We start from the raw sequence: 257,072 nt of genomic DNA, 5'->3' as shown, positions 1-257,072 counted from the left end.
AGCTTGTGCTCCACAACAAGAGAGGCTGCGACGGTGAGAGGCCTGTGCACCGCGATGAAGAGGGGCCCCCGCTCGCTGCAACTAGAGAAAGCCTTCACACAGAAACGAAGACCCAACACAGCCAAAAATAAATTAATAAATTTAAAAAAGAAGAAAAGGTAACATTGCTGAAATCATTCCCTAGACCACTTAAATTGAAATCTTTAAGGGATAGGGTCTTATTCATTGTTAATTCTAAAGTTCTGCAAGGTGATTCTGACCCTCAGTGAGGGTTAGAACCCCTGCTTTAACTCAGTGTAACAGTCCTTTAAAAAGTATTTTTAATTTAAAACGGCACTGTGTTTAATAGAAGTTGGGAAGAGTATCCAAGAAATTGAGCTATAAAATTTCCTTGTTTTTCTGGATAAGTAGTTTGGAAAACCTTGTTATTGAAACACTGGTCTTTTCCCAGATTAGAGCTTTGCTGCTTATTGTGTTTTAAAATTGCTTTATTGAGGTAATTCATACCGTAATATTCACCCATCAGAATGGTGCAATTCACTGCTTTTTAGTTTATTCACAGAATTGTGCAACTATCTCTACAATCTAATTTTAGGACATTTCAGTTACCCCAAAAGTAACACTGTACCCATTAGCAGTCACTCTACATCTCCCTCTCCCCTTATCATTTCTCTGGCAACCACAAATCTATTTTGTGTCTCATACTATGGATTTGCCTATTCTGGACATTTCATATAAATGGAATCATACAGTATGGGACCTTTTGTGACTGACTTCCTTTATTTAGCATGTTTTCAAGGTTCATTTTTGTTGTAGCACATACCGGGACTTGATTTCTTTTTATTGCTGAATAATATCCCATTGTATGAATATACAGTTTGACCCTTGAACAACATGGGTTTGAACTGCTCAGGTCCACTTATACTTGGGTTTTTTTCAGTATAGCACCTGTATTGTCATTTTGCTGATCTTTAAGTATGAGGATAAAGATTGTGTTCATAATATGTGGAATCAAAAGATCTAGGGTTTGAGGCCTTATTGTATCCAAACTGTTTTAGCTTCCTGCCCTAGGGTGAGTTTGAGGGAGAGGTAACAGTACATGAATTTTCAACCCCAAAGGGGAGTCAGCACCCCTAACCTATATGTTGTTCAAGGGTCAACTGTATACCATGGTTTGTTTATCCATTCATTAGTTGGACATTTAGGTTGTTTCTACCTTTTGGCTCTTATAAATAACGCTGCTATTTATGAACAAGTTTTTGTGTGAATATGTTTTCATTTTTCTTGGGTATTTACCCTGGATTGAAATTGTTGGGTCATATGGTATGTTTAACATTTTGAGGAACTGCCAGACTTTTCCAAAGGCTGCACCATTTTACATTTCCACCAGTAATATATGAGGGTTACGATTTTTCCACATCCTCACCAACACTTATTTTTCTGTCTTTTTAGTATAGCCATTCTTCTGTGAAGTAGTACCTCATTGTGGTTTAAATTTGCATTTTCCTGATGACTAATGATGTTAAGCATCTTTTTATGTGCTTACTGGTCATTTATATATCTTCTTCGGTGAGATGTCTATTCATATCTTTTGCCCATATTTAAATTCTGTTACTCATGTTTTTATTATAGAATCATAATTTGCATTATTATAGAATACTAATAACAGAAGTTAGAGTTCTTTATGTATTCTGGATGCAAAAGACCTTGTCAGGTGTGTGACTTGTAAATACCCCAGCCCTTGGATTGTCTTTTTACTTTCTTATTGGTATCTTTTGAAGCATAACATTTAAAAGAAATAAGCTCGTTTGTCCAGATTTCCTCCTAAGGACACCAGTAAGATTGGATTAGGGCCCACTCTCTCCAGCCTTACTGTAACTTGATCACCTCTTTAAAAGGTCCTATCTCCAAAACAGTAGTGATATTTGGAGGTAGTGGCTTTGGGACTTAAACGTGCATTTGGAGGGGGGCTACAATTCAGCCCATAACAGTTACCGTGGTACTTTTTTCCCCCAATGTGGGTACATTTAGTTTTTCAACTAAACTTCAGATTTTGCCAGTATTTCCACTAATGCCTTTTTTTCTCAGATCCCATAGAGGATACTACGTTACTTTTACTTGTCATGTCTCCTCTGGTCTGTGACAGTTTCTTAGTCTGTTTTTCATCCTTGACAGTTTTGAGGACTGCTTTTCAGATGTTTTGTAGAATGTCCCTCAATTTGGGCTTGTCTGCTATTTTTCTCATGGTTAAACTGGAGTTAAATATATAATACCATAGACGTGAAATGTCCTCATTACATCACATCAGCAGTGCCTGTTATTAATATGCTTTATCACTGGTGATGTTTACCTCGATCACCTGCCCAAGGTTGTTTGTCAGGTTTCTTCACTATAGTTACTTTTTTCCCCCTTTGACACTCCTTGGGAAGCAAGTCACCAGTACAGCCTATACTGGGTTGAATACTCTTGTGTCCTTGGAAATCTCCCTTATTCTACTAGGTCTTTTTTGTAGATTCTTTGAGATTTTCTACATAATCATGTCATATGCAAATAGAGACAGTTTTATTTCTTCCTTTTTAATATATATACCATTTATTTCTTTTTCTTGCTGACTTTTTTTTTCCCTCAGAGTTTATAGTTGTTATCTACAAGAGGGTTCGTTTGTTAGGAGTCTCCGTTGGTGGGAGCCAGAAATCCCTAAAGAGGCACTTCTAAAATGAGGAAAAAGTATTGTGACTTTAAATTTAACATGTACGTTCACTTTGAGTTTTCATTTTGACCAGCTGAATCTCTGTAGAGTTTAAATGTTCAGTATATTGTTTATAGTTTTGCCATAATATAACTGATCTTCCCTAACAGAGAATTTGGTATAAGAAATATTCTAAGACCCCATTCAAAGGGTTATGTAAGCACAGTATCTTTCTGATATTCCTAAAATGTTTCTTAAGCATCTCCCCAAGAATATTCATTATGAGTCACTACCTGTGGAGACTGAAATGGTATATAGTTTATGATCTATAACTTTGCCCTGATATGACCCACCCTCTATAATAAAGAATTAGGCAAGGGATGTTACCTGCATGCCATCATTCTAGAACTTCCTAATAATCTTAAGCATCTCCCCAAGAATATCAGTATAAATGAGACTCCAGCTGATTTGTAACAATGAGCACCTAGATAATGAAACAGAATATAAATATAAAACCCATATTCCTTGTTATATCTCAGTCATAAATGTATTGTTTTATTTTTATTTTTGTGCCACACTGCACAGCTTGTAGAATCTTAGCTCCCCGACCAGGGATTGAACCTGGGCCCCTGGCAGTGGATGTTCAGAGTCCTAAGCACTGGACTGCCAGGAAATTCCCTATAAATTTTTAATTCTTAATGAAAATGAATAGAAAAATGTGACAATCCTGGACATACTTGGCTAACCCAGAAACTCAGAGGAAGGACAGAAATTCACCAGAGGAATTAGCCAGTGATTCATAAATCTAAAAAGTGCTTCTCTGTGGCTGGATGGTCCTGTCCAGATTTTTCCACTTTGAGATTTTGTTAATATTGTTACCAAGTATTAGTAGATTTGAAGTGTGTATATAATTTTATATCCTGAATTTTTCACTTAGTAATACAATATAAAATATTCCTCTGTTTAACCTCTTCAGAAACAAAATTTTAATAGCCACAAAATTCTGTCAAATAGAAGTAGCCTAATTTACTTAAAATACCTCCTCCTATTGGGTGCTTAGATTGTTTCCTTTTGGCTACAATGCCAAAAACAAACCCCCTTAAACTGAGCATTTTTACACACGAACTGTGGAAATTTAGGATTATTTTCCCAAGGTAGAAAGTTTGTATAATTTTTGCACCTTTTTAAAAAATGTAAAATATGGAATGGTTAGCTCTTTGTTCTCCCTGGTTAACTATGAAAGTAAGAGATATTTTGTACCATAATTGTACAGTGTTGACTGGCCCTCCACGTTACACCCAGTAACAGATTTTAAGGGTGAGTTACCACCATCTTTAGTTTTCTCTACCTTTTCCCTCCCCACCCTTCTCCCCTTTTCTTTCGCCCTCACCTATTTAGGTACACTCTGATCACTTGTGTCCCTGAATGTCCTAGGGGGATTGGGTTACTCCCGGTTGCCAGACTTCTGCATGAAAGATGTTAGTGTTGCTCCAATAAATCTGCCACCATGTGGCACCGAGTCTCCCCTTCCTAGAGACAGAGAGTCTCCTGGGTGTAAGAGCCCTTGTGGCAGCCAGTAACTGCACGGGGATATGAGGCAGTATAGAGATTAGGTTTTCAAGGAGAATGTGGATATATTTACTCTCTCAAGTCATCACATTGGTTGGTATAAGTCTATTGCAAAGAGGACATTAACATTTGAATGTCATCTTTTATGTATTCTGTGTGCTTCAGACCAGTGCATGGCATGTTGATTATATAATACACAAGCAGTCAAGTGTGCAGTGATACCAAGTCCTGCTTTAGCCTCATAAGTTAAGTCTGAAATTTTTCCTTCATTAAAGATGATAGTTATAAAGACTGATAACAGAAGTACGTACAGGTGAGAGAGAAAAACAAACAGTAGAAAGTTGAATTTGACGGACATGGATGTGAGACCAAATCATTTGGAACCAAAGTCACAGAGGCAGTTAATGTGTAACATAGTAAAAGGGTCATGCCACTTATAAGGCAGAAGCCTTTGCTAGGAGAGGTTTTTCAAACAGGAATCTATCATACGCCCTCAGAATTAGAAATGATGACTGCAAAGCTTTGCTTCAGCTTTATCTATGCAGCTATTTTTTTCTCCTGATATTCTAAACCTCAAGTTACTTTGTTTATTTCCAGAACCGCTAGAGGGGGCCCTTGACGCATGCCAACCCCTCCATTTTTCCAGTCTAGTTTTCAAGCTAGTTTCCTCTTTAGTTCCTCATTAGTAGAGTTCCAGGAGCAATGAGAAGGTCAAGGTGTGATATTCTTGAGATTGCCCTGTTGCTGGAGTTTATGAGCTAAGTGTTATAGCCGCTTGCAACTCAGTCATAAAGCGGATGCTTTCAGCCAAGGTACCTAGTGCTCGCAACAGGTTGTATTGCTATTTAGAAAGATATACAGCAGCTGTTTAATAGGATCTTGTTAACAAAATGGCAACACTTTCTCCAACAGCCCCACTTGTTTCTCCTCAGCAGCATTTTGTTCTGCCGGTGCCTTCTGAATCCTTCTGTAGACCCAGAAGAGATTGTCTTCGTTTTCCCTGTTTCTTACTTCTGACTCACACCTTGCATCCCTTAATGGAAACACCTTCACCTATTACGTTGCTTTTCAGTTTACCATTTCAGCATCATCTCCCCAACACTACTCTGAGTCAGAATTAGGATCTCTTACATTCTCTCACAGAGTGATGACAATACTTAATGATTTGTTTTCTTGTTAGAAACCTAGTTAGCACCCCTGTAGCCTTGGAGAAAGCACTATTATCCTCTTCAGGATTTTTCCAGAAGTCCAGTTTCTGTACTGCTGGAGAATAAAGTGTTCATCGTCTCGGTGAGCAGGTGTGAAGGAGCATGTGTGCCTGCCTGTGCACATGCACGGCCCTGCCTCTGTGCCTCAGCTGGCGTCACACAGCGGCCTGAATCTTGTCCTCCCTGACACTCCATCCATGCCCCTGAGGCTAATACTGGCACCAAGCATGGCCTTATGATGCACTGGAGTTTAAGGTACAAGTAGAGAAATAAGCAACATGGTGTTTCACTTCTGAGGTGAGAGTGTCTTTCATCTCAATTGTGAGATTAAAGCTCTGGAACCTTGAAGACAAATTACTGAAGCTGCATGCCAAAGAGGTCTTTCCAGTGACTCTTTGCTTTCTTTTCTTTTTCTTGTGGACATGCTCCTGGGGTGTCTGTCTGTCTAACCTCTGCCCTTGGCTGGGTATTAAAAAGAAACGTTTGGGGACTTCCCTGGCAGTCCAGTGGTTAGGACTCTGCTCTCCCAGTGCCCAGGCACTGGGTTCGATCTCTGGTCAGGGAACTAAGATCCTGCAAGACACGCAGTGTGGGGAAAAAAAAAAAGTTCAATTTCAGGTGGTCAACTTGTAGGTGGTCCCCGGGAAGGAACTGCAAATCCAAAACCAGGAGCCCCCTTTCCCCTCCGCTCTGTATCACACAAGCATCTTTGCAGAGGAGGAGCTGGCTGAGTGCTTTTGATTCTGGAATTCTCTAGCAGTTAACCATCAACTCCTCTTAAGTCCCCCAACCCTATTCTCTGCTCCCAATTTGAAAAAGGCAAAGGTTGCACACTGAGCACTGCCACCCCTGCCACTCCTCTTCCCTAGCCTCTTAGAGCTCAGTTTTCCCTGAGGAAAGGTTCAGTCCTCATTAATCTTATCCTCCAGTTCTGAAGAGCAGGACTGTGATTCTGTGCCCCTTCCCATACCATCCCTTTTCTCTTTTGGTTCTTAAATCCATTTAATTAGTCTTCACTTTGTAGTTTGCAGGTATAGGAAGGTTTTAAAGCAGTAACTTGAGACATTTGAGGTAGAGGCAGACTTGGAAGTTGATAGAACTAAGAATAGTTCCAGGTGACCAAGCTTTTGGACACACTAGTGCAAGGGCAGGGCATGGGGATAACATTTTATTTGTTCTTCAAGGCTGAAAAGGTTCTCCGGTCTCAGGAAGTCAGGCCCCCTTTCTGGGACCTCCACAATCTATTCTTGCTCCAACAGATTGAATATGAAAGCAGGAGCAAGGGCAGAACCCTCATCTGAATCAAACCTGTGCTTTTCCCCAAAGTTCTTTTCCTCTGCCACTTTAAAAACAAAAACCTTGTATTTGCCTTACTTTAGAGTAAAATCCCTTTAAAACCCTCTACCCTGTAAGCACTGTGAGGACTGGGGCCATGTCTAAGTTTTTGTTTTGCTGTTTGTTTTTGCCGTTTTTATGCAGAGTGTAGAGTGAATGATTGATGATAGCAGCTGGCACTTACTGAACGCTTACTATGTGCCAGGCTCTGTGCTCAGTGATTTATATTCTTTATAGCAGACAAACCTCACAACAACCCTGAGAGAGGAACTGCTGTCCTCGTTTTCCAAAGAAGGTGACCAAGCCTCAAAGAGGCTATTTCCCCACCCCGAACCCCAGTCACGCAGCTCTACATGGGGGCAGCCGGACCCCAGCCCAGGTCTGTCCTCCTCTGAGGTCCACAGGCACGTGGTGCCTCCCCGTCAGTGAGACTTCCTCCTGCCTGCGGGCCGTGTCCTGGGACACCCCAGGCTGCTTCTCCCCTCCGACTTCTCCCTCGGACTATTTCTATCATCGCCCTGGTTCCCTTTGACAGGGCTCTCCCCATGTGGAAAAGCTATGCTCTGTGGGGTCCACTCTGCCCCACCCTAGGGGTGAACCTGGTGGCTGGGGAAGAAGCTGGAATAATTTAGTAGAAGTTTGACGAGAAGTGTATGAATACCCCATATCCTGGCGGAGTTCTAACAGAAACCTATGTTACCCAGGCCTTGCCTCATCATCAAATTCACCTGGAGTGTTTTTTAATCCCGCCCCGCCTTTTTTCTTTTTCTTTTTTGGCCATGCCACACGGCTTGCAGGATCTCAGTTCCCCAAACCGAGGATTGAACCTGGGTCATGGCAGTGAAAGCCCCAAATCCTAATCCTAACCACTAGACCACCAGGGAACTCCCCACCTGGGGTGGTTTTGGAAGATGCAGTTTCTCCCGTCTTTCCCCCCGGAGATTCTAAATCAGCAGGTCTGGGGCAGGGCGCAGGAAGGCCTCAGGTCCTGCCTGTTAACTGGGGAAATCTACGGGCCTCAAAGAGTGGGCTCCAGCCTGTTGAAATCCTTGACCTCTGGAACAAAGAATGGCCAGTGACCTGGGAGAAATCCTTTTGAAGACGTCTATGCAAAGGAAAGCAGCAGACTTTTTTGGTTATGCTTCATCCAAAGAGGAAAATGAAACTTTCATCTGAACCAAGGTAAAGAGTGGGTGGCAGCTGGCTGCAGAGGGGCGGGTGGGAGGGAGGCCCCTGCAACTGGCAGACCAGAGCCGCCGCTGTCCTGACCCGCCTCAGGACCATTCCACCTCCCCCATTGGACTGGGCGCTTTAAACTAATTCCTGTCTTGAGGGGAGAGTAGTTTTAAACTTTCCAGCTTGACTCACGGGCTCCCTCAATAGAAGGAGCCTGGAGGCTCCCAGCTGAGGGTCCGTGCCTGCTGCCAGCAGTTCTAAGGGTGACACTCAGGGGATAATCACTGCCCTGGTGCTGCAGTGGACGCAGCTAGAGGGCCTGACAGCTGCTCCCTGCTGCCCTGATACCTTCCTTGCACACCTGAGGTTTCTGGGGAGCTTTTGTTGAAAGCCAAGAGCCAGGGTCCAAGATGAGTGTGACCAACTCAGGGTGTCCTCTCACCCAGCCAGGGAGGAAAACCCTCTTTTCTTTATCCCTTTTTTTCGGACACACCGCACGGCTTGCAGGATCTCAGTTCCCCGGCCAAGGACTGAACCCGGGTCACGGCAGTGAAAGCCCCAAATCCTAACCACTAGACCACCAGGAAAACCTCCAGTGCCTCTTGCCCAGAGTCCCCACTAGGAGCAGTTCTGACCTCTGATGTGCACCAGGCCCTGCTCTGGTAGAAGCCCCAGGCCTGCCCAGGCTGTCACCGGCCTCACTAGGACTCTGCTTCCTTCCAGACGGCTTCCCGCCCTCCTGCTGCCTTCACCCCTGGGCCTGAGGCAAGGTCCTTGCAGCCAGCCATCCTCCATACCTCCCCCACCTCCTCCGAAACCTCTTATATCTCGAAGGCTTCTGGAACCTTCAGCCTCAATCTGAACACCTGAAACCTTCCTTCTACCCTCTGATGGTTTCCTCTGAGGTCTCTCATTGTTGAAGCCCTTTTGATGGAGACCACATTTCCTCACCTGTCTCTTCTCTCAGGCTTAGGGAGAGGGACCCGTGAGCTCCGGGCTCTCTGTTGCCACTTTGCGTCGTCACTATGTTCAGCAGTCGCCCCTCTGTCGTTCCATGTACCCCCTCCCCTCCGCACTCCCCCACCACCCACATCACCACCAGCATCCTAAGCATCACCGCTCTCAGGACACAGGTGTACTTGGCCTTAAGCTTAGCCTTCCTCTCCATCCACAGCCCGTCATCCTCCACAGGGGCTGCATTCTTTCCAATTTCCACCCTCGGGGATCCTCCCACCCCAACCCTGGCCTCTTCCTAGAAATGTGAGATCCGTGTTGAAGCATCATTTTTGAAAAGTTGAAAATATGATTCTCTCATACACAATATAGGGAGCGTGTGTTAAGAGATTTATCTCATTAATGAGGGAACCAGCAGCATGACAGAAGCTCTATAGGTCAACAAAACTATAATCTTTGGGGTTATTTTTCTAGCCTACAAGGATCATTTCCAACTTCCCAATCCTCTATTTCTTTCTAAGTTAACATCTAACTTTGCAGAGTCTACACCCTAATCAGTGGAAGACAGTGTGTCAAACGAAATGGCCTTCCCTTAGAGAGTCAGAAGGCCCCTAGGGGGCCTGTTGGACACTGCTCTAGTGTGACCTTGAAAGAGCATTCAGTAGGCTTACGCTTATTTCCAAGAACTGGGTACATTTTCTAAACATCCGAAGCCTCTTGGACCCCCTGCTCTAGCCCTCAGAAGTGTGACCCTGAGGAAAGTAGCTCACGGACTTGCAGGGTGGGAAGGGGGAGGCCTAGAAAAGAGCACCTCGGGTCAAGCCCAGCTGAGTAGGTGTAGGGGTGCTAGGAAGGAAAGAAGTGGGGTCTGGGGCCTGTACCACAGAGAATGGATGGGTCGATGTGGCGGGGACTGGTTTTACTCAACAAGCATTTGGTGAGGACCTGGGATGTAAAAACCTACGAGTTAGGTGCTATGATGAACCCATTTTACACGTGAGGAAACTGAAGCTTAGATTAGGAGCAGGCCCACAGTCGCCAAATTCATAACTGGTGAAGCCCAGCATTAATCCCCGCCTGGGCCTCCTGTGCGAGGCCACTGGGTGGGAGGTGGAGGGGGGGCTTCCTCTGTGTGTGCGCACGTGTCTGCACTCTGGTGCAAGGGAGGAGGCGCCCCTACCAGCCGTCTAAACAAAGCCAACTGCAGGATTCCTCACATCCTCACCGCGGGGCCCTCGTTCCTGCCCCTCTTCAGCAGCCGCCGCCTAAGACCCCAGAGAATGAGCTCGGAGGGCGGGGCCCACAGCGATGACGGCAGCTGGCAGGGCCTCTGATAGCTTCGTCCTCCGGCTTCCGCGTTGTTCGCAGGCAGGATGGGCCTCTGCTTTCCTGTGCACTAGCAGCAGCAGCAGCAGGAAGAGACCAGCGGCTCTGGGGTCTGTAATCGGATCACAGGCTGGGATGGTGACAGCTGTGCCAGGGGCCTGAGGAAGGGGCTTGGGCAGGTGGAGGAAGGCTGGTCCTGGGCTTGTGCTCATTCTTATCCTAGAGGCAGCTCTCCTGGGGCCCTGGGACCCTCACTCCAGCGTCTGCCCGGAGCTCCTAGTGCCACCAACACAGCCTGTCCAGGTGTGTTTTCTCATACGTGGAAGCACCCACCATCGAGGGAGGTTCTGGAGAAAAGCCGGGGTTTGCCTCCCAGCCCTGGCATTTGCTGGTTGTGTGGTCTTAGGCCAGCTTGTTAACCTCTGTTTCCATTTCCTCTCTAGGAAAATGGAGATACCACATGAAACTATCTTAGAATTAAATAAGAACAGAGTGCTTTGCACGCCTTGGTTGCTCCATAAGAATTAGGTTTAATTTTTTTTTATGCCAGTTGGTATCTAAGTTACATTTGTAATATCTGGGGCCAAAATTAGCTTTAAGAAAGGCTCCAAAGAAATCCATGCTTACAACATGTATATAATTCAGGGGTGTGTGTACTCGCTTTTGAAAGTAGTCAACAGCCAGCTGCTCTCTGATATGTTCAAGATGGAAAGTTACCGTACGGTTATCTATTTTGCTGTGCAACAAATGAGACCAAACTCAGTAGATGAAAACAACCACCATTCTATTCTATGTCATGATTTTGTGGGTCAGGAACCTGGTCAGGGCTCAGCTAGGTGATTCTTTGCTCTGCGTGACGTCAATGGCAGTCCCCTGAGTGGGATTCAGCTGGAAGATGGGATCACCTGGGAGAGTCCAAGGCGGCTTCATTCCTGTATCTGGTATGAAGTTAAGGGAAACTAACCGTAGATGTCCCAGAGCAGCACTCTCACATAATTCATTTGTTAGGCGACTCACAAAGCCACAGAGCCCAGCCGAGTTTCAAGGTGAGGGAAATTGGGCCCCACCACTGCACGGGAGGAATAGCCAAGATTTTGCAGCCATCTCTAATCTACCGCACTTACCCTCAAGTAGGAGCTTATAAAATATTTATTTCCTCATGTAGAACTTTTGCAGTGGCATCTTGGGGGGGTAGGAAGAGTCCTGGGCTCACCACCAGGAAACCTGGGTTTGAGTTCAGCCCACTATCGCTTTGAGCCCCTGTTACTCTTGGGGCCTTATATCTGACGCTGGGAACACAGAGGTGGGCAGGAGAGTATTCCTGGGTTGTAGACCTCAGCCTGCACCTGCTTCTACTGTGGGTGACCTCAGGCAAGTCCTGTCCCTTCTTGGCACTCCACTTTCCTGTCTAGAGGAACGGAAGGAGGCTGGACTTGCTGCCCACTGAATCTTTCCCCAGGATCACCACCCCTGCCAACACTCCCAGGGCTCACTAGGACTACTGGGGAAACAGAGAGGCCTGCTGGCTTCCTGCTGACCTTCCAGAGCGGTCTGTGTGCCCCTCACCTTTAACAAAGTCACAGAAAAACAGCTTTACAGAGCTCAGCCGGGGAGGGAGCTGTCTGACTCCTGTCACAGCAGGAGTCCTTTAGATGGCCAGCTCTCCCAAAGCTCCAGAACAGGAAGGAGATCCCTGAGCCCTCCTCAGAAACGCTGAGGCTAAAGAGCTCCACCTGCTCTGCCAGCTCCTGTGTGGGAGGGACTAAGGATCCACACCCCTGGCTGAGCCACATGTAAGGCGAGAGGCCCAGGCTGTGCATCCCTCCACTCGCTGGTTCCAGATGGATCTCCTTAACCTGGAGAGGTCCCCGGAGCAGGAAAGCAGTGCAGAGTCTCCAAAAAGCCCTGCAGACAACCGTGGTCCCAGCCTCTGCCCCGGACCCCCTCCCTGGACCCTTCAGGATGACTCTGGAGCCCCTGGTGCTGTGTGGCTTCCTAGGGCCCTGGGTAGGCATGGACCAGGCCATCTGGGGACAGAGGAAGGCAGCAGGGCTCTGGCCACCAGCAGAGGGGGTGGGGTAGGGTTGGCACGTGTTCTGGCCTGGGCCCAGGGCTGTGGGATTTACAATCATCCTGGGGCCTATACATGCCTGGAGCAGCTTTTTATTTTGAGGCCATGAGTAATTGAGCCAACTGTGTGCTGTATCCCACAGCTGGCCCTGCCTTTTCTCACTCACGAACACACACATGTATTTACACCTTTACACACACACACACCGGCACACACATCATTTGGAGAGAGAGAAGTACCTTGTATGGAGGGTTTGTCCTCTGTGCTAGGCGGGTGCCAGGTGCTTTTCCTACGCTCTCTTACTTACCTCTGAAAACTTTAAGCCGGGCCTCATTTATCCCCATTTTGCAGAGAAGTGAACTGGCTGAGCCAAGGCGAGGTAAGGTAGCTTGCCCAAGAATCCACAGCTAAGTGGCAGAGAAAGGATTTGAGCCCCTGTCCTCTCCCCACCAGCTCAGGCCCTTCCCAGGCTCAGTCCAAGGCTGCTATGTCCATTCATCTATTGATAGGCACTTAGGTTGCTTCCATACCTTGGCCATTGTAAATAATGCTGCAATGAACACAAGGGTGTATATATCTTTTCTAATTAGTGTTTTTGTTTTCTTTGGAAAAATACTCAAGAGTGGAAGTGCTAGATCTTATGGTAGCTCTATTTTCAACTTTTTTGAGGAATCCTCGTATTGTCTTCTATAATGCCTGCACCAACTTACATTCCCACCAACCCTACACAAGAGTTCCCTTTTCTTCACATCCTCACCAACACTTGATATTTGTTTTGTTTGTTTGTTTGTTTGTTTGTTTGCGTTACGTGGGCCTCTCACTGCTGTGGCCTCTCACGTTGTGGAGCACAGGCTCCGGACACGTAGGCTCAACGGCCATGGCTCACGGGCATAGCTGCTCCGCGGCATGTGGGACCCTCCCGGACCGGGGCACAAACCCGTGTCCCCTGCATCGGCAGGCAGACTCTCAACCACTGCGCCACCAGGGAAGCTCAATATTTGTTCTTTTTGATAACAGCCATTCTGACACGTGTGAGATGATATCTCATTGTGATTTTGATTTGCATTTCCTTGATGATTAGTGATTTTTGAGCATCTTTTTTTTGTGCCTGTTGGTCATCTATAGGTCTTCTATAGAAAAATGTCTATTAAGGTCCCCTACCTATTTTTAATCGGGTTGTTTGTTTTTTTGATGTTGAGTTGTATGAGTTCTTTGTATATTTTGGATATTAACCCCTTATCAGATATATCATTAGCAAATATCTTCTCCCATTCAGTAGGTGGCCCTTTAGTTTTGTTGATAGTTTCCTTCGTTGTACAAAAAACTTTTTAGTTTGATAAGTCCCGTTTGTTTATTTTTCCTTTTTATTCTTTTTGATGTGATTGTAAATGGGATTGTTTTCTTATTTTCTCTTTCTGTTAGTTCATTGTTAGTGTATAGAAATGTAACAGATTTCTGTACACTAATTTTGTACCCTACTACTTTACCAAATTCATTGATGAGTTCTAGTAGTTTTTTTGGTGACATCTTTAGGATTTTCTTTGTATGGTATCATGTCATCTGCAAACAGTGATAGTTTTACTTCTTCCTTTCCAATTTGGATTCCTTTTATTTCTTTTTCTTGCCTGACTTCTGTGTCTAGGACTTCCAAAACTATGTTGAATAAAAGTGGCAAGACTGGGCATCCTTATTCCTGATATTGGAGGAAATGCTTTCAGGTTTTCACCATTGAGTATTATGTTAGCTGTAGGCTTCTCATATATGGCCTTTATTATGTTGAGGTATGTTCCCTCTATACCCACTTTGTGGTGAGTTTTTACCATAAATGGATGTTGAATTTAGTCAGAAGCTTTTTCTGTATCTATTGAGATGGCTATATAATTTTTATTCTTGTTAAAGATGGCTTATCACATTGTTTGATTTATGGATACTGAACCATCCTTGCATCCCTGGGATAAATTTTATTCTTTCAAAGTAGTAGCTTTTGATTTAATTGATTTTTATCCATTTGTCCATTTCTTATTTCTTTGGTTTCTGCCCTTGTCTTTATTATTTTCTTCCTTCTATTTATTTACCCTGAATTTAATTTGCTCTTCTTTTGGTAGGTTCTTAAGATGGAAGCTTAGATAATTTACTTTAGAGCTTTCCTTTTTTATTTTTCTAATATGAGCATTTAAAGCTATAAATATCCCTCTATGCACCACTTTAACTGCACCCCACAAAATTTGATATGTGGTACTTTTTTATCTTTTCTTTTTTTTTTAAATTAATTAATTTATTTATTTTTGGCTGCGTTGAGTCTTCATTGCTGCGCGCGGGCTTTCTCTAGTTGTGGCGAGCGGGGGCTACTCTTCGCTGAGGTGCGTGGGCTTCTCGTTGCAGTGCCTTCTCTTGTTGCGGAGCACGGCCTCTAGGCATGTGGGCTTCAGTAGCTGTGGCACGCGGGCTTCAGCAGTTGCGGCTCGCGGGCTTCAGCAGTTGCAGCTCGCAGGCTCTAGAGTGCAGGCTCAGTAGTGTGGCGCACAGGCTTAGTTGCTCCACGGCATGTGGGATCTTCCCTGACCAGGGCTCAAACTCATGTGCCTTGCATTGGCAGGCAGATTCTTAACCACTGTGCCAACAGGGAAGCCCTGATATGTGGTATTTTTATTTTCATTCATTTCCAAATATATTCTAATTTCCCTTTTGATTTCCACTTCGGCCCATGGATTATTCAGTAGTTTGCTGTTTAACTTCCAAATATTCTGTATTCTTTAATATTTTCATATGATATGAATATATTATTCAAAAATTAAATTTGAAATAATTTTAAAATAAGAGTAATGACTCACAAGTTATGAGTGAGAATCTACCCACACACTGAACTTTCCATCTTCCCCTGACTACTCTCTCTCTTGTGCGCCATAATTCATCTCCATCCACCCACCTGCCTAGGCCAGAATACTTTTACACTGTCCTTAGCTTCTCCCTCTCTCATTCCTCATATCCAAATAACTACCATGGTTTGTGGCTTTTATTTCCTGAGGTTTATGAAATATGCCCACCTCCTTTGCTGTTATCTCAGTAGAAGACATCATTGACTCTAGTTTGCACACATGCAGCAGCATCCTAATGGCTTCCCCACAAAATTCTTATTAGTTACAAAGGGGAAAAGAGTGACTGTACAGTATAGAAACCTGGAAGATGTCATCTTAATCAGGTGGTCAAAATGAACATCACTGGTAATGGGACAAATTGAAACCATGCACCTTGTTAAGATGCAATGCGAAAAATGCATCCTAAATATATCATTTGAAATGTTATGTCAGAAAATCCTATTATTTTAATTTAATCTGTATTAAAATTTTCCTTTCTATTACGTGATTTTATTAGCTTTCTTTCTTAGGGTTAGATTTCTTGATGTGCTCAAAATTTTTGGTTTTCAGGTTCATCTTCAGTAGTCCACAGAGGTGTTTATTGTGCTCTGGAGCAAGGATTAATTTTTTTTGATATTTTATCTATTATTCTTTTGTACTTGAAGCAGCAGTAGTGCCTTAAAATATGAACTTATAGAGCAAATCTTTAAAGTCCAACATTCTGTCTATACTCTGATGTAGTAGAAAGAGCCAGGCTCTCAGCAAGCCAGAGCCCTACTTTAGAATCCTAGCTCTGCTGTATGATCTTGTTTATGCTTCTGAATTTTGAGACCCAGTTCTCTCATCCAACAAATGGGCATAATAACACCTGCCTTGCAGAGTATTTTGTGAGGATTAAGTGAAAAGTGCCTGGCCCGGCTTCCCAAATGTTGACTTTGTAGTTGAAACTGTGATTGACTCTCCCATACAGCATGAATGAAACAGAGCAATCTGCTATTCTGCCAACAGGTGCAAAGGAGGCTGCTGGACTTTTAAAAACAAAAGGACTCCAGACACCTGTGACTGCTCACATTGACACTGAGTGGTCCCTTAATCCAATTTCTGTCTGTGTGTTCTCAGAGGGAGTAAGTGGAACACAACGAAGTCAGAATGTGTGTTATTTCTGGAGCCAGACAGTGAAAAATCCAGTAGCAGGAGTAACCTTTCTGGTGCTGATCAGTTGCTGGAGCTCTGGTAACTTGCAGAAATTAACTAGGCAGGACCTATGTCTTTCTTAGGGACAGAGTCAAAGGGTCCTGTCATCCAGATCCAAACAGCCAGTAGTAATAAGAAGCTGGAGGATATTGGATGTTTAAGTGTGGGAGGTGAGAAGCTAGAGCTACATTAAAAAAAATTTTTTTTATTGGAGTATAGTTGAGCTACAATGTTGTGTTAGTTTCAGGTGTACTGCAAAGTGATTCAGTTATACATATACATATATTAGAGCTAGTTTTGAATGAAAAAATGTCACAGATAAGCCCTGGTGAAGATCTGAGGCTGCCTTCCTTTGGCATTTTTAAAATTAAATTCTTGAGTATTGATAGCATTTTTCTGGAGCACTTCCAAACCCAGGACCCAGCATGGGGGATTTGTCTCCACTTCCCAGATATTCCAAGATTCTTTTTGTGGGTTCCCTCTCCCTTGGAGGTGCTCACCAGATCCCTTCCAGCCTGGCACCTGACTCCTAAAGTCATGGCCAGCCCTGCACGGATTTTCACTTGAATTACTGACTCTCCCTTCTTTTTCAGGGTCTGCCTCATGGCCAGTACATCCTTCACAAGGACACCAGAGGGGGAAATTAAGGCAAGAGAGAAAGAACTGAAAAAGGTATGTGACTACATTTAAGGCACTTTCACATTTGGAAATTCATTTAATTCACTGAAACCTTATAAGGCAAGGAGGACATAATACTTATTTTTACTTTATGAATGAGTTTCAGGGAGCTGGTAATAAACCCTGGTCACGTTTAATTTAATCACAAATTTTTGAAATTATAGAAAAATAACCTTATTTTGCTACATTAAAAGAAATGGTTAGGGCTTCCCTGGTGGCGCAGTGATTGAGAGTCCGCCTGCCGATGCAGGGGACGCGGGTTCATGCCCCGGTCCAGTAAGATCCCGCATGCCGCGGAGTGGCTGGGCCCGTGAGCCATGGTCGCTGAGCCTGCACGTCCAGAGCCTGTGCTCCGCAACAGGAGATGCCACAACAGTGAGAGGCCTGTGTACTGCAAAAAAAAAAAAAAAGAAAGAAAAAGAAAAGAAATGGTTAAAATTTGTTGTTTTATTAGTCAAAATCAGCCTAAAAGAATTATTTTTGTTCTGTTTTTTCTTTCACTTACTACTGAATATCACTGTAAATGATAATGACAACAACAAAATAAATATCATTTATCAAACATGTTCATAGTAAGTAGGCGCTATGATAAACCTTTTTTGTCTCATTTAATCATCACAACAAACCAGTACAGTAGATGTTAATAGCCCCATTTTCCAGGTGAGGCCAAAAGAAATGTAACTTGTGTATCGCTTAACATTCTCACGTAATTATTTTCCTAAGTTCCCATATAGTGTTCATGATTGGGGTTGTTAATTGCTACATGCTAGTAATGTTTCCTAACTCACCCAGTTCCTTTTCCCTTGTTAGGTATGATGATTAAAAGAGCTGGGGGGGAGCATTATTCATTTATTTGTTGCACAAATATTTAGTTAGCTCCTCCAATGCTGTCAGGTGCTGTGTTAGATCCAGGGGACACAATAGCAAGACAAAAACATTCACTTTCACAGAGCAGCCCACAGCTTCCAGGGGATGTAGCCTGCAAGAGGCAAATACAAGGCAGGGTGGGACAGGGGAAGCCCTGGATGCTGTGGGAGCACAGACCAGGGAGCCTAACCCATGCCAGCAAGGGCAGAAGAACAGCTGCCAATTAAGGTTAAGTCACTCCAGGAAGACTGGAATGGGTTGAATGGTCACAAGCTACCATATGCAAAACCATTATGGCCACCAGACATGGGCCATCCGTGACCCTTTGATAGAACTTGGAAATTTAGGGGTCTCAGGGGTTCAGGTACTTTAGGATTTGGAGCCCCAAACTATTTTCATTCCATGGTAATTTCATCAGAGTCTTGTTTGCCATTCCCTAGGCCAAAGGGACCTAAAACAGCAATGGTCAGGCCTCTATTGTCCTTGTGGTGATGACATTGGTGATGACAACGATGGTGGTGCTGGTGCTGGTTTTGACAGCTTTCAATAACTGAGCAGCTACATGCTCACTTTGTGAATGTTATTTCATTGATCTTCACAGCAGTCCTATAGATAGTATTGTTACCCTCATTTCTTTAGGTCAGAAACTAAACCAGAGAGGCTAGGTAACTTGCTCGAGCTCAACTTACTAATAAACAGAAGGAACCAATTCTCGAACCACAAGAGTTATACCATTCAGACGGTTAAGAGCAGTGAGAGTGTGCTGGTTTTCCCCTAAGGGTGCTAGTGGTGGGTTATCGTGTTTAAATTATATATACCCTGCTGCTCTTAATAAAGTGCTTGAGGTAGCTTACAATAAAAGCATTACAATATGGCTTAAAAATAGGTACTACTGAGTGGGACTTAAAGCCAATGTGCTAACTGTTGCTGTGATTGCTCAGATAGGCTCTGAGCTTCGTGGCAGCCATGGTAAAAAGGGAGGTATTGTAAGTTGCAAAGCTGTTATTATGGAGAATACAATGCATGTCTTTCCTGGCACTAACTTAGGAAAACAATTTTTTATGATGGCACTAAATTATGTAAAGCATAATATCCTCAACAATTTTTTTGGAAAAGCAGATGATTCCCCATGGCCATATTCTTCTATGTAGCATCTATAGAAACCAAAGGCAGATATTTTCAGTTGGGTTTCCCAAAAAGAAGACTCTAAGACTGATATTTGTGTACAAGAGAAGTGCCCTCAGTAACAAAATCTGTGAGGGATGTGAGAAGCAGGACTGTGCAGAGGGGAAGTTAAACTACTGTTCAATTGCCACAGAGGTGTCATCCTTCTGAGCCTATAGGAAGCAACCATTTCAGTCCACCCCTCGTATCTCTCAGTTGCACCTGCTTTGTATAACAAACTTATCGCAGCATGGAACAGCTCCTCCAAGACTCTAGTGGTTTCTCTGAGGGGAAAACTTACAAGAGAAATGTTAGTGAGACAAAGTACAGACCCCACTGCTAGAAATGGTCTTAAAGCTGCAACTGACACACTTCATCCATGGTATGCAGAATAATGACCCCACAAAAGATGACTTGCCTGCAAGTTTTTGTTCTCTTTTCAGGGATGGTGCTATATCAGGGACTCAGCTTTGGTCTCAGTATTGGGCAGGTTGGATATTCAGCAATGCATTAGCTAGATCATCCTTAATGATTGGGAGCCCGTGCTGTTGAGTTGATAAATGACCTCCATTCCCGGTACTCTAGATATTTCATTGATATACTCATTGTGACAGTACCAGGGTGGCTGATGACAGAGGCTGACTGATATTAACTGGCCAAGTCTCTCTGGATACTTGGATGTTCCCTGCCTTTTCTATGGTGAATGCTTTCTGGTGAGCACTTAACATGTGATACAATGATCTCCACACTTTATGCCCACTTCCATAGCTCCACCCATCTGCCTCTACCCGAAACTTGCATGTGCCTAATATTCCAGTCCTTCTCTTTCCAGGACCCTGTCAAATGAGCCAGGTCACTCACCAGTGCCCATGAGTCTATGCATATTCTTGTCTTGGGCTACTTCTGTGTCCACAGAAAGTGAATGACCAAGTGTACCATTTGAAGCACTTCCCCCTGGGAGGACTTCCTCTCAGTGCTCTTACAGTGCTACACCAGCGCGGAGCTACATAGGCAGCAGTTCATTTTTGGCTCCATGTACCAAACAACCCATTTATGAGGACTTTTCCTTCTCTGTCAGCTGGTCATAAAGGACTTTCCCTTGTGAACATAGATATGAGCTGAGGGAGAGGCACTGGTGCAACAGTGATGGATGACAAGGGGTCTCAGCCACCTGCTGGTGCAGCTTACATGTGTGCTCAGGTGTTGGTCATGCCCAGACCTGCCATACTACTTCCATCTTTCAATGGATTGCTGGTGGACCTACCTGAGCTTTTGACTTAGTGGGTTTAAGATAATCCAGTTCATGATAGGCAGCTGTGGTAAGGACCATTTTTAAAATGGCCCCCAAATGTCCTATCTTAATCCTCAGAATTTGTGAATATGATGAGCTATGCCTCCTGTAATTCTGTTATGCTATCTAGCACATTTAACCTTAAGATAAGAAGATTATCCAGGTGGGCCTGTTCTAATCACATGAGTCTTTCAAAGTGGAGAGCTTTCTTTGTCTGGTAGCAAAAGAGGAAGTCAGAGAGATTTGAAGTGGGAGGGGAATTAGATGTACTGTTGCTGGCTTGAGGATGATGGGGCCACATTAGAAGGAATGTAGGGGCCTTAAGGAGCTGAGAAAGGCCCTCAGTTGGCAGCCAACAAGAATAGTCCTACAACCACAAGGAACTGAATTTGGCCAACAACCTGGTTGGAAGCAGATTCTTACCTAGAGCCTCCAGATAAGTACTTAGCCTGGTCAACACCTTGATTTTGGCCTTGTGATATTCTAAGCAGAGAACCCATCTGAGCCATTCTGGACTTCTGACCTATACAACTGTAGGCAAATAAATGTGTGTTCCTTTAAGCCATTACATCTGTGGTGATTTGTCACACATCAATAAAAATAGATTACAGCATCTCTGGCCACATAGGCACTTGTTACTCCATGTCAGCAAGGTCAGAGATTCTGTCTCTACCAGGGCCCAGCTATTTTTCTTACATATATAATTCTCTGTCGAACATGTCATGGCTTATTCCAGAACTCAGGTGTATACATTATGATTCTCCTATTGGGGTTTGTAATGAATTCTACACAGCATCTCCTCCTTACAGAAACCCCTCCAGCACCATAGGGTCTTCTGTGTCATGTGACCCAAGCAGCAGCCTGGACATAACTGCAGAATCCATTCTTAGTCGGTGCCTTGGTCAAAGCTGGCAGCCCTCTGTATCACTTGACAGATGATGGGTCAGAGCAGTATCCCAAGTGTGAAATAAATATGCTGCCTCTAGAACAGAAAGAGGTCAAGCAAGTGTTGTGTTTCCTTTTTGGTGGTGGGTGATGCAAAATGCAGTCATTTGTCTGTTACTTTGGAGGGGATGTCTGGCAGGTCTCAGACCACTGGATCCTTAACAATACACTAATGTGGCAGGCCCCTGAATCTTTATAAGGTTCACTATCTCACCATTTGGACTCCAACATATTTCCTGCTCATCTGCTATTATTAATATGATATTATCAAAATAGAGGACTCTTGTGAAATCCTGCAGAATTTCCAGCTTGTCCAAGATCCTCTGGACTATTTTATGACAGATGACAGGAGAGTTAAAGTTCTGGAGCAAGACCATTGATGTATACTGCTGACTGCCCCATGTGAATGAAAACTACTTTTAATAGTCTACGTAGGCTACAGTGGGCTTAGCCCACCAGGCCAAAAGCGGAACTATTAAAGCAAAAATTAATGAGTTTAAAAAGTAGAAAGACTGCAGAAATAGTAAACATACCCAAATGCTTGTTCTTTGAAAAATCAACAAGATACTTAAACCTCTAGTTAACCTAATATGAAAAAGGAGCAAGGCAAAATACACAAAAGCAATGACAGGAACAAAAATCCCTGTTCCTGGAAACAGGGAACAGGCTATATTTTTCTATGTAGCATCTATAGAAACCAAAGGCAGATATTTTCCTTGTAGCCACCTATGTAAGTAAGTTTGAATCCCTCATTTATCACAAGCGCAGGTATCACGAGGGCGGTGTCTAGTCTCAGGAGAGGTGCTATAGCTGTACTTTCTGCCTTGGCTGGTTATCCATCTGGCTCCAGGTCTCCTGTGCCTCTGCGCTATGAGACTGGCAGCTGGTGTCAATGTGGTGATTTTCTTGCCTCTGTCCTCGCTTCTGGTATCACTTTTTCTGTAATAAAACTTTTGCTTTGATCTGCTGGAGTGTCAAGTGTTTTATTTGCTACCACTAAAATAATCAAAACCTCTCTGAGGAAAACTTTAAAATGCTCCCGAAAGGCATAAAAGGAGACTTGAACAAAGCAAGAGACATCCCTTGTTCTCTGACAGGACCATTCAGCATCATAAAGCTCCAATTCTCCTGAAGTTAATATATAATTTTAATATGACCCTAATAAAAATACCATATTCTTTTCTAGAGGAGTCAACTCCAGAAATCATGTAGAAAAATAAACATGCAAGAATAGCTATAAAACCCCTCAAAAGGGACTTCCCTGGTGGCGCAGTGGTTAAGAATCCGCCTGCCAATGCAGGGGACATGGGTTCGAGCCCTGGTCTGGGAAGATCCCACATTGCCGCGGAGCAACTAAGCCCATGCGCCACAGCTACTGAGCCCATGCGCCACAACTTCTGAAGCCCGTGCGCCCTAGAGCCCGTGCACCACAAGAAGAGAAGCCCCTGCTTGCTGCAACTAGAGAAAGCCCGCGTGCAGCAACAAAGACCCAATGCAGCCAAAAACAAAACAAAACAACAACAAAAAAACACCGTCAAAAGAAGAGCTGTGAGAAGAGACTAGGCTTCTCAAATAGTAAATGACATTATAAAAGATCTATGATTAAAACTGGTAAATAAATAGACTATTAGAATAAAATAGCAAGTCCAGGAATAGACCTTAGTGCACATGGGAATTTAGCATATGATAAAGATATTATCTCAAATCACTGAGGAAAAGCTGGTTCTTTTAATAAGTGGTGTTGGAGCAACTGGATGGCTATTTGGAGACAGATAAAGTTGGATCCACGTCCTACACTGTACACCAGAATAAACTCCAAATGGATCAGAGGTCTAAGCACAAAAAATAAAATCATACATGTATTAGAAGAAAACAGAATCAACTAACAAGCATAGAAGGATTGATTCAATTAGCAAAGCCTTCATTTATAACAGCTTCTGGCAAGGGTCATTAGTGGATGCTAAAACCATTGGGTGAATGACTATTGGTGACCAAGACACTTATACAGTCTCAAAGTGTCAGAGCACAGATGATATTTCTTTTTTTTTTTTTTTTTTTTTTGTGGTACACGGGCCTCTCACTGTTGTGGCCTCTCCCGTGGCGGAGCACAGGCTCCGGACGCGCAGGCTCAGCGGCCATGGCTCACGGGCCCAGCCGCTCCATGGCATGTGGGATCCTCCCGGACCAGGGCATGAACCCGTGTCCCCTGCATCGGCAGGCGGACTCTCAACCACTGCGCCACCAGGGAAGCCCAGATGATTTTTTTTTTTTTTTTTTTTTTTTTGCGGTACGCGGGCCTCTCACTGCTGTGGCCTCTCCCATTGCAGAGCACAGGCTCCGGACGCGCAGGCTCAGCGGCCATGGCTCACGGGCCCAGCTGCTCCGCAGCATGTGGGATCTTCCCAGACCGGGGCACGAACCCGTGTCCCCTGCATCGGCAGGCGGACTCTCAACCACTGTGCCACCAGGGAAGCCCACCCAGATGATTTTTAATTACAAAGGGAAAGAGATGAGACCTGCTTTAACCAAGCAAAACCACTTAGCATCACTAATAATGGTACAATCTGAAAAAAATGGGCCTCTCATGTGAGGAATGGAAAACATACAACATCACATATGTAATCTTGCTAAAAAATCTTAACCTGAATCTACTAATGAGAAAATGATAAGACAAATTCAGAATATAGAATATGAACTCTACAAATCAATTCACCTGGACTCTTTAAAAATGTCAATGTCGTGAATGATGGAAAAAAATGGTGTGGAAAATGTTCTAGGATAAAGCAGACTAAAGAGAATAACAAATACAATGCAAAAATTTGGTTGAATCTTAGACTGAAACAAAAAAGCAAATATAAAGCACATTATTTAGATGACTGGGAAAATTTGCATATGAAATGAAAATTATATATTATTGTATCAACGTTATATTTCTTGTGTGTCTTAATGATATTGTGGTTGTAGAGGAGAACATCCTTGTTCTTTGGGAATACTTGGTATTTAGGAATGAACTGTCATGGTGTCTACCACTTATTTTATTTATTTTTCTTTTTTGTGGTATGCAGGCCTCTCACTGTTGTGGCCTCTCCTGCTGCAGAGCACAGGCCCCGAACGCGCAGGCTCAGCGGCCATGGCTCACGGGCCCAGCCGCTCCACGGCATGTGGGATCTTCCCGGACCGGGGCACAAACCCGCGTCCCCTGCATTGGCAGGCGGACTCTCAACCACTGCGCCACCAGGGAAGCCCTACCACTTATTTTTAACTAGTTCAGGAACAACAAAAATATTAGATAATTATCTGAATCCTTGAAGCTTAATATGAGACACACATTTAAAAAACCATTGCTCGGTGTTCCCCGGTGGCCTAGGGGTTAGGATTCCGGGCTTTCCCTGCCATGGCCCAGGTTCAATGCCTGGTCAGGGAACTGAGATCCTGTAAGGCGTGCAGCGCAGCCAAGAAAAGAAAAAAACCCAAAAAACCTGTTGCTTTAGTAATGATCTTCATCTTTATGACACACCCTTAGAAATCTGAATTCTAATTGTTGGAGGTCTGGGGTGAAGGTTGTAGAGACACTCAATTATCATAAAAATCATCCTGGATAAAACAGTTCTTCAGGCAATGAACACCCAGGAATGGAGTGGTTGTAACTTGTCAAAGATTATGGACAGGAAGAGAAGACTAGAATATGAAGAAAGAACGCAGTCTTATTATCTAGCCTTAGACTATGTGAGATTTTTTTTTCTTTTACTTTTTAAGGAACATTTTCACTGAAGTATAACATATGTGTAGAAAGAGACACAAATCATAAATGTATAGCTTGTTGAATTTCTACAAAGTGAATACATCTATGAAACCATCCAGATCAAGACACAGAACATCCAACAGCTCAGAAGCCTCTCTAGGACTAAGATTTAAAACTCAGCTTGAGGATCACTCAGGGGATGCTTTTTTTCCCCATTTACTTGGAATATTTATTTAATTATTTTCAGCAAACATTTTTTAATACCTTCCTCTGAGTCAGACACCCTGCAATGCATGTTGCATCACACATCATCATGTCCTTCATTCTCAGTACACACCTGCCCTACCAGAGGCTGTTCCTATGCTAACATCCTTTTCAGTTAAAGAATAGACGTTTGGGCTTCCCTGGTGGCACAGTGGTTGAGAGTCCGCCTGCCGATGCAGGGGACACGGGTTCATGCCGTGGTCCGGGAAGATCCCACATGCCGCGGAGTGGCTAGGCCCGTGAGCCATGGCCACTGGGCCTGCGCGTCCGGAGCCTGTGCTCCGCAACGGGAGAGGCCACAACAGTGAGAGGCCCGCGTACCGCCAAAAAAAAAAAAAAAAAAAATAGACGTTTGTCAGGCTCTCACTGTCCAGCATCCACCTATTCCTGGCACCCTCAGATTTTCCACTAGGGGGATCACAGGCTCTCCAATATGCCTGCTTCAGGTGGAGTGGATGTGGCATGTGGCACCAGGGGTGAGCGTGAGTCTCTGGCTCAGCCAGTGAGATTATCACATTTTTTGGCTGTAGATTGGTTCACAAATAGGCACAGGACTCAATCAGAGCCAAAGAAGTTTAATAAGGATTTTCTTAGATGACAGGGAGAGGCACACTCACTTTTCTACTAGACTTGAACCAAGGGGGAGCGTAGATGTGGAAATGCTGAGAGCCATTTGCCACTTCTGATGGGTCACCCCAGCCTCAGAATTTCCATGGGGTTGGCTGAGGTCTCCATTGAGACTTTATTATAGCCTGACTTCTCTTTCTGCCCAATCCTGCTTCCTTCTCTTCTCTTCCACGTGTATTGATCCCATGAGCAGGCCCTAATAAACCTGCTGTAGCCCATTTCCGTCTCAGAGTCGGCTTCCCAGGGAATTTTGGCAGGCATGGTGCCAAACACTTACATATATTGTTCATCCGCAGATGAACTCTGAAGGCATACTATGTGCCAGACACACAGCGCTTTGACACTCACAACCTATGAAACTAATTTTAGAGGTGAGGAAACTGAAGCATGCAAAGTTCGGTAACTTACCGAAGGTCACACAGCTATAAAATAAAAGAATCAGGATTCAAGCCCAGGTCTGTCTGATTCTAAAGGCCGTGCCCCTAATGATACTGCTACAAACAAGCCAATGGCAGAACTAAAAACCACTCCAGATTTCCAAGTCTTCATAGCCAACATTCTTGTGCTGAATCAAAGAAACAAATATACATTCTATTGTGGGCAAATCTCCACGTTTGAGGATGAAAGGGCTACTAGGAGAGGCATGCCCAGTCCCTGCAGCCCAGGCATTCCTGATATAGTCAGGAGAACAAGGCATGACACATGAAAACTTAAACCACAAAACAGTAAAAAAGGATCACATTATCAAATAAAAAATATACACACTTACTGGGAGTACGTGATTAATTGCCAAGTGAGATGTGCAGACCAGCAGTGCGATATGCTCTCCAAGAAGGGAGACATTCCTGGGCTAGAAGGCACTCCTGGGATGGAAATGGGCTCAGTCAGGCAGGGCACAGAGGGAGAAGGGCACAGAAGAAGAGGTGCAGGGGGGCAAAACGCATAAGGTGTTTTCCAGGGAAAGGATTAGACCAGCCTGGCCAGACTCAAGTGTGAAAGGAGCTGAGCCTGGAGGCTGGACCGGGGGGAGGCTGTGAAGGTTTCTGGATGTCAGAGTCCTTCCTTCTTGGACCATGGATCCTTGTTTCCTGGCTCCTCCCCACTTCCTATTCTCACGGGGTGCAAACTTCTTGCCTTCCCTGGTGGCCCTGGGATTGGAGTTGAGCTCAAGCCCTCAGGGGCTGGGGGATATGGTGGGGAGCCCCCGAGTCCCCTCTGGTTGTGCATCCCTCCACCTGGCTTACTGGGCTGTCAGACCAAGGGAACAAAAATCCCTCAGCCCCTCCCTCTCCACCAGTCCCTTTCCTCCCTGTGTTACTTTCCTCAGGCTGTTGTAACAAAGCACCACAAACTAGGTGGTTTACCAGAACAGAAATGTATCCTCTCACAGTTCTGGAGGCCAGAAGTCAGAAATCCAGGTGTCAGCGGGGCCATCTGAGCCTCTGGGGGAATCCTTCCTTGCCTTTCCCTAGCTTCTGGTGATGGCTGCCAATCTTTGGTGTTCCCGGCCTTGCAGCTGTGTCATGCCAGTCTCTGCCTCTGTCATCAGACGGCATTCTCCCTGTGTAATCTATGTCTCAATTGCCTTCTTTTTGTAAGACACCAGTCATATTGGATCAGGGCCCACTTATGATGGGGGCACTATTATTCCCATTTTTCAGATGGGAACACTGAGGCTCAGAGGGGTAAGGTAGCCTAAAGTCATACAGCTAACAGGTCATGGGGCTGGGTTTCTAATCCAGCTATTCTGACTCCAGAGTCTATGCTGAGAGGTGGCTGGGCAGGGCGTCCTGCTTCGGGTGACCCTGGGATGACCATAGGTGCCACATCAGGGAGTAGCACCAGTCTCCCCACTCCAGGCCAGCTGCATGGGTGCCCACTCAGTGAGGTCAGCATATCACAGGTTCTCACTGTTCCTGGCATCACGCTGGCATGCAAAGGCCTCCGGTGTTGCCTTCCATAATGGTCACCTGATCCCCGAGCCAGTGGGCAATCAGCCTGAGATGTTTATTCCCTGCTGACCAACTGGCCTGACAGACAGACAGCCCTGGTGATAAGGGAAGACGGAGGAGGCACCTGGGGGGAGCGGCTGGATAAAGGAATCCCCTGCCTCTAAGAAGTGCTGTTTTGCTTGGCTGGGGCCCGAGTCACACTACCAGCCTCTGAATGACAGTGACATTCCCCAGGGATTAAGCTTGAAGTGTAGAAGCTGGGTCTCCACAGGGGGTGTGGGGCCCCATGGAAGTTAAATCATGCAACTAGCCACCAGCTAACATTTCTGCCACATTTATTTCATACCTCCATCACTTCCCATCCCCCCTCCAAGAAAATTCAGCTGCAACTTGCTTTATAACACCCCTTGTTGTACCCTGCTGCTTTGCTTTCTCTTGGTAATAGCAAAAGAGATAAAGCCATTCTCTGGATCCTTCAAAGCACAGCTCAAAATTCTTCTTTTCCTGGAAGCCAGATGCAGGTAACCCTGCCCTACCCGGCTCTGAGCGCCTAGGATTCTAACTCAATCCACTGTTGGTTCATGGCCAGGTACTGAGCAAGTTGTGGAAAGACAGAGGTCAAGCTACCTAGGCTTGGGGCAGTGATGCTTTTAGGGAAGGCAAAGATGTTGATGTCACTCCTGGTTTGGGATGACTGCTTTTCTGTTCAGGAACACTGGATACACATAGTGGTCCAGAACGCAGGTTTTCTGACTCCCAGTCAACTGTTACTTTGATTATAGTACAATACCTATGTGGCTCATCAGAGGGCAAGGGGCCTGGCTGATAAATCCACCACCAGAGAGATGGAGGCTAAGCCTGTCCCTACAGCCAATGAGGAATGCTCTCCATGAGTTGTTAGGCGGAAAAGAACCTCTTGGGTCATGTCCTCACTTTTCCTCAGCTAAAGTTCGCAGACTGTCTCCTTCAAATTCAAATGTGCATCCAGATCCATGAGTAACCACATTATTTTTAAACAGCATCCTTCAGCCACTGCCTCTCCTGCGTTTTCAGAGAGGCAATCCTTTGTGAAGCTAGCACAGGATTTTTTATTTTATGATTGTTTTGAGATATCTGCGGGGATTCCATGGAGTTTAAGTAAAAGATTAGGGTGTAGCTCTGAGAGAGAAGCCAGCAAACAGGTAAAGCTCACCTCAGGGGGATAGAAAAGAGAAGCCAGGTCTTGTGGAGAGATAGGAAAACAAAGGATGTGGTACTGGAGACAGCAGAGAGTGTCAAACCAGCCAGCATTTAGCAGAGGAATGTCTGGTCTCAGAAGCCCCATTATACCAAGAAACATCATGCCACTATTTGAAGCAGTTAAAAGCTCTATCCTAGGGGGAATAGAGACTGGGGTTAGATTTGCAGTTCCTCCACTTAGTAGCTGTTGAGTGGTTTAACTTCTTTGAGCCTTAGTTTTCCTATCCTTAAAATGGGCATAAACACAGCCACCTAATAAGGTAATTGTGAGGATTAAATGAGAAATATTATGTGCTCAAGACAGTCTGGCATAGAGTAATACTCAAGAAATGGTAACTGTTGTTATTAATACCCAGATAACAGTTAATATGTTATGGCTAATGTTGATAGGTGGCTTAATATTTATCCACAATTATCAAACTAGTAGATTGTAACTGTATCAACATGACTGATGGCAACTTAATGAGTTAATTATTCAATTGTCTCTACTGGGCTTGTTAGGATAACAAAAGGCTACTCTAGACAATACATTGTCCAGTGTGTTTCTCCTTCATTCTTCCAGACGACGTTTTACCTTAAAAATAAAATCCCATTCATGTGCTAAGTGTTATTAAGAATTACTAGTTGAAGAAAGAAAGAATTGTTTTGTTGTTAGTTAATTAAAAAACCACGTTTATAGTAAAAAAATTTCAAACAGTATATATATTGTACTTCGATAAAATTTTATTTCAAATAAAAACGATATAAAAGGTCATAAAAGAAACTGGTTCCTGCCCCATCCCAATTTCCAGAGGTAATTACTGTTAATAATTAATTACTTGTATAATTTTCCTGGAATGTTTTATACTCTTTGGTTTTATACAAATTTAATCATACTGCAGTACTGCTGAGGAACTTGTATTTTCTCCTTAGTAACAGGTCTTGGTAACTTCTTAGCAGTGCATACAGACCTGCCCCCTTCTTTTTGAGGGTTACATTGTAATCCCTTCCATGTAAGGACCATCCTTTATGTAACCAGTCCCTTTGCTTAGCATTCTGGTTGTTTCTGGTTTTTGCTATTATGAACAATGCCACAATAAACTTCCTTGAACATGGAACTTTGGTTGTTGCTACAAATAAACCTATAGGATAAATTCCTAGAAGGGTAACTACTGAGTCAGCTTCCTTTGTTGTAACTGTTAACAGACAGTGCCAACTCACTTCCAAAGAGGTTCCAGCAACTGATAATTTCACCCACAGTATATGAGAATGTTTGTGTCCTGCATTTTCACCAGTTCTGAGTATTATCAAACTTTATAATCTACTAAGTAAATTGTCATTAAAAAATAGTAGTAATATACATATGTGGAATAGCAGTACATATTAAATGATTCCACCTGCAGAGATGAATGCTCACAATCACCTTGAACAGAGGGCAGGGAGTTGCAGGGAGTTAGACCAGGGTCTGAACTTCAGCTCCACTATTTATTATCCCTGTGACCTCGGGCAGGTTCATTAAGCTTCTCTGTCTGCAAACTGGTGATATTAAATGAAATAAGGCATCAGAAAGCTCCCTAGAACCACTGTCTGGAACCCAGTAAACATTTATTAATATTACAAAACAAACCAGAGTGCCAGAATCCCTGGCAAGTTTGAGAGTGACAGAGACCTGGCTTCTAGTTCCTGCTCCTTTCTACTACCCACTGCTAGGCTGCTTAATTTCTTTAAATTTTCTTGTTTATAAGACGTCAATTTGGATCCTGCCTATTAATTGACTGATTCGGATACATATGAGTGGCAGAGTTGAATCACAAGGCAGGGGGCATTTTACATTCACTGGAAGATGCAGGCAGTATCACAGCAAAAGAAGACAGGTGGCATCTTAGGTCTAGGTGTGCCACTGAGGCAGTGGGAGAGGTTTGGGGTCAGACTGACCTAACCGCAGTCCTGCTTCTGCCTCTTAAAAGCCAGGTGACCTGGGGCAAGTTCTTATAGCCCTCTAGCCTCAGTTTCCTCAATTCTAAAACAAGGTAACAGTAGCTGCGTCATGGGATTATTGTGAGTATGAAGTAAGTAATAATCTGTGAAAGCATTTAGCAGCCGACTCCTGTGAAATGTTCAATATGTTCATAGACAGCAAAAGCCTCACTTCCTGATCACAGTTTACTGGTATGTCAGCAGGGACAGAATGCTTCTGTAGAGTGGAACAGAGATGTTACCAGCCCTCCCCTCCCCGTTTGTCAAGTCGGGTGACCGCCCCCCCCCACCCCCGCCTTTCCCTCACTTCAGTAACTGTAAAGCACATCCTAGTGTGATGGGGGTGGTGATGACACAGGGCAGACCCACAAAAGCAAGACTGCTAAAGATTCTTACATGGCTGCAACCCCAGCCAGGGGTCTGTCTCATTTTTCCTGGAAAGGAGTGAAACGACATGAAGTTAATAAATATTTTTCATTGGAATTGCTTAATACACTTAATGTTTGACTTGCAAAATGGAAAGTCTTGTTCATTATTATCCTGGACAACATTTTGAGGGGATCTGAGATAGGACAGGAACTAGCTTTAGGTTTTTGCTGCAGTGTTTCCCTCAACCTTCACATCTGCTTCGATTCAAATTTCAGTTCTTACATAATACATAAACTGCAAACATTAAGCTATACTCATGGAAATGGGGCTTCTTAAAAACACTTTGTGAATTATTATTTTTTTCCTTTTTTTTGAAAATTTCAACTTACAGAAAGGATGAAAGAAAGGTCTAATGAATACCCAAGATTTACCCACTGTTATTATTTTGTCACAAAACTAATACACCATTTTTGAGATGTAGAGAGGTGCATTTGTATAATACGAATTTCCTTTCCTCTCTCCCTCCCTTCCTTCATTTATTTTCCTCCCTCCCTCCCTTCTTTCCTTCCTTTCTTCCTTTGTTTTTTGTGCCAGTAAAAATGTTATGAGAATGGATTAAGTTATATTAATATTGTGACTTCCAGGCATTCAGCTTCCTGGAGTTTGAGTTCTGTTGTGCTATTTGGCTACAAGTTTGGAATATAAGGAATCATGTTTGTGACACCTGCCAGATTGAATATCTCTTGCACCAAATGTGCAAGTTACATTATCTCTAATCCTAACAGTGACTGTGCAAGTCCGGGTCTCATCCCTGCCAGTTTACATATTTGGTAACTGACACTCAGAGACTGAGTCACTCAACCTCTCTGGTAAAAACTGCTGATCTGTCTTTTTTTGACTACAAAGCTTTTTTTCACAAAGGTTTTGGGGGATTCTCAGAGTGATATTTTAATGCAAGCATATGGAAAGTTTTAGTTTCTGGGACAGTTGCAATGTTAATTTCAGATAATTTCCCTCAACCAAGGAGGTAGGGGAGCAGTGGAAGGTGGAGTTTTATGGAAACCATAGTCAGGACTTCAATGATAGAAACTAAAGATGATGAACTAACCACTCCCAGAGCCCGAGAAGACTCTTTTTGGGACGGCCTCTTACTAGCCATATATAGTTGGAAACATCACCCTGACTTACCTCATTTGTGAAATGAATAAACAATCAGTACCTCTTTACCTGGGTTTTCTGGTGAGATTCAATTTTGCAAATTGTGATTACTTTTATGAATACAAGGAACTGATGTACCATTTTATCTGTAGGTGAAGGAGGGAGAGAGAGAGAGAGAGAGAAGAAGGGTGAGAGTGGACAGGGCATTTTATGTATAGGAGGCGGGGGGGGAGAGGGAAAGATATAAGTAGGATGACAGCAATCAAGGGAGGCTTACCTTCCTGAAACTGGCAGGGAAGTTGACAGAAACTCACAGTCTAGGGAGAGAAGAAAGCATCTTTCAGGGAATTTAATTAGTTGCCGGTCCCGGAGAACCCATCTCCAGAATTTTCCTTCACGTGGCTGCGGGAGGAGGATGGGTTGGCTTGACACCTTCAGCAAACTTCTTCAAGGGCCGTGGGGCACACTGACGCGCGCTCTGGCTTCCAACGCACCCCCCAAGGGACGCTTTTCGGTGCTGCCCGTGTCAGGATTTAAAAAGCCATCCAATGGACGCTTTTCGGTGCTGCCTGTGTCAGGATTTAAAAAGCCGTGTGCCCGACGGAGGGTAAGGATCTCCAGAGTAACCACTCTCCGAGGTCTTTGCCCAGCTTCTGGATGTTTCTGTGGCACCAGGTGCCTCTCCAGACCTCTACCCTTGCTCCAGGACATCACACTACACTTTGCGGGGTGACTCTTCCGCGCAGGATTCCTGCGTCCACAACTGTGAACCGGTGTGTGCAGGTGAAGAGGCGCACACTGGCTCCCCAGCAACCAACAGAGCTTCAGAGGCAGTGATCTTGGGGGTGCGATGTCACCGAACTCCTTTTCATCCTTTACATTCCTACTGAGATCTGGGCAATAAATAACAAGAATAAAACGTATACGTGGTATTGTCTTTGCGCTCGCGGGATCGTGGCAGGTCTTTTAGAGAAGTGAGGAAATAAATGAAGAGAAATCACGGCGGCCTCGCCGGCTGCTTCTGGGGACCCCTGAAATCAGCAGCTGGAAGGGCCAGTTTGGAGAGCCCTCGGGCCCGGTCATCTAAGACCTGGGGTTACCAGTCCCACCGACCTGCGGGAATTCCGGGCTTTTCCCCCGCGGGGTCGGGCCCCTCAGCCACCAGTGGCGCTGGCCCAGCTCCAGTCGCGGGAAGGTGCCAAGCCCCGCGCACTTTGCGCTGGCGAAGAGCGCAGACGCCCGGGGCGCGCTTGGTCCGCCCCGCTTGGCAGGAGCGCGCGAAGCCGCGCGCGCGGTCCCGGGGGAGAGCCCGGAGGCCGCCCCGCTAGCGGGAGAGGCGAGAACTCGGCGTCCGGCGGCGGACTGGCGTGCGTCTCGCCGCCTCACGCGGTTGCACTGAGCTGCGGGGCGCCGGACCGGGGACCCAGAGGGCGCGCGGCGGCGGGCGGCGAACGGCGGGCAGAGCTTCCCCGACCACCCGGGCGCCCAGGGGCTCCTGCTGGCTGGGAGACGCCCCCTGGCCCCTACCTCTGTTTGGCCCGGCCGGGCGAGCGGGACCCGCGGGAGGAGGAGGGGGAGGAGGAGGAGGAGGTGGGGCCGCCGGGACTGCCTCCTCCCCGCCCCTCGCGTCTCCTCCCCGCGCAACCGGGAAGGACAAGGGGACTGGGCACGGGGACCCCGGCCAGTGAGCGCCCGCGCCCCGGGGCCGCCCCTCGCGCGCGCTCTCCCGCCGCGAGCCCGGGCCGGTCTCGTTTCGCAAGGTGCTGGCGGCAGCCATGAGCCAGGACGCCGAGCCCAGCGGCCCCGAGCAACCGGACAGAGATGCGCACAGCGTGCCTGGTGCCCCGGCGCCCCCAGCGCCCCCAGGCCCGAGAGGGATGCAGCCGCCGCCACCGCCTCCGCCCCAAGCCGGCCTACCCCAGATCATCCAAAAGTAAGAGGAGGAAAGGGGGAACGGGGACCCGGGTGCGCTTGGGGGACAAACCCCGGGCGCCCCCTTTTGTGGCTTCCTCTCTCCCGTTCCCGCTAAAGTTCTCTCGGCCGCCTTGCGTTTGAAGTCTTCTTGCCCGCCCTCTCGGCAGAGTCGGTGTCATTCTGGCTGTTTGTGAGTTTAGGGCGAGGGAAGCCAAGCTATTTGGGGAAAATAATTTTGTTCTACCTCATCCCCTGTCTCTTCTCTTCGGGGACGTTACCGGGTATTTTGAACTAAATTAACTCAAACTGGGGGGAAATGGCCCAGGGACTATATTTCATCTTTCTAGTCCCAAGAGGCCGCTGGAACATATGGAGAGCCGTGCGTGTGTGCGCGCGCGTGCTGGAGGGCGTGTAAGTAAAACGCCGCCCGAAGAAACCACCCTTAATGGTGCCCATGAAGTCAAACAGTGATGTTGGGTGAAAAGGGTGGTGAGGGTTTGTAGACAACGTATTTTTGCTTTGTCCTGCAAGAAGTGTTTACACTTTCCAAGAAGGCCCTTGCGAAGAGTTTCTAGCCGCGGAACCGTTTTCCATTAAAGTTACCATCTTGTGATTCGTAGGAAACTGTGCGACTTGGGTCGCGAGTTTTCCGGGCCGGCCGTCCCAATGCGTCGAGTAGATTGGGGGTGGTCAGTAGGCTCTGAGAAGCTCTTTCAGCCCATTTGGAAGACATAAAAGTAAAACGGTGAGGCTTCGTTCATTCTTTCGAGATTTTGTTGGACAGTTTAAGGCCTAGAATGTTGGTTTGTTTGAAGGATCTTTATTCTCCGAGAAGTTTCCCTCAGCTTGTAATGAAGTCCTCAAAACTAGTGTAGTTAGTGTTGGAAAGTCTGAATGATGAGTGTTTGGGCGAAACTGGAGAAAATTAAAGAAATACACCCAAGCACAGCAAAATCAATCCTATGGAACCGAGCAGGGGTTTTTCGGCACTGCTTTGAGTTACATAAACTTATTAAAATGTAGTAAGAGAAATAACCAGTGATGGGGCATAAATGGAAGTAAATATTGTTTTTAAGACTGACTTATGTAATAGAATAGTGAAAATTTAAGTTTGACATCAAAGAACGCTTGTATCGTATTTCAGGACAAAATGGTTCCCTTTTTTTTGACTGGTAGAATATTAAAAGCTCCCTTTATGGCAACTTTTTGCTTTAGTTTGATTTTATATAACTTTCAACTACCTATAAGTAGCTATTTGAAACTGTAAATATTTTATATTGTTATTCTGTTCCCTTTGTTTTGCAAATTTCAGCTAAGATTTACTAAATATAATGGAAGTTTAAGTACATCATTGCTTAAAATTTCTCTTTAGTCCTTAACATAAATATAAACTAACAGAGAAAAAAATGTTTAAAACCTGAGGTTTATTTAGTAAAAGAGGAAAAAAAACCCTAATTGACTGATTATTAACTGGGAAACATCTCATGTGCTTCTTACTGGCCAGTGTCTTGGGGCTTGAAGTTAGGGTGCACGTTGAGTTTGCTTTGGTATTGTAGTCACCCTGCATTTTCCTATCATTTACTTTTAATTAGGAAAAAAAAAGAATTTTATGTTCATAGAAAAATCTTTGTAGAGGGGTGACTGATTTTGAAATGTTGCCAGGTTGAAAATAAAGGCCGTTTTTGTGGGAGATGGATCATTTCAAGTGTATTTCAGTTACCTCATGTAATAAATAATTTACCCTGTAAATTCACCCCTATTTTGAAAATTCCACCCCTGGAATATTTTACTTTAGTAGATAAGCCTGAGCTCTTCAAAGATGGCCCCTTCGGCTAGCAGTCCAGGGTGGAGACCTCAAAGAGGTGCCTGATGGCTCTGCCTTGTTTTGCATTGGTGACAGATCAGTGTTCAGGCACCAGGTCCAAGGCTGGTGAATGTGCTCATGGGATTTGATGTTTGTGCACTTACGTTTCTTTCTTTAACATCTTTATTGGAGTATAATTGATTGCTTTACATTGTTGTGTTAGTTTCTGCTGTATAACAAAGTGAATCAGCTATACATATACTTGTATCCCCATATCCCCTCCCTCTTGTGTCTCCCTCCTGCCCTCCCTATCCCACCCTTTTAGGTGGTCACAAAGCACTGTGCTGATCTCTCTGTGCTATGCGGCTGTTTCTTACTAGCTATTTTACATTTGGTAGTGTATATATGTCAGTGCCACTCTCTCACTTTGTACCAGTTTACCCTTCCCCCTCCCCATGTCCTTGCGCTTATGTTTCAAAGTCTTTATTTATAAGGATGATTTGGGGTTTGCACTCCCCTCAGTACCCACTGAAATTCCATGGGAAGCAGACATAACATGGCAAACGCCTTGCAGGTCCATCTTTTATGGGCTGAAACTTGAGCAGGTTATTTTGAAACTGCGTTTGCATAATTTAATCTGAGCAGCCATTTTTATGTAGTTATGAGGTGCTGTTTGTATCAGCCATCTTTGAGAAAATGTAGCGGGGAGCTTGCCCTCAGCTGCAAAATGAGTTGTGCTCCTCTTGATTTGAGAATTGTGTGAGCTAGAGCTTTGGGTGAAATTCTCCTCTAATGGATGGCATGTTAGATACATTGTATTGGGGAACCTGCACTTTTTCTAGTTATTTGAGTAAGGTTATAATGCAATTCATAAGAGGAGAAGTTTTGTGTTTTTTAAATTAATTTATTTATTATTTTTGACTGCATTGGGTCTTTGTTGCTGCGCGTGGCTTTCTCTAGTTGTGGTGACTGGGGGCTACCCTTCGTTACTGGGGGCTTCTCTTGTTGTGGAGCACGGGCTCTAGGCCCATAGGCTTCAGTAGTTGTGGCACGTGGGCTCAGTAGTTGTGGCTCGTGGGCTCTAGAGAGCAGGCTCAGTAGCTGTGGTGCACAGGCTTAGTTGCTCTGTGTCATGTGGGAGCTTCCCGGACCAGTGCTCACACCTGTGTCCCCTGCATTGGCAGGCAATTCTTTTTTTTTTTTTTTAATTTATTTTTGGCTGCATTAGGTTTTCATTGCTGCAGGCGGGCTTTCTTTAGTTGCGTCGAGCGGGGGCTACTCTTTGTTGCGCCGCGCGGGCTTCTTATTGCGGTGGCTTCTCTTGTTGCGGAACAGGGCACTAGGCACGTGGGCTCAGTAGTTGTGGCCTGCAGGCTCTAGAGAACAGGCTCAGTAGTTGTGGCACACAAGCTTAGTTGCTCTGTGGCATGTGGGATCTTCCCGGACTAAGGCTAGAACCTGTGCCCCCTGCATTGGCAGGCGGATTCTTAAACCACTGCGCCACCAGGGAAGCCCTGGCAGGCAATTCTTAACCACTGTGCCACCAGGGAAGCCCAAGCTGAGAAGTTTTGATTGCTTTCAAAATGATGAAGATATCAATATTCTTCATGTTGCATAGCATTTAAGGATTACAAGAATTTTTTCACTTCTTTTTTTAAAATAAATTTAAAAATTTATTTATTTATTTATGGCTGCGTTGGGTCTTCATTGCTGCGCTTGGGCTTTCTCTAGTTGCGGTGAGCAGGGGCTACCCTTTCTTATGGTGCGTGGGCTTCTTATTGCGGTTGCTTCTCTTGTTGCAGAGCAGAGTCTCTAGGTGGGTGGGCTTCAGTAGTTGTGGCACATGGGCTTCAGTAGTTGTGGCTTGCGGGCTCTAGAGCGCAGGCTCAATAGTTGTGGTGCATGGGCTTAGTTGCTCTGCGGCATCTTCCCAGACCAGGGCTCGAACCCGTGTCCCCTCCATCGGCAGGCAGACTCTTAACCACTGCACCACCAGGGAAGCCCCTTTTTCACTTCTTAATGTCTCTATTTACTGATCTTCATTAATCACGGTTTTCATTTTGGGTAAAGTCATGATCATAATAAAAACAGAATCCTATTCACCTATGTTATATTTGGTCTTAGGAGAATGAGGCGTGACAGTGAATAATGTGACTGACTTTGCTGTTTGTCTTATGGAACCCAGTCTTGGTATTTACGAAGATCGTGCCAAAAGTTAACTACTGTGGAGTTCCTTTGGCCTGTTTAGGTATATTTAGTTTTCTCCCTGTTGCATTGTTAGCTTCAGTCAAGCATGGTCCATGACCCCTCTGCTCTTGTTAACCTCTGACTCCGGGCCAATATTCGCATTACTTATGAAGATTATCAGCCATGTTAGACACATATAACTAATATCTTGTAAGATCTTTGTTTTAAACGTGCATTCTCTAAGATGGCCAATGTGGAGACATCATTGGATAAAATGTGAAGCATTATGTAAGCCATTTGGGCAACAACTAATATAAATAACACCTTAAGAGATTTGGGATGAGTTTAGGAAATCAGAATAACTTGAAAGCTTAAAAAAAACTCCATATAAGCAGAAGTAAGACATTGATGTTGTTGGTGAACATTTTACAAGGATTTATCTCCTCAAATATTCACAATATTTTATTTCAAAAGTATTTTATATTTTAATTTTAATCAAACCTAATTCTTGATTTATAACAAGTTATTTATTAACCATAATGAACATCAGAAATTACAATTTTAGGTTGTAAGTTCTAAAACTCTCTTCAGAATGAAAACAGAGCCATTAGTTCTGTGTGCTGTGTTGAATTCATTTGTCAGATGCAGTTAGAAAGTGTGGTACTAATCATGGTGAAAATTAACCAAACAAGCACACACATCTATGAGGTGAGCACACAGGTGATTTTCCTAAATTATTTGATTTGCAGTGAAATACTCCTGGCTAATGCTTGATATCAGATTGCATATTTAATTTGCATATAGATGACTTATTTTTTCCTTTACAGATTATTTTGGCATGAAATGAATAAAAATCAATTATGAAAATAGAAAAAGTTTTGGTTTAGCATTTGATAGTTAGCGTCACCTGCATGTGTTTGTGACTTATGAAGATATAAATCCAGCTTTGATTGCTGAAGTTTATAGTCTTCTGCATCGCGTTAGGACACTGGCCAACTGTGTTTTCAGAGCAAAGTGCTCCTTAATTTAGTCCCGAAAATGTTACAAGTAGTCAGTCTGATCGCAGATAATTCTACAGACATTTTGCATTTGGAAGGATCTCCATGTAACTCTTAGAGAGTGATACACAGGCAAGTTGTGTGTGATGTCCACCCACTGTGATGGGCATGCTGACAGTTACATCCAGAATCAGAGAGGAAATAAGAATTTGCCAAAAAGGGACATTATCTCAACTCATAGTTGGTCCTTTTCTGGAAGAAGGATGGAATTTCTAACATCAGTGCCACTTTCTAACATTAGTTTGAGTCCGTTTTTAGGGGAAACAGGGATACACTTTTAGAAGGAATTTTGAAAATTTTAAACACCATCTTAAATTGCACGTAAGACAAGCATTCAGCAGGAGAAAACATCTGAGAAGATTAAGCGTTTACCCAAAACAGGGAAGGAGAGAGGGTGGGTTCTTTTCTTAGCATTCTGAAAAGTTTCTTTGCTTCATTAGAAAGCCTATTAAGGGTATTTTTTTTTAAAGAAATTTTGCTTGAGGGTTTGTTGTGATAAGTATTTTTAGATAGTAAGTGTAGCCATCCAGTTATGAGTTTTTCTCAAATTGCCGAAGGGATCAGTATTATGAAATGTAGTACATTATTCCCATTAGTCACAGTAAATGACTATACCTATGGTGTACAAAGAGCTGTTCTAATGCCAGTGCTGCAGGAGAAAAAAAAGAAGTCAAATTTTGTTACCCATTTTATTCTTCTATCCACTTATTCTTTTGTTACCAGTTTAACAGTTTATCAAATTAATAATTTAAAAAGCCCATATCTGTCAGTTGGAATGTGGACTTTGATCTGTTAAGATCTCTTTGCCTATGCATGTAAGTCACCAAGGGGGAACAATAACCCCACCAGGATTGACTCACAGTGAAATGATCCCCCATCATCCAGTTTCTCTCTCTCTCTCTCTCTGATTTATTTTTCTTGCAGCTGTAGTTTCTTTTTTTTTTAATTCTTTTAAATTTTTATTTATTTATTTTTGGCTGCGTTGGGTTTTCGTTGCTGCACACAGGCTTTCTCTAGTTGCGGCAAGCGGGAGCTACTCTTCGATGAGGTGCGCGGGCTTCTCATTGTGTTGGTTTCTCTTTGTTGCAGAGCACGGGCTCTAGGCACGCGGGCTTCAGTAGTTGTGGCATGCGGGCTCAGTAGTTGTAGCTCGCAGGCTCTAGAGCGCAAGCTCAGTAGTTGTGGCGCACGAGCTTAGTTGCTCCGTGGCATGTGGGATCTTCCCGGACCAGGGCTTGAACCCATGTCCCCTGCATTGGCAGGCGGATTCTTAACCACTGCGCCACCAGGAAAGTCCCTGCATGTAGGTTCTTGACTCCAACTAAACTAATATTTCCTCCCTGCCCACAACAGCCAGTCCTCAAGTAAACAAACCAATATAGCTCAATTCAAAGCTTTGATAAACAAGAGTCTACAAAATGTTAGGAACTGAGATCTAACCAAGGGATAGAATTAAAACGGACTGAACTAAACTTGGAAAGCAAGAATGGAAGAAGCTTGAGATAGTGGAGTTAAAACTCCAGCGGCAAATTCAGAGGTAGGGCTCCCCCTCCCTTCATCCTCCTTGGTCCCCCTGTTAGGCAAAATCTTGACGGGGTCTCCTGTGCCACAAAAATCCCACTTAATCTGATTTTTTATTTCCTGCCACAGTAATTATTTTGCTTGGGATGGTCTAGCTTATACAATTTCGTGTATTTTAACAGGGGAGGTTGCTGTGGATCCACAGCTGCTGTGTGTGACATGGTAGCTGTGTTTAGAATAGCGCGTTGCAAAGTTTTGCAGAAGGTAAAGTGGTCCTTATTCCAGAATCGGGGCAAAAGACCGTAATTAGTGGCTTGTAGAAAGGAGCACATGGCAATTCCCTTTCTGGTTAATAATGAACCTGGCTGGGTCTTGGTGACGTGTGTGTTGTTATGGAAGCCTCATATTTCTTGTTCCCACCAGTGAGAAGACTGGGAAATCCTGACTTTAATTGAGAAGGCACATTTTTCCATCAGGAATGTGAATCTGGTTTCCAGCCACTACCAAGGAGGTATTGGCAGTGGGCTGATATTTTGCCTGGCTCAACGGTGGCCACTGTTTAAATTCCACCCAACTAAGGTTTCCGTCTTCGACATTTACCAGACAGCAAGTTTGGGGTATTTTGGATTTAATGCGTATGTCCATCTAATAGGATAAAGTCTTTACAGTGGCAGAAGTTACAGCCGAGTTAAGTCATCCTCCCCTTTCCTACAATTCCTGCTGGATTTTATAAGATAAATAAGTCCCCTGATGGTTTACAAGGCAACTTTTCCAACTCGCTGACAGCGGCTCCGTCAGGGGGATGGTACATATTGATGTGTATGTACTTTAGGAGCAAAAAGGGAGCTGTTAAGCAAGTTGTATGAGGATGCGTTAATAACTTGTAGCTCAGTTTGCCAAATAAATCTTTCCGTGTGTTCAGAAACAAAAGGCCCGGGGTCATGCCTGTGTTTGGGGGTGGTTTTCACCCCATGAAGATAGTTCTCACGCCACTTTTCCCTTCTTTTATGTGGGTATTTGCTTCAGGGATGCACCAGGGCCATTTGCTACTGCCCTTTCTTTGCACCTGCTTTCTCTCCATCACAGTAATGACCCACCAGTTCTCAGTTGCCACATCCACTCTGGTCCGAACCTAGACACCTCCATTCACAGCTGTCTGAACATCTTAAATGCTTTTCAGTTGTGCAGCTTGTCTATAGACTGTCTTCCAGATATGTTTCTGGTTCTTATTGGACTCGCCCTTAAACCTGACCTCCAGTGTCATGATGCTGAAAGAGTAGACAAGGTAATATATATTTTAAAGATGGATTCGTTTCACGAAGTTACTTCTTTTGCTTTATTTTGAATTCATTGAATAGAATGATAGGTAGGATTTTCCCAGTGTTGTCAAGTGTAAAATGAGCATCTTTGTAAATTAATGATTGGGTTTCTGACAAAGAGGGTCAGAGAGGAAAAGGAAACCCTGGATTGGGAGTAGGTGATCTGGACAAGCCAATTAACCTTCCTAATCCTGCTTCTCCAGGGATTGGAAATGATCGGTGTCAGTTCCTTCCAAGAATAAAATTATGTGAATCCCTGGGAATATTGCTGAATGATTATCACTGTAGAATGCCTCCCCTCGCCTCCTAGACATCTGATGGAGAATGAGTTACATTTTAGTCAAGGGCATAGGTACATGTTTGTGACGTTGATCACTCACAGAAACAATAATAACCACAAAAAGAGAATTAAAAGCTTTCTCCAACACTTGCAAAGTATATTTGGATCAGTGACATAATTTTAAGACGGAAAAGTAGACACTAATGTAAGTGAAAAGGAGGGCGTTTCATACTGTTTTCTAATTATTAGAAACTTTAAAAAACAAAAACAATTATTTTGGAATGTTAATTATTCTGGAATCTTAAAGTGAAGAGTTGAGTTTGCAAAAAGAGTACTGTTCTCAATTCGGGAGACAGATCCAGTAATTTTCACGTGTCTAAATTTGATTGTATTAAACACAGGCAGGTAGGAGTGTGTTTGGTGACGTTATTATTATTATTATTATTATTATTATTATTTTTTTTTTTTTTGCGGTAGGCGGGCCTCTCACTGTTGTGGCCTCTCCCCTTGCAGAGCACAGGCTCCGGACGCGCAGGCTCAGCAGCCATGGCTCACGGGCCTAGCCGCTCTGCGGCATGTGGGATCTTCCCAGACCGGGGCACGAACCCGTGTCCCCTGCATCGGCAGGCGGACTCTCAACCACTGCGCCACCAGGGAAGCCCCGTTATTATTTTTACAGGCAGAAAACATAAGCATAGGCTGACAGATGTTTCTAAGAGCCTACCAGCTGCCCCAAGTAGGACTCGGTAAACGATGCTGTGTGTTCAGTTACCACAGCGTGGGCTGCACCCAGAGCTCACGGCCAAAAAACACTTTGCAAAGAGATCATGGTTATCCAAAAGCTGGGCCTCAGGTTTCCGTGTGGCCTCCTTGAATCGAAGAAACCAAATATTGTTTCCAGAGCCTTCTAAAGACCGGGTCTCCTCGGGCCCCTACGTCCTCCTGGGCTGGCAGGGTTGCTGATAGTCTGCAGTTATGGAGAACCTTTATTTGATACTTGAAAAGAGATTTTTTTACTTTCTGTATGAAAAGGGAGAGGGGTTGTGTGATTAAATCTTGATTTAGAGACTTTACATAATGAGGATGAACATAAGATATTTATTGCAGCATTGTCTAGAAGAGCAGAAAATTAGAAACCACCCAGATGTTTCTCACTGAGAAAATAAATCATGTGCATGTATAATATCATGTACCATTCAGCCATTAGAATGGTGCCATTATTCTATATTTATTAATATGGAATATAAACCATATAATATTGTTAACTAAAAAAAATTACAAGCAGCATGTATACAGGGATCTCATGTTTTTAAAAAAATGTGTATGAGCATGTTCCAGTGCCTGCAAGCCTGGAAAAGCATCTAAAGAACAAATATAAAGACAGTAACAGTGGTGCTAACTCTAGGTGGCGTAATTATAGTGGTTTGTCTTTTTTTCCGTTTTTTAAAAATTAATTAATTAATTAATTAAATATTTGGGCTGCGTTGGGTCTTCATTGCTGCACGTGGGCTATCTCTAGTTGGGGTGAGCGGGGGCTACTCTTCGTTGAGGTGTGCAGGCTTCTCATTGTGGTAGCTTCTCTTGTTGCAGAGCACGGGCTCTAGGCGCGCGGGCTTCAGTAGTTGTGGCTTGCGGGCTCAGTAGTTGTGGCTCGTGGGTTCTAGAGCGCAGGCTCAGTAGTCGTGACTCACAGGCCCAGTTGCTCTGCGGCATGTGGGATCTTCCCGGACCAGGGCTTGAACCTGTGTCCCCCTGCATTGGCAGGCAGATTCTTAACCACTGTGCCACCAGGGAATCCCTTCTTTTTGTACTTTTTTTTTTTCATTGAGCATGTATTAATTTTCTAATCAGAGGAAAAGAACTACTTGCATTTTTATTTATTTATTTATTAAAAAATTTTTTTAATGAACTCTCTAATTCTTCTTCTAAAACTTTCTTTTTTTAATATAAATGTATTTATTTTGTTTATTTATTTTTGGCTGCATTGGGTCTTCGTTGCTGCACGCGGGCTTTCTCTAGTTGCGGTGAGCGGGGCTACTGTTCGTTGTGGTGCGCGGGCTTCTCATTGCGGTGGCTTCTCTTGTTGCGGAGCACGGGCTTTAGGCGTGCAGGCTTCAATAGTCGTGGCTCGTGGGCTCTAGAGCGCAGGCTCAGTAGTTGTGGCGCATGGGCTTAGTTGCTCTGCGGCATGTGGGATCTTCCCAGACCAGGGAAGATCGAACCCGTGTCCCCTGCATTGGCAGGCGGATTCCTAACCACTGCATGACCAGGGAAGCCGACTACCTGCATTTTTAAAAACAAAAATAGGAATAGACTTTTCACGTTGGTATTGCACATTGTCTTTAAGACTGTCTTTAAGCCATTAGCATCTTAGATTTTAGACCTGGGGGGCATCTGAAAGCTGCTTTAGCCCAGCCCTCCTGTTTTTCTAGGTAAGGCAAGTGAGCATGGGAGAAGTCAAAAGAATTGTTTGAAGTCACACAGCAAGGTAATGGGCAGGCTGGGATAAGAATCCTCATATTTCCATCTATTGCGTTTTCTGCTATTTGCCCTTTTTTCTGCCTGGAAATGGGAGAGAGAGAAATGGAGAACATTCATAAACTGACCTTTTATCTGCCGGCTCTAGTCTGCTCAGCCCCAGAAAGAGAATTTTGAAAAGCATCTTTGCGTATGTTATCTCCTCCCATATCTCCCCGCAAAGGTCTTTCTGCACGTGGGGGTAGACTGGGTCTCTCTGGCGTGTCTCATGCTCTGTTCCATCCTTCCAAACAGTAGCAGAGCATCACATAGTTTTCTCCTGAGCATTTGAAAGTAAATTGCATCACCATAATTCTGTTATCATAGCTAAGAGAATTAGTCTTACTTAAATGAGTTTTCTAATAAACACTTGATTTTTAACTTTTTCCAGTTGTCAGAAAAATGTCTCATATAGCGAGTTTTAAACCCCCCTGGTTCAAGTTCACAGTGCATTTGTTTGTTTATGATGTCTCTCTTAATGTAGCAAGTGTACCTGCTCTTTTCTACTCCTCGTGACCAAAGGTTCCATGCTAGTTGCCTTGTAGAATGAACCATGATCTGGATGTGTCTGTTGTTTCCTCATGACCAGATTCAGGTTAAGCACTTTGGCAAGGATCCACATACAGCGGGTAATGTGTGTTCCGCTAAGTTTGATCCCTTGGTTAACATGGTTGCCGCCAGATCTCTCTGTCACTACGGGACATTTTTCTCTTTGTGATTAGTAAGTTGTCTTTGGGAGTGATACCGTGAGACCCTCTGAATATCCTGTTTCCCAACAAACTTTCAGCTAGTGGTGTTATCTTTTAATTTGACCATATTTAAAAAAAATCTCCTCAATGAAATATGTGGAACTGGAACAATAACTACATATCACTTTAGAATGGATTAGTTTGTATATGTAGGTTAAATCAGACAGCCTTGCAAATATGTTTGCATTGTACCAGCCTGTAGCTATGATTTGGATCCTTTGTTTTTTTCTCCTCTTGACTTGATAGGAGCTTAATCGATGGGCCTGCCACTTTCCATTTAACCCCTCCAGCAGACATTCTCTCCCGGGCTGCAGTACTTTTTAATGTCCATACAAAGTGAATATATAAATCTGTTTTAATGCTGAAGGCAGTGAATGGGCAGTATGTAATTTTTGCTAGCTCGCACAATTTTGGGGACATCCTCAAAGCTCTGTTGACTCTTTGCAGAAACCTTTTATCCCCCTTTTCAAAATCACTATGTGAAGGTGATTTTAAAAATGACTGATGACTTGCCCTGGAGCCTAAACTGGATGAGTCCTTGAACTGCTCTGTGACTACCAGTTAGTTTGTTCATGCTTTTCAGATTTAAATTACACAGCTATTTTTGCCTTTTCCAGATTGGTACTCTTATTTTCATGCACAAAATATGTATGGGTGGGGAAAGTGGTGTGGAGTAATGAAAAGAATCAGGAGCAGGCATGCTGTGTGTTCTACATTCAGCTTTGCCACCACTAACCCTGAGCCTCAGTGTTCTCATCTGTAAAAGGGAATAGTAATAATAACATGAATAACAACTAACATTCACTGAGTGATTCCTGTGTGTCAGCTACTAGTCTAAGCACTTTATATATGTATAATCCATTTAATCATTTAATCCAACAATAATCCTGTGAGGCTAGTGCTGTTATTCTCCCCATTTTACAGATGAAGAAATCAAGTCACAAGCTTAAAAGGACTCAGCAAAGCTAAGAAAAATAGTATTTATAAAAGAACTGGTGGGGTGGGGCTGGGATGGGAGGATGTTATATAATACAGGTGATCATGTCATCTCTATGTAAATATCTACATCCTCAAAATAATTTATAGAAAACCTATTATTTGCAAAGAAAATATTATGTAAAAAACTGCTGAAATAAATTTGAAACTAGGTCCAATTTAATTTGAGACAAACTAAGCAGTCCAATTAAAAAACCCCTTTTTCCATTTCTTGTAGCTTTAAGTATTCCTTTTTGGTTTTGAAATCCACATCCCAATTTAAATTCCATGAGCAAATCTGACTCTGGCATTTGATTCACTGTCTTATCCTGCTTGTTATACATGTTAGGCAAGATCTGAATTTGATGCTTACAGAGAGTATATAAACACTAATCACTCAGCATGTGCTAAAATAATAACATATGATCGTTTGATTTGCAAAGTGAGCCTCTGCCAGACCATTTTTTAACCAATTCAAAAAACCAGGATTCAACAGTGATTAAAGTGTCCTAGGCTCCTATTAATAGCAAAAAGAATTTCTGACTTGAAACATGACCACATCAAGCTCACTTAGTCTCCACCAGACATACTCTTGAATGGTTTTAGCAGACATTGTTTCAGGTGTTCTTTTGCTTTAAGAAACTGTTGAATGTAAAAAGCAGACTTAATAGAATCAATAAATCAGGGAAAGACTGTTTGCTTTTGACCTTCAAAAGGGGTTATAGCAAAGATCCTTTAAACAGTGAGTTCCTCAGTGTATTTAAAAATTTAATAAGTCTAAGAATTTAGACGTCCAGTGATAATTTTTAAAACATTTTTTGGTTGTTTTTTTTCAATTTTACAGAGGTATAATGGAAGTACACTAAGCTGTACATGTTTAAAGCATCAATCAAACAATAAAGATAGAAAGAGTTTCTTCATAACTTTTATAATTTATCCTTCTCTCTTTCCCTTAAGCCCCTTCCTCTCAAGCTCCTAGTGACCTGCTTTCTAGCACTACAGATGAGTTTGCATTTTCTAGAATTTCATACAAATGAAATCACAGTATGTACTCCTTTTGTTGCCTGGCTCTTTCACTCAGCGTAATGATTTCTGGGGAAATAATATTTTTTAAAACTGTGATAAAATACGTGTAACATTAACCATTTTAACTCTTTTAAAGTGTGATTTAGTGGTTTTAAGTACATTCACAGTGTTGTTTAACAGCTACTACTATCTAGTTCCAGAACATTTGCATCACCCTAAAGGGAAGCCCTGTCTCCATTAGGCAGTTATTCCCCATTCCCTCCTCTCCCAGGCCTTTGGAAACCACTAATCTGCTTTTTACTGTCTCTGTGGACTTGCCTATTCTAGACTTCATATAAATGGAATCATACAATATGTGGCCTTTTGTATCAGGCTTTCTTTCACTTAGCATAATGTTTTCAAGGTTCATCCATGTTGTAACATGTATCAGTACTTCATGCCTTTTTATTGCTGAGTAAAATTCCATTTTATGGATAGACAGTGTTTTGTTTTTCCATCCATCCGTTGATGGATTTGGGCTGTTTCCACCTTTTGACTATTGTGAGTAATGCTGCTGTGAATTTTGTGTGCAAGTGTTTGCTTGAACATCTGTTTCCAATTCTTTTGGGTATATATCTTGAAATGGAGTTGCTGAGTCATATGGTAATTCTGTGTTTAATTTATTGAGGAACTTTCAAACTGTTTTCCAAGTGGCTGCACCATTTTACATTCCCACCAGCAGTGAATGAGGGTTCCAGTTTCTCCACAACCTTGCCAACACTTGTTATTTTCCGTTTTTAAAAAAAATTATGGCCATCCTAGTGGGTATGAAGTGGTATCTCATGGTGGTTTTGATTTGCATTTCCCTAATGACTAATGACATTGAGCATCTGTTCATGTGCTTGTTGTATTTATATCTTCTTTAATGTCTATTCAAGCCCTTTGTCTCTTTTTAAATTGAGATGTTTATCTTTTTGATGTGAAATTGTGTGTCCTTTATAAATTCTGGATACGAGACCCTTATCAGATAGATGATTTGCAAGTAGTTTCTCCCATTCTATGGGTTTTCCTTCTGCATACGATTTTAAGGTTCATCTGTTCTTTTGCATATATCAAAAGTTTGGTCCTTTTTATTGCTGAGTGGTATTCTATTTTACGGATATGTCATAAATTATTTATCCACTCGCCTGCTGATGGACATTTAGGATGTTTCTAATTTTTTGGCTCTTACAAATAAAGCTATATGAATATTCCTTTGCAAGTTTTAAAGTGGACATGTCTTCGTTTTCTCGGGTAAACATCTGGGCCAATGATAATTTAACCTTTTGGGAGCACAGATGTTATCCATGAGAATCATTTTTTTTGGTTGAAAACACCTTTGAATTTTTATGACTGTGTCTTTGAATGGAACTTATTAATATGAGCCTTCAAGGCTTTTAAAGAACACACACTTTATCATCTAAGTTTTCAGTGTCAGTTACTCGTTAGCTTAGTTTATTTTCCTTCTATTGGTGACTCTTCCTTCAATAATTTTTCATTTGACAAATTATGACCCTGGAAATTGGGATACAAGATGAATAAGAAAACAAAACTTCAAGCTGAAAGGCACCCTAGAGATCCTCTAATTCAATGATCTTGTTTTGTAGAAAAGGAAGCCAGGTCCAAAAGGGAGACCAGATTTACCAAAGACCACTCAGCTGTCAGAGACGTTAAGTGAGCAGAGAAAACACATGTGCCTGTGAGGGTAACTGTAAGTCTCCTAGCGACGAGGGGTCTACAGATGCAACAGTGCAGGGGGTGAGCGGAGAGCACGGCTTTCCTGCCACGCTGTATGGCTCACAAGGCACTGTTAATCCTCCAACAACCCTGTGAAGTAGGTAGGGATTAAATAAGTACTAGTAGCTCAGGGTCCTCAAGCCAGCGAGTGGAGAGCCCAGGCTCAGAGCCAGGCCCTCTGACCCATTCCAATGTGCGCTGTCCCCTTCCTTCAGAGCTTCCTACCCACATTTCGTGCCCACTGCCGCGGCCTCAGGCCTCTCAGCTTCTCCCCTGCCTCCAGTGGAGCCTGTCCTCAGACTGTTCTTTTCTCCATACCAGCACAGCCTTCGCCTTGTCATCTGCTTACCTAAAGCCCTGCGGTACCTTCTCATTGCCTGTAGCTAGAGATTCAGATGCTGAGAAGCCCCTTCTGGCCCTGCCCCCACTAGCTCTCCAGTCTGGACGTGGCTGCCCTCCTGCTTCGTCCACCTGAACCACCTTCCCTGTCCTCCACTGGAACATGCCTTTTTTTTTTTTTTTTTTTTTTTTTTTTTTTTTTTTTGCGTTACATGGGCCTCTCACTGTTGTGGCCTCTCCCGTTGCGGAGCACAGGCTCCGGACGCACAGGCTCAACAGCCATGGCTCACGGGCCCAGCTGCTCCGCGGCATGTGGGATCTTCCCAGACCGGGGCACGAACCCGTGTCCCCTGCATCGGCAGGCGGACTCTCAACCACTGCGCCACCAGGGAAGCCCGGAACATGCCTTTTGTCTTCATGGATTCTGCTGACTCCCCTCTTCTAGGGAGATTTCCCTGGCCCCAGGCAGGAAGGGGGCGTTGGGTGCCTGTTTCCTATCATGCTCCATGGCCTCCACTGTAGCATTTACCCCGTGCTCACCTCTTGTGGATCTCCTGTAAAGGCCCTGCCACGTCCTTGCAGGCAGGGCCACTGTTGTTCATCTTGGTGTCCTCAGCATCTGGCAGGGTCTCTGGCTCATAGTTTGTTGAACACCTGAGAGAAGGAGCAAGTTACCTGCAACCTAACTTTTGATCTCAGTGACTTTGTGATGAGAAAATCCACTCATCACAGGAGGGTCTCGTGGCTGAGAATTGATGTGAGACCAAAGCTTGGTTTTCTCCAACTTACGCTTTGTTTGCGCTGCCAGTCTGAAAGGGCTAGAGAGGCACAACTAGTCTGCCCTTGTGTTTGGAGAGGTGGGATAAGTGGTGGGGTGTGTGGGGGCCACAAACTCAGGCAGCAAGAAGCCCAAGCTCTGGTCTGGGCTCCACCTTCAACGCACACGTGAGCCGAGGTGCGGGGCTTCTGAGAGAGTGTGGGCTTCTTACAGGACGCGGGGGTGAGTGTAACAGTCAGCGACATGACACAGGGACAGGAATATAGGAAGGACACGCTGAATACATGTTTGTCATAGCGTAACCTGGCTTTCTGTCTCACTCGGCCATCTCCAGCCAGGGGCGTAATTGTGCCTTTAAAGGAACAGGCAGTTTCCAGGCTGAATTTCTTCTGTGAGATTCAGTTAAAATAGGGGAGATGGTGGACGTGACCATCTGGAGCACCCCTTAAGCCCCATGGCGTCAAAGTTTTCAACAACAGAAATTCTTATGACGAAAAAGGTTTTTAAGCCCTAAGTGAACACTCTACTTATTTCAAGCAATTTCTAGAACAACACAACTCAAGACAACTGCAGCATTCGGATACTTTATTATTACCTTGACACTGTGATAACAACAGTTTAATTGTGGCAATGGTAATGACAGTTGACCTGTGGCAGCTGCAAAAAGGAGTTGCCCAGAAAATAAGTTATGTGCCATGATTTGCCACTGAGATCCACCCCGACCACCCTATTTAAATTGCATCCTGCATCTTCCAGTCCAAACTCCCTTACTTTGTTCTGTTTTTTTCCATAGCACTTGTTATCTTCAAACTATCATTTACTTATTTTACTTATTTATTATGTTTTTATTGTCTATTACATTTCCTCCCATCCTGCCTATGCTGGGGAGTTTTATCCAGTGATTTACACCCCCGGCCCCCAAGAACAACACCTGGTTCCTAGAAGCAGTTCACCAAATATTTGTTGAATGACTAGATGAAATGCCAAGCTTAGTCACTGACACATGGTGGCATCTGTTTCCTGTCTGAGCCCACCTAAGATGTGAACTCTGTGGGCTGCAGGATCTGAGGTTTGTGATTCAGGAAACTGAAATGAAGGTGCAAGAGGTTAGAGGATCATAACCTCTGCTCCTGTGTGGCTCTTGGAAGTAAAAGAAGGTGCAGAACCTGGGCTGCTCCCCCTGGACCTGGCATCATGACTTGGTGCTTTTATCATGGCTTGGCTCCAGCAGTGGCCAGTCCCATTGGACTCTCTTTGGCAGAGATCAGAGCTGTGCGCTTGGTGGAATCTTGATGTTGGATGAAGAGCAGCAGGACTAGGTCTCACTCAGTCCCTTGAAACAGGGGATGTACTCTATTCCATGTCCAGCAACAGGGGATTAATAAACAAATATGGCTGTATCCTCCCATACTAGGAGGATCATCTCTGTGTGCTGTAACAGAGAAATCCTGAAGATATATTGAGAGAAAAAAGCAGGGTGCAGAAAGTGTGCATAGTTGGCTAGCTTTTGTGTAAGAAAAGGGGAGAATAGGAACATATATAATATTATTATGTAAAATGTATGTATATATTATGTATAACATTTCTATATTCTTAAATATATAAATATATATTCACATCTTCCTTTGTTGCATAAAAATTACTGGGAGAATAAACAAAAAGAAGACCTGATAAAATGATTACCTCTGAGTGCACGTGGAGAAGAGGGTTGAGTGGGTGGAGGGTGTGAGAGTGAGACTCTGTTGTAGCAGGTACTGTAGGGGGGATGGAGGGTGGAGGAGGAGGGTCCAGGGAGGACCAGCCCAGATGTCTGAGGAGGTCATCCTGAGCTGATTCTGAGTCTGTGCCTAAGGGCTTGTCAAGTGGATGGGGGAGGGTGGGGTCTAGATGGAGGTGGGAGAAGAGATGCATTTTCAGAGATGAGAAAAAACGTGGTGAACTGGGAGCCACAGAGTAATTCCACTTGACTGGAGGTCAGAGTGGTGTGTTTTTAACTAATGGGCACGGATATGGGATGGAGTGGCTGGGAATGGCGAGAGCTGAGGATGTAAAAAAAAAGGCAGGATGTTGGTGATACAGAACTGTGTTTCTCAACGTAAGGAGTTTGGATGTTATCTTTTGAGTAGTCATTTGTAAGCAGGGGTCTGATGTAATGCGATTGGTGTTCTGGAAAGATTACATGGGTATTGGAGAAGGGAGGTTAATTGGCACAGTTGTGTGCATGTGTGCACGTGTGTGTGTGTGTGTGTGTGTGTGTGTGTAGCCGTGCCCCTAGGGATGGGGAATGTCAGTTGGGAGGCCCCTGCACTAGTTGGGCGACAGGTGATGAGAGTCTGAAACATAGAAGCACCGCAGCACAACCATTAAAGGTAGATATTGGAGTTGGAATGCCTGGTGTGCATCCTGGCTCCCTACTTGCTTGCTAGCTGTGTGACCTTGAACAAATTACTTAACCTCTCTGCTCTTTCATTTCTTCAGGTGTGAAATGGGGCTGATAGGGCATCCACTTCATAGTGTTATTGTGAGGAGTGAATGAGATAAGCACCTAATCTCAGACGCTGGGAGGGTACTGTAGGGAAAGGGGCGCTCAGGGGAGATGCTCTTCAGTGGTGTGGGTGCGGATAGGAGCCAGCACCTGCCTGTGGTACCATCGCAATCCTCATCAAATCTGTGATTTGTTAAAAGGAGGAAAGGGGACCAGGAAAGGAGAGAGCACTGAGAAGCCCCCTGCACCCCACCCATGAACTTTGAGTTTTCAGTTCAGGGAACTACTTGTAGTTCACAAAGACCTAAACTAACCTATGATATTTTCAACCCGAATATTTAATACTGTGCCTAACTTCTCTGACATAGAAAGAATTATGTGTAAACTGTGTATGTAAGTCAGAAAGGCAAAGGATGAAGGCAGTTCCTTGAGCATGTCATTGCCCTTTCTCAAAAGAAATTTCCTTTGTCCAGAATGTGGAGAATTGAATTAGATGGGCTTCATTAAAACCCCTTTCAGAGATTTTTAATTAAGGCCCCTGAGATTTCAGAGATTTTTTAATATTAAAGTCAGCATGTAAAAATTATCACCTCATGGTGGGTATATAAAAATGGTGCCACTTCTAAGGAGGGGAATTTGGCAATATTTAGCAAAATTACCTGTGCATTTTCTTTTGACCACACAATCCTATTTATAAGATCTATCCCCAGAATACACAGGCAAAAATAGGAAAAGACGTATGCAGAAGGCTTTCTGTGGTGGCATTATTTGTGATAGCAGAAGACTGGAAACAACCCAAATGTCCATCAATAGGGAATGAGTTAAGTCAGCTATGGGACATCCATACAGTGGGTTTCTATAGAGCTATAGAAAGGAAGGAGAATGATCTTTGTATCCAGCTACAGCTGTGGGATGATCTCCTGGGTATATTGTTAAGTGTAAAAAGCAGGGTGCAGAAATAATAGATAGCATGTTACCTTTTATCTGAGAAATACATATATATTTGCTTGTAATTAAAATAAATGAAAGAGTAAACCAATAAGAGAGAGGGAGGAAATGGATGGATGGATCAGGGGTAGAATCTAGACTTTTTAAAATGTATTTTGTTTTACAGATTTGACTTTGGAACCCTATAGATGTTTTCCTTAACTATAAACAAAATTTAATTAAAATAGAACCCCCCCGCCAAATCAAGATTAAAATGAAACAAATTTATGTGTCAAGTTGGTAGCTTAATCACACAAAGAATTAGTCCACACAACTTTAAAACACAGTTATTTGATTATACATCTCTAATGGAATATATCTTAAGGGCAAAACAAGTTCAAATAAATCTTAAGCTGTTTTCAGTAATACTGTTAGTAATAATATTGCTATTACTATTTGGAATCGATCACTTATATGTGTGTGTGTGTGTGTGTGTGTGTGTGTATTAATTATGTAAAAATCATCAGAAAGCAATATTTTTAGCATAATAGAAAAGAGACAGCAATTTTATAATCAAAGATGTTAAGTAAAAATCCTATAATCTTAAATTTGAATTGAAAATTTTGGTATGAACTCCTGATATATCTTTCTCTTTAACAAATGAAAAAGTATTTCCTAACTTTGTCCACTGAAAAGCTTAGAAAGAAGGACCAACTCAGTAGCAATGATCACCTGTAATATCCGGATTGTGGCCTCTAAATACAATTCCCCACTAAAAGGGACTAAGAATCCTGAGAAAAATGGCTGATTCCAGGTCTGGAACAGGAAATGTACAGAATGAGTTGGCATATCTTGCATCAGAAAGCAAAGAAGCTATCAAAGACCACTTGTGTCATGTCAAAAGGACTTTGGAGACACGTTGAAGGGCCTCCTGGTGCCCAAATACGGAATAATTTGAGCAAAAAGAATATAGTAGATTCACATATATCAAACATGTTCCAAAGTGTAATATTCATGAGTTAAAAATTCAATGATTTTTCACTGGAGAAGGTTGGGAAACCAACTCATTCTGAACACTGGCCAAGAAAGGGAAAGGATCAGACATTCCTTCCTTCTGTCCTTTCTTATTGGTTGCCTTAGGGTATCCAAACTGTAGAGGAGGAAAAGTTCTATTTTGTAGAAGAGTTCTATCTAATAAATGCAGAAGGACTTATAGAATTAGAACATCACTATTTTGTAACCCCTAGTGAAATAATGAATTTAGAGAACATGGTTATTAAATGGCTGCTAAAACATTAGGTGAAGCTTGTGGGAAACTTTATAATGGATGGATCAGGCTGATGACATTTAAGCCTACTGATCAATCTTAATGTCACAAAAAAGAAAGACTTCCAGGCATCATGTGCCTACTGATGCAGCAGGAAATACACAGCGCCATCAAAAATAGAACCTGAACCTATGCCAGGCTTGAGATCTAACTATCTGTTTATAGGAAATACGGGAGACAGAGGAACATGTTAAAACAACACCATGGAGGTAAACATCCACCAGTTGGAACGTGGACATTCTTTAGGCCAGGAGACCCGTTTTCTTCAACAAATAAATTACAAGAGTAAGAACTGCAGGTGGTTTTATCTATGGGGCCTATAATCTTTGGATCTTAGCTGTAACAAACCAACTATTAAAAAACAAACTATGCCCCAGGTCTAGAATACCTAACACATAGTAGGTGTTAAATAAATATTTTAAAAATCACTATACCAGAGAAACATAAGATCTAAAGGTAAAAATTCTATAGTATCGAAAGCTCCCATGAAAGCTACTGGTTAGGTTTGAATAAATAAAGGCCTTTATTTTTACAGGTTATAGAATTGACTTTGATTTCTACAGTTTTTCATTCTGGCTGCTGCTTGCTATGGGGTGGAAATTAAGTGTAGTATGCACATATGAATAAAGTAGTATCCAAAACAAAAATCACTGAGGACGTTTGAACAGACTGGATATTGATGCTAAAGAATTATTTATTTATTTATAGTTGTGATAAAGATACTGAAATTATGTTAAAATTGAAATGATATTATATTTTAGAGCTAGATACCAAAGTATTTATAGATGAAATGATGTATTTGGAATTGGCTTCAAAATAATAGTGTGGAGGGTGGGAATGGGTAGGGGTACAGAGTAATAAACAAGGCAGACCAAAAGTTAGGAATTGTTGAAGCTGGGTGATGGGTACATGGGACTTCATTATACTGTTTTCTCTACCTTTGTATAGTTAGAAAATTTCCATAATAAAAGTTAAAAAAAAAAAAAAAGCTACCCGCTCAGTCATTTGGCCAATTCTGCTTTCAGCTGCTCCTGAATTTAATTTGGGCCTGTGGAGTATACCCTTGTTGAAGTCACTTGGCTAGCAAGAAGAGGGGCTGGGATGCAAACTCACATCTGTCTGGCCACAAAGCTCAAATCAAGGTCTCTCCATTTTTCCCTGTATGTTATGACCTTCTATGGCTCAGGCTATCATGGCATTGTTTAGGTTGAGGGTTTATAGGATTTTACAAGTGGCCGAAATATAAACGTGGAAAAATGGGGGCGAAAGTAAAATAAGAACCAAAAATCAGAACCAAAACATTAGAGCTGTCTTCCTTTGAGGGAGGGAAATTTACCCAAGTGAAAGGCAAGAAGGTGGAAAAAGACTGCATACCTTCCACCTTGGCTTTGTTGGGCCTTTCCTGTTGCACTACCCTGGGTTTTGGATTGAGAGAGACCTGGTTAAAGCATGGCCCATCCCTTACTAACTGTGTGACCTTACTGTTCTGTGCCTCGGTTTCTTCAGCCAATCTCATCTGGTTGTTGGGAGGATTATGTGAGTTTGTAAGGCCTCAAATGTTTACTCAGACAAGAAAGCAGAAGAGCAATTCACTGAGATCCTAAGAATCCCTAAACTGGGCTGGGGATTGTGTGTTTGGAAGTGCCTTGTGACCTGGATGCACCGCCCCCCCCCACCCCCCCACCAGCCCTAGTACTTTCTCCAGGGCCTGGGGCAGCCTTGCCCAAGTTTGGAATTACCAGTTAGCCTGGGTGAGGAGGCTCAGTGCTCTAGGGGTGGTAATTTTCCCACCTGGCCACATTTCATTTTGTTATGCGGCTTGATAGCCAAGGGCAGCTGGAGAGGATCCTTCTTCCGTGGGTCCATCGAAAGGTCCAGCTGGATAGCCAGAGGCCAGTTTTAACTTCACCATCTTTGAGATTGGAAGGAAAAGGTGAAATTGCTTGTCCTTTCTGATTTTCTCTACCTGCTGCCCTGTGCACCTCCTACAATCACAACCTGTCCCCCTTGCCTCACTAAATCTCATAACACACCGGGCTCCATCCTGGCAATGAGGGAAGTGTCCAGGAGCCATCCCTTGTGGTCTTTGATCGAGTGTGGCCTCTGATCCCTGGGTGTCAGGCTCACTTTCCCCCCGCTGCATGTGACCGGCCCCCTTGCTGGGGGCTTGGGTGTGAGGGAGCTGCTGGCCTGGGGAAGCTCAGCCAGAGGGAGCCCTGATTTACGAACTGTCCAGATTTAACGGAGGCTACAGCACTTTTATTAATAGAACATGCTGCATTTCCTTTTTATAAAAACATGAAGATCACTGCCCTCAGGGAAGTGCCTGGTGACTTTCTGTCTTTAGGGCATGTTCATCACCAGGCTAAAATTAAAAGTGAAGTCAGGTCCTTCTTGAGCCTATTTTTAACCAAGTTTAGCATATGAATGTGAACGTGAAGTCTTTCTTTAGATCTCCCTTAACTCAATTACTTACTTATGCCAAGCATCCCGCCTGGAATTCCTGAGCTGTGGCTGGGTCTACCTACAGGGGGAGGCCCAAAGGGACATTAGGGGCACCTTGCTGATCCCCAGCTATCTGAGTTTGCCTGTCTTTGCCCATCCCAACTCCACAGAAAGTTATTAGGGAAGGTCAAGGTGGAGCTAGTCATTATACTGAAAAAAATAAAACAAAGGGAAAAACCCACCAGCCAACCTATGGCCGTTCTGTGATGCTTAGCTATCACGTAGCCCCTGACTGGTACATATTTTTCTAGGGGCCCCAATTTAGAAGCAGCCACTTGGGTGGAAGGGGAGACATGGGATTGCAGGGGAGACTTTGTCATTCAAGCAGAAAGTGTGATGGGCCCCAGCATACCAACAGAGACTTGGGACGACAGGTGGAGGGAGGGAGAGGGAAAAAAACTTAACAAGTGTCATTCCTGTCCAGAGAATTCATGATGAGTGACGAGAGTGCTAGGGAAAACTTTCAGAAACCCTCTTAACTTCTCTCTTTGAAATCTTTTTAATGTCTGCTCTTTGAGGACTGTGAGGGGACGGGAGGGCAGAGGGCAGAGTTGATCCTAACTCTTTTCTTTGGCCTAAAGTTTCACTGGAAGGCAGGGACTGACAAAGGCTCTTTTTTGAACTTCCTCCTAGGGCAGTTCTCTGTGGACATTTTTTGGAAGAGAAGCCTGTTTATCATGATAAATCCTGGCCCTTGTTTGTTTGTTTGTTTTGAAAAGTGATTTCTTCTTTTTTTTGGGCCGTGCCACGAGGTTTGCGGGATCTTAGATCCAGACCAGGGATTGAACCCGTGCCCTAGACAGTGAAAGCGCCGAGTCCTAACCACTGGACCGCCAGGGAATTCACAAAAAGCGATTTTTTTTTTTTTTTTTTTTTCGGTACGCGGGCCTTTCACTGCTGTGGCCTCTCCCGTTGTGGAGCACAGGCTCCAGACACGCAGGCTCAGCGGCCCTGGCTCACAGGCCCAGCCACTCCGCGGCATGTGGGATCTTCCCGGACCGGGGCACGAACCCGCGTCCCCTGCCTCGGGAGGCGGACTCTCAATCACTGCACCACCAGGGAAGCCCCCAAAGCGATTTTTTAAATGGTGATTTTATGTGAAAAAACATTGACAGTTTGTACAGGTTGTGTCATTTCTCTTTGCACTTTTACACGAATTCAACTCCTGTTGTCCTGAACCCCTTTTAAGGTGTTGTCATTTTTAAGCAGAGGGAAAACTTCCTTCTCTTTTTTTGGTATGACAGCAAAGCCATTGTTGAGGATAAGCAGAAGCTTAATTTAAAATACCAGTTACTTTTGCTAATCCACTGATGGTGAAGTTGTTTATGGCTAGAGAAGTTTGAAAATGTTTCCAGATAGAGTCTGAGAGGGGGGCATGGAGAAGAGGTGTGTGGGGTGTGTGTGTGTGTGTGTGTGTGTGTGTGTGTGTGGTCATTTTACTTCGGGGAATAGGAAAGATTTGACCAATGAGCTCCTTCCATATATTATTTGCATTTTCTGTTAAAAGCAATCAAAATGAAGTATGATGTGTTTATAGGCCACTACCATCTGCCAGAAAAAATCTCTTATGGGTTTTTGCCTGCAGTTCAACAAGCCATTTGCATGCTTTAATGATGTTTTCAATAAAATTTTGGATTAAATTACAACACTTTTAGGCTCAGAAGGTTGTTTTCAATTCTGAAAACTTTGTACCTTCACTTGGTTGCAGTACATTTTAAGGGACAGGCTCTCCCAGTCAGACTGGTATTTTTGGGTTTGTCCATTTAGTGAAAAAAGGTAGGGGCAGGGGTGGGAAGAGGTATACATTGCCTCAGTCTTTAAGTACAGTGGCTGAAAGATGCTCTTCTGGTCTGAATGAGGCAGTTGCTTGGGATTTGGTAAACGGACAAACCCCTCATAAACAGACTTCCTGAATTCAAAATAACATGCCATTTCTTTTCTTTCTTTCTTTCTTTCCTTTTTTTGGCCACACGGTGCAGCTCGTTGGATCTTAGTTCCCAGACCAGGGATTGAACCTGGGTCCTGGCAGAGAAAGCTTGGAGTCCTAACCACTGGACCTCCAGGGAAATTCCCTGCCATTTCTTTGAAACCATTCCATTTTACCCTATTCAATTGTTCCAGATATTTCTGTCTTACTTTTGCCCTTGACTCAACATTATTCTTTAGTGAATTTAATGATTCATCCTATGAAACCTTGCAGTGTCACTTTGGTTGTTCTTGTTAAGGAGAGCATTTTTGTCTTGTTTTTTCTTTGCCTCAACTTGACCCCTTAGAGAAGCTAAGGATTTCACATCTTGGAGTTTCAGGGTGGATCCGAGAAATGGTCAGGATCACTCTTATCTCTTTCCCAGGGACTGTTGGGTGTTGCCTGGCAGATAGATCACAGATAGATCAGGAAGTGAAGAATGTGGCACATTCTGAAATTGTCCGAAATTTCTCACTTCTTTAGATCGTGTGCTTGTATGTGAAAAGCCTCTGGCATTAGCCTTTGCTTCTTTCACTGTAATCATGATTTGTGGGATTGAGGCTAGGCCTGGAATCCCCGCAGTGTTGTCTCAGCTGGAGTTCCCTAGCACAGCTGCTGAGAGCGGTGCTAATTCCAGCTGCCAGCAGGATCCTCCTCCTTCCCTAGCTAGGGGGAGCCAGGCTCAGGGACCATTTAAATACAATAGAACCATCCCTTTGAAGCTTCTGAGGATTCAGAAGTTTCCTTCTGAATGCTCAAGGCTTGTGCAAATCTGGCTTATTCTCATAAATGCTTTAAGACATACTTCCCTTTCTCCAGATTTTATTTGTAACAGCTCTACTGTAACAATATAAAGGGGAATTTTTGAAAGAAAACAATTACCAGTGGATCTCTTTGTCAGTCTCATTTATTTGCCTGTTTTGTCTTCATTCCTTTAATGTTCGGTCATGTGCATATATTTTGAAATAGTACATGCAACTTAATTTTTTTCTACTTAACAACATATTGTAAAAGTATTTTTTTTGCAGCTGCATCATCTTCATAATTTAATTTTCCATGACTGCTTGATATCCCACTGAGCTGATCTACCAAAATTGTATCTAATTATTCACCAACTGATAGAAAATTATGGTTTCACTTTTTCACTCTTAATACTATAGTAATGGATATCTTCATACATGGAGCCTTGGAATATTTCCCAGGAATGGGATTACTAGGTCAGAGGGTATGAGTATTTTCCTTGCTCTTGATATGTTTGCCATGTTGCTTTACAATAAAGTTTTACCAGTTTACAAAGTCAGCATTAACTTATGAGGGTATGAATTGCATATGAAACTTATGATTTTCATGAGGGGGTAGGAGAACCACTTTGCCTGGGGTTGAATCCCAGCTTTTCCACTTGCCACTTACCAGCTGTGTGTCCTTGGGCAAGTTATTTAACCTCTCTGTGCCTCAGTTACATCTTCTGTATAACCATGTGTGGGGATAACCATAGTACCTACCTCATGGGGCTATTATTAGGAATGAGTTAATATTTGTATAGTGCCTAGAAGAGAGTATTCAAAGTATTATGCACTGCTTGTTTGTAAAACACATCTCTCTAGTTCAAGATTTTAAAAATTAATAGAAATAACGTTAACACTTTGTTTTTATATTTAAATGTGTTTATTGACAGTATTTCTAAGTAACACCCCCTTTAAAATCTCTTTTTTGGAAAAGGTAGATTTTATAATGTTAATTTACAGAACAGACCCATTCTGGTGGGATTATTCACATTATTTAGGAGTTCTTAAATTTTTTTAAAAAATTTATTTATTTATTTATTTATTTATGGCTGTGTTGGGTCTTCATTTCTGCTGGCAGGCTTTCTCTAGTTGTGGTGAGCGGGGCCTACCCTTTGTTGTGGTGTGCGGGCTTCTCATTGCGGTGGCTTCTCTTTGTTGCAGAGCAGGGGCTCTAAGCGCATGGGCCTCAGTAGTTTTGGCTCACGGGCTCTAGAGCACAGGCTCAGTAGTTGTTGTGCGTGGGCTCAGTAGTTGTAGCACTCGGGCTCTAGAGCTCAGGCTCAGTAGTTGCTGAGCATGGGCTTAGTTGCTCCAGGGCATGTGGGATCTTCCTGGACCAGAGCTCAAACCCATGTCTCCTGAATTGGCAGGCAGATTCTTAACCACTGCGTCACCGGGGGAGTCCCAGGAGTCCTTAAACTTTTAAAACAGAGATCCTGTATCTCTTTAGGTTCTGGTCTGAAGGTCAGATGTCAGCTGGGTAGGAAAGGTGCCGAGGCTGAAGGTTAGCCACCCATCTCTGAGGAATTGGAATGCTTAAATGAGAGTTCCCCCTCTCCTTCCATCACGCTGGGAGTGGAGTGGGCAAACACATGGGTATTTTAGAGCCTGTATTAGGGAATCTTCTTCCTCTCTTGTTGGATGGATGGCTGTTAATGTAGAATCCGGGTTTGCGTGTCCAAGATTGCTTTTACCTGGGAAAATGCAGGGGACCCTCCTGGCTGCTCCCGCGTTTCTTGACGCACGTGGAGCGGGTCCTTCCGCGCCAGGTGGCGATGCCCTGGACCCTGCGGGTGCCGGCGGTGGTGGGGTTTCAGCTTGAACTGGGCGGCCAGGGTTGGAGGGCGGGAGAAGCGGCAGCACTTGTCACTTTATGGCTCCATCAGCTTTCCTCTCCTTAATCCTGATCGTGTCTGCTGAGCTCTCCGAATAATTCAATCCGTATGTGTGTTTCAAAGCTCTAGAAGCCTGAGAAACCTCCGCGAGCCGGTCGAAGGCGAGACTTCCCATGCGCCGTGTGTCATTTGTGCCGGGACCCTGCGTCCTCGCTCCGCCGAGACTGCCTCTACCAGCCGGCGGACGCCCTCTCTCGGACCCGCGTAGCTTTCGGGGGTCGTCGGTCGAAAGCCCTGGATGGTGGTCTGGGCCCCTGACATCTTCCTGGGAGGGCGCCGGGAGGTGTGCGCACACGTCTGCACGGTTCGCCATCTCCCCGAAGCTGCTGCATCCGCAGCTTCTGCCCCCTGCTTGGAGACCTTTCCAGGCCTGGACGGGCATAGTGGCCCCAGAGAGATGGTCTTTCCTCCTGGATTGGGAAAGCAGCTTCTTGCTTTTGGGGCACCAATGCCCCCAGCATGCTGAGACATACCATGGACCTGTACCTTGCCAGTTTTTCAAATAGGGCTTAACAGGTGCTTAATATAGGACAGTAGAAAAGAAGGCAAAAAAACTCTTATCGGTCCACTCTCCAAAATCAGCTGCTGTTTGGGATTGTCCCTTTGCCTGCCTTATCCATCTGCAGATTAGTTTTTCCTTTTTTCCTGGTTTTAATTGTACTATAATGTCGAATTTTGAAATCTGCTTTTTTTCACTGAACATTCTCTTACAAAACATGCATATTGGCTGTGTAACTGCCATTCCTCTGTTGGATATTTAGATGGTTGGGGTTTTCTTGTTATTTAAAAAAAAATATTTCTGTGGTAAACATCTTTTTGCCTAAAGCTTTCTCTGTATTAGGTTGTAGTCTCATTACTGTAATTTTTTGGAGCAAAGTGTGGGGATATTTTTAAGCCTTTCTGTGTGTGTGTGTGTGTGTGTGTGTATTTCAAGTGGCTTTCCAAAGAGTTTGTACCAATTTTCACTCCTGCTAGCTATGCCTGAATGTATGTTCTGTGCCAGCCTCAGCAGCCCTGAGTATTATGAGAATCCTCGTCAGATACTGAGGCCAAGGCCACAGGCAAAGAGTATTAGGAAGTACTGACTGTGGAAGCCTGCCTTCTGTAACCCACTTATTTCCAACTCCCTGCCTTTTGAGGACGTCAGCCTATACTGATCAACCCGAGGAAATGAGGTTTAGTTGTGTGTCAGGGATTGAAGTGGTTCTAGAGGTTTTCTTGGACTGATGTGTTTAAAATAGGGCACCATCTGAAATTGTCATGGCTTGGTAAGGCAGGAGCTTGAGTCACATATAAAGGGAATACCATTTTCTGTGTGTGACACACCTCTGGGGGCTTGGCTTTCTCTCGGCGGTTTGAGGATGTGTCTTCTTGGGGCAGGGGCTGGGTCTGACATTGTTATGTGCGCTCTCCCAACCCTAACCAGCCCCAGAGGTTTATACTGCAGTTGCTTGTTAGGACTGTTGCCTGGAGAGAGAGGGTCTGTCTTCAAGGGTGCATGTCAGTCCTTTTGTGTGTCAGGTCGATGGGAAGAAATGCAGAAATCACTTATAGCCATCAGTCTGCAAATGTCTTGGAAGTGTTACCAACCAGGGTGCTTCGCCTTCCCTCACCAGTAGAAGTTGATAAGAGGCCAGATGAGAAATGCAGGCAAGGCTTTACTGGGGCTCCTGCTGCAGCAGTGCAGAGCGAAAACAAGTAACAGGTTCCCTTGCTTGTTCTCTGAGTGGGGGGCAAGTTGGTTCTTTATGTGGGGTAAGGGTAGGGGCGGGTCCAGGAGTCCTGCTGGAAAGGTGGCTTAGGTAGTTTGCCCACCCCTCTGGTGGTTGTGTGTGCAGGGGCCATGCGCAGTACCCTGCTTTTGCCCCTAGTACCTCAGAAGTGGCAGTTGGGTTTTGGGGTTTTTTTGTATCTTGTTCATAATTTTCCCCAACTGCCCATGCACGCAGTACTTTTTAGTCCCTTATAGTTTCTTTGTATTTTGTTGCTGGAGGAGATGTTTGTCCAGGTGCAAGCCCTGCAGCAAAGGGTCCCAGGTCCCAGGTCCCAGCCTGTCTAAGAAGGGCTGGGTTTAATAACAAGTGAACTGTGTAGGATGGTATTCTTGTTTGAATTGTTCATGGTCGATTCTTATTTTCTGTAAACTCCGCTAGAAAACCTGTAATTGTATCAGCAGTTCACATATTCTGTGCCTGGCTCTCATGTTCCTGGGGCTTTGCTTATTACAACTGTGAGCTCTTAAATCCAAGGCTGCTGTATTTGCCCTACTGCTTTTGAGTTAGAGCTGGGGTTCAATGTTCTGCATTTTAAACAAGTTGCGAGTATCTTCTTAGAGTTACTCTCAATTCCCAGCCCATGTCCAGATGATGGGCAGACTTGAATTATGTAACCTGTAGCTGGATGTTTGTGTCATGACTACACAAGCTCAACAGTGTCTCCCAAGTCTTTGTGGAACACTTAGAAACTCACTGGATTAATGAAGCCTTTTAATCCACATAATTTCAATTGCATAAAGGAAGCCAGCATGTTAACAAGATGATAGTAAGAGCAGGCATTAAGATTGATGCTGCTTAAGGCTTCGAGATCAAACATAGGGTCTGTTATTTTTTTATTTTTATTTTTTTATTTTTTATTTTGCTGTACGCGGGCCTCTCACTGTTGTGGCCTCTCCCGTTGCGGAGCACAGGCTCCGGACGCGCAGGCTCAGCGGCCATGACTCACGGGACCAGCCGCTCCGCGGCATGTGGGATCCTCCCGGACCGGGGCACAAACCCGTGTCCCCTGCATCAGCAGGTGGACTCTCAACCACTGCGCCACCAGGGAAGCCCGGGTCTGGTATTTTTGAGGCTGTCAATGAACAATATTCTTTAGACTCTTTCTTGAGTTCATTCTCCACTCTTGGAGATAATTTAATTATCTCAAATAAGTATGTTAAGTATCTTAAAATAATGTAAGCCAATAGTTTTAGGATTCCCCCACCAGGGGATATGCCCATTTTATATTGCTGTGGGTATGTGTGTGTGTGTGTGTGTACACTAGCTCTCTGTGTCATTGCTTGTAGAAGATACAGAAGTATCTCACGTACTGTCCTCAAGGAGCTTGCAACCAGGTTGTGGGAATAAGGCAAATAAAGCTGAAATATTAAATGAATGCTTCAAGACAGGATATAATTTTATATTCATGGGGCATTGCTGATTGATGATGATTTCTAAGTGCCAGTGTTAATGGGGTGCAGATGGTCTGGAAGGAGAAGACCAGTGGGGCCTCAGTGTTTGGAGAAGACTTCCTGGAGGGGGAGGAATTTTGAGGGGCCTTGAAGGAATGAACAGGTTTTGGATAGTGGAAGTGAAGTTACTGAAGTTATACACAGAGAAGACTGTTGTGGAATAAAGGAGATGAGAGCCTGGTTAGTAGAGTAAGATTTTTGTTAATTTTTGTGGGTGAAAGATTCGATAGGATGGTGGGTCTAGGTTTGGGAGGAGCCCAAGATCAGGAAGAGAGGCTGATCCTTGAAACTCCCGTCGCCATCATCATCAACAGCATAGTGTTAGCAGCTAGCCTTTATTGTGTGCTTACTACATAGTTCTAAGGACTTCACATATGTTATCTTATTTAACCCTCAGACAACCTTATGAAACAATTACTAATATGTCCACTTTACAGCAGAGGAACGGAGATGTAAAGAAGTTAAGTAACTTCCAGCTGGTATGTGATAGAGTTGGGATTCCAATGGACTGAATCAGGCAGCCTGATTTTAGAGTCTGTGTTTTCACCACAGTGTGTTACTACCTCTTAGTAATAGTTAAGAGCTCTTGATGAGATTAACATGGTCCCTGCTTCCCCTTGGATTCTGGAGGATCCCAACCTTTCAAGTCAGACAGACCTGGGCTCATCACATTCTAGCTCTACTATTTAGTAGCTATAACCTTGCAAGTCATTTCTCTGAACCTGGATTTCATCATTTATGAAGGAGGGATAATAATATTTACTTCAGGGTTGTTGGGAAGATTAAATGAGATAATAAATATATATATCACCTAGCAGAATACCCAGCAGGGAGTAAGCAGGTGGGAAATGATAGATACTGCGGGCATATATTTCTCAGATATACCTTGGGCTATAAAGAGGCCTCTGAGAAGGAGAAGGAATGAGGGTAAGACATGATTCAGGTAGAATTTATTTGGTGTCACTTACAATCATAATTAGCCAACACAGATACCAGATGCTGGATTCCTTCTGGAGCATTCCAGGAATGGACTATAAATTCCAAAGGTGGTTCTGCATTGATCCGTGAACAGACTGCATTTCTCTTTGTCCTCCAAAACTTGGAGGGTAAAACCAGGACATTGCCATTGTACTGAAATTTGGCACAGGGAAGGTGCCAGTTGTACATTCCAGGGACTCACATTGGGATCTGCTGAAATTATGGCAGTCCTTGCTCTGCTGCTTCCTGCTTCTTGATGGTGCTGACCGCGGATAATTGGGTTGCATCTTAGAAAGAACCATAAATATGTGAAAGTTGCATATTTAATTGTCTATAAAGTTAAATGATGCATGGAATAATTATAACTAAGACAGACACATTTGAACAAAATATTTAAAAGGAACAGTAGAAGAAAAACCAGGCACTAAGATGAAATGCTGTTTAGAAATATGACTCTCAGAACTGATGAAGAAACAGCACTTCGTGCTTCTCATGCTTGAATCCCTGCACATTTCAAACTGTTCACATGGTAGTTTTTCTCTGTGATATTCTGTGGCTGTAGTTTTTCTTAACATTACTTCTTCCAAGAATTGCAAAAGCCTCAATGCAAGGGGCTACAAAAAAAGAACAGTTTCTAGTTTTTTTCTGATTTTCAGTCTCCTTGGTTGTGATAAGTCTATTTGTTCTTGCCTGTATCCTTGGTATAATCCAATTTGGTTTCTTTGGAACTATCAAATGTTCTTCGTTGCTCTTAATCCACTATTGGTTTTGAAATTTGGGAATGCAAGAAGGTATAAAGGGAAATAAGTGTTAAAAAATATGTAGTGTTTCTGAAAATGTGAAAAGTTATTAAAATTCCAGAGTCACTGTAGAATTTTTAAGTTTTCGAATACAGCTAGAGTCAGATTGCTACTTGCTAGATCTATTTGGTGCTAAGGGGTGTTTGGGAAAAACCGGAGTGTTGCCCACTGTTTCATTTTCCAAATTTCCTGATAGGTACATTTTAAAACAGGGGGTCTTAAATAGTTGGTTATTTTGATGGGCATGTATCTCACATTGCTTGTCTTCATGTAATGGATGACTGTCCAAAGGTAATAATGTCAACCTGGTTGGTAAAATAGGGCTTTCTGAATTGTTTTGCTTGAAGAAAAGGGGTTCACATCCTCCAGAGCCTGCTGCTTCCCCATCTAACACATGGGACACTTCATTCAACGAAGAGAAATATTTATTGAACACTTACTAGTGCTAGGTGCTGAGTGATGAACAGAACAGGTGTGGTCTTTGTGGAAACTACAGTCTAATGGAGAAAACAAATATAAACCAAACAAAAAAAATACAGATAACTATAAAAGCATTAATTAAGGTAAGTAATAGGAAGGAAAAGAAAGGAATTCTTTCTACCCAATGTGGGAAAATAGAGCTATGGGAACTAAAACTAAAAAGTTTATTTGTATAAAAAAATTTCCTATAAAAGCCTAAACAAAGAACAAAGATTAAGAATGATTATGCAAAAAATGTGAGCGTCAAGGTGTTTAAATACATCAAGTTGCCATTAATTGGCCATGAAGGTGTCACTAAATGAATTCAAGACGCATTTGAGTCCATGGCCATGCTGAGACCGTTTAGCAGTGAATCTTCTCATAGTTTGGTTCATTTTAGTTAAAGCAGCATCGTACCTACTGCAGTGTCATTGGAGAATGTCCCGCACTGGAGTCAGGGCCATCATGGAAAACATCTGATTGGGTGACTCCCCCTCATTGTTTATTTCTGGTAAAGTGCAGTTTGGTTCTGGAAAGCACCCTTGAGCATGCAAGGACGGGGGTATGGGGGTCTCCTCTCCATTCTGCTGCATCTCCTTTATTCAAGGAGCTTGGCTTCCCTGAGACTAGGGGAGTTGGACTATGAAGGTGTTGAACTTGATGTCCTTAAAGGATCTTTCTAGGTGCAAATTTTATTTTAGAAGAAACGGGCAGTAGGAGAATGTTTGGGTAGGATCACTTCATACTTAAGAGGTTTTTTTTTTGTTTTTTTTTTTTTGTTTTTGCGGTATGCGGGCCTCTCACTGTTGTGGCCTCTCCCGTTGCGGAGCACAGGCTCCGGACGCGCAGGCTCAGCGGCCATGGCTCACGGGCCCAGCCGCTCCGCGGCATGTGGGATCTTCCCGGACCGGGGCACGAACCCATGTCCCCTGCATCGGCAGGCGGACTCTCAACCACTGCGCCACCAGGGAAGCCCAACTTAAGAGGTTTTCATGGTGCAATGCAGTAGAGGGAGCCCTGGACCAGAAGTGTGAGAGTTCCAGGCTCAACAATACCAGGGACTCCTGGAATGACTTCGTTTGTGCTCATTCAGGCGCAGAGCACAGATGAGCTTGTGGTCAGCTGCAGCCCACGTTCCGAGACAAGGGGGCTGCATAGTGGGTATGCTTGCAGGCTCTGGGTTCAAATCCAGAACACTGCACTAAGTAGCCGTGTGGACTTGGGTGGGAAACTTGGCCTTCTTGAGCCTTGGCTTTTTTTTTTTTTTTTGCGGTACGCAGGCCTCTCACTGTTGTGGCCTCTTCTGTTGCGGAGCACAGGCTCCGGACGCGCAGGCTCAGCGGCCATGGGTCACGGGACCCGCCGCTCCGCGGCATGTGGGATCTTCCCGGACCGGGGCACGAACCCGTGTCCCCTGCATCAGCAGGCGGACTCTCAACCACTGCGCCACCAGGGAAGCCCTTGAGCCTTGGCTTTTGCATCAATGAAATGGAGCCTCCATTTTTCATCTATAAATCCACTTCTCTTCCTCGTAACGTTCCTCCCGATAAATGTCCATTACTGCTGTCATTTTCCTTATTAATAATTATTATGGCTTCAGTTATTGTAGTTCTCCAGTTGGGCACGTCACATAACCCCCTTTGTCTTGGTGTCCTGCCTGTGGTGCCTATCTCTCGGGATTGTTTGGAAAGTCAAATGTGATTATGTGAACGTGCTTTGTGAACGCTGAGATCCTCTCCGAGGGCCCGTTGGTAGGACTGGGCAGGTAAAAGCAGAAGGCTGGCGGTCTGTCTATCTGCAGGGTGGCTGTTTTCTGAGGGAGGGCTTGGCTGAGACTGGAAAGCAGGTCTGTCTCCCCGCTGCCCTGATGGACTGGGGCACATGCAGACACACTTCCCATCCAGACAGACAGGCCCAGCCCACAGATGGCCACCGAGTCATTCACTTGGTGATTGTCATTCACAGCTCCTGCCGTCTCAGGCCAGAGGCAGTCGGAGGACACCTCCATCTCAATTTCATCTCCAGACTGACCCTGCCCCCTCTAGCCTCTTTGTCTGAAGCTTCCAGAGAAGGACATAGTAGGACAGTGCTGTTTTTAAATGACTTTCAAAACAATTATATAGGCTAGTTAACAACAATAAAATCCAGAAACTGTGAGTGGTGGCCCTGGAGCTGGGCACCTGTTATCACGCAGCCTGGCCCGGGGCAGACAGCAGTTAGTTTGTTTGGCAGAACCACTGGAATGTTCCTGGTGGGGGCGGAAGCTGGGTAGTGGGTGGTGGGTTTGTGCCCTGGGTGTGTTGCCTCCTTCGGAGCAGATGGGACTCAAAGAATTTCCAGAGGGAGGAGGGACGGCCCCACCCGGGGAGGGCCCGAAGGGCTGTTTTCCTGTCCAGATGGCCCATTCATAAAACGCCTCCTCTTCCTTTCCACATGGCCCTGGCCACGGCCCGGTTTTCCCCACCTCAAGGCTTCATTTCTCTCAAGGGGGGAGGAGGAACACTGTCAGCTGAAAAGGCGCTCAGAGCCTGGTTCTCCAGGCTCTTACCGGGTCGCTCGCAGCAGACTCGTGGTGATAGATGGATGGCCTGGCCTCGCGGGGCGCGGGGTCAGCTGGGAGCCAGCATCTGCCCAGGGTGCCTGGCCAGCTCCAGGATTGACACACACGGTGCCCCAGCCCGGGCTCCGGGACTCTGTCCCGTGGTGCTTGTCACAGAGGCAACTCACATGGGGGCCCGGGGCAGTGGGCCCCTGGGGGAGGCCAGACCCACCTGGCCCGGTTTGTCTGGACCTTCCCCTCCGCCCAGCTTAGTCCACTTGCTCAGGGGCTGATCCTAAGGCTGGGGGCAGACAGGTGGTCCTTGAGGGTCCGTTTGTCCGTCTGCTCCTTGCAGGGAAGAGCTGCACCCACCCTTCTCCTTCCTGCTCCCCACGTGTGCTCCCCCTGACCTCACACCTGCTCCCCTTTGCTTCTTTTTGCCTCCTCTTTCTTGTAATCTCTGTCTCTGATTCTCTCTCTCTGTCGTGGCATAATTTGAGGCAAATCATAAGATGTGATTTGTTAAAATTCATGGGAAATCCTGACTCTTTGGCTTGTTTCTGTCGGGGGGCAGTTGCTTGATGGGCGAGAAGCAGGGGTCCCCACCCTCACGCTCCTTGCCGACCCTGCAGGGATAAGCCCTTGAGTAAATGAAGAGGGACATCTCTGCTGGAGGCATTTCCCTCCCTCATCAGGGCTGCATGAGGAGCTGGTGACAGAACTGGCCCTGCATCCTTGGAACACACCATCTCCCCCTGCTGTCAGACCCGTGTCCTCTGCGGGGGTTCCGCTCCGAACCTTTCCCTGTGACTCTTCCAAGACGATCTTCCTGTCCACCTACCTCTTACAGTTGCTTTAGCCTTTGACAGACCTCATGGGAGAGATTTAGATGTCTAAGTTCATCCTTTTATTAAGTACTTTGTATTTAAGTACAGGAATCCCCAAGCTATAATATACTTTATTTATTTATTTATTATTATTATTTTTTTTTGCGGTACATGGGCCTCTCCCTGTTGTGACCTCTCCCGTTGCGGAGCACAGGCTCCGGACGCGCAGGCTCAGCGGCCATGGCTCGTGGGCCCAGCCGCTCCGCGGCACGTGGGATCTTCCCGGACCGGGGCACGAACCCGTGTCCCCTGCATCGGCAGGCAGACTCTCAACCACTGCGCCACCAGGGAAGCCCTATAATATACTTTTAAAGGCAGTATTGATAATACTCTGCTAATCCCGTCTGCCTTCAGGCCGCTGGCATGAAGTGTCAGTGACATTGGAATTATTTTCACAGTTGCCTTTAAGCCCCAAAAGGACAAACTTTGGAAGGTGATTGCTGGCCTCCAGACGGCTGCTGCTGTTCCCTCAGCCTCAGACCAAAGCTGAGGAGTTCATCACAATTCTTTCTTACCTTTTTATTTTGAAATGATTTTAGACTTACAGAAAATTTGCAAAAATAGCAAGTAGCTATACAGAGAATTCCTATATGCTTTTCACCCAGCTTCCCCTAGTGTTAATATCTTACATAAGCACAATCCATTTATTAAAACTGAGAAAGGAGTATGGGTACAATATTTGAAATCAAGTTGTAGAGTTTCTTTCAGATTTTAGCAGCTTTCCCACGAATGTTATTTCTATTCCAGGAGACCATGCAGGGTCTCCCATGGCATTTAGTTGTGATGTCTCTGTTGTCTACTGCAGTGTGTGACAGATCCTCACTCTTGCCTTGCCTTTCATGACCTCGACCCTTTTGAAGTGTCAGTTATTTTTTAAAAACAAGGATCAGCCAAGGTTTTCTGTCAAGGGTCAGATAGTAAATATTTTTGGCTTTGCAGGCTGTATGGTCTCTGTTGTAAATCTTCAGCTTTACGGTTGTAACCCCAAAGCATCTTTAGACACTATGCAAATGAATGAGCTCGGCTGTGGTCCAATATAACTTCATTTATGAAAATAGGCAGAGGCTTCCATTTGGCCCTCAGGTTGAAGTTTGCAACTGCTGTTGTAGAAGGACCCTCTGTTTGAGTTTGTTGGATGTGTTTTTATGATCAGATTGAGGCTACGCATTTTTAAATAGGAATCCCACAGAAGGGATGTGCCCATCTCAGTGACCTCTTAATCACTTGGTTAAGGTGGCATTAACTGTCAAGTTAAACGTGTTTTCCCCCCACTATGTAATTAAGACTGTCTCAAGCCAGATACTCTAAGATTATGCAGATGTCCTGTTTCTCCTCAAAGTTTCACCTGTTCATTTTAGCTTCCATTAGTGGATCTTGCCTGTAACAGTTATCACTGTGGTATTCTAATGATGAGTTTCTATTTCACTCATTTCTTCTACCTTTAGTAATTGGAATTCTTCTGTAAGGAAGAGCTGTTCCTTTATATCAGTATGGACTCATAGATATTTCTCTTATATTTTGGATTACGGTGATCATGATTTTTGAGGTGGCTGCAAAATCTCCTCTTTTGGACTTCTTTGGTCTCATCTAACTCTTGACCACCCTCTTGATTTCATAGCGGGCTTTATTCTATCTAATTTCCACTTTGTGGGAATCTGGTGTACTCAGACCTAATAGGTTTGCATTTCATTAACTTTTTTTTTTTTTTTTTTTTTTTTTGTTTGTGGTACGCGGGCCTCTCACTGTTGTGGCCTCTCCCGTTGCGGAGCACAGGCTCCGGATGCGCAGGCCCAGTGGCCATGGTTCACGGGCCTAGCCGCTCCGTGGCAAGTGGTATCTTCCCGGACCGGGGCACGAACCTGTGTCCCCTGCATTGGCAGGCGGACTCTCAACCACTGTGCCACCAGGAAAGCCCTCATTAACTTTTTAATGGCACAGGCTATTTTACTTTTCAGCCCAAAGCACTGGCCAAGTTTACACTCTGAGTCTACCACACAGCTGGTTGAGTTGCAGCCTTAGGAGTGGGAGTGTCAGCCTTAGGGCGATTGGAGCTGGTTGGGAGCTGGCAGTTGGTTTTCATTCATCTTGTTGGGTGGAGGAGGAGTTTGTAGTATTTTCTGGTACATATTCTAGATCAGGTTTGAATTGTGAGTGTGGTCCAAGTTACTAGCTCCTCCTCCCTTCTTGTGCGCTAAGAGCTTTCTTTTTATTCTACTTGTTGGGAAACTTTAAGGGTGAAAAAGCTGGCTTAGGAACAGAGTTTAAAGTAAACAGAGTTTCATTGCTTTTGCATGCACGTTACCAGATTAAAGTAAAATGGCATTTTAAATGATTTTGCCTCAGAAAGTTAAACAGGCTTCCAAAATGTAAGCAGTCTGATCTGCTTTTAAACGCAAAATGAGTATGTTGAGTCAGCTTTCTAAAATAGGAGAAACTTCTGTTTTTCCCTGTAAAACTTATTCCTTTAGCACCATACGAAAGATTAAGTGAACAGTGGTGAGTGTGACTCTTCCATTTTTGTTAGTCCTTTAGATGATTTCAGAAGATGTTCTTTACTTAGGGCTCTTCAGTCAATGATGATGGAAAGAAGAGAGGAAAATCAAGGTACGTCCTGTAACGAGGGACGGGGTTGTATTCCTCACTTTGAAAGGTTTTTTAACTAACTAATTTTGGGGGAAAGAGTTAAATTAACTCAGATTTTTTTTTTTTTTTTTTTGCGGTACGCGGGCCTCTCACTGTTGTGGCCTCTCCCGTTGCGGAGCACAGGCTCCGGACGTGCAGGCTCAGCGGCCATGGCTCACGGGCCCAGCCGCTCCGCGGCATGTGGGATCTTCCCGTACCGGGGCACGAACCCGTGTCCCCTGCATCAGCAGGCGGACTCTCAACCACTGCGCCACCAGGGAAGCCCCTAACTCAGATTTTAAAGAAATTCATAGAAAGAATTCTCCTACAGTATCACTTAGAAAAGAAAAAAAGAAACAGAAAAGAATTTTCATTTGCCCAAGACATTGTTAGAGTCAAGAAATATGGGAGCTTCTGATCTTGTCCTGGACAGAATTCACTAAGAGACAGAGCCTCAAAAACTGCAGCTTAATTCCTACCTTCTTTAGGGTAGAAACATGTGTGCTCCAAGTCTTGGGGAAGTTTAGGCAGGTTCCCACTAGTACTGAGAAAATGCCTCCAAAACGCTGCATGCCATTTCTCCATAAGTTGTTCATCTTGCCTGATTGTAGGATTGAATGAAAAGCCAAGATATTAATACTTTAAAAAATTTACAAAAGGGAATCATAGACTTTGTCACCAGGTATCCTCATCAATGTCTGTGAAGCAGCCTAATGAAGTCACCCACGTGAGTCAGATGTAGATCTCTTGAAACTTAGAGCCCCCCAAACAATTACTCCCAAAAAATACTGTGAAGGAGACAAGTAAAGAGAACTGCTGGTGACATCTGTGGATGATCGTGGTAGCTCCTAACATCTTAGGAAGTGAGTTGATTCACAAAAGCTCTAGCACGGGTTCCTGGATCTGCTTCTTTGTCTGAAATGAAGTGCAGACTGGGGATGTTGTTTGTAAAATGAGGTGATTGGACCAGCTGTGGATTTGGGAAAGACGTTGTGTGGGCCACTCCTGGCCTTTCTGGGCTTTGTGATCACAGTGGAAGCTCAGCGCTTTTACTTGTGACATTGTGGATTTATTGTCCTCTTGTCCTTGGCAGGCCTGTCAAAGAGAAGTTATTTTGAAAGCATATCGCTGATTGTACATCTCATTCCATCAAGCGCTCAGCGCATTTCACCTAACTGCTGGAGGCCACTGAGATAAGAGTGGAAAAGTGCCTTGTGCCCTTCTGAGCGGTGGGTGATCTATTTTCGACTTAGGACTGGTGACAAACCTGTCTTCTGTCAGGTCAAACTCACACGGACTTTCTTGTTTTCTGTTCTTCTGTTGACAGCTGTGTCCGTGTGCAGGATGGTCATAGGGTAGCTGGAAGATAGCTCTGGCATTTAAACACCTAGATAGGAAGGAGCAATGGAATGTATTTTTCTTTTCTATTTTGGTTAGCAAGTCCCTAGTCATCCATAATGAGAGGTAAAGAGGTGAGGGGGAGACCTCCAGGAGGGTGGGCAGGAAAAGACACCCCACTTCTGGTTTGGAAAGCACAGAGAGAGAGAGACATTTCTACCATTGGTGGATTTAGCGCCTGGAAAGGGGATGACTGGAAGGAAAATGGAAAATAAAGGTTGGATTTGAGGTAGCCTTGGGTAGTGGAAGGGGATGGAGAGGGGATAGAGGTGATGAGAAAGCGGGGCTTTTTTTTTTTTTTGCATGCTGTGTAAGACAAAATTAAAACTCATGCACTGAAAATTGCATTTCTATAATTCTTTTACATAATGTAAGATTTTGTTTCAAAAATGGTGGTGCGGGTTGATGTGATGGGAACACTTTTAACTCCTCAGCTGTACTTTAACTTAAATGTGCATATAGCTCTGATGGGGATCAGTTTAAATGCTCTATGAATTCCCATCATCATCTTGCATCCACAATTATTAGCCATGGAGCTAATCAAAGTTCTTTGCTTTCCTCATCTGTGAAACAGAGCCAGGTCTTCCTGCCTGCCTCACAGAGCTGCTAGAGGGTCCACAGTACAGTGCTACACTACGTTGTCAAGGCTCTTTAGATATTTCGTAAAACCTGCAATAGAACCTAGGGGTCTCATGCCCAGACCTCATTTTCTGCTATTTATAGTAGCTAGTGAGTCTTCCCTCACCCCTCCTTTATTTAAGGTCATGGCTCCCTTTGAGATTCTGACATATGGGCCTCTTTTCCAGAAACACACACACACACACACACACACACACACACACACACACACACACACACACACACACACACACACACACACACACACACACACACACACACACACACACACACACACACACACACACACACACACACACACACACACACACACACACACACACACACACACACACACACACACACACACACACACACACACACACACACAATTTAGCATTGATGTCAAGGGTTCATAGTTTGAAGCCCAGTTGAGAACCTCTGATGTGACTGTGCTTTTCCTTTATGGAAATTATAATTCCATCTGAGAGAACTAGGTTTTTACAGATGCCTGGCATTTGGAATTTTCTGCATCTTTCTAGATCATTTATTTCTCTCGGGGAAGAAATCATTAAATTGTGTCCTTACAAGCTCAGTGCTTTTTCCAGGATTGCCCCAGTTCAGCTGCATAGAGCAAGATTGTAAATGCCACGAAAGGAAAAGCTGAGTCATATGGTGCTGACCAGGAAAGTAGTATGATATTCAAAGTACATAAATCAAAGGCCCCCAAATCATGTTTCCCTCTCCATCCTTAAAATGTCATAGTTAACCAGAGGGTTTTTTTATTTTTGTTTTTTTTAATGACGAGCCCAATCAATGTGATTTAAGTCATCCATGATATATTTATAGCCGAATGATTAAGTTGGATGACGTGACAAAACACTTAAATTGTATTTATGGTCATTGATGGTTTTACACATTATTAGAGAGAAGCATAGTTACACCAAATTAGACGGGGGCATCTGATCCAGGCATCAGTTCAGTAATTCCAAGGGAAAAAATAAATCTAAATGAGCAAAAAATGTTTTGGTATTAACTCCAATGTGATATTACCAGTTTTCCCAGTTAATTAGTAACAAATATTGTAGAACAAATGTTTGACACAGAAATCTCATGTTTTTGCAAAATGGAAAGAGCCCTGCTCTAGGAGTCGAGCTGGGAGTCTTAGCTCTCTCACTGCATTGCTTTGTGACCTTGGGCAGCTCACTTCACCACTCCAGGGCTGTGGAATGCAGGAAATCGGACTACATATCTTAAATGAGAGAAGATTTCTTGCAGTGTTAACATTTTGTGACTTTGAATTTAATTCTGTGATTGCTGCTTTTGAAAAAAAAATATTGTCAACATTTAACGTACACACAGAAAAGTGGCCAAATCATACATGCATAGCCCGTTGAATTTTCACACTTCTAACCAGCCATGGATTATGAGATAAAATGTTGATGTTGTCAGCATTCTAGAAGCCACCCTGGGGCTTGAGTGCGACTCCTAAATGTAGGAAAAAAGAGAGAGAGAGAGAGGGAGAGAGAGGGAGAAAAACGAATTGAGGTGGTAATAATTTTTAGAAATTTGGAAGTCTAACATTAAAAGTCAAAACTTTTTTCATTTGGAATCCTATTGATGCAATCCATAATCCCTTTATCTGCTATTTTGAAATCCAAATAGCTCTGAAAACTGAAAGTTTTTAGCAAAACTTTTTGGCAACAAAATCTTACCTGAAGAATGGTGGCTGTTTGTGGTCTTCATTTACCCTGCATGGTGTGACTGTTCATGCATCTTGCTGAAGAACTCTTCATATGTTTGATAATAAACTGCTGCCTGGACTCTGCTGGGGGTTTCACATACAGCACATGTGTCATGTTCTTTGAAATCAGATAGATTCTAAATTCCGAAACAAATCTGGCCCCAAGGATTTGGGGTGAAGGATTGTGGATTCAAACCACAGCATAATTGTTTATAAGAGTGGACACCTCGACTTTTTTGTTGCTTAAATTTACATGATTTTATCTGAAAAGTAAGCAGGTGCATTTCTAGTTAACTACCTGGTGCATTATCAGATGTTTCTCCTCCAACACTACATTTTTTTTTAATCACACTACATTTTTTTAAAAATAAACTTTTCTTTTGGAATAGTTTTAGATTTAATAAAAAGTTGCAAAGGTACTACAGAGAGTTGTCATATGGCCTTCACCCAGCTTCCCCTAATGTTACCAGCTTACATTTGTCAAAACTAAGAAAATAATGTTGGGTACAATCCTATTGACTAGATTATAGATATTATTCAAATTTCCCCAGTTTTTGCACTAATGTCCTTTTTCTGTTCCAGGATCCAGTCCAGGATCCCACATGACATTTAGTCATCATGTCTCTGGTCTCCTCCAGTGACGGTTTCTCAGTCTTTCCTTATTTTTCATACCCTTGATATCTTTGAAGAATACTGTCCAGGTATTTCATAGGATGTCTTTTAGGCATTTGTGTTATTTGCTTAAATTTTGGTAAGCTGCTTAAAATTAAACTTTTTATTTTGAAATCATTGTAGATTCACATGCAGTTGTATGACACAATACAGAGACCCTTTACCCAGTTTTCCTCAATGGCAACACCTTGAAAACCACAGTCTGATATCACAACCAGGATGTGGATACAGTCAAGTTACAGAACATTCCCACCCGCACAAGTATCTGTCATCCAGCCCAACACTTGGACCCTCTTGGTTCAGTGCATGTTGACTGAGGTCTCCTGTGGCTCAGGACCTACTGGAGTCCTGGGGCGACAGGGCTGAAAAGAGAGACAAACCCACCCTCTTGGGGCTTAGCTTCCGGGACACAGACATGAACAAGGAAACACATGCAGAGATAATAGGATGGCAGCTAATCAGTGCCATGAAGAAAAATCAAGAGACTGTGGACTGAGAGAGAGGAGGAAATCCAGAATTCCAGCTTCCTGTGAGAATCCAGAGCCCTGGTCACATGGGGCGGGAGCCTCAGAGCAGCGTCTTGCTTTTGACAGGGTAACTGTTTAATCTGTGTTTCTCATTAAAATCATGTATAACTATTTTACGCCCCATCTGTTGGAAATCCTTGGTGTTCTGTGGGGGTAGTGGGTCTTTAAAAATCTTTAAGTGAAACTCCAGGGAGAGCCTTGCTTCCATTGCTTCTCGTCCCACAGTGTAGGGTCTGGCCTCACAGTGATGGCGTTTTGTGTATTTAGTGACAACAGACAAAGTGTAAAAAGCCTGTTACAGTGTTTTTACTTCTTAGTATTCTTGGTACCTAAGGAGGTTGTGGCACGATCAAAGGGAGGGGGAAGGGTTTGGATTGCAAATATTTAGAATGGGCTTTTCATCTGATTGTCAAATTGTGTCACTCTCTAAAAGTGATTTTGTCATTTTAAGCGCTTCCACATCATGGGTATTAAAAAATACTGAAAAAGCGTTTTCAGCTCAGTATACCGAATGATGTCAGTTATTTTACAGCCCTGGAAATGAGTGATTTCAAATGCACTCGGGCCATTTTTTTTATTGTGGGAAGATATACATAACATAAGCATTTTTTTACGTAACCATTTTTAAGCGTACAATTCAGTGGCATTATATACATTTGTAATGTTGTATAACTATCCACACTATTTCCTGGACTTTTTCATCATCCCTAATAGAAACTTTGAATCCATTAAACAATAATTCTCCATTCCTTCCTTTCCCCAACCCCTGGTAAGCTCTAGTCTACTTTCTGTCTCTATGAATTTGCCTATTTTAGGTATCTTGTATAAGTGGAATCATACAGTATTTGTCCTTTTGTGTCTGGCTTATTTTACCTAGCATAATGTTTTCAAGGTTCATCCATATTGTAGCATGTGTCAGAATTTCATTCCATTTTTCGGCTGGATAATATTCCACTGTACATGCATTGTATGTATTTTGTTTATCCAGTCATCTGTTGGTGGACACATGGGTTGTTTCCATCTTTTGGTTATTGTGAATAATGCTGCCATGACCATTGGTGTAGAAGCATCTGTTTGGGTTCCTGCTTTCAGTTCTTTTGGGTATATACCTAGGAATGGAATTGCTGGATCATATGTCAGTTCTATGGTAAGGTTTTTGAGGAATTGCTGAATTGTTTTCTGCAGTGGCTGTACCATTATTGTACATTCCCACTAGCAATAAACAAGGGTCTGACTTCTCCACATCCTCAAAAAATGCTTGCTGTTTTGCTTGTTTGTTTGTTTTTATTATGGCCATCCTAGTGGGTATGAAGTGATACCTCATTATGGTTTTGATGTGCGTTTCTGTAATGACTAATGATGTTGAGCATCTTTTCATATGCTTATTGGCCACACACATATCTTCTTTGGAGAAATGTCTATTCAAGTCCTTTGTCCTTTGCCCATTTTTGAATTGGGTTGTTTGTTTTTTGTTGTTGAATTGTAGGATTTCTTTATATATTCTGCATGTTAACCACTTATCAGATATATGATTTGCATATATTTTCTCCCATTCTGTGCATTTTCTCTTCACTCTCTTGATGATGTCCTTCAGTGCACAAAACAGTTAGATTTTGGAGCCCTGTCTATCCATTTTTTTTCTCTGTTGCTTGTGCCTTTGGTGTCATATCCACAAAATCATTGCCAAATCCAATGTCATGAAGCTTTCCCCTATGTTTTCTTCTAAGAGTTTTATAGTTTTAGCTCTTAAGTTTAGATCTTTGATCCATTTTGAGTTAATTTTTGTATGTTGTATAAGGTAAGGCTCCAACTTCATTCTTTTTCATGTGGATATCCAGTTTTCCCAGCACCATTTGTTAAAAAGATGGCCTTTCCCCCATAGATGTGAGAGTATTTCCCTGGACTCTCTGTTTTGTCCCTTTGGTATATACGTCTGTCCTTATGCCAGTATTATTTTGATTACTGTAGCTTTGTAGTAAGTTTTGCAATCCGGAAATGTTAGTCTGCCCTGTTTTTGCTATTCAAGGTCCCTTGAGGTTCCATATGAATTTTATGATGGATTTTTCTATTTCTACCAAAAATTTCATTAGGATTTTGATAGAAATTGCATTGAATCTGTAGATCACTTTGGGTAGTATTAACATCTTAACAATTTTATTAAGTTTTCCCAATCCATGAGCATGGAATGTTTTTCTATTTATTTCTGTCTTCTTTAATTTCTTTCAGCAATACTTTGTAGTTTTCAGTGTACCAATCTTTTACCTTCTTTGTTAAGTTTATTCCTAAGTATCTTATTCTTTTTGATGCTACTGTAAATTGAATTATTTTAATAATTTCCTTTATGGTTTGTTCATTGCTACTGCAAATGATTTTGTTGGTTTTGTATCATGCAACTTTGCAGACTTGTTGATTAGCATTAACAGTTTTATTCATGGACTATTTAGTATTTTCTACATATAAGATCATGCTATCTGCAAACAGAAATAATTTTACTTTTTCCTTTCCAATTAGAGTGCTTCTTATTTTTTTTTCTTGCCTAATTGCTCAGACTAGAACTTCCAGTACTGTGTTAAACAGAAATGGTGAAAGCAGGCATCTTTGTCTTGTTCCTGATCTTAGGGAAAAAGCTTTCAGCCTTTCACCATTGAGTATGGTGTTAGCTATGGGTTTTTTTGGTTTTTTAAAAAATAGATTTATTTATTTATTTATTTTTTGCTGCGTCGGGTCTTCGTTGCCACACGTGGGCTTTCTCTAGTTGTGCTGTGCAGGGGCTACTCTTCATTGTGGTGCGCGGGCTTCTCATTGCGGTGGTGCGGAGCATGGGCTCTAGGCCTGTGGGCTTTAGTAGCTGTGGCATGTGGGCTCAGTAGTTGTGGCTTGCAGGCTCTAGAGCGCAGGCTCAGTAGTTGTGGTGCATGGGCTTAGTTGCTCTCTGGCATGTGGGATCTTCCCGGACCAGGGCCTGAACCTGTGTCCCCTGCATTGGCAGGTGGATTCCCAACCACTGTGCCACCAGGGAAGTCCCATGCTATGGGTTTTTCATAAATGTCTTTATCATGCTGAGGAAATTTTCTTTTGTCAGTAGTTTACTGAACGTTTTTATCATTAAAGAGGGTTGAATTTTGTCAAATGCTTTTCTGCATCAATTGAGGTGATCATGTGTTTTTTTTCTTTCATATTTTTAATGCCTTGTATTACACTGATTGATATTTTATGGTGCACCATTCTTATATTCTGGGAATAAATCCCATTTGGTCATGGTGTAGAGTTTTTTTATTATGCCGCTGGATTTACTTTGCTAGTATTTTATTGAAGATTTTGCATCAATATTCATAAGGGATATTGGCCTGTAGTTTTCTTTTCTTGTAGTGTCTTTGTCTGGCTATGGTATCAGGGTTATGCTGACCTCATTGAATGAGTTAGGAAGTGTTCCCTCCTCATCATTTTCTGGGAAGAATTTGAGAAAGATTGGTGTTAATTCTTAAAATGTTTGATAGAATTCACCAATAAAGTTATTTTGTCCTGGGATTTTCTTTGTTGGGAGGTTTTAGATTAATGATTCAATCTCCTGCTTTTTATAGGTCTCCTCAGATTTTCTATTTCTTCATGGGTCAGTTTCGGCAAATTGTATGTTGCTAGGTATTTGTCCATCTCAGTTATGACCATTTAAAAATTGAACTTTTGGCAGATTATTTCTGTCTGTTTGATTTTATTACTTTCTTGCCTGAGTGAAACTCTCATTTTAAATGACATGTTGTTTCTTTACAAAGTAAAGTACCAAAGGAATATGAGAGTTTTGGTTGTATATATTATTGTTGATATGTATTCTATTTTTGTCAGATATTTAATAAAATATTTTACTCTGTGTTTTGTGACTCATTAAAGGTGAAAAAGTATACATAAGATTATCAGGGTATATAAAACTATTTCCAACATGCTAATTACTTATAGTTTAGATTACAGGGTTTCTGTGGAGTTTTTGGTACAATATCAGAATAGACTAAAAATTATTCTTACTCTTATAAACTGACTGTTTTCGTGTAGTTTTTTTTTTTTAGCCCATTTAATTGGTACAACAGAATGAACCAGTTATGTATTTGGCTCAAGTTTCAATTTCTTAAGTTTCTTTTCAGTAACTGGGTCCGACAGAGCCAAGAGAAGCAGCCCCCATCCGTGTGGCATGAGAGCTTGTGACTTTCCCCTGTGCTTCCATCTGGTCCTCAGGCTGGGTGTTTTCTAGTAGAAAGTCATTCATTCAGAGTTATTTACTGAGCACCTGCTGTGTGCCACACACTTTTGTAACCATAGTTCTCCTGATGATACAAAACACAGAAGCACACAAAAAGGGCAACTTCCTGTGTCTTGGGAGAACCAAGGGATAAAACCAAAACCAAAAGGCAGGGTTGGTCCTCAAAAAGAAGATGATTCTGCCATGCAAACAGTAAAGTCTAGCACCTTTTCGTCCTGTTCCTATTAATGACTGACTCCATCCCCAGGCGCTGTCATCTTGGTTGGTGCTGGGTTGGCCCTTGTGTTGGAAGCTTGAGTAGCCCCTTGAAGGGGAAGGAGACTGTGATGAAGTAGTAGGTAAATTCGTGCAGGGCCTTGGAAGCCTTCCAGAATTAGATGTGAAAAGTGACATTGTCGCCGCAGAGCGCAATATGGCAAAATGGGAATCTAACCATTTCACTGAAACAGAAGATTGGATTCAAGCTACAAATGCAGGGACAGACAGATGGAGAAGAGTTGAGGTTTGAATTCTGAGTTGCTCTGCTTGAAGTGAAGGGCTGGGGATGGTTTGGGTTAAAAAGTAATTTCCAAGCCATAGGCCTTTCAACAACGGCGAACTGGATCGTACCTTCAGAGAACTCGTTCTGTTAGAACAGACCTTCGTTTTGCATTTTAATCACAGTCCATGAGAAACTGACTGGCGTTTAATTTGAGAATTCCTACAATTTTGAAATACCTTCTACCCAAAGAATCAGAGTACGTCTGGCCAGTGGCCTCCTACCACGAGTCAGGAGGGTGTCAGGAAAGACATTTCAGCAAGAGCACCATGTCCGCGGTTCAAACGTTGTGCTTTACCTCCTGAGTTACATTGTCATTGGGAGAACAGAATTGAAGTTTTCAGGGTTGTCACTTCAAAGCACTCTTAAACCTCTTCTACACATGATCACATTTCGTGAGGACATCCTTAGAGAGTGAGATGATATCCCAGGGTGCTGAAATTGCTAAGTTTTCTGGCCCCTGCTGAGTGGTGACCCAGAGTCCCCCTGCAGTTTAACTGAGGTGCTTTATTCATCTGCAGACTGGAAGCCCAGGATTGGAAATCTAACACGAGATAAATAATTAAGTCTCGGCTTCCACAAGTGCAGAGGGCATAAATAATCCAACCACATGCTGCCCGGGCATTCCATACCGTGAGCCATTTCGATTTAATGCCCAGGCGCTCACTTGTCACTGAATATGTCAGAATGTGGCTCCTACCTGGGACAGGGAGAGGGTGCTGTTTCAGAGAAGTGTGCTTGCCTGTCTGCTGGAAGACTGCCTCTACCCTCTGACTCTTCCGGAGACCCTTTGCTGGCTTGGTCTCCAGGGAAATTCATCTTCCCTGCGTCTAGCCCTGAGTACAAAAAACTATAACCAACCCCTCTTCTGGTTAAATGAAGGAGGTGGTATATTGAAGGGAGACCCAGGAAAATCGCTCATTTAATTGGAGACATTTGGAGAAGCAGGTGAGTTCACTGATGGGAGTGGACCTTGAAAACTTTATTCTCAGAGTCAGGAGTTTGAACCTGAGACCATTTGAGCATTGAGGAGTGGCTGAAAAAAAAAAGTTGGTGTCATTTTCTGCTTCAACAGCAAATCTTGTGAAGGGCACAGAGGAGTAGCAATCCATTTTCTGGTGACCAAAGGTGAGAAGACAGCTACTCGTTCTAATTATGTCTCTATCTTTTATATGGCTTTGCTCCTGGTAGAGACTTAATGGAAGTTTGTTAAATGTGCAAAGGAAAGAGCACCGATGCATCGTGATATTTCACTCTTCCCAACTGTGGTCTTGCTGGTGCCACTCCCAGGGAGGTCCCTGGGCCACACTAGCATCACCTGGGAGCTAGTTAGGAATCAAAATTCTCAGACCCTGTTCCAGACCTACTGATCCGTATCTCTGGGGTGAGCCCAGTAATCTATTGTTAAGAAACCCTCCAGAGATTCTGTTGCCCGCCAAAGTTTGAGCACCCCTGGCCTAGAGGTGCTTCAACCAGAGAGGTGACTTAATAATCTTACACATACCCACTTCCTCTCTCAGTAGGAAGTCACCACAGCTGGCTGCAAGAGAATCACGTTTAAAATCCTTACATGCATGTGTTTCTTCACCCCAACAGCTTCCCACCCAGGATGCAGCTAGTCTCCTGGCTTTTTTCTGCAGATCTCACGTTTCCAGGTTCTATGTTCAGTCTCTTTAGGAAAATAGAGATGGGGTGAGCTGGGAGGCATCCTTCTCTTTGCTGATTGCCAGATGGAGGATGAGCTATAATGTCAGACACTTGCTGAACGCCCACTGTGTGCTAGGCCTGGACCCCAGTGAACAGTACACAGCTTCTGTCGCCACGACCTCGGGAGCTCCCAAGGAGGCAGACAAGGAGGTGACAGGTGCTGGGGGTGGGGTGTGAAGATGACAGTCACTGGGCTGTGTCTGGGAGTAGCCAGATGAGCCCAGCTCAGACCTGGGCTAGCCTGGGATAGGAGAGCCTTCCTGGAAGCAGTTCTGCCTGGCCCATCTCTTATTGGATAGGCAGGATGGCAGCAGGGTGCAAAGAGGGAGGGGCAGAAGGGGATTCTAGACGGAAGGAGCGGCACCGCCGAAATCACACTCTAGAGAGCGCTTCACGCAGATTCGGGGGCTCTATATTGTTAAAAAGTACACATAGTAAAGGGTACAGCTCTTTTTTTGTGTTTTTTTTTTTTTTTTTTTTTTTTTTCCGGTACGTGGACCTCTCACTGCTGTGGCCTCTCCCGTTGCGGAGCACAGGCTCCGGACGCGCAGGCTCAGTGGCCATGGCTCACGGGCCCAGGCGCTCTGCGGAATGTGGGATCTTCCCGGACCGGGGCGCGAACCCGTGTCCCCTGCATCGGCAGGCGGACTCTCAACCACTGCGCCACCAGGGAAGCCCTAAAGGGTACAGCTCTTTGATTTGCAGCTTGATGAATTTTTAAATGTGTCCTCACTCTTATAACCCACCACCCAGATCAAAATATGGGACATTTCTAGCCTCCCTGTACTCATTCTAGTGCACAGGCCGCTGCTCCCAAAGGAAACCCCATTCTCACCTCTGTCACCATAGATTAATTTCTCTTGGGGACTTTTTTAGATTATAAACTTCTTGAACAGAAAATTTATCCTGGATAGTCAGAGGTCACTAACAGGCTGGACATGGCTCCAAATTATGTTTTGTTTGGACTGCACAGTTTTTAAAAAAAACATTTACTGCCAAAAAATGGGGTATTTCTCATAACAATCAAAAGATCTGATAACATAGGGCTCACATACCTCGGCAGTGATGCTGGGCTGCAGTGGGGTGGGGACTGTCCCCCCAGAAGATGGGTGTCGCCTCTTTAGTAACTCCCACTGCCCCCGTTGCTCACTCCTAGCTGGCTACGCTTGTTGCCTGCCTGGTCCTGTGGGCACTTGACTTTGCAGTCCCTGCCATTAGGTATTGTTTGGTTTGGGGCCTCTAGCATGGCTGAGGGTACTTAATAATTTTTATTCGTTGATTCATCAGCATTTATTTTTTATTTATTTATTTATTTATTTTTGCGGTACGCGGGCCTCTCACTGTTGTGGCCTCTCCCGTTGCGGAGCACAGGCTCCGGATGCGCAGGCTCAGCGGCCATGGCTCACGGGCCCAGCCGCTCCGCGGCACGTGGGACCTTCCCAGACCGGGGCACGAACCCGTGTCCCCTGCATCGGTAGGTGGACTCTCAACCACTGCGCCACCAGGGAAGCCCTCATCAGCATTTATTGAGTACAGGCTGTGAGTCAGGCACATGCCAGGTGCTGGGAATACAGAGTGTTCATGGGCAGAAAGATTATGCGTTGTTTGTTAGCTTGGGGTGAAGCTCACCAGATGTGTGGCATGTCCCATCTTTGTGAGTTCACTTCTCATTACTCCCCTGGGTGCCACCCATGCTGGCTGTGTCCTGGTCCCTGAGCCCAGGGACTTATAACTGTCCCACTTCTGCCATCACCATCCCCCTCTCTCTTTCCTCCCTGTCTGGCCCTCACCCATCCTTCAAGCATTTGCTCAAGTCCTGTCTCTTCCGAGAAGTCCTCACTGACCATCCCTTTCTCCTGGGACATCTTCCTCCTCTGAATTCCTTATCAATGTATTTCTTATACCACCAAAGAATGGACTGTGTCATTGATTCTCTCACATTAAAAAAGAAAGGCCTGGGCTTCCCTGGTGGCGCAGCGGTTGAGAGTCCGCCTGCTGATGCAGGGGACACGGGTTCGTGCCCTGGTCCAGGAAGATCCCACATGCCGCGGAGCGGCTGGGCCCGTGAGCCGTGGCCGCTGAGCCTGCGCGTCTGGAGCCTGTGCTCCGCAACGGGAGAGGCCACAAGAGTGAGAGGCCCGCGTACTGCAAAAAAAAAAAAAAAAAAAAAAAGAAAGGCCTTTTTTCTTAAACTATAGGTGGCATGCCCTGTGGGCAAAGGCTTTGCCTCATAATTCCTGACATGGCTGCATAATGCCCTGCATGGTTCTGAGCATACAGAAGGTGCCCAGTAAATACAGGAGATGGTCTGGGAAAGTAAGTGGAGCCCCAAAAGAAGAGGCTGCGGATGGCAGCACCTGGGGCGAGGGGGCAGAGAGGAAAGCCCTAGGAGATGCCCTCACCGGCAGTCGCCTGGTAGGAAACCGGCCTGTGAGGACCGCTTGTCCTTGTGAGAGCGTTGACACACACATGGAGAGACACACACTCCAGCTGGCCATCAGGCTGCAGGCATTCCGAGCAGTGTCATGTGAGGTGGCCTTTGAGGTTCTCCCCTTACAGCCTGACAGAGTGTCCCTGGGGGTGGCAGGACAAGGTTCACTGAAGACGGCCAGTGGCTAGAAAGGGAAAGTAGCATTTTGATGGCTGTACCCCCAGCTGTGCTCCATCGAGAGCCTGGTTGCCTCACTCTATCCCACTTTTAGTTCCTAACTTGGTGATACTGATGGCCTACGGCAACCTAATGGCAAATAGCCCCACACCTTGTAACATTGCCTCCTTGAAAAGTACCTTGGATATTGGCAAAGGATGATGACCTTTCTTTAGTGGACTTCTGTGCCCAGCTCAGCCAGCCGGACCACTGCAGTGGAGGTGGGAGAGGTAAGAGGAGCCTTTAAGGACGCTTGGCAAATAGCCATCTCATTCGCTAGGGTTCTGTTATATGTCACTTGGTGTTCAGGGTTCCAAGAACTACTTGGCCCCTTGACAGGGAACATGATAGAATGTCAGGACCTAAGCTAATGTAAAATATGCTTTGCCCCGCCAAGTCATGCACAGGCAGTGCAAGAAGCCCATCGGTCATTCACATGTCTGCACCATGTGGCCAAGGGGCTCCGCTGATGGGATCTGGCCTTTCCAGAGCTCTGTGAGGATGGAGATCAGGCACACAGTGGTTTTTTACTTAGAGTGTGCTGATCTTGAAAGTGTGAGGGCATCCCTCAAAAGAAAATAATGCACATCCTTAAAGGGCACTTGTTTCTTGTCTCTCTTTCTTCCCTTATACTTGGGCCTTCCTGTTTTTCCCCACTCTCCACTCTCCTTTTCCCCCTCCTTTCCTTGTCTTTGCGTTTATTTGTTGTGCCTTTGGCACTAACCCCCAATGTCCAGGTGACAATGCTGATTAGGTTTATAGGTGCTACATTCTGTTACTTGGGAGCTTCAGATTTAGATACAAGGATCAAGAGATCTACAGGTTTCATCCAAGTTTCAGCCATGGGCCAGTTAGGGAATGTGACGTTAGAAGCTATAATACAGTTGTTGAGCAAAGTCATTATGGGAGGTTTATGCCAATTAACAAGTGTTTGACTGAGAACAGAAAACCCAACAAACGCTGGGTTAAACCAGAGGGACATTTATCATCTTCTTAACAAGAAGCCTGGAGGCAGGTGGTCCAGGGTTGCTTTAGTGGTTCAACAGGGTCTTCAGGGACCCCAGGGTCTCTCCATCCCTCCACCTCTCCGTGTGCAATGATGTTTTTGTTCTCATGTCTGTGGCCTCCTCTTCCCAGGGTGGCTGACACAGATTCCAAGTATCATGTACAGTACTTTTATGCCAGCAACCAAAGCAGGAAGTGGGGATGGAGGGTGGGCAACAGAATGATCTCTTTATTTACCTCTCTCTTAACTGAGAGCAGAAAATTTTGGATCCTTATTGCAAAGGAAATGCTGTTTAAATGTGAAAACTGACGTGGATCTGAGTCATTTGGGGCTATCTGTGACAGAGTGAGCTGAGACTCCGTTTTCCTGTGCCCCTTTCCAACTCCATTCCCAATTGTTCCTTCTCAAAATCACAGATTGAGAAGAACTTTATTTTCTCCTAGTTTCTTCCAGCCCAGAATTCATAGTTGGGCTTAACTTTCATCAACTGATGACCCAAGGCTCACCCGAGAATGTCTATGAGCCCTTGCCTTAGAAACCAATGAAGTCTGGCCCCTAAGGTCTGGTACCCATTCCCCCTTTTCTGAATGGTGCATCGTATCACCCTGTACCACGGGTAACATACTGTTCACATCATTTACCCAGTGGGAACTCTGAGCCGGAGCTCTCACGATTAGTGTTAATTTACAGTGTCCTCTGGTTGGGAGTCTGTCTTTTGAAAAGTTTGGGTCTAGCCCTCCCTTTGCTGTTTCTAGCACTGAATCTTGGGAAATGATTTCTCTGCTAAAATAACTTTGGTTTGTATGTATGCGTGCATGTCCACACCCACATGCACATTCACATACCCCAGCTCTGAGCCTCTCCAGTGGGAAAGGGAGACTGCGGTTTCATGGTAGCTGTCTTTTTGATGGATGTCCCCATGTCCACCCACAGAGGCCGTGACATTCCTGCTTTCCCCACTTGATAATCTGAAAATCTTCCAAGACAGATTGCCTTGCTATAGACCTGCAACTCTGGAATGCCACATAGGTTCTGGGTTTCAATCGCCAGGGTCCTCATTGGCTCGCATTTGTAAGAGCTGGTGGGCTTGAAGCTGATAAGGTGGGGAGCTCATGGAGGGCCATTCCCAGAGTGCCAGGAAAGACATGGTGCCAGAGATAGGACAGCAGGGCTGTGAGAGCTGGGGCCAGGGTGTGTGGAGCTTGACTCAATCCCATGGTCTTGTTTCAGCTTTCCCCTTTCATCTCCTCCCAGGTACATGTTGCTATTTATAGCTCCTCACTCTTTCCCTGAAATGTGCTCCCAAAGTGCCCAGCTCTTCTCTCCATTTTCCAACCTCTGCTGGCAAAAGTGACAAAGGGAGGAGTAGATTTTACTCTGCGGCAAGTTGTTCTTGTGTTAAAAGTTTTCATCCTCTCACCCGGTGGAAGATTTTGACACTATAATCTGATAACTCTGTTTACTGCCTTTAAAGTTGACAGCATGTGAAATTTATGATTGGCTTTATGGTCAGAAGGATTTGTCAAACTTTCAGCCTGGATTTGGGGAATCCTCCAGAAGAGCCCCTGTCAGCATTCAGGATCTAGTTTGCTTGGTGGTCCCCAGACTTCTAGGGTGAAATGCAAATATCTCTGAGGGGAGAGTTCTGGATCTGGATCTTTTTTTTTTTTTAAGCATTTTATTTTTTATTTATTTATTTTTGGCTGCGTTGGGTCTTTGTTGCTGCACGCAGGCTTTCTCTAGTTGCTGCGAGCAGGGGCTACTCTTTGTGCGGTGCGCGGGCTTCTCGTTGCAGTGTCTTCTCTTGTTGCGGAGCACGGGTCCTAGGCAGGCAGGCTTCAGTAGTTGTGTGCACGGGCTTAGTTGCTCTGCGGTATGTGAGATCTTCCCAGACCAGGGATCAAACCCGTGTCCCCTGCATTGGCAGGCGGATTCTTAACCACTGTGCCACCAGGGAAGTCCCAGAGTTTTGGATCTTAATTGCCTGCCTTGGGATCGATTCAATCAGTTAACCTACTTGCTATGTGTCCTTTGGACAAGTTATTTAACTCCTCTGTACTTTAGTTTTTCTGTCTGTAAAATGGGAATAGTAATAGTCATGACACCCTATGGTGGTTAGGAGGAGTCAAGGAGTTAACATTTAAGCGCTTATAATGTTACCTGGCAATTAGTAAGCTCCTTATAAGTGTTAAATAAATACATCTTATTAGTTTGAGATATTTTTGTTGGCTTACTACTTTTCTGAGATGATTGTAAATTCAGATGCAGTTGTAAGAAATAATACAGAGTTCTCATGTTACATGTTCCATTTATCATGTTTTCCCCAATGGTAACGTTTTGCAAAACTGTAATACAATATCACAACCAGAAAATTAATATTGATGCAATCCACTTCTCTTATTCAGATTTCCCCACCGTTATGTGTACTCATTTGTATGTGTGTATGCATTTAGTTCTGTACAGTTTTATCACATGTGTAGGTTCACGTTTGCACCACCACAGTCAAGATACTGAACAGCTCCATCATCAAAAGGATTCTTCATGTTGCCCTTTTGTAACTACACCCACATCCCTCCTTTTCCAGCAACCCCTGGCAAAGACTAATCTGTTCTCCATTTCTAAAATTTTGTCATTTTAAGAATGTTAGAGACTTCCCTTGTGGTCCAATGGTTAAGACTCCAGGCTTCCACTGCAGGGGGCATGGGTTCGATTCCTGATCGGGGAACTGAGATCCTGTAAGATGTGTGGTGCAGCCTTAAAAAAAAAAAAAGAGTGTTATATAAATGGAATCATACAGTTTACAACCTTTTGGGATGAGCTTTATTCACTCAGCATTAATTTCCTGGAGACTGACCCAAGTTCTTGAGTATATCAGTAGTTCATTCCTTTTTCTTGCTGAATAGAATTCCATGGCATAGATGTTTAACCATTCACCCAATGAAGGACATCTAGGCTTTTCTCAGTTTTTGGCTATTACAGGTAGAGCTGCTGTGAACATTTGTGTACAGGTTGTTGTGTGAACGTGCGTTTTCATTTCTCTGGGAGGAATGCCCAAGAGTGCAGTTGTTGGATTGTATGGTATATGTTAGGTTTGCTACTGTGATAGGTATAACACTTTGTTATGTAAATTTGCACCTCCAACAATAAATTTATGTTCAATTCTTTGACTTATAGTAAGCACTGTACTAGTATGTGTTAAATAAGTAAAAATGGGCCACTGACTTTTACAGTGTATCCAAGACGTGTAAGAGACAGGCAAGGGTATGGTGACTGGTTCTTGTCTTTAGGAAATGTTTCATCTTGGGTGTGGGGATTGAATAGTTGCAGATAAGAGCCCAAATATAAAAATTATGTGCGGCCTGACTATAGACAGTTTGGAAAAGCCCAGTGGACAGTGCAGAGGTGGGAGGTGCAGGATGGGGAGAGAGTGGAGGTTTGGGAAAGGGTTGTCAATGTCGGTGCCACCAGTGCTTGAAATCAGGAATTTCATGGTCTTTTGTATTTGAGAAAAATTTGGAAATATTTGAATTTGAGGAAAAGCATCAATTTTGCATGAAATATTTGTTTTGTTCAAAGATAGGATCATTATAGAATCATAACTTCCTTCGTAAGGGCATCCTTTACTTACAAGAGAGAATAGAAGCATGGCATTGCTGGAAAACCAGCTGGATTTCACATTTCACCGTTGTGGACAAAGAGCTGGACTCCTGGCCAGGTCACACGCTGTTTTTCCCAGGCCCTAGAAGGATGCTGGCTCTTCCTGTGGAGGGGGGTCAGTTCGATGGAGTGCAGTGAAAGCTCACCTAGCATGTCTGACATCTGGAGCAGATAATTTTTCACATTCCTATCCTCTGAATGACAAAATTATTTCCAGTAAAAACCATGTAATCAGTAGTCATTATTTTGTTGATTGTTTTCTTTAGTTTGTAAACAATGAAAGATTGAAAAAGAATACATTTAAGGCTTAAAGATACTACTCAAATTTAATAAGATATTTCACATCTGAATTAAAGTTTATGCTTCCAAGCAAAATTATCACATCTTGCAGTTTGCTGTTATACTGTTTTGAATTTTAAGCACGAAAAAAAGCTCCAAGTGGTCCCGTAGTGTGACTGAATTGAAGTAACTCAAGTTCTGTTTCTTCATTTTTACAAGCACTGCTATCGCTGTTTATTTTAAATCGGCTTAAACACAGGAATATATAGTACTGTGGGGATTGGAGACATGGACTGTGTCTGAATTGGAATCAAAAGATTCTGACCTGTTATGAATTTATTTTTGAAATCAATAGGAGTCTGGTTTGCATGGATGGGGGCCAACTGCAAAGCTAGGGATGCTCCAAATTACCTTTCATTTAAATACAATGTTTATCAAAGGATAAATAATACAAATATGCTCATTTGAAGCTTACAAATATATTACTCAAACTCAGCAGTAACTGCAGGGGTATTTTAGAACTTAAACCAGAAATATGCTTTCCAGGAGGAATAGCTTCTCACTGACATTGTTTAGAATTGCTGATGCTTGGTGATAAGAAAAAGCAGGTGACTTTTCATGGTTTTTGTTTTAAATTCTCTAGAGACAAAGCCCTGCCTTATTGCCTGCACTGGGCAAGCCCCACATTGGGTTTCAGCACTGATGAAAAGCGGGGGCTTTTCGAGTTCGGCTGAACAGATCTTGAAGCCCGGCATTGCCTGTTTGTAGCCCTGTGACTTAGAGCAAGTTACTTTACTAGCCATAGTCAGCTTGCTTATCTGCAAAATGGTAAGGTTTTGTGCAGGTTAATATTGATACTGTAATCTTCATAGAGCACCTGGAGTAGGCTCTGGGGCACAGTACGGTCTTAAGAAATGTGAGTTGTCTTCCCTCCTCCATATGGAATGGGCAACATCTGTGTGTCTCTGGGACTAGCCCTGGACCCTGAGAAGGGAGCTGAGGCTGGCCAGTCACAGAGCTGCCTCCCTTCTCGTCCTCTTTCTGACGTTCCCCCAGGAAAAGCCGCTGTTCTGGTTAAGCAGTGTTCATTGAGCCACTCTATTGAAGCCCAGGAGAAGCCTGAACACACTCCCTGGGATTCCCAGATGAGTCCATCAGAATGCGGGTTTGGGTGTGGACAGCTATTCTGGTCTCTCCTGGGCTGAAAGGTGGGGAATCTCAGGACAGTGTGTCCAGCTTGTCTATCTGAAGGGTAACCCTCAGGAACACAAGTGATTCTCCTTTGCTGGGGAGAGAAGAGGTTCTGCAGCTGTTTCTCTTAAATGAAGAGGCTTGGGTATAGTCGAGGCCTTTTACAAACTACTTTCCCCCTCTTTCTCTGCCACCTCCTCATACTGATAATTGCCAAGGAATATGGTCCAGGCCTTTGGTTGGCTTTTGTGAGCCTTTTATAGAAGTTTAGAAAGAATTTTTGGTATTCTTATCATGTATTAAAAGATCAAGCTATTTTTATTCATGACCCAGCTCATGCTAAACATGGAAATACCTTTAAATGACCCAGGGAGGCACTAGGATGACTATTATATGTAGCAATTTTTTTTTTGTTGTAAAATGAACCTATTGCACTTTAAAGGGACTAAAGAGAATTCTTAATTTTATACAGTTTAATCTGCCAAGTGATAAGGTTTTCTTTTCCTTTGCTTTTAGGGGAAGTCTGTTTAGTGATGGCTTATTGGAGTATAGGAAAGGAAGTACATATCTTGTTGTTTTTAAAAAGCTGAAAGCACATTACAAGATTTATCCTAGAAAATTATCTCATGTTGTAAATAATCTCAAATGTAGATTTTTGAATGTGAAATGGAGTTTAAGATTTTTTTTTTTTTTTTTCTAACTTGATATTCCAGAACTTTTTGTGTTTCTCCAATATTAGCTGCATAGCCAACGCCTTCTGACTGGAAAATATGTCAGAAAACATATAACTTAATCAAGGTCAAGCTAAAAATATACTGTTTTTTTTTTTTTGTTTTTTTCAACATTCTTCTTGGCCTTATTCTCATCTTATTCTTACTCATTCTTTAAAGATGGTAAACATTTTTAGAAAACAGAATGAATGGTCTTAAAGGCAAACATGATAGATATGAAGCCTTAAAAATACAAAGAAAAGTAAACATTTGGTAATCATATGGTTAAATTAACGTGCGTAGGCAGGGCCGGCTTCACTGGCATGTGACGCGTGCAGTCACACAGGGCCCCATGCTTAGAAGGGTCCTATGCTTCTTTATGCTCCTTTGTCACTGTTTGGAAATTCTTAATCATTTTTGAACAAGGGACCCCACGTTTTTATTTTGCCCTGAGCTCTGCAAATTAGGTAGCTGGTCCCATGACTCAGCCACCTGGTAACTCACCTTAAACTAGTTTGGGGCTTTCAAATTTCCACCTTAATCCTAACCAGATGTTTACCAGCTCTTTTTCCCTAAATATGAATTTGTGAGGACCAGGACCATAAAGGACTAATGACCTTTCGTTTAGATATATTTCTTTTCAACTATTTTCAAAGTTCTAAGTAATGGATAAGGCTGTGTTTTTGAACATTTTAATTTTGTTGCATATGATATAAAACCAAAATCCCATTTCTTGACTAATATCTATTAAAATATGTAGGTTCTATATATTTTTGCTAGATTAAAAAAAGTGAAGTGACACTCTTGTTTCTCGAATTATTAATAGTGGCTGTTTCTGGAGGCTGAGATTTCAGAGGAGTTTCACTTTTTCTGTTTTATGGCTCTGAATTCGAGTTTCTACGAATTATTTTTGCAGGAATTATTTTTGTAATGTGGGAAGGGGGGAGAAACAATAAAGCTAAAAAAAACCCAACCAGATTCATTCGTTGTAGCTTTAAAAAGAGCAGCTCCTTTTGATTCTGGCAGGCAGCCTTGCAGAGTTGGGGTGCTGGGGTTCCCATTCCTGCAGGGCAGTCACAAAAGTCACAGAAATGTTAGCGGAGGTCAAGAGATGGCTTGGATTGAGTGTGGCTGAGAGTGGGTGGTACTATTTTGGCAGAAATGTTCAGTGCGTGTTAGTAAACTTGGGGATAATCTGGACCTGGTATCCAATTTTACATGAGGCACTGATGGAATCTTATTTCATTTTAAGTCCTTGGCTATCAACTCTTGTGTTTCTTGGTTTTTCTTGAGTGTGTGTGTGTGTGTGTGTGTATCAACTATAGACTTGTATATGTTTTTCTTGTTTTAAATGCTCCTCTCACAGTTTAATAGCAGGTCAGAAATGCATTGCTTTTGGCCAGAGCTGCAGCTGGCCTTTGTACCAGGGCAGGGCTCTCCTTCTGATGTGTGGTCAGATTCAGTGTGAGATAAACAGCTTTGGCTTCAAAATTCTTGTTGACATCTCACCCCACTGCTATGCATGGTGACACCCCTAAAGCCCTCCTGCTGCTTGTGAAATGACGAGGAATTAAATGCCAGGTTGAGAGTAAAAGAACTAGGGGGTAACCAGGGTCGTTCTTCTGCTGGACACCTGCTTGTGAGAGGGGCAACACTGCGGGCGTGCTGGGAACACTGGACCAGACACCAGGCCAGTCTGGGATAACCCCCACTCCAGCCAGCCTCTGTCCAGTCCCTTTGCTAAAGGGAAGTTCTGCCCTGGGGTCATCTTTTATTTTTTGTCTGTGGGCAGAAACGCTTTGGTCTATGCTGTGCTTTTTTTTTTTTTTTAAATACATTTATTTTATTCATTTATTTATTTTTGGCTGCGTTGGGTCTTCATTGCTGCGCCCGGACTTTCTCTAGTTGTAGCGAGCAGGGGCTACTTTTCGTTGTGGTGCGTGGGCTTCTCACTGCTGTGGCTTCTCTTGTTGCAGAGCACGGGCTCTAGGCACGCGGGCTTCAGTAGTTGTGGCACGTGGGCTCAGTAGTTGTGGCTCACGGGCTCTAGAGCACAGGCTCAGTAGCTGTGGCGCACAGGCTTAGTTGCTCCGCGGCCTGTGGAATCTTCCTGGACCAGGGCTCGAACCTGTGTCCCCTGCACTGGCAGGCGGATTCTTAACCACTGTGCCACCAGGGAAGCCCTATGCTGTGCTTTTTTTTTTTTTTCTTTTTTTTAAATTTCTCTATTTTTGATTTTTTTTAAATAGATCTTTATTGGAGTATAATTGCTTCACAATACTGTGTTAGTTTCTGTTGCACAACAAAGCGAATCAGCCGTATGCATACGCATCCCCATATCCCCTCCCTCTTGAGCCTCCCTCCCACCCTCCCTATCCCACCCCTCTAGGTCATCACAAAGCACCGAGCCGATCTCCCTGTGCTCTGCTGCTGCTTCCCACCAGCCAACTATTTTACATTCGGTAGTGTATATATGTTGATGCTAGTCTTACTTCGCCCCAGCTTTGCCCTCCCACCCCAAGTCCTCAAGTCCATTCTCTATGTCTACCTCATTTATCCCTGCCCTGCAACTAGGTTCATCAGTACCATTTTTTTTTTTAGATTCCATATTATGTGTTCGCATACAGTATTTGTCTTTTTCTTTCTGACTTACTTCACTCTGTATGACAGACTCTAGGTCCCTCCACCTCACTACAAATAACTCAATTCCATTGCTTTTTATGGCTCAGTAATATTCTATTGTATATATGTGTCACATCTTCTTTACCCATTCAACTGCCAATGGACATTTTGCTGTGCTTTTTAAAGATAAATTATAATTTCAAAAATTCTAAGGCTCAAAGTAGAGCAGAATGAAAACCCATCAGAGGTTAAGAGAATGTAATGTTCGATCCATTCAGCTAGTTTGTTTTTTAACTTGTGTCCCCTGGAGCCCTGGGGGCTGCTGCAAAGGGACAGGGCAGGGTAAGGGTCCCCTCTAGGTTCTTGCCCCTCACATTTCCCAGAATTCCTTCAATCACATCAGCATTATATTTTAGTCTTCCGCCTACTATTTCACATGAGGAAAGTGTTCATTGCTAAAAAGCAGGAAGTGTGAAAACTACAGAATTTGACCCATATCTTAATGATGCTGTTTGACCCTTAGTAACATCTGCCATCTCTCTAGCACTAACGTTTGTGCTGATGAGTGAACGCAGATACCAACAGTTGGGCTGTGACCATATTGAACACTGTGCTTTGTATTTGTGGTGGCTTTTAGCACAGCAGGTTGGTGGTCAAGCTGAGCAGGATATTGTTCCCCAGTAGTCTAGAAATGTAGCCAGGACTACAGTGAGGAGGACGATAACGCGAACACTTCTGTAGCAGACGCTGTGTGCTCCGCACTGGCCTCAGCACTTGCCATTTCACTCACTTAATCCTCACAACAACCCCAGGAGGTAAATAGTGTTTTTATCCCCATTTCACAGCACCTCTGGTTCTGAGTTTAGAGAATAACTGAATATTGGGGCTCCTGAGAGCTGCTTTCCACTTTCAGTTCTCTGCCTCCCAGCCAAGCCCCCAGCCCCATTGGAGTCTACCTCACCAATAGGGAGAGGGCTGAGGAGGGAGAGAGAAGCTCACATTTGGGGGAGGGCAGGTTTTCTTCAAGAGAGGCTGGCCCCTCCCTCCCTCTCTGGGTTGGGGGGAGAAGGGGCGGGGCTTCCTTTTCCCAAAGTCTCTCATGGAGACCAGACACCCCAGAGGCTGCCTTCGCAGTTGGATATCTGCTTCCTCAGGAACTGCTAACTGCCCTGGGCTCCTGGCCCAGGGGGAGAAGCGGGGATAGGACAGGTCCCCCACCTCCAGGACAGGTCCCACATGAGCCCCAGACCCTAGAATGTGGAGGCGGGCAGGTGACGTTGGGGCCACAGTCTGTGGGACTGACATTGCTTGAGAAACAAGGAGGCCCCCACATGGACATGCTGTCATGAGATGTCACCCCTGGAAGGGGGCATCCAGATTTCCCAAGGTTCCTCTAGAGGAGGGGCTTGGGAGGGAGGCTTTTGTCAGTGTCCCTGAGGCCAGAGACCACAGATGAGGTCGTTGTATGTGTGTGTGTGTGTGTATAGTAATAGTAGTTGTAGTAATTGTGAACAGAGCTGAGTCCTTTTAAACTAAAGGCTACTGCAATTGAGCAGCTACTATAATAGTGCAATCATGGTATGAGAAGACTTCTTAGAATTTTTCAGCCTTTATTGATTGAGGCTAATAAATTGTTCTGGAGGCCCTAATAAATTACTCTTCTGTTATGTCATAGGTGTATACGTTATCACCTGGACTCAAATATATGTTTCTCTTTGGCAGAAACAGTTTTCTGGCTTTTCTATAATTCCCCAGCACGTCTATTAGTACATCTATTATCCTCTCTGTAGAGTATCTTAAAATGATTTTCAGTCATTTTGGTCATCCGCACTTCGGCTTCCCTATTTGGAGTGTTTCTTCGTCCTCTTTGAGTGCCTTTGAGTGCCTCGGTTCCTCTGCGCTACCTCCTGTAGTCTTCTTTTGTTCTGCCCACTATCTCAGTTCTTGCTTTTTTCTTCTCTGTTCTTTGGGACTTTCAATATGATGATCACAAAACATAGGGGCTGGCCTAACAGGGCAGAGGCACAGAAATGGATTTATAGGTACATGAGAGTAGTCCCGGCCGAGCAGTCTGGACACTCGGGTTCCAGGCTGGGCCTTAGTCCTGCTGCGCCATCCTAAGCAAGTCTCTGACACAGAGTAACATGCAGTGTTAGCATTATAGCTGCTGTTGGTTATTAGTTAACCATTCTGGGCCTCAGTTTCCCTCCCTGTTAAGCAAGGGACATGGCTGGGATGATATCCTGAGTCTTCTCCACGCATATTTTAAATTAGATTTTAACCCTGATGAGGATACGTCACTAAAGAACAAGGACCAGGCCTTAAACCTCTCTTTGTCCCGTGTGATACTTTGCATACTTAAGGGCCGGAATAGTTATTTATTAATCTGAGTAATTATGACATTGATAAGGGGTTTTTTAAATTAAATATATTTAATATACTGCTAAATATATTAAATTAAACATGTTATTATATTTAAAATATAATATATTTAATATATTGTACAATTTGCAAAAGGGTAAGTAAGTAAGAAGAAGAAGTAAGAAGAATGAAGTATACATTGCTAATTGCCCAGTTTGGAAAAGACTAGTAACAAGTAGTTTAGGCATCCTCTGTGTGATGGTATCTTTCCTACTAACAGAGAGGAGGGTGTTTAGAACAGGCCCAGATCCCTTGGTCCAAGGCAAGGTTTGACCTCATTTCCTACCATGGAACAAGGGCAGGCACTGCAGCATCACCACATGCCTGGACACCAGAGTGCTGGCTTCTCTTGCTCTCCAGGCCTGGGTGAAACCAATCTTAATTACGTGGCAGCCAACATAATTAAAAAATGCATTGTTTGCCTTTATACATTCAACCACCACTGAAAGAGTGTGGTTTGGGTTTGGGGTACTCTGGTTGGTTCAGTAATACAAGAAGTAGATTATGTCCTGATTTAGAATGGAGCCTAAAAGTGGTCAGGATTTCAGAAGGCAGTGAGTATTTGAGTAAGCAAATATCTGTTAAATAAACGTCTGGAGTATGGGAGTAAAAGGATTCAACAATATGGAAAACTTGAATTTGCAACTGTGCCTGTTATCCTTCCTGTAAGTGTATTTGAAATTATCTGTTGGCTGGGCTTTCTTCCTTTTGCATTTGGATTCTGTATAAAGAAAAGCTGGTTGGCTATATTGATGTCACGCTTATCTTGTCTGGGTATCCCGTGATGGTCACTTGCATCCGTGTGACCATCTTCAATGCAAGCTTCTGCAGACAGAGCAGTGATATACCTGCTCCATTCTCTTTACACAGCTACTTCTGCAATGCAAAACGCAGTGTTTAATTAATGATGAAGTTGATGAGGTGGTCTTGAGGAATGGTCTTTATATTTAATTCACTACACCCTCATACTTTACTATTCTTTCAAAGAATTTTGGGACCCATCTCATCTTTTTCCCTCATAGCTCATAAATATTCTACTGCCCTCTCTCGCCCTTTACTTCTCTTTTTCCAGCAAAATTCTATCTGTGCAAATTTCATTTTGTTCTAAGGGTAATAATCTTGAGGGAACTTTAAGGAATGTGATGGGTTTGCTTGAGTTCTTGGACGACAGGCTCCCAGCATCCCCTTCACACACACAGGGCTTACTGAGAGTAGCCTCCCTTGGCCATTGACTAGCTGTGCAACATTGGGCAGTAATTTCAGATCTTGTTCATTTCTAGTCTGTCATGGATTGTGTGGTCTGTTGCTTGGTCTGCCTGTCACACTTTCCCAACCCTCTTCCTCTGGTTGGGGTTCCTGTGGGGACATGCCTCACCCATTCATTCCACATGGTCCTGGGGGCTGTCAATCATGGAATCTGGAAGAGGGGCTTCCTCACTCACTGGAGTGGGCAGGTGACCCAAAGTACTCCATTGTCAAGTTTCCCCTGGGACTTATCGATGGAGAGAAACAGTTCCTTTTGCACTAGGGCTGCTCTGCAGAGAGGATGTGTGTCTGGGGCTTAGGCAGCCCTCTTGTTTGTCACGTGGTGATATCCTCTGAGGATGATGAGGAACTGAGAGGAGGAGAGTGAGAGCTGGGGCAGGAGATAGAGGCTTGGCCACGCTGTCTCAGCCCCTGCACAAAGCGGGCCTGGGGTCGGTGCTACCCCAGCTTCCCGAGTTCCATCACCTCCTCTTTTTGTTTCAGTGACTTTGCGCTGGGTTTCTGTTATGTGCAATTAAAAGAGTTTGAATAAGTATCATCATCCTCTAGTTTTTAAAAAAATGTATAAGCAGTATGAATTCCCAATTAGAAACATTCAGACAGCTTAGTGTTTCCTTAGAGAAACTGAGTGATAAGTGGGGGCTCCGTTCTCCCCCACCCCTGCCTGATATGAACCCCCTCTCCCAAAGTCTAACTGCTGGGAACAGTTTGGGGTATATACTTCTAGCCTTTTTTCTTTGTATTTACATCCGTATACATGTATGCACACATATATACTTTGTGTTTTATTTTTTAACATGTAGAGTAACATACTGTGTATATTGTTCTGTAACTTTTTTCAGCTTTTTTAGGAAGCCTTTAATGCTGCTACACATAGTTCTACTTCATTCTTTTTAAAAGATTTCATTGTATTTGATAACATGGATAATTTGCTTAAATAATCCCATGTCGATGGACATTTAATTATTACTGTCATATGCCTTTTTCTTTCTGTTACAGCACTGCTGCAGTGAATAATTTGCTGTGTTTTCTTGCATACATACGGAGATATATCTGTAGGCAGAGCCTTCTAGTAAAATGGCTGAGTCATAGGACATACACGTGAAATGTTTGGACAGATTCTGCCAAATCATGTTCCAAAAAGGGAAGACTGATTACTCAGAGCAGAGTGTTTCCCACCCCCTTCCCAACATTGAAAGTGAGAAGCCTTCCGTTTTCCTAATCCCCGAAGTGAGAACATGAGGTCCTTGTTCTCATGAATTCCTCTGAATGCTGGCAAGGTGAGCATCCTTTCACAGAAGTTCTGAATTTCTCCTTTGTGTTAGTTGATATCCATAGTTTTTGCTTGTTAAAAATGTGGTTCTTTGTCTTTTTCTTATTGATTTGAATAAATTCTTTGCATATTATAGATAACCAACCCTATGTCATTGACATTGTAAATATTTTCTCCTCCGTATTGCTTTTAGTTTTGTTTACAAATGCGTTTGTGTTTGTTTTTGTCTTTTGGGTATGTGTGTGTAGCCTTAAGTTTTGTCTCTTTTTTTTTCATCTTTGATCAGGCAGACCTGTTACATTTTTATGAATTCAAATTTGTCAATCTTTTTCTTTATGGCTTCAGAGTTTTGCATCTTGCTTGGGAAGGCCTTTCCTATCCCGGATTACAAAGAGTTTCTCCTATGGGTATTTTTTAAAACTTCAGATATTTCATCCAGCACTGTCATCGTCATCTATAGATGAAGACATATGTACCTCCTGAGGGTTGAATGAGATAATGTGCAAAGGCTCCTGTCTCCCCCTCCGACCTCCTACTTTTCCAAGCACTGCATTGAAGCCTCCTTCCTTCATAATGGTTTTGTGAGAGTTGTTTCTCTGATGCCACGGAGTTTGGGCACAATGTTTGGGAATCCTGTGTCCATCCTGCCACTAGTGGGTGACTAGCTGCTTCCGGGGAGGACCTGAGACCTCACTTGCTATCCTCAAAAAGCAAAACTCTTCTCATGTCCTCTCTCTTAGTGCACAGATTGCACCCTAACTTTGAGACTCAAACATATTCTCAGACCCCAGACCTTAAAGTCATCTGGGACTTTCATCTTTCTCCCCCACATCCAATCCATCAGCGGATCCCATTAGCTTTACCTTAAAACGCAGTCAGAACCTACCACTTCTCACCACCTCCTCTGCCACCACCAGGGCCAGGCCACCATGGCCTCTTACCCAGACACAGCGGTGTCCTTCCCACACTCGCCCCCTGCAGTCTGCTCTCCAATAGCAGCCAGAGGGACCATTTAAAATGCAAGTCCAGTCACTTCCTTCCTCTGCTGAAAATCCTCCAGCCCCTCCCCAGGTGACTCAGAATAGAATCCAGAGGTCTTGCCTGGAGGCCCTCCATGGTTTTTACCTAGGGTCCTCTTCTTTCATTCCTGTCTTCTCTCTGACACTCTCCACTGGGTGTTTTGCTCTTCCTCCGGTGCCCCAGGGCCTTTGTGCTTGCTGTCCGGAGCCCTCTCCTTCCGGATGCCTGCTGCGCTCACTCCGTTGTTTCATGCGGGCATCTGCTCAACTGTCACGTTATCCAGAGGCCCTCTTTCCGTTTTCGGTTTTTCTCTTATCGTTTACCAATGCCTGACACATTATGCATTTATCAGTTTTTCTGTACTGCAATGTAATTTCCATGAGAAGAGAGATTTTGTTTCCTGCCGAATGAATCTCCAGCACACAGAGCAATGCCTGGCATATCCAAGTCCCTCACTTATTTGCTGAATGAACATGTCCAACCTGGGCTCTTCCTGATGAGGGCCAAGGCTGCTGTTAGAAGCTTGGCTGCCTTCACATTGGTCAGCTGGGGGATGCGGGCTTTGGGAACGCTTGCTCTTGGTAACGCCGTTTCCCGCGGGCTCCGGGCTCAGGTAGGCTCGGTCAGGACGGAAGGGGTTGACGTTTGCGTGTGTCTGCCCATGTTTGGGTCTGTGCAGGCAGAGTCCTCCCAGCAGTAAATCATCGCCGCCCAGACCATGCCTGCCCACATGACCAAAGGGCAAATCAGCAAGCTCTTCAGCAGCCTCCCTAATTGGTGTCATCTTCAAAAACACCCCGTGGCATCCGACTCTAGTTTTGCTTGCGAAAGCGTCTCCCTGCTTCTCATGAGACGTCTTAATGTAGCCAGGTATTTGGGTCTCCCACACCTTCTCAGTTCAGTGCATCCCAGGGCCTCAGATGTCAGAATGAGGCATGTGGGGGGCAGAGTCTCGTCTACCCTCCCATTAGGGGAGGGGAGGCCTTCCCATTGGGCACCCGCTCCTGCCTCGACCTCTGACCACTTCCTCTTCTCTGCCTTTGGTTAGTTTTGGTGGCTGGGGAGGACTGTTGTCAGTGGTTCGGAGCAGTGAATTTAGTTGTATTTCTTTCGGTGGCAGTGTTTCCTCTATAGAGCCTTCCTGGCTCTTAGTTGCTATTAGTGCTTAAATGACTGTTAGGACAGACGGTTTGAAATGGTATTTTAAGCATAGTAGCGGGCATTTTAAAATTTAATTTTAATTACTCAAGTAGTATGTGAATACATTCTGCTTTAAAATATAAAACATTAGGGCTTCCCTGGTGGCGCAGTGGTTGAGAGTCCGCCTGCCGATGCAGGGGACGCGGGTTCGTGCCCCGGTCGGGGAGGATCCCACATGCTGCGGAGCGGCTGGGCCCGTGAGCCGTGGCTGCTGAGCCTGCGCGTCCGGAGCCTGTGCTCCGCAACGGGAGGGGCCACATCAGTGAGAGGCCCGCGTACCGCAAAAAAAAAAAAAAAAAAAAAAAAATTACATATAAAGCTAAGGTGTTTTTTTTTCACCACCACCCACAATCTCAGAACCTGTCCCAGTACCAATCCTCTTACCCCTGTGTATCCTTCACTTTGCTCCGCAGGGAGCCTGGAGCCCAGGGTGATAGTACTCATTCCACCTTGAGTACTGTTGACAAAGGAGCCCCAGGACCCGGGTTCCAGGGGCGTTGCAGCAACAGGCTCGGTAATTCTGCCAGCAACCCTGGGAGGTAGGAGGTGGGTACCCTAGAGTGGGTAACAGCTCTACTGGAATACATGTCACACGCTATACTATAAAATTTGCCCTTTTAAAGTTTGCCGTTCAGTGTTTTGTTGTTGTTTGTTTGTATATTCACCGAGTTCTACATCCATCACTGCTATCTCATTCCCAAACATTTTCATACCCAGAAGGAAATTGTGGCGTGTAAGTTGTTCCCACGGGTTGCAGGCTGCTCCAGCTGGACTAGCTCAAAGCTGGGAGCTGTAGCACCGAGGTGGCTTTACAGCCCGTCACCACTTCTCTGTTGAAGGGGAGGGAGTGTGAAAGTGTTTCCTTGCTGCTCTGCAGGGGTGCTTTGTCAGGATGTCCTCAGTTCTGTTTCTAGGGCAGAAGACAGATTGTTGGGTCATTTGGTCATTGACTCACTTTACCGTGGTGAGTGGAGAGAGTGGTCAGTATTCAGGCTGCGCAGCATCCTTCCATTGACTCTTGGGCTCTTCCTCCCAAATATTTGCCTTGCAATGCCTGGTGAGGTCCCTGCCGCCACTGGTATGCTGGGTCATATTGTCGCCCTGCGGGCAGCCTGGCACTTGGAGACTAAGAGAGGGTACATAGTTTTTCTGTAGCCAAAGCAGATATTTTTGCTGCATGTGAGGAGTCAGAACAGCAGGCAAGGAAGACAGGATCACCATGATCACAGAAAAGCATTTATCCAGCACCCTGTGTGCGTGCGCCTGGTTTAGTACGGCTGTGCCCGGCTTCTCCCGATCGCCAGGAGCTTGACCTGTCGGCCCTTGATCGCACACCTAGCATGTGCTGGGTGTTTGGTGACTGAGGCCCAGTCTCTGTTTTCAAGAAGCGTTAAGTCTTTGGTTCGGAGAAACGTCTGTGGACCACCGCTGTGATAAAGAGGTCCTGAGCTGCTGATAAAGTGACAGACATAACCTTGTGAACTTGGACCATCACTGCCCTTTCCCTCCTGCTCATTCTTTCCCTGTTTAATTCACAGGGATGTCTTGAGAGCAAACGAGACCAAGGAATTGCCAGCCCTGAATGTGCTAGTAGTGCTCACGTTTTGGGGTCAGAGACCCCTTTGAAGAGATGATGAAAACTTTGGACTTTCACCTCAGAAAAATTACTCTGGGGCACACACCCATGTGATTTTGCAGACAATTTCAATTTCATGGCTTTTATGCATATCTTGAAACCCATCCACGGACCCCCATGAGGTTAACACCTGTTTCAGAGCTTATTTCCTGAAGGGTGTTTTTAAGATCCCAGATGATAATTCATATTACTGTTATTTAGAATACTGCTGCCCAGTTATTTCTTTGTCAAAAGCCTTTCTTCTTCAAAATACCATTTTCTAAATGTTCCTTATGACGAGATATTACTTATTGTAGATTCTTGAACCCCAAGGATAAAGCAAAAGCAGGGTAAGCTGATTGACCAGATTTTTCTTCTGTCCTTGTATACATGTATAAAATAACGTAGAAGACAATGGCATAGGAGCAGACTTTAAAACAGAATACATACGGAGCACATAAATCTGGATTTTAGGTATGACATCCTGCTTGGTTGTGTACTTCGGGGGCTGCAGAGCCCACAGAACTGTTTTTGGAGGGGACAGTGTTAAATCTACTGCTCTTGTCAACCTGATTGTATGGCACAGAGCTGGGGTGGCGTGTACGTAGGAGGCCAAGGGCATGGGCCATGCCAGGCTTCTGAGACGCGGGGGCAGGATTGACAGGCACAGCTTGGTCTCGGTGCTGGGGGGGAATCTGCTGTGTGTGCAGCCTCCTTCCTGCCCCTCCCCCTGCTGGCAGGCGGTGGTGCCACCGTTGGCCACCCTATCTGCCCCCTCCTGCCGGAGTCCTCCCTCCGCACTCCCTCCTCTCTGCTCCCCTGACGCAGCCCCTCGACCGGCCTCTTGGTGGAATGTCCTGTCCTGGGAGGCATTGCATCACTCCGTCCAGGCTCCTGCTTCCCAGGGGTGGTGTGACTCTGACCATGAAAGGGCTGAGGTTTGGGTTTCAGGGCTGCTGTGGTGTCTCTGTCCTAGGTGGCATGTCTCAAGGTTGCAGTGGTAAGGTCACAGTACCACCCAGCATCTATACACAGCATAGCATTTTTATTTTTCCTACTAAAACACTTTCTAAGTTCTCCCCTTATCCTCCCACGGTGTGGCCTGCTGTTCACAGAGAGGCCGTCTCTTCACTGGTCTGCAGCTCTCGCGGTAGCCTGAGGTGTGGTCTGGCAGGTAGCAGCAGGACCACTCGTGCCCAGGCGAGGGTTTCACTAATGCTGCAGCTTAGTGATGAACCCCAGGTCCCCCACCTGCTGGCTATGGGATTGTGGGCAAGTGAAGGCCTCTCTCAGCTACTCGGTCTCCTTGTCTGTGAGGTGGGAATGATAACACCTAGTTCTTTGGGTTTATGTGCGAATGAAATGGCAATGCAGAGGGACTCCAAAGTTCGGAGGTCCCCAAGACGCTACCCTTACTTCTGACACCAGCTGCAAATTCAGCGGAGCCCAAGACTACCCTCAGGTGCAATAATTCATTAGAAAGACGTACAGAACTTACTGGAAGCTGTGATAATTACAGTGATGTTGAAAGTTTACAGATTAAAATAAGCCAAGGGAAGAGAAACACAGGGCAGAGTCTAGGAAAATTCCATGCGCGGAGCTTCTGATTGTCATCTCCCGCTGTAGACACAGTCGTCTGCCCGCGAGGCTGACCTCAAGTCTCCAGCCTCTTGAAGGTCAAGCTGATACCATACGGGCCAGAGCCCCCACCATAAGTCACATTGTTAGACTGTCCAGTGAGGCCCCGGGTGCCCAGGTAACAGACACTTTTATTAGGCAGGACAATGCAAGGGCTTAAAGATTGCCTCTCAGAACCAAGAGCAAGATGAAGGCCAGCCCTCTTGAAGGCCAGCCCTCTCTTTGTGAGGCTTGATTCTTTTTTTTTTTTTTTGCGGTACGCGGGCCTCTCACTGTTGTGGCCTCTCCCGTTGCAGAGCACAGGCTCTGGACGCGCAGGCTCAGCAGCCGTGGCTCATGGGCCCAGCCGCTCCGCGGCATGTGGGATCCTCCCGGACCGGGGCACGAACCCGTGTCCCCTGCATCGGCAGGCGGACTCTCAACCACTGCGCCACCAGGGAAGCCCTAAGTCTTTATTGAATTTGTTACAATATTGCTTCTGTTTTATGTTTTGATTTTTTGGCCCCAAGGCATGTGGGATCTTAGCTCCCCAACCAGGGATTGAACCCATACCCCCTGCATTGGCAGGCAAAGTCTTAACCACTGGACCGCCAGGGAAGTCCCTGTAGATAGTACCTTTTTCCCCCTTTGTTTTGTTGTCTAGGCTGACTCAACTTAGACTTTTCTGAGAATGTGCTAATGAAGATAGAAATCTTTATGGTCGAGTGGCTTCCAAAGGCAAAAGCTACCTTTCTTTGTCCACCTCAAATTGCTTTCCTTAGGGTTTGGGCTTCTGCAGGAATTTTCCTTAGTTTCCTACTGAGTATAGTGTTCTCTTCAGCTGAATTTGCAAAATGTAAGATTTGAGGTATAAATCTGGTCTTCTTTCATCCAGTGAATGCTCACTCATTGCACTTGGCATTAGATGCCTTTTAATCTCACAGGAAGATGGATCTCACCCCATGGGTTTACCTTCATCACCTCGAGAGCCATTTCTTGTCTTCTTAATCTTCCCACCTATTTTTTTCTAAAAGGACAATGTATCTGAACTAACTGCCACTTTTGATGAGTTAATAATCATGCTTTATTTCTGATTCTGATGGTCTTTTCCTCCCCTTTCTGTCTTTTCTCCAGGGTATTTCTTTTACGCAGCAGCCTCCAGCATTTCTATATTGCAATTTTGTTTGCTTATCTTTTTTTTTTTTTTTTTTTTTTTTGGGATACGCGGGCCTCTCACTGTTGTGGCCTCTCCCGTTGCGGAGCACAGGCTCCGGACGCGCAGGCCCAGCGGCCATGGCTCACTGGCCCAGCCACTCCGCGGCATGTGGGATCTTCCCAGGCCGGGGCACGAACCCGTGTCCCCTGCATCGGCAGGCGGACTCTCAACCACTGTGCCACCAGGGAAGCCCTTGCTTATCTTTTTAATGGTTGTTATGTCTGCCTTTTCCTATTCTTCCCTGCCTTTGCTTTTTAGGAAGTTAGCGCCGACTTTCTTTCCCTGACCCACCGTTAGTCTGTACTTGCTTCTGCAAGAAGCATTTCTTGTGTTGACAGGCATCTCTGCCCTTAGTCTCCTCTCTCAGATTTCTGTTAAGAATTTGGGGGAAGCTTTCATTTCTCCACCAGGTGTAAGCAATGTCAGTTGGCCACCGACTTCTGACAAAGGTAACACTGGGTTTTCAAGGACACATTCAGTTCACTGTTTGTCCCCAAGAGTTGGGGTTCATTCTTTGGCAGATTCTGAAATCATTCCCTAAATTTCTTTTATTTCTCAAATGCCAGTTTTCCCATCCTGGGGCCCAGGGGCCTTCTGGGCTCAGTGTGAATCCCTGACACTGAGGTCTGTCCTTGCCGGTTGCTGACACCCCATTGTTGGATTCTGGAGCAGAAATTCTGTGGGAGAGGCTTGCCCTTTTTCTTGCCTCGAGAAGACTGAGCAGGTGGTAAGGGTGGGAACCTGGCCTTCTGAGCCTGGGAGACTTGAGGGCCTTGCTGGAAATCTCTCACGCTTGGAACCATCAGCAGCCCTTTCCCCCTCAGTACCTAGTTCCCTATAACAGACCCCAGGAAGCCCTAGTAAACCTTCCCAGGCAGCGGCATCTGGCCTGAAATCAGTGATGACCAATCTCAGTTCCCTGTATTATCAGGTCTATTCACCAGGCTCAGAAGACTTCCTTTAAGTCAGTACTTCCTTTATGGAATCAATTTCTGTGGGTACCAGAATCCCTGCTGGATATCCTACCTCAGTCAAGATTCTTTGCTCCCTTTCTGTCTCTGTCTTAGCATCATCACCACTTAAAAATACAGCAATAGGGAAGCTGGTAAGGCTCTAAAGTGATGCACCCTTGACAAACAATGCCCTTTTGGCAAATGGAGTTTTTTGTTTTTTTTTTGAAACAACATAAATAAAGGGCCAATTTATTATAATAAGATATTATGTTATTGTCTTCACTGTTTTAAGTCTTTAAAATGTCAATACCCGATAATGTCTCAGTAGAATAATGCGAATTTACTCTTCTCACAAAGCAATTATGAGGATAACGATGATGGTAATGGTTAAGGGATGATGATGATGATGGAGGAACTGTAGTGTCATCCATACTAGTTTGGGGAATAAACAATGTCACTCTACAATAACAACCCCAGAGTGCATTTCTATCCAAAGTGGCAGGGAAGCCTGAGGGTTCCCTGGGGTTCTCAATCACCTGCAAAATCCAACAATATCAGGAGGTATTTACGCACGTGCAGAGATTTGGTTTTTGTGACTTCTAATACTTTATTACTAACAAAGGTTGAATCAGATGTACTTTCTTAAGATCAGAGGACTCCACAACTATTCACCCAAATGTTATTTGCTCCGAAACTTGCTGCCACTGCTACTGCTGCTACTGCTGCCATCGAAGACCGAAGTTTGATTCTCCTTCCTGCTGACTGCCTGTCCATGAGATGTGCCTTGACCAGACCATTTGCTCGCAGCAAATGGAGTTCTTTTTGAAGCCATTCTTGGGGCCTCTTTCCAACCTTTTAGCTCCACAGCTGGGTCATGATGTCTCAATTCTATCCATCCCTGTCCCACCCTGACATTTCTTCTAGGGCAGAATCAGTGACCCCCTCACATCCTTCACCTCTTGCTGGGGATGCTTCTTGTGTAGGGATGAGTAGAACTATGAAATGAAACCACAAAGCACAGAGCCAGGTGTATGGATGAGAGGATTGTCCATGTGGCTTCCAAATGTCTACCCAGGTGGGTGTCTTTTGGAGGAAGCTGCCTCTGGGCAAAAGATCTCCAGCTACACTGAGGAGGCAAACACCGTGATTTGTGGTTACTGTGAGTAGAGGTACCCATGCATGGCAAGCTCTTTGGTGTGTGCGCCTTGATTAAGGTCATGGCAAATCAGGGGTGCAGCCCCTTGTATGATCCCTGGGGATCTTGTCTGGGGTTTCTGTTTAGCCCTAGAAATATTGGCTTTGCTCTGGCTACACTTTGCCCACACTTTTGTGACTCAGCACTTTCTGGCCCCCTGATGCCCAAGAATGACCAAGAACTGCTCACTCAGCTACCTTCACTCTCACATTAAAGATTATCGCCTCTAAAGCAAGGTAATGGACATATTTTATTCTCAGTAATTTGGTTTTCCCTTCTGGAATGCTTTCTCAAAAAAGCGGTCTCCCACGTGACTTCAGCTAAGCAGCTTGTGTGGGTGTGATGTTTAGCCATACCTGTCTTCCTTGTCTTTTCAGTGTACCTGGGACTGTCTGTTAAACCACATTCACTAGATTCATTCCTTCCCTTTTTTTCATAAAACTAAAACCAACCCCTTCGTTCTATTGGATGAAGAGATCATTTTCATGGTTTACTGAAAGTCTTCATTCTGTCTTGAATTATTGGTCTTTGGGCAAGAACTTGAAAGAAGCATGCTAACTCAAAAATCTCTTCTTGATTGATTTAGGTTTTATAATGTCATAGAGTGTGATAAGAAGGTCTCATCTGTGTCCTTGAAGAAATTGACTTGTGTTTCCTCTGCTGCTGACCTACTCTTGAGATATTGAGCAAAAAGGATGGTGAGATTGTGGGAGAAGAAAGAGGAAGGGAGAAGAGACTGAAACAGGGAAAATTAGGTCCAGAGATACTGCCTTATCAGTTTAGAAATGAACTCAAGACTTGGCTCAAGAAGCTCATACATATTTGTAATTTTTAAGTAATTTACTTTCAGGTATGGTTTTGAGTATTTTTTGAACTTCAGGTGTCATTGGGAATGATTCCCTCTGTTTAATCTTTCCCCCATTAAAACTGGATTTGCATCTGCATCAAATTTTACATTTTAACTACCCAGCAATCCCACTACTGGGCATATACCCCGAGAAAACCCTAACTCAAAAAGAGTCATGTATCACAATGTCCATTGCAGCTCTATTTACAATAGCCAGGACATGGAAGCAACCTAAGTGTCCATCGACAGATGAATGGATAAAGAAGATGTGGCACATATATACAATGGAATATTACTCAGCCATAAAAAGAAATGAAATTGAGTTATTTGTAGTGAGGTGAATGGACCTAGAGTCTGTCATACGGAGTGAAGTAAGTCAGAAAGAGAAAAACAAATACCATATGCTAACACATATATATGGAATCTAAAAAAAAAAAAAAAGGTTCTGAAGAACCTAGGGGCAGGACAGGAATAAAGAGGCAGACCTACTAGAGAATGGACTTGAGGACATGGGGAGGGGGAAGGGTAAGCTGGGACGAAGTGAGAGAGTGACATTGACATATATACACGACCAGATATAAAATAGCTAGTGGGAAGCAGCCGCATAGCACAGGGAGATCAGCTGGGTGCTTTGTGACCACCTAGAGGGGTGGGATAGGGAAGGTGGGAGGGAGATGCAAGAGGGAGGAGATATGGGGATATATGTATATGTATAGCTGATTCACTTTGTTCTAAAGCAGAAACTAACACACCATTGTAAAGCAATTGTACTCCAGTAAAGATGTTAAAACAAACAAACAAACAAATAAAAAAAGATTAAATATTTAGGAATACATTTAACCAAGTAAGCAGAAGATCTGTACACTGAAAACTATGAGGCACTGATGAAAAAAACTGAAGAAGACACAAATAAATGGGAAAAGATCCTGTGCTCATGGATCAGAATAATTAATATTGTTAAAATATCCATACTACCCAAAGTGATCTACACAGTCAAGGTAATCCCGATCAAAATTCCAACGGCACTTCTCACAGAAATAGGAAAACAATCCGAAAATGTGTGTGGCACCACAAAAGACCCCAAATATCCAAAGCAATCTGGAGAAAAAAGAACAAAGCTGGAGGCATCATACTTCCTGATTTCCAACTATGTTACAAAACTGTAGTAATCAGAACAATATGATGCCAGCACAAAAACAGATATGTAGACCAATGGAACAGAATCGAGAGCCCAGAAATAAATCCACACACATAGTCCACTAATATTTGGCAAGGAAGCCAAGGATACTCAGTGGGGAAAGGATAGTCTCTTCAGTAAATAATGCTGGGAAAACTGGATACACACATGCAAAAAAATGAAATTGGACACCTTTCTTACACCTCTCACAAAAAATAACTTGTAATGGATTAAGGAAAAATGTAAGACCTCGAACCATAAAACTCCTAGAAGAAAACATAGGGAAAAGTCTCCTTGACATTGGTCTTGGCAATGACTTTTGGATATGACACCAAATGCATAAGCAGCAAAAGCAAAAATCAACAATTGGAACTACATCAAACTAGAACTCCTGCACAGCAAAAGAAACAATCAACAGAATGAAAAGGCAGCCTGTGAAATGGGAGAAAATATTTGCAAATTATGTATCTGATAAGGGGTTGATATCCAAAATACATAAAGACTCATACAACTCAATAGCAAAAAAAATAAAATACAAAACAAAAACAAACAAAAACCAAATAATACGATCTAAAAATGGGCAGAGGACCTGAATAGACATTTTTCCAAACAAAGCATACAGATGGCCAACAGGTACATGAAAAGATGCTCAATATCACTAATCATCAGTGAAATGCAAATCAAAACCACAATGAGATATCACCTCACACCTGTTAGAATGGCTGTCATCAAAAAGACAAGAGATAACAAGTTTTGGCTAGGGTGCAGAGAATAGGGAACCCTTGTGCACTGTTGGTGGGAAGACAGTTGTTGGGGCAAAAAGTATGGGAAGAAATTGAAAGCTAAAGGGAGAGAGAAATAAACCCCAAATTGACAACTCCTCAAATAGGAGGGAATGCACCTCAATAGAGGACATTTTCATCAGATACTACATTCCATTAATTCCCTAAACTTTGTATTAATCTCAATTCTTTAAAATATTTACCAGTGTAATCTTCTTCCTTAAAGGTAGTTTACATACATGTAAGAAAACTATTTTCTAAAATAAACCAAAGTATGGAGATTTAAAAAATTTTTTTTACATTTTAGCTTACTTTATTCAATCCTGTGGGTGAATTCATTTTATCCTATAACCCAAGATGTTAAAACTTTGGCATGGATCCTATATAAAAATTCCCTCATATTCCCATTTCAAGTAGGTCCTAAATATACCTAGACCCCAACCCACTGAGATGAGTAGTGCTCTTAATCTTAATGGTGGACATTTTCTCATTTGTAAAAGAGGGTTGCTGAGAGGATGGGGTGAGGTTGTGCATGTGCCCACACACCTCTCAGGTAGCTCTGTCATCATCTTCCCCCCAGCGGCCCCTGCTCAGCCCAGCTCAGCCATTATAGCAAGGGAAGTCCAGGCCAGGCTGTCTACCCTGTGAGCATTGGGCTGGCCTCAGGTGGCCCTTGAGGCACATCCATGGCAGGGCACAGTTGTCCCTTCCTGCCTCTCTGAAGCTTGAGTGTCAGAACTGGGTGCCCAGCTGCCTCAGGGGCTCCTTGGTGAGGTTGGGACAGTGATGCTCCTTACCTCTTCCCAGGCCCCTGGGACAGCACTCAGACTCCACTTGCCTACCTCACTGGAAAGCCAAATGGAAAAGCGTTGGAAGCCAGGCATGCTTCCACGTTAACCGCCACTGTCCTCACGAGTGGCTGGTTCAGTGAGAGGCAAAATGGGGAAAGTGATGGTGATCACTCCCTACCATTTACTAAGCACTCACTTTGCCCCGGTGATCAGGGCACTGGGCTAACCAAGTTTACCTCCAAGACCTCATTTAACCTTCACAGAGGACCCTACAAGGAAGTGTTACTGTCTGCACTTTACAGATGAGGAAACAGAAAGGGTCATCTGGCGAGTAAGTGGCCAAGCCAGGATTTCAACCCGAGCCCATCTGGCTTTAAACGTGTGATCTTAACTAGTCCCTAGAGAAATGTATATTTAATGAATATAATAATAACACCAAGATACCTGAGGCCAGGAGGGAAAGTGGGTTGAGCTCTTTCACAGGCAGACCAAAGGTATAAAACATTTCAGAGATTTATTATATATTTTGGGGAGGGAGGGGCGTCTAATTTTGTTGTATCCTTCTGGCCCCTGCTCAGAGCTGACTTGCTTCTGGAGTCATCCCCAAATACCCCAAATAACTCTACTTGCTTTTATGTCTCCTCGCAAGCTGTGTATCTAAGTTATTATTTGGGTCATATTGATTTGGGCCAAAGTCAAGTTTCTGTCTTCTGTTATGTATATTTTTCCAGTGAATAAAACTAAACTGAATTTATTATTTGAAAAACTTGCATACATATGATAAAAATGCAAATGGTGCAAAGGTATAAATAATAATCAGTAAATCTTCCTTCTTTCTGAGCCATTGTTCATTTCTCTGTTTCCCCTCTTTGGTTTCTTGGGTCTCTTTCTAGAGATACTCTTCTCTACTTATAAAAACATGTATCTGCATGCATATCTTTTTTATGCAAAAAGTAACATATGCACACTATTTAGCCACCTTATTTCACTTTGCTTTAACAATATGTCTCTGAAGAGTTTGCCTGTGGGCACATTGTGCTTTTGTCTTGATTGAATGCGTTCCACTGTAGGAGTTACCGTAATTTATTTGCAGAGTCCCTGTTGATTGAGGCTGTTTCTAATATTTTGCTGTTACTGACCGGGCTGCAGTGAGCATGCTATCACATGCATTTTTGTATGAGTCTACTTGGAGGATACCTTTCTATAAGTAGGATTGCTAGGTGGAAGGAACATGCTTCTCTAGTTTGATAAAAGTAACTATCCAAGGTATGAGAGTGCCTGTCTGCCCCCCAGTCTGCCATTGTCTCTAGATTTTATGCCTTCTAAACACCTGCTACCACACATAGAACCCAGGACACTGACCCACATACAAAAGGTATATAAGCAAAGTTGCTAATTAACATGCAGCTTAGTAGGAGTTTGGCATGATTGCCTAGGATTGCCAATTTCATGGCTTGAGCATTCAGCCCAGGGAGTGAAAGACTTAGGAATTTAACCACAAGCTTAGGCTGTTAAAGGTTCAGCACAATAGGTGTGTGTGTGTGTGTGTGTGTGTGTATGGTTCTCTGGTACCAGCTGGGTGCCTTACAATTTCAACTCAATTCTGACACTTTGTACTTGGAGATAGTGTCAGATCCCCCAGGTGAAGGGCTTAGTCCCACAAGACTGTCCCCTCACAATGTCGCCCACCTTTAGATGCCATGTTGTCACCTGTGCTTCTAACCGACTGGTTATAGATTGGAGGTTCCAGCGACCCCCTCCTTGGGTTTGATTAATTAGCTCCAGCAGCTCACAGACCTGATGGAAGAGCTGCATAGAGCAAGGTACAGGGAAAGATTGGGGACCTTCCATGCCCTTTCCAGGCCGCCACTTTCACTGAATCTCTGTGTGCTCACCAGCCTGGAAGCTCTCCAAACCCTATCCTTTTTGCATCAAGGCTTCATTACATAGGCCCAATTGATTAAATCACTGGCCATAGGTGATTGATTCAACCTCCAGCCCTTCTCCCCTCCCGGGAGGTCCCAACCCTCCAATCACATGGTTAGTTCTCCTAGCTACCAGTCCCCCTGCATAGGCACCTCCACCAAAACCCACATCATTAGCATAACAAACGAGATCGTTATCACTCTCATCGCAGGGAATTCCAGGAGTTTTAGGAGCGCTGTGCCAGAAACTGGGTAAAGACCCAATATATATTTCTTATTATAAATCACAGTATCACAGTTATGAGGAAACACTATTTCCTCCCCTTTGTCCTGACTGCTGATGAACTGGGCCGTGGGCAAACCTGTGCCTTCCCCATGCCAGCTGGTCTGCGTTAGAGCACAAATGCATTTGCACAAAACATTCACACTTTCAGACCCAGAGAGGATGAAACCCAATCTTTTGGCAGCAAATACTAAATAACATGCATTTAGGATCACAAAGTCGCAACTTCTTTGTAGTCATAGGATTTGGGGAGAAGTTTACCAAGAAGATCGTAATGCAGTTTTTACAAAAATTAAAGAGATTGAAGTTCACTTGCCCAGATTACAGTCTGTCACTTGCTTGCTTCTCTACCATGCGGTAGAGCAAAATATACCCAGTTCACACTGAATTCCATTACTTGCTCCTTTGCCAATCACACACAATTTGTGTTTGTCAACGCATTTACAGCTGTATAGGAGAAAGTGTTGTGTTTTATATTTTTTGCGTTAAATTTCATACCTTTTTGGATTAGGTCGTTCAAGAATGATCCTGTTTCTATTCTGTCTTTCTTGGGAAAGCAAGTTTAAACATTTTCCCCCCATCTTAAAAAAAAAAAAAATTGGAAGGGCCAACCTAGATGACAGAAACAGAGAGGAACATGGTGGCTGCAAGTGCCCACATGTGCTGGGAGCATAGAAACACACCAGCAGCCCTGGAGGCTGTGCTCCGAAACGGCTCAAACACCCTCTTGGCTTGTTGAGATCCAGCCCCAGCTAATGAAGGAGTTGTCCTTCCATTTTTTTCGGTAAGCTTTTTACTGCAAGTATAACATACCTACAGAAATAGTAAATTCGATGGATTTCATGCAATGAACACATCCTGAAAAACCCACACCCAGATCAAGAAACAGAACATTGCCAGCACCCCAGAAGCCCCTTTGCCCCTTTCCCTCCAAAGGTCATTACAATTTTGACCATTCTGACCATAGTTTAGTTTGCCTGAGTTTGAATTTCACGTAATTGGGATTATATTGTATGTCCTCTTTGGTGTCTAACTTTCCTTTGCTCAGTGTTATGTTTGTGCCACTCATCATGTTGTAAGCAGTTACTTTGTTAATTTTCACTGTGGTATAGTATCCCACTGATACTTTATTTTATTGTTCATGGATATTTAGGCTGTTCTAATTTCCAGCTGTTACGAATAATGTGGTCGTGAACATTTTTGTACATGCCTTTTGGAGAACATATGTACACATTTCTGCCAGGTTGTAGAATTGCTGGGTCTTTGGGTGTCTTACTAGGTGACCAGGTCTTGCCTATCGCTAGACTCTCTGTGGTCACTCATTCATTCATTCGTTCATGTGGCAGGCACTGTGCAGGACACTGGGATGTGGTAATGAGCAGAAACTGATGTGGTTTCTGCTCTTGTGCAGACATTAATCAAATACACCAAGATGAGGTGGTGTAATGCCAACAGAGATGAGTGTTAAAGTGGAAGGAAGCAGGATTCCAAGAGAACGTACAACATGGGAAATAGATCTGGACTCAGAGAAGGAGTGGTATGTAAGGGAAGCCTTCCCTAAAGAATTGACACCAGCTGGGATTTGAAAATTGAAGAGGAGTAAGCTGGGGATGAGAGAAGCTTTCCAAGCATTTGGGAGAGCGTGTGGGCCACATTCCTGAAGCTGAAGGAGTGCTGGGATGGCCAGAGCACAGAGCTGGGATTAGGTGGTAGAGAGAGTGAGGCTGAGATTGGGGCGGGCATGGGGGTTTGCAGGCGTTTGTGTTTTTCTGAGAGCAACGTGAAGCCATTGAGGTGTTTGAGTAGGCAGTCACGTGATCCTGTAGGAGCCATGAGGACCTCTCCCCTTATTCTTCTGTTTGCTCGTCCTCCTCTGAAACAAGATGAGGCTGGGCTGGCGGCTCTGAGTATAAGAATGGCAGCTCTCAGAAGGGACCATCAGCCAACTGGATGACCTCTCTTGGGCCCGACTTATCTGGACCGGGTGTTGGCTAATGACCCTTTTAGGTCTGTGTGGGTTTTATGTGTCACCCTGTGGACATAATGAAGGCATTTTTCGTCTTTCTTCTGTTTCTTACCTCTCTCACTGGTTTTTGTTTGTGTGTTTTGTTCTGGCACCTTCCCCATAAAAAAGGCAACTGACTCCCATCCTAAAACCTAGCTGTACCTGTGACATGAAAAGGTCTTCATAGATTTCACATTAATAAACCTCTTCCACTTTACCTGGTCCCACACCCCATCTGCAGCATTCCTGCCAAAGCGAGGCTCCTTCCTGGCCCCAGCATTCCCAGAGTCCACTTGCTGCCTTCCTTCACAATGTTCCCTTGCATAGAATTTGTCCCTGTTTATTCATTTAACCTGTTCTTCAAGTCCCAGGTGAGGTTACTTCCACCAGGAGCCTTCCCTGATTACTCCCACTCATGCTTATTTGCCCCTTTCCTATTGCTAACAACTACTGTTGTAACTGGGGACAGAAGCAGTGTTGGAACATTTCTTTGGATGGGTGATTAGCTGAATTTCCTAAGGGAGGTTTTGAAAACAATCTGTTTGTATTTTAACATAAATTCTGATTAATGAAACAACCCCCCACTTTTATAGTAGAGCCTGTAGGAATTAAAACCAGGCAGATATTCTTGTCTAGTGATTCTCAGTGGGGTGGATGGGTATTAGCTCCTCTGTGTAGGGCACAAGAGGAGCTGGAAGTGGAGAGTATAGGATATGAAAAGGTGCTTATAGGAAAATGCAAATTAAAATCATATATAAGATATTACTAAACACACACCAAAATGACTAAAATTTAGAAAGACTGACAATACCAACTGTTGGTGAGGATGTGGAGAAATTGGAACCATCATTCATTGGTGGTGAGATGGTAAAAAATGGTGCAGCCACTTTGGAAAACAGTCTGGCAGTTCCTCACAGATTTACCATATGGCCCAGCAAAGTCTACTCCTAGGTATATCCCAAGCAAAATGAAAATGTATGTCCACATAAAGACTTGTGCATGGTTGTTCATAGCATCATTTTTCATAGTAATAGCAGAAACAACTCAAATAAATATCAGTTGATGAATGCATAAACGATGCAATATGTCCACACAGTGAAATATTATTTGGCCAGAAAAAAGGAATGAAGTACTCAGGCATGCAGCTGGAACTCTCATACACTGCTTGTGGGAAGGTAAAATGATACAACCATTTAGGGACACAGGCAATGTCTACGGAAGTTAAATATATAGCTACCCTATAACCATGTCAGTCTCTTGCTAGTTATATATCGAGAGCACTGAGTACATACATCCACAAAAAAGGCTTGTGCAAGAATGTTTATGGCAACTTTATTCATAATAGTTCCATTTGGGAAGCAACTTAGTTGTTTCCATCAACTGGCAAATGGATAAAGAAATTGTAGTATATTTATATGATGGAATATCACTCAGAAATGTAAAAGAACAGACTACTGGCACACACTTAATATGAATGAATCTCACAGGTATGTTAAATGAAAGAAGTCAGACTCAATATGTATGACATAAGGTTAGTGATATGAAGTTCAAAATCAGGCAGAACTAATACCTGACATTAGAAAAAGGGTTACCTTGTTGGGGAGGTTTAGAGCAGGAGGGAGATATACGAGAGAATCTTTTGAGGTGCTGGAACTATTTTATATATCCTGATCTGCAGGGTGGTTAGATGGATATACATGTATGTTAACAAAATTAGTGCCTTTTATGTATTTTACTGTACATTTATTATTTCACAATAAAAATTAAGCATTATTTTATTTTATTAAAAATTTAAAATTATTTAAAAATATATATTTTTAAGTTTTAACTAAATTTATTTATTTATTTATTTTTCGGTACACGGGCCTCTCGCTGCTGTGGCCTCTCCTGTTGTGGAGCACAGGCTCCGGACGCGCAGGCTCAGCGGCCATGGCTCATGGACTCAGCCGCTCCATGGCATGTGGGATCCTCCCGGACCGGGGCACGAACCCGCGTCCCCTGCATCGGCAGGCAGACTCTCAACCACTGTGCCACCAGGGAAGCCCCCTTAAATTTAAAACATTTGTAAACCAACTTAAAAATTATCTTGGTCTTCACACTAGTTGCAAGCTGCTTGAGACCAGGACCTTGGTTTATTCCTATCTGGGGGCCGTTCCCAAGCTGACGGGTGGCCCAGCTCCTTAGCTGTGGTTTTCCTGCAGGTCAGCAGAAATAATGTGGGGGCCAGGGCAGCTTGCTCAGTTTCAGGGGGTTCAGAGCAATCAGGCTGCTCTTCTCCTAAAGGAAATAAGTGGTGTTGCAGCATCTTCAGCCACAGCAGCCCTACAGGGAATCTGGCTCAGGGACTTTGTGAGACGTGAGGGGCCCATCTATCTGTCATTTCCCAGGGGGACTCAGGAGACCTGTGTTGGGAACCCAGGCCGGCAGCACTGACTGGGCGGGAAGAGCCCATTTGCTGCAGAATTAGTGGGAAGTGTTTGAAGTTTTCCACAACTGCTCAGAGTCCTTCAGGAGCTGACACATAACTGAAAGGGGGTGGGGCTTGTCAGTTTCCTCCCAGGATTCCCACTGTTGCAGGGGGCATTTCTGGCTGGACGAGGGAAGTCAGATAGACGTCTTTCTGTTTGTCGAGTGTAGGCTGGCCTCATGAGGACTGGTATCTGCACACATCTGAGTTAGGCTGGCATGTGGCTGCTTTAGCCCAGCTGAGGCTGCTTGAAACCTTGCCTTGTTTTCAGGAAGGGGATTGACCAGGAATCATGATATCTTTGCAAGAATCTGCAATCTAGGAGGGTGTTTGTTCAGCAAACGTTGATTGGGTGCCTTCTTGCCTTCTCTATGTCGGTATGTGCTGGGCACTGTCTCGGACACTAGACGTTCCGAAGTGGAGAAAACACAAAATTCCCATCCTTGTGATGCTGCATTCATCCATAGTCTTCTCTCAGAATAGGGGTGTTTTGTTGAACTGCCTGATTTCTTAACATCTCAGACAACTTCACATTAGGAAAAAGTGCTTATGTATATGCATAAGGAAGAAAGAAAGCAGGGAAGAAATTAGAAAGCCTTCCAGGTAGAACTCAGAGGACCCATCTGTTTGGGAAGGCAGAGTAGAGGAAAGAACATTAGTGTTAGTTTAAACTTCGGGGGGTGACTTCCTGGAGGTGTGGTTTAGGGCACCTTTGGTCTGTAAAAGGCAAAGTAAATCCCCACTGGCAGGATTCTTATGAAGTTGAACTGAGATTGCGGAGGTGGGTCAAGACTCTGGCCCGAGGACTGGTGGGCGGCTGTCTTGGCCGTCAAGGTACAGGGGCTTTGCAAATGCACCCCTCACAGCAACAAGGAAACCTCACCCAGTGGCCCCACCTGTTCTTGCTGTTCTCAGCCCAGGCTGGGCTGTCCTCCACTGCTCCCTGCTCCAGCGCCCAGGCCTGCTCCAGCCTCCCCTGATCCTCAGCAATGCAGGCTTGTCTGGGAACTTGGGCGCTAAAGCAGCTTGGCATTTCCGGCCAACTGCTGAGCTGAGACAAGGTTTGCAGTCAATGCTGGGGCCAAGGAAGGAAGTCTGGTCGGCGGCCCCAGGGCTGCTCGCCTCAGAGTTCTGGAAAGATTGCTGTTCAGGATTTTGTAAAAATCTGTTGCTTGGGTGTGTGTTTGATGGTCTTGGCGTGGAATAGTGTTGACCTTGGAAGGTGAGGATGCTTTTGTCTCTGATGGAATTGCCCAGTGTAGGTTACTAGGCTTGTGTGCTGGAGGGAAAACGAATGTTTCTTTTCTGAGCTTGGGTGTTTTTGAGCCAGCCAAACCCGAATGGGCCGGGCAGACCCGGGCCCCTGAGTTGCTACCAGCCAGTGTGAGTGTTTCATGGGTGAGGGTGGGGTCTGGGGAGAGGAGGTCGGCCAAGGTCCAGCTGGAGAGGAAGGCTGAAGGGGGGTTGGTGGGAGCCCAGGGTGGAGGCTGCCTTCTGCAGAGCCAGGATAAGCATCTGCCAGAGAGATGGAGCCCACCCTCCCTCCTCTCCCCTCCACAGCTTCCCCTCCCATGGCACTCGGTGGGGAGTGTTGGAGGGCAATTTGTGGCCAACCTGACCTCCACTGGGAATGGGCGGGGGGGCTCTTTCCTGGGCTAAGATGACTTGGTTTCTTCACCTTACTCAGGAGAACAGCAGCAGGTATGATATCCTTATTCGTGTGAAAACCTGTAACACAGTGAACCCGGCAGGCGGTGCTCAGCAGATGCACAGGACATGCACGATAGCTCTTGTGAGTTCAGAGAGAGGATTCAGAAGCCAACTGGATCCTCTGTGGTCCCCGTGTTGGGAGCTTCTGTCTCGGGTAACGTGGCTCTCATATCTGAAGTCCAGGTCCTACTCTACCTTACTATCTGCACCTGTCTTTTCCTTTGATTCTGTGGTATTCAACTGGGCTTTCCTTAACTTCCTGCTCTGGGTAGGCTGTGCTTCCCTCAGCAGCTCCCCGGCCCGTCCTCAGGCTTGTCTTGCTTCTCCAGTGTCTCCCATCTCCCTCAGTGCATTCTTTGTCTTTGCCTTCCACACCATTTTTCATCTGGGGCCTCTTCCACCCCTCCCCGTGCCAGAGGCTCCTGTGAATAAGCTGAAAAGCACACACATTCAAATAATTTTTTAATTGAAATATATTGGACATATAACATTGTGTAAATCTAAGGTGTACAACTTGTTAATTTGTTGCATTTATATATTGTAATATGATGACCATTGTAGTGATAATTAGCACCTCTATCATGTTACATAATTATCCTTTCTTTTTAGTGATTAGAATCATCAAGCTCTAGTCTCTTAGCACGTTTGATGATTATAATACAGTATCGTTGTCCGGTATTCACCATACTGCTTATTAGATCTCTAGAGCATATTTACTACCCATTGTAAGTGTGTACCTTTAAGCAGCATCGTCCTAGCCCTCAACCCCGACCACCATTTTACTCTCTGTTTTTATGTTTGGCTTCTTTAGATTCACATATAAGTGATATCACACGGTACTCGCTTTTCTCTGTCTGACTTCACATAATGTGCTCATTAACATAACGTGCTCAAGGTCCATCCATGTTGTCACAAAGGGCGTATCGTTTTTCTTATCATGGCTGAATAATATTTCATTTTATGTATGTATATATACAGACACACACACATATATATGTATATAAATATACACACACCACGTCTTTAACCATTCATCCATTGATAGGTACTTAGGTTGTTTCCTCATCTTGGCTATTTATGAATAATGGTGCAAAAATCAACATTGGAGTGCAGCTCTCTCTTCACTGTCCTGTTTTCATTTCCTTTGGGTATATACCCAGAAGCGGATTTGCTAGATCGTATAGCACAGATATTTAAGTTACCTTAGAGTGGATACAAATGAGAAGAAACTGTCTACAGAGGTACCACGGAAAGCACAAATATCAAGGAAACATGGGTCTCTGGCTCTGTGGTCTTCCCGAGCTTCTGATTTGGGCATCCAGGGGCCTGCAGCCATTTCCATCTTATGTCCCCTGGCACCAAAAACTTCACGTGTCTGAACTTGAACTCATCATGCTCTTGGCCCCTGTCCTCCTATTCCACACGATACCACCACCAACTCAGAAGGCCAGAGCTCTACAAGTCATCCTGGACTCCTTCCTTTGTCTCTTTACCCTTTATCTCTTTATCTCTTTACCTCTACCCCACTCCTCCACGTCCAAGTTCTGCCAGCTTTTTGTCCTAAGTTTTTCATGAATCTATCTCTTCAGCAGGACTGCCCCCCCCCCACCCCGCCCCCTGGCATTCACGGACTCACAGCTCTGCAGCAGGCTGAAATTGTTTTCAATTCCCTGCAGCTGTGCAGGTGCTGCACCCCGTGCCCACACTCTCCACCTGCCCACCCCCCGTTACTTCCCTTCCTTTCCCCAGATGCCCAAACCCTGCTTCTTGCCTGTCTTTGTCCTACTCTTTCACCAAGCCTCAGCTCAGACCTTACCTCCTCTAGGGAGCCCTCCTGGACTAAAAGCCCATGTTCCCCGCTCTCTCCCCAGGAGCATCCAGTGGGACCCTCTTCCAGGCTCCTGCTCCTCTAGATGCCCACCGCTGTGGGAATGGTCAGTTTACAGACCTGCCTCCCCCCAGATCAGCCACTCCTCCAGGTCAGAGCCCAGACGTGGCTAAAGTTGTCTTTGCCTGATTCAAGAGAGGCAGGGGAATGTAGAGGAAAAACCAGTGGATGGAAAGTTGGGACATCAGGTGCTGCCTGGAGCCACCCGGAGAACGCCTGTCCATTTTGGTTGACCAGATAGACCAAGGAGCAGCTCCAAAGTCCCTTCCTGCCCTCGTGTTCTGAGATTCTGCCAGCGGGTGTTCACTGCTGCCTGTTGGACTCTTCCATCCGCTCTTCCTCGTCAGAGAAGCCTTCTGCACCACCCTCGCCCAGGTCAGGGGCTGGGGAGAGGGGAGACCTTGGCCTTTCATTAGCTTCCTGAGCCGTTCCTTCCTTAGCTCCCAGCCTGGAGACCCTTCCCCAGGTCCCCCAAATACAAGCCTCCAAGACAGAGGACATGGATAGTGTTACTGCTTGAGCAACTGAAGTCTCTGGAACCTTAGCAAGGTGGACCCCTGGACCTTTGTCTAGAGGGTGTGGCCTGGGCCAGTTCCTTTGCAGTACGCTCATCTGGACTTTTTCTGGATCTGTTAAGGCAAAAAAAAAAAAAAAAATCTGAACCAGCGTTTTTCCTTCATCCACAAACTTCCTTGTATAAAAGTTCTGGTTTCTCAAAACACTATTTCTTTCTTTTACAAAGGACATATTGAAAGAAAATGAACCCCAACTTTAGACCGAAATCCAAGTACTGTAGTCTTCCACTGCTCAGGCACAGTTGGTCCAGTAACTATATTTTAGTAATTCTTCTTAGCATTTTCTGTTTTAAAAGCACCTGGTGGTAGCTGGGAGGCTCTGTTAATGTGTTACCACCCCCTGCGCCAAGCTGCACGTGCAGAAAGCAGAGACTCCTCTGATTACTGAGCACAGGGCTGATACCAACAACACAAAAACATTCATTTCCATCTTCTTCAACCACATTCTTTGCCTCCATCTCCCCCCCATGGAAGATCTGCTTTCTGGGGGGGCTTGGATCCCCCAGATCCAAGGAAAGACCTGTTAGCTGGGAACAGGCCTGGGCTGTCACATGAGGTTCTGGACACTTCCTTGCTGACACAAGCCATCCCTCTCAGAGCAGCTCAGGCCTGCAAGAGGTTCTGAGAACCTCATGATTTAATCACTGCTCTGTTGGGGGAGCTAAGACAAACTGAATTTTAAAAACTATTTTTGAAAGGTTTATGATAACATGGTAAATTTTATGTGTATTTTACCAAAAAAATTTTTTTAATGGCTTATGAGCTAAATAGAAACTTTCACATACATTATCTCACTTCATTCTCTTAACCTCCAATGGGGAAAAAGAATCCCATTGTATAGATCATTATACCAAGGCACAGAGATGTTAAGTGGCTTGCCCAAGGGTGTGAGAGTATTCATGAACTAACTGGGTTTCGAGCTCTGGTCAGCTTTACTTCAAAGCTTGTCCCTCTTCCCACTTTCTTACAGCCTGCTGACCCAGAGTTTACACACACACCCACAGACACACACAGACACACAGACACACACACACACACACACACACACACTCACTCAGTGCCTGCATTGTCCCTTTGTTATATTTTTCTTAGGTGTTCCTTGTTGGTAGAAATCAGCTTCTCTTCCCCAGAGAGATTTGTCAGTCATCCAAATCTCTGACACTGGGGGCTCCAGGACCCCCCCCTATTTTTTTTTTTTCAGATCAACAGCTTTATTGAAAAACGAAAGCAGAGCCCCCCTTCCCCCCCCCCCCACCGTCATGGCAGCGTCGGCCTCAGGCTCTGAGCATCCAGGTATCCTGCAGCCGGAGAAGATGAGGTAGAGGCCGAGAGGGCCCTTATAGCAGCGTCCCAGTCGCGCAGATTCCAGGGCCGCAAACACGCGGGCACTCGCAGAGCTTGGCGGGGGCGGGGCCCCCCTTTTTTTATACACACATAATTATGCATATATATAGATACACGAGTTTGGAGGTTGATATCTACATAAGAATGTTGCAAGGTTATTGTGGCTCTAATCTGGGATTTCTTTTTTTTTTAACATCTTTATTGAAGTATAATTGCTTTACATTGTTGTGTCAGTTTCTGCTGTACAACGAAGTGAATCAGCTATACGTATACATATATCCTCCTATCCCCTGCCTCTTGCGTCTCCCTCCCACCCTCCCTATCCCACCCCACTAGGTGGTCACAAAGCACTGAGCTGGTCTCCCTGTGCTATGTGGCTGCTTCCCACTAGCTATCTATTCTACATTTGGTAGTGTACATATGTCCATGCCACTCTCTCACTTCGTCCCAGCTTACCCTTCCCCCTCCCCGTGTCCTCAAGTCCATTCTCTACGTCTGCTTCTTTATTCCTGTCCTGCCCCTAGGTTCCTCAGAACCTTTTTTTTTTTAAGATTCCCTATATATCTGTTAGCATACGGTATTTGTTTTTCTCTTTCTGACTTACTTCACTCTCTATGATAGACTCTAGGTCCATCCACCTCACTACAAATAACTCAATTTCATTTCTTTTTATGGCGGAGTAATATTCCATTGTATATATGTGCCACATCTTCTTTATCCATTCATCAGTCGATGGACACTTAGGTTGCTTCCATGTCCTGGCTATTGTAAATAGAGCTGCAATGAACATTGTGATACATGACTCTTTTTGAGTTATGGTTTTCTCAGGGTGTATGCCCAATAGTGGGATTGCTGGGTCATATGCTAGTTTGATTTTTGGTTTTTTAAGGAACCTCCATACTGTTTTCCATAGTGGCTGTATCAATTTACATCCCCACCAACAGTGCAAGAGAGTTCCCTTTTCTCAACACCCTCTCCGGCATTTATGGTTTGTAGATTTTTTGGTGATGGCCATTCTGACCAGTGTGAGGTGATACCTCATTGTACTTTTGATTTGCATTTCTCTAATGATTGGTGATGTTGAGCGTCTTTTCATTTCTTTGTTGGCAATCTGCATATCTTCTTTGGAGAAATGTCTGTTTAGGTCATCGGCCCATTTTTGGATTGGGTTGTTTTTTTTTTTTGATATCGAGCTTCATGAGCTGCTTGTATATTTGGGAGATTAATCCTTTGTCAGTTGCTTCATTTGCAAATATTTTCTCCCATTCTGAGGGTTGTCTTTTTGTATTTTGGTTTCCTTTGCTATGCAAAAGCTTTAAGTTTCATTAGGTCCCATTTGTTTATTTTTGTTTTTATTTCCATTTCTCTAGGAGGTGGGTCAAAAAGGATCTTGCTGTGATTTATGTCATAGACTGTTCTGCCTATGGTTTCCTCTAAGAGTTTTATACTGTCTGGCCTTACATTTAGGTCTTTAATCCATTTTGAGTTTATTTTTGTGTATGGTGTTAGGGAGTGTTCTAATTTCATTCTTTTACATGTAGCTGTCCAGTTTTCCCAGCACCACTTACTGAAGTGGCTGTCTTTTCTCCATTGTATATTCTTGCCTGCTTTATCAAAAATAAGGTGACCATAGGTGCATGGGTTTATCTCTGGGCTTTCTAGCCTGTTCCATTGATCTGTCTTTCTGTTTTTGTGCCAGTACCATACTGTCTTGATTCCTGTAGCTTTGTAGTATAGTCTGAAGTCAGGGAGCCTGATTCCTCCAGCTCCATTTTTCTTTCTCAAGATTGCTTTGGCTATTCAGGCTCTTTTATGTTTCCATACAAATTGTGAAATTTTTTGTTCTAGTTCTGTGAAAAATGCCATTGGTAGTTTGATAGGGATTGCATTGAATGTGTAGATTGCTTTGGGTAGTATAGTCATTTTCACAATGTTGATTCTTCCAATCCAAGAACATGGTATATCTCTCCATCTGTTTGTATCGTCTTTAATTTCTTTCATCAGTGTTTTATAGTTTTCTGCATGCAGGTCTTTTATCTCATTAGGTAGATTTATTCCTAGGTATTTTATTCTTTTTGTTGCAATGGTAAATGGGAGTGTTTCCTTGATTTCACTTTCAGGTTTTTCATCATTAGTATATAGGAATGCCAGAGATTTCTGTGCATTAATTTTGTATCCTGCAACTTTACCAAATTCATTGATTAGCTCTAGTAGTTTTCTGGTAGCATCTTTAGGATTCCTTATGTATAGTATCATGTCATCTGCAAACAGTGACAGATTTACTTCTTCTTTTCTGATTTGGATTCCTTTTAATTCTTTTTCTTCTCTGATTGCTGTGGCTAAAACTTCCAAAACTATGTTGAATAATAACAATGAGAGTGGGCAATCTTGTCTTGTGCCTGATCTTAGTGGAAATGGTTTCAGTTTTTCACCATTGAGAATGACGTTGGCTGTGGGTTTGTCATATATGGCCTTTATTATGTTGAGGTAAGTTGCCTCTATGCCTGCTTTCTGTAGAGTTTTTATCATAAATGGGTGTTGAATTTTGTCCAAAGCTTTTTCTGTATCTACTGAAATTATCATATGGTTTGTATCCTTCAGTTTGTTAATATGGTGTATCACATTGATTGATTTGCGTATATTGAAGAATCCTTGCATTCCTGGGATAAACCCCACTTGATCATGGTGTATGATCCTTTTAATGTGCTGTCGGATTCTGTTTGCTAGTATTTTGTTGAGGTTTTGCATCTATGTGCATCAGTGATATTGGTCTGTAGTTTTCTTTTTTTGTGACATCTTTGTCTGGTTTTGGTATCAGGGTGATGGTGGACTCGTAGAATGAGTTTCGGAAAGTTCCTCCCTCTGCTATATTTTGGAAGAGTTTGAGAAGAGTAGGTGTTAGCTCTTCTCTAAACGTTTGATAGAATCCGCCTGTGAAGCTATCTGGTCCTGGGCTTTCGTTTGTTGGAAGATTTTTAATCACAGTTTCAATTTCAGTGCTTATTATTGGTCTGTTTATATTTTCTATTTCTTCCTCATTTAGTTTCAGGAGGTTGTGCTTTTCTCAGAATTTGTCCATTTCTTCCAGGTTGTCCATTTTATTGGCATATAGTTGCTTGTAGTAATCTCTCATGAGCCTTTGTATTTCTGCAACATCAGTTGTTACTTCTCCTTTTTCATTTCTAATTCTACTGATTTGAGTCTTCTCCCTTTTTTTCTTGCTGAGTCTGGCTAATGGTTTATCAATTTTGTTTATCTTCTCAAAGAACCAGCTTTTAGGGGGCTTCCCTGGTGGCGCAGTGGTTAAGAATCCACCTGGCAATGCAGGGGACACGGGTTCGAGGCCTGCTCTGGGAAGATCCCACATGCCTTGGAGCAACTAAACCTGTGGGCCACAACTACTGAGCCTGCGCTCTAGAGCCTGTGAGCCACAACTACTGAGCCCATGTGCCACAGCTACTGAAGCCCGCGCGCCTAGAGCCTGTGCTCCGCAACAAGAGAAGCCACCTCAATGAGAAGCCCACGCACTGCAATGAAGAGTAGTCCCCACTCGCCACAACTAGAGAAAGCCCGGGCACAGCAACAAAGACCCAACAGAGCCAAAAATAAATAAATAAATAAATGAATAAATAGGTATATAAATAAAATTTTTTTAAAAAAGAGCCACCTTTTAGTTTTATGGATCTTTGTGATTTCTTTCCTTCTGCTAACTTTGGGTTTTGTTTGTTCTTGTTTCTCTAGTTCCTTTAGGTGTAAGGTTAGATTGCAATAGAAATAAAGATTGTTTATTTGAGATGTTTGTTGTTTCTTGAGGTAGGATTGTATTGCTATACACTTCCCTCTTAGAACTGCTTTTGCTGCATCCCATAAGTTTTGGACCGTCGTGTTTTCTTTGTCATTTGTCTCTAGGTATTTTTTGATTTTCTCTTTGATTTCTTCAGAGATCTCTTGGTTATTTAGTAAAGTATGGTTTAGCCTCCATGTGTTTGTGTTGTTTATGTTTTTTTCCCTGTAATTGATTTCTAATCTCATAACGTTGTGGTCAGAAAAGATGCTTGATATGATTTCAATTTTCTTAAATTTACTGAGGCTTGATTTGTGACCCAAGATGTGATCTATCCTGCAGAATGTTCCATGCACACTTGAGAAGAAAGTGTAATCTGCTGTTTTTGGATGGAATGTCCTATAAATATCAACTAAATCTATCTGGTCTATTGTGTCATTTAAAGCTTGTGTTTCCTTATTAATTTTCTGTTTGGATGATCTGTCCATTGGTGTTAGTGAGGTGTTAAAGTCCCCCCACTATTACTGTGTTACTGTCAATTTCCTCTTTCATAGCTGTTAGCAGTTGCCTTATGTATTGATGTGCTCCTATGTTGGGTGCATATATATTTATAATTGTTATATCTTCTTCTTGGATTGATCCCTTGATCATTATATACTGTCCTTCCTTGTCTTTTGTAACATTCTTTAATTTAATCTATTTTATCTGATATGAGTATTGCTACTCCAGCTTTCTTTTGATTTCCATTTGCATGGAATATCTTTTTCCATCCCCTCATTTTCAGTCTGTATGTGCCCCTAGGTCTGAAGTGGGTCTCTTTTAGACAGCATATATATGGGTCTTGTTTTGTATCCATTCAACGAGCCTGTGTCTTTTGGTTGGAGCATTTAATCCATTCACGTTTAAGGTAATTATCAATATGTATGTTCCTATTACCATTTTCTTAATTGTTTTGGGTTTGTTTTTGTAGGTCCTTTTCTTCTCTTGTGGTTCCCACTTAGAGAAGTTCCTTTAGCATTTGTTGTAGAGCTGGTTTGGTGGTGCTGAATTCTCTTAGCTTTTGCTTGTCTGTAAAGCTTTTTATTTCTCCATCAAATCTGAATGAGATCCTTGCCAGGTAGAGTAATCTTGGTTGTGGGTTCTTCCCTTTCATCACTTTAAATATGTCATGCCAGGGCTTCCCTGGTGGCGCAGTGGTTGAGAGTCCGCCTGCCGATGCAGGGGACACGGGTTTGTGCCCTGGTCCGGGAAGATCCCACATGCCGCGGAGCGGCTGGGCCCGTGAGCCATGGCCACTGAGCCTGCGCGTCCGGAGCCTGTGCTCTGCAACGGGAGAGGCCACAACAGTGAGAGGCCCGCAAACCGCAAATAAATAAATAAATAAATATATAAATATATAAATAAATAAATAAACATGTCATGCCAGTCCCTTCTGGCTTGTAGAATTTCTGCCGAAAAATCAGCTGTTAACCTTATGGGAGTTCCCTTGTATGTTATTTGTTGTTTTTCCCTTGCTGCTTTCAATAATTTTTCTTTGTCTTTAATTTTTGACAATTTGATTACTATGTGTCTCAGTGTGTTTCTACTTGGATTTATCCTGTTTGGGACTCTCTGTGCTTCCTAGACTTAGGTGGCTATTTCCTTTCCCATGTTAGGGAAGTTTTCAACTATAATCTCTTCAAATATTTTCTCGGGTCCTTTCTCTCTCTCTTCTTCTTCTGGGATCCCTATGATGTGAACGTTGTTGCATTTAATGTTGTCCCAGAGGTCTCTTAGGCTGTCTTCATTTCTTTTCATTCTTTTTTCTTTATTCTGTTCTGCAGCAGTGAATGCCACCATTCTGTCTTCCAGGTCACTTATCTGTTCTTCTGCCTCAGTTATTCTGCTATTGATTCCTTCTAGTATAGGTTCATTTCAGTTATTGTATTGTTCATCTCTGTTTGTTCTTTAATTCTTCTAGGTCTTTGTTAAACATTTCTTGCATCTTCTTGATCTTTGCCTCCATTCTTTTTCCGAGGTCCTGGATCATCTTCACTATCATTATTCTGAATTCTTTTTCTGGAAGATTTCCTATCTCCACTTCATTTCATTCTTTTTCAGGGGTTTTATCTTGTTCCTTCATCTGGTCCGTAGCCCTCTGCCTTTTCATCTCATCTGTCTTCCTGTGAATGTGGTTTTAGTTCCACAGGCTGCAGGATTGTATTTCTTCTTGCTTCTGCTGTCTGCCCTCTGGTGGATGAGGCTATCTGTCCCTTGTATGTTATTTGTTGCTTTTCCCTTGCTGCTTTTAATATTTTTTCTTTGTATTTCATTTTTGATAGTTTGATTAATATGTGTCTTGGTGGGTTTCTCCTTGGATTTATCCTGTATGGAACTCTCTGTGCTTCTTGGACTTGACTATTTCCTTTCCCATATTAGGGAAGTTTTCAACTATAATCGCTTGGAATATTTTCTCAGTCCCTTTCTTTTTCTCTTCATCTTCTGGCACCCCTATAATTGGAATGTTGGTGTGTTTAATGTTGTCCCAGAGGTCTGACACTGTCCTCAATTCTTTTCGTTCTTTTTTCTTTAGTCTGCTCTGCGGTAGTTATTTCCACTATTTTATCTTCCAGGTCACTTATCCATTCTTCTGCCTCAGTTATTCTCCTATTGATTCCTTCTAGAGAATTTTTAATTTCATTTATTGTGCTGTTCATCATTGTTTGTTTGTTCTTTAGTTCTTCTAGGTCCTTGTTAAATGTTTCTTGTATTTTCTCCATTCTATTCCCAAGATTTTGGATCATCTTTACTATCATTACTCTGAATTCTTTTTCAGGTAGACTGCCTATTTCCTCTTCATTTGTTTGGTCTGGTGGGTTTTTACATTGCTCCTTTATGTGCTGCATATTTCTCTGTCTTCTCATTTTGTTTAACTTACTGTGTTTGGGGTCTCCTTTTCACAGGCTGCATGTTCATAGTTCCCATTGTTTTTGGTGTCTGCCCCAAGTGGGTAAGGTTGGTTCAGTGGATTGTGTAGGCTGCCTGGTGGAGGGGACAGGTGCCTGTGTTCTGGTGGATGAGGCTGGATCTTTTCTTTCTGGTGGGCAGGAGTGCGTCTGGTGGTGTGTTTTGGCGTGTCTGTGAACTTATTATGATTTTAGGCAGCCTGTCTGCTAATGTGTGGGGTTGTGCTCCTGTCTTGGTAGTTGTTTGGCATGGTCTTTCCAGCACTGGAGCTTGCTCGTCATTTAGTGGAGCTATACCTTAGTGTTGAGATGGAGAGCTCTGGGAGAGTTCTCGCTGATTGATATTACGTGGGGCTGGGATGTATCTGGTGGTCCAGTGTCCTGAACTTGGCTCTCCCACCTCAGAGGCTCAGGCCTGAAACCTGGCTGGAGCACCAAGACCCTGTCAGCCACACGGCCAGGTACGTGGGGGTGTTTCTTGCCTTTTGGGAAGTCTGGAGGTCTTCTGCCAGCATTCAGTTAGTGTTCTGTAGGAGTTGTTCCACATGTAGATGTACTTTTGATGTGTTTGTGGTGAGGAAGGTGATCTCCACGTCTTACTCCCCCCACCCCGTCTTGAAGATCCTCCTCTAATCTGGGATTTTCATAGAAAGGAACAAACTGCTGAAGCATGCAACAACATGCATGAATCTAGCAGACACTATGATGCCTTCTCTCAACTTCAAAAATGTAAAGTCAGCTGGAAGAAGACAAGGTGGCTCCAAGCAGGAGGAGAACCAGACCCCTTTTAATGTGGAGGAAATAGAACAGAATTATCAAGATCTTGGGACTTTGGTGCCGTGGTGCCACATATCCTGAGTTTGAACCCCAGCTTCTCTACTTGCCAGCTGTGTGACTTTGGGCAAGTTACTTCACCTCTGTGAGTCTCAGATACCTCATCCATTAAGAGGAAATGCAGGGCTTTCCTGGTGGCGCAGTGGTTGAGAGTCCGCCTGCCGATGCAGGCAGGGGACACGGGTTTGTGCCCCGGTCCGGGAGGATCCCACATGCCGTGGAGCAGCTGGGCCCGTGAGCCATGGCCGCTGAGCCTGCGCGTCCGGAGCCTATGCTCTGCAACGGGAGAGGCCACAACAGTGAGAGGCCCGCGTACCGCAAAAAAAAAAAAAAAAAAAAGAGGAAATGCAAGTAGGAGTCCGAGGAGGATTAAATGAAGTAGCGCCTGTCAGTCCCTTAGCAAATGCCTGGCACACGGTAGGCTTGCAGGACGCCAGTGGTCCTGATGCAGCTAACCAGGAGCCCATTAGGAGGGCATTCCAGACTCTCACGTCCTGTTGTGGGGAGAAAGTGGCAGGGAAAGTGTAGTTTCACAAGCAGCCGACTGATGCTTATTATCTGGATGATGGGGGTGGCTAACAATGGGATGAGAATATGAAGGTGACTTGATATATAAAGTAAAAGAACTTGGAGGAAAGCTAGTATCTTAGAACATTCTTTTTCAAAGTGTGGTCCTGGACCAGCAGCATCCTCACCTGGGAACTTGATAGAATTCAAATTCTTAGATCTTATTCCAGACTTAACTGACTCACAAACTCTTGGGGTGGATGCTAGTAATACTGTGCTTTAACACACCTTCCAGGTGATTCTGATGCCTGCTGAAATTTCTCAGCCATGCATTAGAATTGAGCCAATCCATTATTTCATTTCAAAGAAGTTGAGATGTACATGTAGCAATTGAGGAAGAAATCTGATGATACGTTCACTTGTACCAAGACGAGAAAAGAAAGGAATCTGTGCATAGGGGGCTCAGCTCTGTTTCTAGCAAAGGCAGTGAGTCCATCCTTTGCTTGTCTTGTGGTGAAGCACAGTGGCCGGCGTGTGGACCAGAGAAGACGCAGTTGGGACACTGAACAGTGGCCTCAAACTCGCCTGTTCCCAGCACCAACGAGAGCCCGGGGTGAGAGGTTCTTTCTGCTTCTTTGGTGCGCCAGCATCTTCCTTCTGCACCCTCTCTGTCACTGTTGTTCTTGGGGTCAGTGTTGTAAGCAGTTGCTCAATTACAGACCTTCTGTCTTGTCATCTTTGTTCTTCCTGAGCAAGCCCAAGTGGTGACTGCAGATCATCTCAAAATAGTCACATTTATCTCAGCATCTCCCACCCAGTTCAGCAAAATACCCCCATCTAGTGGCAGTGGAGTCGTCTGAGCACCCATGAGTGTAGATTGTACAATAACTGGTGGAATCAGGCTGTACCTGTGACAGAACAAATATCACAATGCCCTCCACAGAAGATAAGACCCTCCTAATACAAGATCTGCAAGGAAGGGGCGATTGAGGAATGGAACATTATTTTCTTTAACTCCTTGTATGTTGTCTCCGTGGCTTCCTGCTCCCCTGAAGCCATCACATCACCCTCTTTTACTTTCTTTGGGTGTCATGAATCTTTTAGGCTACTTGTTCCCTTTTTTTTCTTCCTCTTCTATCAACGTTCTTACCCCCCAGATCTCTGGGCTGAGATCTTTCTCTGCTCAGATTTTCTTCTACTTTATTAGGGCTGAATACTTCTTTCTTTTTTTTCTTTCATATCTTCTCCCTCCCTCAGAAAGCCTCTCTGTCCCTTTCCCCCTCCCTGATTTGAGATATTCCCAGACTCCTCCGGGATGTGAAACAACATCTCATCTTGAGCAGGTAGGATCAGTAACAGCCCTGGGCAGGCCTGTTACAGCTGGGGCCTGGGAAGGGTGGCTCTGAGGTTATCTGGGCAGTGGGGCCAGTCTGTGGGGTGTCAGGGGGATTCCCCATCGCACTCACAGTTGGTGTTGGAGCTTAAAGGCTTGGGTGTCCTCATGTTCCACCTCCTCCCAAATGAGTCCAGCAGTTGCTGATACATCTGGATGTTCCTTTTCCAAAATCATTCCTTAAAGCTGTAAAATAACAGTAACAGCTACCATTTATTGAGGGTCCATTACGTTCCAGCTAGATCATTTGTTCTCAAACTTTAGCAGGCATCAGATCCCTAGAGGGTAGAATCAGACACAGATCGCTGGGCTCACCCCAGAGTTTCTGATTCAGTATGTCTGGGCTGGAGCCCCAGAAGTTTCAGTTCTAACAAGTTCCCAGGTGATGCTGATGCTTTTGGTCCAGGGACCCCACTCTGAAAGCCACAGACCTAGATCATCTGACAGGTGCTCAGGGGATTAACTTCATCCTCACAACACCCTGTAAGTCAGGAATTATTGCCCCATTTTACAGACAAGAAAACAAAGGCTCTGGGAGAGAACAACTTGCTGCAGGTCATGGATAGTGAGCAGCAGAGCTAGGATTTGAACCCACAGCCCCGGTAGCCGCTGTCCACTATCAAGCCACAGTGTCTCCTAGATCTCACAAGTTGCATGGGCTGTGGAGGTGCTCAGGGTTCTCTTCCAGGTTTGTCTAAGAATGTGAGACCCAGAAGAGCCCTTAACCCTTCTTAGCCCAGACTGCCATCGTTCAGGGAGCTGCCCATGTTTCCCCAAGGTTTCTCTTCTGGCTGAGATCTTGACTCAGCCAAGTACTCTGTCCTTTATCCCACATAGTTTAATGCTTCTTATTCAAACGTTCATTGAGATTCTCCTTTGAAAAGGGCCCATGTAGACACAAAAGGAACCATGTCATCTCTACTGTGGTGGCCTTTGACCATCTTTCATGGCAGAGCTAGAACTGCACCAGGATGAAAGATCATCAGAGACCCTGATGCTGCTCCGAGGGTCGGGGAGGGGCAGGTAGAGAAATGGATAGATGGCATGAAATCATCTGATCATCTCCTCAGTTGTAAAGCCTTTCTAGCCCACAGCACCTCACGTGGCAAATCCTAAGCCTGTTTGCTGGCGTTCTTTCCTTGTTCTTCCAGTGCTGTGTTCCACATCCCAGGACGCTGATCCCTGCAGGTAGCATCTCCTTGGCTCCTTCTGGGTTTGACCAGTGACAGGCACTGGTGGGAGATTGGAGGGTGGAGAAAGGGAGATACCCAGGCATTTCTGCCTTTCCTTCACTGTGGCTGGTGGCATCTTTGGCAGTAACTGACTATCCTCCCGGGCTCTACCCACCTCCTCCTGTCCCACCGTCTTTTGTTTGCCTTCTCACCTGTATAACAAATTCCCTGGATTAAATCCTCTTTGTTCTAAATACTTGGCGTGGTTTCTCTTTTCCTAATTGGGTTTTGACTAATATATCCACCCAACCACCACCCCCCACCCCGTCCGGGTGGTTGCTCCTCTGTTCAACCTAACACATACCACAGTGTTCTGATGCGTTTGTATATGTGTATTCTCCAAGAGCCGTGACCTTAAGGGTAGGCATCATATCTAATTCAACGCCAAGTCTTTCGTGCCTCCCCTGTAGCTATTACTTGTGACATGCTCAGTTAATATTTGATGAATGAATGAATGGTAACACATGGCAGGGTCTGAAAAATGCATAAGAAAATCAAAGGATACAACATTCAAAATTTGTACGAGTCAAGATTCATCATGTGAAAATATCGATGTATGCTCCCCCCCCAGTTTAAAATAGTAATAAGAAACCTTAAGCTTATAGTTCAGAATACATATTTTTAAAACATAAATTTGAGAGTGTGCGTTAGTTATCTACTGCTCTTTTACAAGCCACGCCAGAATTTAGTGGCTTAGAACAACAATTTACTATTTCTCATGATTGCGTTGGCTTCAGCGGGTCTTGCCTGCGCTTATATATCACTACACTTGGTAGTGGTTCGGCTGGAACTGCCTGGTCTTGGATGGCCTCATTCACACGTCTGGGACCTTAGAAGAAATGACTGAGATAGCTGTTCCTCTCTCTCTCTCCCCGCGTGGAGTCCCATCCTTAAGGAAGCTAGCCTGGGCTTGTTCAAAAAGTGGCAGTGTTCCAAGAGAAGGAGGTGGGAAGCTCTGAAGCCTCTTGAAGCAGCGGCTTGGAAGTCAAGCAGCATCACTTCCTGTGCATCAAGTCACCAGCCCAGCTCAGAGTCAAGAGACAGATGCCACCTCTTCATGGAAAGGGCTTCAAAGAATTTGTGGCCATATTTAATCTACAGCAGAGTAGTTATTTCTCATTACAAAACATTCCTTATTAGAATATTCAGTGCCCTAAGTAGAGCTTCCTGGAGTAGATTTAAAAAGTGAGTAGCTAACTCAAGGTCTACAAAGAGCTACCCGTTATCACCGATTTTCTTAGTTCTTTGACCACCAGATGGCGGCATTGCTAAATCAACCTGGAGTTTTCAAGGTCAGCACCAAATTCCACCTGGACATGCCCTTAAAGCTGAGGACTCCTGTAATTGGGCCGACTGGATCAGGGCTGGGTGGTGCTGATCGCAGAGGGGGCCTGGAATGAGGACCCAAATGGGCGTTGGCTACCCCTTTGGAAAAGGAAACACCACCTCTTCCTTATTCTTACAGAACTGTTGTGGGAACAAAGATCAGTGAAGCCTCTTTACCTCCTAGGATGGGAGATTGTGTAAATATAAGCAAATAAGATGCTTCAAATATCATCCCATCACAATGGGCACAACACGAAGAAATACTGTTTGTAATATTGTTTGTAATTGCGTACTCATGAGCTACCTATCAAAATTACATTGTATTGATTTCATTACGGTGTTGCAAATTATGCTATAGCAGTGTTTTCTCTATCCTCTACCATTATAGCTGTTTGTAAACTTATGTGTAGTGAGGTGGATGGACCTAGAGTCTGTCATACAGAGTGAAGTAAGTCAGAAAGAGAAAAACAAATACCGTATGCGAACACATACATATGGAATCTAAAAAAAAAAAAAGGTACTGATGAACCTAGTTGCAGGGCAGGAATAAATGAGGTAGACATAGAGAATGGACTTGAGGACTTGGGGTGGGAGGGCAAAGCTGGGGCGAAGTAAGGGTACCATCAACATATATACACTACCGAATGTAAAATAGTTGGCTGGTGGGAAGCAGCAGCAGAGCACAGGGAGATCGGCTCGGTGCTTTGTGATGACCTAGAGGGGTGGGATAAGGAGGGTGGGAGGGAGGCTCAAGAGGGAGGGGATATGGGGATATATGTATGCATATGGCTGATTCGTTTTGTTGTGCAACAGAAACTAACACAGTATTGTGAAGCAATTATACTCCAGTAAAGATCTATTTAAAAAAAAAAAGCGACAGTGTGAGCAAAAACTGATGACATCTGATTGAGATCTGTAGTCTAGTTCATCGTATTGAGCCAAGGTCAGGTCCTGGTTTTGATAACGTAATACAGTTACATAAGATGTTACCACTGGGGGAAGCTGAGTAATGGGGACAGAGACCTCTCTGTGCTATTTTTGCAACTTCTTGTAAGCCTATAATTATTTCAGAATAGAAAGTGAGAAAAAAATCCTCTCTATAAATAACCCGCACCTGCTTGTGTTTTACTCGCATTTGCATTATTGTTTGAGAGAAGAGAGTTGAGCCTCGATTTAAAAAAATTTTTTTTGCTTGTTCTGCCAGAGTAGCGTCCTCTCCTCCCCCCCTCAGATCCACTGGCCATTTCCGGAGAGCACCTGCTAGGCCGGCTGACCAGCTGTGCACAGGGGCTAGAGCCAAGGACGTGGAGGTGCTTTCACCTTCCTTCTTCCCCTCTGGACTGAGGTCCTGTTCTGGGTGCCTCCTACATTCAGGGCTCTGCCTTTTATTAAGCACTTTCCCATTTGGAGTATTAATAGTGTCTTACAACACTCCTCCAAGGCTCATAGGAAGGCACTTTTAGTCCCATTTTGTGGATAGGAAAACTAACTCTGATGGGTGAGGGACTTGCCCTAGGTCATAAGAGACGGATCCAAGGCTAACATGCGAGCCTTAACCTTTAACCTAGGTTTTCCTTGCCAATTCCTAAATAGAGTAAAACGAAAAAAACTTTTTCAAGTGAAGTAATAGAACTTGTTTTGAAGTTTCCATGTTTAAACTCTAAGCCATTATTTCACATGTTTTTATTTATTGGCTTGCTCTACAAAAATGCAGCCTATGATGTTCACCCAGTGTTTGAAGTAGAGAAATGAAACTTTCTCTTACGAATAAGTGGAGAAAGTGGTGTTAACTTTTGTTTTTCCCACCAATGAGAAAACAATAGGTAGCAATTGGCTTAGTAGATCTGTGGCAAAAAGGTATTTCCTGAGATTGACTCACTGGCAAAAGGAGACTGTGATGTTTTGCTGACCAAAGAGCATGGGAACTTTTCTGTTAAAATGCAAGTCAAAACCTTGAAAAAATATAACAGTGCCCAGCATGCTTGTCAGTATCCGCCACACCAGTGAGGTCAGTAAGCTGGGTGGGAAGGCTGTGCCACGGGTCCTGCCCTCAAAGACCTCAGGGTTTAGCTGTGGAGACCCAGACCAGTGTGCATGAAGCCGCCAGAGAGTAACACGGAGCAGTGATGCCTTTGTGCTGAGCTGTGTACCATGGGCGATTCTGGAAACAGAGGCTCCTGAGGCCTGGATCACTCAGAGGGGGCGTCAGAGAGAATGCCCTGGACTTGGGCAGGATGTGGAGATGTAGGGGGATAGCTCTCTGTTGACTCTTAAAATTGCAGTGAAAAACTAGACTCTTAAAATCAACTCTTACAGTCATATTCACTGGCCCTGTGCCCTCAGAATAATTTATATCTTTTCAGCCTCAGTTTTTAAAAATTAGAGTATAGTCAAATTACAATATTGTGTTAGTTTCAGGTGTATAGCAAAGTGATTCAGTTATGTGTGTGTATATATATATATATATATATATTTTCCGATTCTATTCCATCGTAGGTTATTACAAGATACTGAATATTGTTCCTTGTGTTATACCGTAAACCCTTGTTGTTTATCTGTTTTATATATTATAGTGTGTACCTGTTAATTCCGTATGCCTAATTTACCACCCCTCTCCACTGGCTTTCCCCTTTGGTAACCATAAGTTTGTTTTCTTTATCTGTGAGTCTGTTTCTATTTTGTAAATAAATTCATTAGTATTATTTTTTAGATTCCACATATAAGTGATATCATATAATATTTGTCTTTCTCTGACTTACTTCACTTAGTATGATAATCTCTATGTCATCCATGTTGCTGCAAATGGCAAAATTTCATTCTTTTTTATGGTTGAGTAATATTCCATTGTGTGTATATACCACATCTTCCTTATCCATTCATCTGTTGATTGGCACGTAGGTTGCTTCCATATATTGGCTATTGTCAATAGTGTTGCTATGAACATTGGGGTGCATGTATCTTTAGAGTTTTCATCTTTCAGACTCAGTTTTGTGTGTGTGGTAAAATATCCATAGCATACATTTACTGTTTTAACCATTTTAAGGTATACATTTCAGTGTTATAATGTTGTGTAACATCACTGCTGTCTACTTCCAGAACCTTTTCATCACCCACAAAAGCAACCCTGCACCCCTTTAACAATCACTCCCTCCTGCCTCAGCCCCTAATAACGACTGATCTGATTTCTCTCCCTATGGATTTGCCTACTGTGGATATTTCATATATGGAATCACACCGTATGTGGCCTTTTGTGTCTGGCTTCTTTCACTCCGCATAGTGTGTTCAAAGGTCATCCATGTTGTTTAACCTTGGTTTTACTTCCTGAAAGATCACCATGTAAAGCACTGTGGGGTATGACTAGAAGAATGAAACATAGTTCATGCCCTTAAGGGTGCTTGTCTGCTGGAGAAGAGAGGCGTGTGTCTGGTTCATTCTGTCACAAAGTGGTGACACTAGTGATACAGGAAAGAGCACTCACGTTCAGGGGTGAAAGGTATAGGTGTGTTTGGGTAACTGCTGACGGCCTGGGTGGCTGACGCATGAGGCCTCTAGGGAAACAAGGTGGGAGATGAACCCAGCTCAGAGCTGAATGCCTTTCTGGAACATCTGGATTCATTCAGTGTCAAGTAGGAGCCATTGAAGGTTTTGAGCAGAGGAGTGACGTGCTCCACGCTGCTCTTTAGGAGGACAGCATGGCGGCATTATGGAGCTCCATCTGGGGCTGAGAGTGATGGGAAGGGGTATTAGAATCCTTCAGGCAGGAATACCGAGCGGTGAATTGGCAGTGGGAACAGCCATGAGCAGATGACTTTGCCGTTTGTAGTGGAGGTGGACTCAAAAGGATTTGGCCCCTGCATGGCTCTGGGGTCTGAGGGAGGTAAGGAGGTGAAGGTGGGCCCAAGGGGATCCTGTAGGAGGCCCTGCGGCCCAGCCATCCTGTTCAGCTTCTCTCATTTCTGCTTTGTTCCACATTGAGCTGGACGTATCCTGAGACAGGTTGCTGAGTAATAAAGGAGGTTTCATGACACTGTGAGGGAAGGCTTTATGGGTCTTTCTGGCAGAGCCCAGCTAATAACTTATCCCCAGTCTTCTTAGCTTGCTCTGGTCCTTCAAGCCAACCATTAAGGGATTTTCAATCTCTAGCCTCAGTGCAAACTTCCTTCAGGGGCTTCGGATGTTTCAGGGACTAAGCAGACTGTCCTTTAACCCTGGCCCATGATGCAGTTGAGCTTGGGACCATAGTGCCTGTCCCCATTTTACAGATGAGGTACTTAGAGACTGAAAGTTTGCCTATGGTGATATGACAAGTAAGTGGTCAGGTCAAGACCTGAACCCAGGATCCCTGCCTGCAGAGGAGCACGATCCTCTGTTCACCACCTCTGCCTGCTCCTGCCTTTGCACCCTGCTGCCGAGGAGCGGGTCACTGCCTTCCGTCTTTCTCATTTTACCCCAGATGTGCAACATCACTCCCGTTTTCCCTTTCCAGCTGTTTGCTTGGACAAGGCTAAGGAGAGTTTGGGGTGGCGGTGAAAGTCATCTCATCTCCTGACATTCATGTTCCTCCATGTATGTCAGGCAAGTGAGCTTATCGCTGGGGAAATGACTCGGGGTTGCAGCCAATGGCTCAGCCAGGGGCAGAGGGAGCAGGAACTTGAGCGTGAGAAGGAAGCACAGACTGCAGTTCTGTTTCTCTCTTCCTCACCATAGGCATTTTCTCGTCAGGACTGAATGGAGTTCCTGGTGGTTTTGTGTGCATAGCCTCAGGGGGACTATGCTGGCCACATTCCCAGGAATTGCGTTTTTGCTGAGAAGCCAGAGGTGTGTGGCATCACTCCAACTGAACTGTGAGGGCAGCTCCCTCATGCCTGTGGAGTTGCTGCTCTACACAAAGGAATAGGTCCTTGTGTATCCGAAAAAGTCAGTGACCCATTCAGGGGACAGTCTCTTCAATTAATCCTCTCTTATATGGGGTGAACAAGGAACGAGCAGATAAACAGTCTCCAGAGGGTAATCAAATCCCAAATCCTTGAAAGAATTCACTTTTTAAAAACCAGAATCCTTTGTTGTCTTCATGAACCCTTAGAGCCTCACTATTAAAGCTGTCATCTTCATAAAGTTAGGTACACACACACACACACACACACACACACACAAAGAACACTCATCTTAAAACCATCTAGCCAAATGTTGCTGCAGTGTCTACCACATTCACTGGGGTTAGAGAAGTAGGAAGTGTCAAAATAAACACCAATTAGTAGAGTTTAAATGTATATAGACAACAGCAAACATTTACTGTGCACTTACTCTGTGACAAGCACTGTGCTATAATGGGTGGAAAGATGTATGCAATTTAGACCTTGCTCTGAAGGAGCTTACTAGTTGAGAAGATGCCATCTGAGAACATAAAAAAGGCAACTGCCATCCTATGGCCAACATCATGCTTATTAGTGTAACCTTAGTCACCTTCCCAACTAAAGTCAAAGATAAGGATACTAGACATCACCACTGTTCAGCATTGTGCTGGAGGACCTAGCCAATGCAACAAGACAAGAAAAGTAAATGAAGCATAAGGATGGAAAATAAGAGACAAAGTTTCTGTTATGTGAAGATTATATGATTTCTTACCTTCAAAATTCAAGAATTTTGAAAACATTATATATAACAAAAGAGGTAAACATAGTTTCAGAGTACAGTATCAACATACAAACAGCAATAGCATTTCAGTATAGCAATAACCTATAGGAAATGCTGTAGGAAAAAAGATATTATTCATAATAACAACTAAACTGTATGGTGCCTAGGAATCAATTAAATAAAACATATATAAGGCTTTAGTGGAGAAACTGTAAAACATTATTAGAGTATAAAATAAATGAACAATGATACGTTCATAGACAGGACAACTTATTAGCATAAAAACATCTCATTTAAGACAATTCTAATAAAAATCCCAACAGAATTTCTCTTAGAACTACAAAAACCAATTCTAAAATTCTTTTGGAAAAGTAAGGTACATAAATAGGTCTGATTTTTTTGGGAAGAAAAGGAACAAGGAGACCAATAAAACAGATTAGAGAGCAAAAAACCAGACCTAAGGTTGTAACTTGGCATGGGGTAGCAGTGCATTATAAATCAGTGGGAAAGTCTGTGTCCTTCAGTGACTCATGCTGAGATAACTGGCTTTCTATAGAAAAATATTAGATCCTTATCACACAACATATACAAAGATAAATTTTAGCCACGCCTAAATGTGAAAATCAAAACTTTAAAGGTCATTGTTAGAAGATAACCCCAGGAGAATTTCTTTATGACCTCAGGGGTTAAAAAGAATTTCTTAGAAAAGACCCAAAACACACAACTCAGAAGTAAAAAGGTTGATAAATTTGACTATGTTAAAGTATTATTATTTACTGATGTGTAGTATAAGGATATGGCTTAGAAGTATACACATAGATGTTGTCTCTGGACAGTGAGGGAGAGGGGAAGATGAGACAGGGAACTCAACTTTATCCATAATGTTAAAAGTGAGGGGCTTCCCTGGTGGTGCAGTGGTTGAGAATCTGCCTGCCAATGCAGGGGACACGGGTTCGAGCCCTGGTCAGGGAGGATCCCACATGCCGCGGAGCAACTGGGCCCGTGAGCCCCAACTACTGAGCCTGCACGTCTGGAGCCTGTGCTCTGCAACAAGAGAGGCCGTGACAGTGAGAGGCCCGCACACCACGATGAAGAGTGGCCCCCACTCGCCGCAACTAGAGAAAGCCCTCGCACAGAAACGAAGACCCAACACAGCCAAAAATAAATAAATAAATAAATTTATTTTTAAAAAGCGAGGAAATGTTAACACTGGTTAATTTTGGATGGTGGGAACATAAAACTTATTATATTTATAAATATTTTTGATAAAGTTTTAAAATTTTATTTTTTCTTTCAGTTTTATTGAGATAAATTGACATACCGCACTGTATAAGTTTAAGGTGTACAGCCTAATGATTTGACTCACATATGTGATGAAGTGATTGTCACAGTAAGTTTAGTAAACATCTATTGTCTCAAATAGGTACAAAATAAAAGAAATAGAGGGGCTTCCCTGGTGGCGCAGTGGTTGAGAGTCCGCCTGCCGATGCAGGGGACATGGGTTCATGCCCCGGTCCGGGAGGATCCCACCACATGCTGTGGAGCGGCTGGGCCTGTGAGCCATGGCCGCTGAGCCTGCACGTCCGGAGCCTGTGCTCCGCAACGGGAGAAGCCACGACAGTGAGAGGCCCGCGTACCGCAGAAAAAAAAAAAGAAAAAAAAGAAAAAAAGCTTCTGCCTATGATTTACTCTAACAACTTTCGTATATAACATACAGCAGAGTTGTACGTTACATCCCTAGTACTTATTTACCGTATAACTGGTAGTTTGTACCTTTTGACTGCCGTTTTCCAGTTCACCCTCCCTATCCACCTATTTATAAGTATTTTTGTATTTAAAATTGTTTTCAAGAAAACACGTAGCAACTCCCAACCCAAATGGGCAAGCAATGTGGAAGGTACAGTTGTATTACGGAAGATGCCTGGACCCAAAAGTCTGACTCTGATCCTGGCACTGCCATCAGCAAGCTGTGTCCATGGGTAAGACCTTCTGTCTCCAGGGCTTTTCACTCTGGAAAACAAAAGTCTGCTAATATCCTCTCCCTTACCAGCTCTTACATTTTTTCTTCTTTTCTTGGGAGAGGTTACAACTGCTGGAGGAGCAGAAAAGGAAGAATGCACAGGGAAGAGCATTTTCACAAGCATAAATTCTGTATGAGCTCAGGGAGGTGATTATCACTGCATTCGGTTCCTGTTTGCCTGACGTCTTAATTCATGGGCCCCACCTGATTTCTGTTAAACCCTTGACCTTGCCATTTTCCTCGACAGGGTAGATCTGGGTGCCCTGTAGTGATAAGTGTGTTCCCTGTCAAGTGGCAGAGATTCTTAATTAGCTGGGACTGAATAGGAGCGGCATGTTGCTGACATGGATGTCTCAGCTTAATTGGTCTCCATTATTGCTCTGGAGTCAGATCCTGAAAAAGAGCCAAGAAATTCACCCGGGTATGGTGGGGTGGAGCAAGGAAGAATGTCAGGGGTCTCCAAGGAGATACCAGTGCTTTGATCAAGGTGGTTGTCTGTGGGCTGGTCATTTAGAAACAGGAGTCTTGGAATCCTACCTCTCACCTATGGATCTGCTGGCCTGTCAGCCTCAGTTTTCTCACCTGTGAAATGGAGCTGACCAAATGAGACCAGAGGGATGTAGGGGATCATTTCCTTTTTACCTGCAAAGAGAGAGAGGGCTTTGCAAACAAGAAGAAGGCGGGGAGCGGGGGACGGAATGGGGAACAGTTTTCCACTGGCTGAGTATTTATAATTACAGTTATCACTGCTCTCAATCCCAGTAGGGAGTGTAACCAAGATCTCAGTCATCTTAAATAATTTCTGTGTGTGGACACATTCTTCAGACTTTACATGATGTCCTTGTAAAACCCGTCTGGGTGCTTAATGACAAGAAACTCAGAATGCAAAGGCAGGGCATCCTCTAATGGCCCCTCTTTGCCACAGGAATGAATTTTAAGAGACTCAGTTGATCTACATGGAGAGCTGGTTGTAGCAGGATCAGATTGGGAGTGTAGGCACACAGTCTCCCTACATTCATCTTGATCTTTCTGCTGCAAGTACTAAAGAAATTCATTTTCTACCACAGCCTAACTCCTATCTTTTCCTCTCTCCTCTGTTTCTTACACTCTTTACTTCATTTAGCCATCTCCTCTTTGCATCTCCTGGGTTCTTTCCTTGCGAGGTGGTTTGAGAAATCCTTCAGAGGCTTCATTCTGTCGTCACAACAGTGTTTTGTAGGGTAGGCTCTAGAGATGCCCTAAAACAAATCCACTGTGGCTTTCTGGGACCTGAACGATTGGAGTGAAAATGGCCACGCGTTTTGAAACCCATGGTTCCCAAAGTACTGGCTGTGATTTGACTTTGTAGCTTTTAAGCTTCATCACTAACTTGTTGACATCAGTGAGGAGAGCGTCCTTATTTGAGCGAGTTCATTAAAGGGATAGCACGTGCATAGCAGAGGCTGAGAGTGAGAGGGACCTGGGGAAAGTGGACATTGCCCAGAGGCAAATGTGAAGTTCCTGTTTTCAGTGACCAGTGTTGAAAATCTTGTGTTTTATGGCAGTTGTTTTGATCTGTTAGGAGATTATAATTAAAAATTAGCAATAAATGAAGTTGCTCACTAAGTATTAGTATTAAGATGAAATTGATTTCTTTAAAAGAGTACAGATTTTTTTAAAAAATAAATTTATTTATTTATTTATTTAGGCTGTGTTGGGTCTTCTTCGTTGCTGCGTGTGGGCTTCCTCTAGTTGCGGCGAGCAGGGGCTACTCTTTGTTGTAGTGCACAGGCTTCTTATGGCCGTGGCTTCTCTTGTTGCAGAGCACGGGCTCTAGGCATGTGGGATTCAGTAGTTGTGGCACACGGGCTCAGTAGTTGTGGCTATGGGTTTAGTTGCTTTGCAGCATGTGGGATCTTCCTGGACCAGGGCTCGAACCCATGTCCCCTGCATTGGCAGGCGGATTCCTAACCACTGCGCCACCAGGGCAATCCCCGGATTTATTTCTTAAGCCACTGCTACTATTTGTGCTTCTCCTTCTCCACCACCCTCCCTGCCCACCTCTCCCCACCCCCCTCCCAGGGCTGTGTGATACTTCCTCCCTGAGCGAATGCCTTGGTCTGGGGCAGTGGCAGCTTCCACCTACTATGGTGCTATTTTCCTTCAGTTTGATGCATGACTTGCGGTTTTAGCAGTGCTGTTTTTGGCGAGCATCTCACTGGGAATCCACCTCAAGTCCAGGCTTGATTATGTGTCCTGTTTTTTTAATCCCTGGTCTTGCACTGTTGCATCAATATTAAGGGAGAGTCTTGCAAAAGCACTGTTAATTACAGGCACTCTCACGTTCCTGGCCACTAGCATGTCTCTCTTAAATATGCAGAATAGTTAGAGGCAAGAGGATGCAGACTCAGTTCTGGGGCTCTCTCAGTGCAACAGATACAACTCTGGGAAGTCTTCAGCTGTGTTTGTGACAAATGGAGTGTGTGTCTGGGGGGAGGCAAGTGAAAAATAGAATCTGCTTGTTTTTTTGTTTGTTTGTTTGGTTTTTTGCGGTACGCGGGCCTCTCACTGTTGTGGCCTCTCCCGTTGTGGAGCACAGGCTCCAGACACACAGGCTCAGCGGCCATGGCTCACGGGCCCAGCCGCTCTGCGGCATGTGGGATCCTCCCGGACCGGGGCACAAACCTGTATCCCCTGCATCGGCAGGTGGACTCTCAACCACTGCGCCACCAGGGAACCCCCTAGAATCTGCTTGTTTTTGAAAAGCAGAAGTAAAAGTTATTCTCGGTTAACTGTCTGGGTAAAATCACTATGGCCTTGGACAACTTGTTCAACTTCATTAGACTTCGGTTGCTCACCTATGACCTAGGTAAAATAAGAATATACTTGTCTGTAGACAGGAGGCTGGATGAGATGGTCCCTGGAGAACGCACCTATGGATTTTTGATTTGCTAAACACTGAGCTGGGATAGAAGAGTCTGGACGTAGAGTATAGTTAAAAGGGATACATCCGTGATTGTTGTTTGCAGTTATTTTCCATTGTAAAATATTGTGTATATACCAAAAAAATAATTAAAACATATATGCAGAGGTTGACAAATAAACACCTGTGTAACTATCACCAGGTCGATGAATGGGATGCTGCTGGCTCCCAGGGTCTCTGAGGGGCCCTGACCCATCCCAGCCTCCTCCCTCACTTACACTTTTATGCTAAATTCCTACTTTTCTCTATAGTTTTACCACCCGTGTTTCCCTCTCCTGCTTTGAAAGTTATATGTTCTTTGTATTCTAAAAATTACAATATTTGTACTTGGAGTTTAAAGTTGATCAAAACTTTCATTTCCCATTGGGTAATACCAGGTCCTTGGAACACTCTAAAACATTTACCCCCTTCTCACTTATTTTCTCTCATTGCTGTGTGTTTTAATTCAGTACATTTTTAAGAACATTGCAAAACAAATTATTCTACACAGTCAGCGTTCAATTAGATTTATTCATGCATTTGTTACTGTCTTTGCTTTGCATTCCTTTTTTGTGTTTCCAGTCTTCCATCTGCCTGATGTACAACCTTTAGAATTTCCTTTGCTGGCAATGAACTCTCTCAGGTCTTATATGCCTGAAAACTCCTGAATTTCACCTTCATTGTGGAAGGGTAGTCTTGGCAGTTATATTAGTTTCCTGTGGCTGCTGTACAAACTTGGTGACTTAAAACAATAAGAATTTATTCTTGTATAGTTCTGTAGGCCAGACACCCGAACCCCACGTCACTGGGCTAAAGTCTAGGTGTTAGCAGAGCGGTGCTCCTTCCAGAGGCTCTAGAGGGGAGAATCTGTTTCCTTGCCTTTTCCAGCTTCTAGAGCTGCATTCCTTGTATACTTTGGTTCATGACTCCTTCCTGAATCTTCAGTGCCAGCATTGTAGCATCTTCAAATCTCCACCTTCTTTCACATCACCGTCTCCTCTGTGTTCAGTCTCCCTCTGCCTCTCTCTTGTAGTGACATCTGTGATCGCATTGAGGGCCCACCCAGATAATCCAGGATAATCCACCCATCTGGAGATGCTTAACTTAATCATATCTGCAAAGTCTTTTTTGCCATATAAGGCAACAGGTTCCAGGGACTGTGTATGACCTCACCATCTTTGGAGGCCATTATTCATCTTTGCATAGGACTATATAAAACTGTATGTTGATAATTATTTTCTGCATTAAAGATATGATTCAACTGTCTTCTGGCTTCCACTTTTTTTAACCATTAAAAAAAATTGAAGGATAGTTAGTTTACAATGTGTGTTAGTTTCAGGTGTACAGCAAAGTGATTCAGTTCTTTCTCAGGTTCTTTTCCATTATAGGTTATTACAAGAGATTGAATATAGTCCCCTGTGCTATACACTAGGCCCTTGTTGTTTACCTGTTTTTTATATAGTAATGTATATATGTTAATCCCAAACTCCTAATTTATCTCCCCCTTTCCCCTTTGGTAACCATAAGTTTGTTTTCTATGTCTGTGAGTCTATTTCTATTTTGCAAATAAGTTCATTTATGTCATTTTTTAAGATTCCACATATAAGTGATATCATATGATTTTTGTCTTTCTCTGACTGACTTACTTCACTTAATATGATAATTTCTAGGTCCATCCATATTTCTGCATATGGCATTATTTCATTCTTTTTTTATGACTGAGTAGTATTCCATTGCATATATGTACCACATCTTTATCCACGCATCTGTTGATGGGCACTTAGGTTGCTTCCATGTCTTGGCTATTATAAATAGTGATGATATGAACATTGGGGTGCATATATCTTTTCGAATTAGAGTTTTCTCAGGATATATGCCCAGGATTGGGATTGCAGGATCATATGGTAGCTCTATTTTTAGTTTTTTAAGGAACCTCCATACTGTTTTCTGTAGTGACTACACCAATTTACATTCCCACCACAGTGTAGGAGGGTTCCTTTCTTTCCATACCCTCTCCAGCATTTATTATTTGTAGACTTTTTGATGATGGCCATTCTGACCAGTGTGAGGTGATACCTCATTGTAGTTTTGATGTGCATTTCTCTAATAATTAGTGATGTTGAGCATCTTTTCTAGTGTCCATTGGCCATGTGTTTGTCTTCTTTGGAGAAATGTCTATTTAGGTCTTCTGCCCATTTTTTGATTGGGTTTCTTTTTTATATTAAGCTGTATGAGCTATTTGTATATTTTGGAAATTAAGTCCTTGTTAGTAGCATCATTTGAAAATATTTTCTCCCATTCTGTAAGTTGTCTTTTCGTTTCATTTATCATTTCCTTTACTGCACAAAAGCTTTTAAGTTTAATTAGGTTCCATTTGTTTATTTTTGTTTTTATTTCCATTATTCTAGGAGACAGATCCAAAAAAATATTGCTTCAATTTATGTTAAAGACGATTCTGCCTAAGTTTTCCTCTAGGAGTTTTATAGTATCCATCTTACATTTAGGCCTTTAATCCATCTTGAATTTATTTTTGTATATGGTGTTAGAGAATGTTCTAATTTCATTCTTTTACATGTAGCTGTCCCGTTTTCCTAGCACCACTTATTGAAGAGACTGTCTTTTCTCCATTGTATATTCTTGCTGGCTTCCATTTTTTATGTTGAGACATCATCTCTTAGTCTAACCTTCATTTGTTTTAAGGTAATCTATATTTTAATCTTGGTTTTGATAGCTGTGACTACTGATCACCATGATGTGTCTAGGTGTACATTTCTTTGTATTTATTCTGTTTGGGAGTCCGTGGGTCTTTTGAATCCGTGGTGTCTTTCAATAGTTCAGGAAAATCCTTAGCTGTTATCTCCTCAGAATTATCTCAGCCCGACCTCACTCTCTTCCTCTTCTGGGACTCCAGTGAAATGTATGTTGGACCTTTTTACTGTATCCTTCATGTTGTAAACTCACTCTTCTCTGTTTTCCATACTTTTACTCTTCTCTGCTATATTCTGGACATTTTCCTCTGCTCTAACCTCTGGTTTATAACTCTCTCTTCTGTTGTTTTTAATTTGCTGCCAAACACTTCTATAGAAATTTTAATTTGTTACTGTATTTTCCCTTTCCAGAAGTTTTGTTTGATCCTCTTCCAGATCTGCTAAGTCATCCTCTACAGCTTTTTTCCCTGCAGATATTTGTGAACTTGTTGTTTCCTCTTTTTCATGTGGTAAGCATGTTTAAACTTAATGAGTCTATATCTGAAGCCTGTCCAGGTGTGTTTCTGTTCTCAGCTGTTTATACTGGTTCTCACTAATGTTGCCTTATTTCCCTATGCATCCAATTATCATTAACTGTTTTGCTAGTCATTGCCCTTAAAACATTATTTGTGGGGATTTTCTGAGGCTTGGAATAAGTGTACTTTCCTCCTTATGGCTGGCTTTTAGGGGCGCTACAAGTTGGGGACCACATCAAACCAAATTCAACACCCATCTGTGCTGTACATTCCTGGGGCGAAATGTGCGTGAGGACAGGTCTTTGGCCACATCTTCTCAAGATTGTTTTATCCCCCTTCCTTTTCCTTCTCCTGCTCTACTTAAGTACAGAGCAACCTTCTCTTGGCCTGTGGGGTAGGGGAGGAATAGGAAGTAACAAATTAGTTCAGGTTTACCCTAATTCTGAGAGTGTACTCTGGGACCCTGCTTCATGCAGGAAAAAGTATCCTATAAGTCTTTACATTGAATGTGCTCTTTGCCTGGTTGCCTGTCACCCTTACCCCTCCAGCGTCTTCAAGGTGAAAGCAACTTGGGCTCTCAAATAATTCTCTAGTTTCTTTGAGTTCAAGCTTCCCCCCGCAAATTGGCCTGGCAGGGCTGCACTATCTTTTCAGCTCCTGAGTGCTTAAAGGTGATTATCCAGCATTTTTTTCAGCCAGAGGATTTAGCTGAATAATCCCCTACCTAATCTGCCCTGTGGAAAACAGCTGTTCCATGTTTATATGTTTATTGTGTACAATTATGCACTATATTTACCTTTAGGAAATTTATGGTGCCAAAAGATCAAGGGAAGGTGGGCCCACAAGTTGTGTGTGTGTGTGTGTGTGTGTGTGTGTGTGTGTGTGTGTTAAGAGATTAGTAGTCATCCTGTGGAAGACTGATCTGGTGTAGATTTTGGGGGAAAAAAGGTGTGAGACTTTGTTTGTTCCAGTGACATTATGAAATTGAAGAGCTCATCTTGCTTGACACCACTTGTTCTTTCCTCAAGGGGTAATTTCAGTTGGTTGGCTAATAAGTTGCATCCTTGCCTTGAAAAAATAACCACCAAAGGAAAACCACTCTTAGCTGGTTTCCCTGACACCTCAGCCTGGTCCTGAGCTGCCCTGTAATGGCCAAGGTCCGGCTTTTTCAAATCCGGGGCAGCTGTGAGGGCAGCTGGCTTTGATTCAGATGGTAGAGACAGCATTAGTCAGTAGCCTCCTCTCTCATGGCCTGATGCCTTAGCACTGCAACGTGTGTCTGTGACAGTGAAGGTGGACTCCTGACTCTGGCCGTGGATAAGTAGATATGCCTGGGCCAGGTTTGTGAGTCCAGTCTTTGGCCAACCCTCAGCATCACGCTTTGGCCAGTTGGTCTTGGATCAAGCTTTCAAAACTTTAAATCCCAAATGTCAAGAATGAATTTTTGATCCCTTGGTCCTCCAATCCCAGATTTGGATGGAAGCCTCTGAAATGACAGTCAACATGAGGAAAAGCTTGTAAATCATTTGTTGATTCATAAAACATTTAACGGACTTCTACTGTCTGGAAAGCATCATGATGGGTATTGTGGTATCCTTGCCCCCAGGATGCTTAAAATCTTGCCAAGAATTAAGTAAGAATGGTCACCTAAGAAAAAAACTGAGATTTAGGGGGGCGGGCCCTGAGGCTGACTGTGAGAGCCATCTGTGATGTTTGTTATCCCATTGCTCATGAGGTGTGATTTGGCTGGTCTGGCTGGCTGGGGTTCTTTTCCTTCCCCACACTTCAGTGAGCATCCCTCCCCAGTCTGGGTTCATATCTGTGAGTGTGACCTTTCCACCTGGAGGAGGCCCATCCTTTGGTCAAGTATAAAGGTGGCTGTGCTTCTCTTTTTAAGACTTAGTAAAAGACAAGGTGGAGAAAGGTGGAAACCAATCTTGCTGCCTATCACCAAGCTTCACGCAAAGAAACAAAAATTAATTCATGATTTATGCATCAGAATAGACTCAATTTCCTGGAAATCATCTTAGAATGGATACTGGAATTTGATTAATAAAACATGGCTGGAGTGAAAGATGCGTTCTCTTCACCAGCTCGCTCAAAACTCACTGTTCTGCATTGTCCCACACAGATGAGTTTGATGCACTTTTTAATTAATGCCACTAAGAGAGCAGGTAGAACTTCAGTAGACAAATGCCACATGTGCCTTTAAGGACAAACCAGCTTAAAATCAGATTTGTTTCTTCAGCAAGAATTAGAGGATACACTCGAAAGCTTCACCAAGCTGCCCCTCTCTTTCTTGGCAAGCAGTCATCAGGCTGTTAGTTTCCAGCCCCCAACTTCTTTGACAATGGGAATTCCTTCCTAGTTTGATTCTGAGCACAGATTCCGCTTGCTTTTATTTTTGTTTTCTGTTTGCTCGTTACTCTTCTTTCATTGCACATGCTCTTTTTCCATGTCCTGCTCCTCTGATTGTCTTGCTGAGTTTTTTGATCCCAAACAAGGGCGACTTCTGTACTCAAAATGTTGTGAAAGTTCAGTAACATGTGACACATGGTATGTTGTCCAACTTTTATATCTTTATACTCCTCTGGCGTTTGGCCGTGGGGATCATGTATTGCTGAATGTAATACTCTTGCCATTTAAATTTTAATTGATGTAAATAGTAAAACACAATTCTAGTAGACTGGACCCTCTACCTCCTCCTCCTCCTCTCCCCCCTCCTCCCTCTACCTCCCCCTCCTCCTCTCCCCCCTCCTCCCTCTACCTCCCCCTCCTCCTCTCCGCCCCTCCTCCCTCTACCTCCCCCTCCTCCTCTCCCCCACTCCTCCCTCTACCTCCCCCTCCTCCTCTCCGCCCCTCCTCCCTCTACCTCCCCCTCCTCCTCTCCGCCCCTCCTCCCTCTACCTCCCCCTCCTCCTCTCCGCCCCTCCTCCCTCTACCTCTCCCTCCTCCTCTCCGCCCCTCCTCCCTCTACCTCCCCCTCCTCCTCTCCGCCCCTCCTCCCTCTACCTCCCCCTCCTCCTCTCCGCCCCTCCTCCCTCTACCTCTCCCTCCTCCTCTCCGCCCCTCCTCCCTCTACCTCTCCCTCCTCCTCTCCGCCCCTCCTCCCTCTACCTCCCCCTCCTCCTCTCCGCCCCTCCTCCCTCTACCTCTCCCTCCTCCTCTCTGCCCCTCCTCCATCTACCTCCCCCTCCTCCTCTCCCCCTCCTCCCTCTACCTCCCCCTCCTCCTCTCTGCCCCTCCTCCCTCTACCTCCCCCTCCTCCTCTCCCCCTCCTCCCTCTACCTCCCCCTCCTCCTCTCCCCCACTCCTCCCTCTACCTCCCCCTCCTCCTCTCCCCGCCTCCTCCCTCTACCTCCCCCTCCTCCTCTCCCCCACTCCTCCCTCTACCTCCCCCTCCTCCTCTCCGCCCCTCCTCCCTCTACCTCCCCCTCCTCCTCTCCCCCACTCCTCCCTCTACCTCCCCCTCCTCCTCTCCCCGCCTCCTCCCTCTACCTCCCCCTCCTCCTCTCCCCGCCTCCTCCCTCTACCTCCCCCTCCTCCTCTCCCCCCTCCTCCCTCTACCTCCCCCTCCTCCTCCTCCCTTTCCTTCTTCTCTTCTCCCAGAGGAGGCATCAGAAAGCACTCACAGAGTATGCAGAGTCTTAAAATACCAACTCCTTAACTTAGGATAAATCTCGTTGTATTAATTGCTTTTGTACGTACATGTGGAGGAAAAGTGAGCACGTGTTGGAGAGTATCTAATACTATGTTAGAGGTTATTTTGATCTTTTACAAAAGCAGAGAAGGAAGACAGTGCAAGTGTGTTGGGCACAGTGCTGTTGACGGGTTGATAGCGGTGACACAAGGTAACCAGCGTTGTTGGAGGAGAATCAGGACAAGGTTGGGTTTGGGCTTCTCTGCTACTACCTGGGCACCCCTGCAACACTCAGCCGCCCCAGGTGCTCTTATGGGCCCATGCTTGGACGTTATCTTGGCCCATTGGAAGATAAGCTGCAGCTCTGTTGGGTGGCTGGTGTCCTCTGATCCCTGAGTGTTGGGGTAAACCCTACTCTGAGTCATTTATACAACAGAATTTACTGAGCTTCTGCTTGTGCCAGGTACAGGCGTTGGGCAGGCAGCAAAAGAAGAGGCAGGTAAGCTCCCTGTTCTCATGGAGCTTATATTCCAGGGGAAGGATAGGCAATAAAGCACAAAACAAACAAGATAATTTCAGATATTGACAAAGGTAGGATAAGGGGACAGAGTGACCATATGTCCTTTAGGTTCCCAGGTCTGAGGTGGCCTTTTTGGGAAGGGAACAGTAGCACAGGAGCCTGAGGTTGAGACGGGACCAGTCACATGAAGATCTGAAGCAGTGCTGTCCTGTAGAACTTTCTGAGTGCCAGCGATGTTACATACCATCCAGTGTGGTAGCTGCTCGTCCCATGTGGCTATTGAATGCTTGAAATGTGGCTAGTACAGCTGAGGAACTGAGTTTTAAGTTGTATTTAATAGTTATAACTTAAACAGCTTTGTGTGTTAATAGCTATCCTCTTGAACAGTGCAGATCTAGAGGAAGGACTTTCAAGGACAGGGAACAGATTGTGCAAAGGTCCTGAGGACATGGTCCCCCTGAGAACCCAGCATGGCATCTATGTCTGGAAGCTGGGCTCAGTCTTCAAAGAGCAAATCTGGAAAACTTAAAATTGCTTCCTGCCTGTGTTTTGTGGGTCCCTGGAGAACCCACAGAGGAACAACAGTTAACCAGACGGGAATTAAAAACCCCGGCCCAACAAAGAACCCGTTTCCTTTAAGAAGGGCTCATTCCCACATTGTCTGACTCACAACTCTTAACTGGTTTCCTCCACTCATGGGCTGGGGCTGGCCTTTGTCTGTGCAGGATGTAGCTGTTACATAGGCCTCACTTGTTCATTCTGGGAATGAATCCTGTCTTTGTTCTTTCCTTGCATCTTTTTGTAACCAGAGGCTGGAACCTCTACTATTGCTCTTTTAAGGGGTCCCTCTGCATTCTTCTTACTACTGCCTTCCATTCATCCCAGGGGCCTGAGGCCCCATCTTTTCTGGCTTATCTCCCCCCTCCCCCAACCCTACTGCTAAAGATGGCATAGTCAGCCCTGCTTATAAAGAGAAACTGGTCTTTCGAGAGAGTTTCACTGTGAATTTCCACTTCTGTTGAAAGGGTTAAGAAAGAAAAGAGGAGAGGAGAGGAGTGACAAAGAAAGGCTCCGGGAATGTTTGCAGTGGTTTTGTCACATGCCACACATGCACTGGGATCTCCTAGGCCATGGAAACCTCTGCACCGCTTGGCCAAGCATTGGGCTATTCCAAGCAGCTCTTGGCTTATCCCGGGGCTGAGGCGGGGGAGGCAGGCAGGGAGTGGCAGGGCCCAGCTCTGCCCCTCCAGTGCGGGTGGAGATTCGTCTCCAGCAAGATTCTCAGATGAAAACAGAGATGAGGTGGCCGCTCCAGGGTCAGTGTGCTGAAGATTAGAGGAGGCCCAGCTACAGTCTCTAGTCCACGTCTAGCCTGGACTAGTCATTGGCTACCACTCTCTCTGCACTTGCACACCCCAAAGGAGGTACAGTTACTTAGTACCACCCTGACGGGTACATAGGACTGAGGCCATGGGCCCAAGCCAGCTTCCGGGGTTGAGCTGTGACCCTGCCTTTTCCCCTCGGTCCTGCCTGACGGTCTGCAGTGAACTCAGAGCTCCCCTCCCCACCCCCAAGCCAGCAGTGGGAAAGGGAAAGAGGCTGCGGACTTTGAACTGCAGCATGTACCATGAAGCTGTCTCGATGCTGGCAACCTTGATCTCTCTAGTGAGAAGTCTGAGGTCATAAAATGCGCCGTTGTTGACCCCTGAGCAACGTCCTGGTTGCTCTGCCTGCTTTGTACAAGTGCCTTCCCGGTACAAGTGTGAAAACGCACCTGGATTGTCGCTTGAGCCTTCATGAGAGGACAAACGCGGATGCCTTGCTTCTCCAGGTGTCTTACCCTTATTTTTGGCATATGGTTCTCCAGGAGAGAGGTGTGTGCTCTGGCAAAGAGGCCGTGATAGACAACTTAATATACGGGAACTCATAAAAAGGTCCTTATAAGCTAGATGGGGCAGTATCTGCCCAACTGAATTCATTTGTCTCTAAAAAATGACTTTTTTGCCCTGAAAAATAAACATGTTTATTAGAGAAAAATTGGAACATTTACAAAAGGAGAAGAGAGGAAACAGTTTCTTAGATTCTACCATCTAAATACAGCCACTCCTGTTAACATTTTGGTGTGCTCTTTAATATTTTTTCTTCCTACCTAAGGGTTATTTTGCCTTTTACATGTCTGGAACCATAACATATATGCAGTTTTGTGCACTGGCTTTTACTTTTTTTCATTTAAAAAATTATTTATTTATTTATTTATTTTTATTGAAGTACAGTGGATTTATAATGTGTTAGTTTCTGATGTACAGCAGAGTGATTCAGTTATACATATACGTAAATATTCTTTTTCATATTCTTTTCCATTATAGGTTGTTACAAGTTATTTAATATAGTTCCCTGTGCTATACAGTAGGACCTTGCTGTTTATCTGTTTTACATATAGTAGTTTGTACTACTAATCCCAAACTGCTAATTTATCAATATCTCTCCTCTGCCCTTTCCGCTTTGGTAACCATAAGTTTGTTTTCTATGTCTGTGAGTCTGTTTGTTTTGTAAATAAGTTCATTTGTATCATATTTTAGATTCCACATATAAGTGATATCATATGATTCTTGTCTTTCTCTGGCTGACTTCACTTAATATGATAATTTCTAGGTCCATCCATATTTCTGCAAATGGCATTATTTCATTCTTTTTTTATGACTGAGTAGTGTTCCATTGCATATATGTACCACATCTTTATCCATGCATCTGTTGATGGACACTTAGGTTGCTTCCATTTCTTGACTTTTGTAAATAGTACTACTGTGAACATTGGGGTGCATGTATCTTTTCGAATAGAGTTTTCTCCAGATACATGCCCAGGAGTGGGACTGCAGGACCATATGGTAGCTCTATTTTTATTTTTTTAAGGAACCTCCATACTGTTTTCCATAGTGGTTACACCGATTTACATTCCCACCAACAGTGTAGTAGGGTTCCTTTTTTCCCCATACTCTCTCCAGCATTTACTATTTGTAGACTTTCTGATGATGGCCATTCTGATCGGTGTCAGGTGATACCTCATTGTAGTTTTTATTTGTATTTCTCTGATAATTAGTGATGTTGAGCATCTTTTCATGTGCCTGTTGGCCATTTGTATGTCTTCTTTGGAGAAATGTCTATTTAGGTCTTCTGCCCATATTTTTTTTTTTTTTTGCGGTACGCGGGCCTCTCACTGCTGTGGCCTCTCCCGTTGCGGAGCACAGGCTCCGAGCACGCAGGCTCAGCGGCCATGGCTCACGGGCCTAGCCGCTCCGCGGCATGTGGGATCTTCCCGGACCGGGGTGCAAACCCGTGTCCCCTGCATCGGCAGGCGGACTCTCAACCACTGCGCCACCAGGGAAGCCCTTCTGCCCATTTTTGATAGGGTTGTTTGTTTTTTTTTTGTTATTGAGTTGTATGAGCTGTTTGTTATTTTGGAAATTAAGCCCTTGTTAGTGGCATCATTTGCAAATATTTTCTCCCAGTCCATAGGTCGTCATTTCATTTTGTATATGGTTTCCTTTGCTGTGCAAAAGCTTATAAGTTTGATTAGGTCCCATTTGTTTATTTTTGCTTTTATTTCTATATCCTTGGGAGACTGACCTAAAGAAACATTGCTGTGATTTATGTCAGAGAATGTTTTGCCTAGGTTCTCTTCTAGGAGTTTTATGGTGTCCTGTCTTATATTTAGGTCTTTCAGCCATTTTGAGTTTATTTTTGTGTATGGTGTGAGGGCGTGTTCTAACTTCATTGAGTTACATGCATCTGTCTAGCTTTCCCAACAGCACTGGTTTTTAATTTAACATTAAATAGCAAGTGGACCGCAGACTTCATGTTTCATGGCCACATGGTATGCCCTTAAGTTCCTGTGTGCTTGGCACTTTGGGTGTTTTGAGCCACAAGGACTCTGTAATGGGGTGGAGGTCACACACTGAAGCCAGGTGCAGACCCCACGTTTCCCTCCTCCCAGGTGAGAGTTTCTTATACTCAGTTCTCAACCTTCCACTGCCTTCATCCCTCACCCATGGGTTGTATACCCCTGTCAGGTGTGTCTCTTGTTATGTTACTGTGTGTAACCCCTCGCCCACCTTCCACTGAGGGTCACTACACCACCCCCTTTGGGACGTCACCCCAGGAGTGGAGGCCAAATTATCCCCTTCCATCATGTCACCTCAAGGAACTCATAGTCTCATAATAAATAGCAGCATTCATCTGGACCAGATTTGCCTTCTGCTTCTCCCAGCCCAAGGTCCACCACTGAACCCTTCCCTTCCCCTGTGTTAATGCTGGCTCTGTAGCAGGAGAAAGGATTAGCCGAGAAAACAAGGACAGGCTTGGATGTCCAGTAAACAGCCTTGGGCTGTGGTGCTCTGGGAATCGCTGCCATCAAGGTGGGTGGATGATGAGTCTCCCACCCCTCCTCTTCCCTCTCTGAGCTCTTTCCTCCCTTTCAGGACAGGCTTCGTGGGTATGGGTTCACATAGGGCCCTTTGCTTAGAAGGTTTAGTGCTCCTCTGCTGCCATCTTGAAATTCTTAACAATTTTTGAACAGTGATCCTGTATTTTCATTTTTCACTGGGCCCCACAAATTATGAGCCCGTCCTGCTCTTATGACACTTGGAACACACCCTACCTGCAGCATTCATCTTATTTTACTCTATTATTCACACTTACAACTCACCTTGCACACCGGAAGGTGTTTTAGTGGAAGGACAAGGCCTTTGGAATCAAGCAGACCTTTTTCAAAACACCACATACTGACTTTGGGACTTCGGGTAAGTTACCCAGTCGTTTGGAGCCTCAGTGTTCTCACCTATAAAGTGGGGATAGTGATCTTAATTTTTTAAGACTTGTGAAGATCAAGAGAATGTGAGGGTAGTGTAATGCCTTGCATATCCAACTTCAGTATTACCTCTTGTTCCTCCTTCCCTCCTTGCCTGGCCCAGTGCTGGTATACAGTAGGTGCTCAACATACGCTTACTACATTTCAGTTTGTGATGGTCAGTTTGTGCCTCTTCATTTCCAAGTGGGGCCAGGGTTTGTGTCCTAATCTCTGGGTAAGATATAGGACTGCACAATCACAGGGGCTCATTCTAAGGACTGACTTTTCTTCTCCTGGGAATTGCATTCCAGGCCATGTATCGGGCACTTTTTTACTTAATAATTAAGTTCACCATCAGTGTATCATGCCGTGGAGCTCACGATTGCACATCCTCAGCCGGCGCCGATTGCCCCAGGCCCTGGGCTGTTGGACACACACCTTCTTCCGTAACCCTGGAGGCAGGCACAGTCCTCGTCCCATTTCCTGTGGCCGCCTGCGCTGTCTGGCTCCAGGGCCTGCGTTCTTAACCACACACCACTGCTTCTCCTTCGGGACAAGTGAGGGCAGAGGCTTAGATACGGGTTTCGGGAGATGTGTGTGGTGGAGTGCCTTTTAGTAAACTCTTATTCTAAGAAAGTCCCAAGTATAATGAAATGAGACAGAGACAGAGGAAGGGCAAAATGTTCAATGGTTGGTTGGAGCCTAGCCTCGTGCCTTGGGGAGACCTAGTAGATCATGGGAGGGGCACAAGGCCTGAGCAGAAGTATGGCTGTGGCCAGGTTGGCTGGATCCCGTGGGTCAGGATCTGGGACTGGCGCTTTTAGGTGTCTGTGACTGAGTGAACGGCAGAGAGCCAGGGTGCCTGGGGCAGCCTGTGGGCTGTGACTAAATTAGGAAGAAAGAGTCCTCAGGCTCTCCAGGAGCTCAGTGGGCAAGTGGGCGGTGGTCTGGCTTTTGGTGGGCAGTTGGGAGCCGTCTGTTCAGACAGGCTTCTCAGTGGCTGCAGGAACGTCACATGCTGAGTCCTAACAGGAGGGGAGCCTCCCTGACGCTGGTGACCATCCCCCACCCCGCCCCCGCAAGGAGTCTCAGAAAAATAGGAGAACGCTGTGAGCTTTAATCTCTAGTCCTTTCTAAGCTCTTTTGGGGATGTTTTACCCTGTAAAAGGTGTACCCTCCTGAATAGTTTTGAGAGGGTGTTATGCTGGACTGTGGCCATCACAGATGAACATCAGATGGTCCAGACAGGGCACAAAGGGGCGATGGCTGCTCTATGTAACCTGGCAATGAGGTACCTGCAGACAGCAGCTTTTGACATAGAAAATCACGTGAAGGTTTAGTTGGTTTGATTAAGAATTACAGTGTGAGATTTGGAAAGAGAAGAGGAAGAAAAGTGGCAGGAGAATGATGGCTCCGGGAGAGAAAAGTGAGCAAGTTCCTAAGTAATTAAACTGTTAAGTCAGGCCAAGCCCATCACGGGACCCATGACCTTAAGTCAGTGCCTCACAGAGAGGGGCTTCTTGGCTTTGTTTTCTTCTCTTCCTTGCTTTCTTTCTTTCCTTCTTCCTGCCTTTTTTTTTTTTTTCCTTGGTGTCATACTTTTTGCAAGACTTTTAGAAGTACTTAGCTGTAGGATATTTTCTCAGCTGCAGCACTATTGACATCTTGGGCTGGTAATCCTTGCTTATGGGTCTGTCCTGAGCGTTTAGGATTTTAGCAGCACCACTGACCTCTGCCCAGGAGACACCAGTAGCGCCCCCAATTCTGAAACAAAACATCTGCAGCATATGGGGGAAATTCTCCCCCAGTTAAGGGCCCCTGCTTAGAGCAGAAGACAGCTGGTTCTTCCTGCTGCAAAGTGTTGCAGTTACTACTTGGGAAGGTGAAACGGTGGGTCACCTCACCCCATCTCTTCCTGCTCCAGAAAAATATAAAAAAGAGGGGCCGGCTGTTCAGGAGTTTTGCGGGTTGGGAGTCAGTGTGACCGTGCTGTCTGAGGTGGCTACATCGCTAAGGGTCCTTATGGGGTCCTTTTGGGGACCTTCAGGACTAAATCGTCACACGTGAAAACCCAGAGTCAAAAACAAGCAAGTAAACAAACAAACAGACAAACCACCATCATCACCACCTCCCACAAAAAATAGGAAAGTAAACCAGGACTGAAGGCTTTGGGGTTTTATTAAAGATGGACTCATGGTTAGCACCAGACTCCCTCCTTCAGAAGCGGTCTCAGGAGTCCTGTCTGCATAGAGCTGGCCTGGGTGGTGATATGTGAAGAGGCTGAGAACATGCGGCATAAACATCGACTGATATTGTTTGCCATTTACACTCAGCATGTGTAATGCAGCAGGAATGGCTCCTGGTGGCATGTGACTGCCCTTCCAGCCGGGTGCGTGGTGCCTGGGACCGCTCTTTCTCTTTCGCCGGCTCCCTAGTTCATATTCCCCCTCCTCTGAGACTCGGGAGGGAGAGTCTAAGTGGACGCTTGTCATGACTGGCATGCGGAAAGCTGGTAGAATGGCAGTGGAATTTTCTAGGGGGGCACATGCGCGACACCCAAAATGATTCCCGGCTTCAGTGGCCTCAGGTGAGCGCTCCATGCCAGGAGCCCTGCTCTTTTTCGAAAAGGTAAGGTTGCATGATGTCATCCTACCTTTCCCCGGCCCAAGCAGGAAATCAAGGGTTTGGTGGGGTTTTTTGTTGTGTTTTGTTTAATTCTTTAGTCCAGGCAGCACTTCTGACCGTGTTCTTGGCGCTAAGCATTTGTGCATGAGTATGCTATTTGTCTGTATCCCCACCCCCTCCTGTTTAAAAAAGTTGTAATAAATGATTCACAACAGCAGGGTAACATGTGACCTAAAACAGCTCCTCATGACCCCAGTGAAATCAGTGATCCCAATATGAAGGAACTGTAGATGCTTTTTTTTAATTCTGGTTTCTAAACTCTTTTATAAAGAAAAGTCGCATGGCTGCGGGAAAACAGATTGCATTAACACCAGATCGCATTATCACCAGATCGGAGGGAATGTAAGGGGACATTTTCGAAATCCTGAAATCTTATGAATAATGGGGGTTGCCTAAGGTTGAGGTGTTTTGTGTTAATTGCTGGAATTTGTCTATGATGGAAAATGAACCTTAAGGCATTTGAAATGTCTCGTATCTGTTGAGTGTAGAGTCAGACTCATGAACCGGAGGGGAGTGCTGTGTTAGGATTCATGAGCAGGAATATTTTGCCAGAAAAGAATGCAGGAAAGTTGCTTCCGAGCACCTCTGAAGGAGCCGTTATATGCATTTCAGCAACTTTAGGTATCTTTAAGTAAATTACATTTCAAAACACAACTATTTTAATAGTCCCTAAGCAAGCAAACAAGCAAGTATATAAGCTTCTGTCATGAGGTTCAGGGGACATATTTGGACATGGATGTGCTGATCTGTTAGCAGGCTCAAGCACAAGCAAACGTGACTCACCTCGTTTCTTTATCTGATGCAATTAGAAGCCGCTTTGACACATTTGGGAGAGGAATACTGGTTCTCTGCTTGCAAGCGTGTCAAAGTAAATCCACACTCTCGTAAAATGGTGTGTATGATGTATCTTACATCATGGGAATTTTTTTAACCTTAAAAAAATCCATCTGTAGCTTTGCCATTGGTTTCTGACTTACATGTGTTGGGATCTTTTTTTTTTTTCCTTTCTTTCTTTTTTGCACATTTTTGCCAAGATGTCAGAAAACTGAAGGGGAGAGGTTAATACTTTCACACACTCCCCCCTCCCCCACATGCATACACTAACAGCTGCCATGTATGATTTTGTGGAATTTGATATTTTGAACGAAATGACTTCCTTATTTTCCGTAGTAATACAATAATCAATTTTACTATAGAGAACTGTGCACATGTCAAGCCTCGGCTGCCCCTAATTAACAATGCAGGGTAGCAGGGGAAAGGGCTGGAGAGCAGTTTTGAGTGAAAAGCCAGCCATTGGGTTTTAACCATTCTTTTTTGCCTCAGCCAAGGCAGTTCTCAATCTGCTTGGATCCGAATCACAGGTTTAATTTGTGGCGATTTGAGAAAATATCTACAAGGGCATGTGCACGTGTAACCGAGATGGGCCTGTCCCTCTGTTGCTGCTTTCTGTTTCCTCTCCACAGTAACTTTCATACGACCACCGCTTTGCAAAACAAAGGCAAAAGTCAGAAGTCACCTACGTAGAATATGCTCTGCCTTGGGTGGCACCTGTGCTTTGTTGGCTGTAGTCATAAAGGTATGTTTCTTAAGGCACCAGAAACTTCCATCTACTTTCTCAAATAAATAGTTATATGGTGTTTTAAAAAGTCCCAACCATAATATTCTCATTTACTCTAAGGAATTTAAAAGAATTAAACAGGGCACATTCCCAGCACATGCACTAAAACATATACCTCATATTCCACAATGAATCACTTAGCATATTCTGCTAAGGTCTCTGTTCCCATAGGCCTAGAGACAGTCGTCAATTCAAGTGAGTTGAATAAGTATTTGTTCAGTGCCTCTAATTTGCCCGGCCCTGAGCCAGACAGACACTCAGGAATCTGAAAGATTTTAGGATGTGGATGATGTCTTCAAGGTGCTTATAATTTAGAAGGCAACAGTCATCCCCCAGGAAACCTCACCCGGCTGCCTACAGCAGAAACTGTATATGTACTCTGGGGCAGTCTTGCCACAAAAAATATTTTTTGAACCGTGTGAAAGACGCTTCAGTATAGCTAAGAAATATTGACTGATTGCCCACCATGTTTGTGACCCTTTGTGGGCATATAAAAATTACAGTGTTTATTCTTAAGTATAATTTAAGACAAATGGTCATGCTGTTTGTAGTGACAAAAATGGCTTGTGGGGATCAGAGTAATGAAGAACAGATTGATTCTATTCCTTTAGAAATTGGTGAATCTCAAACTTCGTTTCACAATATGTATCCCGGGTAGCTATTAAAAATTCCAATGCCTAGGGTGAAAAGGAATCTCCGGAAATGGGATCCAAGCATCAGTACATTAAAAAACACCTCAAGTAGTAATTGCAGTGCCATTGAAATCTAGTGATATAGATGATTTTATCAGAGACTTTTTTTTTTTTTAAGCCTAGGGTGAGTTGGAAGGTGGACTTTCTCATGATGATGTTGCTTGGCTAAAGAACTTTTGACATTCTGGAGTCTGATTCTTCTGTTCTCTGTGTTAGTGGACTCAGTGTAAATGGAGGTATGTTTTCTTCCTATTCAACAAAGATAACATGACAGCGAGCCAATCAGTCTACCAACTAAATTACCTGAGGTTTGTGAACCTTGAGTGTTTTGATTCCAGGAGGCCAAATGTTGTTGAACATGTCGGCTGAGTCTCTTAAAGGAAGGTAGGTATAAGAATAATCACATTTTTCCTTTGCATGGAAAAGGAAGCCCCTTCCTGGGGTACTGCACGACTAGTAGATAGAGGTGGCTCCTAAAAAATACAGCTGTTACTAAATTCCTTATAACTCACCATAGATTCTTAGAGTTGGAAGATTGGTTCAAGATCGTCTAGTTCAGTGGTTCTCAAAGTGCAGCATCAGAATCACCTGAGCTTGTTAGAAATGCAAATTCTCAGGTCCCAACCCAGACCTCCTAAGATAGAGACTGGGGTGAGCTCAGCATCTGTGTTTTGAAACTTTCCTGATGCCCCTGATTTTCCTGATGTTCTGATTTTCAACACTCGAAAATCACTGTTCTGGTTTCACCTTGTTATTTCACAGACAGATCTAAGTGGAGATTAAGTGCCTCTGAAGTCACCCAGGACTAGAGGAGCAACAGAGGCTAGAAACTCAGATCTCTCAGGCTGAAATCTGTCTCTACACTGTGGCCAGATCATCCTTGCTTTTCCATGTGTCCATAAATAACAGCTTTAGGAAAACACCCACCATCCTGAAATCACAAGGCATAAAGGAACCTTAAGTGTTATCTCATCTGACCCTCCTATTTCACAGATGAGAAAACTAGGGTCTGCAGGGTAAATTGACTGCAGTAAGATGTACGATTATTGGTGACAGAGCCTGTCTAAGAAGGGGGTCTACTTACAACCAAAGTAGTGTCTCTCCTGGCCTCCTCCCCAAATACCCCACACTGCCTCTTCAGTTTCATATGGGCTCCTAGTATTTGGCTTAAATCACATTGATTAATATGTCCAGGTAATAATCAGGTAACTCTAGGAAAAGACCAGCTTTATTGAGTGAGAATTTAAATTCTTTAAAATTAATCTAAATTTTTATTTTGATTTAAAATTGGCTTGAGTTTTATAATCATCCTTGTACATTTACCAGAAAAATCTCAGTGGTATAAACTACTGAAAATAAAGTTTAGAAAACATAGGGACCATTCCTGGAACATGTGTTTCATTTCAGAATCATGTAGATTAGGCACATATCTCCTCAGATCACACACTGAAATTGCATTTTTTTTCAGATTTAGTTAAAAGGAAAAATGTGGCAACAAGTCTGTTTGTTGAATATTTTAGAATTTTATCCTTGATGTGGTGGTGGTATTTACATAATTTTGACAGTGTTCAAAGACGGAGTCTAATCTACATTCTCCACGGAGCTTCATCTTCAAAGCCTTTTAGCAGCATACACATGGCACATTTAGCTAGGAAAACAAATTGAGAATGTGATACACAGCTATTATCTCTGCACACACACACACAGAGTAGGTGTGTACACGTATAGATGTGTTTATTGGCTCCACACACGTACTGTGTGCCAGGCACTGTGACATGAAATGGCCATGTAGTTTCTGCCTTCAAAATGACCGTTGGGTGTGAGGACATCAGATGCGTGATGGAGTAGACAATTAGTAGCGAGGGTGGTAGGGGTTAGAGTGTAACTGAGGCTTAGCAGAACAGCGGGGCCTTATGGGGGGCTCACCGAAGGGGCACGAGCACACGCTGGATGGGGGCAGGAGTCAGAGGAGGCTGCCTGGAGGAGGTGCCATCTAAGCTTCATGTTGAAGGATGGTAGTTACCCAGGTGAGGGGGAGTAGTGGGGAGGTTGTCCAGCTGGAGGGAGCAGTATATTGCAAAGGTGTTCGTGTGCCCATTGTTCTTCCCTGGGGCTGTAGTGGCCTATACACCCCAAAATATTTCATTTGCTTCTATAAGCATTAACATTTGGCTTCATAGAGAGCTTATATAGCAGTTTTAAAATATACATTTCAACTTTTTTTTTGGCCACATCCACGGCTTGCAGGGTCTTAGTTCCCAATCAGGGATTGCACTTGAACCACAGCAGTGAAAGTGCTGCAGTGAAAGCACCAAGTCCTATACACTGGACCGCCAGGGAATTCCCTTAAATATACATTTCAAACAGCTTCTTAAAAAAAAAAAAAAAAAAGAGCTTCTTTTTCCATCTTAAAAGACCCTGATGTTCCCTAGAAAAGTTTGTGGGTTGAGAGGTCACTGTATCTTATATCACTGAGAAAACAGAAAGATCTCTCCTAACCCCTGGAAGTGAAATCACCCCCCTTGATTTCAGCCTGCACAAAATGCGTGAAATTCTGCGTGCATTTCCTGAAGAATTGTGTCTCAGGCAAACCAACTCCAGTCCCGAATGACTCTGAGCTGCATTTTACTGTGAAAGCTGGTTCTGTCTGTGGTATGCTTCACAGAGGACAGCGTCTTATGGCGAGGCACTTTCGGTACTTCATTCACTTAGTCTTCATGGACAGAGTTGAGAGCCTCTCCTTGTGTAGAACTGCCTGCCCAAGAAAGGAGGGTTAGAAGAAATTAAATTATTTCATGCTGGCTGGACTGCAGCACGTCTATCTGAACCAAGATATATATAACAATTATAGTATAACGATAGTTTATTTAAAAGCATTCCCAGGAGCTTAAAAATAGCTCAGTTTGTGAGTAATAATAATAATAATAATTCAGTATTATTCAACTGCTATTATTATCATCACTGTGCTTTGCAGAACATCTGTACATCATGTTTGATCTTTGTAACAGCTAGCAGGGTGGACATTATTATGTCCGTTTGACAGATGAGGAAGTTAAACCTTAGAGTCATCAGATTTCAAAGGTGGAAGAGGCCTTGGAGATCCTTTCATCCAGCTTTCCTCATGTTACACAAAAAGGGAAGTTGACTGACATGTAATCCCACTGGGAGTAAATGGTGGCTCTGGGACCTGGCCTGCGTCTTCTGAGTTCTAGCTCACCAATTTCTTCACTCCACCACACTGCTTTCAATCTTCAGTGTGTGAAAAGAAACTTGGAAGAATATGCATTTGTCTCTTTAAGGGAAATGTTGAAACCAGTCTTACATGCTGTTTTATGAGCTCATGCAGGTACAGAAAAAGTCTCTTACTTTTATAATTTTTCTATATATAGATGGGTAAACTGACAGATATATAAATAGATATACACACATATATAGATGTTATTGGTGAGATGAAGGTGGAATTAGGCAGTGTCTCAAAGGGGATGTCAGCTTTATCTGTATAATTTTATTTTTTTGATAAAAAACATCTGGGTCCAAAATGCCCATAATGGTAGCATTTGTTAATTTGGAGTGATGAGCAATTAATTAGTAAGTATTTGTTATATTCTTTAGGTTTTTGTAGTTTTATAATTCAAAACAAAACAAATATGAATATGAAAAATAAATTACCACCTACAATATCATCGTTTTATAAAATAAAGGTTTTGTGTGTGTGTGTGGTACGCGGGCCTCTCACTCTTGTGGCCTCTCCCGTTGCAGAGCACAGGCTCCGGATGCACAGGCTCAGCGGCCATGGCTCACGGGCCCAGCTGCTCCACGGCATGTGGGATCTTCCCGGACCAGGGCATGAACCTGTGTCCCCTGCACTGGCAGGCGGACTCTCAACCACTGCGCCACCAGGGAAGCCCAATAAAGGATATTTTAAAGAAAGAAAATTGGTACAGAAGGAAGGAAAAGAAAAAACAAAGCTAGTATCTGGCTCTTGGTGGTTAAGTTGACATTAATTCTCTCTGCTTTAAGTCTTTTCCTGTTATGACACTAGCAGGATGTGTATTCTTTTCTCTGCAGTTGTTGCATTATCAGGTCTCTTTTGCACATTTTGAGCACTTCTAATAACTCCAGCAGGAAAGGCAGGCCCTCTCTTGTCAGTTATAAAATCACTGGCTGCCCCTTTGTGACTGCACGTCCCCCAGGTTCCTAGAATCTTATTCTGACTGATTAAAGTGGTACGGAGTGCAATGGACCAAAAGGCTGGTGATCTGATATGAAATGTGTTATTTAAATCACATCCTAAATGTGTTAACTAAACTTACTGTGGCGATCATTTTGCAGTATATACATGTATCAAATCATTACATGTGTACCTTAAACTTATACAATGTTATATGTTAATTATATACTCATAAAGCTGGAAAATGATAAATTGGGAGAAAAAACACAAAGTAAAGGAAATAGCTTTATATTTAGTACCTTTAAACAAACAACTCCCCCCCAAACAAAAAACTGCACCCAAGGAAGTAGGTACAGGAATGTGGTTTTAGAAGCTCCCTTTAATGAATGTGGAAACCGAGGATAGAAAACTGGCCTTACGGTAAAGAGACCCTCATTCAAGTCCCAGCCTAGTCCCTGGATGCCCTTTGGTGATTCATCTGACCTATCTTGGTCTCACTCAGTCTTCTTAATATGAACTGGAAATGGTCATATTTGATTTACCTACCCATATGGTTGTCCTAGAGGTGAAATGAGGTGAAATGATGAGGTGAAAACACTTACTAACACTCCAACTAAAAAATATGAAACAGGGCTTCCCTGGTGGCGCAGTGGTTGAGAGTCCGCCTGCCGATGCAGGGGACGCGGGTTCGTGCCCTGGTCTGGGAAGATCCCACGTGCCGCGGAGCGGCTGGGCCCGTGAGCCATGGCCGCTGAGCCTGCGCGTCCAGAGCCTGTGCTCCGCAGCGGGAGAGGCCACAACAGTGAGAGGCCTGTGTACTGCAAAAAAAAAAAAAAAAAAGAAAGAAACAAAAGAGAGATGATAGGATTATCATTGCTGTTATGAATCGTTCCAAGAGGTGTCATGGTGATATGAATCATCATATGATAATGTCAGGCTAAAACCCAAACATGGGATAATGCCAGCATGAACCCAGCCATCTCAAAACTAGTCACAGAGGCCTCTCAGGTGATAATCCAGGAGCTCTCTTGTTACCAGGAAGACAGCACTGTCAAAAAAGTGCGTGATCTCACCCTTCTCCCACAAAGAAGACTCACCTGTTGCATGCTGCTGGGGACGGTACACCCTAGTGGCTGCATGAGCCCCGAGGAACGAGGATGAGGACTGGCTTCCAGTCCCAGCTCTCCTCTATCTAGCTGTGTGATTGGGTTGATTCACATATTATGGCAACTTCTTTGGGCTTCCCTTTTTTCCTCTGTAGAATGAGTGTGTTAAACTAAATAGTCTCTGAGATCTCTTCTTGCTCTTAACATTTGTGATCATTAGCTACAGTTTAAACTTCAGCCCCAAGATTACTGTGGTGTCATCATTGTCCTCTTTGTAACCTGACACTTAGGGATGTTCCCTGTGGTTCATATCCTGACCTAGCTTCTAAGAGTGTTACAGCGAGTTGAGAATTTATGATTTGAGGTTCAGCTCCCAGGAGGCAATGGAAGGGCGGGACCCAGCAAAGGCCTGACCCTGACCCTGACCCTGACCATTGCACTTGATTTGATTTGGTTGCTCCGTAAAGTGTGAACAAACCTGGAAAACATTCTCTTGCCTGGTCATGAGCTCTCTCATCCGGATGGTATTTTGTATCTTACCATGTGAGAAGAAATGGCATATTCATTGGGACTGTGTTGAACTGGAAGTGGATTTAAATTCCTGATTGTTTATCTTGGAAGTCATGGTGCTTACTGAAAATGTGACCGGTCCGGTTGGGGTAGGTGCCACCATGCTCTGAGCTGTGGTTCTTGGCTTCTGCTTCTGGATGGCCAAACGTTACCAGGGAAGAGCTTGCTGAGTCCACACACATTCATACCACTGAACTTCAGCTGCGTCCTTGTGTTATTGCATGGCCTTCAGATCTACTGTTGACTCCTTATCCAGTTCACCAAGCAGCTGTGGTAACACTCTGTGTCCCCCCAAGTGCCAGTCCCCACTCCTGCTCTCTCCTCTCACAGCACATGTTCACTCTTATTTCTTTTTACTTCCTTTCTCTCTGTGTTTACATCTCTTTGTGTTCTCTGTCATCCATCTCTATCTGTCTCTAAGGAAAATTCGTCTCTCTGCCTTGGCAGAGCTCACCTGCCCTTTGCCCTGATGATGACTACGATGGCGGTGATGATAGTAATAGTAATGGTAATGATCGTGGTAAGAAGTCTAGTGGTAGTGCAGCTCGCTGCTGCATTGCTTTAGCGACTGCTTACTGTGTGTAGGAGCTGTGTGGAGCAGCTTATGCCTACCCTGTCATTTAACTCTCAGAACAAACCTATAGCTTAGGTTATAGCTCAGATATAACCATCTTTGCTTTAATAATGAGGACTGGGCTTCCCTGGTGGCGCAGTGGTTGAGAGTCCGCCTGCCACTGCAGGGGACACGGGTTCATGCCCCGGTCCGGGAGAATCCCACATGCCACAGAGCAGCTGGGCCCGTGAGCCGTGGCTGCTGAGCCTGCACGTCCGGAGCCTGTGCTCCGCAACGGGAGAGGCCACAGCAGTGAGAGGCCCGCGTACCGTAAATAAATAAATAAATAAATAAATAAATAAATAAATAAATAAATAAAAATGAGGACTGAGGCTGAGAGAGAATAAGTATTTGCCCACAGTCACCAGCTGATACGTGGCAAACTAGAGTTCATACCCAGGTTGATACAAATTCTGAAACCTGTGCCCTTAGCCTCTGGGCAATGCCTCTTCCCGTCCCCGCCCCCCATGTGTGATGCAGAGCTCAATCACATCGGTATGCTTGGTATTCCATTAATATGGCTGAATCGATTTTACCTCTTTCTACTCTGAATCCTAGTGGCAATGAGATTATCTCCAAGGACGTGAGTGACAAATATCACTTCCTCTGTAGAGGAATGCTTTCTGAAAGGGAAGAGTGTGCTGTGATCACACAGAAGATGTTCTCTTTCCAGTAATCTTCGGCCAATGCCACATCCTTAGGTCTGTACAGCACAGTTTTCAAGGCGTTCTGACAACTCCTTAGTGAATCCCGCATTAACCCTCATAATGTAAATGAGGAAAGACTGTGACTTCTCTTTTAATAGATGAGGACACTGAGGCTCAGAGAGGTAAGGTCTGTTGTCCACTGTGACTCAGTTGACAAGCGCTGAGGTACGACTGGAACCCAGGATGCCTGATTTCCCACCCTGGTTCGTACAGGGCAGCCCACAGCTCAATATGTACACTTACCTCTCCTCCAAGTGAAAGAAGACCAGAGAACCATCATGTCTGTAATAAAGAACTTTTCCTCCCGGGGGATAAATGAATGCCTTGCATAATAAAGCCCGTTCTTAGTACAACAAAAAAATGGCTTGTTAGGTGCTAAGGAATGAAAGGCGTGGCTTAGAAACTGCTCCTAGGTGAGGGCCGAGGCATTATGTCCCCTCGCACAGGAGCACCTGTGTGGCCAGAGCCGGATCTCCAAACCTGTAGAAAGTTGTGCAGCCCACACCCTTGCGGGGCCTCTCCCCTGGCACCCTATTCATACGTGGCCTCATGACCACGGTGCGCGGCTCTTGGTCCACCGAGGATGGAGGAGCGTTCTGTTTCCCGAACCTCCAGGAAGCAGGTCTCTCTGGTCAGCAGATACACCAAAGTGCCTGCCCGAGCGTCCCCTGACTAACCCCTCACCTCCAGCCGCTGGGTCCGTATGGTCATTCTGCTCTGCAGAAGGAGCTGGGGCGTGACAGGGAGCTCTTGAGTCAACGTGAGACCATGGAGGGAACCGTCTGAATTCCATGCAGGTGGTTCAAATAGGTTGGCTTTCTTTTTACATTGTTATTTTTATTAAGCACATAAAGGAAATGCATTGGTTCATGGAAAGAAAAGTCCAAGCAGATCCAGGGGAAGCCGGCATGAGGCATCCCTATGCAGATATTCAGGAGTGGCCTGTGCCCCTGTCTCCAGGCCAGTGTCTTTGGGTGGGCTTTATTCTCAGGCATCCTTAAGTGGTGGCTTAAATTCTGCCAGTTTAGCAACCTGGCCATGGCCTGACAAGAAGACAGGTAAGTGTCTCTCTCTTGACAGCTCCAGCAGTATCCAGGAGTGTCCATTCCTGAGCCAGTCACTGTGGCCAGGGGCTCTGACTGTCCAGGACTGGGTCACATTGGGTGGACATTACTATTCTTCTTGTATGGATGGGAAAATTCTGAGGGTTGGAAAAATGAAGCGACTTTCCCTCATCATACAACCAGTAACAGGCAGACGGAAGCCGGGTCTCTGACCACAACTCACCCTATAAGCTGCCTTTCACCAACAGCTGATGCATCTTTGCATCTGTAGGTTGATTAATAAACCCAGAATGTTTGTAAGTTTTTGTCCAGAGTTCAGGGAAGGCCCTTGAGTTGGCCTTTTCTTTCACTTGTTACATTTCTCTGAAATGTCTGAGGCTTGAACCACTTCCTCGTGTACCTTACTGTTTTGTGCTTACCTCAGAACATTTATCCTCTCTGTGTTGACCTGCCTCCCCTGTGGTTTCGGGAAGATTTCTCTTTTTCCATCTCTAGCACGTTTGCCTGGCACATAATAGATGCTCAGTTCCTGTGGGCTGAATCAAACTCGTGAAGCCCCGTTGGCCCCTTTGCTGGAGTCTGTTTCAGAGCAGAGGCCCCGCGGCCCCTGTCTGTGTCATGGGTACCCTCCCTTCCTTTCAGAACAGGATGGATTATGTCACAAAAATCTTGCTGAATTTCCAGCACCCCGACTCAAACTGAAGAAGTGCCTCACTTCTTTTGCCCAAATACTAATCCATCATGACATCCTGCTGAGGACTCAGAATAAAATGTGAAAGAGCTTTGGGACAAAGAGTGAGGGTTAGAGACAGATGTTGGCTGTCCCAGGGGGTGCAATATGTCACACATCCATTTGACACTATGGGATTAAACCATTAGAAACAGTTTTCATCTGGAGCTCCTAAATCTCCCAGTATTATAAAGGCAACTCGTTCTCCTTTATGTTGTATTTTATTTCTAAAACTCTTGAGAGAAATTCTGCTTTAATTGAAAAACAAAACCAAAAAACAAAGAAAAAAACCAACTTTCTAAGTGAGCAGGGAACCAAAGTTTTTAATGGAATTATGCACTGTGAATTCTTTTTTTGTTTTTGCACTGTGAATTCTTTGTTACAATTAACGGCTCAGGAAAGGAAAAGAAACCTCAGCCCTGGGGGAAGTGAGCCTCGTGGAGGCCTGGATGAATCAGAGTGGCTGTGCTGTTTCTTCTGCAAATGTGGACCAGCCCTCTGTGGGGTTGTGTGGTAGGTATTCTAGCTCTGTGCCGGATGCCCAGGTCACGTGCCTGACTGGGCTGCACTCCCTCCTGCCCAGAGATGAGGTTTGACCATATGACTGCAAACAGAGCTGCTGCACAAGACCTAGAAGAAGAGAGGATGTGGCAGGTGCATAGAACCCTGCCCCCCACCTGTTCCCCAGACAAGGGGGCATCCCTGCTCTCACTTCTGGAGCTGACAGGGCTTCCAGAAAGGGCCTGTATCTCTGCATCTCCCCAGTGCTCAGCAAGTGCCTTGCGTATGGGAGGCAGTCAGCATCTCACTGAACAGAGGGGAGGACCACAGGGAAGTATGGGTGGAGATGATAATTTGGTGATGAAATAGATAGTTCTGGAACTTAAGGCTTTTGGAGGCAAGGCTATTCTGTCAGGCACTAGAAGCTGGTTTGAAAGCTCTGGGTTTTCATTGAGGTTTACTGCCATCCAACTGTGTGCCTTTGGGCAAGTCACCTTCTTTGTTAATGAGAGGGGTGGATGACTTGATCGCTAAGGGTCTGTAATTCTCCCAGGGTTTCATTGCTCCAGCTGCTTAGAGAAACGTGACTCGGAAAAGGAAGAGACCTCTGGGTTTTTCTGGCTCTTGGCTAAGTTCCCGGGTCAGATGGTCTGTGCTCCCCAGGATCTCTGGGGGCAAGAGTTTGTACCAGAAAGATCCAGCCAATGTCCCAACACCCACTGCTGCCTCTCTGAGTGGAAGCCTCTTTTGCATCTAATTTTCTTTCTTATTAGTTTCCTATTGCTTCTGTAACATGTTACCACAAATTTAGTAATTTACAGTTAAATTTCAAATTTAAATTTCTCACAGTTCTGGGGATCAGAAGTCCAAAATCAGTCTCACGGGGCCAAAGTCAAGGTGTCAGCAAGGCTGGTTCCTTCTGGAGGCTCTAGGGGAAAGTTTGTTTCTTCGTCTTTTCCGGTTTCTAGAGACCACTTGCATTTCCTTGGCTCCTGGCCCCTCCCCCTATCTTCCAAGCCAGCAGCATAGCATCTTTTTTCCTCTCTGACTCTGCTTCCATCCTTATATCTTCTCTCTCTGACTCTGATCCCGCTGCCTCTATTTTATAAGGACTCTTGTGATTACATTGGGTCAGCTCAGATAATCCAGGATAATCTCTCCATCTCAAGATCCTTAATTTAATCACATCTGTACAGTCCCGTTTACCATTTTAGGTAAGATTCACAGGTTCTGGGGATTAGGATGTAGAGATATTTTTTTGGGGGGGGTGTTCATTATTCAGCCTACCACAGGGATTATCCATTTGGTTTCAAAATCTAGATTTGGACACGGAGTGAGAGTATTGGAACTCTTGCTTTGGAATGGGGAATTGTAGACAGCTCCCTAGGCCAGTGACTCTGTACCTGAGTGAAGTTTAAGCTGTACGCAACAGCAAGATCCATTTGCTTTCTGCATGTACTTAGATTCTCCTTCCTATAATGCATCCATGATCTTTCTTCTTCATTCTGTTCGTGGCGGTTACCAAGTACCCACCAAACGCGAGGCAGTGTGCCTGGAAAACGCGAGAATCTCCGAGACATGCTCCCTGCCCTGGGGGAGCTTACGTTTAGTGGAGGGAGAGAGGCACATAAGCAGTTATTTTCAATATAAGGCAGTGATGTGACAATGAAAAACCAAGGAAGACGGGAGGGTGACCTCTGTTCTATCCTTTAGGGTGTCAGACCACATGCCCCAGTTTTTGGCTCAGAAGCCTAATTGTTATATGCACCTGAATTTTAACTGATTAATGCTGATAGGCTAAGAATTTTAAGGCTTTTTAAAAGTAGGATAAAGTGTCTTTTCTTTTTTATCTAAGGGTCTTTGGTTCAAAAAGTTACCTAGCTCTGATGATTCATGTGAAATCACTTCCATTCAAGGTTGATTCAAGTTAGGGACAATAGGAATTTGCTAGGCAAAGTGGAAGTTGGGAAGAAAATCTAGCCAGTCTTCTTAATTCATGCTGCATGTGAATGAGTAAACTTCTGTAACCTGGACTGTCCTCAGAAAAGCACTTGTTTCCCGTGGCTGACCTACAGATACCCAGCGAGGTTGGCTCTTCTAGTTGGAAAGACAGCTCTTGCTTGCGTGTCCTTTCAGAGGCAAAGGGGAATCTCCAGTAAGAGCTCCCTCCAGCCCAGAGCACAGTTTTAGAAAATGCAGTTGACTTCTCTGGGAAAAACAGAACCAACCTTGTCTTCCTCTCTCATGGAAACCAAGTTGGCACCTCATTATTGCCTTGTTAGCAGGGACAGGCTGCGTTGCAGGACAGCCCTGGTAGGAAGGGTTGGCCCTGTGTGGGCAGGGTTTTGAGTTAAGCTTAATTGCTCCTCCAAAGCTCAGCTACTTAACACTACACAAGTAGAAATCTATCACCAGACTCTAGACCATCCTTCTTTTTCTTTCATATTCTTGCCTACGTGGACCGTTAGCACTTCCGCAACTCTGCTGCTGCCATGATTTGTGCCCGGGCCACACTGGGGCCACCAAAGCTTGGCTGCAACCAGCACAACTACCCAGAGGAGAAAAGGTCGGTCACCACCTTTAACCAACCCCCCAGTATCTTAAAATGCAGCCAGCCTGTTCTGTCCTTGGAGCACAGCAGGGCTGCTGGCTGGGTGAAGGTCCTGTCTCTTTAATGACTTACAGCAAATTCCTGATCTCTCATAGAATGAGAAAGAGTAAGACAAAGTCGTTTTTGTCTGGCTGCGAAATGTGTTTTGTACTTGAATTTGAATGTGGGTGTGCCTAATGTTCTGAGAACTCACTTCAGGCAAAACAGTGAAGCAGCCCATGAGGAAGTCCTCAAAGAGGGCTGAGGAGCTGTGTACTTAACCACTTGCGCCCCTTCTCTTCTTTGCAAAGCCTGGCTGGGGTTTGACTCCCTGGTCTGTACTCACCAACAATGGGTATTCGTTAAGTAGATCACCTAATCTCTCTGAGCTTTAGGTTCTTGCCCTGCAAAACTGGGGTGAGGTTACCCATAGCCCATAGAACTAATGGCGAGATCCCATGAGATGACATAGGCAAAGCACTGGCCACACAGTGTCACGGTAAATGTGGGAATCTCTCCTACTCACCTGCCTCCCCCACCTGCCTCCCCTCATTCTCTCGGACCAATGTAAAGCGCCAACCCAAAGTGGGAGGGGAGTGACATGCCACACACCTCCCTTTTTTCCCTCGCCTGTCCCTACCTCTGGCCCTTCTCCTTTGTTTCATTATCATCAGACTTGTACGGTACAGAGCATGTGACAGTGGACACCTTGTCAAAAGTGTCCCAGCTTTGCAGTTTCTATCCCACACTGCTGTAGACATGCTGAACGTGCAGCCTGGGCTGTCCATGGCAATCCCAATCTCAATTGCACGGTCCCATTCTTCCCGTTAAAATGTCCTGAGAATTCCAGTTTATCAACATCCCGAACACATTTCCTGATTGCACCCACTCCTCGGAAGGGGACTTTAAGACCAGGAAATATAGGGTCTTACAAAAGAGCCCTGACAATGGTAACCACGTGTCCCAGATTTTCTGGGAAAGTCTGTTCCCTTTCCAGTCCACGGGTCCTGATTTTTGGTCTAGAAAACACCGTAACCAACCAACAGGGGTCACGTGAAAGGCACGTGTCAGACAGAACACCCTCGAAATAAGATTCTGTGAGAGCCCACCACTGCCTATGATCTCAAATTCAGATTCTTCACTTGTAATTTTTTGATTGTTTCCTATGCTAGTTGGGTTTGAGAGTGAACTGAAGGGCACACGATTCTTGTTGCTTTTGGATGTGAAATGAGGACAAGGATGAAAATGTGTTCGGCACAAATATACACACACAATTCATTCTGTGTGCAATTTTGAAAAAGACTTTTTTCATTTAACATTAGAGTCTATGGATTTTTCTCATGTCCCTAATTTTTTTTTTCTTTGTAAACGATGACCTTACCAAATTCAAAATGGAGCCTATCACTGGCAAGGATGAGTGTGGGATGAGGATGGGGAGAGCAGATACCCAAGGAGGACTTAGTGTGGTGGAATGTTTTCTGTCTTAAGCTTGGTGATGGGAACACTTTTCTGAATGTCTTAAATATTACATGATACAATAGAAATGTATGCACCCGTAGTGAATGGTTACTGAACATTTCATTCTATAAATGTGTTATAATTTACTCACTTTAAAACTCCCCTCCCTAGAGTTATCAGCTATTTGTACCTTTCAATGTTGGACTCTTAAATGATGTAGCATCATTAAATATCTTTGGGTATTAAGTTTTGTCTGCATTTTAGCTCATTTTCTTAGGCTAGATGTATAGAATTGAATTATTGGGTCAAAGAGTATGGCTGTAATGAATGCATGTCGCCAGACTACCTTTGGACAAAGTCGCACAAGTTTAGACTATCATTGATATCGTATCCTTTCTGCTTTATCTCACCAGCACTGAGTGCTGTGAGATACATTGGCTATATAGTTATATATACGTGTGTGTGTGTGTGTGTGTGTGTATGTGTGTATATATATATATTTGCTACTTTGCTAGGCAAATATTTGTTTTTAATGGTTTAACTTGTATCTCTTTGATTACCAGTGAAATTGAACATTATGCCATATAAGAATTTTTCTGTTGGAGTTTTATTTTTTTTATTTTTATTTTTTTAAAATTTTGTATCCATTTTTTTTACATCTTTATTGGAGTATAATTGCTTTACGATGGTGTGTTAGTTTCTGCTTTATAACAAAGTGAATCAGTTATACATATACATCTGTTCCCATATCCCTTCCCTCTTGCATCTCCCTTCCTCCCACCCTCCCTATCCCACCCCTCCAGGAGGTCACAAAGCACCGAGCTGATCTCCCTGTGCTATGCAGCTGCTTCCCACTAGCTATCTACCTTATGTTTGGTAGTGTATATATGTCCATGCCTCTCTCTCGCTTTGTCACAGCTTACCCTTCCCGCTCCCCATATCCTCAAGTCCATTCTCTAGTAGGTGGAGTTTTAAAATAATTGTTTAATTGATGTGTATGAGCATAGGTTTTTGCAGACTCGATTATATGTGGGACCTGTGTGGGAGGGTCTTGTTTGTATGGGAGGGGCGACCACAGATGAGCAAACAAACAGCCTGTTGTCCCCCTGGGTGGAAAACAGCTGTGCATCTAGACCTTTGTCTCCCTGCAGTGCCGCCAAGCTCCTGGACAAGACCCCGTTCTCGGTCAGTAACCCAAACCCGCTGCTTCCTTCGCCCGCGAGCCTCCAGCTGGCTCAGCTGCAAGCTCAGCTCACCCTCCACCGGCTAAAGCTGGCACAGACAGCCGTCACCAACAACACCGCGGCCGCCACCGTCCTGAACCAAGTCCTCTCCAAAGTGGCCATGTCCCAGCCTCTCTTCAACCAGTTGAGGCATCCGTCCATGATCAGCTCCCCCCATGGCCACACCGGGGTGCCCCAACATGCAGCAACCATGCCCAGTGCCCGGTTTCCCTCTAATGCAATTGCCTTCTCGCCCCCGGGCCAGACACGAGGCCCAGGGCCCTCTGTGAGCCTTCCCAGCCAGCCCCCCAATGCCATTGTGATGCACCCTTTCAGCGGGGTCATGCCTCAGACCCCTGCCCAGCCAGCAGTCATCTTGGGCATTGGCAAGACTGGGCCCGCCCCTGCTGCAGCGGGATTCTACGAGTATGGCAAAGCCAACTCGGGCCAGGCATATGGCTCTGAAACTGATGGTCAGCCCAGTTTCCTGCCAGCCTCAGCCTCTACCTCGGGCGGCGTGACCTATGAAGGGCACTACAGCCACTCAGGGCAAGATGGCCAAGCCGCCTTTCCCAAGGACTTCTACGGACCCAATGCCCAAGGGTCGCAGGTGGCAGGTGGATTTGCGGCTGAGCCGGCCGGGGGCTTGAAAGGCGAGGTAGGTCCGCTGCTGCAGGGTCCGAACAGCCAGTGGGAGAGCCCCCATGGATTCTCTGGCCAAAGCAAGCCCGATCTTAGAGCAGTCCCCAACCTGTGGCCTCCAGCCCCCAGCCAGCCCTATGAGCTGTATGACCCCGAGGAGCCCACCCAAGACAGGACCCCTCCTTCCTTTGGGGGTCGGCTCAACAACAGCAAACAGGGTTTCAGCGGAGCCTGGCAGCGGGCCACGGAGGAGCAGGCGACGCTGTCTGTGCAGCCCTTGCAGGCGCATGAGCTGAATGACTTTCACGGTGTGGCCCCCCTCCACCTGCCCCACGTCTGTAGCATCTGCGACAAGAAGGTGTTTGATTTGAAGGTGAGTCATCCAGGACCGGCTGGGAGCCACAGCTGGAGCCTTGTGGGCTCGCCACCACAACCCAACTCTTGCTGCTCACGGCCCAGGAACTATGACATTTGGGGACTGGGTAACAGAATTTTGTCATCGGTACCCTTGACGAAAAGCCTAAGTATTAGAACCAGAGGGAATTTCAGAAATGTATCAAGGCCAGTCCCTTGCTTTAAGGCAAATAAGAGATTCTTACCCATGGTTATAGGTGAGAGATGAGGGTGAGTGGAGGACCAAGTGACCCCACTTGGGTTATGGAAAAGGGACTCAGGATTTAGCTTCTGCCTTCTTGTCTACATTCCTTGAGAACGTATACTGTACTGAGTACAAAAGGGGGAAAGTGTTAGCAGAATTTTGAGTTGGGCAAGGGAGTAATTCTCAGGTGGGACCTAGACAAATTATTATAGAAGGGCCTCAGCTTCTGCATCTGCAAAATGGAGGTAGAGCCTTATCACACCTTTTCAGTGGTTGTAAAGTGCTTTGGGCCCCGGCAAACAAAAGTCCATGGTAGTATAAATTTTCCCCCAAGATGTATTGATGATGCAGTGAAATATTCCAAAGCAATAATAATTGCAGTTAGCATATATTAAACCCTTTCTCTGTGTCAGCGGTAACTCTCCAAGGTAGATACTATTATTATACTCATTTTACAGATGCAAAAACTGAGGCCCAGAGAGATGAAATGACTTGTCCAGTGCCCCATAGCCAGAAAGTGGTGGAGTGGAGATTCGAACATGGGTCTGACCCTCCCAGAGCCTGTGCCTCTTATCACTGAGCTGTACGGCCTCTTGTCTCTCATCTTGTCTGCAGAGCACAGTAATCCTTGTTTAGCGGGCAACACACCACAGTGTGTCACTCACCCCTGCTTGGGTTATGTCATGCAAACGCATCCCTGTCACCTGGGTGGACCATACCCTCTCACCTCCTGTCTCAGGAGGGGGCTGGTTAACGTGGGAGGTGATGGAGGATTTTGTCTCTCATAAGTCTTTTCTAAGGCTTTGCAACTCCCTGGGAGTCCACCTGCCAGATTCTCATATTGGAAGTACATCGGAGGTGTGGTGGGACCAGGGGCCCCCTGAGAGGGGAAGAGGAAATCGGACTTGTGAATCCGGGCTCCTGTCCAAGATAGGCATGGGATGTGCAGGTGGAGGCCGACGATGATGATGATGATGATGATGATGACGATGGCGGCTGGTTAGGGAGGCAGGAACGGGGGAGGAGCCTGGGTGGGAGGGGAACAGGGGAGGGAGAGGCATCAGCAGGGCTGGTCCAGCATCTGGGCACTCTGCTCTCCCTGCCCTTAGGAGGAAGCCTGTACTCGTCCACTGCCTTCCCGGGGGCTCAGTTCTCCTTCGGTCATTTTTCTTTCCTTCTGGCCTAGGACTGGGAGCTGCATGTAAAAGGGAAACTACATGCTCAGAAATGCCTGCTCTTCTCTGAAAAGTAAGTGCTGTCCAGGAGGACAGGTTCATGCATGCACTCAGCGAACATTCACTGAGCACTTACTGTGTGCCTTGCTTTGTTCTTGCTGGGGAAAGAGCGGAGGACAAAACAAGCAAATCCCTGTTCTCAAGGAGCCTTACACTTAATAGCAGGGGATGGGGCAGTGTCAGATGATAAACTAGTGAACTCTATAGCATCTCTGGTGGTAAACGCTAAGCAGAAAACGGCATCAGGGCAGGGGCAGGAAGTGTGTGTGTGTGTGTGTGTGTGTGTGTGTGTGTGTGTGTGCGCGCACGCACTCAGAGGGGCTGGTGGTGGGAAGGCCTCACTGAGGACACCCCAGGAGGGCATGGAATGAACCGTGGCCGTCTGGGGGACATGCACTCCCAGCAGAAGGAACAGCAAGTTTGAGGGCCCTGGCGTGGTCCAAGGATGCTCAGGCAGCATCAGTGTGAGCGGTGCAGAGTACCTGGGGGGAGGAGCCAGGGAAGTAGTGGGGCCCCATCCTGAGCCCTCGGGCTTGTGGAGAGGACTTTCACTTTTGATTTGAATGGAACTGGAGCCCTGGAGAGCTGAGCAGAGAAAGGATGTGCTCTGGCTTCACTGACTGGGCCCCTGGCTGCCATGCTGAGAATAGGTGGTGGGCGCAAAGGCAGACTCGGGGAGACCAGTGAGGAAGGGGTTCCAGGTACCCACACAGAAGAGAGGAGCCTGGGCCCAGGGATGTAGAACAGAGCATGGGGTTAAGTGTTTTGAAATGAGCTCATCCCAAAGGCCTCCCTTCCTTATTTACAGTAACCAAAAGGTAGAAGCAGGGCTTCCCTGGTGGCGCAGTGGTTGAGAGTCCGCCTGCCGATGCAGGGGACACGGGTTCGTGCCCCTATCCCGGAAGATCCCACATGCCGCGCAGCGGCTGGGCCCGCGAGCCATGGCCGCGGAGCCTGTGTGTCCGGAGCCTGTGCTCCGCAACAGGAGAGGCCACAGCAGTGAGAGGCCCGCGTACAGCAAAAAAAATAAAATAAAAAATAAAGTTTAAAAAAAAAAAAAGGTAGAAGCAACCCAAATGTCCAGGCCAGATAAAATAGATATAAACACACGTGGTCTGTGTTTACGGTGGAATATTATTCAGCCTTCAAAAGGAAGGAATTTCTGACACAGGCAACAGCATGGGTGAACCTTGAGGACATTACTCTAAGTGAGATAAGCCAGTCACAAAAGGACAAATGCTGTGTGATTCCACTTACAGGAAGTACTGAGAGTAGTCAGATTCATAGAGACAGAAAGTAGAAGAGTGGCTGCCAGAGGCTGGGAGAAGGGGCTGGGGAGGTAGTACAGAGTTTCAGTTTTACAAGATGGGAAAGAGTTGTTCGGAAGATGGAGGGTAGTGATGGTTGCCAAACAGTGTGAATATACTTAATGTCACCGAACCGTACACTTAAAAATGGTTAAGGGCTTCCCTGGTGGCACAGTGGTTGAGAGTCCGCCTGCCGATGCAGGGGACACGGCTTTGTGCCCTGGTCTGGGAAGATCCCACATGCCGCAGAGCAGCTGGGCCCGTGAGCCATGGCTGCTGAGCCTGCGTGTCCAGAGCCTGTGCTTCACAACGGAAGAGGCCACAACAGTGAGAGGCCCGCGTACCGCAAAAAATAGTTAGATAGATAAAATAAAAATAAAAATGGTTAAGATGGTAAGTTTTATGTTATGTGTATTTTACCACAATTTTAAAAAGTGATTTTAAAAAGGCATTTCTTTTCTGGCTCCCCATTTTTTTATTGTGATAAAACTCACAAAAGGGCTTCCCTGGTGGCGCAGTGGTTGAAAGTCCGCCTGCTGATGCAGCGGACATAGGTTCGTGCCCCGGTCCGGGAGGATCCCACATGCCGTGGAGCGGCTGGGCCCGTGAACCATGGCCGCTGAGCCTGCGCGTCCGGAGCCTGTGCTCCGCAACGGGAGAGGCCACAACAGTGAGAGGCTCGCGTACCGCAAAAAAAAAAACCAAAAAACCCCCCAAAACTCACATAAGACTCACCATTTTAACCATTTTAAGGTGTACAATTCAATGGTATTTAGCACATTCACAAGGTTTTGCAAATACTACCAGTCTCTAGTTCCAGAACATTTTCATCACCCCCAGAGGAAACTTATACCCATTAGGCAGTCACTCCCCATTCCCCCTCCCTACCCCCAGCCCCTGGCAACCACTAATCTGCTTTCTATCTTCATGGATTTGCTTCTTCTGAACATTTAATATGAATAGAATCATACAACATGTGACCTTTTGTGACTGGTTTTTTCACTTAGCATAATATTTTCAAACTTCACCTACATTGTAGCGTATGTAGCCTTTTTATGGCTGAATAATATTCATATATATATATATATAACATTTTGTTTATCCATTCATCTTTTGATCTATATTTGGGGTGTTTCTACCTTTTGGTTATTATGAATAGGGCTGCTGTGAGCATCTCTGTTTGAACATTTATTTTCTACTATTTGGGGTCTAAGCCTTGGAGTGGAATTTCTGGGTCACATGGTAATTCTTTGTCTAACTTATTGAGTAACTTGTTCCCCATTTTCACCCCTCTCCAGTGCTGCTCTCCGGTGTGTACTCGGTTCCACAGAGGGAACACTGTGTGCCTCTCCCAACAGCACAGCCGTTTATAACCCTGCTGGGAACGAAGGTGAGAAAGGGCCCACAGATCAGCAGCTTGAAGCAGAAATCAGTTTTCCAAAGGCTTCTTACTCCCCACCTTTATTTATTTTTTTAACATCTTTATTGGAGTGTAATTGCTTTACAATGGTGTGTTAGTTTCTGCTGTATAACAAAGTGAATCAGCTCTACATATACATATATCCCCATATCTCCTGCCTCTTGCGTCTCCCTCCCACCCCTCTAGGTGGACACAAAGCACCGAGCTGATCTCCCTGTGCTATGCGGCTGCTTCCCACTAGCTATCTATTTGATATTTACTCCCCATCTTTGATAACCAAATGTCCCTGATGTGCCCTTGTGGACACATCTATAAAACAAACAGATCCCAAGATGCTAAAATGCATTGGGCCTGCTCTCTGGCCTCCTCAGTGTTTTCTATGTGTTTTAGACGTAAAGCTTTGCTGATTATCAACATGCCCAGAAGTATAATCATGCCAATCACTAATCACTGTGTTAAAATGGAATTTTCACTTTTCTTTTCCCACTTCTGTCCTAATAATGACTTTATTTTGGGGGGCTTAAACCAGTTATTTTATTATGTTTGCCTTACGACTTTTAAACATTTATGAAAAAGAATGATTTATTTCAAGAAAGAAAAGCTAAATTTAATATTTTTTTAAAAGAACATTTGGTAAAAAAGTCATTTTTAGTTTTAAATAGGAGGAACACTACTCTTGCACATATCCATAAATAATGACTTTTGAAGGTCAAGGAAATGACTAGGTTTTCACCCAGTTTTGTGTAATTTACCGTTTAGATTACTCCTCAAATCTTGGAACATCATATGCGGCCATTCCTGCGAGGTCATTTACTCAGTCAAATCCCGCATTCCCTTCAGCTTCCCCAGGGACAAATGTGAGTACAGAAGCGTTCTCTCCGCTGTCATTTGTCATCATCAACGCATTTGTATCACCTGCTCTGCCTGGGTGTAGAGGTACAGAAGGGGCTGGAGTGAAGCTGGCACCGATGGGGCTTAGTGCAGTGCAGGAAAGCAGAGGTCAAGAGTTGTTTAATTCAGGGTTTTCCCTGGTGGTCCACAGGCTGGGGCTCCACGCTCCCAGTGCAGGGGGCCTGGGTTCGGTCCCTGGTCAGGGAACTGGATCCTGTGTGCCACAGCTGGGAGTTTGCATGCCGCAACTGGAGATCCCATATGCCACAACTGGGACCCGGCACAGTCAAGTAAATAAATAAATGGATGAATTTTTTTTTTTAAAGAGTTGTTTAATTCAGTCCAGCTGGTGTTGAAACACACAGATTAAAAAGCTGACATAATTTCTTAAAATTGAAAGCACTCAAAGATTTTCTAGTATGAGGGTTTGTGTGTGTGTGTGTGTGTGTGTGTGCTGTGTGTTTTCTAAGACTTGGACATTTTATTGAAGTAGACCATTTCCTGTGAGTGGGTAATTCTGAAACTTGAACAGAAAGAGAAAATGTGTTTGAAAAGTACGGACCGTGCACTGGTGGTATTTTTGTCCCCTTGGGGAAATGGTGACATCTGCATAATATCAATACTTCGTTTTTAGTTGTGTTTGTGTTCCTTCTTCTCTACAACGGGCACTTTTGTCCCCCAAAGCTCTAAAGATTCATTCCTCCTTCTTCCAGCAATTGTGACAACTCGCCCTCCCCCCTCAGTTTTCCCCCTGCGTGTAGCCTGGTCCCCCAGGAGCTGCCCAGCTTCTCTTCCTCCCTGGCAAATGCGGGGAAGGGGGTGGGAGCCGCAGAGCCACCTGTAGAGCAAACTGTGTTTGGCTGAACCCTGCTCGAGGGCGTGTGTCTGTGTGGTTTTGCCTGTGCCTGTTTTTTTCCAATTCGTGATGTGAGCAGCTGCAGGCTCTTTCTCTCTTCTTGCGCTCAGCAGAGCAGGCCTCCACGTGCCGTCCCTTCCACGTGTCTGTCGAGGCATTTGAGCAAAACTTAGGAAGAGCAGGCAGAGAAGTGTAGGTTTTAGACCCTGGGGGCTGAGTGAGTGGGAAGGCGAAGAGGTTCATGATGAGAAGTGAGGCCTGTCTGGGCCGAGATTTCCATTTGTTTGTGTCTGTTTATTTGTGTTTCGGGGAGACGTGCTTCAAGAGGGAGCCCCTGTCTGCAAGCCCGTGTGTGAAGGAATGTTGTGGTTTCCCTCTGCAGTCTTCAGGCTGAGAGCCATGGCCGGTCAGTGACAGCTTGGGTTCAGTCCCAGGAGAGCAGAATGGCTGGGTTCAGTGAACCTGGCATTTGTCTTGGAGTCAGACACCCGATGACTTGACCTCGTGTCCGATGGGGGCGCTGGCCGCTCCAGCACCACCTACCCCAGGGCCTGTTTCCCACACTGTGGACCGCAGAGCCAGTTCTGAGACCCCAGCACTGAGCGGAAAGGGGCTGTGGCCCAGACAGGGGAGGCTGGGCTGGGTGCCAGATGGGCCAGGGATCTGGGCACAGGAAAGAGAGCCCGTGTCAACTGAGTCCCTTTATGAAGGGGCAGGGGCTGAGGGGGCGAGGAGAGGCAAGGGCAGGGTGACTCTGTGTCTGTCTGTGCCTCAACTGCGTCCTCCGGCGCTGACCAGTGAACCAGAGGCCCTTTGCTGTGGATGTGGAGGCAAGAGGCCCTAAGTTCAAGTCCCCGTTCTGGATCCTGAAGCTGAGTGGCCTCGGGCAAATGGCTTTACTTCTCTGAGGCTCCATTTCCTTAAATGGGGAAAATACTCCCCTAATAATGACTTTTTTTTTTTTTTTTTTTTTTTTTTTTGCGGTACGCGGGCCTCTCACTGTTGTGGCCTCTCCCGTTGCGGAGCACAGGCTCCGGACGCGCAGGCTCAGCGGCCATGGCTCACGGGCCCAGCCGCTCCGCGGCATGTGGGATCTTCCCGGACCGGGGCACGAACCCGTGTCCCCTGCATCGGCAGGCGGACTCGCAACCACTGCGCCACCAGGGAAGCCCAATGACTTTTGAAGTTAGGTTTTCACTTGGCTTGTGATCTTTCAGATTATGCCTCTAATCTTGGAACATCTTATGTGGCCATCTGAGCACAGTCTCCTGATTCGATGGTCTGAGGGTAGACCAGCATTGTCCTGCCCTTGTGAGGGTCAAATGAGACTGTGTAGGTGACAATGCTTTGTGAACCGTGCAGTGTGTAAGAAGTAATAATGGCTTTTTTTTTTTTTTTTTTTTTTTGCGGTACGTGGGCCTCTCACTGTTGTGGCCTCTCCCGTTGTGGAGCACAGGCTCTGGACACGCAGGCTCAGCAGCCATGGCTCACGGGCCCAGCCGCTCCGCGGCGTGTGGGATCTTCCCGGACCGGGGCACGAACCCATGTCCCCTGCATCGGCAGGCGGACTCTCAACCACTGTGCCACCAGGGAAGAATGGCTACTATTGAGTAACGAGTCTGTTTAGCCTGCTGTAGGGAAACCTATGCGAAGGCCAGCTCTGTCTTCTGGTCATGTGATTTGGGGCCGGTCTCAGTGTCAGCGTTCCTCCTGTGCAAATCTGTCTGGGAATCCTGTAATCATATCTGCCCTATCCACCCCGAGAGTTGCTGAGAGGCTCCCACGGAAGGGCTTTACTTAGGTGAGGGGCAGGCACGAGCAATCTGCTGACTCGTGACCATTCATGAGTACAGTTTCCTCCAGACGCCTAGAGATGGGCATTCATCTGGCTTGAGCCTGAGAAGCAACACAAGAAACATTTTGCTTTCAGCACTGGCAGCAGCAGGAAGGTGATGGAGAGCCCAGACACTGTCGGATGGTGATCATAATAGCACATTTACATAGTGCTCAACACAGTCTTAGCATTTGTTTGTATGTATTAGCTCATTTAATCCTCCACACAAGTCTGTGAGGGGAGGAAACTGAGGCACAGAGAGACTAAGTACCCTGCCTAAGGTCACACAGCTGGTAAATGGCAGCACTGGGATTTGAACCCAGGGGACCTGGCTCTATCTAGAAGCCTTATTTTTAACCACTAAGTGCTGCTGCCTGTCTGTAAGGGTCTCTGAGTTCTCTCCCTCGTGATGATTCTCTCATTAGTAAGTTCCCTCCTCCCCCACTCCCACTCCACAAGCTGCTTAGCAGGCTCTGAGGCTGCCTGGGGCGATAAGGACTTCTCAGGCTTTGGCCAGCAGCCGTGGAGCAAAAGGTGAAAAGGCCATCAGACCCAGCAGCCGAATTCTCCTGTACCGTGACAGCGTCTCCCAAGATGAACCCGACATCTGGAGGCATTTCTATACACCCACTGGAGGTGAAGAGCTCTCATCTGACTGGTTTTATCGTTACAAGTTCTGCGAAGCCTTGCTGGTCACGTGAGCTTCCCAAGGATAATCTGGGGGACGAGGGCACAGTTTGCCCCAGCCACTCCTGCATCATCAGTGCCTGGATGTTCCCATCCTTCTGTCGACTTCTGGTCCTCTTGTTGCCATTTCTGGCAAATGCTATCGAATGTGGGTATGTCTCTTTAGAAAAACCTGAAATCCAAAAATATTGACCTCTGGAGAAAAGCCGAGAAATGAAGAGCTGATGAATCTGCTACGATGCTCTGCAAGGCTCCTTTAAGTAGCAGGAGAGTTCCTCAGAGAAATCATTGGGGTTTTTTCTGCCTACAAATGCTGACCTCCCAAGATAAGTAGATATATCAAGGGGTGGTTACTGTGTTACCAGGGGATGCTTTTCTGGGCTCCGTGGGTGGCCGGCGAGCACCTTTTGCATTCTATTGGTTTTTTCTGCTTACATATTTATGCTTTTTGTGAAAATTCAAACAGAAAAGAAATATTTAAGGAGGACAGTGAAATTCCTCCCACTTCCCCCCTTCCAGCTACCATAGAGAACCCATAAAGGCATTGATGCCTTTTCCTCCAGAAGTGTGTTCCAGTCCAGTGCCAGGGCTTTTTCTGCCTGATTCCGCTTACATGAGTCTTTTCAGAAACACATTTTGTTGAGTAAAAGCCGGAACAGCCAGGACTCAGACATTGTCCTATCACTACTGTTTGTGGAGCAAAGAGCAGTTCTTCCTTCGAAAGCCCTCTGTTTTTAAGCAGGGCAACACAGTGACAAGGGGCTCCGTGTCATGACTGAGGCTTCAGAGGGTATCTGAACTGCCACGAAATCTATAATGACCACATGACACATCTACCACCTCCCCCAAGCCCAGGCTTGGCTGCATTTACGTTTGTCTCAGCTCGGTGGGAATGCGAGCCCTTCGTTTCCATGTTTATTTCTTTTTTTTTTTTTTTTTTTTGCGGTACGCGGGCCTCTCACCGTTGCGGCCTCTCCCGTTGCGGAGCACAGGCTCCGGACGCGCAGGCTCAGCGGCCATGGCTCACGGGCCCAGCCGCTCCGCGGCATGTGGGATCTTCCCGGACCGGGGCACGAACCCGCGTCCCCCGCATCGGCAGGCGGACTCCCAACCGCTGCGCCACCAGGGAGGCCCCCATGTTTATTTCTGACAGAGGTGGGGCACTGAAGTGACACTTGTGTGCTGCTTTGCTGAGGGTGGTGCTTTGTGTCTGTCCCCTCTAGCCCCAGGGTCCTCCAGCCCCAGGGGCCTGGGAGAGGAGCATTCACTTTCACTTAATCTGCCATTTGACAGAGCAGACGCACTTTATCCTTTGCTGCCCGAGTTGTCATAAACAGAGCACTCAGGTTTCTAGAAGGGGCCGTAGGGGCCTTCTCAGGCTGGAATAGTTTTCTTGCGCCTGCCTGAGATGCACTTTGCCTGCTGGCTGTCCCCGTAAAACCGCCTTGTAGTTTTCACAGCCACCTTGGAGTTTGTTTAGTGCTGGTGCCTCAGATGGGGCCTCCCTGGCCTGGGACGATACACATTGTTTTTATGGTTTCTTTCTCACCAGGACCCTGCACACCAGAAAACGTGTATAAATAAGGAAACTGAGGCACAGGAAAATAGAGATGTTTGTGAAAGACCAGAGGTTTAAGTGATAGGTTGTCCCTCAGATTGCTGGCTGTTTCTTGAACATCTATCTGTCAAGCTTGGCCTTCGGGTCCATGGCTCAGAGCACTCTGGTCTCCTGACCGCCAAAGAGCATGGAGAGTTCTTAACTGATGTGGCACCCTCCCTCACCATGCCAGCTCTGTCCTCGCTCTTGTCCCCTGGGCAGGGGTCACCCTGTACACTTTCGAAGAGAGCAAAGAGTGGGGAAACAGGAGACCTGGGTGGGTTTTGTTTTCTGGGTTTTTTCCTTTTCTTTTTACAGATCTGAATTATTTTTTCGTGTTGCAAAAACAGTAAAATGATGTAAAACATTTTAAACAGTAACAGAGATATAAAAAATAGAAAATCTAACCCTGCAGAGAAAGCCAAGGGTAAATGTCTTTGCCTATAGCTCTCTATCTCTAGCTAGTGTACGTGTGCATGTCTATTTACTAAAAGTGTATATTTTGGGGAAAGTCAGATTACCCCATATCATCTGTTCTGCAACTTGTTTTTTTTTCACTTAACATAAACTCTCACGACATATTTTAATTGATTTATAGACATCTTTTCACACCTGAACATAAAACACTATCAGATGTTGTAACACCATCTATTGTATATGTTTACCGTAATTCATCAAGTCTGCAATTGATTGGCTTTTCAGTGAGAGTTGTTATCACACATCTACCCCTACTTCATTGCCCACAGATTAAGTTCCTTACCTTCTCCCAGGCATCAGTGTCTGCATACACATTGATGAGTGTGGACCAGATGACCTCCTGGCTTTAAGGTTCTGTGACTTTAAAGTTTACAGTCATGTTGAAGTTGCTCGGCACATGAGCCACCCAAGACCCATAGGCAACCCGGCACCAATAAAAGTAGATTTTCTCTAAGTCAAAGCCAATATGCTTTATAAAATATTTGAAAGTATCAATAAAGACATCTGTTTCTATCCTCCAAGTTACACCAAGATCCATAGCTTTGGAACTCATGCCCACTCACTCTCTGCATAGTATGTTCGAAATCAACACCATGAGAAATAAACATTTGCCCTGTGTCTGTCCTCAGGTTTGTTTAGCACAAACCCAGCAGAGGCCCACAGACTGTGTGCCAGAGGAAATTAGGTCATATCTAAAGGAGATCAGGCTGGAGCAGAGAAAATTGTTTATTGAAGACCGAATCTACATTTCGTAGCTTTAAGAGGCACTTTGAGAGACTTCTCTCACCCCTCAGGCCTCTTGCCCTGAGCCACATTTTTATTGCAACTCTGTGAGTTATTTGAACTGGGGCTGTTCTTTGAACTCATCCGCGAAGGCTGTTCCCACCTGCATCGGAGGGCATTGGAAGGTCTCAGAATCTTCCTACCCAAGTCTGTTCTTTTCACATTTCCACCCATCTATAAAAGATTTGTGGGTGACTTGAGAGGTCTTGGACTCGGCTGCATGAACCATTAGAAGCAGCATCTGGTTTTAAATGAGTGACCCCAGCCTGTGAAAATGTACAGCCCAGGCGCCTGATTGCACGTAGGGGCATTCGGGTCATGCCGGTCTACGAGCTGACTGAAGTGTCCCCCCGGCTGGTGAAGGATGATTGTCCCCTTAGGTTAGTAGTGAGGGCTTCAATTACAGCCCAGACGCCTTAGCTCTCTTAGAGATTTGACCTTGGACTGGGAAGTTCCAAATGCACTGTCGCATGTGTGCCTCCCGGGAGCTCAGCAGGCAGACCATCAGGTGGGATGTTAGCGGAGCCCATCAACACCAGGTCTCACAGTTCCCTCTAAACCCAGCTGCTCTTTTGCCCCAGAGCACATCTTTTAAAATTTATTTTAGTAACTTTTAATTTTAATATAATTTAGACTTACAGAAAAGTTGCAAGAAAGGTATAAGGAACACTGCCCCCCCCATATACCTTTTGCCTAGATTTATTACTTTTTTTACATTTTGGCCCATTTACTTCATCATTCTCTCTCTGTGTCTCTTCTGTCTCTGTCTCTTTATCATCTGTCTATCCATCCATCTCTATCTTTATCTGTTCATCCATCCATCCATCCATCTAATGATCTATGCATATTTCTCCTGAACCATTGGAGACATGGTACCTCTTCACTCCTAACTACATCAGCATGAATTTCCTAAGAACACAGACTTTCTCTTACATAATCACAGTACAGTTACTTTTTTTCCCAGTCCAGGAGCATCATAGCACATCCTTTAACTGTTGGAGGAAAGAAGGAGACAAATATTTATTTATAGAAGCCTGCTGATGCCAGGCCTTGCACAAAGGCACTTTACATATATTGTGGCATTTTTGTCTTCTAAACGGTCCTGTGGAATCAACGTTTATTTTCCCTGGTTTATAGACAGACAAACTCAGGCTTGGAGAAATTCAGTAACTTGCCCACAGTAGTCACTGGGGAGCAGGGACACAGACCCAGGTCTGTCTGATATTCCCACTGGCCTGGCACTGGTGCCTGAAGACCGTGAGGCACACACCTGATGTGTGTCTGTCCTCAGAGAGGCAGCGTTCCCACGTGTCTTTAGTTTATCTCAGTAGATGATCTCAACTCCTCTCGTTCATTCAGGGAGTAGTCTTTCTCAGGGCAGAGCACGTTGGCAAGGTGTTCACTGCTTGGAGCTTATCTCCAGCCCTGTAAAGATGAAACCAGCACCAACGCATACAGGCCTGTCTGAACAATGGCCATGCTTGTGCACATATGCACGCATGCTGAAACAGCTGAGCACACAGAGCGGGAGGACAAACATTACATTCATTGGGACAGGGAGTGGGAAAAACACAGACTTCCTGTTTTTGCCCAACACAGTTGGGGAAACTTATCATTAACCTGGATCTTAGGGTTTAGCTTGGCAAGGCTTCTGAGAGGAGTGGAATTTTAGAACTTTGAGCCACATAAGCATGGATATTTTACATCTGGAGAGGACTTAAGACGTATAGACTAACTTCCTCGTTCCAGACACTGAGGAACTAAGGCCCAGAAAGGAAAACTAGTTTGTCCTTGTCATGTACCTAATCGGTCGCTGAGCTGGGACTGAAACCCAGTCCTCTGTCTTCCAAGAGCAGGTTCTTTCACTACATCAGGAAGTCTTGTGCTTTTTACAGCCCAAACTGTTTTCAGTTATTACTCCTACCTCGAGCAGCACCTGTCCTGCATTTCATGTTTGGCAAAAGTACTGTACCTGCCAAAGTACTTACATTAGTGAGTAATTAACTAGCTCCCCATTTTTATGAATCGAAAAACACAGACACACCAAACAGACTTTCTCATCAGGGTAAGGATCTAACCAAGATGAGCATCTCAGTAAAGAAACTCAAAGTATGATCTCAACTCAGGTTCTTTTGTTTGTTTGTTTTTAAATTTTTTAAAGTCTTTATTGAATTTGTTACAATATTGCTTCTGTTTTATGCTTTGGTGTTTTGGCCGCCGGGCATGTGGGATCTTAGCTCCCTGACCAGGGATCGAACCCACACCCCCTGCATTGGAAGGTGAAGTCTGAACCACTGGACCACCAGGGAAGTCCCTCAACTCCAGTTTTTTAAATGTCAAAAATAACAATCCTTCCTTGATATATTACCTTCAAAGACCCTTTAGGACTTGGACTTCTTAGAGAACCCAGGCTGGGAATTAGCATAAGGCATCATGCTGTCTGCTCCAAGGCACTCAGGATTGTGACCCCAGTGGACAGATTTTACTCTAGAAAAGTACCACCTAGACCGTATTCTGCCTTCCTCTCACCCCTTCTCCCCCATCGTCCAGAGTTCCCATAGGACGTAAGGCAAGTAACAGCCATGTTTATATGAACTGTTCAAGGATAGAGTAGAGTGATTATACATATAACCCCACACCCTTTATGAATCAAATATGATTTTGAACCTAGTTGAGTTTAACAAAAAGATACTTTAGGTCAGTGACAGAAAGGAAAGTAGACTGAACTATCCTAAATCAAATATTTGCAAAAGAATACCACACATAAAAACTGTTTCTAACTGGTTAAGATTTCTCACATGCCCTGACACCAGACACAACACAGATTTTTGATGGGCAAGATTTTCATTTCATGGGTCCCTTAGAAAATGATACACTCACTGAAGGGAACTGGTTAAAGTGAAGAAGCTGCTTGTGGCCACTGGAGGTGCTTTGCCCCAGGGGGCCAGTATCTTGGCATACCTGTAACCCATCTGCAATTCACCAGTGGAGAAACTCCAGATTAATATGATTAATTGGAAGATTACTAAAAATCTCATGAGTATTTTAAGTGACGACAAGGGTGTCAATAAAATCCAATTTCTATTGCTGATTAAAATCTTGGGAGGAAAAAGAGCCAATGAAATGTACTTTTTTTCTATGTAAATAGATACTTTTTTTTTAGTTTTTCAAAACAAACAACTTTCTATTGAAGTAGAGTTGATTTACATGTTGTATTAGTTTCAGGTGTACAGCAAAATGATTCAGTTATACATATATATGTCTATTCTTTTTCAGATTCTTTTCCATTATAGGTTATTACAAGATATTGAATATAGTTCCCTCTGCCGTATAGTAGGTCCTTGTTGTTTATTTGTTTTATATATAGTAGTGTGTATCTGCTAATCCCAAACTCCTAATTTATCCCTCCCCCCTTTCCCCTTTGGTCACCATAAATTTGTTTTCTGTGTCTGTGAGTCAATTTCTGTTTTGTAAATAAGTTCATTTGTATCATTTTTTTTTAGATTGCACATATAAGTGATATCATGTGATAGTGTCTTTCTCTGACTTCACTTAGTGTCACAATCCTCTAGGTCCATCCATGTTGCTGCAATGTACTTTTTAAATTTAAATAAAAATCTTAATTTAGACTCACTCATTTTAGCACCTTTCTAACTTGTCTGCAGTGTGACTTCATACCGTTCTTTGGTGACCAGCAGCGGTGAGGGTGTTTACTCCTCGGGAGGCATGCTGTGCTCTCAGCAGTACTTGCTACACTTACGCTTGGATAAAAGCCTCTTGAGTTGCTCTTTCAGTCTGGAGGAGACAGAGAGACGCTGACCCTCGTGCCCAGTCACTAGGCAACGGGACAGGCAAGGAGCAGGGTTGGTCCAGAACTGCCCTGCGTGTCTGCTCTGTTGTCCAAGCACACATGAGCCCGGGCCGGCCACGGCAGAGTCACATGGGCAGAAACGTGGCTGGCTAAGAGGAGCCAGCAGAGCACCCAGCCTCAGCCCTCCTGTTGATAAACTCAGAAGACTGGCCACTTTGCCCAGCCCGAGAGCTCAGCTGGGTCTGCATTTTTGTGTGATCCCTCACCCTAATGAGAGGCAAAAAGATCCTGCCTCTTAGCCCTCCCTCCCTGGAGAAGAGCTCGGTCCTCCTTAGCCAGGTTCATACTCAAAGTCTCCCAGCTGATGGAGAGCACCGTTTGCACTTTAGGGAGGTATGGGCATGCTCTGGGAGCTGCCTGGGCCACACACTGAAGACTGTTTCCCTTTGGGAAAGTGCTTGACCTCTGGACACTGCAGAGAGGGAGGTCTGAAAGGGGCACTTGGGTTTCTCCAATTCAGGGCTGAACCGTCCAAGGAAATTCTTATTGACTCTTATTGTCCTCAGCCCAGATGAGACAAACGAGGGCTTTTCATGGTAGAATTACCCAATTATTAGCCCTTGTTAGGGATGAGACCTCAGACTTTCCCACTATATTACTATAGCAGAGTAGGACCCACATCAAGTGTAATTAGATGTTGAAGTTCACTTTATCATAGAAAGAAGATGATGATTATGCAAATGTGGGCTATGCTATTAGTATGGGTTTAGAAAATTGCATCCTTCTCTTCCACTTTGGGTTGGCTTATGGCTACTAATTCTTGAACCTCCTGGAGACTCCAGTCTGATTAAGGTTTCCACAGACCAAACAGACACACTTCCTCCCTCCAGGAGCTTTGATTAGGCCTGGGTCTTCGTTTCTAAACTGTGTTCCTTAGAGATGCCTTTGGGACTGCTGGATGGGGGGTGGTGGCAGGGTGTTGGATGGCAAGGTTTGTCTAGAGCAGCACCTCTTTCTTTGTTGAATATGTTGGGCTGGTGGGCAAGCTTTTGTTTGAAGAAAGGATTTCAAGGCTAACAAAAGTTTTGGAAGCCACTGCCCTAAACCAAAGGTGGTCGCTGTGAATGTCTATGTATATGTATTAAGTTCACAAATACTCTCTATGTTCTTTTTTCTTTATTGGGTTTTTAAAAAATTATAAGTCAAGCAATATGAGACATATAAGGAATAGGTTAAACATCTCGCCCTTACTGCCTTCCAGTTCTGCTCTTTGAAGATAACCAGTACTGATAGGTTGATATGTTTTGTCCCATACCTTTCTGTGTCTGTGCTGATACCCCTTAAAATGTTTCCATTGTGAAAAATTTCAAACATACAGAACAGTAGAGACAAGTGTAATTAACCCCTGTGTACTCATCCCCCAATTCCAATAATTATCCAAATTTTACATTTGCTTCATCTTGTTCTTATTTTGGGGGGGGGTTTGCTTTGTTTTACAAGAATAGCATCATATTACACCTGTACCTGGCAACCTGCTTTTTACTTTATCTTAAAAATGTTTTCCTGATCAGCTCATTTACCACCTTCTTTCAATGGCTACATCGTTTTCCATTGTAGGTGTGAACCATCAATTACTCAATCATTATGCTATTCTTGGACATTCAGTCTGTTTCCAAAAATTTTTGCAATAAATTATAAATTTATTATAATAAATTAACTGCAATAAATGTCCTTGTACATAAGTATTTACATATTGGTGTATTTATTTCTGTAGGCTAGATTTCCAAAAGTGGGATGGCAGGATCCTGTGCTATATATATTTTAAGTTTTCTTCAGTATGCTAAAGTATCTTCTCAGAAGATTGTAGATACACAACCTCCCACCAGCAACATATGGATATGCCCATTTCCTTATCTCTTCTACAGCCCTGGATGTGATTTCTCGTTAAAATTGTTACGAATCTTTTTTGTAAAGAGATGGCATAAAATCAATGTTTTATATCTCTCTGCAAATGGATTATTTTTCTGCATTCATTTTGTAAATTATAGTTTTTTGATCATTATTTGGGGGAAGATAGCCAATAGGAGCATCTGGAATAGATAGAGGGCAAGAAGGAAATGTCTTTTGAAGACCAAACCACTGCTCTTTGTTCCCGTTTGCGCAGCGGAAAACGGGTGCTGGCCGCGTGGTACACATCTGCAATCTGCCGGAGGGAAGCTGCACCGAGAATGACGTCATTAACCTGGGGCTGCCCTTTGGAAAGGTCACTAATTACATCCTCATGAAGTCTACTAATCAGGTAGGTCCGGGCACTTTCACACTGGTATGTACCAGATAGACCACACATTGGTGGAGGGGAACTACATAATTTTTTTTAAAAGCAGCTGTTCATAACATAAAGGGGTAATACACAGCTGGCCTTCTGCTTTTACAGCACAGAGGTTTTCATTGATGGTGGTGTTTTGTTTCCTCTTGTTTCACCTTACCCTTCTTGTGATGGATCCAGGCCCTTGTGAGTTACCTAGAAGTGAGGATGTGCTTTGGAATGAGGTGCTCATTATCACAGAAAAGCTAGCAGGTCCCTAAAACAGAAATCCATAGACTCGAGTCTTTTCACTGTGTTACCCACCCCCTGAGCTAATGCTACTGTCTTTCTTACGTTCTAAGTTTCTCATCTCTGAGGCTATGGATTTTTGAGTCAGCCAGCAACTGACAGGGAACAGGTTATTTTCACTGATCCTTGGTGTTAGCAACCGAGGCTCTTGGTTCTCAGAGCAGAAGAGTAGGTGGGAATTAATGGATGCCTGGTGAATCTACGGAACTAAGAACCCTTAACCTATGAGGATTGACTGAGTCTTTGGGGGTTAATATGTTTGTCTTCATTTCTAAAGTCAAAGGGGGTAGTTTATACAGTGACTGGTCAGAAGTAACAATATTTAGTATTTTATTTTTAATAAATATTTTAACTTCAGGAATCAGGAACAGGCATAGGAGAAATTCTTTTCTTAATTAAGGCGTGAACTTTGGAGACTCAAAGCCACCTTGGATCATCAGTGGTCTTCCTCTGTCAACCTGGATTTAGACTACTCATTTAGTCTCTTCATTCCTCCTTCTCAGAATTCTATTTTGGGCAAATTTCCAAAATTCAGCTTGCAACATGAATGCAGTGAGACTCACTGAATTCGTTTTATTCCCATGTGACCAGTGAGAGCTCGAGGTGCTAAAATGTTTGCATGAAGAAACAGGCACTTAGAGTCAGACAGAGAAAGATAAATACTGTATGATATCACTTATAATGTGGAATCTAAAATATACAACAAACTAATGAATATAACATAAAAGAAGCAGACTCACAGATATAGAGAAAAAACTAGTGGTTACAAGTGGGGCAGGGGAAGGGGCAATATAGGGGTGGGCAAGTGGGAGGTACAAACTATTGGGTGTACGATAGGCTCAAGGATGTATTGTACAACACGGGAAATACAGCCAAGATTTTGTAATAACTAAATGGAAAGTAACCTTTAAAAATTGTATAAAAATAAAAAATTTAAGAATTTTAAAAAAAGAAAGAGGCACTTAGAAAGCTGATTGGCGGAATTTGAAAAAACCCTGACTATTTTTTTAACATCTTTATTAGAGTATAATTGCTTTACAATGTTGTGTTAGTTTCTGCTGTATAACAAAGTGAATCAGCTATACGTATACATATGTCCCCATATCCCCTCCCTCTTGCGTCTCCCTCCCACCCTCCCTATCCCACCCCTCTAGGTGGTCACAAAGCACTGAGCTGATCTCCCTGTGCTATGTGGCTGCTTCCCACTAGCTATCTGTTTTACGTTTGGTATATATGTCAATGCTGCTCTCTCACTTCGTCCCAGCTTATCCTTCCCCCTCCCCGTGTCCTCAATTCCATTCTCTACATCTGTGTCTTTATTCCTGTCCGGCCCCTAGGTTCGTCAGAACCATTTTTTTTTCTAGATTCCATATATATGTGTTAGCATACGGTATTTGTTTTGCTCTTTTTGGCTGACTTCTCTCTGTATGAGAGACTTTAGGTCCATCCACCTCACTACAGATAACTCAATTTTGTTTCTTTTCATGGCTGAGTAATATTCCATCGTATATATGTGCCACATCTTTATCCATTCATCTGTCAATGGACACTTAGGTTGCTTCCATGTCCTGGCTATTGTAAATAGTGCTGCAATGAACACTGTGGTACATGACTCTTTTTGAATTATGGTTTTCTCAGGGTATATGCCCAGTAGTGGGATTGCTGGGTCAAATGGTACTTCTATGTGTAGTTTTTAAAAGAACCCCCATACTGTTCTCCATAGTGGCTGTATCAATTTACATTCCCACCAACAGTGCAGGAGGGTTCCCTTTTCTCCACACCCTCTCCAGCATTTATTATTTGTAGACTTTTTTTTTTTTTTTGGCGGTACGCGGGCCTCTCACTGTTGTGGCCTCTCCCGTTGCGGAGCACAGGCTCCAGACGCGCTGGCTCAGCGGCCATGGCTCACGGGACCAGCCACTCTGCGGCATGTGGGATCTTTCCAGACCAGGGCACGAACCCGAATCCCCTGTATCGGCAGGTGGACTCTCAACCACTACGCCACCAGGGAAGCCCTGTTTGTAGACTTTTTGATGATGGCCATTCTGACAGGTATGAGGTGATACCTCATTGTAGTTTTAATTTACATTTCTCTAATGATTAGTGATGTTGAGCATCCTTTCATGTGTTTGTTGGCAGTCTGTATGTCTTTGGAGAAATGTCTCTTTAGGTCTTCTGCCCATTTTTGGATTGGGTTGTTTGTTTTCTTGATATTGAGCTGCATGAGCTGCTTGTATATTTGGGAGATTAATCCTTTGTCAGTTGCTTCATTTGTAAATATTTTCTCCCATTCTGAGGGTTGTCTTCGTCTTGTTTATGGTTTCCTTTGCTGTGCAAAAGCTTTTAAGTTTCATTAGGTCCCATTTGTTTATTTTTGTTTTTATTTCCATTTCTCTAGGAGGTGGGTCAAAAAGGATCTTGCTGTGATTTATGTCATAGAGCGTTCTGCCTATGTTTGCCTCTAAGAGTTTGATAGTGTCTGACCTTATATTTTGGTCTTTAATCCATTTTGAGTTTATTTTTGTGTATGGTGTTAGGGAGGGTTCTAATTTCGTTCTTTTACATGTAGCTGTCCAGTTTTCTCAGCACCACTTATTGAAGAGGCTGTCTTTTCTCCATTGTATTCTCTTGCCTCCTTTGTCAAAGATAAGGTGATCATATGTGCGTGGGTTTATCTGTGGGCTTTCTATCCTGTTCCATTGATCTATATTTCTGTTTTTGTGCCAGTACCGTACTATCTTGATTACTGTAGCTTTGTAGTATAGTTGAAGTCCGGGGGCCTGATTCCTCCCGCTCTGTTTTTCTTTCTCTTTCTCTTTTTTTTTCTTTGGCTATTCAGGGTCTTTTGTGTTTCCATACAAATTGTGAAATTTTTTGTTCTAGTTCTGTGAAAAATGCCATTGGTAGTTTGATAGGGATTGCATTGAGTCTGTAGATTGCTTTGGGTAGTAGAGTCATTTTCACAATGTTAATTCTTTCAATCCAAGAACATGGTATATCTCTCCATCTGTTTGTATGGTCTTTAATTGCTTTCATCAGTGTCTTATAATAAGTTTTCTGTATACAGGTCTTTTTTCTCCTTAGGTAGGTTTATTCCTAGGTATTTTATTCTTTTGTTGCAATGGTAAATGGGAGTGTTTCCTTAATTTCTCTTTCAGATTTTTCATCATTAGTGTATAGGAATGCAAGAGACTTCTGTGCATTAGTTTTGTATCCTGCTACTTTACCAAATTCATTGATTAGCTCTAGTAGTTTTCTGGTAGCATCTTTAGGATTCTCTGTGTATAGTATCATGTTATCTGCAAACAGTGACAGTTTTACTTCTTCTTTTCTGATTTGGATTCCTTTTATTTCTTTTTCTTCTCTGATTGCTGTGGCTAAAACTTCCAAAACTATATTGAATAATAGCAGTGAGCGTGGGCAACCTTGTCTTGTTCCTGATCTTAGAGTAAAAGAACCCTCACTTTTTGGTTTCCCATACTTCTGCCATAGACTGTGACAGCATGGAGAGAGGCATGTCTGAAATTCAAAAGCAAATGTGAGGGAAGGAGGGAGGATGAGCTTGTTAAGCCCATGCAGTTCAAGGAAATGGGAGATGAGGGCCCACAGCAAGGGCTCCCTTGCCACAAACCATGTTTCCTTTTCAACACTGAGGGACCAGATCATTGCAGCCTCAGTATAGTACAAATGCAACAAATCTAAGACAATAACAGTGACAAATCTGCCACAGCAGCTCCTGGGGTCAACTGTCAGGTCAGTCAAAACAGGCTATTTAGAAACTCCCTGTAGGCACCGACTGAGTGGAAAACCTGTTTCTTTGTAAGGGTTTTTATCAGAAAAGTTAAAGAGGAGAGATGCTGTGGAAACATAACTGAGGGTCTCCTCTCTCTCCAGCTCACAGAGACATGGCCTTCCTTCAAGCCTAGGGAGCCCCCGAGTTTTTTAGTGTATTTCTTTCTTTGCAAAGAAATTGAGAGCTCAGATACCCAGGGCTTGTGTCTGTCTCCTGTCATCACCACCACCAAATAGCAAGTTTTTCAGGGATGAGCCCAAGGTCACTTGTGCGGCAGACTCACTCCTCCCCACCCCCTTCCCTCGGGGGAACTCTGGGTTAATGGACCCTCCCATCCAGAGGGACTCCTGTGGCATGATGTAGTCCAGGATGGACATATGTAATTAAGAATAATGTTTGGTAACCATGGGGACCAGGAGAGGGGCCATCTTATAATGAGCTCTTTTGCTGAAGTTAATAAATAAGTCTCTTTGAACAGATGGGATCAAAGAAAGCTCTTCCTTGTACAGAATTTTTTCCTTTTTATTGAGGTATAAAACACATACTCTAAAATGCACTAGTCTTAAGTGTACTCCATTAATTTTTTACATGTGTACACCTATGTATTTGCCTTGCGGGTCAAGATACAGAACATTTCCAGGGCCCCAGAAGGTTTCCTCATTTTCCTTCCCAGTCGGTATCCCACCACCAAGCCCGAGGGAAGCTCAGTTCTAACTTTTACCACCATCAGTTTGTTTTGCCTAATTCTTGAACTTCATATACATGGAGTCATACCTTGAACAGAATTTTCGTTAAGACCATTCAAGTCAAGTCCAGTGTCTGTCCTTCCTTTCTTTCCTAGGCCTTTTTAGAGATGGCTTACACAGAGGCTGCCCAGGCCATGGTCCAGTATTACCAAGAAAAATCTGCCATGATCAATGGTGAGAAGTTGCTCATTCGGATGTCCAAGAGATACAAGGAATTGCAGCTGAAGGTAAAGCATTCTCTCCTTCATTCAGTCATTCAAGAAGCAACAGCTAAGTGTCTCCTCCTTGTCAGCCACTGGCCTAAGTGCTGGTGGGAAGGAGAGCACAGGAAAAGATCCAAAAATTACCCACTGCCTTTGAGGATATCACATGGAAAGGCAAACCCATTATAACATGGCAAGAAAAGTGCTCATTGAGGTAAGTGCAAGATGCAAAGGGGTGCTTGGGGCAAGATGACTACCTACCTGGGACCCAAGGAGGATTTTAAGAGAAGTCTTGAAAGATGAAGAAAGAAGGGAAAGATGGTTGCTTTTCAGAGGTGAGAGTTCCAAGCATAAACCCCTGAATGAAACCCAGACAGGTCTTCAGTAACTTTTTCTTCATCTGTCGCCCCCTTGATCTTTTATTCTCTCCTCCATCCTCTCTATGGTTATTGTCTTAAGCCCCATAGAAAGCCTTCTGAGCAGCACACGACTGAGTTGGCCATTGTCCGAACTCAGGATTGCATTGAGGTAATTCCAAACAGGGCTTTTGTTTTTGTTTTAGCTTGCTCTACCATTCGCTTCATTTTTTCTTTCTTTTTTGTTTTATTGTGAAGTATAACATACAGACAGAAAAGTGACTCATTTTGTATTGCACAGTTGAAAAAGTAATAATGGGTGAACCCCATAAATCCCACAAAACCACGACCAAAGTCAAGAAATAGGACACGGACAGCACCAGGAAGACTTTGTAAGTCCCTTCTTGTGGGAGGGTTGACCCCTCCCTCTCCACTCTCCGGGCCCTGAGATAACCGTTTCCTTATTATTCCACCCCTCTCGATGCCTTTTTTAACATTATAGTTTAGTTTTACCTATTTTTGAACTTTATGTGAATGGAATCATACTGTGTTCTTTCATTCAACGTTATGCCATCTATGTTGGGTGCATCTTTATTTTCATTGTGATATAAATGTCCATTGTATGACTATCAATTTGTTTAGCCATTCCACTGTTGATGGACATTTGGGTTGTTCCAGTTTTAGGGTATTAGAGACACTGCTGCTATGAACCTTTCAAACATGTTATCCCAGTACCCATGTACATGTGTGTATAACCAGGGAAAGGTACATAACTAGAAGTAGAATGGCTGGATCACAAGGCGTGCTTACCCTCAACTGTACTAGATGATAGCATTCCTACTAGTAGTGTCTGAGAGTTTTCAATAGCTCACCTTCTTGCTAACACTTCGTCTTGTCCAATTATTTAATTTTTGCCTCTCTGGGGAGAGTGTAATGGTTTATCATGATTTTATTTTTTATTTTCTGTATTAATTGAAGTTGAGCAGTTTTTCATGTGTTTGTTGGTTATTCCATCTAGGTCTTCTCCAGTGGGAAATTTCTTTTTAAACCATTTGCCCATGCTTTTCTTTTGGATTGTATCTTCCTATTGGTTTGCAGGAGTTCTCTTGGCTGGAGCCATTAGTCCATTTGGATTTATTGTATTTAATGCCATATTTGTGGTTAAATCTAACTTCTTATTTTGTGCTTTCTACCGTCCTATTTAATGGGATTTTCCAGTTGACTTCAGCTCATTCCATATTTAGTAAGGGTCCATTTTGTTCAAGGCTCACAGCCCTTAATCTGCCTTCAAGGTTCAAGCCAGAAGACAAAGGCTCAGTGGTTGTTTCTAGCTAGGACTAGCATTCTGACAAGTCTACATATGTAGCTCGGTAATGTGTCAACCAGTTGTCAAAGTCCTGATTCTGCTTTGCTTGCATTATTGCTTCTGAAGTTCCTTTGCCAACAGTTCTGCTTCAGGCAGAACCTGGCACTTTTTTTTTTCCAACTCACGAAAGCCTGTTGCTTTTCTCAGACAAGTCAACGATCCCACCCCATTCTGTACCCAAAGTTCTTGTTCTCCTGGATTCTGCCCTGGGGGCTTAGAATTGAATGACTGCACTGAATTCCCAGGGGAGCTTTGGTCTCCAAATGAGATGTTGTCATAAGGCTCTAATCAGGATTAACTGCAGTACTCTGCTTCTTATAGTACCAAAGGTGTTTGTAGTCCCTTATCAAGAGAGGTCCTTTGGGGGTGGTGCAAAAACTGTGGGTTAAAGAGGTCAGATGGTCAAAGTTTGCATTCAGCCAATGTTCAGTGAGTGCTCACTGTGGGTGGGAACTGGGCCAGGCCCCATGGATTTGGAGGTAGCAAGTCTGGGGAGGCAGAACACATAAACATAGAACCATCAACAGCCATGTGACCTACACTACATTGCAGAGTGGTAGCGCCAGCCTAGCCTCTGTGCCTTCCCTCTTTGATGACCTTGGGCAAATTGCTTAACCTCTGTGAGCCTCAGTTTCCAGATCAGTAAAGGACTATACCTTGTGTTCTTTGATTTTAAGCATTTTTTTTTCATACATGGTCTCTTTGAGGCTCACAATCACCCTCCCCTATGAGGTGTGTAGGGTGGATAATAACAGTAATTAAATAGTACAATAGGGCTTCCCTGGTGGCGCAGTGGTTGAGAGTCCGCCTGCTGATGCGGGGGACACGGGTTCGTGCCCTGGTACGGGAAGGTCCCACATGCCGCGGAGCGGCTGGGCCCGTGAGCCATGGCCGTTGAGCCTGCGCGTCCGGAGCCTGTGCTCCGCGACGGGAGAGGCCACAACAGTGAGAGGCCCGTGTACCACAAAAAAAAAAAAAAAAGTACAATAATACTAACAAGAATATATACCTTTAATTGAGTCCTGGGTCAAGTAATGTGCCAAGCACTTTAATACATTATCTACTGCGATCCTGGCGTCAGTACTGTCAGGCAGGTATTATTATGTCAGTTTTACAGATGAGGAAACTGAGCCTCATAGGAGTTCAGTAACTTGCCCAAGATCATAATTACTGGAAGAGCCATGATTAAAACCTAGGACTGCTTTGGTTTTGCACTGTATTTGCATCTCTATACTGTGTTTTTATAATCTCTGTTGTCCATGTGAAAAACAGAGAAATCAGGTAATTTGCTTACAGTCATCCAGTCAGTAAGCAGCAGAGATGGTATTCTAATAGAGCTTATCAAACTTCAATGTGCATACAAATCACTTATGGATCTCATTACAAGTTCTGATTCAGTAGGTCTGAGGCAGGGTGGTGATTCTGTGTTTCTCACAAGCTCCCAGGAGATGCTGATGTTTCTGGTCCTCAGAGCACACTTTGAGTGGCTAGAAAACATTGTTCCTGACCTTTAGTAAGGATTTTCTGCTTCCCAAGCAGTCAGTCACACTGCCTCTATGTGAAGACATCTCAAGGCATAAGTTTCCACTGCATAGAAATATGTGCATTGTGGTCCCTATGTTGACCTGAATCAGCTAGAACTTTAGCATAATGGCTAAAGTGAAAAAAAGGAATGTTTTCACTCATGTAACTGAAAAGACCAGGAGTAGCCCTGGCTGCAGGCATGGCTGGATTCAGGGCCCAACTGCTATCATGAGGACTTGGTTTCTCTCCACTCTGCTTTCGGTTTGCTTGACTTTGTCATTGGGGTCTCCCTGCGGTGGCCCCTGACAGCCCCCGGCTCTCTCCTCCAGGCGGCGCGATGGCTTCAGTGATTCCAGCAGCTCTGGCGCCTCAGCCTCCCATTTCCTTCACCAAGAGAAAGCTGGAGTTTTTCCTAGTAGCTCCCACAGAAGCCCTGAAAGTCCTTCCAATCAGGCTAGCTTTGGACATGTGCTCTTCCCTGAGCCAGTCTCTGTGGCCGTGCTGTGACTGGCCAGGCCTGTGTCACCTGCTGTGTCCTGGGAGCAGGCTGCAGAAGAGAGGATGGTTCCTGGGGAGGCAGACAGCAAAGCGCTGTATCCACATGTGTCACTGTATCCACATGTGTCACTGTATCCACATGTGTCTCTGGGCCAAAGGGCTACCACATGGGGTCCAGCCAGGGCTTGCAGAGGTGGGGGAAATCTTGATGGGTCTCTGTTCTGGAACTTTACCTTTTGCTCACCAGGCAAAATGGAGGGAGAAGAAGGAGAGATTTTAAGGCATTTTCTCCTCTCCTCTCTTGAATATTTCCTCATGCCAGTAATCTTATCTCACTCTTTGTGGCAGAGATTTTATTCCTCAGGGCGTTTGGGGCAGAAACTTTCACGTAATAGGTGTCCAACAAATGTGTGAAATGAATGAGAAAGAGAAAATCTGAAGGAACAATAAAAAGTGAGTGTTCTCCTGCCTGCAGACCTGCGTGACAAGACTGGTTATTCTATAGAGACTTCCCCAGAGTCACAGTGTCTTACCGGCAGAAGGGAATTTGGAATAGTTTAAACCTGTGTGTTCCAGTCACTCCATCAGAGAACTGTCAGGGGGTTTTCAAGTCCTCTTGCCCAGATGTTCTCATTTAGTGGATTGGGGTGGGACTGAAGCTCCCAGGTGGTTTGGGGACAGCGGGCCTGGTTTCAGAGCCACTGGTAAATTGCCAGCCTCTTAGCCACAGAGGTGGTCCCTGGCCCTGGGAAGCAGTCCTGTGAGTGGTCCATGATGCTCTTGGTTAGGAAGAATAAGTCAGCAAATGATGATTGAGGGTCTTTTCCATATTACATGTGGTGCCGAGAGCTACAATGAATATGAGGACGGTCCTCACTTGGGGAAAGTTTGCTGTCTCACTTGTGATTATTTTCCCAATCACAGAACAGCCTCCTGGGGCCACTGTCAGCCCAGCGCCCCCTGAAGTTCCTTCTGTTCAGGTCTCACGGCCCCGGAGAGGCAGGGAATGGGGTTATTGATCACAGCCATTAGTGGCACAGGGCCCCGCATGGAATGAGCACTCCACGATGACTGGCTGGAGAGGTGGAGCGATGGGCTAACGAGAAAGATCATGACAATCTGCAAATACTATATGCTGGGGTTGGCGGAGATAAACTGGGGAGATAAACAATTCTCGTGATTTCAACCTGAGTGCATACATACGGAGCTCCTAGAAGTTCAGTGGCAAAAGGCAGTGTGACTTGCTTGTGTAAAGAAGGGAGAGATTCCTGAGTAGGGCTTTGAAGGATGAGGCAACTTAACGAAACAGAGAGGGGGTTTCTGGGCAGCAGTCGGGTGAGAAGAGATGTAGAGCCTGGAAAGCACACTCATGTCAGAAACAGTCAGGGCTGCTGGGACAGGATCTGGCTCTGACAAGTTCAGGGCTCATCTGGAAGGTTTCAGCATCTTCCTGGGACTCTGGAGACATGTAAAACAGCCGCGGAGGGGTCCGAAGGCACAAAACTCTCTAGCAGCTTCTTTTATGCTGGCCCAACATCCGCCTCCCTCTGAGGGCACACTTCCCTGGGACTGTATGGGGCTTGGAAGCTCACCCTTGTCCTAAAGTAGCAAGATGTGTTGACCAAGAGCACTGTGGATGGTCCCCTGGGGCTTGTTGACAGTGGAAATGGATTCACCATCGGGGCGGGGGGTGGGTTCAATATACCATTCTGTCTACTTTTGTGTGTGTTTGAAATGTTCTACAATAAAAAGCTACCCCCAAACATCTTCGCAGACCTACTCCGTTCTCTTCCGTTTCCACTCCCCTGCAGCAATTACAGCATTATCGTACCTGCCTCCTTTATACCTTTAACCACAGGTTAACGAGGCCAGGCCTGAAGAGGAAGACTGAGAGGATTTTCTTAGAGTGAAAAGTTGATTCTGTTATTTGAAAGTCTTTGGCCACTTCTGACTCCTTCTCAGATGGCAGCTGGCAGGGTGTTTGAGCCAGAGAGTGCCAACAATTTGGAATTATCACTTAAAAGAGAGAAACTGACCTCTGGTCCTCAGAGAGGGATCATAGTGCCCGTGTCCGCCAGCCCCAGCGTATAGTATTTGCAGATTGTCATGTCCTTTCTCGTCAGCCCATCCCTCCATCTCTCCAGCCAGTCATCGTGGAGCGCTCATTCCATGCGGGGCCCTGTGCCACTAATGGCTGCGATCAATAACCCTATTCACTGCCTGTTCTGTGATTGTGAAAATAAGGGGCAAGGAAATAGTTAAGCCCAGAAGAGGCTCTTCTAGTCCCCAAAGAACTCTGGATGCATCTCTTTGACCCCCGCGGGACCACATTGGGCCACTAGAGGATGTTTCCATCTGTGGTGCTTGATTGGCTTCTCTGCCCTCATCAGGCGGCACCCAGAGGGGAAGGGCCCGAGGGGCTGCTGTCTGTGGTGATGGAGGTGCAGAAGCCACCATGAGCTCCTAGAACACCTCTGGCTCTGACATTGGCCTGACCTGCCCGTCCCTGCAGGTCTCAACCCCACCACCCACGCTACCCCTGGGTAACCGGCAAAACCTCAGCTGCTCCCTGACCAGGCCCCCTCCTCTCACCCCAGGCTCTCCTGGATCTGGACTGGAAGGAACAATCACGAGGATATGAGATTCCAGAGAGCAGAAGAAAAGTGTTGGGGACTTTGGGGACTCTTTTTTTTGCCACAGAAAGTCCCTGATCCAACCCCCTCAGGGAATTTGTGTGTTCTGAAAAGTCGCCATGGTACCTTGTACCCGGTTTGGGGGCACATCCTTTAGCCTTCGCCTATTCCAGCTTGGCAGGGTGAGGACAGATTTGGGACTTGGGATGTGGCCTCCCCGGTGCCAGGAGATCTCATCACATGTCCCTGCACTTGATCCTGATGGCTCCCTCCGGCTTTCCCAAGCTGGCCCGCATGGAGGCAGTGCTGCAGTGGGTCTCCTGGGGACCAGCCATCCCAGGCGGGCCTCTCCCATGATGGTGCAGCAGGCAACTTCCAGCTTGTGGCCCAAGGTGGGGAGGCAGAAGGAAGACCCACTCCGTGGAATCACCTCCACGGGAACCTTCTCGTTCTACCCACAGGTGGTGACCAACAACGCTGGCGGGAGGACAGATGGTCTCGGGTAGGGTGGAAGGAAGCATCCTGGGCAGTAGCCTTCTTCTCCGCCCAGGCCCACAGCCCCAGCTCTTTTCTTGCTTGGCCTTCGGTCTCTGCTTCTGGTCCAGTTTAAGCAGCTCAGGTGCTAGTTGACAGTGCAGGGCTTGGGTGATCTGGTTACTTGTAGGTGACACTTCCATATGCTTACAGAGGGTCAACCTTTATAGCTACAGTCAGATGAAAGGGACCATTTGCCAAAAGTGTGAGGCTCCTTTCGGGTGGGTATCCTGACCAGTGCTCAGTTCCTGGGCCTTTTCTTGAACGGGGATTGACTGCCTTCTTGACCTCCTCCTTCTTCACGACCACAGGGCTAGCGGTCACTTCCTTCTCTTTGACGTTCTCTCCTCTTGCATTTCGAGTTGACAAGAGATCCCTCCCTGGCTTGAACGTTTTACATCCTTTCCCTAAGTCCGAGCTCTGACTTCTGCCCTGAAACCACAGGCAGTTCCTCCTTTATTCTCTCCTGAACTGTTTTCCCAGCCCAAGCTTCAATCTTAACAATAACACAGATAAGCAGCTGTGCGCTCAGAGGACTCACAGAATTCTAGTACCAGCTAATCACAGAGCTCAATTCATATCTCTGGTCCTGGGTTTCACACCTATAAAATGAGATATTTGATGATACCTAACATTTGTATAGCTCTAAGATTTCATGATCCTTTGTTAAGTACGTAGGAAAAAATTGAGGATAAAAAGAGCAGTTGAGGGCTTCCCTGGTGGTGCAGTGGTTGAGAGTCCGCCTGCCGATGCAGGGGACACGGGTTCGTGTCCTGGTTCGGGAAGATCCCACATGCCGCGGAGCGGCTGGGCCCGTGAGCCATGGCCGCTGAGCCTGCGCGGCCGGAGCCTGTGCTCCGCAATGGGAGAGGCCACAACAGTGAGAGGCCCGCGTACCACAAAAAAAAAAAAAAAAAAAAAAAGAGCAGTTGATTAAGTTTCTTAATAAAATTCTTTGTCAAAAGTTGACATCAGGGCTTCCCTGGTGGCTCAGTGGTTGAGAGTCCGCCTGCCGATGCAGGGGACACGGGTTCGTGCCCCGGTCCGGGAAGATCCCACATTCCGCAAAGCGGCTGGGCCCGTGAGCCATGGCTGCTGAGCCTGCGTGTCCGGAGCCTGTGCTCCGCGACGGGAGAGGCCACAATAGTGAGAGGCCCACGTACCGCAAAAAAAAAAAAAAAAGTTGACATCATAGACTGAGGGTTTTTAGGTCTTTTTTTTAACATCAGTGTTATTGAGATATAATTCACATACCATAAATTCAGCCTGTTCCATACATTTTAATTGAATGGATGAATTTTGTGTAGTCTTTTGGAAAATGCTTCCATCCTTTCTTGCTCATGAATTTCTTGTTTTAATCATTTATTTTTTATTGTTTTGTTAATGTTTGGCCATTCTGGGTTTAGGAAAGGGCTTTGGTTGGGATTTGGGAGCTGATGTGGTCCTGTCCTGGCACAGTAGTAACTTCTGGGAAGGGCAGAGCCTTTGGGTGCCCTGCATCCTCAGCTGTGAAACCTGGCTCACAGCCTGCACTGCCCACGTTGCAGATTTACATCGAGCGCCAAATGACCCCTGTGGAGCCCTGCACTGAAGTCAGGAGTTGCAGGAAGCATGGGGCATAGAAAGGACCTTGGAGTTAAAATGCCTGTTGTCAAGTCCTGGTTTTCTAATGATCTCTGTGACCTTGAATGTGTTCCTTAACACAGCACCACCCCAGGAGTCACCCTAGAACACAGTGTGGCTGGTGGCTGGAGCTGTGCCAGGCAGAACTCTGCTTCAGTGACCTCTCTGGGTCTCAGTTTCCTCAGGTGTAAAATGTGGAGGCTGCATGTTAGTGATCTTCAAGTCTCTTTCCAAGTTATAATGCCTTCCTCCCTCCCGCCCTCCTTCCCTTCCTTCCTTTCACATTTTAGGTATTTTCTTTTATTCGGAAGGAGGTGGGAGGTGGGTATTAACAAATGCTGCTTTTTCCCAGCATGTGGATGGTGAGCCTCAGGCTCCTTCCTTCCCAGCTCAGTGGATGCCACGTGCCCTGGACCACTCAGCCCCACCACCATTCAGCCTTATGCTTATACTCCTCATCCTCTGGATTAAACTTTTTCTTCCCCTAAAAAGGCACCTTTCCCCCTTTGGTGGACAAGGCAATGAACCCAAGTCCTAGCTGCTTCCTTCTGGTGTTTGCAAGGCCATCTGTGGTCTGATGGTGACCCCTCTGACTTTGCCTAGAAACCTGGGAAAACCGTGGCTGCCATCATCCAGGACATCCATTCCCAGAGGGAGAGGGACATGTTCCGGGAAGCAGACAGGTGAGGCCCGGTCTTAGGTCTCAGGGCAGACTCTGCGTCATTGGAACATTCTCCGCTTTCTCTTTCTTTGGGGTATTTGAGTCACTTGTGCTCTGCCCTTGGCTCTGCCCTGTCCATCAGCCTCTCTGGGCCCTATGTTTCCATGTGCCTGATGGAACGCATCAGTCCAGTCCAGTGCTCAGGTTAAACCTCAGAAAAGTTCAAGATGCTAAGCTTCCCCTCAGTGGCTCCTCCTTTGTTGGCAAGGAGTATAGGAGGGGATCTGCTGATATATGGCTCTCAGGGGCCAATGTACACTCTGCTAAACCAGCCTGCAAGTGTGTCTGTGTGTTGTGTGTGTTGTGCATGTGTGTTTGGTGTGTGTTGTGGTTGTATTGTTTGTGGTGTGTTGTATGTGTGTGTGTTTGGTGTGTGTTGTGTGGTTGTATTGTGTGTGTTGTGTTGTATGTGTGTGTTCTGTATGTGTGTTTGGTGTGTGTTGTGTGGCTGTATTGTGTGTTGTGTTTGTGTGTGTGGTGTGTGTTTGGTGTGTGGTTGCATTGTGCGTGTAGTGTGTTGTGTTTGGTGTGTGTGGTATGTGGTTGTATTGTGTGGTGTGTGTGTTTGGTGTGTGTTGTGTTGTATGTGTGTGGTGTGTGTATGTGGTACATGTGTGGGTGTATATGTGTGGTGTGTATGTGTGGTGTGGGTGTGTGTATAGTGTGTGGTGTGTGTGTCTTCTGTTTAGAGCCAGCCCTTGATTTTTCTTGAGCTGAATGTAGGTGTAGAAACATCCATGACCTGACCAGTCATTTACTCTGAACATCGAGTGCAGTCACATTTCCAACTCACTTCTCCCAGCTGAGGTTGTGACCCTGCCAAGCCAGGGCTACAAGTTCACCACTGTCACTGCCCTATGGAGACAGGCCCTGCAGAGGCCACTGTGGAAAACAGCAGGAGCGGCACCTGGCCGGCACATTCTGTGGTTCTTACCCAGGGCTGCCGCAGATGGCACTCTAACCTCGCTCCAGAGGGCCCGGCCCAGGCTGCTTCCCCAGTGGAGGTCAAGGCTGGTCCCAGTGAGCCACGTCTCTTGTCCCCTGGTCAGTGAGGACTGCGTGATTTTCCTGTATTTGGGAACCAAATGAAAGTTGCCTGTCCTTTTAGAATGTCAGGTGGATGACTCAGGTGACCTGCTTAATAACAACGTGTGTGTGTGTGTGTGTGTGTATGTGTGTGTGTGTATCTTTGTATGTAGCTGTTCAGGTTTGGGATTTTTGTTCATTTGTTTGTTTTTAATATTATGGTTGTTTGGGTTTTTAAAAAACGTGTGAAGCCACACTGTGACCCTGCAGTTCTGTGGTAGAGTCGGGGGGTAGGTGATCAAGAGGTCTTGCTCTGAACCCTATATGGGCTGGGGTCTTTTTCTGGGTTTCTGTTTCTTCGTCTGATACATGTGCAGGTCAGAGCTCTAAGGATTCTTCCAACCCCAAAATGCCTTCCTAGAAAAATGGAGCCCAAGAGGTGGCCTTTATTTCGGTAGAGGCCAGGTGGAGGGGCGGCTTCAGTCTCATAGTCAAGAGGTCGGCTGATTGAACCCCGGGGTTAGGCAGTCTTGCCCACCAGGCTGGACCAGGGCAACCTGCCCCCCGGCCACCAGAAGAGTCTCCTCCTCCCTGAGCGTAGCTGATTTCCAAGAGGAAGAGAGCTGGGGTGAGCCAAAACAGCCCAATTTTTCATCCCAGTTGCCAGGAGCAAAATGAGTAAAGGGGCAGAAAGCCCCCAGTGCTGTGCTCAGGGAAAATCCCTCCCAGAAGCCTGGAGGGAGGAAGAGCTTGTTCCTGGACCTCTCTGTGCGCTCTGCACAGTTGTGGTGAAGCATGTGTGGCCAGCTGGGGTCACATGCACAGTATGTCTGTTGCAGAGACGGGGTGTATCTGGGGATGGAGGCTGAGGGAGGTGCAGATTCTAAAATGGCTCCTTTGCTCCCTCATAGGTACGGCCCAGAAAGGCCGAGATCTCGAAGTCCGGTGAGCCGGTCATTGTCCCCGAGGTCCCACACTCCGAGCTTCACCTCCTGCAGCTCTTCTCACAGCCCCCCGGGCCCCTCTCGGGCCGACTGGGGCAGCGGCCGGGACTCGTGGGAGCACTCTCCCTACGCCAGGAGGGACGAAGAGCGAGGCCCGGTCCCCTGGAGGGAGAACGGGGAGGACAAGAGGGACAGAACGGACACGTGGGCGCATGACCGCAAACAGTACCCCCGGCAACTGGACAAGGCCGAGCTAGACGAGCGGCTGGAAGGAGGGAGGGGCTACCGAGAAAGGCACCCGAGGTCTGGGTCCCCCAACCCGCTCCACTCTGCGTCGGGATACAAAAGCCGAGAAGACGGCTACTACCGCAAAGAGTCCAAGGGCAAATCGGACAAGTATCTAAGGCAGCAGCAGGATGTCCCTGGGAGGTCCAGGAGGAAAGATGAGGCCAGGCTGCGGGAAGGCAGACACGCCCCCCCTGACGACTCGGGCAGGGAAGACGGGCTGGAACCGAAGGGCACCAAGTCGAAGCAGAGTGAGAAGACCAGAACCAAGAGACCTGAGAGAGACCAAGACGGAGCTGATAGGAAAGAAAGCAGAAAGGCAGAGAATGAGGTAATGATGTAATCCCTTCGCCAGGTAAGGAGAGGCAGGTCCCAGGGGAGAACACTATTGATAGAATGGTGATGAGCGTTTATTGAGTGAATGAAACATTTACTGAATGTTTACTCTGTACCAGGCACTGTGCTAAACACTTTATCTCAATTTAATCCTCACGGCAAGCCTATGAGGTAATACTAGTAATAATACTATCGTTGCTATAGATGAGGAAACCGAGGCACAGAGAGTTCAAGTTAGTTGCCCCAGGACACACAGTCAGGAAATGGTGGAGCTGGAATGGTGATCTGGCTCCAAATCCCACAGCACCCTGCTGCCTTTACGAGAAATTAGGCAGGGACGTGATGCAAAGTCCTTCTATTTTGTCTGTTTGTCTAGAGTGGAACGGCCCTGAGGTGTTTGCACCCACAGACTGTTCCGGGGGAGATTAGACCTTTGGTTCGCTCCATCCTCTCTCCTGCCAAAAGCGTGTACCAGTGTTGGGGCTTTGATGAGAGGTGGTAAAGGAGAAACAGTCACCACCCATTCAGTGATACTGGGCACCCAGGGCTTGATGTGTTTCTCTAGACCCAGTCCACAGTGTTTTCCTTCCACTGGAATAAAAATGCTCAGCAGCTGCTGGCACCTTTCATCCAAGTGCTTCATCCAGGGCTCACAACGTGCTGCATGACTTCAGTTCACACAGTGGGTCACAAGGAGGACTCTGGGTACCAGGTTTATACGCTAGTTTGGCTTGCACTTCTTTCTTGCCAGAGCCACCTGCATTTAAGTAGGAGTGGTGGAGGTTGGCGAGGAGGTGGGGGTGGCCTGCACAAAGAATCCAGTTAAAAAATCATTACTATAGATGAGGAAACCGAGGCACAGAGAGTTTGCATATCTTCTAGTCTGACCCAGGAGCTGTTGACAATGACTAAGTCCAAATAAGAATCCCAGGCCTCAACTCCATGAACACTGAAGGGCCGTGCTTTGGCCACGGCTTTATTCCTACATGCATTGCCGGGGGGTGTGCTAGGCACAGGGGTTCAAAGATGAGTAGGAAGTAGTCATGTTATGGCAGAGATTAAGTTCTAGTGGGGGAAGCCAACCTACAAAAATAATTTACATAGAGTGGGGCCCCTGCTGGAGTCAAGTGGACAGTCAGCTCTGCACAGGAGAGAAGGAAAGCTGCACAGAGGAGGTGACATTTGAGCTGGACATCGAAATTGGGGAAAAAGGCAGTTTGGGAAGCAGCAAGGGCAAAAGTGAGAAAGGAAGACTTTTTTAATTGCTGATTTATAATATATTAGTTTCAGGTTTACAGTGTAGTGATTTGCTATTTTATAGATTACACTCCATTTAAAGTTATTATAAAATATTGGCTATATTCCCTGTGCTCTACAATATATCCTTGTTGCTTATTTTATACATAGCAGTTTATACCCTTTAATCCCCTACCCCTATCTTGACCCTCCCACCTTCCCAGTCCCCACTGGTAACTACTCTTTTGTTCTCTGTATCTGTGAGTTCTTTTCTGTTTTGTTATATTCATTCATTTGTTTTATTTTTTAGATTCCACATATAAGTGGTAACATACAGTACTTGTCTTTCTCTGTCTGACTTATTTCACTAAACATAATTCCCTCCAGGTCTATCTATGTTGTTGCAAATGGCATTATTTCATTCTTTTTTATGGCCAAGTAATACTCCAGGTTCTTCATAACAGGGAAGACTGTTTTGAAGAACCTGGAGATACTCAGTGTGGCTGCATCTTTAGGGCATATTAAAGGGTAATGTTTTTAAGAAGTAAAATCATGGCTCTCATACAAACATAAAATGAATACATGTCAAAGGTATTGTTTAACTCATTAATGAATGAGGGAACCAGTAAGATGTAGAAGGCTGTTCAGAGGAGAATCCAAAGAGCAGGCATATAGAGGCACTCAGTAATGCTGAGGTGAATTTGCTAATAGATGTGAAACTGGCCTCTTCTGTGGGAATCAGTGGCATCTCCAGCAGATAAAGTTCCTTCGCATCTCTGTGAACAAGAATCATTTGTACTATTATCGTATTTCTGCAATTTACAAAGTTGTGAAATAGCTCAGTTCAAGCTAATGAAAGGTGCAGACTCGGATAGAATCAGGTACCCTGGAAGGGTGCTAGACAAATGCCCAGCCTTCCATTGGAAGGACTCCCAGCAATCTTTTTGCCCATCTCAAAGTCTGCCACAACTTCCCCTGGCAGAGCAGGGGAAGCACAGGAGATGAGATTAGGGAAGTGGGTGGAGTGGGCCCATGAAGGACCTCTTGTGTGTACTTGAACTGGATCCAGAGGACCTCTGAACCAGTGGATGTTTTTAAAAAGAGTGTCTATGCTCGGAGGTGTCCAAGGGGCTGGTGATGGGTCAGTACCTTGAGAAAAGAAGGAAAGAGAGCAAGAGTTAGCAGGGCCTCAAGGCCTCATACACATACCACCAGTCTGGAACCCTCTGTCCTCCATGGCAAAGGGGTGGAGCTGCCCTTTTGCCCTCCTGCCCATACTTCTGAGACTCTTCTTTGGTAACTTGTCCTACTGTACCCACCCTGCTTTCACTGGTTTGCACAACATGGCTCATTCACGGTGACGCACGCTGTGGATCATCCCAAGAGCCCCTGATGCAAAAAAAAAAGCTTCCCAGAAAGGCCCCATGGGTTTCCCCACAGTTCTGTCCTTCTAGTAGGTTCTGCCTCTGATAGCCCTAGAGCGGGGTCAGTAGGGACTTGTTGGGGTCCCCAGCAGATTGTTTCTGTGGGTTTGGAGCCAGGCAGCCCAATACCATTTGATGGAATAACAGCAGAACAAAGAGTTTTCCTCACTGATCTCAAACTTCTCTTTACAATCTTGAGAACAACCTAGAACCCACAGGGTTGCCCCAGGAGTCTGAGAACAGGCAGCGACTAAACTTGGGGAATGAAGGCAGCAGGGCTGAGGACAGGGTCCCTGCCTTTCTTATGATATACCAGGCACCTCCCACCACAGGGCCTTTGCACGTGTTCCCCTGCCTGGGAGCCCCTCCCCCACCAAAGTCCATGTGACTCCCTACTCACTGTCACAGTCTCCAAAGTTTATTCCTGGCCACCACATAAAATCACAACATCCCAACCCACTTCTTTTCCTTCCCTGCTTTCTTTTTCTCGGTGGCATCTGTCTCCTTCTGACCTATCCCCTAATGTCTTTATTTATTTTATTTAGAGTCTGTTGTCCCTCCCAACCCTCCCCTACCCCCAGCCCCCATGTAACCTCCATGAGGGCAGGAATTTTTGTCTGCTGTGCTCACTGCCCTGCCCCCAGCCCTGGATTAGGGCTTGGCCCAGAGTGAGCATTCAATAAGTATTTGTTGAAGGAATGAATGACCGAACCCAGACTCTGGAGGTAGAGGCCTGGAGTCTGAGAACCAAGTCACACCCTGTTCTTCTCAGCCTCAGTTTTCTTGTTTGTGTGAAATGGGTGTGATCACAGGCTGCTGTAGGACTTTAACAAGCTTGTGCTCACGGGAAACCCTGGGAGATTCTGGAGAGAGTGCCCAGTGCTGGGGAAGCCAGTGTGTGTGCTGCTCAGTGTTTCTGGGTGGCCACGGCCAGACATGAGGCCCAGACCTGACCATGAGACCAGAGGTAAAAGAAAGAAGTCAAGTCACTGAATAGGGAGTCTTGGAAAAGAAGCGCTCCCCCACTTTCCTGGAAGGGGCCTCAGGGTTTACAGAACCAGGTGCCTAGAGAAGGGAAGCCAGGCAGCTGACACAGACCGGACAGCATGACTGAAGCCAAGGTGGAGAGCTGGGACCGTGGTGGACCAAGCAGGAGGTACCTGTCTGCTGGAGCAGCCACTGCTCAGCTCCATTCTGTGGCTGCCATTCAGGCACAGCTGCCCTGTGTTGTCCGATTTCCCATTTCTTAGAGCAAGACCAAAGTCCAGATGCAGGTATCTGTATTTGAAATTTGAAATCTGTATCTGAAATTTCCCACATTTTAGAAACTGTATAGAACAAAACATGTCTGTGGGCCAGATGGAGCCCCAGGCGTCCCCAGAACGCAGCCCCCAGTATAAACAATCCATAGGAGACAGAAATAGCAAACCCACTTATGTTCAGTGCAAAGTCCAGACAGAGACCCAAGCATGCTGGGAGGCAGGTGTGTACTTGTTATTCACTCCACCCTCTCCTACCTGTCTCCATTCTCGTACTGACCGGTGTTCGTGGAGCACCTAGCACTGGGGCTGCAGTTGGGAGCCAAAGCTAAAATGACTCTTGATCTCATGGAGCTCATGGTCTAATGAAAAACATGCTAATCAAATAATCCCTTAAATGAGTACACGAGTGTGAGTGTGAATGCTAAGGAGATGGAGGATACAGTGCTGTTAGTGCCGGTAACCAGGGGTCCCCTATCCTTCGGTTGGGAACCGGGCTGCACAGCAGGAGGTGAGCGGCGGGCTGTGCGAGCAAAGCTTCACCTGCCGCTCCCCGTCGCTCCCTGTCACTGGCGTTACCACCTGAGCCATCCCCCGCCCCCCCATCCCTCCCCTTCCATGGAAAAACTGTCTTCCACGAAACCAGTCCCTGGTGCCAAAAAGCTTGGGGACCACTGCCTGTAACGAATCAGAGGCTCTCCTTGGTTAGGATGTGGCTGCTAGGATTGAAAGGAAAGGTGGGTATTTACTGGGTGAAGCAAAGGGGAAGCGAACGAAATGTTCAAGCAAGAGGGTGCAGTGAGGATATGATAGATTTTGCATTCTGGAGTCAGCATTCCTCATCGCCTTGGGGAGAATACACTTGGGAGGGGGCTACAGAGCAGAAGTGGAAGACCAGCTAGGAGGTGGTTTAGCAGTAACCCCGGCCCTGTGGTGGCAGCCCTGCTTGCAGCAGTTGGGACCTAACACACTGCTTCCTGAGCTGCTTGGTGGCGGGATGGGACGAGTGCCTTGGTTGCATTTGTCTGTTCCCTGTAAGCTGCTGTCGCCTGGAAATGCTCCCAGGGCCAGGGGTGCACTGAAAGGCACTGCTCTATCTCCTTTGCCTGCAGGGAGGGAGAGCAGGTCCGCCTGGCTGGGGGGCTTTCGGCAGCCAGGCTGTCCCTGCCTCTCCCAGCTTGAACTGGAGGAGTCTCTTTACTGTGTTGACCTGGGCGTGTGCTGCAGGAACTGCCTGGGAAGGGTAAGGGCTATTTATTTTGACAAGGGAGGGCCGTGGATAATTTATTCAGGAAGACAAAAATGAAGAAAAGGGGTCCCCTGTTGGTAGAAGCTCTGGGTTCTGAGGGCTAAAAAGGCATTTGGAGCTGCTTTGAGCTCAGGTCAGCTCAGAAGGCTGGCAGCAGAGCTTCCGCTCTGAACGCCGGAAAGATCAGAGACTCGAGGATTAAAACTGTCCCCTGTCCCATAACAACTGGTGAAACCCGTCAGCCCTGAGCTCCTGCCCCGGCTGCCTCCTTGTCGGCAAAGACAAGGCGTGTCTGCTCATAAGAAATCAGAGCGAGAGTGGTTTACTTTGAGCCAACCTTGGCCAAAATTGTCGAGAAAATGCAACTTGCTCCCAAGAATGCCCAGGAACAATGATGGATTTGGTGGCCAAAGTTTGTCATGGGAGAATATCCTCCTCAAACTTCTGAAATGGGGATTGGCAAACTTTTTCTACAAAACACCAGAGAGTAACTATTTTAGGCATATGGGCCAAGAGGCAAAATGGAGGGTATTATGTAGGTAATTTAATATAAGCATTTAACATACAGCCATTTAGAGACATGAGAAACATTGTTAATTCGCAGACTGTACAAAAAAGAGGAACTGGATCAGATTTGGCTTGAGCACTGTAGTTGGCTGACCCCTGTTTTCAAGGCTGGTCAGAGACCCTAATTCTCAAAGCAAACATCTGCTTTCAGTTGTTCCATTTCCCAGACATGAGCCACTAGCATGAGGGACTTAATCTGAGGGAGGGAATAGGAGGAAGGAAGACGGGGCGGGATTGCTAGTTGGGGCTATAGCTCTAGGACAGAGATAAGGCAAAAGAGAGGTGAGAGGGGCCCTGATTGGGTGACAGCACCCTTCCTACCCATACGTGGCCTGGAGGTGATTTTTTTTTTATGGCTAAGACTGATCTGTTGGTGAGATGTCACCATGAGGGTTGTAAACCCCAGGGTCAGTTCCCCCTTGGCCCCTTTACTCACCCTCACTGTCTACAGATTATACAGCTGCAAAAAGTACCCAGTTTGCCAGGGACGTCTGTCTCCCTAAAGCCCTCAGGCCAGCTGTGAAGACATTTCTGTGCCTCCTTTTGTGTGACCTTGAACAAGTTACTTAACCTCTCTGAGCCTCAGTTTCCCCATCTATATAATGAAGATGATAATAGCACCTGCCTCTGAGGGGTTTTGTGAGGATAAAGGAAGTGATGTGTGTGAAACACATCCGACAGCATTAGCTGTGCTCAATCGTGTTTTCCTCTTGGCGTGCTCTCTGCCACTTCTCACTGTTGACTTCATTTGTTCTGCTCTTCCTTTGGTAAGGCTGAAAAAGAGGAACAGGACAGCATGGAAGAGAGCCCCCTGCATCTGGGCAGGCAGGAGAAAGAAACAGAGTCCTCTGATGCAGAGAACACAAAGGCAAGGAAGGTAAAGTTTGTCCCAGATGCTGGCAGTATAGCCACATTAACACAACAGCCACTGGGCTCCAGGTCACAGGCGTCCCCATCCTGCCAGGTGATGACCTGCTTGCTGCATGGGATGTGCCTGAGACCCCACCAGCGGGTCTGTGAATGAAGCCAGCACTTCTTGGAGGAATGGCTTTGCCTGGGATCTTTGCACAGTCTTTTTTTTTTTTTTTTTTGCAGTACACGGGCCTCTCACTGTTGTGGCCTCTCCCGTTGCAGGAGCACAGGCTCCGGACGCGCAGGCTCAGCGGCCATGGCTCACGGGCTCAGCCGCTCCGCAGCATGTGGGATCCTCCCGAACCGGGGCACGAACCCACGTCCCCTGCATCAACAGGCGGACTCTCAACCACTGCGCCACCAGGGAAGCCCTGCACAGTCTTTGTTGAGGAAATCTTTACCACATGCCTGGGCTCTGCCTCAGTCTTCAGTAACTTGGCTGTGCTTATAAGAGAAAACATGTGCCCAAAAAAGACTCCGGCTTCAGAGCCAGGCTCCCAAAATAGGCAGCTGCCTTGGGAGGGGCTGGAGGAGGAAGGGGGCTTTGGGTACTCAAGCTGGGGCCCTGAACCTCAGCAGGCCCTGACCCTGGGATTAACAAAACATCTACCGTGCTTGTAAAGATTATTTTACTTAATTAAAATGAAAAACCCAGTTACAGGGCTGAGGCTGCCACAGCAAAAAGAAGTGTCCTTGGAACGTGGCCAGCTTCGTGCCTTTCTGGCCAGGAGAGGCGGAGAGATGAGTATCGCTGGTGGGGAAACTGATCTCCTAAAGCTGGCTGCTGGGTCCATGGGCTGCTGGGGACGCAAGGGGAAAGTTTCGGGAGGGGCCAAGTTTGAGCCATGGCTACGGAGGGTTGCAACCCTTGCTGGGAGAGGTTGTTTGGGAGAATTTTGTAGGGACTTTGCTGCAGTTAACATTTAGTGATGCCCTACTTGCAAGGAAATAGCTCCAGCAAGTTGATGCATTTAGCGCTTACAACTCAATCATTCATTTGTTCAAAAACTATTTATTTTTCAGAATTTAAAAAAATAAAATTTCCACAAATTGATCAGAAAGAGATGAGCAGAGATTGATATCTATTAATAGGAAGCAGGCTAAATAACTTTGATTGGAATCCTACATGGGCATTAACAGTTAAGGTGTAGATGTAGATCTGATGATATAGAAACACCTCTAAGCCACATTACTGAATAAAAATGTGTTGCCCACAACTAAAAAAACAACAAAACAAAACAAAACAAAAAAACTATTTATTGAGCACCTACTATATACCAGGAGTTGAAATTCTTTGTCCACCTGGTGGGTTAAACATTAAGGGCTTATTCCAACTCCTGTGCTGTTTGGAGCCTCATCCTAGGGATAAATCAGTGATGAGAGACTTCAGTGATCTACAGCTCCTAATTACCCAGTAAATGTTCCCAGGTAGGAGTAAGATTGCTCAGCATCTTTCTGGTTTGAGGGGTCCTGTGGTCAAGGTTTGCACCCTCTTCTGGTTAAATACCAAGACCCACTCCTCAGCCACCCTCTGACCTCCGTTCCTCATTTGTATTCAGGAGCAAGATTCGGAGAGTGGAAGTGAGGCAGAGGGGGAGAGCTGGTGCCCCACGAACATGGAGGAGCTGGTTACAGTGGACGAGGTGGGGGAGGAAGAAGATTTTATCATGGAACCGGACATCCCAGAACTGGAGGAAACTGTGCCCATCGAACAGAAGGACAAAATCTGTCCAGAAATATGTCCCTGTGTGACAACCACCTTAGACCTGGACTTAGCCAAAGAGGTCACCAAGGAGAGAGTCAAGACCGTAGGTAAGGAGGCTGCGGAAATCAGCCTCAAGTCGCCCAAAGAACTGCCTTCTGCTTCCATGAGCTGTCCCAGTGACATGGACCTGGAAACGCCTGGCCTAAATGTGGATGTTGAGCGGAAGCCAGATGAATGCGAGACGGGCCTCTCACTGGAGAGCTCAGATGTTCGTCTGGCCCCTACACTCCAGCAAATGTCTTCCCCCAGGCCAGCAGAGGAGAGGGCCTGGCAGCCTGGCCCCTTTCTTGATGACTGTAAGGCCAGGGGGACCCTGGAAGATGGGGCTGGTGAAGGCAGCCCCTTGGAGGAGAAAGCCGGCCCCCTCACCGAAACAGACCTCCAAAGCCAGGCTTGCCACGGAGTGTCGACCCAGGGTAACTACCTCCTTTTTCTCCTGTGCGGTTGGGTTGATCGGACCACTGCTTCCCTAGAGCAGTGTATGGGCGTGTGCAGGCTGGAACGAACAGAAGTAAGGTTTCAGCCAGCCTGAAAGCTGGTGCAGAAGGCAAGCTTAACAGCCTCGCTAAATTGTTAGACCTTTTAGGCAATTGGTGTAAAGGTAGTCGGATGGGAGGCCACACGTTTCTGAGAAGCAAGCTCAGATAGGTCAGACTTCTCTGAATTTACGGGATCCCAGATGGACTCTGCCAACTAAATTAGCAAATGTTTGGAGTTATCAAAGGAGCTTTGGTTCCTAAGGATCAGCAAGCAGCCTCTCTTGCCTGCACTACTGAGGACCACCCAGGCCGTTGTTTCTGTGAGGCCTGAGTGAGGGGGCGGGAGCGTGGGAGGCCGAGGAAGGAAGAATGAGGGGCTCACGAAGGGGCGTGGCCGGTTCCCGTTCTCACCACCTCAGACCCACTTTTCTCCAGCGTCTGACAGTGAAGCAAGACTTGTCCCGGGAGCTCCTCCACCGCCAATGGAGGTGATGTGTGTCTGTGCCTGGCACTGTGACATCATGAAAGACAGAGTTTAAAATAGGCTAAGCCCTGTCTTCTGTGCCAAGTGGAAACTAAAGATCCATCAAGGACTGTGGGGGAGGGGAGAGTAGTCCTCAATTTTCTCTCAGTGGAAATAGCTAGAAATTCATTTTGCAGAAAGCCTGCAGCATTCCAGAGTTTGAAGTAAGGGGGATAAGAGTCGAGGGCAGAAAATATAGAGGAAAGGCTTAAAAATAAACATGTCAACCCAGTGCTCTGTGGTTGGCACGAGCTGGTAGGTGGGCTTGGACTTCCCTCCATGTCAAGCTGACCTGAGCTGTTTTTCACCTGCGTGGATCTGAGTCTCCATGGAAACTCTGCTGTGAGCTGCCTTGTTGCTAGAGAAACGCTGAGGCCTGGGCTGTGTCTACAGAAGGCAAGAATAAAGGAGGAGCGAAGTGTTGTTCACCTCGCTCTGATTGAACCCCTTGTATTTTGCGGTATAGGTCTCGACATGCACTGGTGTTAATGGCTTATTAGCGTAGCCAGTGTTTGGAGTTCATATTTAATAACACTGCTCGACAGGCTTGGGGTGAGAATGGCATTGCCTTTTCTGCCCGCCTCAGTGCTTCTGTGGACATCAGCACAATTTTTGCACTTCAGTAATTCTTCTGCCTGCAGAGATGGAGTTGTTACTGAACGAGGGACACGGGGATGGATCATCCCAACCGAAGGCATCAGCAGCCCATCCCCCCACAGACCTGATGTAGCTGCTTGCCAAGTTTTCTTGTGTGTGGCATTCTTTTGGCAGCGGAAAAAGCTCTTTGTTATAGCACTTTGGTTCTAATTAGCAGCCCTGGCCTAGTCTCATGTTATTAAGCAGCGCAAGGGACTGTTTCCCATCACACAGTGCAAGGAATACAATTGCAGGGATTCTTTGAGGCATGTTGTGTTTCATTACCACTTTGCCCTGGCTTATGTTTTGCAGATAACTCCAGGTACATGGAAATGAAATCTCTGGACGTGAGGTCACTGGAATACGCTGAAGTGGAGCTGAAACAGCCCCTTTCTTTGCCTTCCTGGGAACCTGAGGATGTGTTCAGTGAACTTAGCATTCCTCTAGGTGGGTGAAATACACAGTGCTTCCTGAGAATTGGGCTCCAGGAAACGATAGTCCTGTAATAACATCTAAGAGCTTGAGAGGGCTTTTTGTCATTTTGTTGTCTTTCGTGTCTGATGCAATTACCTAGATGTGCGTGCTGCCTTAAAGTTTCTTGAAATTTCAGTCTCCCATAGTAGACCAGATACCTCATGGGGCCAGACTTTGAACGGCACTGCTGTGGGAGCCAGAGCAGAGACTTGTTTTCCCTGTCAGGAAATGCTTTATTCCTGACCATACAGCCCTTATTCAGCCAGGGAAGCAGAGGCCAGCAGCTGCCGTAAAGCCAATAGCTGACTCACTTTGTTATACAGCAGAAACTAACACAACATCGTAAAGCAATTATACTCCAATAAAGATGTTAAAAAAAAAAAAAGAAAGAAATGCACCTCTTCTGCTAACATCTTCCCTGCCCTCCTGGCCCCAGCCCTTCTCAAAACAACGCTGCATTGTTTTCGCTTGGAGAGACCAGCTTCTCTGAGCCATTGATGCTGAATAGACTGCGTCTGGGGCAGACCCTATATAGTTGATAGAAGAGCACTGAACAGAGACGTGGGCCCCTGTCCTTCCCATGCTGGGTAACTGCATGTCCTCAAAAAAGTCATACCCAGGAATGTTTTGGGGTTTTTTTTTCCAGTCACTGCAAGTCCTTTATTAACAAGTCAATTAGCCCCAGAGGGGCTCGTCAACATGGAGGCTCACCTTTTCCATCAAGTTTCCTTTTTTCCTTTTCATCTGCTTTTAAAAATTTCGTACTGTTTCCCGTCCTCCAAGTGTGCCATTTAGTCAGATTCGAAGAGCAAACTTTCTTTTTTTTTAAAGGATAAGTTTGCTGCATACCCGTTCAGTATGCTCCAGGACAAAAACTAAAAAAAGCAAATACACACTGACCTTAGAATGAACTAAGATGATTGCCAGAAGGCCCTGGGTTTGTTAATGCTGGAAAATAGTTGCAAAGGCTGCCTTTCAGGAAAAAGGTGCCAGACAGTTCATTTATGCATTCACTTAGTCAGCAACCCCCCCTGGATAACGTGGCACTCTGTGAGACACTCAGGGGGAACTGAAAAATGGAGCACAAGTCTCCTGGCATCTAGGAACTTAGAAATCTATACGACACACACAGGCAAAAATTAAGAATCAATCCTGCTACCTTATAATTCATGTTTTATTTTATTTTTTATTATAAAAAGTGTGAAAGATTATTATAACCAATTTTAAAAAACATATGAAGTAAATATTAAATGTTGTATCTCTTCCCTCCAGTCTCTCCCCCTCGCCAGAGGTAGCCACTGTCATACCCACAGATAGTTTTTCTCCCACAAAAATAGGATCAAACTATACACATAATGTTGTGTAATTTGCTTTTATAACGTAACAGCGGGTCTTAGAGATCTCTTCACATCAGTACATAGAGAATGCATTCTTCTTAACCACTGCAAATATTCCATCTTAAAAGCTGTACCATACATTCTCGATCCATTCCTCTACTGGTGAACATTATGTTTTCATTTTTTTCCCATTATTAAAATGCTATAATAGTTAGGCTTTTATCATTTACCATGTAGGCACCACTTCTAGTATTTTTCTCGTTGAACTCTCAAAACACCTGTGAGGTAAGTAATATTTTTATCCCTATATCACAGATAAGAAATGAGGGCTTCCCTGGTGGCGCAGTGGTTGAGAGTCCGCCTGCCGATGCAGGGGACACGGGTTCGTGCCCCGGTCCGGGAAGATCCCACATGCCGTGGAGCGGCTGGGCCCGTGAGCCATGGCCGCTGAGCCTGCGCGTCCAGAGCCTGTGCTCCGCGGCGGGAGAGGCCGCAGCAGTGAGAGACCCGTGTACAGCAAAAAAAAAAAAAAAAAAAAAAAAAGGAAATGAGATGCAGGGTTACAAAGCTAACGAACAGCCCAAACTGGAGTCAGGATTCAAACCCCGGCACTTAGAGTCCCTGTGCCATGCTGCCTCTGAGCTTTGTTGCCTTCCAAACACACTGTCACCTTTGTGTGTGAACCAGGGTTTCTGGAGGATAACGTCCTGGCCCGGGGGAGGGGGGATGTCCATATATATTTGTATTTCATATTTTCATAATTGCCACTAAATTGCTCCCCAGAAAGATTATACCAGTTTTCAGTGCTACCTCAAGTGAGAGTACTCATTCTCCACATCCTCACCAACTCTGGATCTTATCAGTTTTTAATCTTTTCCAACCTGTTAGGAGGAAAATGGTAGCTCATTTTAGTTTTTAAAACAGCTCTATTGAGGTATAATTGATGTTAATGAAGTGCACATAAGATGCACAATTTGAAGAATTGTGACACATGTAAACACCTGTGAGACCATCCCCACAACCAACATAGTGAACATACTCCTCACCCCCATATTTCCTGATACTCCTTTGTAATCCCTCGCTCCCACACTCAATCCCCAAGTAACCACTGCCCTCCTTCCTGTCACTAAATATTAGTTTGCATTCTAGAATTTTATATAAAGGGAATTATACAGTATGTACTCTTGTTGCCTGGCTTTTTTCACTCAATAATTATTCTGAGATTCATCCAAATTGTTGGGTGTATGGATAGTTGGTTTCTATTTATTGTTGAGGAGTATTGCACTGTGGTTATGGGTAGATCACATTTTGTTTATTCACCCAGCTGTTGATGGGCATTTGGGTTATTTCTGGCTTGGGGCTATTACATATTGCACTTTTTTTCTTGATTATACTCTCCGATTAGAATTTTTTTAACGTCTTTATTGGAGTGTAATTGCTTTACAATGTCGTGTTAGTTTCTGCTGTATAACAAAGTGAATCAGCTATATGTATACATACATATATCCCCATCTCCCCTCGCTTTTGCATCTCCCTCCCACCCTCCTTATCCCACCTCTCTAGGTGGTCACAAAGCACCGAGCTGATCTCCCTGTGCTATGCAGCTGCTTCCCACTAGCTATCTATTTTACATTTGGGAGTGTATATATGTCAGTGCTACTCTTACTTCATCACAGCTTACCCTTCTCCCTCCCCAAGTCCTCTAGTCCATTCTCTACGTCTGCGTCTTTATTCCTGTCCTGCCCCTAGGTTCATCAGAACCATTTTTTTTTTTTTAGATTCCATATATATGTGTTACCATACGGTATTTGTTTTTCTCTTTCTGACTTACTTCTCTCTGTATGACAGACTCTAGGTCCATCCAGCTCACTACAAATAACTCAGTTTCGTTTCTTTTTATGGCTAATATTCTATCGTATATATGTGCCACATCTTCTTTATCCATTCATCTGTCGATGGACACTTAGTAGCTTCTGTGTCCTGGCTAGTGTAAATAGTGCTGCAATGAACATTGTGGTACATGACTCTTTTTGAATTACGGTTTTCTTAGGGTATATGCCCAGTAGTGGGATTGCTGGGTCCTATGGTAGTTCTATTTTTAGTTTTTTAAGGAACCTCCATACTGTTCTCCATAGTGGTTGTACCAATTTACATTCCCACCAACAGTGCAAGAGGGTTCCGTTTTCTCCACACCCTCTCCAGCATTTATTGTTTGTAGATTTTTTGGTGATGGCCATCCTGACTGGTGTGAGGTGATACCTCATTGTAGTTTTGATCTGCATTTCTCTAATGATGGGTGATGTTGAGCATCTTTTCATGTGTTTGTTGGTAATCTGTATGTCTTCTTTGGAGAAATGTCTATTTAGGTCTTCTGCCCATTTTTGGATTGGGTTGTTTGTTTTTTTGATATTGAGCTCCATGAGCTGCTTGTATATTTGGGAGATTAATCCTTTGTCAGTTGCTTCGTTTGCAAATATTTTCTCCCATTCTGAGGGTTGTCTTTTTGTCTCGTTTATGGTTTCCTTTGCTGTGCAAAAGCTTTTAAGTTTCATTAGGTCCCATTCATTAATTTTTGCTTTTATTTCCATTTCTCTAGGAGGTGGGTCAAAAAGGATCTTGCTGTGATTTATGTCATAGAGTGTTATGCCTATGTTTTCCTCTAAGAGTTTTATGCTGTCTGGCCTTACATTTAGATCTTTAATCCATTTTGAGTTTATTTTTGTGGATGGTGTTAGGGAGTGTTCTAATTTCATTCTTTTACGTGTAACTGTCCAGTTTCCCACCACCACTTATTGAAGAGGCTGTCTTTTCTCCGTTGTATATTCTTGCCTCCTTTATCAAAGATAAGGTGACCATATATGCGTGGGTTTATCTCTGGGCTTTCTATCCTGTTCCATTGATCTATATTTTTGTTTTTGTGCCAGTACCATACTGCCTTGATTACCGTAGCTTTGTAGTATAGTCTGAAGTCAGGGAGTCTGATTCCTCCAGCTCCGTTTTTCTTTCTCAAGATTGCCTTGGCTATTCGGGGTCTTTTGTGTTTCCATACACATTGTGAAATTTTTTGTTCTAGTTCTGTGAAAAATGCCAGTGGTAGTTTGATAGGGATTGCATTGAGTCTGTAGATTGCTTTGGGTAGTATAGTCATTTTCTCAATATGTATTCTTCCAATCCAAGAACATGGTATATCTCTCCATATGTTTGTATCATCTTTAATTTCTTTCATCAGTGTGTTATAGTTTTCTGCATACAGGACTTTTGTCTCCTTGGGAAGGTTTATTCCTAGGTATTTTATTCCTTTTGTTGCAGTGGTAAATGGGGGTGTTCCCTCAATTTCTCTTTCAGATATTTCATCATTAGTGTATAGGAATGCAAGAGATTTCTGTGCATTAATTTTGTATCCTGCTACTTTACCAAATTCATTGATTAGCTCTAGTAATTTTCTGGTATCATCTTTAGGATCCTCTATGTATAGTATCATGTCATCTGCAAACAGTGACAGTTTTACTTCTTCTTTTCCGATTTGGATTCCTTTTTTTTCATTTTCTTCTCTGATTGCCATGGCTAAAGCTTCCAAAACTATGTTGAATAATAGCAATGAGAGTGGGCAACATTGTCTTGTGCCTGATCTTAGTGGAAATGGTTTCAATTTTTCACCACTGAGAATGTTGTTGTCTGTGGGTTTATCATATATGGCCTTTATTATGTTGAGGTAGGTTCCCTCTATGCCTACTTTCTGTAGAGTTTTTATCATAAATGTGTGTTGAATTTTTTCCAAAGCTTTTTCTGCATCTATTGAGATTATCACATGATTTTTATCCTTCAATTTGTTAATATGGTGTATCACATTGATTGAATCGCATATATTGAAGAATCCTTGCATTCCTGGGATAAACCCCACTTGATCATGGTATATGATCCTTTTAATGTGCTGTTGGATTCTGTTTGCTAGTATTTTGTTGAGGATTTTTGCATCTGTGTTCATCAGTGATATTGGCCTATAGTTTTCTTTTTTTGTGACACATTTGTCTGGTTTTGGTATCAGGGTCATGGTGGCCTCATAGAAGGAGTTTCAGAATGTTCCTCCCTCTGCTATATTTTGGAAGAGTTTGAGAAGGATAGGTGTTAGCTTTTCTCTAAATGTTTGATAAAATTACCTGTGAAGCCATCTCTTCCTGGGCTTTTGTTTGTTGGAAGATTTTTTTATCACAGTTTCAATTTCAGTGCTTATGATTGGTCTGTTCATATTTTCTATTTCTTCATGGTTCAGCCTTGGAAGGTTGTATTTTTCTAAGAATTTGTCCATTTCTTCCAGTTTGTCCATTTTATTGGCATATAGTTGCTTGTAGTAATCTCTCATGATCCTTTGTAGTTTTGCAGTGTCAGTTGTTATTTCTTTTTCATTTCTAATTCTGTTGATTTCAGTCTTCTCTCTTTTTTTCTTGATGAGTCTGGCTAATGGTTTATCAATTTTGTTTTTCTTCTCAAAGAACCAGCTTTTAGTTTTATTGATCTTTGCTATCATTTCCTTCATTTCTTTTTCATTTATTTCTGATCTTATCTTTATGATTTCTTTCCTTCTGCTAACTTTGGCGGGTTTTTTGTTGTTGTTGTTGTTGTTCTTCTTTCTCTAATTGCTTTAGGTGTGAGTTTAGGTTGTTTATTTGAGATTTTTCTTGTTTCTTGAGGTCGGGTTTTATTGCTATAAACTTCCCTCTTAGAACTGCTTTTGTATCCCATAGATTTTGCATCGTTCTGTTTTCATTGTCATTTGTTTCTAGGTATTTTTTGATTTCCTCTTTGATTTCTTCAGTGATCTCTTGGTTATTTAGTAGCGTATTGTTCAGCCTCCATATGTTTGTATTTTTTACAGTTTTTTTCCTGTAATAGATATCTAGTCTCATAGTGTAGTGGTCAGAAAAGATACTTGATACAATTTCAGTTTTCTTAAATTTACCAAGGCTTGATTTGTGACCCAAGATATGATCTATCCTGGAGAATGTTCCATGTGCACTTGAGAAGAAAGTGTATTCTGTTGTTTTTGGATGGAATTGTCCTATAAATATCAGTTAAGTCCATCTGGTCTAATGTGTCATTTAAAGCTTCTGTTTCCTTATTTATTTTCATTCTGTATCATCTTTCCATCGGTGAAAGTGAAGTGTTGAAGTCCCCTACTCTTACTGTGTTACTGTCGATTTCTCCTTTTATGGCTGTTAGCATTTGCCTTATGTATCAAGGTGCTCCTATGTTGGGTGCATAAATATTTACAATTGTTATATCTTCTTCTTTGATTGATCCCTTGATCATTATGTAGTGTCCTTCTTTGTCTCTTGTAATAGTCTTTATTTTAAAGTCTGTTTTGTCTCATATGAGTATTGCTACTCCAGCTTTCTTTTGATTTCCATTTGCATGGAATGTCTTTTTCCATCCCCTCACTTTCGGTCTGTACATGTCCCTAGGTCTGAAGTGGGTCTATTGTAGACAGCATATATATGGGTCTTGTTTTTGTATCCATTCAGCCAGTCTATGTCTTTTGGTTGGAGCATTTAATCCATTTACATTTAAGGTAATTATCAATATGTATGTTCTTATTAACATTTTCTTAATTGTTTTGGGTTTGTTTTTGTAGGTCTTTTCCTTCTCTTGTGTTTCCTGCCTGGAGACGTTCCTTTAGCATTTGTTGAAAAGCAGGTTTGGTGGTGCTGAATTCTCTTAAGTTTTGCTTGTCTGTAAAGGTTTTAATTTCTCTGTGGAATCTGAATGAGATGCTTGCTGGGTGGAGTAATCTTGGTTGTAGGTTTTTCCCTTTCATCACTTTAAATGTGTCCTGCCACTCCCTTTTGGCTTGCAGAGTTTCTGCTGAAAGATCAGCTGTTAACCTTATGGGGATTCCCTTGTATGTTATTTGTTGTTTTTCCCTTGCTGCTTTTAATATTTTTCTTTGTATGTAATTTTTGATAGATTGATTAATATGTGTCTTGGCGTGTTTCTCCTTGGATTTATCCTGCATGGGATATCCTGGACTTGACTATTTCCTTTCCCACATTAGGGAAGCTTTCAGCTATAATCTCTTTCAATATTTTCTCAGACCCTTTCTTTTCTCTTCTTCTTCTGGGACCCCTATTATTCGAATGTTGGTACATTTAGTGTTGTCCCATAGGTCTCTAAGACTGTCCTCAATTATTCTCATTCTTTTTTCTTTATTTTGCTCTGTGGCAGTTATTTCCACTACTTTGTCTTCCAGCTCACTTATCCATTCTTCTACCTCAGTTATTCTGCTATTGATTCCTTCTAGAGAATTTTTAATTTCATTTATTGTGTTGTTCATCATTGTTTGTTTGCTCTTTAGTTCTTCTAGGTCCTTGTTAAACATTTCTTGTATTTTCTCCATTCTATTTCCAAGATTTTGGATCATCTTTACTATCATTACTCTGAATTCTTTTGCAGGTAGACTGCCTATTTCCTCCTCTTTTGTTTGGTCTGGTGGGTTTTTACATTGTTCCTTCATGTGCTGCATAGTTCTCTGTCTTCTCTTTTTGTTTAACTTACTGTGTTTGGGGTCTCCTTTTTGCAGGCTGCAGGTTCATAGTTCCCGTTGTTTTTGGTGTCTGCCCCCAGTGGGTAAGGTTGGTTCAGTAGGTTGTGTAGGCTTCCTGGTGGAGGGGACGGGTGCCTGTGTTCTGGTGGGTGGGGCTGGATCTTGTCCTTCTGGTGGGCAGGGCCACATCCAGTGGCGTGTTTTGGGGTGTCTGTGAACTTAGTATGACTTCAGGCAGCCTCTCTGCTAATGGATGGGGTTATGTTCCTGTCTTGCTAGTTGTTTGGCATGGGGCGTCCAGCACAGGAGTTTGCTGGCCATTGGGTGGAGCTGGGTCTTAGTGTTGAGACAGAAATCTCTGGGAGAGCTGTCGCTGATTGATATTACATGGGGCTAGGAGGTCTCTGGTGGTCCAATCTCCTGGGCTCGGCTCTCCCACCTCTGAGGCTCAGGCCTGACACCCAGCTGGAGCACCAAGACCCTGCCAGCCACACAGCTCAGAATAAAACAAAGAAAAAAATAGGAAGAAAAAAATGAACAGATAGAACCCCAAACAAAAGGGTAAAAGCAAAACTAAACAGACAAAAATCACACAAAGAATCATATACACACACACTCATAAAAAGAAAACAAACAACAACAGCAAAGAAACCCAAACAGTTAGAAGCCTAGGACAAATGGTAAGAGCAAATCTAAACAGACAAAATAACACAAAGAAACATATACATACACACTCACAAAAGGAGAAAAAATGGAAAAAATAATAATAATTTTTTAAAAAAGAAGAAGAGAGCAACCAAACCAATAAACAAATCCATCAATGATGACAAGCACTGAAAACTAAACTAAGATGGACATAAAAACCAGGAACAAATCAGACACAGAAAGCAAACCCCAGGTCTACAGTTGCTCCCAAAGTCCACCACCTCGATTTTGGGAACATTTGTTGTCCATTCAGGTATTCTGCAGATGCGGGTTTCATCCAGTTGATTGTGGGGATTTAATCCGCTGCTCCTGAGTCCGCACCAAGAAATTTCTCTTTCTCTTCTTTGTTCGCACAGCACCTGGGATTCAGCTTTGGTTTGGCCCCGCCTCTGTATGTAGGCCGCCCTCACGTGTCTGTTCCCTTTTGGGAAGTCTGAGGTCTTCTGCCAGCGTTCAGTAGGTGTTCTATAGGAGTTGTTCCACGTGTAGATGTATTTGTGGGGAGGAAGGTGATCTCCACGTCTTACTCCTCCCGCATCTTGAAGGTCTCCCCTCTGATTAGCTTTGAGACCTATTGTCTCATCCATCTCAGTAGGGGGCATATGGTACTATTTTCTGCATTTGACAGGTGAGGAAACTGAAGCCCAGAGACTTTCTTACCTAAGATCACACAGCAAGCTCATGTCAGAACTGAGGATTCCTAATTGGAGACCCTCTTGTTCCTACAGTTCAGGCAGCACAGTGGAAGAAAGGCAATTGTGTGCAGTGGTTAAGAGCACAGACTGTGGAATCTGACTCTCTGGGTTCAAATCCCAGCTGGCTGTGGGACAAAAAGCTGCTTATTTAACCTCTCTCCTTGGCTTTCTTCATCTCTAAATAAGGGCTGGTAATAGATGCCTACCACGTAGGGTTATTTTGAGGATTAGCTGAATGAGTACTGGTAAGGCCTCAGTGTCTTCCAGTAGAAGGTACTTAATACAGGTTGTCTATTGTTATTCATTTATGAAATAGTTATTGAGACCTACGATGCTTCCTCTCACTGGGGCTACATAACCCTTCACCCTCCATGGTCTGTTCCTAGCAGAGAGGCTTCTAGGGGTGGGGGAACGGCTCAGGCTTGATCCCTGTGGAGAGCAGAGAGGCAAAATGAGGAGGAGAGGGGGGCAGAGTCCTGCTGCTTAGGGGCTGGACTGGACATGGGGGTGGGAAGGGCACCCTATGTGTTTCAGGCCAGCTCTGGGTGACCCCAGCCAGTGTGAGCCTGCCAAGTCCTGCTCTTCCCAGAACCAAAGGGCATTGCCTGCAAAATGCAAGCTCCCCCGCCACCCATCCCAGGCTTTGCTGGGATGACAGAGTTGTAATTACCAGTGCCAGGAGCTGTTATTAGAAGGCAGACGTAGCTTTAGTTATTGTACTTAGTAGAGGCTGAAAAATGGGAGGACCAGGTTGCTCCAGAAGTCACTGGGGCTGTGGCAGTTTTTTCTTGACACTGCTGCTTCCCCTGGCCCTCACATTCCAGAGGCATCCCAAGGCAATGTTGGTATCCTAGTGCCCATGCAACCGCCGGTTACTCAAGAGTGAGTTCCCAGGCGTTTGGGGATCCTGCCTCAGCTGCTCCTTCCTCAGAGCTGTCTCTGACTACCTGCCCAACGAGCCCCAGAGGCCAGTGGAGGCAGGGAGGAGAGTTGCGGGCGGCCGTGGAGTCTGGGTTCTCCAGGCGGCTCTGGTGAAAGGCTGGAGGGCCTTCTGGCCTCTGTGCAGAAAGGTTTAACACGTGTCTGGAAACTAATATTCTTCTAATGCTTTTTTTTTTTTTTGAGGTACGCGGGCCTCTCACTGCCGTGGCCTCCCCCGTTGCGGAGCACAGGCTCCGGATGCGCAGGCTCAGCGGCCATGGCTCACAGGCCCAGCTGCTCCGCGGCATATGAGATCCTCCTGGACCGGGGCATGAACCTGCATCCCCTGCATCGGCAGGCGGACTCCCAACCACTGCGTCACCAGGGAGGCCCCTTAATGCTTTTTGAAAAAAATTATTTTTATTTATTTATTTTTGGCCACATTGGGTCTTCATTATCGCACGCGGGCTTTCTCTAGTCGCGACGATCAGGGGCTACCCTTTGTTGCGGCACGCGGGCTTCTCACTACAGTGGCTTCTCTTGTTGCAGAGCATGGGCTCTAGGCACGCGGACTTCAGTAGTTGCAGCACGTGGGCTCAGTAATTGTGGCTCACAGGCTCTAGAGCGCAGGCTCAGTAGTTGTGGCACATGGGCTTAGTTGCTCCGCGGCATATGGGATCTTCCCGGACCAGGGATTAAACCTGTGTCCCTTGCATTGGCAGGCGGACTCCCAACCACTGTGCCACCAGGGAAGCCCCCGTGGAAACTAATATTTTCTAAGCACCAGGCAAAATGATAGGTGCTTCCCAATAACACCATTTGTGGTATTATTATTCCTGTATCCTAGATGAAGAAACTGATCTCAGAGAGGTTAAATAACATACCTGAGATCACACAATGTGAGTCAAAGAGCTAGGTCTATCTGACTCTAAATTCCATATTCCATTTTCTCTCCAGTATACTGTGGCTTCTGAGCTTTTTTGTTTTGTTTTGTTTTCCCCAGTGGATGCCTTTGTTCAAGTGAAATATCACTACAGATGGTAGCTGTGCCGCTGGGGTCAAAAGGGGCACAGCTCAGACCCTGCTTCACACTCTGTCGTGGCTTCTGAGGCCAGCTGCACCCCTTTTGGGGGGCCAAGGACAGGGACTAGAAGGCCTCTTGGGAAACCTGGAACATTCTGGAGGCCCCAGCAGGGTCTGCAGTGAAAACCTCAAGGCTTCTTTCCTGGTTTTACCCAATTGGCCGATCCTGCAGGGTCTGGGACAGGACACAGGGAGAGGCTCTGATCACAGGCCTGTGCCTGCTCCACGTGGCCTCGGGTGGTGCTTCTCCTTTTCTGGTTGCCCTTCTCTTGTCTTGTGTGGGCCTCAGCTCCCCATAGAGCAGCAACAAAGGGGAGAAGTATTTTGCAGGAACAGAGGACAAAGGCAGGCCTTGCTTAAGCTCGTTTGCCAGCCATAGCCAGGAGCCAGGGCCCGGGGGGAGGTGGAGGGGTGGGCTGGCCACACACAGGCAAAGCCAACGCTTTCCCATCCTTTGCATTGAGGGTGGGAGGACGGTGGGGAGGGGAAGGACACTCGGCCTCCCCTTGGGCAGCTGGGCCCGCCCCTGGGGACCTCTGGAGACTGCTGAGGGCTCGGCTTGCTGTGTGGCAGTTAGAACCGGCTGAGGCCGCCCAGGCTCCAGACCACACAGGAGCCATCAGTCAAGGCAGGCCGCAGGCAGGCCTCCCAGGCTCCCTCCTCCCTCTAGGCCTGCCCCTCCACACTGATAAGTGGCTTTTTTTTTTTTTTTTTTTTTTTTTTTTAGTTAGTTCGTTCGTTTTGGCTGTGTTGGGTCTTCGTTTCCGTGCAAGGGCTTTCTCTAGTTGCGGCGAGCAGGGGCCACTCTTCATTGCGGTGCGCAGGCCTCTCACTGTCGCGGCCTCTCTTGTTGTGGAGCACAGGCTCCAGATGCTCAGGCTCAGTAGTTGTGGCTCACGGGCCTAGTTGCCCTGCGGCATGTGGGATCTTCCCAGACCAGGGCTCGAACCCGTGTCCCCTGTATTGGCAGGCAGATTCTCAACCACTGCACCACCAGGGAAGCCCCTGATAAGTGGCTCTTTTGAAATGGAAAAATAAAGTTATAATTACAAGTCTAAGCTGCTCCTCTATGACAGGGTCTCCTGTGCACTTAGCTCTGTCTGTCAGGAAGCAGAAGGAAAGTGAAGCAAGGCCCAGGGTTGTGGTCACACGCAGTGCCTTGGCCTGTCCCCCTCTCTGCAAGAAGCTGCTCTGGCCCTGGTGTGCCGCTTCTAGCCCCGCTCTCCCTGCCACCCCTTGGGGCCAGATCTCCAACCTTCCCCCACCCCCAGCAGAACCAACCAGATGGGCAGCAGGAAAGCCCAGCTGAAGTGTGTCAGCACATAGGGAGCAGCCCCAGTCTGAAGGCGGGATCTGGGTGTCCTGAGTGGCTAGCCCCTTTCCTTTAGTTCCACAGTGCGTCCTGCTCATCATGGCCCTCACACTCTGTTCTTTAGCTGGTCCTTCACGATCAGGTGCCTGAGGAAACTGAGACCCAGGAGGGGTTCATCCAGCTCTCCCCAGGCTACACAGATTCTTAGCCTCTGGTCTGTGCCTTCTCAGTTTGAACTGTGATACTCAAACACCTTGGTGGAGGCTGGAGCGGCCACCGTCCCACTTCAAAGATGAATCCTCTGGGCTGTGACACTGTCACTTGTCTGGCTGTTGAGCCAACATTTCCCTTCCTCAGAATCAAAACGCCTCCCAGAATCCTGGGACTTTTATTTAACGCATCATAAATAAAATGCTACTAATTAATGGTTCAGATGTAAAGACTGGAGAAAGATGGAAAAATGTTTATGATAGATCATCACATGGAAAAAGGAGGAGATAGGATTACACTTAGGGTGTGATTAAAAATGTCCCCCTCCCCCGCAAAAAGGCTCTCTATGTAGATAGTGTGGAAGAAAATATTTTGATTGGAATGACTCTGGGTGATTTTTCCTCACTTTTATCTTTAAAATTTTTCTTTAATGAACATAATTCTAAAATAAGCAAACAAAAATGAGAGCATTTTTGGGCTTCCCTGGTGGCACAGTGGTTAAGAATCCGCCTGCCAATGCAGGGGACACGGGTTCAAGCCCTGGTCCGGAAAGATCCCACATGCCACGGAGCAGCTAAATCCCATGTGCCACAACTACTGAGCCTGAGCTCTAGAGCCCACGAGCCACAGCTACTGAGCCCACGTGCTGCAACTACTGAGGCCCACGCGCCTAGAGCCTATGCTCCGCAACAAGAGTAGCCCCCGCTCACTGCAACTAGAGAAAGCCCATGCGCAGCAACGAAGACACAACGCAGCCAAAAATAAATAAGTTAATTAAATAAATTTTAAAAAACACCATTCACTTTATAAAAAAAAAAGAGAGAGCATTCTTCCAGAGTCCTGGCCACAACAGCTGCAGAGAGGGGTACAGTGTGGAGAAGCAAAATCCACCCAGGGAAATGTAAGAAACCTCCTTCCTTCTCCTTTCCCTGGAAGTAGGCTGATTGTAGTAGAGCCTGGACCTACTTCCCAAAGGCAGTTGCGGAGCATATAACTGCTAAGCCCTCCATCACACTTCAGGGAGTACATCCCTCACATTCACAGCTGCGTGTGAATGAAGTTGATGCTATTTTCTTCGTGCCTGTTTTGCAAATGAGGAAACTGAGGCCTGAAGAAACTGGGTAACCAGCCAAAGTCCACAGTAATCAAGGGCTGGAGTGCACTGCTCCTGTTACCACCTGACTGCTCTCTGGACCCCGGGGGCCTCCCTCCACCTTCCTAATTGCCTCCCTGTCCACCTCCAATCCTTCTGCAGGGGTGGAGTTCGTGGTGCCCAGGACCGGCTTTTATTGCAAACTGTGTGGGCTGTTCTACACGAGCGAGGAGATGGCAAAGATGAGCCACTGTCGCAGTGCTGTCCACTACCGGAACTTACAGGTAACTGTCGGCCTTCCTTGCCTAGCGCCCAGGGAGGGTGTGGGGAGTGCTCCCCGGTCTCAGTTTCTGTGCATTGCTGTCTCCTTCCATCTCATGGAAAACTCCTCCTGTTCTCTCAGTCCTGACTCCACCAGGTGGCTCCGTATGGTAGCTGCTTCCCACATGCTCTCAGGGCATCTGTCTCCACCTTGGTACAAAACATTCCGTTTGGCTTGGGTTTTTTTGCAACTCCCTCTCCCTCTAGACCGAATGACTTGTTAGTGGTCACCTGGCCCCTGGTTGGGTCTGGTCCCTTTTCACCTGGATGTTCCAGATGCAGATATTTCTCTATGTTTCTCTTCCCCTGTGCACTATCCTTGTTTGCTAGAATAAAACCCACTATTATGTTCTATTGAAATGTCCATCCATACTGCAGCTATTATCACAGGCATACCATGGACCAGACGCTATTCTAGGCACTGGGTAGGCAACAACAGAAAAAGCGGACAGCAATCCCTGCCCTCATGGACCTTCCATCTAGCGTAGGAGATAAGCAAAAAATAAAATAAGTACGTTTCATAGTATATTAACCGTGGCATATAAAAAATACCCTATATACCATATTTTATCTAATCTAAGGTGCCATCAGTGGTAAGACACGCCACTATTTTTTGATATCAACAAGGAAATAAATGTTACAAATTAAACGGTGAGACTCCATCAACTGTAAAATGCATCTCAATTTCAGAACTGTTAATGTGTGGAAAAAACACTTCTTAAAATCACAAGATATAGCAATATATCCTATAATATATACCTATATAATATATAGCATGTTAGCATGTGATTTTCATATAACTTCTGGTATAAGCTGGGGATTAGTAATGTAATACAAATCATGGAAGATCAGACACTCAGGGGTAAGTATATCAAGGCACCTCCTGTTTTTACTACAAGGAATCAAACTACATTTTTGAGGCACAAGGCCTTGACATTAGAACACCCCTGCGGTAGCAGCATGCCCGAATTCCAGAGCAGGCATTACTATCAGTTTAATTGTTAAACAATGGCTGCTCTGGTGGTTCTTACCCGGGGATGTGAACCAAAATCCCCTAGACAGTGTTTCAAAAGTATTTATACTACTTAGGCCAGGTGTTCAGTAGAATTTGAGAACTTTCTCAAATATGTAATTTGAGAAAGTTCTCCACATGATTTGAATGTGTACCCCAGTTAAGAAAACTCAGATATGGGCCAGTTCTCTTGTTTTATAATTGAGGAAACTGGCGCCCAGAGAAGCCAAGGATCTGTCCAAGCCTTGGATTTGTCCAAGGCCGTGTAGGTGGTGAGTTACTAGGCCTGGGGCCAGATTGCCTGATTCTTAATCCCTTTCCTCTTCTCACTCTACTAAGCTGGTCTTGCAAACTGAGACCCATGTCATGGTCTGGGTCACCATGTGCAAGGGACAGTCCTTGGCTATGCCCAAACTCAGGTCATTTAAGCCTCTTGATTTCCCTCTGGAAAGCAGCTGTTCATGACCAAGGAAGCCACAAGGTCTGGGGCCCAGGTCCCAGCCTCTCCTGGGGGCGGGCAGTGACTTGGCCAGGCCAAGGGTTCAGACTGGGCTACCCGGCGCCGGCCGAGGGCAGCTGTCTACCCTGAAGACATCGTCATCCCTCACCCCCAACAAGATTAAACCTCTAGAACGGCACGGCTGGATGGGGTCTTAAAGATCATTCGGTCCTGATTTTCCCAAACCTTGGTCTTCACACCAGCTGGAATCTTTTTAAAATGTAGCTTCTTGGACCTACCCTATACTTGCTTATTCATTCTCTCTCTAGCGTGGGGCCTGAGAATCTGCATTTTAAAAAGTCTTTCCAGCAGATTATGATCCTTCAACATGAGAACCTGTGATCTCATCCGGCATTCTCGGCTGGATTGTGTAGCCCCCAAGGAGACACACAGCTCAGGGTCACCCAGGAAGGTAGGAAGAGTGAGTGCTGGGCTTCCCTGGTGGCGCAGTGGTTGGGAGTCCGCCTGCCGATGCAGGGGACACGGGTTCGTGCCCCTGTCCCGGAAGATCCCACATGCCGCGCAGCGGCTGGGCCCGCGAGCCATGGCCGCGGAGCCTGTGTGTCCGGAGGCTGTGCTCCGCAATGGGAGAGGCCACGACAGTGAGAGGCCCGCGTACAGCAAAAAAAAAAAAAAAAAAAGAGTGAGTGCAGACTTGCCAGGGCCTTGAATTCTAAACCCTGTGTTTTTTGCAGGGCAGCCGACTGCACTATGTTCAGGGCCTCTGGGCTAAACCCCCAGGCAGACTCGCCTCCCCACAGCAGACCATTCCTGTGGTCCCAGGCATGTCAGGTCCAGATGCCGGCTAAGCCCCTTACGCTCGCCAAATGCAGTTCAGGCTGCCCTGGCGCACCTGTCCTGAAGATGGGAGCCTCCATCGCAGGCTACCCAGATAGGGTTTCTTCCTGTCTGGGAAGTGGCCTTGACAGAATGTCTCTGTCCACACAGTCACACCTACTGCACCACACTCCATGTTACACGTGTGAAAAGGGAGGAATTCAGCCCCAAGTAGCAGGTGCTGGCTGACACCTAAGTCAGGCAACTTGTAAACCTAGCACCCCCAGGAGGCCTTAAGGTAGGAGTCAGGTTGTTCTTTGAGGCAGGGTAGAAGGAACCTTCATTTTCTCTCTGCAATCCCGGCTGTGCCCACTGCTGGTCATGCTCTGAGAGAACCCACCAGAGTGATCGGAATAGCAGGTGGAGTCAGTGCTAGATGGGAAAACTAGACGCCTGCTCGGTCCATTGGTGGTCCACCCACCCGCATGCCTTCCCTGAGACGAGGTGGAGGAGAACCCGGCCCTCCATCAGCAGCCTGGCCCGGAGAGACCCACGGTCTGCCCTTCTCCCCGTCAGTCTCACCCACCACTCAGCCAACCACAGTCTCTCCTAAAGAGAGTGGGTCGACCCCGTCACCTCAAGCACATCATCTTGTCTGACCCTCAAAATCAACCCTGGAGGAGGAAGGAGGAAGATACCATTTCTCCCATTTAACGGTTTCGGGTCTGAAGCTGGGAAAAGATGAGGGACTTTCCCCAAATCAGACAGCTGGTGCCACTAATGATAAAGGGCAACGTTGCTGAGTGTTTATTCCATGCCAGGCAGTGTGCTCAGTCCTTTATGGTGCCTCTCTTGGACTTCACAGCAACCTTATGCAGTAGTTACTGTATTACTCACACTTTACAGTCGAAGATATTGGAGAACTTGCCTGCTGAGAGCTAGCATTTGAACCCGGGTCATCTGATGGCAAAGCCCACACACCCAACCACTGCGGGGGACTTAACCCTGCTGACTCTTAATCCAGTGCTCTTTGCACTGCCCTTGGCTGCTCCAGCCATCAGAGGATATGCAGCTGGGGCGCCAGGCATTTTCCGGTTCCACCTCACTGCGTTGAATCCAGAATCCCAGGAGCAGCCCAACAGGCTCCCCGAGTTGGGCTGGGGGCCAGCGGGAGCAGTGAGTGCTCTGGGGCAGGGCGGAGGTAGGCCCCCACCATGGAACCTCCGAGACACTGAGCCTGCTAGCCTGTCTGCTGGAGTCTCCAACGTCAGGCTGCGGTTTTGTCTTTCACAGTCGCTGTAGGACAGAGCCGCTCCCCTCCCCACCCTTCCAGCCTCCCTGTCTCGTCACTCTGCCTTTTACACGTGATGTGCTGCCTGGATACTAGAAATCTTTCTGGAAAACAAGTAGAGTTGTTGTGAGCATTAAATGAGTTTATAGAAGAAAAGCAGAATAGCACTTGGTCTGGGATAAGGCCTATGGATGTGTTTGCTCTGGTTAGGATCTGTGCTTTCTACCTTCTCTATGGGTCATTTGTAAACTAATGTACAGGGGGCGGAGCTCATCACTTAGCATGGGTCCTGGAGCCCTGGAAGGATCTGGGGAGGAAGAAGAGGGGTCCCACCCACTGGGCAAGGTGATAGGAGAGGGGGGCCGAGGCACACCCCCTTCCTCTCCCGCCAGCTCACCACTCTCTCTGCCCCCCGTCTTTGTCCCACAGAAGTACTTGTCCCAGCTGGCCGAGGAGGGCCTGATGGAGACAGAACGGGCAGGCAGCCCTCGGCCCGAGGACGGCGGAGTCGTGCCGCACTGTGAAAGGAAAAAGCTCTGACATCCCTGCCACCGCTGCAAGCGGGGAGAGGAGGGTCTGAGAGGTGGGGCCTTCCTGCCCTCCGGGACAGGAACTAAGGCCAGAGAGGAGGCCACGTGGCCTGGGTCCGTCCTCAGAGACTCATGAAATGCCCCTGAAGTGCCTGCCGGAGGCCTCACCGCGGTGTGTCCGTCTGCTGAGGGGCACCCACTCTCTCCCTGTCGACTCCTGTTTCCTTCAAACAGTCCTTCAGTTTGCTTCTCTCTCTTCCTCCCCACCCCCACCCCCTCCTTCTGTGCCCAGGGGCATTTCCTTTTCATAAAATCCAACTTCTCAGGGATTTTCACAGTGTTCCGATTCTTGATGGGATAGGACAGGTCAAGCCAGGCTGAGTCTTCCAAAAAAAAAAAAGATTTCACGGAGACTCCTGGGTTGAGAACCACGCCAGTGAACCTGGAGCAGTTTCTCTGCCTGGCGTCCTGTGTGTGGGGGGAGCTGAGTCGGGTCCTGCAGTCCTGGAGTGGGGAACCCTAGACAGTCAGTGGGGCAGAAGCTGGGAGTTCCTCCAGCTGGACCATAACTCTTTCATCCTCTCCGTCGTTCTAGAAGCCCACCAGATTCATGCCTTAGAATAAAATTTGAGGAGGAAAAGAGCCCTTCATTTTGGAAGCTCTGATAAGTTCCCCCCAAATGTATTTCCGTCCTCTTGATTTCAGGAGATGCCAGGGTTTGTTCTACTCTGGACATTAAATTTGGTCTAGACTCACTTTAAGTAAAAATGAAAACAGAAGCATCTTCCCCCTCCGGTTAAAACAGCAGAAGGTCAGGGCTTCTGTTGAAGGTTGGCCTCCCAGCCGTAAATGGTTGGCTTGGGAGACACCAAAACAAGGAAGTGGCATCTGCCCTTGACTCGCCCTTTGTTTGGGGCCTACACTCTGGGCTCCAGCAGCCTCATAGCGGGATGGGTTTTTTTGTTTTTTGTTGTTGTTGTTGTTGTTGTTTGCGGTACGCGGGCCTCTCACTGTTGTGGCCTCTCCCATTGAGGAGCACAGGCTCCGGACACGCAGGCTCAGCGGCCATGGCTCACGGGCCCAGCCGCTCCACGGCATGTGGGATCTTCCCGGACCGGGGCACGAACCCATGTCCCCTGCATCGGCAGGCGGACTCTCAACCACTGCGCCACCAGGGAAGCCCGCGGGATGGTTTTTAAATGGTCTGTTGGAGGCAGGGGACACAAATGAAAAGACTGCAGGACTGAGGAGCATCTGAGGGTTGCCAGGTGTTTGTAGGTGGACCCTTTCCAACTGGGCAGAAGGTTAAGGGCATGTCAGAGTTGACCCCGCGTGCAGACTTTGATATTAAATGTTATGCAGCACAGGGCTCCTTCCCACCAGGCTCTGCGATACTGAAAGTTCAGTGGCTTCAGGCCCCAGACAGAACAGGCTGCAGGGTCTGCCATCTATTGGAAGGGTCTGGGAAAAGGTGCTGGGGGGAAATGAGGCTCAGCTGCAGCCCTGGAGAAGCCCTTGAGAAGGTCAGGGGGGAGCCTGGTGCTACTTCCTCAAGCTGAGACACTCGCCCGGAGGCGGCCGCCCCAGCTCTGCCCCTGGAAGACGGTTCCTGTTCTATTCCTGACCACAGGCAGGCAGACTAGGTCGAGATTGTGTGTTTTCTTTTAATTTTTTGCTTTTTTCTTTCAATAGTAGATAAGACTAAACTGCGCATTCTGTCCTCCGCACTAAAGGCAGAAGGGTAGAGAGATTATCTGAGTTGGACACTGACGTTTTATCAGTGAGGAAACTGAGGCACAGAAAGGAAGGAAAAACAGAACATAAGAGGATCACGTGTAAACCTTGGGGCAAGTGGTCGCTGGCAAGGAGACCACTGTTGGGGACCTGTGAGAGGGAAGAGTTCAGGCGAGCACCAGAGGCAAACAGACCAGCTTGGACAGGTGTAGGGAGAGGCTGGAGGCAGCAGAGAACCTGAACTTGGCATCACGCCCCCGGGGGCCTCAGCAAGGTGAGTGTCTCAAAGAGAGTAGAGTTTGAAAGTGGTGACTCAGCCCAGACCTGGGCCCCTGGCTGGCTCCTCTGGTTTTTTTACCTGGTGCTCTGGAAACCCACCTCCTCCATTTTTCGGAAACCTCTGACCCTGTGTGTCTCCTCCCCACTGGTGGGAAGTCAGGAGACAGCTCTCTGGCCTGCTTACTGAACCTTTGCTGGGAAAAACCTAAAGGCTAAAACGGTATTTTCAGAGATGCTGGCAGTCTTTTCTCCCAGCAAAGTGGAAGCTGACCCTGCCAGCTCATCCCCCCAAGCAGCGTTTCCATGGAAATCTGGATGGCTGTTCCAACAGCTGAATTCCCTAGTAATGTAACGGCTCCCTTGCTGATAGACTGACCTTCCCCATATTTTAAAGCTGGAGAATGGCCCCGTGAAGGAGAGAGAGGAGGCTCTTTGCAGTCAATCAGAATCTTTAGTTTAAAAAATCATCTGAGATCCTTTTTTTGTGTGTATATATATATTTATTTTTATTTATTTTTATACAATTCCATTGGCATAGTTTCACCCACTCTATAATTTGCACTTTTTATTCCTACGTGTGTCATACACAATGCAGTATTAAAAGCGACCAGGAAAATATTGATTTTTTTTTAAAGCTTTTCTTCAATGTTTGTTAACCATTTCAAAATGTCTCCCCGAAAAGGTTGTTCAAGAGGAACTGCTGCCTTGAGCAACAGATTTATTCATACCCCGGGTTAACATAACAAAAGGCCTGTATACTTTCTCTTTATCGTAAACACCTGAAATAAAGTGTATCCACAGAGTATTCCCGAAGAATTTGGTAAATTTGATGTTGTTGTGAGCAGCAGCTGTTAGTATCAGGGTTTCCCTTGACACTGTGAGGCTGTGATCGTTAGATTATACTTGAACTGGACCAGAGTTTGACTTTTGAGCTTATGAAAAAAATAGAAACCTTAGTTCATTTAAGTTTGAACTTGTAAAGTATTGGAGTTTGTTGAGTGTCCCATAAATCGTCACCACTTTTCCCGATCTGTATAACTGACCGCAAGTGTTTGTTTTTACAAAAGGAAAAAAAAGATTTTTAATAAAGAGAATTTGAAAGCTCTTGAGTGAGTAGCCATCTGTTACACAGGGATCCCTCAACCTTTGGCTGGGGAATGCTCAGCGAGCACGGAAGTTGGGATTTGGTCCCTCTCTGAATCTAGAATGTTTCTGAAGAGTTGAAAAAAGAGGACCCAAGAGGTTCCACTCAGCCCTCTGGGGGGATCAGAGCTTCTCAGGGGTGAACCTCCAGCACGGTTGAGTCCGGGAAAGTGGGGAGCTGCTGTTCCCCACCCCAGAAGGGTCAGATAGAAAAATCTCTTGGCCTCTTGTACCCCCCGGCCCTTCTACCCAGTACTCTCGGATCTTCTAGGGGCCAAACTTTGTTGTCCTACACCAGGGTCAGGCTGTTTCTGGAGGTTCCATCATTGTGAGGTGGTCAGCGCCTAGCTTGGGCACTTGTTAGCGCTGTGGCTTCCGAAGTCCCGCTTCCTTGGGTGTAAGGGCAGGTAATGGTATTAATCACCTCCCGGGTTGTTTCAGGGTTAAGATGATTGCTGGCGAAAGCACTTGCTATGCTGCATGGCCCTGCATCTTTTTTGTTTTGGGAGTCTGTGCTCGGAACAACCCTCCAATTTTCAGTGGTTTTTAAGTTCTTTCTCAACCATTTCTTCTAGCAAAACAATGCCAATCTCCTGGGACCAGTTAGCAAGTCCTTTGAATGGCCTGGAACCTTCTCTGGGCCTTCCCCTCCTGTTGGCAGTACTCCTGAGTCAACGGGGAGGGGCTGGGCAGTCTGGCCCCAGAGGGCAGAGTGACTGGGGCTGCCTGTAATTAGTGGGAGCAGATTTGTCCATCTGAGGTAAGTTCCCGTCAAGCCTGCTGCTGCCTGCCCCCTGCCCCCACCCCCACCCTATTGTGGCCATGGGAAGGCTGAGCTCAGGCCTCCAGTTCCCAACCAGGAGGGGTGGAGAAACATCCTTCCCCGCAAGTGCTGGCTGCGCCCTAGCAGGCCAAGGCAGTGGGTGGGCCTGGAGCTCGTCCTGCTGCCCTAAGTTCAGGATCCAGAATGGCTGGCGGTACCCTTGGTGCCTAGTCCCAGCGCGTCCCTCCATGTGGCACAACTCTTGAGGGCACCACGCACGTTGTATTCTGTGAGATGCCCCCGCCCCCCGGAGCTATGCAATGGAGCCATCCTGCCAGGGGGCCCCCTGAATTACAGTTCCTTGCCATGCCTGGGGGCTCCCGTTTGCTCTCTCGGGTTCCTAAGGGCCTGAGAGCCAGGTTCTGATCCAGTCTACCAGGCCGGAGCCCTGACATTCAGACCCACTCTCCAGGCTCCCTCCTTTCCCCAAGGATCAGCACCAGACTGCCCCAGCCTGACTCTGCCACGGCCCTCGCAGGCCAGGCTGCTTAGGTCCTGACCTTGGCCCTCATCTGGCCTGAGACCTCTGTGCCCCTCTGAACATCAACAGCAACTGTTGACTGTCCCCCAAGGCAGTCATGGGACATCTGGGCTCACCCTCAACAGCTCCCCATTCTCCTTTCCCACCACACCGACCCTACAAAGCAGCCTAACCCAAGTGGATTTCGAAACATGCTAGAGTAGGATGGCCCCAGAGACCCCCAAGTCCTGGCTCTTCCTTTTACAGATGAGAAAACAGGCCCAGAGAGGGGAAGTGACTTGCTTAAGGTAACACCACTTATTGGTATAAGGTAAGAATGGAATCCAAATCTCCTGGGTGGTCCTACTGGTAACACATGGGGAGTTTGGATTCTTTTCAGCGACATTATTTCATGAATTTTCTAGGTCTAGCCCTAGCTGGACTCCAGCAATCAGCAAGGACTCAAAACAAACCCTTGATTTTTGTGCTTTGCGTGGATCTGACTCACCTGGGGAATCTTGTTAGAACTAGAGATTCCTGGCTGCCTGTGTGGAGATTCTGCCTCACTAGGTCATGGGGGCTGGGGGTGAGGCATTTGCATCTTAGCAAGCCTCGTGGGTGATTCAGTGCAGGTGGAGTCCACCGCTGGCGCTTTTAAAAATCGCTGCCCTAGATGTCAACGGGGGACTTCCCCAGCAGCTCCTGGAAAAGAAGGGACATGTCTTTTGCCCGGGGGAAGGGCAGAACAGAAGTGAATGGAAACCATTTAAGGCAGGGAAGACTCCAGTGTGGAAAAGGCTTCAAGATGGGAGACAGCGGGGAGGAGCTACGGTCTGGCCACGGCAGACGGAGCTGGTGGGAGCTGGTGGTGGTAGGCGGCGGTCATCAGACCGGGTTTGGAGCATGTGTGAGGATGTTTTTCAGTTGAATTCGTACTTACTGTGGTTAGGCCGAAGTCTTCCAATGGTCTCTTTACCCTCGTTAATGGCTGAACGCATTGTGATTATTAAGAAGACTCCTGGGGATAGGCTGGCCCCCTCAGGGCAGAGCGTTGTGCAGTCAGCAGGCCTTTTGAGGAGACTGGAGTCACAGGCAGCAGGGGAGATCCCCAGGGCCTTGTCACTGCCAGCGGGGAGCCCTGGGGTCACACACACTCTCTCCCATGCTCCATGAGCCACCACGAATACCAGTATTAGCCCTGCAGATTAGTAAGGCTGTCTGCACGCCACACGCAGCGTGCACTCTGTAGGGCCACTGTCTCTTAGCTTCTTTACAACGTTGAGAGACAGGCACCGTTATTCTCCCATCTCACAGATGGGGAAAATGAGGCTCAGAGACCCAAAGCGGTTTGCCCAGGGACAGGCAGCCAGTAAGTGGCAGAGTTGGGATTCAAACCCCGGTCCATGTGACTCTCAAACAATGCTTTCAACCACTATTTTCTACCGCCCTTCTCAGGGCTGGGGTTTTCTCGTGTTCCTGCTTCTTGCTGAAACCTCTAGACCCTGGGTGGGTCAGGAATAGCCGGCTTGGGAGGATTACAGATCCAAATTTAGCTAGACTCAGGTGCTTATGACTGACCTCCTGATTGTTAAATTCCTGACACTGATCTCCTCAACACTTCCCCTGCTTAGAATGTAGCTAAAGAAAGGCCTCTACGCACGCACTGCAGGAAAACAGGCAGGAAGGCTGAAGGGGCCAGAGAAACACTGCTTCTTCCTTCTCCCTACTCAGGAGCTTTCACCCGAGGGAGCTGGATCCAGGGGGTGAGGGACGGGGGAGGGCCGGGTGCTGGGGGTGCTGCTTCTGCTTCAGGGCGGGGAGGAAAGTGCCTCGTTTTGTGTTCCTGGGGAATTTAGGGGTATAAGGGCGTGATCAGAAGGGGATTTCCCACTGCCCCAAAAGCGGGCCGGGCTTTGCACTTTTAGCCCTTCTTTCCTGAGGGGAACTTCATTGTTTATTTACCCGCCGCCTCTTAACAGCAAGGAGCTGAGGTAATATACAACACAGGCCCTGTGTGACCAGATGAAGCCGAGGGAAGATTTTTCAAGTGAGGATTGAGGAAACCTGGAGGCAGCAAGTGTGTGAGCAGTAAGGGCTGATGTGGTGGTGGTGAAGAAGCATGTGACTGGGAGCCTCCTGGGAGCCAAGGCAAAAAGAGGAAGCATGCTCCCTTACTTGGCTCTCCTTAGAATAGAGAGAGCATGCCAGTTAGTCTGGGGAAATTGTTCTACTCGATTCCATACTCCAGAAGAATTCTCCTTTGAGACTGTACATGGTATGGGCAGAGGCATTAAGAGGCTTGGAGAATATCCTTAGGTAGCTGGCAGCCCAAAGTTGGAAAAGAACATAGTGGCGGCCCCTCTGGAGGGGACATTAGGATGGTCCCTGGTCTGTGTGAAGTGGTTCCTGATGTGACAGGCCTCCCAAGTGTCCAAATGCCTGACCTTTGCTCATGCCTGCCTAACCCATGTGAGCCCTTGTGCAGGTTTGAGTTGGTGTGTTTCCGCTTTTTTTCCAAACTTTTTAAAATTTCTCTTGTTATTTGGCTGAGCTTCCAGGAGCCGTGTCCACAGGACAAGGAGGCCACTGTCATCGCTACCATCTGACTGCTCAGCACACCCACCTGAGAACAGAACACTCTGGGTGGGGACCCTGCCAGTCTGGGTTCTGGGAAAATCTCGAGGGCGTTTACTCTTTGGGGCTCCCCCATGGGCTGACCTCAGCCAGGAGGGAACCCAGCCATACTGGGAAGCACTGATCCCCTCAGGCTGAGCCTTGAAGCCACCTCAAACCTGCCTGACAAGGACCAGCCCTGGGGAGGAGGGGCACAGAGGACCCGCCTGTGAGAGCTCTCATGCTGCTGTCTGCAAGGCTGGGAGGGAGGGAACTTTCTGGTTCAGGGGCCGCTCCCTGTGCCGGGCCTCAGGGCCTTGAGCCCCTGTGTCACGTCCACAGTGAACTCACTCAAGCTTGGGCAAATGTGGACCTCCTGCCACCTCAGTCTTCCCATCTGCACTTGATGGGTGTCTTGAGCTTGCCCGAGGTTGTTGAAGGGAAAGTGGGACTTGAGCGGGACTCGAGGTCAGTCACGAGGGGCGGTGGTCGCCTCTGTTCCCGCACTTCCCCTAGCCCCAGTGCTGCGTGCCACAGGCCTGCCGGGAGATCTGGTCCTGTTACCGTCTGCCCATCCCTGCTGGGGCGGTCCACCGTCTGCGGGGGACAGGTCCCTCTCAGGAGCACACACAGGTGCGTCTGTGGGGCAGGGTGACTCCTGTGCCATCCTGGCCTCTGGGCTCTGGATCCTCGTGTGCCTCTGCTGGCATCAGCTGAAGCTACTCACTGCCTGCCTCGTCTCCACCCGCTTTCTCACCGCCACAGCCTCTACTTGTGGTCCGGCCATGCTCAGTGCCGCATCGGTCCCCAAATAGGCCCCTTCTCAGCTCCTCGGTTTTGCGCCTGGTCCACTGCGTGGATGCCCTTCTCCTTTCTCACTATTTGGAAACTATGACTTTCTTTAGCATTCATTCTAAGTAAGCGTTACCTCCTTTATGAAGCCTTCTTTGACCCTCTTTTTTCTCCCCACGGGTGTTACTTCTCCTGCACTGTGTCCCAGGACACAGTTCCGCATCTCTCACACACACACACGCACACACACACACACACACACACGCGTGCGCGCGCCTCGCTTTTATAGCCCTTATCAGGTTGCCTTGTGATCTGTTTATAGGTTTGTCTCTGCATGAGCCATTGAGTCTACAAGGGCAGGGAGTGTGTCCTGCTGCCCTGTGCCCGCCACAGAACAGGCACCCGTGACTGTTAGTTGAAGGGCTAAGCAGCCCCCTTGCCCATTCCTGGGACTGGCTGCAGCAACAGATACCAGAGACCCGGATCTCTGCCCAGCAACCAGCTGCACTGTAGGAACACGGTGTGTCCTTGGAGTGGCGCCAGGGAGCACCCACCTCCCACCTCCCTGCCCTGGCCCTGTCCATCTTTTCCTTCCGGGTTCCCACTTACCGAGGACCTGGGGCTCTGACAGTCGGTGACACAAACCCTGCCTGTGTTGCCCAAAGCTTGTCCTTTTAACAGATTTTTCTACAGCCACAGAGTTGGGCTTCCTGTGCCAGCTTCATTTCTCTGTGCCCCCAGGAGCATCCCCTCTCCAAACCCATCTGTCCTCACTCCGCATCCCCACCTAGTCAGGCCCACCCAGTTCTCAGGGACCTTCCCAGGTAGAGCTGGGAACAAAGCACGGTTTATGACAGTTGTGTCAACACTGGGTAGATGGCCTCAGTTCATCCTGCATCTTGGAAACCACGCCTGCCTGCTGCCTGGTGCCCACACCTAATCAATGCCTCCTAAAGACCCAGGGGCTGCAGGGAGGCGCCTCACACCCTCCTCTCCTAGCATCTGGAAAGCTAGGAGAGCTAGTGAGTGGGGATGTCACAGCTCTGGAAGAGAGAGACCTTGGTCTAGGCTGATTAGGCTGGTCAGATGATTAATAATTAAACATGACCTGTTTCCAGCTAACACACACCCGAGCCAGGAATCAGCAGAGATCAGGGGCAGAGAAGGAGGTCTGGAAGCTCAGCATGGGCCCAGCTCCAACCCCCCGGGGGTTTGGGAGAGTCTTAGAGCTCCTCCTCACCTACCTAAGGTCCTACAAGTCCACCTCCCAAATAAATATTTCCTGACTTTTCCCACAGGCTCTGAGCTCCAGGCCGGCCTTGGGCAATTCCTAGACTGCAGCCAGCCTGGGTGGCCCTCTCTGGGGGTGGAATTTGCAGATCAGATTGGACTTGGGCTCCACCTGTGTTGACACTTGATTTCCTCAACTCCATCTTGACTTCTGCAGCGTCTCCCCTCTCTTATTTATACTCCCGCTGCCCAGAGCTCTACGAAGGGCAGGGTACACTGGGCACCTTGTCTGATCCTGGCACGGGAAAAGCATTCAGCTCAGGGAGGTGGGAGCCAGTCAGCCGGGTTGCATTCTGCCCTCGTCACTGGGGGCCTCCTAAGTTCTCCCAACAGTCCTTTTCTGGCCAGAACCTCAAGACTCTGGGTGCCTGCTGGGCAACTGGGAAGCTGAGGACCCACACACCAGGGCTTAGCTAGGTGGCCAAAGTGGGGCCCCCTCATTCCCTCCCCTGCTGCAGATCATCCTTCTAGTTCCCTATTTTTTCCAAGGTCCTTAGGAAGCATGATCTCCTCCCCAGAGGCCACCTTCCCCCTCACTCTTCCTCCTTCCTGCTCCGCATCTCCCCAGAGCTAAGAGGCCTTTCCCACCCAGTGGAGGCCACTCTTTTAGTACATTGTCCAGCTTTTTGTGGTTAGTTTCTATTTGGACTGGGTGGGGCGGAGTGGGCTTTCCAGCCGCCGTGGTGCCCTGGCCTTAAGGCAGCCAGCCTAACCTCTGTCCCTGGGCCTCCTCAACCCGGGAAAGCAGGCAGTCATCCTCACCCCACCTTCCTCCCTCCTGGTGCTTTGTGAGGTGGGACAGAAAGGCCTCGGTCTGTTATTTAAGCACACGTGCGTATGTGCGCATGTGTCTGTGCCTCCCTGCCTGCATGTGTGATACATGTATGTGAAGCTTCTGAGGAACAGTGCTCACAGTTGGAGGTCTTAAAATCTGAGCCTTCCCAAGTTGCCCCATCTTAGGGAGCACTCCAAGCCTGCCCCTTGCTGCGGCCCAGCGCATCTACCTCTGTTTTAACCCACACTGAGATCTGCCTGTTCTCTCACTCCTGGCCCAAGAATTATTTCTGTGGGATTAGTCAAAGCCTCTTTGCCTTTCCCCTTCCTTGCTGAAGAAAATTTTAACTGCCAAGTATTTGCCCCTCCCTCTCTTTCTTATTAGCTAAAACAGGTCAATCTGCCAGGCTGGGGAAAAAACAGAGGAGTGGGCCTGGGGTGATGTCCTTTGAAGATGGCTAAGGCTGACTCTCAGAAGAGGGGAGGGAGGGAGAGGAAGAAAGAGGATGCACTCCCTGGGGAAGATGTCAAGGAGGTTTCATCATGTTTTGGTGGAGAGCAAAGAGTTTGGGATGGAAAGAGAGGCTTCTGGGCAGCTGTAGGTATTTGAGAGTTGGAAACCGAAAGAAAGCAGGGATTTCAGGACACATTGCCTTGGATTACAAATTTGATCTTAAAGTTCTTTGAGAGACCCAAATAATATTTTTCATCTTATCTAAGACAGCATCAATTATCAATTTTATCTTTATTTTTTGTACAACTAGGAAAGAAAAAACACTGCCAATTAAATTCTAACACATGTATTCTTATCAAATCGTTTGTTAGATGCAACCTGACTTTAAGGAATGTTAAAATGTGGAAAATTGTGTGTATTAAAATATATGAATACAGTACTTTTACTTTAGATTCTTTAAAATGCAACAACATGCTGGGGCTAGGCAGTGCCAGGCTCTTAAATTTATTCTGACTACAGTCCTGCATTTGTTAGTCTCCCCAACGCTAACCCATCCCTTGGAGGC

General features: G+C 45.2%; 1 protein-coding gene across 1 annotated transcript; it reads left to right on the top strand.

Annotated features, from left to right (window-relative positions):
• The first annotated feature begins 34,395 nt into the window (after positions 1 to 34,395).
• Positions 34,396 to 246,948, top strand: RBM20 (RNA binding motif protein 20). Its single transcript, XM_081243872.1, has 14 exons — positions 34,396 to 34,562; positions 181,886 to 182,972; positions 184,384 to 184,445; positions 187,038 to 187,129; positions 187,919 to 188,016; positions 200,260 to 200,394; positions 205,344 to 205,475; positions 214,589 to 214,668; positions 216,644 to 217,292; positions 223,805 to 223,909; positions 225,504 to 226,125; positions 227,660 to 227,794; positions 241,878 to 241,999; positions 246,045 to 246,948. Exons 1-14 carry the CDS (start codon positions 34,405 to 34,407, stop codon positions 246,153 to 246,155), a joined length of 3,588 nt encoding a protein of 1,195 aa, XP_081099998.1. The 5' UTR covers positions 34,396 to 34,404; the 3' UTR covers positions 246,156 to 246,948.
• Positions 246,949 to 257,072: the final 10,124 nt, after the last annotated feature.

This window comes from Mesoplodon bidens (genome assembly GCF_964165515.1).
Source record: "Mesoplodon bidens genome assembly, chromosome: 1".
NCBI lineage: Eukaryota > Metazoa > Chordata > Mammalia > Artiodactyla > Ziphiidae > Mesoplodon > Mesoplodon bidens.
The sequence above is the reverse complement of the archived record's forward strand: the minus strand, read 5'-3'. Positions and strand labels throughout refer to the sequence as shown.

Bases quoted from the DNA above. Each gene is read 5' to 3' on its own strand.
- RBM20 (XM_081243872.1), top strand. From the start codon at position 34,405: ATGAGCCAGGACGCCGAGCCCAGCGGCCCCGAGCAACCGGACAGAGAT. The intron at 200,395-205,343 runs GTAGGTCCGGGC...TTTCTTTCCTAG, and splicing joins TCATGAAGTCTACTAATCAG to GCCTTTTTAGAGATGGCTTA. The intron at 217,293-223,804 runs GTAATGATGTAA...TCCTTTGGTAAG, and splicing joins GCAGAAAGGCAGAGAATGAG to GCTGAAAAAGAGGAACAGGA.